The 245,984-nt window shown below is 43.2% G+C and overlaps 2 protein-coding genes across 10 annotated transcripts; one reads left to right on the forward strand and one right to left on the reverse strand.

Annotated features, from left to right (window-relative positions):
- Positions 1 to 40,649: 40,649 nt before the first annotated feature.
- Positions 40,650 to 162,477, reverse strand: LOC141116421 (butyrophilin subfamily 2 member A2-like). Its single transcript, XM_073608683.1, has 14 exons — positions 162,411 to 162,477; positions 123,625 to 123,724; positions 118,751 to 118,839; positions 114,146 to 114,427; positions 113,444 to 113,572; positions 109,555 to 109,575; positions 101,636 to 101,656; positions 99,170 to 99,190; positions 86,910 to 86,930; positions 79,790 to 79,810; positions 63,367 to 63,387; positions 60,953 to 60,973; positions 60,842 to 60,868; positions 40,650 to 58,035 (listed from the first exon to the last, which is right to left on the reverse strand). Exons 2-14 carry the CDS (start codon positions 123,702 to 123,704, stop codon positions 57,503 to 57,505), a joined length of 1,287 nt encoding a protein of 428 aa, XP_073464784.1. The 5' UTR covers positions 123,705 to 123,724; positions 162,411 to 162,477; the 3' UTR covers positions 40,650 to 57,502.
- A 31,207-nt stretch (positions 162,478 to 193,684) lies between these two features.
- LOC141116419 (uncharacterized) lies at positions 193,685 to 221,726 on the forward strand. Of its 9 annotated transcripts, none has more exons than XM_073608675.1 (7): positions 193,699 to 193,832; positions 196,037 to 196,209; positions 196,489 to 196,520; positions 203,252 to 203,336; positions 204,983 to 205,061; positions 206,705 to 206,818; positions 220,724 to 221,726. In XM_073608675.1, exons 2-7 carry the CDS (start codon positions 196,102 to 196,104, stop codon positions 221,551 to 221,553), a joined length of 1,248 nt encoding a protein of 415 aa, XP_073464776.1. In that variant the 5' UTR covers positions 193,699 to 193,832; positions 196,037 to 196,101; the 3' UTR covers positions 221,554 to 221,726. The 9 variants fall into 9 exon arrangements, with proteins under 9 accessions (XP_073464777.1, XP_073464779.1, XP_073464783.1 ...); XM_073608674.1 differs by having other exon boundaries at positions 193,701 to 193,832; positions 204,983 to 205,106; XM_073608680.1 differs by having other exon boundaries at positions 193,703 to 193,832; positions 196,489 to 196,533; positions 204,983 to 205,106.
- The last annotated feature ends 24,258 nt before the right edge of the window (positions 221,727 to 245,984 follow it).

Below are 245,984 nucleotides of genomic sequence, written 5' to 3' on the forward strand. Positions count from 1 at the left end.
AAGCGGTGAAGATGGATCCAATACCAATAGATCTAATGCACTTGGTAAGGAGAAAGAGCCCAGGGACTTGCTCACCGCTGGTGAAGATGGATCCAGCCCGGACTTCTTGTTGGCTGGGTTTCCTGTTCAGGGGCTTGCTTGGATCGCTAACCGAGCTCTACTCAGTAATCAGCAATTTCCATGGTATGACAGGGAGAAAAAGAAAAACCTCCACATGGTGTAAATCCGATAGGAATGGGAAATGTATTCAATTGAACTAAAAAGCACAGTAAAGGTGACTGGGGTAGCAAATAAGACCCAGGGTCTTATTTGCTACCCCAACCACCTTTACTTCGCTTTTTAGTACAATTGAACTGAATTTTTACTGCCCATATTTTTTATTACATGTTGGAAAAACATTTTTATATCAATAAATTTCCCATTTCTATCGGATTTACACCATGTGGAGGTTTTTCTTTTTCTCCCTGTCATACCATGGAAATTGCTGATTACTGAGTAGAGCTCGGTTAGCGATCCAAGCCAGCCCCTGAACAGGAAACCCAGCCAACAAGAAGTCCGGGCTGGATCCATCTTCTCCAGCGGTGAGCAAGTCTCTGGGCTCTTTCTCCTTACCAAGTGCATTCGATCTATTGGTATTAGATCCATTTCACCGCTTGACAGTACAAGCCTTTCTGACTCACCGCCAACGGCTTGTGAGACCATCACTTCTGGTAAGGGCATTGCATTTTTCTTGACTTGAAGTTTGGTCTGGATAAGATTATACATCATATGTCAGCACATCTCTCACATCAGGTTGAGAAGCAATTAGGACTATAAATATCGACAGCACCATGTGTCACCTTCATGAGTGTTCACCTCGTAGATGGATATGGACTATAGATGCACCATAACATATCTATGTGTTAATATTTGCTAACATTTGAGGCATGTTTATATGTGCTATTGTCAATCATATACATTCACCCATTACTATTATGTTATAGAGATGCACTAGATTATTCACTTTTTTTTATTAATTTCACTTTTTCACCCAGTTTGTGTATTCTACCACTGGGATGTTGTAATTAGTGTGACATCCAGATAACCCTTCGTCACTAATATTGTTTATATCCTCACCATAAAAGCTACAATATTCCTGTGGCGGGTATCCTTTTTTATTTTATATTTTTTATATGTGTGATTACATATTTCTTTTTTCATATAGTCACCATCACATTTGTGACTATACACGCACTCATCTAGATATTAGCGCCACACATTTATGTTTTTATTTTTTTTCCCTCTAGCTGAGTACCATCATCGGAGCCTTCAAAACGCTGGGCATCCTCCTGGAGCATGTACCCAACACTGTGGTCAAACAGTTCGAGGGACTCCTCAGGAGGACATGGTGGGGCTAGGGAAGGAGTCACTGATGCCATTGAGCCGATGGAAGAGGCCGCGTTGGCAGCTGCTTTGCCAGACAAAGTACCCTGAGCCTGTGTGAGAGAGGATGAGGAGGATGAGGATGGCTTGGTCATCCACTCGACCAAGTCTTCCGCATGTTGTGGCTCAATACGGCCAGCTGCCGAAAAAAGGGCCAAGCGTGTCCCATGGCCACGTGCCGATGAGGATGCACCATGTCCACGATTAGCACTGTTGCCTCTAGACACAGAGCCTGCTTGCCCTCTTTTATTAGCTTCTGACTGTCTGCCTCTCCTTGTTGGCCTTCCAGACATACTATTGGCCTGCAGTGAGATGTAGCTGCACAAAACTGGGATGTATATATATACTGATTATACTGCAGCTAGCAGAATCAACTGCTTGCCTGTAGTATTATTAGTATGAGAACACCTGCACTTGTCTTCAAGTAGCTATACTGTAGGTGCAACTGTGCAGGGCACACAGTACTAACTGTAAATACTTCAAGAGCCTGCCTGTGCTATTAATAGGATCAGAAGAAGCACACAAGCACTTGTCTTCAGGTAGCTATACTGTAGGTGCAACTGTGCAGGGTTACACAGTACACTAACTGTAAATACTTCAAGAGCCTGCCTGTGCTATTAATAGGATCAGAAGAAACACACAAGCACCTGTCTTCAGGTAGCTATACTGTAGGTGCAACTGTGCAGGGTACACAGTACAGTAACTGGAAATACTTCAAAGAGCCTACACAAGCACCTGGCTACAGGTAGCTTTACTGTAGGTGCAACTGTGCAGGGTACACAGTACAGTAACTGGAAATACTTCAAAGAGCCTACACAAGCACCTGGCTACAGGTAGCTTTGCTGTAGGTGCAACTGTGCAGGGTACACAGTACAGTAACTGGAAATACTTCAAAGAGCCTACACAAGCACCTGGCTACAGGTAGCTTTACTGTAGGTGAAACTGTGCAGGGTACACAGTACAGTAACTGGAAATACTTCAAAGAGCCTACACAAGCACCTGGCTTCAGGTAGCTATACTGTAGGTGCAACTGTGCAGGGTACACAGTACAGTAACTGGAAATACGTCAAGAGCCTACACAAGCACCTGGCTTCAGGTAGCTATACTGTAGGTGCAACTGTGCAGGGTACACAGTACAGTAACTGGAAATACGTCAAGAGCCTACACAAGCACCTGGCTTCAGGTAGCTATACTGTAGGTGCAACTGTGCAGGGTACACAGTACAGTAACTGGAAATACTTCAAAGAGCCTACACAAGCACCTGGCTTCAGGTAGCTACACTGTAGGTGCAACTGTGCAGGGTACACAGTACAGTAACTGGAAATACTTCAAAGAGCCTACACAAGCACCTAGCTTCAGGTAGCTATACTGTAGGTGCAACTGTGCAGGGTACACAGTACAGTAACTGGAAATACTGTAAAAATGCTTGCCTGTCAGTATATTAGGAAGAGAAGAACAGGATCTAGCTAAACTGAATATATATATATATACAGTGGGGACGGTAAGTATTCAGACCCCCTTAAATTTTTCACTCTTTGTTATATTGCAGCCATTTGCTAAAATCATTTAAGTTCATTTTTTTCCTCATTAATGTATACACAGCACCCCATATTGACAGAAAAACACAGAATTGTTGACATTTTTGCAGATTTATTAAAAAAAAAAAAACTGAAATATCACATGGTCCTAAGTATTCAGACCCTTTGCTTAGTATTTAGTAGAAGCATATATAAATATACACATACAACACCTGGTATGCATATATATACACAATACACTGTAAGTGCAGCTAACTGACTCAACCTGCCTACTCTATCTAACGTAAATCAAATGACACTGTCTCTCTCTATCTCTCTCTCAACGCCGGAACACACTACACAGGACTGACGTGCAGGTGGCCTTATATAGTGTGGGGCGTGTACTAAACCCCCTGAGCCCCCCCCCCCCCTTGGCTTTGGCCAATTACGGCTCTCTGTACACACAGCGCTGTGATTGGCCAAGCATGCGGGTCATAGTGCATGCTTGGCCAATCATCAGCCAGCAATGCGCTGCGATGCCGCAGTGAATTATGGGCCGTGACGCGCCACTCAAATTTAGCTTTGGCGTTCATAATTCAGTGAACGACCGAACACACAATGTTCGAGTTGAACATGCTTTCGACTCGAACACAAAGCTCATCCCTAGTCTCCAGTCTGTATTGTGTAGCATACACTTTCTATGTGCTCCATACTATACATTTTTGATCTTTATTCCATCTAGAACGCTTGGACGTGGACTGGTATGGAGTTTAGAATAATTATTTATTCATCACAGATTTTACTCTCCAACTAGCTACTCCTCCTCATGTACACATGTTGGCCTACCGGCTTATACAGACTGTGCTCCTGTTCTCAAGGCTCTGATGAAGAGGTTATCCTCGAAACGCGTCAGCATATTTAAATACTTGCCTTCACATGGGCATATCTCATTTTTAACTTTTTAGTGCATATTTTGTTACCTGCTCTTACAAAATATAGTATTTGCATTATCTATATGTTTGTATTCCATTGTACATGAATAAACTAAAAATTCTTTGATGTAAGCATTTGATCACGCGCCCTCCATCCACCTTTTTCTACACTGGCTTTTGGGAAGCCTGTCCTTTGGTGGGACTGTTGAGAAGTTTTAAAACCTAATATTAGGCTCTTTTTGGGAAGGAGAATAAGATAAGGGTAATAAGGCAATTACTACCGGGACCCACAAACTTTTGCTCTGGCTTTTCTTGTCTATCGCCTTTGCATTAAAGTAATAAGATATCTGTTGTGTGTGATACGGGGCTGTATGGCGTTTTCACTGTGTTATATGATATCCCAAAAGGGGCATATGAATTTAGAGTGAAGTAAATTTCCCTTGTTATGTTCAGGTATCGTGGAAGTGGTGAGTACTGTTATATGAATAATATGATTTATCCCCTTTGCTAGTATTTTGGTTATAGAGCTTTGGAATTATAAGTGCTTGATTCTGTTTGAAAAATGCGTAAATTGCTTGTTCATGTTAACATGGTCTGGTAACTCTGTGGAGAAAGTAAAGAGTGGTATTTTTGAAGCTTGTGAAGAAATGTGTTAGTTGGGAAATGTGGAAGAGGGTTTGTGTAAGGTAACGGTGTGATGAGATTAGTAAGTGAGTAGTTTAAAAGGTGTTTTTTTAATAAAAACATCCTACATTATAGCGGGTAATGCAAGTGAAGTTAGAAGGTAAAGAGAGATTTGAGTTATTTATTAAAAGAAGGTTTGCCTTATATAAGGCTTTTTCAGTGCATTTTTCTTTTTAGAGAAGCTGATTTCAAAGCTGTTTTAAAACTGACTCACGGAGAAAGAAAAAAAAAAAAGAGAAGAAAATTTCTTTTAAAAAACAGGAAATTAGCAGTCAGAGTTGTTTGAGATTCAAAGGGGACGTTGAATGTTGGGTTATTTTACTGGCATGGCATACTGAGCTTGAAGGATTGATTTTTTCATGTTTGCTGTAGCAAGTGCGAGAGATTTTCGTGGTCATGTATTTATTGATCATGAAGTATCTTTGAGAAAACGACCAGTTAAGGAAATTAACACAGAAAGAGTTTTGTTTAAAATAAGGAATTTAAAGGGGTTGTAAAGGTAAAAATTTTTTCACCTTAATGCATTCTATGCATTAAGGTGAAAAAACTTTTGACAGTACTGCCGCCCCCAGGCCCCCCATTTTACTTACCTGACGCCTCGAATCTTCGCTCCTCGTCCTCGTCAGCTTCATTGCAGCTCAGCCTGGTCGCTGATTGGCTGCAGTGGATGGATTGAAAGCAGCGCAGCCATTGGCTCGCGCTGCTGTCAATCACATCCGATGACGCGGCGCGCCGGGGGGCGGGGCCGAGTGATACAGCGAGCGGCTATAGCCGCCGGCTGTATCACGGGAGCGCGCCCGCAAGCACTCACCACCGTGCGAGGGAGCTCGCATGAAGGTGGTAAATGCTTGAGGGGAGGAGCTGAAACAGCCGCCGAGGGACCCCAGAAGACCAGGTTCGGGGCCACTCTGTGCAGAACGAGCTGCACAGTGAAGGTAAGTATAACATGTTTGTTATTTAAAAAAAAAAAAAAAAATAACTTTACAACCCCTTTAAAGTGTCACAGCTAGGTTTAAAATATGGATTATCAGTATTTTGTTAAAATAAGGATTTTTGTGTAAACGTGCCCCGTTTGTTTGTTTATTGTTGTTTGCTGAAGTTATAATGAGTCGGTACAGGTGGGTCGGTAAAATGTGCAGATCAGTGCATATCACTGTTCTGCAACAGGCACAGGTACAGAGGGTGGTGAGAGCTGATTCCCAGGTGGCATCAGGACATGGTGCCTCTACTGCACCAGGCATAGCTGATGTAGGGGAAGAGGACTGTGAAACCGAGGCTTCGGGGAAGGCACCCACACCTGCTTGTACAGGAAAAAGGTTCAGACAAGGGTAAAAAGAGAGAGAGCTGGTGGGGAGGCTAGAAACCTTGTTGAAAGCATCCCACCTCGTGCAATGAGCAGCCCCTGGTGCTGGGCTCTCGTGAGACTTTTACGGGATTACGGTACCAGAGATTCACAGAGACACCAAGAAGTTGGTTTATTGGGCAGTGATTAAATTGTCGCTGCTGGATGCACTGACAGGGGGACATGGTTACTGTTTTGGGGGGTCTGAATGAGGTAGAGGGAAGTTAAAAATCTTCCTCCTTCCCCCTCGGATCCATCCCCCCAGATTCCCTCTTCGCTCCCCAATTCTCCACCTCTGAGCTGGTGGTTTTGGGGGTGTGAATTCTGACACGGATCTCCAGTGAAGCGCTGAGGTCATAGCTTCATGGACTGGCCATTTCTGTGTCGATCAGTGAGGATTCTCAGAGTGCGGAGATCATTGGAGGGAGAACATGTTTAAACACTTCGCCCACGATTATCTCTGTTTCATGGACTGTTTGTGGACTGTGATCGGTGGCAATCCTTGGGGTCGTCGCTGTTCGCAGTTTCATAGGGCAGACACTTAGTCACCTAGTTAAGGGAAAGTTGTTGTTAATAGAGAGAAATGCTTAATTTTATGTGTGTGTGAATCTTTGTCTTGTCTTGGAATTCCAATTTAGAGTATAAGTTCTTTTTTCTTCTGAATACAGATGGATTGTTAGGTAGTTGATATATGTCCTATGATCCTGCCAAGACAGAGAGCGTTGCTAAAGTGGGCAGGTGAGAGGGACAGAGTAGGGTACACATCTGTGTGTGGTGCTTTAAGAGGATTGAATTGCGGATTAGGACAAGGACAAATTACTATTTGAGTGATTCCTCCTGTCCAAAGTACTATTTAGCACAATGCACGGAGGTACATATCCGCTCGCAGAGATCTGCTATTTTGTGTCAGGTGGAAGAGGGGATCAAACCACCGACCAGGCCTTCACCACCACTTTTGTGGAGAGCATACTGCTATATTTGCAGTCCATATTCAGCGAGTCAGAGAGACTTGCTGAGGTGGAGAATGAATGTTAAAGAAGGATTTGATTCAGAAAGGTTATCTATGAAAGTACATGTTTATTGTTAAAATGTTGCAACTATCGTCAGTCTGTTCATGAAATGTGTTGGGCACATATTAACCTATTCAGCCCCGGAAGATTTTACCCCCTTCTTGACCAAAGCACTTTTTGCGATTCGGCACTGCGTCGTTCTAACTGACAATTGCGCGGTCGTGCAAACTGGCTCTCAAACAAAATTGACATCCTTTTTTTTCCACAAATAGAGCTTTCATTTGGTGGTATTTGATCACCTCTGCGATTTTTATTTGTTGCGCTATAAACAAAATAAGAGCGACAATTTAGAAAAAAAGGGATTATTTTTTACATTTTGCTATAATAAATATCCCCCAAAAATATATAAAAAAACATTTTTTTTCCTCAGTTTAGGCCGATCGTATTCTTCTACATATCTTTGGTAAAAAAAAATCGCAATAAGCGTTTATTGATTGGTTTGCGCAAAAGTTATAGTGTTTACAAAGTAGGGGATAGTTTTATGGCATTTTTTATTAATAATTTTTTTTTTTACTAGTAATGGCGGCGATCAGCGATTTTTATTGTGACTGCGACATTATGGCGGACATGTTAGACATTTTTTACACATTTTTGGGATCATTGTCATTTATACAGCGATCAGTGCTATAAAAATGCACTGATTCCTGTGTAAATGACACTGGCAGTGAAGGGGTTAACCACTAGGGGGCGGAGAGGGGTTAAGTCAGTACTAGGAATGTGTTCTAACTGTAGGGGGGATGGGCTAGCTGTGACACTACACTGATCACTGCTCCCGATGACAGGGAGCAGAGATCAGTGAGACTGTCACTAGGCAGAACGGGGAGATGCTGTTTACATCAGCATCTCCCCATTCGTCCTCTCCGTGAGGCCCGCGACCTGACTCATGGAGCTCCCGGCGCGCACGCAATGGCGCGGTGGGAAATTCAAATGGACGTATCTGTAAGTCCATTTGCCCAGCCGTGTCATTCTGCCGACGTACATCGGTGTGCGCCGGTCGGGAGGGGGTTAAGCCCATGCCCACTGCATAGTTAATTGGGAACACTAAAAGACGAATGTGACACGTCACTGATAAAATTATATGTATGCGCTGGTACCAAATGTTTTTGTTTCTTTGAGGAATCTGATCATATACAATTTCTTTGGGAGCAACATTTCAACTTGTACATGGGGTGTTTTGATTGTTTCAGTTGGGCTCTGTTTTCACTGTTGCAGCCCCAAAGTCGCGCAATTTGCGATGCGACTTTGCAGTGCGATTTCATGCAACCAGTGAAAACCGTGTGGGAACAAGTCGGAACAAAGTAGCGCAAGAGCCTTTTTTGGAGTCGCTGCGACTTGGATCACACCGGTTGGAACGGGGAGCCTTGAAGTCTGGTTTTAAGGACTGGTTTAGTTGTGTAAGTTGTTTATTCTTGCGTTATTGAAATTAAAAGGTGTTTTTTTGGTATCGGCAAGTGTGCTATAGATCAGATTGATATAATTGCCCTGGGTTTCCGAGGTGTTCAGTAAATGTCATTATACTATTATCAAAGAACAGAACCTAGAGTGGTGTTTTATGTAGGGAAAAAAATATGTTATAAAACAATAGGTTGTACGTTTAACCACTTAAAGACCAGCCTTGTTTTGAGATTTTGGTGTTTACATGTTTAAAACAGTTTTTTTTGCTATAAAATTACTTAGAACCCCCAAACATTATATATTTTTATCTAACACCCTAGAGAATAAAACGGCGGTCATTGCAATACTTTTTTTCACACCGTATTTGCGCAGCGGTCTTACAAGCGCACTTTTTTTGGAAAAAATTCACTTTTTTGAATAAAAAAATAACACAACAGTAAAGTTAGCCCAATTTTTTTATATTGTGAAAGATAATGTTATGCCGAGTAAATTGATACCCAACATGTCACGCTTCAAAATTGCGCCCGCTCTTGTAATGGTGTCAAACTTTTACCCTCAAAAATCTCCATAGGCGACGTTTAAAAAATTCTACAGGTTGCATGTTTTGAGTTACAGAGTTTGCTCTACTGATCACGGCAATACCTCACATGTGTGATTTGAACACCGTTTTCATATGCGGGCGCTACTCACGTATGTGTTTACTTCTGCGCGCGAGCTCATCGGGACGGGGCGTTTTACATTTTTTTTTCTTATTTATTTTACTTGATTTTATTAAATTTTACACTGTTTTTTTTTATATAAAAAAATTGTGTCACTTTTATTCCTATTACAAGGAATGTAAACATCCCTTGTAATAGACAAAGCATGACAGGTCCTCGTAAATATGAGATCTGGGGTCAAAAAGTCCTCAGATCTCATATTTGGACTTCAATGCAATAAATAAAAAATAAAAAAAATTGTCATTTGAAAGAATGAAATTGAAAAAATGTGCCTTTAAGACGTATGGGCGGAAGTGACGTTTTGACGTCGCTTCCGCCCTGCTCTGGTATGGAGACGGGTGGGGGCCATCTTCCCCTCACTCGTCTCCATACCAAGGAAGGAGACAGACGTGATCGCCTCTGCCGCTGCTGAATGGCTCCGGTAAGCAGCGGAGGGCACCGTATCGCAGCGGGAGGGGGGGCCCCTCTCCCGCCGACAATAAAAGTGATCTCGCGGCAAAGCCTTGTGACTTTTGCTTTAGAGACTGTTAAGGTCGGGTTCCTCATTTCTTTGTTGTCCGATGAACCTCAGGCCTGGGCTCACAGTTTGTGGAAACAAAAGAGTCCAGTCATTAGCACGGTGGACACATTCCTGGCGGCTATGGCACAACTCTATGAGGATCCCCACCGTACAGCCACCGCTGAAGCCACCCTGCATTCACTACAGCAGGGTAGGCGACCAGTAGAGGACTATACCGTGGACTTCCGTCGGTGGTTTGCAGACACAGGCTGGAATGGGGCAGCTCTACTACACCAGTTCCACCTAGGACTCTCTGAATAGCTTCATGGACTGGCCATTTCTGTGTCGATCAGTGAGGATTCTCAGAGTGCGGAGATCATTGGAGGGAGAACATGTTTAAACACTTCGCCCACGATTATCTCTGTTTCATGGACTGTTTGTGGACTGTGATCGGTGGCAATCCTTGGGGTCGTCGCTGTTCGCAGTTTCATAGGGCAGACACTTAGTCACCTAGTTAAGGGAAAGTTGTTGTTAATAGAGAGAAATGCTTAATTTTATGTGTGTGTGAATCTTTGTCTTGTCTTGGAATTCCAATTTAGAGTATAAGTTCTTTTTTCTTCTGAATACAGATGGATTGTTAGGTAGTTGATATATGTCCTATGATCCTGCCAAGACAGAGAGCGTTGCTAAAGTGGGCAGGTGAGAGGGACAGAGTAGGGTACACATCTGTGTGTGGTGCTTTAAGAGGATTGAATTGCGGATTAGGACAAGGACAAATTACTATTTGAGTGATTCCTCCTGTCCAAAGTACTATTTAGCACAATGCACGGAGGTACATATCCGCTCGCAGAGATCTGCTATTTTGTGTCAGGTGGAAGAGGGGATCAAACCACCGACCAGGCCTTCACCACCACTTTTGTGGAGAGCATACTGCTATATTTGCAGTCCATATTCAGCGAGTCAGAGAGACTTGCTGAGGTGGAGAATGAATGTTAAAGAAGGATTTGATTCAGAAAGGTTATCTATGAAAGTACATGTTTATTGTTAAAATGTTGCAACTATCGTCAGTCTGTTCATGAAATGTGTTGGGCACATATTAACCTATTCAGCCCCGGAAGATTTTACCCCCTTCTTGACCAAAGCACTTTTTGCGATTCGGCACTGCGTCGTTCTAACTGACAATTGCGCGGTCGTGCAAACTGGCTCTCAAACAAAATTGACATCCTTTTTTTTCCACAAATAGAGCTTTCATTTGGTGGTATTTGATCACCTCTGCGATTTTTATTTGTTGCGCTATAAACAAAATAAGAGCGACAATTTAGAAAAAAAGGGATTATTTTTTACATTTTGCTATAATAAATATCCCCCAAAAATATATAAAAAAACATTTTTTTTCCTCAGTTTAGGCCGATCGTATTCTTCTACATATCTTTGGTAAAAAAAAATCGCAATAAGCGTTTATTGATTGGTTTGCGCAAAAGTTATAGTGTTTACAAAGTAGGGGATAGTTTTATGGCATTTTTTATTAATAATTTTTTTTTTTACTAGTAATGGCGGCGATCAGCGATTTTTATTGTGACTGCGACATTATGGCGGACATGTTAGACATTTTTTACACATTTTTGGGATCATTGTCATTTATACAGCGATCAGTGCTATAAAAATGCACTGATTCCTGTGTAAATGACACTGGCAGTGAAGGGGTTAACCACTAGGGGGCGGAGAGGGGTTAAGTCAGTACTAGGAATGTGTTCTAACTGTAGGGGGGATGGGCTAGCTGTGACACTACACTGATCACTGCTCCCGATGACAGGGAGCAGAGATCAGTGAGACTGTCACTAGGCAGAACGGGGAGATGCTGTTTACATCAGCATCTCCCCATTCGTCCTCTCCGTGAGGCCCGCGACCTGACTCATGGAGCTCCCGGCGCGCACGCAATGGCGCGGTGGGAAATTCAAATGGACGTATCTGTAAGTCCATTTGCCCAGCCGTGTCATTCTGCCGACGTACATCGGTGTGCGCCGGTCGGGAGGGGGTTAAGCCCATGCCCACTGCATAGTTAATTGGGAACACTAAAAGACGAATGTGACACGTCACTGATAAAATTATATGTATGCGCTGGTACCAAATGTTTTTGTTTCTTTGAGGAATCTGATCATATACAATTTCTTTGGGAGCAACATTTCAACTTGTACATGGGGTGTTTTGATTGTTTCAGTTGGGCTCTGTTTTCACTGTTGCAGCCCCAAAGTCGCGCAATTTGCGATGCGACTTTGCAGTGCGATTTCATGCAACCAGTGAAAACCGTGTGGGAACAAGTCGGAACAAAGTAGCGCAAGAGCCTTTTTTGGAGTCGCTGCGACTTGGATCACACCGGTTGGAACGGGGAGTCTTGAAGTCTGGTTTTAAGGACTGGTTTAGTTGTGTAAGTTGTTTATTCTTGCGTTATTGAAATTAAAAGGTGTTTTTTTGGTATCGGCAAGTGTGCTATAGATCAGATTGATATAATTGCCCTGGGTTTCCGAGGTGTTCAGTAAATGTCATTATACTATTATCAAAGAACAGAACCTAGAGTGGTGTTTTATGTAGGGAAAAAAATATGTTATAAAACAATAGGTTGTACGTTTAACCACTTAAAGACCAGCCTTGTTTTGAGATTTTGGTGTTTACATGTTTAAAACAGTTTTTTTTGCTATAAAATTACTTAGAACCCCCAAACATTATATATTTTTATCTAACACCCTAGAGAATAAAACGGCGGTCATTGCAATACTTTTTTTCACACCGTATTTGCGCAGCGGTCTTACAAGCGCACTTTTTTTGGAAAAAATTCACTTTTTTGAATAAAAAAATAACACAACAGTAAAGTTAGCCCAATTTTTTTATATTGTGAAAGATAATGTTATGCCGAGTAAATTGATACCCAACATGTCACGCTTCAAAATTGCGCCCGCTCTTGTAATGGTGTCAAACTTTTACCCTCAAAAATCTCCATAGGCGACGTTTAAAAAATTCTACAGGTTGCATGTTTTGAGTTACAGAGTTTGCTCTACTGATCACGGCAATACCTCACATGTGTGATTTGAACACCGTTTTCATATGCGGGCGCTACTCACGTATGTGTTTACTTCTGCGCGCGAGCTCATCGGGACGGGGCGTTTTACATTTTTTTTTCTTATTTATTTTACTTGATTTTATTAAATTTTACACTGTTTTTTTTTATATAAAAAAATTGTGTCACTTTTATTCCTATTACAAGGAATGTAAACATCCCTTGTAATAGACAAAGCATGACAGGTCCTCGTAAATATGAGATCTGGGGTCAAAAAGTCCTCAGATCTCATATTTGGACTTCAATGCAATAAATAAAAAATAAAAAAAATTGTCATTTGAAAGAATGAAATTGAAAAAATGTGCCTTTAAGACGTATGGGCGGAAGTGACGTTTTGACGTCGCTTCCGCCCTGCTCTGGTATGGAGACGGGTGGGGGCCATCTTCCCCTCACTCGTCTCCATACCAAGGAAGGAGACAGACGTGATCGCCTCTGCCGCTGCTGAATGGCTCCGGTAAGCAGCGGAGGGCACCGTATCGCAGCGGGAGGGGGGGCCCCTCTCCCGCCGACAATAAAAGTGATCTCGCGGCAAAGCCTTGTGACTTTTGCTTTAGAGACTGTTAAGGTCGGGTTCCTCATTTCTTTGTTGTCCGATGAACCTCAGGCCTGGGCTCACAGTTTGTGGAAACAAAAGAGTCCAGTCATTAGCACGGTGGACACATTCCTGGCGGCTATGGCACAACTCTATGAGGATCCCCACCGTACAGCCACCGCTGAAGCCACCCTGCATTCACTACAGCAGGGTAGGCGACCAGTAGAGGACTATACCGTGGACTTCCGTCGGTGGTTTGCAGACACAGGCTGGAATGGGGCAGCTCTACTACACCAGTTCCACCTAGGACTCTCTGAATCTCTCAAAGACGAGTTGGCCAGGATCAGGGTCCCCACTACACCCGATTATCCATCCAATTGGATCGACGTTTGGGCGAGAGACAGTCTGAACGATCACAGACCTCCAGGCCCGTATCCTAGCCAATCTCTGCCTCTACTGTGGAGGAAACAGACATTTCCTATGTGACAGCCCCAGAAGGTCCAAGAAGCCACCCACCTACTCTCCAGTGTTTTTCCAGGTTTCCGGAACTTCTCCCTCAAACCTTGTTCTCCCTATCACGCTGCAGTTGGGAAAAGAGGAAGTCCGGCTCCAGGCCATAATCAATTCAGGAGCACGCAGTTGATTTGTGGACTTGAACCTGGCAAGAAACCTTAGGTTGCCCCTTCTCCACAAGAAACGGGGTCTGGAAGTTCGTTTAGCAGATGGCACATTGCCTAATTCTGGCCTTGTTACTCAAGAGACTACCCCTCTCCTTATTACTACTCCCGATGGCCATCGGGAGTTCATACGTTTTGACGCTCTGAGCTCACCTATGTCTCCAGTTATCTTGGGTATTTCTTGGCTCCAAGCCCATAACCCCCAGTTTGATTGGATCAAGAAGGAAGTCCTGTTCACCTTTCCTTACTGCCAGCAACATTGCCTTATCCCTGAATCCAGAGATACCACCAGTTGTCTGACAGTCCAGCCTATATCCACCACAAACCAGAATGTACCCCAGGTGTATCAAGAATTCCTGGAGGTCTTTGATGAAAGAAAAGCTGATGTTCTTCCACATCGGCCATACGATTGTCCTATCGAATTGTTTCCAGGGGCTGGGATTCCATTTGGACGTGTATATTCCCCCTCTGTGAAATGGAATTAGGAACACTACGACAATACATAGACGAGAACTTGGCAAAAGGCTTAATCCGTCCTTCCTGCTCTCCTGCCGGTGCTGGCGTTTTCTTTGTTGAAAAAAAAGACAAGATTTTAAGACCATGTGTGGACTATAGGGAACTGAATAAAATCACCATAAAAAAACGCTATCCACTTCCACTGGTCCCTGAACTCTTTCAGAGATTTTGTACAGCCCAAGTATTCACCAAGCTCGACCTCCGGGGTGCCTACAACCTCGTTCGCATCCGTTAGGGCGATGAATGGAAAAAGGCATTTAGAACTAGGTTCGGACACTTTGAGTATTTGGTGATGCCTTTTGGGCTTTGTAACGCTTCGGCAACATTCCAGCACTTCGTAAATAGCCTTTTCCGCGAATACCTTGACTACTTTGTCATCATCTATCTGGATGACATCCTCATATTCTCAGCCACCTTGGAGCTCCACCGGACTCATGTAAAGACAGTATTGCTCACACTAAGGAAACATGGACTTAGAAACAAGACCAATCTCCTTACACCCTTCACGGAATTCATCTCAACACTCTCCCTGAAAACCAAAAACTTTCTGGTACTTGGAGACTTCAACCTCTGGGCAAACTCCACCCTTTACCCTATGGCCACCACCTGCATCAACCAACTGGAAGAACTAGGTCTCCAGCAACTGAAAAAGGCTCCTACACATGGTTCGGGACACATTTTGGACCTCATCTTCAAACAAAATATGGGCATCAACATATTCGACAACGTACCACTACCCTGGATGGACCATCACGCCATCAAATTCAAAATTGCCACCAACACCACCCTCCAAAAACGGAATCACGCAATAATAATACACTGGTCTAGATCTCAGAAGCAACTACACTCCGAACTCTTGAAAACCACATTATCAAACCAAATAGCAACACTAAATTTAAACCACTCAACTGAACAAACACTCAACTCCTTTAAGCAAGGCATTACTACAAACCGCAGACTCAGTGGCCCCAAAACACAGAACACCCATCCGCAAAAAAAAACTCGGGATGGTTTACTGGCACCTTTACTCTACTGATGCACGAATGCAGAAGTGCTGAAAGAGCCTGGAGAAGAAACTCTACTAAGGAAAACCACTCAAACTACAAAGCTCTCACCGAGAAATATCACAAAGCAATTTTCAAAGCAAAAAAAGAACATTTCTCGAACACCATCTCAACAGCCTTAAACCGCCCTTGGGAACTGTTCAAAATAGTCGCCCAGACTATGAACCAAACCTGCCTAGAGCCCCCAGCAAATGAAACTCAAGAATTTTGCAATAAGCTATCAGACTTCATCGACAAAATCAATAACATTCGTAAAACAATTCAATAGAAAAAAACTACCAAATTCAATCAACGAAAGCAAAAAGAGGAAATCGATACAAACATCACACAAGGACCGAAATTCTCACTAATCCCAATCACCACTGGCAGCACCAAAAACATCATCAGAAGCCTCAGAGACAGCACTTCCCCAAACGACATCATTCCCACAAAACAAAACTTTAAGAATGTTCCGTCATCCTCGCTCCCACTATAACACACCTCATAAATCAGTCATTCAAAGAAGGGACTGTCCCGATCGCCCTCAAGCAAGGCATCGTCAAACCTCTTCTAAAGAAACCCAACCTTGACCCTAAAGACCCTAACTACCGCAGACCGATAACAAGTCTCAACACCATCTCCAAGGTCATCGAGAAAGCAGTCGTACAGCAGCTACAACTCCACCTGGACACACACAATCTCTTGGACCCCCTGCAATCAGGCTTCCTCCTAGGCTACAGCACAGAAACGGCACTCCTCAAAGTATGGGATGATGCCCTCGAAGCTGCAGATGATGGAGAATCAAGTCTCCTGGTACTGCTGGACCTCAGTGCAGCGTTCGATACAGTGGACCACAACACCCTACTCATCCGCCTCACAGAAGTAGTGGGAGTCACAGATTCAGAGCTACAATCGTTCGCATCGTCCCTGGAAAATCGCTCTCAGACAGTGAAACTAGGAACCTTCACCTCTGAAATCCGGGCAATATCGTATGGAGTCCTTCAAGGGTCACCTTTATCACCAGTCCCCTTCAACATCTATATCCATCCGCTCCTCAAAATCATCAGAAATTCGGACCTCCGCTACCACTCGTTCGCTACACAACTCTACTTTCGGATCATTGGACAAAAAGACCACTATCAACAACTAGAAAAATGCCTCACATCGATAGAAAGCTGGATGACCACCAGCTACCTCAAACTCAACGGATCCAAAACAGAGCTTCTCCTACTACATGCAAACCAAAACTCAAAAAACAAGAACCCTTGGACTCCGCCCATCGTCTTTGGACAGATCATCGCCCCAAGCACCAAAGTCAAAAGTCTCTGAGTCATTTTTTACTCAGAAATGTCAATGGATGCACAAATTGGATCAGTAGTCAGCGGATCTCACCACCTTCTTCGCCTGCTACGCAGACTCATCCCCTTCATTCCTAAAGAGGACAAAGCAGCAGTAGTTGGAACCATCATTAACTCAACTTTGCAAACTCCCTCTACGCCGGACTACCTAAATACCAGATTGCACACCTACAACTCATCAAAAACCCTGGGAACCCATTTCCCCATCCCTGAGGAGCCTACATTGGCTAACCATAAAGGATTGGATCACATTCAAGACCCTCTGCCTCACCCACAAATGTCTACATGGAAACGCGCCTCAATACCTATGCGAGAAAATAAAACGCTACGTACCTAATCGCAGTCTTCGATCAACCCACCAAAACCTACTCCACATTTCCAAATCCCGCTACAAATCAAAGGGAGAACGAAGATTCGCAGTCCAAGGACCACGGCTATGGAACACTCTACCGACCAACATCCGTATGGAAGAAAACCATCAGGCCTTCAGGAAGAAACTCAAGACCTACCTCTTCTAACAAGCTGGACCGACAGGATGGACCAAGCGCCTTGAGGCGATTCAGTTCGCATTTGCAGAGCTATACAAGTCATTTATTCATTCATTCATTCATTCATAAAGTTCACCCTGTGTTTCATGTTTTGCTACTTAAAACTTTTATCTCTAGTCCTTTTCCAGGAAGAGAAGAAGATCCTCCGCCTCCAGTTTCTGTGGGAGATGAGACAGAGTTCGAGGTTGAGGCCATCCTGGACTGCCGCAGGAGAGGTAGGACTATTCAATTTCTTATAAAGTGGAAGGGTTACCCAGCAGAAGAAAGTTCTTGTGAACCTGCAGCCAATATACATGTTGCTAGACTTCATCAGAGATTTCGAGTGTGTTACCCCGAAAGATGGGCCCGGTTGGGCATCCGGAGGCTGCCCCTTGGAGGGGGGGGGCACTGTCAGAGAAAAGGCAGTTTTGTGGGCAATCCCACCAGTAACCGTCATGGTTGCGCCAGACAAGTTTCCATGCGATTGCGCGCACGCAGATGCACGACAGCCAGGACACGGCAGTCTGTGCGCGCCGGTGCACGCGCACGCCATGACAATTGTAGGCGCACCCCCCGGCCTATTTAAACCTGCCACTGACACTTGCAGTTTGCTGGATTATCAACAGCTTCCTGTGTTCCTGTGCCTTGTATACCCTGAAAACCTCTGGCTTGACCTCTGCTTGGCTTGACCTGTGATCCTGTTTATCTCCTCGCTCTGACTCCGGCTCAGCTGACTACTCTTCGATCCTCTGCCCTCTGTGTATGACCTGGCTTGTTCCTCTACTTCTCTAGGACTGTCTCCTGGTATATGACCCCTGGCCTGGCTGCGGACCCTGTTCCTGGTCCCTGCTATTTCTTACTCAAGACTTCTCTTCGCACGGCTGCCCACATTGCTACCCAGCGCACTCCAGCCATCTACTGCCAACTAGCCAGCCTGCAGAATTTCTGGCAACCCGTGCACCTTTGGGCACTGCATCCCCTGTATCACTCCCAGGGGAGCGCTGCACTCAGCCACAAGGGATGCCCTCTCAGCAACCCGACCTCACACCAGAGACTTGACAGTCTGCCTTCCAACACTTAAAGAATGCACTGACTTTGGCTTCTGTTCTAGCTGCCCCTGACCCAACCAAACGTTTTTGTGTCCACACAGATGCCTCTACATTTGGGCTTGGGGCAGTACTGAGCCAAGTAGGACCTGATGGCAGTGGATACCCAGTGGCCTACATCAATCGGAAGCTGCTACCCAGGGAAGTCAGTTATGCAGCCGTGGAGAAGGAGTGTTTGGCGCTGGTGTGGGCTTTCAAGAAATTCTAACCTTATCGCTACAGACAATCTTTTACGGTGCTCACTGACCACAATCCATTAATGTGTCTTAATGGGGTCTCCAGGGATAACGGACACTTGTTACGATGGAGCTTGGCCCTGCAGGCTTACAATTTTACCATCCAGTATCGTCCAGGAAAGCAGAATGGGAATGCTGATGGGCTTTCCTGGCAAACTGAACTATAAGACTCTCTCGAACAGCCCCAAGCTGACCCGTAATGGATCTAGCTGGGTCTGCCGGACTATGGGACGGGGGTGCACTGTCGCAGACACTGGCTGCAGGGACCTTTTCTGCCTACCTTCACCCTGTTATTTGTTGTTGCTATATGCCTCATTTTGTTACATTTTTGAGAGACTGTTTTCTTGGATTTGCCCAAAGACTATTCTTTGTTCTGAACAATTCTGAACAGTACATGATCATTGAAAAGAGCTGGCCACATTGACCTCCGGAGCTGGACTGTCTGGTCACCTGGGCTGCTTTAAGTGCTGTGTTAATTAACATGTTAATTATATAGTTGTCAGCTACATTGTTGCTAGGGGAGGGAGTAGCCATGAGTCAGCCCCACCTCGTTAACTAACCCCTTGTGTTAAAAATTATTTAAAAAGCCTGTATACTGTCCAATAAATCATTCATGATTCATACAAGCTATTACCGGCTAGCCTTGTATTCAATGCAGCTATAATATTTGATCTCTCTGATGGTCAGACTGGAGAAAGCGGTATTACTGACAGAAGCACTCAAGCGGAGTGTGGGATAGGATCCATCACAGCCAGAAACCAGGAAGTAACTGAAAATATATATATATATATATATATATATATATATATAACCAGGACATTTTATTGATAGGCAACTCCTATCCTCATATTGATTAGTGGTTCCAAATTAATAATAACTACTGCAGTAGGGAACAGACACAAAAGATATGCTCAGCATCTTTCCAAATAACCGTTCTGCTTTATTATGACGCAATTGAAGGTTTTTATACACATGATTACGTAGGTATCACATTAATATTACAATTGTACATTTATGGTAACAAGGGGCGTTACATAGGCAGGCTAATTCTAATCAGGACTCGAAAGAATGCAAACATGTACTGAAAACATTATTAGTGCCATTAGAGGGCAGTGTGCAATACATATAAAATAGAATACAATTATATACAGAACTTACAAATTTCCATTACAGTCTCCTCTCTTTTGATCAATATTTTGATCACTAACCATACCTGCTATCACCTGTAACCTGGAACCTCCACACGCTTAGGTGGAGGTAGTCCTGGCCAAAGAGGCAAAAATTCCATTGTGGAGAAAATAATAGTTGAGCAGCTTTTTCATTACAAAATGACTTTTCATTGTGAAAAACAAATGATTGATAAGACATATTTACAGAGTACTGGCTGTACACTCCCGTGGCCAGAATGGCCTTCTAGCTTAATTGTTGGCATGCTGACTAGGGATGAGCTGAACACCCTCCTGTTCGGTTCGCACAAGAACATGCGAACAGGCAAAAAATTTGTTTGAACACGTGAACACCGTTAAAGTCTATGGGACTCGAACATGAATAATCAAAAGTTCTAATTTTAAAGGCTTATATGCAAGTTATTGTCATAAACAGTGTTTGGGAACCTGGGTCCTGCCCCAGGGGACATGTATCAATGCAAAAAAAAGTTTTAAAAACTGACGTTTTTTCGGGAGCAGTGATTTTAATGATGCTTAAAGTGAAACAATAAAAGTGTAATATTCCTTTAAATTTCGTACCTGGGGGTTGTCTATAGTATGCCTGTAAAGTGGCACATGTTTCCCGTGTTTAGAACAGTCTGACAGCAAAATGACATTTCTAAAGGAATAAAAGTTATTTAAAACTACTCGTGGCTATAATGAATTGTCGGTACGGCAATACACATAAAAGTTAATTGATAAAAACAGCATGGGATTCCCCCACAGGGGAACCCCCAACCAAAATTAAGAAAAAAAATGCGTGGGGGCCCCCTGAAATTCCATACCAGGCCCTTCAGGTCTGGTATGGATATTAAGGGGAACCCGGTGCCAAAATTTAAAAAAAAATGGTGTGGGGGTCCCCCTAAAAATCAATACCAGACCCTTATCCGAGCAAGCAACCTGGCAGGATGCAGGAAAAGAGGGGGACAAGAGAGCATCCCCCTCCTGAACCGTACCAGGCCACATGCCCTCAACATTGGGAGGGTGCTTTGAGGTAGCCCCCCAAAGCACCTTGTCTCCATGTTGATGAGGACAAGGACCTCATCCCCACAACCCTTGGCCGGTGGTTGTGGGGGTCTGTAGGCGGGGGGCTTATCGGAATCTGTAAGCCCCCTTTAACAAGGGGACCCCCAGATCCCGCCCCCCTGTGTGAAATGGTAATGGGGTACAAAAGTACCCCTACCATTTCACAAAAAAAGTGTCAAAAATGTTAAAAATGACAAGAGACGGTTTTTGACAATTCCTTTATTTAAAGTCTTCTTCTTTCCATCTTCTTCAGGTCTTCTTCCTTTGGTTTCTTCCTCCATCTTCTTCTTCCTCTGGTTCTTCCTCCGATCCTCTGCTTCTTGCTCCGGTGTTCTCGTCCGGCATCTTCTTCTGCGGTGTCTTCTTCCCTGCTTCGTTCTTGGCCCATCCATGGGAGGCTCCCGCTGTGTGACGCTTTTCTGCTTCTGACACTTCTTATGTAATGGAGGGCGGGGCCACCCGGTGACCCCGCCCCCTCTGACGCACAGGGACTTGGCGGGGACTTCCCTATGTCTTTCCCCGTGATGTCAGAGGGGGCGGGGTCACCCTTTACTTTTTTTTTGGCGCGGGGTTCCCCTTAATATCCATACCAGACCTAGAGGGACCCCCACACCATTTTTTTTTACATTTTGGTTCGGGGTTCCCCTGTGGGGAAATCCCATGCCGTTTTTACCAATGAACTTTTATGTGTATTGTTGGACCGACAAATCATTAATAGCCACGAGTAGTTTTAAATGACTTTTTTCCTTTGAAATATCATTTTGCTGTCAGACTGTTCTAAACACGGGAAACATGCGCCCCTTTACAGGCATACTATAGACACCCCCCCAGGTATGAAATTTAAAGGAATATTACACTTTTATTGTTTCACTTTAAGCATTAATAAAATCACTGCTCCCGAAAAAACGGACGTTTTTAAAACTTCTTTTTGCATTGATACATACATTTCCTCTAAGAAATTGAATAAATTTGAGACCTTTATAGATATCCAGAAATTTAAAAGAAGACTCAACATTCAAAGGCATTTTTTGGCCAATCCAATTGCTCCCCGAACCAAAAATGAAGTGAGCAATATAGAACGTAACGGAGTGGGCCTACACTCCGGGTTAGCAAACCCTTCTCTTTTTAACCCTCCAAATGCCACAGCTCCATCTATTAAAGTCTTTTTTGACCTGGTGCTAAAAGACCTGGAAAGGCTACCCGATAAACATGTCTTCGACCGTCCCAACATTAAGACCGGCCTGAAATCTCTTTGCGAATATAAGGACATCATGATTCACCCTGCCGACAAAGGCGGGGGCCTGGTGATCCTTGATAAAAAAGATTATCATATAGAGATGTGTCGTATTCTTAGTGACGACAAAACCTATATGGTTCTCCCTCGTGATCCTACCAGGGATTTTAAGAAATGTTTAGTTGATTTAGTGGAACGTGATTTCCGACAGGGAATTTTAAATAAAAAGGAAAAAGATTATCTGGTTCCCGGTAGGCCCACGGATTCCAGTGATGTATTATCTCCCAAAAATACATAAAAATATCACGAAACCCCCTGGTAGACCCATCATAAGCGGGATTGATTCGATAACATCTCGAATCAGTGAATCGCTATTGATTTTTATCTCCAACCGCTTGTGTGTAATGTTCCATCATATCTCAAGGATATACGTTGAATATCAGGATAATCTTATTCTCGTCACAGCGGACGTTACGGCATTATACACCTGTATCCCACACGCACTAGGATTGGCTGCTGTGAAACATTATCTAGCCACCAGTAAAAACATCCTGTCATTACAGCAATGTTATATCATGGAACTTCTTCGCTTCGCTACACAAACCAACCACATTGTTCTCACGTATGAGATGAGCGCATTCTCCATCCACTTTTTGGACCTGGAAATTTCCATAGCTGACTGCTGGATTGTTACCAGCACATTTTTTAAACCGACGGACAGAAATGGTTACATTTCCACAGACAGTTGCCATTATGGCCCTTGGCTCGACTCTGTCCCACGCAGCCAATTGCTGCGAATCCGCAGAAATTGCACAAATTCTTTGGGCTTGCCTTACAAAATCCAATTTCTAAAAGAACGTTTTGTTGAAAAAGGTTACCAACCGTCACTTATAGATCAAGAAATAACAAGGGTCTCTCTCATTGTCTCTCTCATTAACCATAACACACTCACCACTGTGTGACCCAAGTCAACTCCGGATGATAGGTTTAAATGGTCGCTGTTCACGCAATTTTCAGTTCAACATAGACAAATTAAGCACATTTTGAACCGTCATTGGAATGTCTTGAGAAATGACCCAATATTAGGCCCAATGCTCCCTACCAGAGCAAGTGTCACCTTTAGGGGAGCTCCATCCTTACGCAATCGCATTTCCCACAATATTATTGAAGCCCCTATCAAACCTTCTTTTTTTCCAGAGGCCAAGGGTTATTACCCTTGTAAAAAGTGCCATGTATGCGCGCACAACCTCTGTGGACGGAAAAAATCTAAGTTGTTCCAGTCCTCGGTTACCTCTACCATCTACCATATGAGACACTTCACCACGTGTACCACTCGCTATATAGTGTATCTCATCACATGTCCTTGCAATAAGCAATATGTGGGCCGCACTATAAGAACGTTTAGTATCCGAGTAAACGAACATATCACTTCCATTAAACTAGGTAGCACTAATCATAGTGTTCCCTGCCATTTCCTAGTTTTATGACAAGAACCCGAAGGGTACTAAGTTCCAAGTTATCGACAAATTTGTCCCACATTGGAGGGGGGCCCACGTACCAGGGGAATATCTAAGCTCAAAACTTTCTGGATCTACCAGTTAAAAAGCTACTCCCCCCACAGGTTAAATGTTGAATGGGACATAAATGCGTTTATAAACAATTCTTAACTTGGAGTGGTCTTTTGGTTCTCTTTAAGCTCTATGCCTCAGTCACTTATATTCCCATTATTCTGTTATATGATCCCGAAGTTTGTGAATATGTTGGAACATCTGGAATCATATAACTGGCATCATATACACCTGTTTGCATTGTTATAGCTTGGGCTTCCTAGATGAGTCATGGGCCAGTCACTATATATGTCCAGATAGGAAGGTTTTTTTCTCCTTTTTTTTTTTTCTCCTTTTCCTTTCCTTTCCCTTTTTTTGTGCATGTATTTTAACTTTTTTATATTTTTCATATCCTCATGTGATGTCTATATAGACCTCATGATCTTTTTAAGGCTCTATATACTTACCTGCAGTTGTTTGCTGTAAATGTATCCATATGTGTTTACACGTGTACTGTATTGATAATATGGCGTCCATACTTTTAGGACATCAGTGCGGGATACTTTTTATACATTCACGATGCCCTATGCACCTATGTTACAAGGTCATTAAAGAGGTGTCCCGCTTGACGTCTAAATAGATTTTTTGGAATTTTTTCAGTTCAGTGTTTGCTTTTTCTTTTAGTCACCATTATAATAGCGTCTTATTCTGCACTTCCGTTGACACAGGAAGCTGCTGGGATAGGAGTGCTTCCTTCCGGCGCGCAATGACCCTAATCCATCGTGAGTGGGTGGAGTTATTTCACCCCTTGCCATACAATCTCACTAGCCTCTTCCTGGGATGGAAATGAGGCTTGGAGCGCATCTGCCGGTGCGCGATGACATCATCCACAATGACACTAACATGTGATTTTGCACTAGAAGTTTTGATTGGTTAGTGCCATCACATGCTTTAATGACACTGGCTACAAACACATTATCTATTCCTGATTGACTGTTGTGTCCGCTGAGCGGCAGTACACACAGCTGATTGCTATTTTTCAATTATATTGTCTCTGTATGTAAGCGTGGTGCCAGGCACAAGGCTGTATCCCCCTGTGGAAGGACTATCGTCTGAAACATGTCGGGTTGCTGAAGCCACTGTTGCCCTGTTACCACGCGATTTTTATATATTTTTTACTTATTTGTGATCACTATTTTTATTCATTTATCTTACCCGTTGTCTGCAAATAATCTATTTTTTCTTGGCAGTTCTGAATAAACCTCATACACCTGATTCATGCACTATGTGGAGACTTTTTTTCTTTTCCCACATGAATTTACACCCGGTGTGGTGAAAGCTGCATCCTCTAGCTTTCTGCTCACTGTGAAGGTGAGCCCATCCATCTGTTGTGGATCCCAGCACCATCTTCCATCCATTGTTGCCCCAGATGAGATCATTGGAATCTACTACCAGCGCCCTCCAGCCAGCACCCCCAGGATCGATTGATCCATAAGCCTGAATGACACTCCGCCATATGGTGAGTGTGTCCACCCTTTCTGGTAAAGCAGGCTTGAATGGAGGAGAAGATTTGGATGCCGCACACTGGATGTAGTCAAAAAACTTCACTTTATTGAAAAAATGGGATCATCAAAACAACAAGACTGTTATGCAGAAAGTACAGGTATTCTGACGCGTTTCGCACTCAGGACTGAGTGCTTACTCATAGCTAACAAATATTAAAAAGACAAACTCTTATATAGCTCAATGGAGTATCACATGATTGCCCAATTAGATGGTCATTGAGTCTCAGCTGGAAGCCAATTTAATGAAGTCTCGGCATCTGCTGGCTATTTGGTGTGTTAACTGATTGAGAAATGTTTTCAAAACCGTGACATGTAAATAGATGACAAAGAATGTGAAAAAAGATGTGTATATGTACATGTGTAGGCAAAAAATATATATGTGTGTATATATATATATATATAGTGAATCCTATCAATAAACGTGTATATAATAATGAATGTACTTCTATAACGTGTATATATGAAAGGTGATAAGTATCAAAAAAAGGGGAATTACTATTAAGTGAAAGGAAAAAATGTGTAAAAAATATTTCTCATTAAAAAAAGAGAAAATATATTGATAAAAATATTCAGACAACGTGCAAAGTAAATGTGAAGAGTGAATGTAATGAAACTATATGTGAACAAAATATATAAATATGATGAGACTCTCTATAATATGCCGGTGAAGTGGATGAAGCTCTCTATAATAAGCCGGAATAATACAGGTGAAATATAGAGCAATGTGACCTGAAATAATGCGTGATATGCCCGCGGTTGATAACAAGGTACATATAGGGCCCTATAATAATAAAAATAAACTGTGGGATTCAAAGACATAAAATCACGCTGATAAAGGTTGCCCTGATCTGGTCAAATGGCAGTGATATATGCAGGGTCCCAGTAGACTGACTTGTAACGTAATGATTCTAAATGATGAGCCTACTCTATGGATCTCAATACCACCTCGACACCCATGGCAGAAACTTTGTACAGTAGAACTCTAAAGGCACCATCTGATAATCCATTGAGACAAACGTCACTGACACAAACACCTGGTGTGTCAGCTGACGATGGAGTACAGTTAATACGTCATTTCAGAAAACTGGAACATATTATGGCGAGAGAAATTAGAGCTTTTTGGGACATCAATTTTTTGAAGGACTATCTGTCCATAGCACACATACCACGGGGTTTACGGATAAAAAAAATTTCCTACCTCAGAGCTGTCCAATGATGACCTCAAAAAAGAATGGACTGACACCTTGGACACCTGTTCATTCAAACTAATAAATATTCTCATTGCCTCTAAAACCAAAGAAATAGAGGTACTACAATCTGACATGTCTTTCATCCAGTCTGAACTTGCCTCTTCACAAAACCTGGCAGCTTTTACAGACCTGGACAGCCGCTTGAGCAACAAATTAGACAAAATGGAAAAATCAGTGATCGCCAGTAAGAGAGGCAAAATGGCCCGGGATAAAAATGATTATGAGAACAATAAAGTTTACATTCGGAAAAGACCGGTGTTTTCCTACAATCGGTCACAGAGAATCCGCGGCAAACAGGTCAGCTTCTCTGACCAAGAGAGCGACCTAGCCGACAATTCCCTGGCACGCACTATGTCAGACTCTTCTCTAGACAGGTCTATAGGTTCTGTGGAAACAAACAGAAGCAACAACCACACCAACGCTGGAAACCCTTGCAGGTCGGGTTACACCAAGAGGAAAAAATCGTCCATAAAACAACAAGAAGGGGCGGTAGGAGACACAAGAACTCCAAACAACTCACATTACAGCTTGAGAGGCAAAATGAAGAAATGAGTTTCACCGTATTTAATATCTCAAAGAGACTTTTAAATGAAGAGGAGATCAACATTCTATCAAAAGGCCTTAATTTTAGCCCTAATAGACATTTTGATTTATTTCACACTATTTTGGACGTTAACAGGTTTTCTCGCTTATTAACACTTAAGAAACACTTTGGTGGTTCTAGAGAAGAGGACGTTCCAGGGAACCTTGGCGAATCAGGTGAGTCTCCCCCTTCACCTATCTCTTTTAATGAAGTGTGTGCACTGCAAATTTTAATAACACTGGCAGATGATTCGGATCCACCCCCCATGGATCCCACTGATTTAGAGTAAAAACTAATAATCAGATTTAAATCTGATTTTTACCCAGTGGCATCCAGGGGCAAAGATCTTGATGTATTCCAGAGGTTGGTGGAGGGGGAATTAACTTGCTTGGCTCTTTCCTATACTGTTTGAACATGGTCATAACACCTACACTATCATGAGTCCTTATAAAGAACATTTCATGTTCATTTTTTACATTTTCACGTTTTGTCAGCCATTTTCTATTTCCTCTTGTTTTGTGTTCCGGTCAGATGGTGCCAATATAGGAGTTTTTTCCATCTATTGACCATTGGGGCCTATGTACAAACATATCCAGTCTTATACATGAATATATAATATTTACCGTCTTGATTGGTATATATGCCCGACAAGTTCCCCTACTCTGCATACTCAGTATAGTAACTATGGCAGAGCAGGAATTCCCAGGGAACCATGGCCAACAATAGATGTATGCAAAAGGTCATATTAATAATAGCAACATACAATATCTTTTATTGTTTCGTGATATCCATCATGTTCGGGTGTTTTATATACCTGACCAAAGTACAAGTTAATTTTATCTGAGGATGCATATCGCAACAATTTTGAGATAAATAGTTTTATTCTATTTCGTTTTCTACTCCTTTCTGTGTTATTATATCTACCTTTTTTATCGTTTTCTTTTGATAATTATTCATGATTTGTATCATGAGGTTCACAATTTTATTTCATTATTATTACTTTTATTCCAGCTCATTTTTCATTACATAGATATATATGGAAACTTTTATTGTCCTATACATCTTTCTAGTTGTGTAGGAAACACCTGATATATATATTAGGTTTTTACGCAATATGTTTTCACACTTTTTTACCTTATTTTATTTTATTCATTTATTTATTTTTATTTGTTCACATTTTGTACACCCTGTTGTCCATATACATATATTTTTTTGGACACCTCGGGATCATAATTCAGATATATTAAGCTTATTTATATGTACATAAACTGACATACATTGTATCGTTTGTGTTTAGTGCTTATTTTGTGAGTGTAATGTTGCAATATGTATATGTAGTTGTTTCTCTTTAGAATGCAGCATTATAACATTTCTTCTCATCGTCTTCATAGATTGGATTCACGTCGATCATTATATGCCTGTTTTCATCTGTTTCACTTGCCGGTGTTAATATATGAGTATTGTATTAGTGGATTCATAAGATGTATTATTCCAATATGTTTTGTTTGGAGGTCTTGGCATTTGCTGACACACATATACTGAGACATGCTTTTATATGAGCCACCCGAGACGGATCACAAACTAACATATTTTAACCACTTACCAACCGGCCCATAGCCGAATGACGGCTGCAGGGCGGTTGGATAACTCTGGGTGGACGTACTATGACGTCCTCCCAGAATTCCCCTCTCGCGCGCCCCCTGGGGCGCGCACCCGAACACATCCGTGACCCGGCGCATCACGGATCCCGGTAAATGGCCGCTGATCGCGGCCGTTTACCATGTGATCGCGCCGTCAAATGACGGCGCGATCACATGTAAACAGACCGGCGTCATCTGATGACGCCGGTTCCTCTCCTCCCCCTCTCCTCCCCGCCTGTGTACCGATCGGTACACAGTGAGCGGGGAGGGGGATGGATGGATGTCTGCAGCGCTGTGGGCTGTATGTGTAGTGCCCACAGCGCTGCACAGAGACATCCAGGCATCCATCCATCCATGCTCAGCCATCCCCACTACACTGCAATGCTGAGCAATACTCTGCAACACCCCCACAATACTCTGCAATACCCCCACAATACTCTGCAATGCTGTGCAATACTCTGCAACACCCCCACAATACTCTGCAACACCCCCACAATACTCTGCAACACCCCCACAATACTCTGCAATGCCCCCACAATACTCTGCAATGCTGTGCAGTACTCTGCAATGCCCCCGCCATACTCTGCAATGCCCCCACAATACTCTGCAATGCTGTGCAATACTCTGCAATTCCCCCGCAATACTCTGCAATGCCCCCGCCATACTCTGCAATGCCCCCGCCATACCCTGCCATGCCCCCGCCATACTCTGCCATGCCCCCGCCATATTCTGCCATGCCCCGCCATACCCCGCCATACTCCGCAATACCCCGCCATACTCCGCCATACCCCACCATACCCCGCCATACTCTGCCATACTCTGCCATACCCTGCAATACCCTGCAATACCCCGCCATACTCCGCAATACCCCGCCATACTCCGCCATACTCCGCCATACTCTGCCATGCTCTGCAATACCCCGCCATACTCCGCAATACCCCGCCATACTCCGCAATACCCCTCCATACCCCGCCATACTCCGCAATACCCCGCCATACCGAGCCATGCTCAGCTGTACTCGGCCTCTGTATGTGGCCAGGCTGTGGAAGTCTCACACATGTGGTATCGCCGTACTCAGGAGGAGCAGGGGAATCTATTTTGGGGTGTCATTTTTGGTATGTACATGTTATGTGGTAGAAATATTGTATAAATGGACAACTTTGTGTTAAAAAAAAAATGCGTTTTAACCACTTCCCGCCCACCGGCCGTCATACAACGTCCTTGACTTTGTGCGGAGATATCTGAATGATGGTTGCAGCTACAGGCATCATTCAGATATCGGCTTTTTCAGCCGGCGATTCCCTACACCATGAGAACAATCATAGCAGCTGTTCCACTGCTTGATCGTTCTTACGGGAGGCGAGAGGGGATGTCCCCCCCTCCCGCGCTTCTACCGACTCACCGCTACGATCGAAGCCAGGATCGTTTTTTTTTTATTTTTTTATTTCAGGCTTCCCAGCCTAGAGGTGAGATGTGGGGTCTTATTGACCCCATATCTCACTGTAAAGAGGACCTGTCATGCCATATTCCTATTACAAGGATGTTTATATTCCTTGTAATAGGAATAAAAGTGGTCAAAAATTTTTTTTTTTGGAAAAAAGCATCAAACTAAAATAAATAAAGTAAAATGAACAATAAAAAAAAATAAAAAAATTTTAAAGCGCCCCTGTCCCTGCGTGCTCGCATGCAGAAGCGAACGCATACATAAGTCCCGCCCACATATGAAAACCGTGTTCAAACCACACATGTGAGGTATCGCTGCGATCGGTAGAGCGAGAGTAATAATTTTGGCCCTAGACCTCCTCTGTAACTCAAAACATGTAACCAGTAAAAAATTTTAAAGCATCGCCTATGGGGATTTTTGAGTAGCAAAGTTTGGCGCCATTCCACAAGCGCGTGCAATTTTGAAAGGTGACATGTTGGGTATCTATTTACTCAGTATAACTTCATCTTTCACATTATGCAAAAACATTAGGCTAACTTTACTGTTTTGGTTTTTGTAAAGCACAAAACAGTTTTTTCCCAAAAAAAACGCGTTAAAAAAATTGCTGCGCAAATACCGTGCGAGATAAAAAGTTGCAACGACCGCCATTGTATTCTCTAGGGTCTTTGCTAAAAAAACATATATAATGTTTTGGGGTTCTATGTAATTTTCTAGCAAATAAATGATGATTTTTACATGTAGGAGAGAAATGTCAGAATTGGCCTGGGAGCTACAGAACGCCTGAAGGTGCTCCCCTGCATGTTGGGCCTCTGTATGTGGCCACGCTGTGTAAAAGTCTCACACATGTGGTATCGCCATACTCGGAAGTAATAGCAGAATGTGTTTTGGGGTGTAATTTGTGGTATGCATATGTGGTGTGTGAGAAATAACCTGCTAATATGACAATTTTGTGGGAAAAAAAAAAGTAAAAAAAAAACCTTGATTTTGCAAAGAATTGTGGGAAAAAATGACAACTTCAAAAATCTCACCATGCATCTTTCTAAATACCTTGGAATGTCTTCTTTCCAAAAAGGTATCATTTGGGGGGTATTTGTACTTTTCTGGAATGTTAGGGTCTCAAGAAATTAGATAGGCCGTCAGTACTTCAGGTGTGATCAATTTTCAGATATTCGCACCATAGCTTTTGGACTCTATAACTTTTACAAAGACCAAATAATATCCACCGATTTGGGTTAATTTTACCAAAGATATGTAGCGGTATAAATTTTGGCCAAAATATATGAAGAAAAATTACTAATTTGCAAAATATTATAACAGAAATGAAGAAAAATGCATTTTTTTACAGATTTTTCGGTCTTTTTTCTTTTACGGCGCAAAAAATAAAGAACCCAGCGGTGATTAAATACCACCAAAAGAAAGCTCCATTTGTGTGAAAAAAAGGACAAAAATTTCATATAGATACAGTGTTGCATGGCTGAGTAATTGTCATTCAAAATGTGAGAGCACCAAAAGCTGAAAATTGGTCTGGTTAGGAAGGGGGTTTAAGTGCCCAGTTGTCAAGTGGTTAACATTTAGAATCACTACGCTACAAGTCAGTCTACTGGGACCCTGCATATATCACTGCCATTTGACCAGATCAGGGCTACCCTGATCAGCGTGATTTTATGTCTTCGTATCCCAGCCTATAGTATCTTACTTGTTTTTCATTTGTCCCTTTTTGTTATCCCCTTAACTTGGGTGACTGGCCGAGACCTCTACCAACTTTATTACCATCACTATAATTCCATCTAGACATTTAGTGTGACACAGACTAGCGGCGTTCTATTACTTTGAACACCGCTGCTTCATTCTTGAAATTTTACACACACCCTGCTCTCGGCCAGGCTCATCATTTAGAATCATTACGTTACAAGTCAGTCTACTGGGACCCTGCATATATCACTGCCATTTGACCAGATCAGGGCAACCTTTATCAGCGTGATTTTATGTCTTTGAATCCCACAGTTTATTTTTATTATTATAGGGCCCTATATGTACCTTGTTATCAACCGCGGGCATATCACACATTATTTCAGGTCACATTGCTCTATATTTCACCTGTATTATTCCGGCTTATTATAGAGAGCTTCATCCACTTCACCGGCATATTATAGAGAGTCTCATCATATTTATATATTTTGTTCACATATAGTTTCATTACATTCACTCTTCACATTTACTTTGCACGTTGTCTGAATATTTTTATCAATATATTTTCTCTTTTTTTAATGAGAAATATTTTTTACACATTTTTTCCTTTCACTTAATAGTAACCCCTTTTTTTGATACTTATCACCTTTCATATATACACGTTATAGAAGTACATTCATTATTATATACACGTTTATTGATAGGATTCACTATATATATATATATATACACACATATATATTTTTTGCCTACACATGTACATATACACATCTTTTTTCACATTCTTTGTCATCTATTTACATGTCACGGTTTTGAAAACATTTCTCAATCAGTTAACACACCAAATAGCCAGCAGATGCCGAGACTTCATTAAATTGGCTTCCAGCTGAGACTCAATGACCATCTAATTGGGCAATCATGTGATACTCCATTGAGCTATATAAGAGTTTGTCTTTTTAATATTTGTTAGCTATGAGTAAGCACTCAGTCCTGAGTGCGAAACGCGTCAGCTTACCTGTACTTTCTGCATAACAGTCTTGTTGTTTTGATGATCCCATTTTTTCAATAAAGTGAAGTTTTTTGACTACATCCAGTGTGCGGCATCCAAATCTTCTCCTCCATTCAAGCCTGCTTTGCCTAGCATTCAGCCAGCACCTGGAGCTCTTCTGCTCTGAAAATTCTACTTACACCTGGGTCAGTGTCAGCCTGAGCGGTGGAAATACTTTCTTCACCCTTTCTGGTAAGCGTATTCACCCCTTCTACTTATGTGTGGACCCAGAGTACATGAAAATCACTCACTGATTTAAGAACACCATCCACATATGTTCCTTTTTCTACTCACCAGAAATACCACGTCGCTTGTATTGATGAACTTTTACTCCACTATGGACATTGCCTCTAGTCATTGGGGCTTGTTCTTTCACTCCATTGGTTGTGGCTTATAACTACTGCCACGTGTAAATATTTGTTGTTATACACAGTATATTTGTATATAGAGCGTTAGTTCACCCTCTTGCTCTTATCACACTTAGCGCTGCATTTATTTATTTTTATTTTCATTGCATGGTCACTACACTGGTGATGCTGGCTGCTATCAAGTTCACATAATTCCTGTTTTTAATAGCGCAACGATATATATCCTCTTTTTTATTGATCCATGTCCCCTTGGGCAGGACCCAGGTCCCCAAACACTTTTTATGACAATACTATGCATATAAGCCTTTAAAATTAGCACTTTTGATTTCTCCCATAGACTTTTAAAGGGTGTTCCGCGGCTTTCCAATTTACCGCGAACACCCCAAATTGTTCGCTGTTCAGCGAACTGGCGAACAGCCGATGTTTGAGTTGAACATGAGTTCGACTCGAACTCGAAGCTCATCCCTAATGCTGACTTATCAGCATATGTAAACACAGACAATTCTGCATAAAATGGAAGACATACAAAAGACAAATATGACTTCAACATGACTAAACTACTTTTTAAACATATTATATATATATATATATATATATATATATATATATATATATATGTATATATATCCTTTACAATTATAGTAATTGAATCAAAAAGTACCCTAGACTGAGCGCAAGAGGGAAACAAATCAAACACACAGATTTCTTTAATCTAGTCCTTTTTGCAGTGTCTGGTGTGGACCCAGGTGACTTTTCCTTCAAGTTTTGCACAACTTGTACATGAAATAGATGCTGTATTGAGTTTCCAAACATTTCCTTATATATAAATGTCTCTTAACAATCCACAAGTCACCTGGCTTTAGTTTTAGATCCTTCCAAACTTTTAGGATCTGGAATCGGGGAGAAAACACATAAATGAGTTTGTCAAAAAGATCAGCAATGTTCTCTGTAACATCCGAATAGAGGACTTCAGCTGCTGAGACAAAATATAAGCAAGTGAGTAAAACACTCCCAAAACATATCCCATAGGGAGAGAGTCCAACATCCCCTTAGGGGCTTGATAAAATATAAGAAAACATTCAGGCAAAAGTTTTCTAGTTTCTTACTCTACTTTTTCTGCTACATTGTAGACAGTAGGGAGTGTAAAAATAAAACCTCAAAACTTCTAGTAAGGACTCCCCTATAAAAATGATTTCCTCTGTTACTCTCTGTAGATTCTGGCACTCTCTACTTACAAACTACTTCTAATAACACGTTTTACTGTGGCCTTTGCAGTAGCATTTGCCACTGGACATCCAGAAAACATGTCCATACAGACAAAATTCATACTCGTAAGATCCTGACTTGGGCATCTGGATATATCTTTTTTTAATCTCCGGAAGGGATGTTCAGCTTTTGGTAACACCTTTGGTAACAGGTAAATCAAGAAGTGGTATGTTATAAAAACAACTGTGGAGAACCCTGCTTCTTTCCCACGCTCATTTACTAAGGCAGCCATAACTGCTTGTGACTGATGACACGGTCCATGTGTCAAGCTGGAGGGAAAAGAGTGGCTGGCAGACATAAATGATCGCCTTTTCCAAAGTCCTATTTCATAAGAAGTTGCCCCCTGTGGACCACTTGTTCTTCTCGTTCTGGGGTCCTTAAAGTTGAATTGTTAATCCCAGCTATACTGGGCCAGAACTAGGGTGGAATCTGTGAGTTGCACAGACCCATCAAGTGTCCGGGGCTGTAATGCAGCATCCTTAGTCACCTGGTCTGCTTCCATGTGTGAGTTTTAAAGTTAGTATGGCTACCTCAGCAAGAACCTGGAAGGCTGAAAACAGCCAATCAAATTAACTTAGCGTGCTTGATTGGTTTTAACTGCTGAAGTAAAAACAAACAGGCAGGGGTTTGCACAGGCTGAGATTGTATAGGAAACTATCATCTTGGATAAAGTATTCATATTGGATTAAGCATTACACTTCCGCTCAGCACTTCAGCGAATGCACAAAGCGAAAATATACAACAGACTTCTGCAGAACACTAAACAGACTACAGGTGATCTGTTTCTCCATCAAACTTTTTCATCTCTCATTCAGACTTCCACTCAATTTCACCACTCTGTATCTGTATCATGCACTCCCTACTTTTCCTTCTCACAGTTGCATCCTCTCTCCTTAAACTCTCACTCCTTCACCCATCTTCTCCACCCCACAGCATATATATATCACCCTCACTCCTGTCTTCACCTTATTACTGTACGTATCAGCTCCTGCTAATTCTGAACCCATATACCAATAAAACCTGCAGGCGACTGGGACATGTCCCCCCCACATAAGTCACACTCCCATATCACCTCTCTCACCCTTCTGCTTCTCCTAACTTCTGGAGATATCTCCCCAAATCCTGGACCGCCATCATTTACCTTCGGCCAACATACCCAGCACCCCCTATCCTCTGATAGCAGCCGCAATCCACACAATCTCATTTCTAATCCTCTTCAGCCTAGAACCAGCCTTCCCTTCTCCTGTGCCCTTTGGAATGCCCGCTCTGTTTGTAACAAACTCACCACCGTCCATGACCTATTTATCACAAACTCTCTGAACCTACTTGCAATTACTGATCTCCTGCCTCTCTCCCCTATGGTGGCCTCCTGTGGACTCACTCTCCCAGGCCTAGTGGACGGAAAGGAGGTGGTGTTGGAATCCTCTTATCCCCTCAAAGCACTTTTCAGGTTCTTTATCCACCCCCCTCTCTGTCCCTCTCTTCATTTGAAGCTTACTGTATTCGTCTATTTTCTCTAGTTTCATTGAGAATTGCTGTGATCTATCAGCCCCCTGGACCGGTATCAGACTTCTTCGATGACTTCTCTGCCTGACTACCCTACTTTCTCTATTCTGAAATTCCAACAATCAATCTTGGTGACTTCAACATCCCTGTTAATCTTAACACTCCCGCTACTTCTAAGCTGCTGAGCCTAACCTCCTCTTTTGACCTAAAACAATGGACAAGCGCTTCTATTCACTCTGTTGGCAACTGCCTTGACCTCATATTCTCCTACCTATGCACTCCGCACAACCTCTCCAATATTCCTTTTCTTCTCTCTGTTCACCACCTTATTAGTTTCACTCTCTCCTTGTCTGCCCCTCCTCCTTGCCTTCCAACTACCAAACTATTACCCGTAGAAACCTTCGCCATCTTAAACCTTCTCTTCATTTTTCTGCTACAGATTGTCTCTACGACAAAATCTCATCCTTATCCTGCCCCAACTTGGCCACTTCTGTCTACAACAGTTCACTGTCATCCACCCTGGATATCTTCGCCTCCCTCACTACGCACAGAATCAGGCCCCGACCACTACAACCCTGGCAGACAGACAGTACCAGAAGCCTCAAAAAACGTAACTGCGCTCTTCAGCATCTGTGGCGTAAAACTAAGTCACAGCAAGATTTCAGCCTATATAAATCTGCCCTCCAAAAATAACATTCCTGCCTCCACACTGCCAAACAGACCTACTTCACTATCACTCTCATTACTCGGTTCGGTACGTGAGCTGTGGATCTGTTACTACATGTTCGCGGTCTCCTTTAATCGGATCTCCAGTGGATTTATATGATCTATACGAAGTGAACTCTCTGCTGATGTGTACTCACCACCCTGGAGGTGAGCACTTTGGAGCATTGCTCAGACATCTGTGAGGGGGATATCCTTATGACGGCTGAGGTTTGCCTGCTGGAGGAAGCACCTAAGGATTTCAGTGTTGGTGTCATTATGCCTTTATAAAGGGCTTTCTGGTAAGCCTTTAATCCTTTCAAGGTGACGGGCGTTATATTGTGGTGGAAGTCACACATATACCTTTGCAGCGAAGTCACCATTTCATCACTTCTTATTGTTTTACAATATATGGACACTAGGAATTTAAATATTTAATTATATTTGTTTTTTGTTCACAATTTTTTATTTAAATTTAAAGTCACCTATTTATTCACTTATGATCATGTATCTATATTTATTTATTTGCATTTTTTTGTAAATATTTATAATTAAGTTTGTCACGATATATTTATCCAGCGCTGCACTTTTTTCTGTATATGTTTATTTGTGCCCCCTATCAGGGTTACAGTGTTCAACTGCAGGACACCTTTTACAGGTTGTTTCACTTATTTATCACTCAATTACTTGTTTACCTAGCGCAAATTTTTTCTTTAGAAATATCTATATAAATATACACTCTTTTTATAGCTCACAGGCTTTGCTAAAACATGGAGCTCTGCTTCTTGAGCTGAGGAAAAAGGATCCAATGACTCTAAATACAGAGTATCCTTCTGGGTAATAAACTGCATCCTCAGTATAAAACCGGAAATAACTCTACAAAGAATTAAATATCTGGGTCTTCAGGGAGTGTGTCCTGCACTGGGCTCGCAGCAGCTTATTCCTACACCATCAATTTAACACATGTGTCTTCCTTTGGCAATAAGGTGGCTGGATTCAAATGTACACATTTTTCATTGTTAGATTTGTACATAAACAAACAAAACAAATTCATGTTTTGAACCTTTCATTAGACACTTAGTTAGCTGTATATTTGCTGCGCAGAATGTGGGACCATTACAAATTAAATATTTGACCAAAATAATGTATGTAACTTTGTCTAATAGCACCTTGCATAAAGCTACAGCTCTGATATATTGGGGTGAACCCTTCATTACTGGATCCAGCTTGTATAAATATATTACAGTGGCTTGTTTTCTATCATGCTGTTTGTGTAAGAACTCCAGTTTCATGTTTCAAAAACACAACTTTTTCCTGGCAATATTATAATAAATGATAACAATACCCTGCAGTCATGCAGAGATGTCCAATAATTCCAAAATATTCTTCTGCTTATACCACTGCACTTACAAGGAAAAGGGGCATATCATTTCACAATCCACACATTCTGCTTTGGATTTAAAAAATAAAAATAAATAAAAACAAAAGGACCAACAATCTGTATGATGAACCAGAAAACCACATCAAAAACTATAAAACAACTGACTGCAGGTGGCATCTATCCTAACAGGGTGTGTGGACTTGATGTGATGGGTCTGTTATATTTACATTTTATTTATTATTACTCTCACATCATGGACCGCACATCAAGTTTTTATCAGACCTTAAGATTTCATTTTTGTAGAAAAACTTCTTATGTATCCCATCCATCTTGGCTTTGTTTAAATATTATAGCAGCTGTATTCCAAATAACAACCTCATCTTAGTTTTTTTTTCTCTCAATAAGGGCTTATCGTATAAATGTAAAATTACAAAACTGTTATCTTAATCTAAACTAATGCCATTTTTCCAAATTTCCCCAATAACCTGGATTTCATTTCCAACCATTGTTTATCAGTAGATTTCGTTAACCCAGCACATTTTGTTATAAATGTTTTGTCTAAAAAATTGAAATTGGCATGGTGTCCTTCCAGCTTATCACCAACCTCTCATCCCAGCCACATTCTTTCAGGAGAACGCAAGGGAGGGGGTCACATCAGCATACATGACACACACAAGAGATAGAACTATAGGTTCCAGCATTCACACACATACACGAATATCTCTCTAAAATCGCTTACATTTTCTCCCATTTGTACACAACACATGCATATCATTCTCTCACTTTCTTTTAACTCTTTTTATTTCCCTGCTTAACTTCTGCTTTCTTGACTTTACTAGTTGTAGTGCCTGACCCCAAATTCATCCCACACCTTAACATGAAAATGTCCCTTTCTTTCTAGTGTTAATTGTCACCCTTGATCCATCCTGCTCACATAGATAGCTGTTTCTCTAGCTGTTTACTCTGCATGATTCTTAGTCCCTGTGGACTTTGGTAACCCAGTTACCGATTGTGGATCCCTGTCCACTTTAACCATTAATCTAGGGGCTCAGTATAGGCGGAACAGCAACTTCGGTTCATATATAGTGCTCCTCTTGCGCTTGGCATTTTTGAGGGTCTCTTACCCTTCATTCCCTTACTTAATTTAATGCCCATATAGACTGGCCAGTCTTTTCTACATGTGCCTCTTACCTCTAAACTACTTTGTCTAGCAGATGTACTACATATATATCTATGAACAGCACTATTCTTCCCTTTCCTATCTATAACACTCTGATGGACAGTAGACAGTGACAACATAACATATAACCACCAATCAATACAGTTCGATTAAGGGGAGTAAAATAGGTACCCCGAAAATCCCTGACCGATCAAGGAAGTCTGATAACTCAAATGTAAGCAAAAGGCTTACCTCAGCCGGCTGATTATCAGAAATTCCCGGATTGTCTCAAGCTTCTCGTTTCGGATTCTCAGGGTCACTTGCAAAACCCCTCCTAGGCAAAGCTCGCCACTTGGCCAGACAACAATCTTACCTTGAACAGAGCTAATCCCTTTATTGGTTTCCCAGTAACCGCTCAATTTTTGACTTGTGCTTCTCCACTGCTGTTGTGCTGAAGCTACTAATAATCACTTTGTCTAAAGACAAGAGTATTTCTTTGATGGTTTGTGCAGCCCAGATGTATTCCCACCTGGATCTGGGTGGAACAGAATGCATAAGATGATCAATCATGGCCCATGATTGATATATAGCCATCTGCAACCCTTTATGCTTCCACATCATCATGAATATGAGGCTCTGTGTAATATTGTAACATGGATTTTTAACTTCCTTCACTCTATATTCCATGCAGCCATCACCTTCCAACTTCTTTACTGTAGGTCCAACCATGTCAATTACTACTTCTGTGAGATGCCTCCACTCTTCAGACTTTCTTGTATGGACACTTTGTGGAATGAAATAGCTCTATACTTCTCAGGGGCGATTGTAGGCTTTTGTGCATTTATGTTGACTCTACTGTCCTATGTACAAATTACTTCTTCCATCTTTATGTTGCACTCAACCAATGGGCATAAGAAGGCCTTTTCTACATGTACCTCCCAACTTTGTGTTATTTCACTATACTATGGCACCATTGTCTTTATATATTTAAGGCCTCAAGGCAGTTATTCTGTGAAACAAAACAGAAGAGTATTCTCTACTCAGTGGTGACACCTATGCTTAATCCCATCATTTACAGTATAATGAAGTAAAATTAACTTTAAAGAAGATACTGTTCAGAAGGACTCAACTGCAATCCAATGTCCATCATTAAAGAAATATATTTGGAAATAGACTGTGATTTTATATTCTAAAGCTTGTGTTTTTGACCATTTTGAAAATATATAGCAATTAAAAAACCTCTAAATAATACAGGTTGGAACTTAGTACAGCTTCAGCAAAAACTTTTATATTTTGGTTTTGGACAGGGGAGGAGGAGGGTAAAATGTTGAGAAGAATTTGAATTGCTCTTTCTTGTACAAAGGTTTTTATTAAACATAAAAATCGTCAAGAAAAATACAAAAAACGATGGTGAGCACACCATGTAAACACATCTGCATTAAAATTGCGGATATATAACAAGCATAACAGTATTAGACATAACAAATCTTACACGGTCTTGAAGTTCAGGAGAGTTTGCATGAGGTCTGCGGGTTTTATGAATATATCAACCTGTTGAATCATTGCAAGGGGTGCTTAAGATTAGAAAGATACCTATTACAGATTGGGTAGACTATGGATGTTTAGTGTCTTGATGTGAAAAAGACCATATGGAGCTGGGTAACAATTTTTCATGTCTTTAGAACGGTTGCTCATCAGTTGTCCAACCTGACAGAGGTTGGTCTGTAAATCAGAGAAATCGCGAGAAAGAATATAAGAAGGAAGATTCAAAAGAGGAAAGGCCAAGGAGAGAGGAAAGAAAATAGTGTAGCAGAGGAGAGAGAAGAAAAAGAGGGTGGAGAGAGAGAGGGGGGAGGGGGGTCCCCGGGGCTGGAGGACGGAGGCATCTCAGAGCGAGAGTAGCACAGGATCAAATCTAGAAGGGTGGACATGAGACACCCAAGGCTGCCATGTCCGAAGGAATTTATCATGTGTGTCTGATAGGACAGCTGTCAATTTTTCGTTAATCATAATGTCATTTACACGATTTTTAACTGCTTCGAAGCTGAGAACTGGGGTTTTCCAAGCCTTTGCTATGGTCAATTTAGTTGCAGTAAAAATATGCGACGCCAGTTGGCGTTCCGGTCTCAGTAGTTCTATGATTGGTTTCCCCAAGAGAGCTTCATAGGGATCCCTTCTTATGTTTGTATTAAAGAGGTTACGGAGAAGAGCATAAATTCTGACCCACAGTCTGCAAACCTTGGGGCATCTCCACCAAATATGTGCCATTGTTCCCTCCTGGGTACACCCACGAAAGCATAAGGGGGAATAGGATGGAATAAAGCTCGCAAGTCTAGCTGGAGTATAATACCATCGATAGAGTATTTTGTAAGCGTTTTCTAGGTGTAACACATTCTTGGAGCATTTGGATAGAGCAGCAGTCATGGCCTGCCAGTCTTCTGGATCTAGTTTTTTCCCCAATTCTGCCTCCCACTGGAGATGATATGGTCTCAGGGGTGGTTTCTTGGAGCCTATTATGGCTGCGTATATTAAAGAGATCAAACCTGAGGATTGGGGTCGTGATCTGCATAAGCTTTCGAAAGGGGTCAATGTATAGGGAGATGGTTGAGATTTAATGAGTTGTTGTAGGAAATGCCGAATCTGCATGTAGCTGTAGTGCTCCCTAAGGGGAATATCGTGGGAGGATCGCAATGCAGCGAATGGGATAATCTTGGTAGGGGTAAACATAGAGTGGATATCTACAAAACCATTCTCGGACCACCACTTGAATTGCATCGGATTATCACGCCCAGGTGGAAATAGCGGGCAATGAAGGAGGTGGAGTAGAGGGAGATGCGGGGAAATCAGGTTCGCTGAGTATTTAATCGAGTCCCACAACTTAAGTGAGTGAGCCAAACAAGGGCCTATATTGGTTGGGCAGTGAGCTTTGGGAAGCCAAGGGATAGAGGCCAGTGGTATTGGGTGAGCGTCCACCAGATCGACGAAGGCCCACAACGGCATCTGCTGTTTTTCATGGAGATGTGATAGTGGGGCAATAGCCGCTACCGTGTAATAAGCTTGCAGATTAGGAACCGAGAGGCCGCCATCGACCCTGCGGGCATACAGCACCCGTTTATTGATTCTGGGTCTGGTGGAACCCCATATAAATTGCATAATTTTCCATTGCTGAATGCGTATAATATGGGGTGGAACATGGACCGGTAGGACCCTGAAATAATAGAGTAGTTTTGGGAGATAGGTCATTCGAATAGTTACAATCCTTCCGAACCAGGATAGTGGGAGGGCAGACCAAGAGTTGAGCATTGCTGTCAATTTCCCAAAGAGCGAGGGGAAGTTGGCCTGGTAGAGGTTTGAGTAACTCTGGGTAAGTTTGATCCCCAGGTAGGGTAGGGAGGCCAGCCAGTGAAAGGAGAAAGTAGCTTTTAAGTGTTCTAGTTCAAGGGGCGCTAGGTTAATTGTTGAATTGCTCTTTCAATAGCCATTAGGGATAGGGACATTTTCCCTCAGTTCCTGTCATTATAAATACAGGAACTGATTTAAATGTATTGTCACATTTTTATTGCTGCCTGTTTCCCTATTGGGAAGGTTTATTTACTTTCTGTTTAGTCATCTTGACAAAAAGTGACGAAAAAAAGCAGCAAAGAAAACACTGTGATGAAAAGCAAAAATACATTGTGTTTGAAGTTGGGCTTTTAACCCAGCACACGTATTTACAATAAAAATATGACTTATCCTATCCAGGAGTCCCCTGTTATTTTTCTGAAAAGTTGAAATGAACATTGGAGATGAAAAACCTAGTCAAACAGTCCACCGCTGTCATAGTTACATAGTTGTTGAGGTTGACAAAAGACAAGTCCGTCAAGTCCAACCTGTGTGTATACCCCTGTATGTGCTGGTCATTTAGGTGCTTATCTAATGTTTTTTAAAATGTATCTATGCTACCTGCTGAAACCACTGCTTGTAGAAGAGAATTGCACGTCCTTGCCGCTCTTACTGTAAAGAACCCTCTATGCAGTTTTAGGTTAAACCGCTTTTCTTCTAATTTTAGTGAATGGCCGCATGTCTTTTTTTATGTTCCCTTGCGCGGAAAAGTTTTATCCCTATTGTGGGGTCACCAGTACAGTATTTGTACATTGAAATACATAGGAAAAGTGGATTAGCTTCAAGAATACAAGGACATTTTCCGAGGGTAGAGAAGGGGAAAGATGGAGTGGGCACAATAAAATTGTATAGCCTGTAGATGTAACCTCAGAGATATTTCCTTCCTTTGCTCGGCACACCTGAGCTGGGTCTCTGTGTTGTATTTCTCCACTGCAGTGAAATAAAGTTGCACCTATTTGGACCTAAGGAGGGGTGAAATGGAAGAGCTGCTAGTGAGATATATACAAAATGATAATAATGAAAATCAAGTTTGTGTTTGGAAACTTAGTCCATTTTCCTCTGGATCCAGACCTGTGTTAAAAGGTTCTGGTGGATGTTAAAAGTGGTAGCCAGCTCAGGAGAGCAGAAGATACTCTATGGTATGAGAAGAAGGAAGAGAGAGCAGCGCCGCTCTAAGCGTAATAAGTTAAAGAAAGCTTTAATATGCTTTAAAAATAAACATTTGAACAGTGTTATACAGGCATTGCTAGTTGTGGTTCTTTAAGCGGTCCTGGATATTCCCTCGGTTCGAGCTGGGCAGCAGTGATAGGTCAGTCCTCAGCCACTCCAGTGGCATCTGTAGCTCCAAGGCTGGAGATTCTCACAGCAGGCACATCAGCAGGGCACGTCGGCAGGAATCGTCAGGTGCTTGAGAACAGGGGGCGTGGCTTGAGCGCTCGCGTTCGGAGCATGCGTACTCCTTTGTCAGGCGTGTGATTCGGCCATCATCAGCAAGGTTTATGTAGAGAAAAGGGGAGGGAAAGGGGAGGGGAAGGGACGGGGAAGGGGAGGTCCCAGGAAATGCAAGGTGCTGCAGACCAGTACTAGTCTCATAGCATGGAACATTCACAGATCAGTTTAGCCATCATATACAAAGGTGCTTATGTTTGGTAAGAAATATAAAAACATATCTATACGTATATGTACACAACACAGGCCTAAGGGTAGGTAAATAAGCTGAAATACAGTAAAATTTGATGGGGTAGAAATACTAATGAAAATACATAAAAATAATAATAAAGAAGAAAAAAAAATGAAAAAAATATATACAGAGAAAAAAATATATATAGAGAAAAAAATTATTTTATAAACATAAAGATGATAATGGTGAATAATAGAGCAAAAATAAAAATAGAAATAGAATTAGAAATACAAATAATTATAAAAATCTAAATAAAATAGAAAAGAAAGAGAAATAGAAATATAAAAATGAAATATAATATAAAAATAGAAATAGAATTAAAGTAATTAAGTAATATACATAGCATTGAAATTGTATATCTGTAGGTTTAAGCGGTAAGCATACATAGGAGGTTCATTAGTTTTTTTGGTATACTTACGAATCGACATTGTGACAATCTCATTGACTAACAAAATTCCTGTTGAGAGATTATTTTAAAGAGTTGTTTTTAATCTCAATCATTATATGGGGTTTGTTTTTTGTGGGAATTTTAGTTTCAAACTAATTATGAGCAGGACAAATGCACTGATTTGGAGGTATCCAAAAACATCCACACACATGCATATCTATGTGTGCGCATGCGCACACATGTACACGTAAGAGGGTTGAGTCATTATGCAGTAACTATGCAAACAACAATCAAAACGGGAACCTATTTGGATCTATCTCATCTGAATGGTCTTGTTTGGAGACTCCCTAACTTGATTTAACAATATATAAATAATTTAAAATATGTTAATTTTCAAATAAAAAAGAGCATATAAGCCACTGTAGTTTCCCTTTAAACTATTATTGCAGTATATTAGTACATCATTGTAGGGAAATTTCACTTATATGAGGTACAATTGTGCAAGTCACAAAGATGCTTGATCATGGGGTTGGACAATAAAATAGCTCATGGGCACATGTAAAATATAATGATATGCAGTGCTATAAATGTAGTATTACAAATAAAAAGTCCATAGTGTTTGAAATAAAGTCCTTATTCAGGAGAAAACACTGGAATCACCCACAGTGTAGACAGAAATACAAATTAGGTGAATACGGGCTTATCCTCCACCGAACATCAACACACCAGGCCTCTTACCAAAAAAAATGGACCACTTAATCACAGGTGGTCAAACAGCAGGCATGATAAATCCACAGAGCCACGAAACCATTAATGGAGATCACAGATGGCTGGGTTTTGTAGTTCCACCAAATAATCAGAGGTGCATGCATAAAATATAAAAGAAGGAACTCCTCATGGTGGTGTAGTATTATGAACCAGGGTCATATTTATTCATAGAAAAATCCAGGGTACTCACTTTTCATCAGATAAAAACAAGAATGTAAAAAGCAGCAGTCTGTATAAGAAGCATTTGTTTCCAACCACAAAGATGGCCGAGGTCGACACGTTGCAGTGTTGTGACGTCAGAACTCCTCCCAATGCGGCGTTTCGTCCAATCAAACGTCGTCAGGGGCGTGGTTAGAGTTCATACTGACTTCTTTATATAGGAGGAAGGCAGAAGTAGATATGCCCATTCCCCTGTGTTCCAGGCCTCTCTCCCACCCACAGGAAGCGGAACCACAGATGACCGGATGTTTACATCCAGGTCTCAAAATACATGGCTAGTAACACCCACAGTGGCCATGTTTTGGGAGACTAGATAGGAAACACTATGAATGTATCCATATAATCTCTGAGAGGGGAAAGGAAGAAGAAACCAGGCCTAATTGGAAACAAGAATAATAATACATGGAAAAAATTAGGAATACTTAAAAAAATCCAAAAATGGAAATATTAAGAGTAATTAATAAAATTACAGTTTATTAAAAAAAACTTCCCCTATAGTAGATGTAATGTTGCTATCTTGTGGTTGAAAACAGGTATAACAACAAGAGTTTAGTGCTACGAGGGGGGAGTGGCCTGAAGATGGCGGAGTAGAGACACACGCTCTTGGAGCTTCGATCACCCCCCCGGCTACTCAGCTACTAATGCAGCCACGCTACCCAGCTTATAGAGCCACCACCCAGCTATTAATGAAGCTATTTAATTTGGAATGAAGAGGAGAGAGAAAAACCTGCAGAAGACAAAAGCGCAACCTGAGATTCAGAGGTATTTCCCATGTACGCGGGCAGCAGTGTCCCGGGGCCGTCTGGTGGAAACAGCTCAGCCGTGCAGCAGCTTGTGTAGAGCCCAGAGAGCCGGAGTGTCCTGTCTCACTTCTCCCTCTAACGATGGCGGAAATGCTGAGCGGTGTGGACGAATGGCAGCTGGATTCTCCGGAACAGCGGGCCGCCTCGTCGGCGGTGTCAGGTGACACAGATCTCAGAGCACTCCTGCAGGCTCTGCTGACGTGGGCAGACTTAGAAGTGATGGTTGCATGGGTGGAGGAGGTGCACCACAGAGATCTAAAGCTGGTTCAGTCAGAGGTGCAACAGCTAACAGATTCGTGAATGATGAAACAACCCTGGCTAAACTGGAAAATCGGATCACACACCTGGAACAGGTACAGTCTTTTCAAACTGCTAATGCCTCTTCTGTGCAACTTCACTTGGAAGAACTTGAGGACCGGAGTCGCCACAAAAATTTGCAGTTTATGGGGGTCCCAGAGGGGATAGGACGAGAAGCATTGCAGCCTATGGTCCTGGCAATATGCCAACAGCTAGCTATTACAGTCTCCCCTCAGGAGTTGGAGTTCAAGAGATTGCATAGATCCCTGGGACCCCGTTCAGTGAACTTGAATAGACCTAGAGATGTGATATGTTGTTTCCACCGTTATGCCCATAAAGAGTCAATCAGTCATAAAGCATGGGAGACAGGAGAAATTATTTATGAGGGGTGCTCGGTGAAAATACTGCCAGATCTATCCTGAGTCACTTTACAACGGAGAGCGATTTTACGCTCACTACTGGACAAAATTAAGTCGCTGGGGGGGACGTATCGGTGGGGTTACCCTAGTTCACTAACTGTAAAGAAAAACTAACTTTCATTTGTGTTGCAGCACCCTACAGATCTCCCAAAGCTTTTTGTTTTTCTGGGGTATAACCATCTGAGACCCCAATGTCAGGGCTGGACTCAGGCCTTCCTTCTCTGAGCTGGCTGCTCAGCTGTCGGCTAATTGCCAGCTCCTTTCTCTCCACAATGACTCAGCTGTTGATGATCTGCTCGTCGGTCCTGGCTACTTAAAGCCATCCAGCTCACTTTATCTCTGCCTTCGCCTTTGGTCACATCTCAGAGACTTTCTCCTGTGTTCCTGTTGAAGACTTGTTCGGCTGACGTCCCTTCTGGCTCCTGATCCTGCTTGCTGTACTACTACGTTGATCTCTGTCTCTCTGACATTGGCATTGGCTGACTACCCATTCTAGTAACTGAACTCTGGCTATGTATTGACTACGCTTACTCTGTTTACCTTTTTATTATTATTAAACAAGTGTGATTAACTGTACTTCTGTCTCGGTCTGATTCATGGTTTCTGACACCCAAACTGGCTGCAGCCTATACAGGGGCCCCCAAGACGAACAGTAACCCCAGCTGGAACGGAGGATTCACTATCGCAGACAAGGGGAGGAAGTGGGGAGCAGGGCAGTAACCCCCAAATCAGAAGAGATGAGACTTGATCGGACAGAGGCTCCCCCCTTTTTTGTCTTTTTTGTTGCCTGGGATTGTGGTCATAAAAGGAAAGAAAAGAAAGAAAAATATATCTTCCCCCCTTGCTTTTTTTTTTTTTTTGGTAAAAACCTCCTTTTTAGGGTAAGGTGTCTTTTTTTTTTTTCAACATGCGCACCAAGATTAAGGGGGCGTGTGAACTTCACAGGCACTCACGTTCATGGACACGTTCAAAAACCAATCTTTAATGTCTAATTTTCACTCACTCAAAACTGCACTTTATTGCGGCATTTATATATGGACTTTATTCTGTTATATATCAGAATGCATGAAATGTTTAGCATCATTGTTTTATTTAATTAGGATTGATGTGTTCTGGTAATTTTTTTTTTTTTTATCACAGGGTTTACCCCCCTCTTTTTTTTTTCTCTCGCTCTCTCTTTTGGGAAGGAAATTGTATATAGTGGGGGTAAGATCAGGGAACTAATAGAAGATAAGATAAAGCTAGGGAGTTAGAGGGGAATTGAGATAAGTATATACCGTCAAGCTTTGTATAAGGAGGGGGTTCCCCCCCTTCTTTCCTCCTCTGCCTCCCTGTTTTTCTGCCCTTCCCCCGGTACCCTTCCTATTTAGGTATATGGGTGGATGGGAGGGGGGGGGAGGAGTAGGAGAGACAGTGATATAGCGTATCTATCCTGACATTATATGAAGGTATAAAAGGGAGAAGTGTCTGGGTTGGACTTGCGTCCTGATCGTACTATTCTATGCTGAGAATAGTACGATCAGTTTTCCAGCTCATACCTCGTTCCCGGGGCCCCAGGGATAGTTACAATTGTAAGCTTGTATTCCTAGTCGACTTTGAGCTACATTGCCAACACTGGATGTTTCTCCTTTTTTTATACATGTGAGTTTGCAAATAAATTTTTGAAAACGGTATTGAACTATATGAAGTCTCTTTTCCATATGTGGATTTTGGTGGCGGCTCTAAACATTCACCTATGAGGATTCCAGGAGTGACCAGACCATAGGAAGCTGCTAAAGGCCTATTAACCCCCAGGTTCTGGTGAGTTAGAACCCCTTGTGGGGGTATGTGGAGCACGAGGTGATAAATCGTATGGTGAATTGTGCACTCATCAAACCTGCTACACACACTCTATTTACCCACTTAGAGACTCTACGTATACTCTAATATACTTTGCTTTGCTCAAGTCCTTTTATGTATACAGTAGAGACATTTCATTTACCTCAAGTCTATTTATGTATACAGTAGAGACATTTCATTTACCTGTCAGTCGGTATAAGTTTTACTGAGAGGAGCGCCTCTTGGATGTTTTTAATTGTTTATCTTTTTAGAGTTATAACTTTACATCTATTTTGTTTATATTTTGTTTATGTTAAGTGGCTGCTGAGAGATATCTCATTATTTGTCAATTTTTATCTCACTAGTCATTAGTCTCCTTTTTTGTGTTTCATACCTGACATTACATAGCGCTGAGATAGGAGGAGTGTGGTTCCTTCCTTTTGGTACATTGGAGGTGTTAAGGTGACTCTGGCCACATTATATGCACCAAATGTACATCAAGATTCCTTTCTGAGTAAGGTACCTTCAAAATTAGCAGAGTTTGCAGAAGGCAAATTGATTCTGGGGGGGGGATTTTAACATCCCCTTAACCCTAGAATGGATACTTCCTCGGGGACTTCCTCTGTCCCGGGTGGCACCAGGAAATGTATCATGCGGAAATTACATAAATTGCAGCTGATAGAGGTATGGCGGGCTTTACACGCAGGGGAAAGAGATTACACTTTTTTCTCTAAACCCCACCAATTGTATTCCCGCATAGGTCTTTCCCTGGTTCCACACCATCTACTCACCTCAGTATTAGAGGTGTCCATAGGAAGTATAACATGTTCAGACCATGCCCCGGTTACGCTTTGCCTATCCCTGTCTGGCCGGGCTTGCTCTTAAATGAGAGCCTGCTACAGAATCCCGAAATTCAGGACGACGTGGCTAAAGAAATTACAGCATAATTCCAGGTAAACGACACTCTGGGGAGTGACCCGGGCATGGTATGGGAGGCACATAAGGCAGTAACCCGGGGGATCCTGATTAAACATGGGTCCCGACTGAAGAAAGCACGAGAAGCACAGATAACAAAGTTGCTGGAAGACATTCAGGTCCTAGAATCACAACATAAGCAGACACAGGAGCCCTCTCTGGGGAAAGACCTTGACCACTTGAGGCAACTGATAACAGATTTTCTTTGCTTCAAAGCTAAAGCAGCAATACAAACAGGCAGGAAGGCAACAGAGAGATAAATGCAGTAAACTGCTGGCTGGAAAACTGAAGGAAAAGGGTATGACATCATACATACCCCATATAAAAGGAAGGGATGGAAAATTAATTTAGTTGCCAAAGGATATTGCGCAGATGTTTGGAGAATATTATTTCTCCTTATGCAATTTGGCACCAGTGTCTTTACCTTCGTCCACTTTGAAGGACTATCTTTCTTCAGCATGTCTCCCCCGGTTGCCATCCTTGGCCCGCTGTAGCTTGGAAGCACCCATCTCCACCGAAGAATTAAACATGGTGATAAAAACGGTTAAATCAGGGAAGGCACCAGGGCCCGATGGATTCACCATACAGTATTATAAAAACTTCTTCCCATTATTAAGTGTCCATATAACAAAACTATACAATGCATTAGGCCAGACCACAGTACTACCCCCAGATGCCCTCCTGGCACATATTTCGGTAATTCTAAAGGAAGGGAAGGATCCATCGGAATGTGGTAGTTATCGGCCAATCTCCCTGCTGAATGTGGATCCAAAGCTTTTCACTAAATTACTCCCTTTATGCCTTAAACCTCTGCTTTCCAAGCTGGTGCACTTAGATCAAGTAGGGTTTATCCCCTCCCGTGAAGCGAGGGATAATACCATCAAGGTACTTTAATCTGGTTCATCTCGCCAATAAAACAAATACACCCTGTGTATTTCTGAGTACAGATGCAGAAAAAGCATTCGACAGACTAAATTGGCATTTTATGTTTGAGGTCTTGAGGTATATGGGATTGGGAGACCATATGATCCAGTGGATTGCCAGGGTCTATACCACCCCACAGGCCTTAGTTAAAATAAATGGAGTATTCTCAAAACCTTTTAAGATCTCAAATGGTACGCGTCAGGGATGCCCTCTTTCGCCTTTGTTGTTCATGCTCTCGTTGGAACCCTTACTGAATAAAATCCGGCAAACCCCAATATTCGGGGGTTACAATTAGGGGAAGCTGTCTTTAAAGGATCAGCCTACGCAGATGATTTGTTGTTCTCTATGTCTATCCCACATGTTTCACTACCTAACCTTATGAAGGAGTTTGAAAGTTATGGAGCTCTATCAAGTCTAAAAATAAATTACACCAAATCTGAAGCGATGGGGGTTGCATTGTCGACTTAGGAATGTAATATTATACAACCTAACTTTAATTTTAAATGGGTGTCCTCTGTGCTAAGGTACTTGAGTACAAATATATCCTCAAATCTTGATAACACTTTTACAGCAAATTTTCCACTGTTATACAACTCAATATGATCTTTATTGGACAAATGGCACCATGGGTTACACTCGTGGTTTGGTCGCTGAAACATTATCAAAATGACTATTCTACCCAAACTTTTATATCTTTTTCAGGCATTACCCATCTGTATTCCAGCAGTCTTTTATCGTCAAATTTGTACCCTTTTTTTTCTAGATTTATATGGGCGAATAAACGACCAAGAATTAGTAGATGTCTTATGACGATGCGCAAGTGCTTTGGCTGAGTAGCGGCTCCAGATGCATTTAAATATTATCAAGCAGCCCATTTGGGCAGAGTGATCGACTAGTGTAGACATACAGAACTTAAACTTTGGACAGAGCTAGAACAACAGTTCTGCATAGAGCACCTTGGTGCTACACAGTACTCCCGACCCCCTCTTAAAACGCACCCCACCATAGGCCCCACACTGCGAATTGCCTCTAGGATTTGTCGGAACTCTAAACTCTCCTCGATACACTCACCACTGTTCCCTATCCTAGCAGACCCTAGTTTCCCTCCAGGTATGGAAACAGGTGGGTTAAGAACCTTGTAGAAAAGGGTTACTTTCAGGCATCGCATTTTTTAACGTCAATTAACTAGATTTGAATCCTACTGCGATGAGAAAGAACCTTTACCCCTGGCGATCTCTAAGATGTAAGCACTTTTAAGCACCCCCCACAGAGGATTTTGTGATGCCAGCCATTAGTAAGTGGGAAAGAGACCTAAATAAGACCTTCACCCCAGTTCAGCGTTAGAATATTATTTATCTTTCACTGAATTCATCAATCTCCACGCAAATTCAGGAATCCAATTATAAACTGCTGACGCGATGATATTATACCCCGACAAGACTTAGTAAATTTTCTGAGGAAGCCTCGGATTGTTGTTGGCGATGTAGAGAAGAGCAGGGAACTTTATTTCATATATCTTGATCCTGCACAAAGAATAGACAGTACTGGTTGGAGGTACAGAGGATCTCCCAAAAGTTTACAGACTTCTTAATACCAGATGACCCCGCGCTCTTTTTGCCACATTGCTCACAAATCCCTCGGCAGACATACAAAAAATCTGTTATGTCATCTGGTTAATGCAGCAAAAGCTTGTGTTACTCTATGCTGGGGAGATTCTAAACCACCCTCTATTGTATTGTGGCTTAATAAGGTCAGAAACATTGGAGCATTGGAGGACTTAGTGATTTCGGCTCAAAATAGAAAAAAGCAATATATCAAAACATGGTCAGTATGGGATCAGTTTATATATTCAGAAGAAGGAAGGAAAATGATGGAAGGTCGCACTGTGGAGTGAGGCCCGCCCGTCAGTGTGGACACGTGCCTTGTAAACATATGGAAGCTTCCCGTCCTCCCTGGGAATGGGTTGGGGGTAAATTATTATATGTTTTGTTTTTTTTGTCGCTTGATTTAGGTTTGAATATTTAATAAAAGGAAGAAAGGGAAAAAGGAAGGGGAGGATTAGAGAGATTATGAAGTAAAAAGGGAGGTACTAGTGACAGTCGTCTAGGCTTGAAGACTAGGGCGATAAGAAGGAGACCTGTTGAAGATATGCTGGGTATATGTAGAGAGATAAAAATTAATGTGTATATCCAGGTGTAAAAGGTGGAATATTAAATTAGCCTAAATGTAACAAAAGCTGAAAGAGACTGTGTATGTGCTGGATGGAAAGTTATGTATTAATGTACTCTCTGCCTCCCTTTTATAAATAAAGAATTTGAAAAAAAAAAAAGAAAACAAGTATAACAGAAAAATCAAATATATAAAAGCAACATACAGAAAACATAAATCTAAAAATATAATAAAAAATCTTAAAAAAGGGAAAGGCATTCACATCCCATTCTATGTTCAAACCAAATGGTCTTTAAGATTTTAAACAGAAAATCCACCAGGTCTCCATCTTTGAAATCTCTCTCCTAATATGGCTGCCTCTCCAAATTTGTCTATGGCCATAAAAGATGTGCCCTTTGGACTCTTACCATGGCATAGGGCATAGTGTTTGAATAAACTATGGTTCAAGAAGCCCTTACGAATATTTGCCAGGTGCTCCTTGAACCTAGTTTCCAACTTGCGGATGGCGCGACCCACATAATGTAGGCCGCAAGAGCACGTGATCATATAAACCACATTCTTGGTCGAACAGGTGATAAAAGATTCCACATCATATGATCGACCAGTAACATTAGAACTGAAAGTGGTATATTTCCTCTCCTTAAGGCAATTATTTAGAAAAAATCACATTTTCTACAATCAAAATAGTAGCCCTTGAAATCGCCGAAGAAGCTTGGTTTTACTGGGGATCTAATTATATTTGGGGCTATTTGAAGTTTCAATGGGGGTGCATCTCTATAGGTGACCCTAGGTTGTTCAGGGAGCAAAGGACCTAGTATTCTGTAATTTTTTAGAATGTCCCAATGCTTTCTAAAAATCTTCTTAATTGAAAAATGCGATCCGAGTGAATAGTATAGAACGAAAAATTAGAGTAAAAATCCCCACCTTCTTATTCTGGGCTTCAGCAGGTCTTCTCTATTTTTCAATGCAACATCAGTTATGACCCGATCAAGGTCATTGACTGCATAACCTTTCTGTAGGAAGCAAGTCTTCAAAAACTCTGCCTCCTTCAGAAAGTCTTCCTGTAAGGAGCAATTCCTCCTTAATCTGAGGAATTGGCTTATAGGGACAGACCTAAGCCAGGACTCATGGTGGCAGCTGTCCGTCCCTATGTAGCCGTTCCTGTCAGTGTCCTTAAAATACGTGGACGTAAGAAGTCTATCATTTTCTACCCTGATTTGCACGTCTAAAAAATGTATGGCAGAGGTGCTGGCCTCATGCTGGAGAACGATGCCCGATCATTGGAATTTAGCTCACCAATGAAGAGATTCAAAGAGGCACAATCTTCTTCCCATAGGAGGAGAACGTCATCAATGCATCGACCCCAGAAGATCAAATTGGTCCTCCGTTGATCATAGATGACGTCCTCCTCCCATTTGGCCATAAAAAGATTGGCCATACATGGTGCAAACTTGGCACCCATTGCCACTCCTCGACCTTGCAGATAATAAGAGCCATTAAACCAAAAATAATTGTAGCTCATGGCAAAGTCGAGGAGGTGGAGAAGGAACTGCCGCTGCAACCTACAGATGCCCGAATCCCTCTCCAAGAAACATTTCACGGCCTCTTTGCCATGACGATGAAAAATGATAGTGTATAAAGAGGCCACGTCCGCATTGGCCAAAATATACCCTTCCTTCCACGTGATCTGTTTCAAAATATTAATGACCTGTGTACTGTGGGATGGAGTTTTAAAAACAAGGGGCTGCAGGAAGTTATCCACGTATCTCCCAATCCTGGAAGTAACATGTACATGTATCTGAAGTCTTGCATACAACTTACTTTTGAATCGAAAAAAAGATGATTTTACACAGCTGATAAGCTATAATTTGTTAATGGAGAAGACTGCATTCTTTTACAGGTAATAGAGTTTTCATATTCTCCTTGCACTGCCTGGGTGAATAGGTTTGATATAGTGATGGAGGAGTAAATGGATGTGTGTAACACACCTGTGGATTCCTGTGCTAAGTATGGACTTCAAATAAAATAAATAACAAATGAATTAAGTATGGACATTAACTAAGTAGTTAGTAATTATTAAGTGGGTTGCTGCTCTCAAAAGTGCATGTGCCTTTAAATATGTGATCAGAATAAGAACGCTACCTCGTGCTATACTAATGAATGATTAACACAAAAAACATAATAAACTATAACCATAATCAATATACAATAATAATAGTGATAATAAAGTCCATAAAAATTCAAAATAAAGTTTGTGAACTTCAACTTTGCAGCGCAGCCTTAAATTATTCAAATGTGCAAATAAAAGTGCCAAGTGCTGAAAAGATCATCTGTGCAATCCGTGCTCCCCTCTTTGTGCGCTCTCACTCACCAGAAATCCAGGACTCCCATGACAGAAGTCATAAACACTTGAGAGGGTGGCTGGGCTTTGTAGTTCCACGTGCTATGTTTCCAATTGTAGCGTGCATTGCCTTTAATAAGCCATCAGAGAGCTGTGATTCCCATAGGAAAGCATGCAAGCATTCAAAGGACAGCTGGGCTCTGTAGTTCCACATGCTGTGTCTCCAACTGCAGCATACATTGTCCTCAGCAAACCATCAGGGATATGTACAAATGGCAAAGAGAGCAATATAGCGTAACTCCGTTTTTTTGTTTTGTAAAATCAAAACTTTCCATATTATTCCACTCGCATGTAAAACGTTTATAAACAGTGTTAAAAACCCAGAAGTGGCCAACGGCTTGTGTCTCATCAGCCAGAAATGACGTCACCATCCATGGTCAACTGATGCGTTTTGTCCCGTCCACGAGACGTTTTCACAGGATATCACTGGGTGGTGTGATGTGTCAATATATAAGATTCAACTCCTCCCACCCACACCTATTCTAAATAACTTGGTGGTTAAGAGTGACATCACATCCTCTTCCTATGTCTGGTTAGAGGTGTAGCAAACTTAACCTCCACCAATTCATCCATGTTGGTACACCCAAATGTCATGAGACTAAAATGAGAGTTTTCAAGTGACTAAAGTATACTATTGATTAAGGGAAATATAATTAAGGGAAACAGCCTTAGAAATAAGTTAGGTTGGGAATGTATTGCATCCCCTAAAAAAGAACGTTACCTTTCTAGATAGGGATGGTTTTTTCAGTTGTGGTAGATGCATTATCTGTAGAACATGCTCTATCAATAGGAAAAGAAAAACTACCAGTTTCCAATCCAATACCACCGGACAAATCTATGATATAAAAACTTTCATATCATGTGACACCACTCAAGTAACCTATCTTTTTTTTATAATTTATTATGTTTTTTGTGTTAATGATTCATTAGTATAGTACAAGGTAGTGCTCTTATTCTGATCACAGGTTTGATTTAGTCATCAGTTTACAGCCTGGAGGCAGCATTATAAAAACTGAGTGAAATGTCTATTCTAGCAACATGAAATGGCTTATATAAAACATGCTCATCACCCAGATAAGAAAAGTTTATGAAAATGCTATTGATATGTGCATACTGCCCAGATGACCATCTTAACAATGAGTTAACATGTCTGCTGTTAGTGAGTGGGCTATTATATAGCAACAAAAATTGTATCTGAGTAAATAGAGGCACATGAAAAGCAGGGACTGTAAGGGCTCATTCACATCGCAGCTCTTGAGCCAATGCATGTGCGTTGACATGCTCTGACATGGGGTTTTACAGTGATGATTTGCTATTTTAACCCCTTCCTGGCCACCCTGGCATCCCCTTAAACAGTTAATGCCCAGGGGGTGGGAAGGATGGGCGATCGTGTGACCATTGTAATTGGTTGTCCCAGTGGACACATGATCAGAAGCTGGTCCCATCGGCTACTGATGTTTTCTTGGAACGATTGCTGTTTTTGGCAGCTTGGTCTTTGTGCTGGGAGTGCACAGGAAGCACGCTCCTAGCACATAAACATTGCCCGCCCAGTGACACATACTGTATGTGTGGTATGTGGGTGTTAAAGCCCAGCTTTTTGCCACTGCACATATGGGATACTGGGGTGTAAAGGGATTAAATGTGCTGTGGTGTGATGATGTGCATTTTATTTCCTGGATCACGTGTTTTGGCTATCACATTTTGCAATGTTCTTTTTTTTCTTTTTTGTTCAGTGTACACCAGTACAGATTATTGCTGTGAACTGACCCCACTAAAAACAAGGTTATTGGCCTTGTTCTTGCATAAATACTTTACTGAGCAATGCAGCTCATTGCAGGTGTGTGAACAAGCCCTAACAGTTCTAAACAAATAGAACCCATATATCATGGACACAGTCAGCAAAAACCATACGTTGAAAACAACTGTAATGTATGTTGCTAACATCTGAAATTCCATTAATCAGATTTCATCCTCAAATCCTCCCGATATCTTGATTTCCAGTCCTTCGTACCACACATTAAAGAATGGGTAGATTTTTTCTGTGAACACATCATTAAAGGTAAAAATATGCTTCTTCGTGTCCACATTGAAAAATGACAGCTGACCTTTTTCGTAGTCCAGATAGACTCCCATCTTTCTTGCTTTGTCACGGATGGGCACATGGGTGCTATAGGGAGCAGTAAGAGCCTGATACTGATCTCGGCCCAATCGCAAGGTCCATATGCCTTCTTTAGGGGACAATCTGATCCAGCCCTTCTTTCTCACTGACTCTTTAGCAGCTCCTATATCCCAACCACCTCCTTCCAGCACTTCTGCTTCCCAATAATGTTTGCCTGCAGTGAACCCTTCCGCTCCCAGCACACAGGGGTTGGTACTAAATCTTTCAGGGTTGTCAGGCAGCTCCTGCTCAATGTCTCCATGTTTTACATGTGTAAAATCATCAGTTATTACAAGCAAAGGATGAGCTGTCATCGGATCCAGTTTCACTGAGGCTGTTAAAACACAAAATATGGTAATTTTCATCATCAACAGATGGTAAAAAGTCATCAGTTACGGCATGTGTTACAGCAATGCTAAGCAACCTCTAAATCTTCATGTAACAAAAGAAGTCATAGGTGCCTTTGACCTCAAGCTTTGACGTCAAGCTGAGCTGTCAACAGGGTACAAAGAATTGCAAAAAAATTGGATAAAACATCAATCAACTTTTTTAGTCTGTTCTTAATATAGTTTTGCTGCAGATCTGTCTCTTCTATTACCAAGATAAAAACGAAAGCAGGTGAATGTAGTTCCATAGGTGCATCTTGTAAGGTTCTGTACCATGTACCTGTTATTCCAAAAGACACGTGTTTAAGACTGGTTAACCACCTACTGTTGATTCAATTAGCTACAGGCTAGCCAGGGCATCTCTTTCTATTTAAGCTTGGCTCAATACCTCAGGCTTTTTCTACGTAACAGCTGGTGTTCTTAGGGCTAGGTCCCCCGTTGTTCCAAGTTTAGAAGTTTACTGGTGTACCCCCAGTGATTTTTTTTGTATCCCTGGCTTCCTGAGAAGATTCCAAGTGACCATACACTTCTACTGTTCTACTTTCTGATAGACTTCCAGTGACCCCAATATTTCTAGTGATCCTGTAGCTGGATGCCCCCTAGATCCTAGTGTCTGTTTGCAAGGGCCTTTCAGTGTGATCTTTGTACTCCCAGTGTCCCCAGCGACTTCCAGCCTGTCCCCTGTGACTCATTGTGTTCCTGTTTAAAACATGTATCCTTGCACCTGTTTCTTTCCAGTGTCCTGTTTTTCTTATGTACTCTTGCCAGATTTCGGCCTCCCTGCACCTCTATGAGCTCCTGTGTATTCCTGTCTGCTATTCATAAGCATTACCTGTGTCTGCAGTCTGTTTGTGTCTCCCAGTGTACTTCTAGCCTGTTTCCTGCTTAGTGTCCCTGTGCACCAAAACCTGCTCTTCACAGTCTGCTTGTGTCTGCCAATGTAATTTGAGTTTGTTTTCTGCTTTGTGTCCCTGTGCACCTTTACCTGTTCCTAGAGATTCCCGTTTGTCTGTCTCTCTTTCCTTGTTATCCTGTGTGCACCTGTTTCCGGTGTCTGTGTTTTTTTTATATGTAGACCTACCAGCTTGGGCTGTATACGTTACTTCCAGTGATCTCTGAGCTGCAAAGGGTTCTTATCTGTTTATCAGGCCTTAGATTCCAGTAACTGCCTGCTCAAGTGAGCCCATGAACCTATCTTGGGGATTGTGCACCTTCAGGAGCCCTGGAGAAGACCAGTTGGTTCCTTAGACTCTGAGACTTGGCCCTTCCAAGGGCCTTCACCTTTACTGTACATGTGGGCATGCTGTGTTCTCCCAAAACAGTGCCAATAGTTATCTTTCCTGTCCTAGACTCCTTTTGTACTTCAACTGTATCCTGTATTCCTTTGACCCCTGTGCACCTCAGTATTCCTCATAAATATTGTTACCTCTGTGTTCCTGTAAGTTTAGCATCCCACTGCTGAGATACTCCTGTACTCCTGTCTGTGAGCCCTGCATCTCTTATGAGTATTCTGTGTCCTGCCTGTAAGAGCAGCACTCCAGTGCTGGCATTCTTGTGAGTTTGTAGTCTGAGTTTTGCAAGACCTTCATCTCTGTGCTTTCCTGTAGCCAGTAGGGGTGTAGCCAGTAGGGGTGTGCTCTTAAGCACGCCACCATCCAACATGCAGGCTGCTCAGAGCATCCACAATCCCGACCATACATGGCCATTCCCCCCTTCATGACACATGCTTTTAAAATGCAGAGAACAAGTAAACATGCTGATGAGGTTTTTTGGGAGAAAAAAATGTGTTGGGTCATGAACTGTGTTTAACAAATGTCCCAGATTTATTACATTTGATATTTTAACCACTTCAATACTGGGCACTTCCCCTCTTCCTGCCCAGGACAATTTTCAGCTTTCAGCGCTGTCACAATTTGAATGACAATTGCACGACCATACAATGTTGTACCCAAACAAAATTTTTATAATTTTCTTCCCACAAATAGAGCTTTCTTTTGGTGGTATTTGATCACCACTGGGGTTTTATTTTTTGCTAAACAAACTCAAAAAAACAAAATGTTTGAAAAAAAAAGTTTTTCTTTGTTTCAGTTATAAAATGTTGTTTTCTCCTTCACTGACAGGCACTGATGAGCACTGATGAGGTGGCACTGATGGGCACTGATAAGGAAGCACTAATATTTAGAATTGATGGGCACTGATAGGCACCGATAGGCTACACTAATATGCAGCACTGATGGGCACTGATAGGCGGCACTGATAGGCAGCATTGATGCTGAGGTAGTGACAGGCATTACTGATGGGCATCAGAAGGGCACTGACAGGCATTACTGATGGGGCACTGATTGGCACTTTGATGGGCAGTAATTGGCAATTTTATGGGCACTGATTGGCGATTTGGGTGGGCAGTGACTGGCAGCTGATTTGCAGCTGAACCGAGAAAAAAGACGATTACGGCACTTCCTGGTTCACGCTGTGATCAGCTGTGATTGGTAAATCAAACACATTTAATTGCATTGCAATAGAGAAATTGTGAAAAACCTAGTAAAAAAGGGTACATAGTTGCTGTTTTTTTTGCAGCTTCTTTCTGCTTGTAATATTAAGAAATTCCAGGTTCGGGCTTGTGTAAAAAGATTAGCAGAAAAATCTCCCCGTTTGTTTTAAAATAGGCTCTTTACATGTGCCCATAGTAAAAGCAAAAAAATTAAAAAATCAAGCTATTATACATTTTATAAGATTTTTTTAATGCTTACTCACTTTTGTAGTTGTATCGTTTTCTCCACTCTGAAACATAAATGTTGGAAGGCAAATGATCAGCTTATAATCAAAGTTATTGTAAAAATTGTTAAAAAATGTTGCTCTACTCACCAATCTCTGCAGAGAGGTCCTCTGTTGAGATACAGAAATAAGAAATAATAAGCTTTTCTGCATTTCATGAAGTTTAAAAATAAATCATCACGAGTGTCATGGTCATTCTAATGCCGCGTACACACGGTCAGACTTTTCGGCTACAAAAGTCCGACAGCCTGTCCGACAGACTTTCGACGGACTTTCGACGGACTTTTGGCGGACTTTTGGTGGACTTGCGGCAGACTTTCTAATGAACGGACTTGCCTACATACGATCACACAAAAGTCAAACGGATTCGTACGTGATGACGTACACCGGACTAAAATAAGGAAGTTGATAGCCAGTAGCCAATAGCTGCCCTAGCGTGGGTTTTTGTCCGTCGGACTAGCACACAGACGAGCGGATTTCTGGGTCCGGCGTAGTTACGACGTAAAGATTTGAAGCATGTTTCAAATCTAAAGTCCGTCAGATTTGCAGCTGGAAAAGTCCGCTGAAAGTCCGGGGAAGCCCACACACGATCGGATTGTCAGCCGTATTGTGTCCGTCGGCGTCCGTCGGACTTTTTGTAGACGAAAAGTCCGACCGCGTGTACGCGGCATTAGGGAAATATCTGTAGAATTTATTGCATTATTAAATGTAATAATGAAAATTAACACATTGTTAATATATATGTATATATGCATGGTATCCAAAGGTTTTTCGTTTTTTAAGGAACTACAGACTGATTAATTCTCTCCAAACCATGTGACTATTCATTCCCTAGCTGTCCTTATCTTCTGGACTATAGCAAGACCATTTTTCTAAAAATGTATGTGTATAGTGTTGTTATCTTTTAATGTTTTTTTTTAATTTAAGTATTGGATAAAAAAGAAGAAATGTTTGAGATTAATATGTATATTTTAAAACTCTGGGAGTTTATGGGGGATTTATAGGAAGATCTCTTTCTTAAAAGGGGACCCCAAGACATTAACCACCCATTAGGGTAATAGGTACAGGAATACATTAGTATCCATTATGACTCATTCTTTAAAACACTGAAATGTAAAGAAAACGCACCCACAACATAAAAAGTAATTTAATACCAAAAATATGTATATGGAAATAATGTCTCCCAATGTAAATCCATTGCCAATCACAACGACCCGCTGTTTAATGATGTTTTCCTGCTGTACTGCCACTACTAAATTACAGATCCCCAGGTGCTGCAGTAATCTGAACAACAGCATGGTGATCCAGGGTGATGTCATTGATCAAATATAGTAAGGACCGTATTTTTTTGATGACACCTTCCAGGATCACTGGCCAGTAGTTTGCATACAGCAGCTGGGCATTTTGGTGGGTGAACTGACTAATTTGGGCCAAATAGTGTGCATGGTCTGCAAACAGCGAATGGGCTGGGTTCAGGTTGAACCCATTTTTGCCCTGTACTCTAATCCCATCCCTCATGTTCAATCTATAGACCAAAAGACATGAAACTTAAAAAAAATGTACTTTTTTTTCTACTTTGATCAGCGTTAGTTTTAAAACAACTAATGTTAATGAAGATAAAAAATACAAAACATTGCAAAATTATTCACTCTAAACAGTAAATAATGAAATAGAGGCTTTTTTCAATTTTGTTAATTTCTAGTTGGACGCAAAAATTAAGAAGGGAATGAAAGCCGAAAAAGTGTAAACATTAGTGGCTACAAAAATAGACATGATAATATCTGCATAAAAATACCAGCTGAGGGGAGAAGGGGAAGAAGGAGCTGATTTGCACTGATTAAAGTTTTACTAAGGGTTAATAGGATGTTAAATAGAAAGATACAATATATATATATTTTGTTTACTGGTAGCATTGCTTAACTGATATTATATGCAGATCAAAAGTCACCCTTTTGAATTGCAGATACATTAAACAGAGTGAATACAGTGTATCAATTACGTTGTTACATTGTATTTCAGAATAAAGCATGTAAACACATTTCGAAAGTTCCACTTTATACATCAGTGATGAAGAGCAAGTCCCGGCTGTCATTCTTATAGTTGGGCTTTGCCAGAAATATTGGTGGGGCGAACAGCAGCAGAGGATGAGGGACAGGTTGTACAATGTATGCCCTGTGTCCTGTGTAGTTTTTCATGGTGTACATCACACACCCAATGTAAGCAAGTGGTGATTAATTATAAAACACTTTGTCACATTTGGTTTTCCATAGACCAATCCTATGTGCACTGGGGAATAATGAAAGAGAGCTACAGGGAAGAAGAAAGTCAGAATATTCAAGGGGAGGGGGGGGCAGGGATTTGGTAGAGGTGCAATAGGAAGAAATCCTGTTCCTACCTCACTGGTGTGCACTAAACAGGGGTCAGTTTTATACAAAGTACCTTTTACTTGTTTGTAACTAGAATGAAAGTTATATTTAGGTTTGAGATGGTACAATACATCTTACCTATTTTTTTCAAAAGGGAATCTGCAAAAAACACATGCAAACATAAAATAATTATTGCAGAATTGTATTGTGTCTAATCAACGGCACATTGAATGACTAGTAATCAGTAAAATTGACCCTTTTTTATAATCTTTAGATTGGAATTAGTGCTGTGTTTTTATACATAGTACAATTGAAAATTAAATAATGTTCTTGTAATTATAATAGTATTACACTGTTTCAAGAACATATATAATTTTTTTTACGTATTTATTTATGTCATTCAGGATCAGGATCATATTAAATATTACATATACGTAAATATTTTTTGTTTACCAGTTGCAGCCAGCAGGTGGCAAGCTCCAAACAGCAGTAGTTTTCTTTTGCTCTTTTACAGCTGTGCTACCAAACTGACCTGAATGGCAGGAATGATCAAATTACACACACATGTCAAAATGACTAAGAGAAAAGACACACTTTCCCTTTCTTTTTATAGAGGGAGACCATCTGACTTATACACAGGCTTCTTGGCTTGGACAACAAAGCTGAACTACAAAGTGAAGGAACACAAAATTGCTACTCCATGAAATTGGACTTTACAGGTCGAAATTCTAAAAAAACATACAGGGGAGTACATAAATATTGCCCAGAAGGACTAGAAAAATACACTAATCCATTGTATTGAATATACAATTACAATCTATATTGTTCAGTAGCATGTTTCTAAGGCATTGTTTCTGGAGCCAGCTTCCACGAGTTTCACGGCAGAAGCCGCTTCTTCTGGATGGGGCATAATTTTTTGGCATCATGTGTCCCAAACACCACCAATTTCACACTATAGAAAAACCAACATTAAAAAATCCTCAAACTCATTACATCCCTTTTTCTATTGTAGCCAAAACCCATGTATCCCATACACAGGGATAAAATATGGGAGTCTTTGAAAATGGGTATGTATTACCCTATGTCAAGCCAGAAATCATACTACGATTTCACTGTACCACATCCTTCTATATACAAAATCACAAAAGTGGAGGAACACAAAATTGTTGCTCCATGAAATTGGACTTTACAGGTACACAATGAGGCAGGCAAAATTCTAAAAAATATCAAGTTTATACATATCCATTACAAGAAAACCCCTTTTTGAAGCTTCTTAGTAGAAAGCCATGCCAATTATACAAACTGAGTGGTGTAAATGCACCTTGTACCAAATATTTAGAGTGGGTTTGGATTTCTAAATAGGAGGGGCTTAAAACTTGAGTGCATATTGCACAGAGCGCAGGAGTCACGAGTACATATTGCACATAACCTAGCATAGCTGTCAGCATTAGCAGCTGCATTACGATGCCAATGCTTGGGTGGGGGGTCCTGAAAATTAGCAGTGCATTTCCTAGTATGTAAGTGTGCCTAGAAACTCATGTGCCCACACCCTCATAGTTGTATATCTGCAGTGTGAGATTCAAGGCACTGCTGACTGCTAGTGTCAGCAAATTTGGTATGAGATTTGGTAATATCACTATTGTGCTGCTCACTGTTCTCTTTGCTGGAGGTTCCAACATGAGGAAGTAAAGTTGTGCCTCTACCAAGATGGCCACCTCCACATGGAGACAAGTTGTTGAGCAAGTCATGGTAAGTTAATAATGGGGTAATTTCAGCAGCAGAGAGGCCATAGGCTATGCTGGCGACTAGCGTTTTGCCCTCTGTCTGCCTTTTTTGCGCACAGCTTCCAGAGTTCCATTCCTCTTTAACCACTTGCCGACCGCCTAACACAGATATACTGTGGCAGAATGGCATGGGCAGGCAAAATCTCGTACCTGGTACGTGATTTGCCATCCGCAGGCGGAGGGCGCATCGCCCCCCCAGGAGCCCGAGGCGGTCGGCATCGTTAGGGGAGCCATCCGTGCTGAGGGGGAGGCCTCTCATTCGTGCCCACCCCCTCGTGATCGCTCCCAATGAATGAAAATCTTCCTCTGCTGCTATAATGTAAACAGCGGCAGAGGAAGTGATGTTACCTCTCCTCGTGAAGCCTTTTCCTTTCCAGCTTCAGAGGAGAGAAGACATCAAGTAAGTCTGCACCAACACAACACTTACAGTAGAACACTCTAGGCACACTTTTCACCCCCGATCACCCCCCGATCACCCCCCTGTCACAGTGACACCAATAGCAGTTTTTTTTCTGATTATTGCATTGGTGTCATTTTGTGACAATTATATGTGGTAGGGCAGTTAGTGTTAGGCCCCTTTAGGTCTAGGGTACCCCCCTAACCCCCCCTAATAAAGTTTTAAAGCCGATCTTTACACATTTTCTAAAGTTCAGCTCAGTGGCTTCTAAATATAGCACAGAGTGCTCAATGGACCGTTTTTTAAATTTTTTTTTCCTACCTTCAGGCATGTGTTCGGTCCCTGCGGCTGTGGGCAGAGATTTGGGCAGAGATTTTGCGGGTATACGCATCATTTCCTTTCATCGCCGCACTGTCTCCTGGGATCTCGTGTCATTCATCCCAGGAGTCAGTGCGGAGAGCCGTTGCAAAATCTCGCGGGATTTCTACGCCACCGCCCGTTGTGATGGCAACCGGAGCTGTTGACGGCGCTCCGATTTGAGTTTACTGCGCATGCGCGAGATCGGGGATAGAACGGGCGGTGCATGCTGGTCGATCCGCAGCACCGTATCCCGGAAGAGGATGCCTGTGGGCTTCACATGCCCACAGGCAAGATGACAACCGGCAACATTAATATTTATAACTTTCTTTTTAGGAGAAAACAGACAGCAGTAAACACTAAAAACGGAACAAGTAAGTTCTATATTTAAATATATTAATCATTGTCATTTTGCAAAAAAAAAAAAAAAATTTGGAGACAGTGAAACCCCACTTTAACCCCTTGATCACCCCCCGTCGCCAGTGTCAGTAAGCAATCGTTTTTTGATCGCTGTATTAGTGTCACAGGTGACGCTAGTTAGGGAGGTAAGTATCTAGGTTCGCCGTCAGTGTTTTTTAGCGTCAGGGACCTCCATATACTACCTAGTAAAGGTTTTAACCCCCTGATTGCCCCCTAGTTAACCCTTTCACCAGTGATCACCGTATAACTGTTACGGGTGACGCTGGTTAGTTAGTTTGTTTTTTTATAGTGTCAGGGCACCCACCATTTATTACCTAATAAAGGTTTAACCCCCTGATCACCCGGCGGTGACATGAGTTAAGTTTTAGGGTCAGATAGGGTCTGCGTCGCCCCAGGCAGTGTCAGGTTAGTGCCAGTACCACTAACACCCACGCACGCAGCATACACCTCCCTTAGTGGTATAGTATCTGAACAGATCAATATCTGATCCGATCAGATCTATACTAGCGTCCCCAGCAGTTTAGGATTCCCAAAAACGCAGTGTTAGTGGGATCAGCACAGATACCTGCTAGCACCTGCGTTTTGCCCCTCCGCCCAGCCCAGCCCACCCAAGTGCAGTATTGATCGATCACTGTCACTTACAAAACACTAAACACACAAAACTACAGCATTCGCAGAGTCAGGCCTGATCCCTGCTATTGCTAACAGTTTTTTTGGTAGCGTTTTAATACAGTTGCTAACAGTCAGGAGCTTTTTTACCTGTGAGTCTCACTAGTGTACCCCTAAATTTAGAGCCCAAAATGGCAAATCGAAGGTACACTAGTGAAGAGGCCTACACGTTTCTGAGCATGACAGATCGTGAAGAGGAAGTCACTCATCTATAGTATGCGGAAGATGGTTGGACTATATCAAGGACATCTCAGACAATTTTTCCAATCCCTAGTTAAAGTATATCATGAAAAAAGAAGAGGGGGGGGGGGAGGAAATATAGGGATCCCCCCTCCCTCCTCAATTGGAATGGGACTTTGAAGGAAAATACTGAGTTTAGTAGGTGAACATCAAACAAGTTTGATAAAAAGTTTAACAATATTTATTGAAATATGATTAAAATAACATTTGTCAAAAACATGTACAGACATATGACCATCCAGTAGTAAATTTCAGAATTCATACATGACTAAAGCCAACATGTTTTGCAAAAGGATTTTCGCTTCATCAGGGCTAGACACGATGTCATTGATTCATTTAAACTGTATAAACAATGAACAATCACAAGTTACGTAATGGTCATACATGAAATCAAATCATAACAATAGAAAAACATCAATTACATAGAATTATTGCTCACCTACTATTAAAATGTCAAAAGGATAAGGCTATTCCCACCATTCACCGGACATCAACCACTTAACCCACCGTCATGGATTGTCCCTGGGTGCCAGATCCCAGAAGGACAATACCAGTAGGAGGACTGGACCCCTATATTTTCCTTCCCCCCCCCTTCTCTTCTTTTTTCATGAAGTCACTCATCTTTCAGATTCAGGCTCAGAATACGATCCTCTAGAGGACAGCGGTTCCATGACAGATAGCTCTGACGACGGAGTTGTGGTCCCTGCCAAGGTCAGGCGTACCAGACCCCAAACTTCTTCTTCTGTTGTTGATGTGCATGGTCCCTCGTATGGAGCAAAGCAGTACTAGCGCCGCTATTCCTTCTGGTGAACTGGCAAGCACCAGCGGCCTAGTACACCCTGGTCGAAGTCAATCCAGCACTGCAGTATCACGTGGTGACGTGGCGAGTCCCATAAGTGCAGTTCAAGCTGGTGAGGTGGCTAGCATAAGTAGTGTCCCGCTGCCACCAAGAAGACGAACACAGGCCCGTCATGCCCTTCCTGCTGCATTCACCAATCCTAATTGGGAACTTACCACTTCTGCAGCACCCGTACTTCCCCCATTCACTGGCCAACCTGGCATTCAGGTGGAAACAGTTGATTTTACGTCACTTGATTTTTATTCGCTGTTTTTCACCGAAGATCTCTATAGATCTATTAAGGACCAAAGCAATTTGTACGCTGGTCAACACATCGCCACTAATCCCCAGTCCTCCCTTGCCAGAGATTGGAGACCAATTACGGTTTCCGAATTTAAGCTCTTTCTGGGCCTTTCCCTCAACATGGGCATAACTAAAAAGAGTGAGTTGTGGTCATATTGGTCCACTGACCCAATTCACCATATGCCCTTGTTCTCTGTCTCCATGACCAGGGCACGATACGAGCAGATCTTGCGGTTCATGCACTTCAATGACAATGAACTCTGTCGTCCTCGTGGAGACCCTGGATACGATCGGCTCTACAAAATTCGGCCCCTTGTAAACCACTTCAACCAATGTTTTGCAGACTTGTTTACTCCCCATCAAGTTGTCTGCGTTGATGAATCCCTGATTAAGTTTTCTGGCCGCTTGTCATTCAAACAGTACCTTCCCAGCAAGTGTGCCAGATATGGGGTCAAGATGTATAAGCTCTGTGACAGGTCCACAGGCTATACATGTAGTTTTATGGTTTACGAGGGAAAAGATAGCCACGTAGAGCCGACAAACTGCCCTGACTACATAGGAAGCGCTGGCAAGATTGTGGGACTTGGTGTCACCCTTATTCGGAAAGGGGTACCACTTATATGTGGACAATTATTACACGAGCATGCCACTTTTTAGTCACTTGTTTGATCAGCAGATTGGAGCATGTGGCACCGTGCGACCTAATCGCCGGGGCTTTCCCCAGCAGCTTGTAGATTCCAGTCTTAGGCTGGGGGAGAGAGCCTGCTTCAAGTGTAATAACTTGCTCTCTATGAAGTGGAAGGATAATAAGAATGTTTTTGTTCTTACCTCCCTTCATGCAGACACGACGGTCCAAATTACTACGGCGACTGGTGTTGTGGAGAAACCCCTCTGTGTCCACGAATATAACCAAAATATGGGAGGGATGGACCTCAACGACCAGTTGTTGGCGCCGTACCTAATTTCCCGTAAGGCCAGACACTGGTACAAGAAAGTGTCTGTTTATTTATTTCAATTGGCTTTGCTGAACGCTCATGTGCTATACAGAGCTTCAGGACGGACTGGATCCTTCCTTAAATTCCAGGAAGAGATCATCAGAGCCCTTCTGTTTCCAGACGGTGCTCCACCTCACCTTCCCCAACCAAATGCAGTAAGCCGGCTGCATGAGAGGCATTTTCTTTATGTCCTCCCGAGTACCCCTATCCAACGAACCCCCCAAAAAAGATGTTGTGTCTGCAGCAAGCACGGATATAGGCATGACACCCGCTATTATTGTCCCTCCTGTCCTGACAATCCTGGTCTTTGCATTGGTGAATGTTTTGAATGCTACCATACACTAGTTGAGTATTAGTAATAGGAATTTAGTTAGATGATTCTATAGAAACAGGAGGAAGTGGGTATCATTAAGATTATTTAATATGTAAAAGGAATTTTTAATGTATATATTTTTGAAGATTGTATGATGTGTGTTATTTGTCTTTTTTAAAAAATTTAATAAAAAGAAGGTTTTCTCTCTCTATTGTTCTGCTCTTATTTACTGTATTCTATTCTGCAATGTTTTATTGTTATTATGTTTTATCATGTTTGCTTTATAGGTATGCCATTTTTTATACTTTACTGTTTACTATGTTTTATTGTTAACCATTTTTTTGTTTTCAGGTACGCCATTCAGCTGCAGAGCGGATTTATTTATCTTGACAGCAACAGCGTTTGCTCCCACGATACATAAAGCCTTGACTCCAGCGCTGTCGGAGGTGATTTCACCACAACCTAAAAAAAGAGCATATATGCCGAAGCATGGGGGCAGCAGGGGCGGAGGAGCGATTTGCTCCTACCTTTTGGGGGGATGCCCCCATGCTTCGGCATATATAAACGGTGCATGTATGCCCATCATTAGAAGTGGGTGGATAAAGGGACGTATTCTAATGGTGGGCATACCCACCGATCAATCTCTTTTTTTCGTTCAGCCCACACACTGCATGAAAAAAAAGTTTACAATATATGCCCAACAAGGACCAGCAACGTACTGGTATGTGAGTGGTTATACCAGAATGATGCCTGCAGGTTTAGGTATCATCTTGGTATCATTCTTTTCAGCCAGCGGTCGGCTTTCATGTAAAAGCAATCCTAGTGGCTAATTAGCCTCTAGACTGCTTTTACAAGCATTGGGAGGGAATGCCCCCCCCCCCACCGTCTTCCATGCTTTTCTCTGGCTCTCCTGTCCCAACAGGGAACCTGAGAATGCAGCCGGTGTTTTGGCCAGCTGGCCATAGAGCTGATCAGAGACCAGAATGGCTCCAAACATCTCCATGGCTTAAAAAAACGGAAGCTACGAGCATTTTATGACTTAGATTTCGCCGGATGTAAATAGCGCCATTGGGAAATTGGGAAAGCATTTTATCACACCGATCTTGGGTGAGGACAGAGGGCAGAGGAGAGATCTAGGGTCTAATAGACCCCAATTTTTTCAAAAAAAGAGTACCTGTCATTACCTATTTCTATCATAGGGGATATTTACATTCCCTGAGATAACAATAAAAATGATTAAAAACAAAAAAAAAAATGAAAGGAACAGTTTAAAAATAAGATAAAAAAGCAAAAAAAAAAAAAAGCACCCCTGCACCCCCCCCCCCCGCCCCCCGCTCTTGCACAAAGGCGAACCCAAGCGTCGGTCTGGCGTCAAATGTAAACAGCAATTGCACCATGCATGTGAGGTATCACCGCAAAGGTCAGATCGAGGGCAGTAATTTTAGCAGTAGACCTCCTCTGTAAATGTAAAGTGGTAACCTATAAAGACTTTTAAAAGCTTTTAAAAATGTATTCAGTTTGTCGCCACTGCACGTTTGTGCGCAAGTTTAAAGCATGTCGTGTTTGGTATCCATATACTCGGCCTAAGATCATCTTTTTTATTTCATCAAACATTTGGGCAATATAGTGTGTTTTAGTGCATTAAAATTTTAAAAAGTGTATTTTTTCCCCAAAAAATGTGTTTGAAAAATCGCTGTGCAAATACTGTGTGAAAAAAAAAAATGGTGGGTGTTTCATTTTTTTTTTCACACAGTATTTGCACAGCAACTTTAAAAAATATATATATAATGTTTGGGGGTTCAAATTAATTTTCTTGCAAAAAAAAATAATTTTTTCATGTAAACAAAAAGTGTCAGAAAGGGCTTTGTCTTCAAGTGGTTAGAAGAGTGGGTGATGTGTGACATAAGCTTCTAAATGTTGTGCCTAAAATGCCAGGACAGTTCACAATCCCCCCAAATGACCCCATTTTAAAAAGTAGACACCCCAAGCTATTTGATGAGAGGCATGTTGTGACACAAGTTGCGGGAAAAAGACAATATTTTTTTTTTTTTTTTACACAAAGTTGTCACTAAATGATATATTGCTCAAACATGCCATGGGAATATGTGAAATTACACCCCAAAATACATTCTGTTGCTTCTCCTGAGTATGGGGATACCACATGTGTGAGACTTTTTGGGAGCCTAGCCGCGTACGGGAACCCGAAAACCAAGCACCGCCTTCAGGCTTTCTAAGAGTGTAAATTTTTTATTTCACTTCTCACTGCCTATCACAGTTTCGGAGGCCATGGAATGCCCAGGTGGCACAACCCCCCCCCCCAAATGACCCTATTTTGGAAAGTAGACACCCCAAGCTAATTGCTGAGAGGTATAGTGAGTATTTTGCCAACCTCACTTTTTGTCACAAAGTTTTGAAAATTGAAAAAAGAAAAAAATAAATTTTCTTGTCTTTCTTCATTTTCAAAAACAAATGAGAGCTGCAAAATACTCACCATGCCTCTCAGCAAATGGCTTGGGGTGTCTACTTTCCAAAATGTGGTCATTTGGGGGGGTTGTGCTATCTTGGCATTTTATGGCCTTCGAAACTGTGATAGGTAGTGAGGAGTGAAATAAAAAATGTACGCCCTTAGAAATCCTGAAGGCGGTGATTGGTTTTCGGGGCCCTGTATGCAGCTAGGCTCCCAAAAAGTCCCACACGTGGTATCTCCGTACTCAGGAGAAACAGCAGAATGTATTTTGGGGTGTAATTCCACATATGCCCATGGCATGTTTGAGCAATATATCATTTAGTGACAACTTTGTGCAAAAAAAACAAATATTTGTCACTTTCCGGCAACTTGTGGCAAAATATAAAATATGCTATGGACTCAACATGGCTCTCAGCAAATAGCTTGGGGTGTCTACTTTCCAAAATGGGGTCATTTGGGGGGGGGGGGGGTTGTGTCATCTGGGCATTTTATGGCCTTCCAAACTGTGATAGGTAGTGAGGCGTGAAATCAAAAATTTACGCCCCTTGGTCTGGACGCAGAAAAGGCTTTTGACCGCCTTGGCTGGCCTTTCTTGTTCGCCACGTTACGCTGCATGGGATTCCGTGGCCCTTTTCTGCAGGCCATTAGACACTTGTACACTAATCCCTCATCCCAAGTTAAGACCCCCTTTGCTTTATCGTCGGCTTTTCCGATTGCAAATGGAACTCGCCAGGGGTGTCCGCTATCACCGCTATTATTTGCGTTGTGTGTTGAGCCCCTGGCGGCGACCATCTGGAAAAACACGAGCATACATGGGATTCTGGTGAGAGGTAGGGAATTTAAGCTGGCATTGTTTGCTGACGATATCATACTTACCCTGACTCAGCCTAGGATCTCACTCCCCAATCTACACGCTGAGCTTGACCTGTACAGATCCCTATCGGGCTACAAAATAAATGCAGCTAAATCTGAAGCTCTACCTATTAACATACCGACTCAAGAGATCCAACATCTACAACAATGCTTCCCTTATCACTGGAATGAGTTATCCCTAAAATACTTGGGAGTCCAGATTACTCCCTCTTACCCTACCCTATACAGAGCCAACTACCCCCCCCCTTTTCAAAAATATAAGAGACCTCCTAAGAAAGTGGAAGGCACATCATATCTCCCTTTTAGGGAGGATAGCTTCGGTTAAAATGGTTATTCTGCCAAAGCTGCTCTAACTATTCCAAACACTTCCCATTCCAATTCCAACGGTGGAGCTGCGGAAACTACAGGCGGATATGATACACTACGTTTGGAATTATAGGAGACATAGAATATCACGATCGGTCTTGTTGGCTTCGCGAACAGACGGCGGGTTGTCCTTCCCTGACATAACCAAATATTATCAAGCTGCCCAATTGCGAGCCCTGGCCTCCTGGTTCACCCAACGCTCTTATAACAAGTGGACAGAAATTGAAAAACTATGGATGGCACCAGTTCACCCGAACAGTATGTTATGGAATGCGATGTGAAGGTAGACCCCGCTCAGCTCCTGGGCCCCATGCTTCACCTTAACACGCTATGGCGTAGATTGTCACGAGCCCACAAACTATGCTCCGAAAGATCACCCCTTACATCTTTCCTTTATAACCCCAAACTGCCTGCAGGTCTCACACACCATATGTCCTCCCCGTGGGCGACGAGAGATCTGTTCCACTTTGGCCATTTAGTCCACCCATGCACACGTAGGCTACTTTCCTTTGCGGAACTTCAAAAAAAATTTGGCCTCCCACGGCAGGCATTTTATGGATACCTGCAAAGTAGACACTATGCTCAATCCATTGCCCCGGACCTACAATTCTCAACTCCAACTACATTTGAGGGCCTGATATTGGAAGGCTCGGCTAGACGTGGGCTAATTTCTGATATATACCAAATATTAAATTCCTATAGCTTCCTAGACCAGGGCAAGCACACATACATGCTCCGCTGGGAGAAGTATTTAGGCAAAGAGATACCAAAAAACACATGGCAGGTGATCTGGTCCCAGGCAGCCAAGAGTTCACTTTGTACTCTGTATAATAAGAACGCATATAAAATTCTTTTTTTCTGGTACATGACGCCTGATGTTCTCCGAGCCATTTACCCTTCCAGTTCGGATAGATGTTGGCGATGCCACAGAGATAGAGGGACTCTATACCATATCTACTGGTCATGCCCTAAAATAGTTCCGTTCTGGACGGAGGCTCAATTACTACTGAATCGCTTGCTGGGGGTGAAAGTACCCAGGACTCCGAAATTATTTCTTCTCAGGGTGTCTGGGTTGAATATACCCCGCCACTCCCGGAAACTGCTAGGCCATGTACTCACGGCAGCGAGGTGCCTGGTTGCCCTGCGCTGGAAAAAACAGACCCCTCCCACTCAAACAGATCTCTACACCAGAATAAAAGATATAGAACTTATGGAAAAAATGACAGCCCGTTTGCAGGATAGATTGGAGACGCATGACAAGGTTTGGGAGGACTGGCACAGGCGAGAGGACCCACCCTAGGCTGGCGACAGAGCCTCCCCCCCTCCCCCTTCCTACATTTTCCTTTCTCTTTCTTTCTCTTTTTACTATCCTTTTCCTTAATGTTGGACTATGTCCAGATTGAAATAGATACATGTTGGTTGACGAATTTTGAAGATATGGAATTTGCTGCATTACTACTCTATCTGGATGAATATATCCTATTGCCTACTGAATACCAGTTTGAATGTCTGCCAAATGTTTTTTGTATCGAGCGAATTACAAATCTTTTGTATCTATATATACATGTGACTAATAAAAACTGTTATTTGAAAAAAAAAAAAAATAAAAATTTACGCCCTTAGAAATCCTGAAGGTGGTGATTGGTTTTCGGGGCCCCGTACGCGGCTAGGCTCCCAAAAAAAAATCCCACACACGTGGTATCCCCATACTCAGGAGAAGCAGCAGAATGTATTTTGGGGTGTAATTCCACATATGCCCATGGCATGTTTGAGCAATATATCATTTAGTGACAACTTTTTGTAATTTTTTTTTTTTTTTTTATCATTATTCAATCACTTGGGACAAAAAAAAAATAATATTTAATGGGCTCAACATGCCTCTCAGCAATTTCCTCGGGGTATCTACTTTCCAAAATGGTGTCATGGGGGGGGGGGGAGTTGTACTGCCCTGCCATTTTAGCACCTCAAGAAATGAGATAGGCAGTCATAAACTAAAAGCTGTGTAAATTCCAGAAAATGTACCCTAGTTTGTAGACACTATAACTTTTGCGCAAACCAATAAATATACGCTTATTGACATTTTTTTTACCAAAGACGTGGCCGAATACATTTTGGCCTAAATGTATGACTAAAATTGAGTTTATTGGATTTTTTTTATAACAAAAAGTAGAAAATATCATTTTTTTTCAAAATTTCCGGTCTTTTTCTGTTTATAACGCAAAAAATAAAACCGGCAGAGGTGATCAAATACCATCAAAAGAAAGCTCTATTGTAGGAAGAAAAGTACGCAAATTTTGTTTGGGTACAGCATTGCATGACCGCGCAATTAGCAGTTAAAGCGACGCAGTGCCAAATTGTAAAAGGTGCTCTGGTCAGGAAGGGGGTAAATCCTTTCGGGGCTGAAGTGGTTAACTTGGGATCAGAATACAGTGAGTGCCTGATCAATGTTTCTATAGCCTGACTTGCCAGGCTGGTTTTGTGTAATCTGGTTACCTATTCTGACTTGTCTCAATCTGCTCTCGGCTCTTCCTTAGGTACAGTATGTGTTACTTCTGATATATACCGCTTTCAGTTTCTGCCTGCCCCAGCCCTCCGCCTGTTATGTAAATACATTGGTCTGCTACAAGCCCTGGCCACATCTCCACACTACAGTTAAATTCTGGGCTTCAGTTCTCTCTACTCTCAACTGTCACCATCTAGGCAATCCTGAGGGTTGCACTTTAATGCTATCTGCACTGTAAGGCCCCTTGCACACAGTACTGATGTTTGAGCATTAGCATTTTTGGACGTATTTCTGGCATTTGTGTTTACACATTATCACCCGTATTTGCACGTATTCGGTCGTATGTGCATTCGTGCATACATGACATTTCTTATGGAGAAATCTATGAAAATTCTAAATATTTATGCTCATATGCAAGTATTCGCACATATTTACGCTTGCCAATGGAAAATACTGACTGACAAAAAGTCCATCAAGTCCAACCTATGTGTGTGATTTTATGTCAGTATTCCATTGTATATCCCTGTATGTTGCGGTCGTCCAGGTGCTTATCTAATAGTTTTTTTAAACCGCTCCTCGAGAGTTACCATGGGCCTCTTGGCTGCTTCTCTGATTAATGCTCTCCTTGCCCGGCCTGTCAGTTTAGGTGATCGGCCATGTCTTGGTAGGTTTGCAGTTGTGCCATACTCTTTCCATTTTCGGATGATGGACTGAATAGTGCTCTGTGAGATGTTCAAAGCTTGGTATATTTTTTTTATAATCTAACCCTGCTTTAAACTTCTCCACAACTTTATCCCTGACCTGTCTGGTGTGTTACTTGGCCTTCATGATGCTGTTTGTTCACTAAGGTCCTCTAACAAACCTCTGAGGGCTTCACAGAACAGCTGTATTTATACTGTGATTAAATTACACACAGGTGGACTCTATTTACTAATTAGGTGACTTCTGAAGGCAATTTGTTCAACTAGATTTTAGTTAGGGGTATCAGAGTAAAGGGGGCTAAATACAAACGCACGCCACACTTTTCAGATATTTATTTGTAAAAAAAACTTGAAAACCATTTATCATTTACCTTCCACTTCACAATTATGTGCCACTTTGTGTTGGGCTATCACATAAAATCCCAATAAAATACATTTATGTTTTTGGTTGTAACATGACAATATGTGAAAAATTTCAAGGGGTATGAATACTTTTTCAACGCACTGTAAATACTGTATAGACTATCAAAAACTATACAATTATTATGGGATGAAATTTTTCTTGAGTTGTAATTGTTTTTTCATATGTAATGACCATCAAAATTACACAAAACCAGAACTAAATCAGAAAGTCCGACTGTACGTTTCTTGTATCAATCTGTGCATAGGTATGGAAATGTATAATACCTATATACTATTGTCATTAGTGATGAGTGAACTGTCCTGGGTTTGGTTCTTGGGGGGATCCATGAACCCAGCCTGAAATCTGCAAAACATAACACCCGAAGTTCTTTTTTTTTCCCAAGCATTTTTCAAGGCCATTTTTCCATGCCAGTTTGCAAGCTTTTGGTAAAAAGGACATGGGTAGCGGGAAAATATCATTCACTGGAAATCTGGTCTTTTAGTAAGACCTAAGGTCAACATTAAAATACACAGTTCCTTTGAATGACATTCTTGAGCGATGTCTTAAACCTGCAAATGAAGTGGCAAAACTGTACAATGTACGGTACTTCCCCAAAGTGACATCTTCTGGCTGGCATGCTTTTGTTTGTAAAAAGGCATGAGGTCCCCCTCTAAAGCCATTCCCTTATCAATCATGTTGTCCAGTGATGTACTGTAGATTCATTGTCAATTACTATGAGTGATGCCCCACCAACCTGCCTATACAAACACCATGACAATCTACTCCCAATGGCATTCTATCACAAATGATGGTCCCTGGCTGGCTGATGAATGTAAACAAAACTGCAAGGGGGTGATGACAGAAGTCATTGACCAAATAGTGTCACCTGGGGTACCTGCTGGCTTGTTTATGATTTGAAATGGGTGGCTGGGAGCTGTTATTTAGTGGAGGTAGTATTACTGCACTCAATAATTGAATTCTGTCTACAGCAACCAGAGGTTCAGGTAGACAAGTGAATTGGCCAAATCTGGCCATTTGGTTCAGTGAACTGAAAACAGCTAAAGTAAAGTCGACCCAAACCTCATCCCTAGCTGTAACTATCCCTTTTCATTATTATTGGGTTTCTGGTACCGAGAGAACAACTCTGTTTTGTGACAATTTCTCTGTTTGTAACACCAAAATAGAGAAACTCACTACTAATGCCGCGTACACATGATTGGGATTTTGGTCGGAAAAAGATATGATGGCTTTTCCGACGGGATTCCGCTCAAGCTTGCCTTGCATACACATGGTCACACAAAAGTTAGCTGAACTTTCGACCGGCATGAACATGGTGACGTACAACACTACGACGAGCCGAGAAAATGAAGTTCAATGCTTCCGAGCATGCGTCCAATTGTTTCCGAGCATGCGTAGGAATTTTGCGCATCGGAATTGCTACAGACAGTCGCATTTTCGGATAGGAACTTTTTTCCACTAAAAAATTGAGAACATGCTCTCAATCTTTTGCTGGCTGGAATTCAGCCAGCAAAAGTCCGATGGAGCATACACATGGTCGCATTTTCCAGCCAAAACTCTCATCGGTCTTTTTGCTGGCCGAATTTCTGATCGTGTGTATGTGGCATAACATAGCGCATGTTACATTTCAGTAGCCTTTTCCTTTGCAAATCAAATAAATTAATCCACAGATATCAGAAAACTAAGTTTGCATTACGCAAGGAGTAACTTTCACCTTAACCCGTTTACACTTTAAGTTTCTAAGTAGGTTTTCAATTTGTCTGTACCTTACTGGGTAAAAGAAATGAGAAGAATAAGCCAAAATTGTATAACCAGCCCCATTAGTGAAAAAAAAGTCAGTTATACCACAGATAACGTATGTTTAAAAAGTATTATAATAATTATTATATTATTAATTATTATAATAAGTAAATTGTAATCCTCCTCCCCATTGTGATAAATTATCTATTACTTTTTTTGTCTATGGGATGATAAAACTCAGAATAAAACCTACTTTAACCCAGGTACAGTAGGTATTAATCTTTGTGTATCATCCCATAACAGATGGGAGTCCAGTTCTCTTCTATTCTGAGCATGAAATGTGGGCAGTCATTCCTACATCATTACATACAACACAGGACCAGTAGTGACTGTCTTTCCTGTATCGTATGTGATGACAACTGCAAGAGGGACAGTCATAAGAACAGTCTTATGCCCTGTACACACGGTCGGATTTACGTACGTGATAGGACCTTGTTGTCGGAAATTCCGACTGTGTGTAGGCTCCATCACACATTTTTCATCGGATTTTCCGACACAAAGTCTGAGAGCAGGCTATAAAATTTTCCGACAACAAAATCCGATGTCGGAATTTCCTATCATGTGTACACAAATCCGACGCACAAAGTGCCACGCATGCTCAGAATAAATAAAGAGATGAAAGCTATTGGCTACTGCCCCGTTTAACTTCCCGACGTATGTGTTTTACGCCACCGCGTTAAGAACGATTGGGTTTTCCGACAACTTTGTGTGGCCGTGTGTATGCAAGACAAGTTTGAGCCAACAAATCCTAGGATTTTGTTGTCGGAATGTCCGATTAATGTCCGACCGTGTGTACGGGGCATAAGAATGACAAGAGCAGCTTCAGGAGACAGGCAGGGAGGAAGTCTGCAGGACCTTAAATTAAGGTAAATTACACTCTATGGTATCTCATCCTTCGAGAAATCAAGCACTAGATCAATATAAATGGGAGGTTGGGCAATTTTACTGATCTGGTAACTGACCAGAGCTAGGCTTTACATTAAAATGTGTAACATTTACAAAATGTTAACTACCAAACATTTATACTTTCTGTTCATTCATTATGAATGTACATTTGTTCCTTATAAACAACTGAATATTACAACAATAAATTAAATTCAGTTAATATGCTCACCTTTTTCCTCAAGTATTCGTTCTGAAAAATAAAATATAAATTCAGAACAATATTTAAAATGTATAGGTGTTAAAAAAAATGCATTATACAAGATGATAATAAAAAGTAACTGTCTAAAATGAATATTTTTCATTTCTGGTTAATGCAGGAATAACTAAACAAACTGACTAATAGCTAGCTTACAAACTAACTAATAATTTCTATGGTGAGCTAGCTCGAGCACCTGATGTCTCAAACTGTGCTTTGGTATGGAAATTTACCAACCTCTATCCACATGTTATACATTTTCCTTAAATTATTGTTGACTTTCTGATACCTAGAGAACAACTCTGCTACTGAATCTGTTAATTACCATCTGATCTGGCCAAATAGCACAACTAAATGTTCCCAACTCATCTTTCCCCAAACCCCTGTCATAGATGGATCTGATTTCACCTTTACGACTGGTCAGATATGTGGTAATGACTCTATGGGGGTCATTTACTATAGCGCCGTTAAATGATCCTGCAGTACTAGAAAATAGCGCCCAATCAAGGCCAATTAAGACTTCAACTCTCAGAAACTGGGCGCTAATGCAAATGGAAAGCAGCGCTATTGCCGGGGAACATGCCTGTCAGATCACATATGTGGAAATAGTGAAAGTCAATGGGGCTCAAGCCGGCAAAATCCATAGTTCTCACTGAAGGCTTATATGCAAGCTCTTTGCCATAAAAAGTGTATGGGGTCCTACCCCAGGGGACAAGTATCAATTGGAAAAAATGTTTTAAAACAGCTGTTTTTTCAGGAGCAGTGATATTAATAATGCTTAACCACTTGCCGACCGCCGCACGCCGATATACGTCAGCACAATAGCAGCGGTTGGGCAAATGGGCGTACAGGTACGCCTCTTTTAATTCGTGGGCTAGTGGGGGCGCGCGCAGACTCGATGTCCGCTGGTGTCCCACGATCATGTCACGGAGTGGCAGAACGGGGAGATGCAAGGCATTTCCCTGTTCTGCCTAGCAACATGACAGATCTACTGCTCCCTGTCATCGGGAGCAGTGATCTCTGTCATGTTGTAGTGAGCCCATCCCCCCTACAGTTAGAATCACTCCCTAGGACACACTTAACCCCTTGATCGCCCCTAGTGTTTAACACCTTCCCTGCCAGTGTCATTTACATAGTAATCAGTGCATTTTTATAGCACTGATCACTGTATAAATGACAATGGTCCCAAAATAGCATCAAAAGTGTCCGATGTGTGCGCAATGTCGCAGTCATGATCAAAATCGTAGATCGCCGCCATTACTAATAAAAAAAAAATAATAATAAAAATACCATAAATATATCCCCTATGTTTTAGAGGCTATAACTTTTGCACAAACCAATCAATATAATTATTGCGATTTTTTTTTTACCACAAATTTGTAATAGAATACATATTGGCTTAAACTGAGGGAAAAAATAGTTTTTTTATATATTTTTTGGGATATTTATTATAACAAAAAGTAAAAATTATTGCTTTTTTTTTCAAAATTGTCGCTCTTTTTTTGTTTATAGCGCAAAAAATAAAAACCACAGAGGTGATCAAATATCACCAAAAGAAAGCTCTATTTGTGGGAAAAAAAGGACGTAAATTTTGTTTTGGTACAACATCAGACGACCGCGCAATTGTCAGTTAAAGCAACGCAGTGCTGAATCACAAAAAGTGCTCTGGTCAGGAAGGGGGTAAAGTCTTCCGGTGCTTAAGTGGTTAAAGTGAAACAATAAAAATGAAAAATTCCTTTAAATATCATGCCTGGGGGGTGTCCATAGTATGCCTGTAAAGTGGCGCATCTTTCCCATGTTTATTACTGTAATGCAGCAAAATGACATTTCTAAAGGAAAAAATGTAATTTAAAATTGCTCGTGGCTGTAATGAATTGCCAGTTCCCGGCAATGTAGAGTAAAAATAAAAGAAAAAAACGTGTGGGTTCCCCCTACCAGTCCATACCAGGTCCTTTGAGTCTGGTATGGATATTAAGGGGAACTCAAAATAACAAAAGAGACAAGCGAGCCCCCCCCACCCTCCTGAACCATACCAGGCCACATGCCCTCAACATGGGGAGGGTGCTTTGGGGTCCCCCCAAAAACACCTTGTCCCTATGTTGATGGGGACAAGGGCCTCATCCCCACAACCCTTTCCCCCAGATCCTGCCCCCCCATGTGAATGGGTATCGGGTATATTGTACTCCTACCCATTCACCAAAAAAAACGTGAAATGTGACAAAAGACAATAGCTGTTTTTTGACAATTCCTTTATTGTAAAAAAGCTCTGAGTGGACTTCTCCCCCGTGCCGTGTCTCCCGCCGTCATTTTCTCCTGGTACTGTCTCTTTTGCCGCCATCTTCTGTCGCCGCCTCTCCCGTCACCACCTACTTCTCCTGCTGTGTTATTCCTCGCTGTCATCTTCCTCCATTGTATTGTCCCCCACTGTCTGGTGTCTCTTACACAGCCATGACCATCCCTTGACATCAATTTCATGCTCCCAATTTGTGGGAACAGTTTGGGGATGACAAGCAGAGAAAAAGAGCAGCGCCGCTCTAAGGGTAGTAATGTGTATAAAAAAGACTTTAATAGTGTTTAAATATGCACTCACATTTCACAGATTAAAAACAGGCATGTAGTGGTACTCCTTAACATCATGAAGTCACATCCGGTGGTCCGCTGGGCTGTGGAGGAATAATACCCCAGGCGCTACGGCCATGCCCCCCGGCTCTCCAGCATCTGACATCTCCACCCACGGACCAGCTGATGTGCTAACTTGACGGAAACACATACCTCAGAGCTTTGGACGCCACTGGAAGCGGCCAGGGTTTGATTCCTTCACAGCCCAGCGGACCACCGGATGTGACTTCATGATGTTAAGGAGTACCACTACATGCCTGTTTTTAATCTATCTAATGTGAGTGCATATTTAAACACTATTAAAGTCTTTTTTATACACATTACTACCCTTAGAGCGGCGCTGCTCTTTTTCTCTGCTTGTCTTCCCCACAGAGTCCCTTCTGCTCTGAGAAGCTGGCTGCCGCCTAACCCATCTATTGGTACCCAGTACTGTAGGTCTAACGACCACCTTAACTGTTTGTTTCCTGCAAATACCACAGTTCCTGATCCACACCACTGCCCCCTTTTTAATTTCACTAGTAGCACCTGTTAGCGCTCCATTTCCCCTCTATTCCTGTGTAACAGTTTGGGGATGGCCCTTCCTGTTCCAACATGACTGCACACCTGTGCACAAAGCAAGAGTCCTGACCTCAACGCGATAGAACACCTTTTGGCTGAATTAGAGCAGAGACTGCAAGCCAGGCCTTCTCATCCAACATCAGTGCCTGGCCTCACAAATGCACTCCTGGAAGAATGATCAAACATTCCAATAGACACACTAAACCTTGTGGACAGACTTCCCAGAAGCTGTTCTAGTTGCAAAGGGTGGGCCAAATCAATTTTTCACCCTACAGACTAATGCCCCGTACACACGGTCGGACTTTGTTCGGACATTCTGACAACAAAATCCTAGGATTTTTTCAGACGGATGTTGGCTCAAACTTGTCTTGCATACACACGGTCACACAAAGTTGTCAGAAAATCCGATCGTTCTAAACACGGTGACGTAAAACATGTAAGTTGGGACTATAAACGGGGCAGTGGCCAATAGCTTTCATCTCTTTATTTATTCTGAGCATGCATGGCACTTTGTCCGTCGGATTTGTGTACACACGATCGGAATTTCCGACAACGGATTTTGTTGTCAGAAAATTTTATATCTTGCTCTCAAACTTTGTGTGTCGGAAAATCCGATGGAAAATGTGTGATGGAGCCCACACACGGTCGTAATTTCCGACAACAAGGTCCTATCACACATTTTCCGTCGGAAAATCCGACCGTGTGTATGGGGCATAAGACTGGGTTGCCATTAAAGTTCATATGTATGTAAAAGTAGGTGTCACAATACTTTTGGCTAGATAGTGTATCTGGCAAGATTTACAATGGTGGTGGAACCCTCCTACACAAATACTACATTTAGACATCGTTTTAGGACTTGGGGAGATGAGACAACTTCTCTACATGAAGTGGCATGTTTGGAATTTGAATCCAGATGCTCAGAGATGCTAAGCAGAAGTCCTAACCTCTAGGCCATGGAGCTGCCACATGTGAGACCCTCCTACACATAAATACTACATTTCTTTGGACATACAGGTGATGGAATTACATTACTCAATAGTTATTCTTCTTGATTTATTCTGTGATATTTGGTGGTTCTTTGTGGGTCAGTGTAGAATAGTGATATTACCCTCAAATTTTTGGGAATTACATTTTGATTTCTGATATTGGTACACATCACATTTTTTGAGCTCAAATTATGATTATTTGGAAATAAAAAAAAGCACAAAAAAGTGTGACTTATTTTAAATTTGCATCAGCAATGGTATTGTTTGTGGTTTGTAGAGACACCTGTGTGAGTTTGGGTAAAGATTGTTGTGAAATGGAGAGTAACACGTTAAAGTGACAGAGAAAAAAATATGTTACCAAAAAATCAAAACATTCCACATTCTAGCATTCTTAAAAAGAAAATAGATTAAGTAGAAGCAAAAATGTTGCAAAGTAAAATTTATTTCAGAGAAAGATACATTTCATCTCAACATTAAAAGGAATTTTTTGGGGAAGTAACAATTGTACCATTAAAATCAATGGCTAAAACTTGCATTGGACCATAATAGCGCAGATTTTTACTCCCAAAAATGGTATTTAACACAGCGCTCATTCTTTTATTTACTATAGCGCCCTGTAAAAAGCCATGGCAGCTAAAATGAGAGCTATTTGCAGGTCTGAGCATGCTCAGTTGTGTTGGCACCTAGTTGTACAGAGATGGGGGATTTATCTCTTCTCAGACTTTTAAAGATATATCAGTGTAGAAATCACTTTTTTCACACAGTTTAAAAGCAGATTATCTTTAAATAATATACCGCATATTCCAGTACCATTTAGGCAATTATATCATGTTCTAAACATTATTTCCATGTGCACTACTCCAAGTTTTAGCAGAGTAAGGGTTTGGGCACTATTTGTTTTCAGGGAACTATAGTAAATTCGATTTTGGGAATATTTTTTTACCAGCGCTATAGTGAATACCGTTTTAGCGCTAATTAGCGTGATTAACGCTAATTCGCGGTAATTAGCGCCACAGCATTATAGTCAATGACCCCCTATGAGTCCCTACTTTTTTAATAGAATATATACGCCCTTTTTCTTTGTAGAAACTCTATACCCATTTGAGTCAATAACATAAAACCTCTGAAGAAGGACTTTTAGTCCGTAACATGTAAGGTGTTATTTATACTGTATCGATCGCCTCCAGGCCTGTGCACCAGGATGGTGATTCATCTATACAATTGTATCAATCAGGGTATTAGATATGGCTTTTATGCTCTGTATGTATTGTCTGTACATGTATATTATTGATATTTTGTAATAAAATTTATACTTTTATATTACTGGTTTGATCTGTCTATTAACGACCCCAAGGGGTGCCTCACTGTACCTTTGGTACCAGGTGTTTTTTCTATGTTTGTTATAATTGGGTCAGACAGATCAAGCATTTTCACACACAGTCACATCCCACCTCTAATGTCTTGAGTAAAACCTGTACCACTCTGTGTGTGATTTAAGGCTAGGACGGAGGTTCACCTTCCAGCAAAACAATGACCCCAAACACACTACTAAAGCAACGCTTGAGTGATTTAAGGGGAAACATGTAAATGTGTTGGAATGGCCTAGTCAAAGCCCAGACCTCAATCCAATAGAAAATCTGTGGTCAGACTTAAAGATTACTGTTCACAAGCGCAAACCATCCAACTTGAAGGAGCTGGAGCAGTTTTGCATGGAGGAATGGGCAAAAATCCCAGTGGTAATATGTGGCAAGCTCATAGAGACTTATCCAAAGCAACTTGAAGCTGTGATAGCTGCAAAAGGTGGCTCTACAAAGTATTGACTTTAGAGGGGTGAATAGTTATGCACATTGACTTTTTCTGTTATTTTGTCCTATTTGAAGATTTTTTTTTATTGTGAAGCAAACAACAAAGTTGTGAGCATGTTCTGTAAATTAAATTATGCAAATCCTCAAACAATCCATGTTAATTCCAGGTTGTGAGGCAACAAAACACGAAAAATGCCAAAGGGGGGTGGATACTTTTGCAAGACAATGTAGATCTGAGGGGGACATGCAAGGAAAATAAAAACAGCATTTTAGCTTGTACATGATTGGATGATAAAATCAGCAGAGCTTCCCCTCATTTTTAGATCTTCCCCTCAGATCTACAGCGACTGCACTTCCAAGTGCACTTGTAGTGCAAAGTGGATTTGCCTTTCGTAAATAACCCCCCTATAGACTTTTAGGAGAGTTTAGAAGCTGCTGCATTTAGATGAGCTATAACCTCCCCTGAAGGCGGAAGAAACTTGTTCAGGATAGGAAAGTTTTGACCGCCAGCCATAGGAAAATGCGGCAAAACTGCAGCCAAAATGTGCTGCGATCTTGCCACGGTAAATGTAGGCCAGTGTACATGAAGCCTAAAGTAAACAGGATCAGGGCCGTTGTCACTATCTATACTTTCCTGAGCACTACAGGCATAAGTTGGAAAGGGGGATCACGTAGGAATTTGGATGTCATTACATTTAATAAAGAGCAGATCTGCTTTCAAGCTGTTGCCCTGCTCTAGTTATATAAGGTCAATTATGTTGTATAATTAATTTGTTACCTGTGAATTCTCCTGCAGTTTTAATCTTTGGGCAGCAGGGGAATGTTTTTCCCCTAGAGCAGTGCTTGTATGCAGCAGTCAGAAGCAGTTCTTATTAGAAGCTGAAGCCAGTGAAAGGTAAAGAAGATGCATCTCGTGGCATTTTTAGATGGCTACGGTTCAAGCATGAGGATAGACAGCCATGCAAATTAAAAGGAGAGGTCATCCATTGCAGCACCCATTTCTCTCCTAATACAGATGTACATTAATGCACTCTTTCAGGCCTGGGTATCAGGGATCACTAAACAAATCCTATTTAAAACGATAAGCTCAAATTTCATATAAAAAGAAAATAGGAACCAACTTACCTTTTTCTTGTGTTACATCTCCTGTTGCAATAAAGAAGAAGTTACTATTGTGTTTCCTACATAGAATGAAGCAATCTCTTATCTATATATTTTTAAAGCTCAGACTTCATGCAATAAATCAATAAAAGTGTGGTATAATGGCCAACTGCCGCAAGCACTGATCAGCTAATCTGTGGCCAATGGAAAATATTGATGTAATAATGGTACTGCACTGTTGAATACCAGCTGGTGAGTATTATGGAAAAAAACAATAATTCAATATAAAGTGACAAACTTCTTTAAAGGGTGTAGGTTCCTTATAATAAGGGAATGCATCAATCCATGCAGATGAATATACGGTACATGTGCTCCTGCAGCAAACCTGGCGTGTGCTTGTGCAGTGAATAAAGGTTCTTTACAAGAGAAGTGCATCCATTATGAAACTATATATGCGTGTTTACTTACAACAAACATAAGATTTACTTGTGCAAACTCAGCAAATAAAAAGGAAAAATATAAAATAAATATCCCATATACTGTAACACTCAAAAATGCTCATAGTGAATGTGTATTCACAATCACAGATACGAGGTCTGGCAATTTAATTCCCGAAATGCCCACAGCGTAGCACTATGGTGGTGAGTCACATAGCCATTCACACTCGAGCGTGTTCTGACACGTTCTAACTTGCAATCGCCTTGGTAGCAGCCCAAAAATATTGATGTAATAATGGTGCTGCACTGTTGAATACCAGCTGGTGAGTATTATGGGAAAGAACAATAATTCAATATAAAGTGACAAACTTCTTCAAAGGGTTCAGGTTCCTTACAATGAGGGAATGCATCAATCTGCGCAGATGAATATAAATGTGTTCCTGCAGCCAACCTGGCGTGTGCTTGTGCAGTGAATAAAGGTTCTTTACAAGAGAAGTGCATCAATTATGAAACTATAAATGTGTGTCTTCTTACAAAAAACATAAGATTTACTTGTGCAAACTCAGCAAATAAAAAGGAAAATAATACAACATAAAATAATAAATATCTCATCTAACACTCAAAAATGCTTATAGTGAATGCAACAAATATCAAAGTTCGTCAACAGTGTGAGTCCATATAAAATACGTCAATAAAACAAATGGGTGGTGAGTCCCTTCGCCATGCAAAGTAGTGGGTGGGTACCTGGAGTCCGACCATTCCAGTGTGATAACACCTAATGCCCCGTACAAATGATCAGACATTCCGACAACAAAATCCATGGATTTTTTCCGACGGATGTTGGCTCAAGCTTGTCTTGCATACACACAGTCACACAAATCTTGTTGGAAATTCAGAACATCAAGAACGCGGTGACGTACAACACGTACGACGAGCCGAGAAAGTTGAAGTTCAATAGCCAGTGTGCGGCTCTTCTGCTTGATTCCGAGCATGCGTGGAACTTTGTGCGTCGGAATTGTGTACACACGATCGGAATTTACGACAAAGGATTTTGTTGTCGGAAAATTTGAGATCTAGATCTCAAATTTTGTGTGACGGAAATTCCAATGGAAAATGTCCGATAGAGCCTACACACAGTTGGAATTTCCGACAATAAGATCCCATTGAATATTTTCCGTCAGAAAATCCAACCGTGTGTACGGGGCATAAGTGTGCACTAGCCTCTCACTTTACTGCTGTAAGGTAACAGCAAGGGTATGTGGTATTTTCTGAGTGCTTCCAGCTGCCTCTAGGGATCCTCTGAGGGTCCTCCTCTAGTTGGTCCAACTGGTGGTTCCCTATGGTGGATAGTACTTCCTCTATGGGGGTCCCTCCCGATGACCTTGATATTAGTGATATATACAGAAAGAGGTTCCAGATAGTGTAGTATTGTTAACCAAGTTTATTAGATTAAAACACCGCAAGTTAACTCACTTTTTGCAAAGGAAATAACAGACATGTACTCCACAAGCGGCGAGCTCGTATTCCTGCGTCACTTCCAGTATGCCTATCGCTCAATCCGACGCGTTGCTGAGATTGCACAGGTATCTCTTATATTTGTTGTAAGTAAACACACCTTTATAGTTTCATAATTGATGCACTTCTCTTGTAAAGAACCTTTATTCACTGCACAAGCACACGCCAGGTTAGCTGCAAGAACACATTTATATTCATCTGCACGGATTGATGCATTCCCTCATTGTAAGGAACCCTTTGTAGAAGTTTGTCACTTTATATTGAATTATTGTTTTTCCCATAATACTCACCAGCTGATATTCAACAGCGCAGCACCATTATTACATCAGGATGCAAGCAGGGGCGGATCCAGAGTCTAGTCTCGGGAGGGGCACTGCCAGAAAATAAGGTGTTGCTTACAGAACTGGGGGGGGGGGGGTCAGGAGAGCACACAACAGCCAGGTCAGGATGGCACACACAAGGGAGGTCAGAAGGGCACAGTACAGGGTCAGGAGGGCACACACCGGCGGGAGGTCAGGACAGCACAGTATGGGGTCAGTAGGGCACAAACCGGGGAGGTCAGGAGGGCACACACCAGGGAGGTCAGAAGAGCACAGTACGGGGTCAGGAGGGCACACACCAGGCACACACTGGGGAGGTCAGGAGAGCACACACCAGGGATATCAGGAAAGCATACACTGGGGGAAGGGTTGGAAGGGCACACACTGGGGGGGAGGGCCAGAAGGGCACACATTGAGGGAGTCAGGAGGGCACACACTGGGGGGATCAGGAGGGCACACACTGGGGGATCAGGAGGGCACACACTGGGGGGATCAGAAGGGCACACACTGGGGGCATCAGAAGGGCACACATTGGGGGAGTCAGGAGGGCACACACTGGGGGGATCAAAAGGGCACACACTGGGGGGATCAGAAGGGCACACATTGGGGGAGTCAGGAGGGCACACACTGGGGGCATCAGAAGGGCACACATTGGGGGAGTCAGGAGGGCACACACTGGGGGAATCAGAAGGGCACACATTGGGGGAGTCAGGAGGGCACACACGGGGGGATCAGAAGGGCACACATTGGGGGAGTCAGGAAGGCACACACTGGGGGATCAGAAGGGCACACACTGGGGGAGTCAGGAGGGCACACACTGGGGGGATCTTGAAGGCACACACTGGGGGGAGTCAGGAGGGCACACACTGGGGGGATCAGAAGGGCACACATGGGGGGAGTCAGGAGGGCACACTGGGGGGATCAGATGGACACACACTGGGGGGAGTCAGGAGGGCACACACTGGGGGGATCAGGAGGGCACACACTGGTGGGAGTCAGGAGGGCACACACTGGGGGGATCAGGAGGGCACACACTGGGGGGATCAGGAGGGCACACACTGGGGGGATCAGAAGGGCACACATTGGGGGAGTCAGGAGGGCACACACTGGGGGGAGTAACACAGCAGGGGGCAGTCACAATGCTTTATTGAGCCCAATTTCTCACATGAAAAGATGCAGTCCCATTTGTCAGCTAACAGCTCATCTATGCTAAGCTGCAATAACTCAGCAGACTCAGCATAGAGATGCCTGTAAACTAATTCAGGATATACTGCTAGCTGAGGCTTACCTCCAGGAAGTTCACAGTCACTCGGCTCCCTCTGCTCAGCTGCTCACACCTCCCTCTTTCAGGCGGGCGTGGTCTCGGGGGTCAGGCACATCCCCTTCCCTCCCACTCAAACAGAAGCCTGCAGGAGAGAGGCTGGAAAGCTGCTGGGGGAGGTACAGGGGGCGGAGAGTGCAGTTCCGAGTGTGTGTGCAGTAATTCCTAATGCTGAGAATAGCTGTGAGTTGTCCGGACCGTGGGACATTCTCGGGGCGTGCTAAGCCTCAGAGTCAGCAATATTTTCTTGGGGGTGCAATTGCCCTGTTGCCCCCCCCCCTGGATCCGCCCCTGGATGCAAGAATTGGGCAGCCAAAAATACAAAGGACGGATGTAAATGTAGAGAGAGTACAAACCCTCATACACTTATGCTGGTGTTTTTTTTTTTATCAGGAGGATAGAGGATAGGTCACTACAAGTTAGGGACGTGCGGTGAGGTCATTGGCTGGTGAGACACTGGCTAGTATCAGAGCCAGATACACACAGGTTACATACACCGTGTTCATTAGAGCGAGAGCAATAATTCTAGCACTAGACCTCCTCTGTAACTCTAAACATGTAATCTGTAAAAAATGTTAAAGTGTCGTCTATGGAGACTTTTAACTATTGAAGTTTGGTGCCATTCCAGGAGTGTGCGCAATTTTAAAGTATGACATGTTAGGTATCTATTTACTTGGCGTAACATCATCTTTCACCTTATACAAAAAAAAATATTGGGTTATCTTTAGTTTTTTTTTTTATATTCATGAAACAGTTCTTTTCCAAAAAAACACGTTTGAAAAATTGCTGCGCAAATACTGTGTAACATACAAAGTTGCAACGACCACCATTTTATTCCCTAGGGTGTCTGCTAAAACAATATATATAATGTTTGGGGGTACTGAGTAATTTTCTAGCAAAAAAATTATGATTATTACAGTCAGGTCCATAAATGTTAGGACATCGACACAATTCTAATCTTTTTGGCTCTATACACCACCACAATAGATTTGAAATGAATTGAACAAGATGTGCTTTAACTGCAGACTTTCAGCTTTAATTTGAGGGTATTTACATCCAAATCAGGTGAGCGGTGTAGGAATTACAACAGTTTCTATATGTGCCTCCCAATTTTTTAAGGGACCAAAAGTAATGGGACAATTGGCTACTCAGCTGTTCCATGGCCAGGTGTGTGTTATTCCCTCATTATCCCATTTACAAGGAGCAGATAAAAGGTCCAGATTTAATTTCAAGTGTGTTATTTGCATTTGGAATCTGTTGCTGTCAACCCTCAATATGAGATCCAAAGAGCTGTCACTATCAGTGAAGCAAGCCATCATTAGACTGAAAAAACAAAACAAACCCATCAGAGAGATAGCAAAAACATTAGGTGTGGCCAAATCAACTGTTTGGAACATCCTTAAAAAGAAAGAAGGCACCGGTGAGCTCAGCAACACCAAAAGACCCGGAAAACCACGGAAAACAACTGTGGTGGATGACCGAAGAATTCTTTCCCTGGTGAAGAAAACACCCTTCACAACAGTTGGCCAGATCAAGAACACTCTCCAGGAGGTAGGTGTATGTGTGTCAAAGTCAACAATCAAGAGAATACTTCACCAGAGTGAATACAGAGGGTTCTCCACAAGATGTAAACCATTGGTGAGCCTCAAAAACAGGAAGGCCAGATTAGAGTTTGCCAAACAACATCTAAAAAAGCCTTCAAAGTTCTGGAACAACATCCTATGGACAGATGAGACCAAGATCAACTTGTACCAGAGTGATGGGAAGAGAAGAGTATGGAGAAGGAAAGGAACTGCTTATGATCCAAAGCATACCACCTCATCAGTGAAGCATGGTGGTGGTAGTGTCATGGCGTGGGCATGTATGGCTGCCAATGGAACTGGTTCTCTTGTATTTATTGATGATGTGACTGCTGACAAAAGCAGCAGGATGAATTCTGAAGTGTTTTGGGCAATATTATCTGCTCATATTCAGCTAAATGCTTCAGAACTCATTGGACGGCGCTTCACAGTGCAGATGGACAATGACCCGAAGCATACTGCGAAAGCAACCAAAGAGCTTTTTAAGGGAAAGAAGTGGAATGTTATGCAATGGCCAAGTCAATCACCTGACCTGAATCCGATGCAGCATGCATTTCACTTGCTGAAGACAAAACTGAAAGGAAAATGCCCCAAGAACAAGCAGGAACTGAAGACAGTTGCAGTAGAGGCCTGACAGAGCATCACCAGGGATGAAACCCAGCGTCTGGTGATGTCTATGCGTTCCAGACTTCAGGCTGTAATTGACTGCAAAGGATTTGAAACCAAGTATTAAAAAGTGAAAGTTTGATGGATGATTGCTAACCTGTCCCATTACTTTTGGTCCCTTAAAAAGTGGGAGGCGCATATGCAAACTGTTGTAATTCCTACACCGTTCACCTGATTTGGATGTAAATACCCTCAAATTAAAGCTGAAAGTCTGCAGTTAAAGCACATCTTGTTTCGACTCATTTCAAATCCATTGTGGTGGTGTATAGAGCCAAAAAGATTAGAATTGTGTCGATGTCCCAATATTTACGGACCTGACTGTACATGTAGGAGAGAAGTGTCAGAATTGGCCTGGGTGGCAAGGGGTTAATTACCATAAGTAATATACAAATAATTATTATATATTGTTTTTAAGGTAATTTACTATATTTTCAAAAACTGTATTCAAGCAGGTGGCTTAACGGACAAATTACTAAAGTTTGAAGTTATAACTTCCAACCAGTAATTTCACAGTAAATAGATACAGTAAATAATAAATTATTATCTTATAACATATAGCATAATAATATATGATTTAGCTTGATTATAACAGAACCTTTTCCACAGCAGCAGATTCTCATTCTCACTCTTAACTGTGTGAGAAAAACATGGAATTATGGGTAAATCCTATACCCATAACCCCATGTTTTTTCCTTGTAGTTAAGAGGGCTGGGCTGGAAGGGGGCTATTGTCTTTTAGACACATGCCCCTTCTATGACACTGTAGTGAGAGGCGTGCACTGCAGCATTTACTTTACCATTGGTCTAAGGCTCCAAGCTGTCCATTGAGCTCAGTGCTGATAAGAAGCGAGGAGAGGCACTGTGAGCCCTAGTCTGATAAGGTCAGTTATGTTGTAAAATTAATTTGTTACCTGTGAACTCTCCTGTGAAGATATTGACTTATAAGAATCTTGGTGCCAATTACATGCATACGTGTGTGACAATTTAATTCCCGGAATGTACTGTATAAAAGAGTATTTGTGCAGGAGAATTGTCATGGTGGAGAATCCACTTGTCAGGCCAGAGTTCCAGTCTTTTTCTCCAAACAGAATCACATAACCTCTTCGGAATTAACAGTAACAATGTTGGTTCACTGGCGTGCCATAATCTATGGACTTGTAGCAGGGACGTGCAGGCTCTGCCTCACCTGCCTCCCCTGCCTGCACGTCCGTGCTACAAGTCTATAGAATATGGCACGCCAGTGAACCAACATTGTTACTGTTGATTCCAAAAAGGTTATGTGATTCTGTTTGGAGAAAAATACCGGAACTCTGGCCTGACAAGTGGATTATCCACCATGACAATGCTCCTGCTCAAATACTCTTTTATACAGTACATTCCGGGAATTAAATTGTCACACAAGTATGCATGTAATTGGCACAAAGATTCTTATAAGTCAATATCTTCACAACTTACTACAATGTATTATTAATATTATTATTATAGCACTTACAAATAGGCATCTCTGTTTTGTAGCTTTTCTCTAGAACAAGTGGGATTAAACCTAAAAGCAAACATTTATTGTACTGCGGCATACCAACTCTTGGATGTGATGGCTGCATTAGTTTTCTTTTATAGGCTCTCTTTGTTTTATTTTCACCTAGTAATCCGGCCAGTAAGTCTGTTGTTTTTCAACAGAACAGGCTGTTCTGCAGATGTAGCAGTTAGAGGGTTGAGACAACCCATTTAACACTGACGGGGTGCTTACAATGATCAGCTTTTATTTATTTCTGTAAAAGCTTTATTCCAAAAGAAAAACTGTTGCTGCAAGTAATTAAAAAATGTTAACTGGAGTTTGGCTTCAATTGGTTAGTGTATTTAAATCTGCTAGTGCATCTAACACTCCCCTCCCCCCAGACTCACAATGCTGCTGTCCAAAGGTGCCCCCTGTGCGCCCTTATCCAGAGTGTAAGCCCTCTAGTACAGCCCCGAATGTAAAATTGTGTGTGCTGCTCAGGCTCTGAGGGGTTCTAGTCCTGTGCCCACTGCTGTGAGTGCCGGCCGGGGAAGGAGTTTGTCTCGGCTCCAGACGTCAACGTGTAGCAAGAGAAGTATCCTATGGGCTGCACATTAAAGCAAACCCTCTGTGGTAGAATATATGGCAGCCTTAGCCTGGGCTTAAGCTAGGTCATGCCTCCAACACGTTTCGCTCCTTGGAGCTTAATCGAGGGGGTATAGATTCCAAGCAAAGGGGATGGTTAAATGCATCATCGCCTCCCGCACAATTCAGAAAATAAGTATCAGGTGTATATACTGTAAGTCTGGTCACGGAGTATAAGACCTGTTAAACTTCATATGCAGGGAAAGCATACAGTATCTCACAAAAGTGAGTACACCCCTCACATTTTTGTAAATATTTTATTATATCTTTTCATGTGACAACACTGAAGAAATGACACTTTGCTACAATGTAAAGTAGTGAGTGTACAGCTTGCATAACAGTATCAATTTGAGGTCCCCTTAAAATAACTCAACACACAGCCATTAATGTCTAAACCGCTGGCAACAAAAGTGAGTACACCCCTAAGTGAAAATGTCCAAATTGGGCCCAATTAGCCATTTTCCCTCCCCGGTGTAATGTGATTTGTTAGTGTTACAAGGTCTCAGGTGTGAATGGGGAGCAGGTGTGTTAAATTTGGTGTTATAGCTCTCACTCTCTCAAACTGGTCACTGGAAGTTCAACATGGCACCTCATGGCAAAGAACTCTCTGAAGATCGGAAAAAAAAAAAAGGTTGCTCTACCTAAAGATGGTCCAGGCTATAAGAATATTGCCAAGACCCTGAAACTGAGCTGCAGCACGGTGGCCAAGGCTATACAGCGGTTTAACAGGAGAGGTTCCACTCAGAACTGGCACCGCCATGGTCGACCAAAGAAGTTGAGAGCACGTGCTCAGCATCATATCCAAAGTGTTTGAGAAATAGATGTATGAGTGCTGCCAGCATTGCTGCAGAGGTTAAAGGGGTGAGGGGTCAGCCTGTCAGTGCTCAGACCATACGCTGCACACTGCATTAAATTGGTCTGCATGGCTCTTGTCCCAGAAGGAAGCCTCTTCTAAAGATGATGCACAAGAAAGCCTGCAAACAGTTTGCTGAAGACAAGCAGACTAAGGACATGGATAACTGGAACCATGTCATGTGGTCTGATGAGACCAAGATAAACTTATTTGGTTCAGATGGTGTCAAGCATGTGTGGCGGCAACAAGGTGAGGAGTACAAAGACAAGTGTGTCTTGCCTACAGTCAAGCATGGTGGTGGGAGTGTCATGGTCTGGGGCTGCATGAGTGCTGCCGACACTGGGGAGCTACAGTTCATTGAGGGAACCATGAATGCCAACATGTACTGTGACATACTGAAGCAGAGCATGATCCCCTCCCTTCGGAGACTGGGCCGCAGGGCAGTATTCCAACATGATAACAACCCTAAACACTCCTCCAAGACGATCACTGCCTTGCTAAAAAAGCTGAGGGTACTGTCAAGGTGATGAACTGTCCAAGCATGTCTCCAGACCTAAACCCTTTTGAGTATCTGTGGGGCATCCTTAAATGGAAAGCGGAGGAGCGCAAGGTCTCTAATATCTATCAACTCTGTGATGTCGTCATGGAGAAGTGGAAGAGGACTACAGTGGCAACCTGTGAAGCTCTGGTGAACTCCATGCCCAAGAGGGTTAAAGCAGTGCTGAAAAAATAATGGTGGCCACACAAAATATTGACACTTTGGGCCCAATTTGGACATTTTCACTTAGGGGTGTACTCACTTTAGTTGCTAGCAGTTTAGACATTAATGGCTGTGTGTTGAATTATTTTGAGGGGACAGCAAATTTACACTGTTATACAAGCTGTACAAGCTGTACACTCACTACTTTACATTGTAGCAAAGTGTCATTTCTTCAGTGTTGTCACATGAAAAGATAGAATAAAATACTTACAAAAATGTGAGGGGTGTACTCACTTTTGTGAGATACTGTATATATGATCTACAAAAATCCACAATGACCAACTCTTATAAAAAAAAGTATCAAAAAAATAAAAATACTAATCCATTTTTCAACCTGAGATGCAAAATAAACCCCATTTAAAATACATTTTTATTATTATACTGAAAGAAAACAATGAAAACAAGAGAAAAAAGGGGGGCAGAGCAAAATATGTTGGGGGCGTGGCTTGGCTGCAGCTCAGGCTGAGGCTGCCACATACTTTACCATAGCGGGTTTGCTTTACAGCACATGGGATACTTCACTGACTCCAATAAAGGAGGTATGTTACTGGCCAAATCACCAAGTCAAAACAGAGGGGAACAAACCTAAAAAACAAAACTAATGCAGCTACCACATCTAATGATTGGTAAGCTGCAATATGTTACATTTTTGGTTTTGGTTTTCATACCACTTTAGGCTGAAAGAAGGCTGTATTCAAAAATGCTAACTCAGTGACTTTTGGTGTGTTTGCAGAATTTTAGCTACTGTACACACAGGTGAATAAAGGAGAACTCCATGCAGGGCTTATTATGTTATTTTTAGCTGCATTTTTAGCCCCCCTGCCGCCATGTTATGAAACTAAGAAGTATTCTTAATACATTGACTGTTCTCAGGTGACAGTACTTCCCTTCCATACAGCACAATGAGTGATAGTTGTCAGCCTAAGACAGGAGGTGTGTTACTAGCAGGGATATAGGAAAAAGGACTGGGGAAAAAAAAATAAAGCAGGCACCACAAATTAGAACTGGCATGGTGCAATATATCGAAGAACCATCTGAGGCTCAAAATACACCAGAACACAGTGCATTGCAATGCATCATGCATTGTCGTGCTTTGGCCTGCATTGTGATAAACAGTACATATAAAATGAATAGGCTGAAAGGTACCTCAATGCATGACATTCTGGGGCAGGTTACATTTTTTTCACAGTGCAGTGCAGTCCACTGGGAACTGTTTACTTTGCGGAGTTGCAATACAATCTCAATGAATGGCATCACAGTGTTTCAATGCATGCTATAGTAATAGGTCTGGAACTGAATGCACAGCATAGGTGGTGGGCTTGCATGACTGCGTTGCTGGGCAGGCTACAGTCAGGCAGTTAAAGAGGTTCAGTTTTACAAGAAAGGAAGACCTAGGGGGGTAGGGTGTGGCACCAGTGGTATAGCAGAAGGGTGGGAGTTGCTAGTGGGTCAGTTGGAGCCAGATCATCAGCGAAGACACTTGCCCGCCTTCCCTCCCTTCAATTTTTTATGAAGTTTTCCAAGGGTTGTATTTTCCTGTGGTTGTTTTTCTAAAATGGGCAATGGGTGCTGTAGGGTGGCTGTTGCGCAGGGTGTTCTTGGCACAGGGGTTTTCATTTTGGTTTCGTCATAGCTGCAGGCAGGGGTCTTAGGTTTTTGAAGGTGGATAGGGTCAAAAAACAATAGGTGGATTGTAATGGGTTGGGCCGATCTTGGTATGGGTGTACCTTCCCTACTCAGTGACATCAATAAGGGGCTATAGGTCATCGGGCTGTATCAGGTGGAAAACTGGTATTAACATGTCCCCAACCCGGTGTAACTGTGATTGGAGGTCGGGATAGGAATGTGGTGGTTGATACAGCTGATGCTATAGAGGGAAAACATGCCTCCATTAACCTAAGACTCAGGAAAAAAGTCAGTTAGATACATTATGGTTGAGAAATATGTTGTTTATGCAGAATTAAATTAATTAGTTAATTTGTTATTTATTGTTTGTTAATAAAAGGCTGCTTTGGCCATTTAAATCCAAACATATGTGGCTGTGTCATTATTGGGGTAGTTGGGTGGTATGGACTGGAGAGGTAGGCCGCAGCAGCCACAACCAGTACTGTGAATGGGCCTTTGAAGTGAAACTAAACCCATTGATTTAACTTTTTCCCAAAACAGTTACATTCAAGACATGCCATGAATGATAACTGTCACATTTGCTTGTGCTTTCAACCGAACTGTCAACCCATCAAATGTCTGGTGTCATAACTCATCACATGTGCAGCACCATGGCAGCTGCAGATCCAACAAAAGCTAAGATGGCAGCTTCCTTGTATAGATAGGAGAATTTAGTTCTTATTTATTTGCCCACATATGTTCTTTCTTATATTTAAAAGGTGAAAAGGTGCTTCTCAGTCCCCCCCCCCCCTAACCCCTTCAGTGCCTTGTCTTTGATTCTTGTCATATATATATATATATATATATATATATATATATATATATATATATAAAATGTTCATTGGCAAAATCAATAAAAAAAATGTATTTGCTGAAACAAAATACCTAAAGCATTCAAAATACAATTAAAAGACATAAAACTGTTTTGTTTTTGTTATTTAAAAACTACTTTTCTTAACGCTAAATACATTACATATTGTTTGCAAAATATATAAAATGTTCGTATTTTCAATTTTCTTTACACTCACCTAAATTTTCTGTTAGGGATTCTGCAAATGGAAATAACAAAAACTGTCATGCATGTCAGGTGTATCTTAATAGATTATTAAAAAAGACAGATTAAAAAGACTCTTAACAGTTTAAAATAGCAATTGAAATAGTAGATTAAAATATTAATAATACGTTTAATTTATTATTAATATTAAATCACTTGCCGACTGCCTCACGTATGAGTACGGTGGCAAAGTGGCTCTCCTGTGCCAGATCAGTAGGTAATCTGGCACTTCTGAGTAGGGGGTGGGAGCCGCTTGTGCTGTGATTAGTCACAGCACAAGCCGATCAGTGGGTGCCGACCAATGGATGAACACATGGCAACCCACTGATCTGGAAGGAGACAGACAGAACAGAGCTCTGCCTATCAGTGAGGATGTGCTGGATTTTGTTTCCCTGCAAATCAGGGAATAAAATCCAGCACATCCCTTAGTAAAAGCACCACATAGTAAACACAAAAACACTGATTAGGCACACATTGAACCCTTTGATTGCTCTAGATGTTTAACCCCTTCCCAGCCATTGTCATTAGCACACTGACAGTGTATCTTTTTAGCACTGATCACTGTATTACTATCACTGGTTCCCAAATGTCAGATTGTCCACTGCAATATCGCAGTCGCGCTATAAGTCACTGATCACTGCCACTACTAGTATAAAATAAATAAAAAGTAGTTTTTAGACACTATAACTTTTGCGCATACCAATCAATATAAGCTTATTACCATTTTTTTACCAAAAATATGTAACAGAATACATATTGGCCTAAATTTATAAAGAAATTAGATTTTTAAACATGTTTTTAATGGATACAGTATGTTTTATAGCAGATGGTAAAAAAATATTGTTTTTGTTTTCAAAATTTTTGGTCTTTTTTATTTATAGTGCAAAAAATAAAAAAGCCAGGGGAGATGAAATACCACCAAAAGAAAGCTCTTTTTGTGGGAAAAAAATTACATACATTTCATTTGTGTACAGCATTGCATGACCGCGCAATTGTCAGTTAAAATAACACAGTGCTGTATAGCAAAAAATGCTCTGGTTATGTAGGGGGGTAAATCTTCTGGAGTTCGAGTGATTAATATTTGTAATGATAAAAATTACAGAATAAAAGACTCTCAGTATATTGTTAAAAAAAGACAGAAAAATAATCTAATATTTTTAGAATCAGGGCACATCCTTTTAGTTAAAGCTATCCTGTTATGTTTTCAAAAATCTTAAATCCAGCTCCCTAAAATATAAGATGAATTATATTTATCTCTTTGGTGGCACGTCTCCGACCTTCCCTCTGTTCCAGCACTGAAGCTTCTGTCAGTGTCTTCCACATTCAACCCTTTTGGAAATGTTGGATGCCTGTGTCCCCCGTGGTGGACCATAAGTCCATTCTCTGACCCCTATTTTACTGCTGAGTCCTGTAGTGACATAGGAGTTGGAGGATGGACCCACAGAGCACAGCGAAAAGGATATGTCAACAGCACACCAAGGATCTCCAAGAAAGGCCCCAAAGCTTAAATTGATGATCACATCACAACTAAAACAGCAATGTTTTGGCGCCACGCTGAACCCCTTCATCAGACAGATCACATGCCCATACATGCACATATTTCTGGTTTCCAGTCAGTGGTCGCTGCAGCACCCTCTTACCTAATAGCCACTTCCAGGAGTGTGTGCATTGGAAATATTTCTCTGGACAGAGGACAGTGGGAGACACAGGCATCCAACACTCCCTGAAGGGTTGAATGCCATAGACATTAACAGAGGCTGCAGTGCTGGAATGGAGAGAGGGTAGGAGATGCATCACCATAGAGAGGGGTGTAATATTTTAAAGTAATACTAAAGTCTCATACTTTTTTTATGTTGCAGCCCAGATCCTCCTCTTATCGGGTCCCTCTTTGGTGCTCCTGGCCCCTCCCTCCTGTTGAGTGCCCCCACAGCAAGCTGCTTGCTATTGGCGCACCTGATCCATGCCACAGCTCCCTGTGTCCTTTCCGACATGGAGTGGAGGCCCGACCCCTCTCTTACCTTATTGGCTCACTGACTTTGATTGACAGCAGCAGGAGCCAATGGTACTTCGCTGCTGTCTGAGCCAATCAGGAGGAAGAGTCCCGGACAGCCAAGTCTCTCATGCAACATCGCTGGATCGAGATGGGGCGCAAGTAAGTATTGGGGGGCCGAGGGGAGCTGCTGCATACAGAGGGTTTTTTTATCTTAATGCATAGAATGCATTAAGATATAAGAAAAAAACTTCTTCCTTTACAACCACTTTAATCTATTGCAGAGACCTACTGTAGATTTAGGTTATTTTTTTAAACTAGATAGAGTCACTTTAATAAAGCTTGCATTTATGGATTACAATATATTTAATCATTACTCTCAATTTAACATGCAAAATATATTTACACAAATATAGGATGTAGGCAAATATTTCAAATGGAATAACTTACCATTTTTTTGCAGTAAACTTTCTGCAAAAAAAAAAAAAAAATTAGACACTTATTTTATCCTGGAAAAATACATTATTGTAAGCACAAAATGCTGAAAATGTCTTGTTGAAAAGCTTAGGGATATTGTCTTTTGAAGGGAAGCATCAGCTAATCAGAAGTTTCTGTCTTCCCTTCAGGAGGGGCTCTTATGATCTAATGGCTTGTCTTTTTAATGTGGGAGCAATTTATTAAAGGAACCCATAGTAGTGTTTCAGCCCTTTGTTCTTTAGCCACCCTAGCAAGACTGTTCACATAAGGGGTGATTTACTAAGAAGAAGGCACTGCACCAGTTCATACCAGGGTTGCCAACCACCAGTAAATTTACTGACAGTTTGTAAAAATCAATGATTTTTTTACAACTGCCAGTAAATATCAGGGACTGATAATTTCCTGTTGTGTTGACTTTTTAAGTGTAAATCAAGCAAATTTCTTTGCTATAGGTATTGTCAGTGTTTCCATATCATGTTTATACTGTTCAAATATTCACTGTGTTAGTTTTTAATAGGAGTTCTGTAACGTCTCAGGTTGTCAGTAAAAAAATGTGCTTTGCCATTGAATTTGCCATGTTTTGTCAATAAAAAATGCTGTGGGAGGTTGGCAACGCTGGTTCATACATTAATTGGTGAGCCGGAAAAGTCATTAATTGAACATGCGAACCAGTGCACATTGAAGCGCAAATAAAGATAATAAATACCCGCATATGTAAACTGCAACTAGCGCTAGGGTAACTGTGGTTTTCTCATTGATAATAGCGCACGCCCAATACAACTGGTTAATTTTATCTCATTAGATGTGTCTTGTTTGGCAATTAGTAGGTGTTCTCAGTTAATTAACCATTTTGATGCTAATCTCATTCCTATCAATTCTAATATATCTTTGAAATGTGTTTTTTTTCTTTTTTTACCCAAATCTTTCAATACATTACAAAGAACAGAGAAGTGTTTCTAAACCCAATAAATTATTTTTTTTCCGATCTTGATCTTTAAAGGTGACCATACACTGCAATCAGTTAGATCTTAAATAAATTAGATTTAGTGCAAGAGCCTATTTGATTTCCTATAATTTGAATTAATTGTACAAGTGCGTCTTCCTATTTTGATTAAATATCATGTTGTACAGAGATTGGCCAATTAGATTGCATAGTTCATGACTATCTTAAGTGCCAAATTTGGAATGTAGATGTGCCATGACCCACTTGTATTTTCCAAATGATATTTCTTGGGCATTATACAAGGCACATGAAAAAACACCTTTTTCAAGACATGCTAGAGTGATCAGGAATCTTCAAACTATGACTCTCCAGCTGTTGCAGAACTACACATCCCATGAGGCATTGTAAAACTCTGACATTCACAGAAATGACTGGGTATGATGGGAATTGTAGTTCCCGAACAACTGGAGGGCCGTAGTTTGAATTGGGAGTGTGGCATCTACCCAACTTCTCTCTGCTGGTGGACACAAGAACCTACATCTATAGATATATCTATATACACACACACTGAAGCAGAAATCAATATACATTGTCCCGGAAGTGAATCTGTACACAGGAAGTAGGTGTGTGTTTTGAGGCCAAATCATTTAGACATACACACATGACCCACACAAACCCCACCCCCTGTAAAAATAAATAAAAAATGATCTTAATTTGCAAAAAGGGATCATCGCTTCCTCAGAGAACAGCGAGCGGGGTATGGTGGTGGGCAGAAATTAGCAGCAATACAAGCAACTTCCTGGAGGTGCGTGATGTCATTCCTGTATGCTGGCCACTGCTTCTGGTAACCAGATATGCACCATGGGTACATACCTCCACGCACACAGCAGTTGCGCATCTCAGATAAACAGCGGTCGCGCATCTAGCTGCAGGAATCCAATTTTTATGGTAATTACCGTATTTATCGGCGTACAACACGCGCCGGCATATAACACGCACCCCAAGTTTAGAAAGGGAATTTTAGGCAAAAAACTTTTAGGAGGGAAGTTTGAGGAAAAAAACATACATTTAAATGCCCATCAATGCAGCCTTATCAGTGTCCATCTGCAGCCTTGTCAGTGTCATTTGCAGCCTTGTCAGTGTAGCCTTGTCAGTGTAGCCTTGCAGTGTAGCCTTGTCATTGCAGCCTTTTCATTGCAGTCTTCCAGTTTAAAAATGGCGCCAGGTCGTCTCGGCCGCTCTTGGGTCCTCTCGGCGGCTCTCGGGTCCTCCTGGCAGCTCTCGGGTCCTCTCGCAGTCACGAGCGGAGCCGAGAGTAGCTGAGAGCACTCGGCTCTGCTCCGCTCACAGTCACGCCCAATCCCTGTGTTATGTTCATCATAGGGCGGGACTGGGCGTGACTGTGAGCCGAGCCGAGTATACTCGGCTATGTATCTTGGCGGCTCGATCCTCCGCTCACAATCAGCGGGGGATCAGCGTATAACACACACCCACGATTTTCCCTTGACTTTAAGGGGCAAAAAGTGCATGTTATACGCCGATAAATACAGCAATAGTGAAGCAGTTGCAGATTTCCAGGACTTGACTAATAAATGTTTATAGTGAAAGGCAACTGGTGTTTTCTATTAAACAAGGTCTAAATGGGCCATTGACATGCATCACAGTTGAACTTTGCAAAGTTAAGTTAAATGAAATCCTTTCTTATTTTTGCTTGAGGATAGATTGCAGAAGGATTAGAAGTCTTGTCAATTTTTGGGGATGTCTGCACCCCTGATAGGGTGAAGACACCTCCCAAATTTTGCCAGTTTCTCCTTCAAATTTATTCATTTCCTGTCACATAGCCAAACAGGAAGTGAGAGTAAAACCCTACCAATGTCTTTTCTTGGGGACACACAGGTCAATCGCACTCTAGCATTTTGCTCTGTACACCCCAAATTATTAGGTATCTTGGACTTTGGGGTTTATTTACTAAAGGCAAATCCACTTTGCACTACAAGTGCACTTGGAAGTGCAGTTGCTGGAGATCCGAGGGGGACATGCAAGGAAAATAAAAAAACAGCATCTTTGCTTCTACATGATTGGATGATAAAATCACCAGTGCTTCCCCTCAGATTTATAGCCAGTACACTTGTATTGCAGAGTGGATTTGCCTTTAATAAACCCCCAAATACCTAAAAATTTGGGTTGTACACAACAAAGTGCAGTTCCTAACACAAAGTTCAACAGTTCTCTCAGCTTCACTACAATGTCTACATGTAGTTCTTTAGCCCCTTGAGCTCCTAGTCTCTCACTGGACTCTGATTCACTAACTCTGAATTCTGTGAGATCCTCAAGTTTTTTTGTGGTGGTATCTCCCTCAAGCATCATCCACGCTTCCCTGCTGGGTCCCTAGCTTGGCACTCCAGATACTTCTCATGCTTCACCCCTGCCAATTGGCTCAGTCCCTGTCTTGACATACAAGGCTGCTCAGCAAGCGTCACCTCGGCTGGTTGGGTCCCTGACTTGATTACCACCTGAAGTTTCCAGATTTTCTACCGTGCCCATTCGGTGAGAATGTTGCTCCAGTACTTGCTTCAGTTACTCACTGTGGTCCCTGGTAAAGGTGGTTGGTCCCTTAGTGGCAAAAGCTTCAGTTCTACCTCCGACCACGGCAGGTTCTCCGGCCGGCAGAACCGTCACTTTTGGTTGGACTGCAAGCTGCAGTCCCAACCCTGCGCTGCCCTCTTAATTCTGGATAGGCCCTCCCACAGCCTGGCAGCCAGATGCAGCCCGGGGTGTATGACACACGTCCACCCAGACAGCGGTCTGGGTGGCACAGAAAATAGATCACCTGGCTCCACCCAAATATATAGGTTCTCCCAGCAGGCTAAGGGATTCAAGAAAACCCCTGCCCATTGGCTGAGATATCCCATATACCCATAACTTGAGTTTGAAATGTCCTTCTCACATCTAATGCCACCAAGTGCCCGACCACCTACTGGCAGAAGAGAAAAGTACAACAAGGTCAAACTTAGGGAGAAATCAATGGATCTCTAACAACTATCTACAGTAGCTACTCCTGACAAGGAATTTGGTGAGGATCTCCCTGACTAAACCCCAGGGCGCTACACAGGGAAGTATACACACTTCTGTCATCTTGAAATGTGAGAATCCCACAACTGTTAGTAGTTCATAACAAGTGCTAAAAAACATTTTCAACTAATTTTAAACTGAATTGGCAATTCTGTAAGCATACATAAGTAGAACTACTGCCAATATTTTTGGGGTTTGGATAGCTTAATGGTTAAAACTGGCAAGAAAGAACACTAAAGAGGCACTCCTGTGTAAAAAAAAACAGAAAACTGTTGTATTAATGGGAAATGTAATAGCTGGAGTCAAAGCATATGCACACAGTCTTGGGCTGGAAAGTTAGCAGGCTGAGAGCTCGGCACCATGTAAGATCTATTTCATTACTTTAATAAACTTGGCATCTTTCTTGGACAATATTGTTTTTTGTGGAACTTCCTTTAGCCCAAGACTGTGTGCATATGCTTTGAGTCCAGCTATTACATTTCCCAATAATACAACAGTTTTCTGAGTTTTTTACACTGGGGCACCTGTTTAGTGTTCTTTCTTGCCATTTATCGGTTCCACTACCGTAGTGTCCACTTTCAAGGCTGCCTGAAGTTACCAATGCATCTGGCTCTACATTTGGATGCATTTACAGTTTACATGCTTGTGTTGGGGTTCAGTGCCTAGCCTTCTTTTTTAGTTATTGCAAGGCCTCTTTCATGCAGGCTATCTGATCAGGTCCACCTGTCAGTTTTTTAGGCGGACCTGATCAGACCCTCCATTCTCCCCTATGGAGTGGCGGATGTCAGCGGTTACATGTCCACTGACATACGCCGCTATCTGATCCGATCCTGTCTGCAAAATTCAGACAGATTGTGGTCCTATTTTGCATACGTCTGGAGGATTGGATCGGATATGATTAGATGAAAATGGATCCAACAATGGCCGGCTTAAGATGTGAGCTATGACCTCTGTACTGTATGTTTCAGACATCCCAACCTGCAAAAAATTTCAGGGAGATGGCAAACTCATTTCAGGGTGGTGGCCCTCTGCACCCCCCCCCCCCCCCCCCCGTGAAATGTGGGTGTGGGCTAAATTGCCCTACATATTGGGCGTGGCTTAAAGGGCTTAAAAGTCTGAGATTACTTACATAGTGCACAAGGCAGTAATAGTAAATAGGGGATGTACAGTGCGGAGTGTTCGGCGGGGGGTAATATGTGTAGGAGAGGAGTGTGGAGTGTATGGTGGTAGGTATTATGTGCAGAAGGAGTACAGAGTATATCTAGGTGGGTACGATATGCAGGTAAGGAGTGTACAGTGGTGGGTAGTGTGTGCAGGATGGTGTCAGTAGGGCAGTGGACAGTGTCAGTAGTTCTTTATTTTTATTTTTTTACAATTTTTAGTATTTTTTTTTAAATGCTTTTTGGGGTCCAGTGGACGTTGTCAGTAAAGCAGTGGATGGTGTAAGTAGGGCAGTGGACAGTGCCAGTAGAGCAATGGACAGTGTCAGAATTTTTTTATTTTTTTACAATTTTATTTTTGTATTTATTTTTACAATTTATTTTTGTTTTTTTTTTGTTTTTCACAATGATTGGGCATGGGGGAGTGGACAGTGTCAGGAGAGCAGTGGACGGTGTCAGTGTTTTTTGTTTTTATTATTTTTTTACAGTTTTGTTGTTAATTTTTTTTTAAATAATTTTTTAACATTTTTTTTCACAGTGCTTCTGGGGAAGGGGGTGGGGGTATGTGGCAGTGGACAGTGTCAGTAAGGCAGTGTATGGTTTTTCACAATGCTTTTTGGGAGGAGGGGGTTGGGGCAGTAGACAGTGTTGGTAGGGCAATTTAATATTTTATAATTTTTTTACAATTTAAAGTATTTGGGGTTTTTTTATTATTATTATTAGCCCTGTTGGGCGGCTTTGGTGAGATATCAGGGGTCTAAACTGACCCCTGACATCTCCCCTTTGAGACAGAGAAAAGGACTGAGGACACAGATTTCCCAGTTCCTTTCTTAGCACTGAAGATGAATGGACAGGAAACACAGTCTCCCGTCCATTCATAAGCTGAAGCAGAGTAATCACAGGTTACTCTGTTCAGTTATTACAGGACACAGGAGCGAGCGCTCTCCCAATTCAGAAAAGGAAGGGGCCGGTAAATGACATATTTACTGACCCCTTCCTCCTCTCTCCATCCTGACAGTTGCCCCCCCCCCCCCCGCAAGCCCGCAGAAGAGGAGAGGAGGGAAGCCGGCTGCGGGGGCGAGGGGGGGGCGGAGGAGGAGGGCAGCGGGCTGGAGGAGAATGGAGAAGGGGGGCGGAGGAGGGGCGGGGCGGGCTGGAGGAGAATGGAGGGGGGCACATGGATGACACCACTGCCGCCCAAGATCAGCCCTGCAGCCAGGAGATCGCAGGGCACTCGTGAGTGTCCGGGAGCCCACTACCAAGTGCGGGAGACTCCCGCAACTCGCTGGAGAATTGGGATGTCTGATGTTTCATTGCGATCTTACTTGACTCTGTCACAGCTGTAACTGTTTGTTTTAGCATCTCTAAAAATTCTTAATAAAGATCTATAGTTAAAAAAACTGAAAGAGGTTTTAACATTTCCACACACTATTCAAAAGTAAAAAAAAAAAAAAAAAAAAAAAAAAAGGAAGAATCTGGATTTAGATATATTTTAAAGCCCAGCTGAACCTTCTTCCACAATAATTTCAATCAATTTATGGCATGTCATAAAGTCAGGTATGTGCTGCCCTACCTTTGTTTAGGTGCTGTATTTTTTAATTCTAGCCTGTAAAATCCCCTTGTGTCGGTATAACACATTTTTTATCAAATGTTGGAACCGCACCCTTGCCTGAAGGACCATCAATCTGGAAGAAGTGGTTTGACATTCCCCCAGCCTACAGATCTGCATCAACACGCTTCTAAGCAGGAATATTGGGAGTAGCTGATTACAAGCCTGTACAACCTTCAGCACCACCAATCCTTGAGTAAACAGAGATGTAGTTCTCTCAGTTTCAGTCACCGTTTACTGCGAGGGATACCCCTTCAAGATGCCAGGCCTTAAAGTGTTACTAAACTCAGGACTTTGCATTCACTATATCTGGTCTTCCACAGTGCACACAACATGGAGATGCAATACTTTTAGTAAATATAAACAGCTAAATACCTTTTCTCATCAGCAGTATATACAGGCATACCCCACTTTTAAGTACACAATGGGGTTTATTTACTAAAGCTGGAAAGTGCTAAATCAGGCTCACTTCTGCATAGAAACCAATGAGCTTCTACGTTTTATTACCAAAGCTTGCTTGAACAAGCTGTGGTTAGAAGCTCATTGGTTTCTATGCAGAAGTGAGCCTGATTTTGCACTTTCCATCTTTAGTAAATAAACCCAATTGTGTACTTAAAAGTGGGGTATGCCTGTAGCAGTCTTGTGATTTCTATCAGTTCCTGTTGAAGCTTGTAGGAGGAGTTTTCATACTGCACTGGCTGTCCTATCAGGCTGCAGGGCTCCTGACCCTCTGTCTGGACATGTCTGGACAATGCTGATTGGCCCTGTGCTGATCTCATGCACTCTCCCAAGAAAAAGAAAAAACACCTCTCTAGCAATACACACCAAACTGAGCAAGTTCAGCCTGACTCCAAAGGCTCTGTCTTATCCTGATTTGTCCAGGAGGAAAATACAGGAGAGGGAGGATCTGTACATACATGATCAAGCATCCTTTTTACACAATGAGGAGGATTAACCCCTAGGTCCCACAGTGAGTATAACAAGCATGCTTTACTGATTTTACTGTTGTGGGTTTAGTAACACTTTACTAAACACTGGAACTTGAAGTTTGCATGTGGATGTAGAAGAAAAAAAAAGAGCACATTAACATATTTATTATATTACTTACTGTTTTCATTCATAAGTTTCCCTATAAAAAGAAATGAACAAAACAAAAATATATATTATTTTCAGCAGTCAATGAAAATGTATTAGCCAACAGGTCTGAAAATTTGAATACAGGACTTCTTTGGGGACTTCAATTTACAGCAAACACATATAGTGTAGCGCAGTGTTTCTCAAACTTTTTTCAGTCAAGGCACCCTTTAAAATTCTGCACAATATCGAGGCACTGCATTCTAAAATGGTAAAAACAAAACGAATAGTTTTAAATACCGCAGCAACATCCCCACACGTAGGACACCCAAAGTTTAAAATGATTGATCCGAAGCAAAACACGTGTTAGGAGGCCAGTGAATAGAAGGTTGTAATGCTGCACAATGAAAACCTGTGGCTTTCTGTAACTAAAAGGCAGGCTTGATCCACCCTCCGGTTTGTATAGAACTTTTGGGCAATATTTAGGAATTTTACCAAGGCACCCCTGAAGTTTTCTTTCGATTTGTTGAAGTTTAAAGACAAACTTATTTTTAGGTTTGGATATAATGGAAAGAGAGTATAACCTCGGTCAGCTTTTTATTGTTCAGGGTACACGAGAAATGTGGATTGCTGGATCATTTATTGTATTACTCACTCCAATTAGGATTCAGGTCTGGTATAGAAAAAGGATTCAGTTTTAGGCAGCTCTCCAAAGAGTAACCTCCATAGGCCGGCATTTACCCCAGATCAACTAGTGTGCAGGTAGTGAAATACAGCAGTAGTGTTTTTAAAAGTCAATAAAAAGGGGACTAAGGTCCCCTTTTTCAGGGTCTGTAAGATAAGAAATAGGGCTTCTGCTCCGGAAGATAGTTTTGACTGTCTAATCTAGCTTCTGGAGTGAATAGATTTTTGGTAAAAGAGACTGATTTCTCCTATCAATTTCTTTGCTTACCCTGCCTGGGTACACCAAAAAGTTACCTGGTGTTCAGCTCTAGGAGATTGATCTTATCTAATATGCCTTACGAAGTAGGGGCGGACAGAGGTGACAGCAGTGATGGACAAAGTGGCGATGAAGTTTGCATACCTATGTATAAGGCCTCATGCACACTGGGCATAAAAATTGCTGCTTACAGTATACAGACGTTTGGTATTTTTTCTTTCAGCCTGTATAACCAGGCATCATTGTAGAAAAGTATTTACAGGCTGAAAAAGAAACACCACAAGTGCATTTTTGAGAAGAGCTTTTGGGCAGAATAATATGCTTGACATGCCTAAACGTGGCAATTAGGTGCATCAAGCGTATTTAAAGGTAAATTTTTTATAGTGTTTTGGAGAAAACATAAATGCTCATAAACACGCCTAAATGTGTGTACAATATGATCAATAGGCATATTTTTTATGCTGCTTTTTTCTGCCAGCAGTTCTGGCATTTTTTCTGCTACCTATTGTGCATGGACCCTATTGTGCATGGACCCTTAATATTGGAAAAATGCAACCCCAGATTTAAGTCTTTGTACTCTCCTTAATCTCCACTGCCTCATTACATATGCCATGCTGTACGTTTTTCATTCTGCGCCGCCTTGTTTCATGTGCCATATTGTATTTTCCCTATACTGCACTGCCTTTTTCTGTATAGCATGCTGTACATTTTCATTCCATATGCCATAATGTGCGTTCCCTAATCAGCAAGGCTTCATTTGGTATACCATGCTATACTTTCCCTAATCCACACAGCCTCTTTTTGGATGCCATTCTGAACATTCCCTATCTCTCCCCATTTCATACTGTATACTATGCTGTACTTTCCCTATTCCACATAATTTCATTCCGTCTGCCATGCTGTACATTTCCTGTTCTGTACTGGCTCATTCTTTAAACGCTGTCCATTTTATATTCCACACTGTCTTATTCTGTAATCTGTGCAGTAAATGTTCCTTTTGTGCACTGTTTCACTTTGCAGCAGGCCATTCATTCTTCTATTTTCTCTCATTATGTACACTGTGCAATTTCATCTTATATTCCACACTGACCCATTCTGTACACTGTACTGCACAAAGATTCGTAGTACTCTGATTATTACTACCATATCCTCCTCAATCTTTTGTCTCCTGCCACAGCAAATAGGGTTTTCCACAATAGGGTTTTTTTTTCTGTTGGGGGATCCATTAAAATATTTGCCATAGGGCCCTGTGATATCTAGTGCTGTTATTACATTGACATGCTAAAGCTTATGGGATTGTTGTCAATGGCGTTGATTTCCTAAAACTGAAGAGTGCAAAATCTGGTGCAAAAACTTCCAGGTTTTGTCAAAGCTTAATTCAACAAGCTGAAGTTAGAAGCCCTATTGAGTTAATATATACCAGGGGTAGGCAACCTGGGGCCCTCCAGCTGTTGCAGAACTACAAGTCCCATTATGCCTCTGGGACTAATTGTAACTGCTAGCCTTGCATTGCCTTTAGCCAGCTGGAGGGCTACTGGTTGCCTGTCTACCCCTGATATATACAGTACAACAAGTAACAAGGCTCTTTGCATAGAATACATACTTTAGCTTGTGATTTTATCTGTCAGTAAGAGTCAGTATATTACCAGGAGAGAAAAGGCAGCATGCAAAAGACCTGGTAGAAGCAAAGTTGCTTTAATGATTTTTTATAGTGTACAGCCGTGGCCAAAAATTTTGACGATGACACAAATATTAGTTTTCACAAAGTCTGCTGTCTCAGTTTTTTTTATGGCAAATTGCATATACACCAGAATTTTATGAAGAGAGATTGGATGAATTGCAATCAATTGCAGATTCCCTCTTGGTCATTAAAAAGAACTTAATGCCCCCAAAAAAAACATTTCCACTGCATTTGTGAAGGTGGTTTAGGGGCACCCAAGAATGTCCAGCAAGCGCCAGGACTGTATCCTACAGTTAATTCATCTGCGGAATCGGGGCACCACCAGTGCAGAGCTTGCTCAGGAATGGCAGCAGGCAGGTGTGAGTGCATCTGCATGCACAGTGAAGCAAAGGCTTTTGGAGGATGGCCAGGAGTCAGGAAGGGCAGCAAACAAGCCACTTCTCTCCAGGAAAAACATCAACAGCCTGATATTCTGCAAAAATTTCTCTGATGAATCCCCTTTCCGATTGTTTGGGGCATCCAGAAAAAAACCTTGTTCAGAAAAGAAAAGGTGATCGCTACCATGCCAACAGTAAAGCATCCTGAGACCATTCATTTGTGGGGTTGCCTCTCAGCCAAGAAAGTGGGCTCACTCACAGTTGAAAATTTGGGTCCATGGCCAGGAAATTCACCAGACCTTAATCCCATTGAGAACTTGTGGTCAATCCTCAAGAGGCGGGTGAACAAAAAAAAAACCCCACAAAATTCTGAAAAACTCCAAGGATTGATTTTGCAAAGTGGGCTGCCATAAGTCAGGATGTGGCCCAAAAGTTGATTGACACCATGCCAGTGCGAATTGCAGAGGTCTTGAAAAAGAAGGGTCAACACTGCAAATATTGACTCTTTGCATAAACTTAATGTAATTGATTGTAAATAAAACTTTTGACACTTATAAAATGCTGGTAATTATACTTCAGTATACCATAGTGATATCTGACAAAAATATCTAAAAACACTGAAGCAGCAGAATTTGTGAAAATGTATATTTGTGTCATTCTCAAAATTTTTGGCCATGGCTGTATGTCAAGGCAAAAAAAAAAAAAAAATGGCTACACCTCTGTAATAAATGCACATTCCCACATGTTTTATGCTTTCAAGTATAGAAAAATAAGGCATTAAGAGGTCTTCAAAATAGTTCAGGTTTATAAAGAAAAACTTTGATGATTCTAAAAGTATTATTTGCATACTTCTTTATAAAATATTAGCCCCTGACTTCACATAACATAAAAAACATGACTATGGGTTTCAAGATACATAACTTACCAATTTTTTTCTGCTGCATAAAACAGGTGTAAAAAGCCAATAAAACGGTTGCTAAGAAGATAAGTATGAAAGATGTCCCCATCAATATTCTGGAGATAACACATCGAGACACTCTTAGGAACATGGAATCTGGAAAACGGAAAACAATAAATAAAATGTAATACATCCATATATGGCTGTAGGTTTAGTAATATCAAAATATGTAACTACCATGGAGCCCAGAAGCACAAACGATCCACTAATATAGGGCACTATAGTGATTATCCAAGTAGCAAGAACATTTATTAAACAGTACTTTTGGAACAGAAAATTCTGAATGACAGACAGGTCAAGGCCACAAAAATATGGAGGATTAAGCAAGCCATTCCATACATACAGTAGTTTCTGAAGTTTTCTTAAATGGTAGGAATCACCAAAGCTTCCATATGGACAATAGTAGTGCGTGGAGCCTTCAGGATACGGCAGCAGATGTTTTAGTACTGCTCTCCTTCATAATGTTAGTTTGACTGAATTGTCTTTTTTTTCCATTGTAATTCTCCCATAGGCTATTGACTGTTGTACTACTATAGGCTGAACTACTATGTAACTGAAAAGTCTGCTTATTTTCAAAGTAGTACTCCTCAAGTTTATCTATAGTTTGGTCTTGCAAAACTTATCAAGATAGTTAGAAACATTATTTGGTTTGCAGTTCACATCACCTACCTGCTATCTGTATAGTAGATTTCAGCTCTTGCTCTAGGAATCCATGTCTGATAACACAGGAGAGTCTTCTGTTGGATTTAGAGTCTAGTGCCAAAATCATCTCAACATCAAACAAGCTCAGTGCATTTTGGGATTGTGCTACAGTCAGTGGGTGTATTATGTGTTCATTTTCATCTTTCCAGTAGACAACAGGCTTCGGATACCATCCATAAGACTTACATACTGCCCTAAGATGTCCATCTTGATGTTCTTCAATGAATATCGTTGGTCCAGACCCAAGAGCTATAGAAAAAGGGATATAGAAATCATCTGTCATCTATGTGCTTACAGATGGATTGCAATTATGGTATATGAGGAAAGAGACAGAAAAGGGAAGAGAAGGAAGCAAGCTCCTTCATTTAATTTATTGTGGATCAAGTATAACTTGCAGGGCTCTGGGTAATGTAACTCTGTACATTTAAAAGCAACAAAAAAAGCTGCTCATAGGTGTAATATACAATATAGATACATTTTCAGTGCCCCTGTTCTTCCACCCTAATTCTAAACTGTCCTGATCTGGAAGGGCTTTGTCACTTCCTGGTAGAGCCAAAGATTTTCCAAGCCCCCTCCTCCCCATGCATCTGTAGCACCCGCTAGTTAGTGAGGTGCTAGAGTGAGGTTTTTCTCTGGCAGTGTAGGTAAATTTAGTCAGGCCTGGCTGGGTGCTAGGTCTGTTTGTTTTCATTCTGGGCTGGGAGTGGCTCAGGGTAGCAGCTAATGACTCACAGGCAGTGTCACTTCTCTGTTACCTCTCTCTTTCTTCTAGCATTTTCTAGAAGGACCTGGGGTCAGCCCAGCTGGGGAGGAGTAGTCAGGTGGAAGACATGGAGTGAGAGAGGTGTGGAGGCTGTTGGGGCACACGGGGAGCTCCCCAGTCTGGGGGGTTACCCTGGGCTGGGCTCAGGTACATCCAGGAGGATGTCGAGATACTAGAAGGAGAGGCACATGAGAGAGCAAGTAGAGGACAGCGGGAGAGAACACTTATAAGAGTCTCCATGGAGGACTACTGGTTGCACCTGGTAGGGCTGGTGAGTGAGCACAGTTGAGAGGACTGGGGAGGCACGCCTGAGGGAACTGGAGATTGCAGCTTGAGAGATGGGTACAGAACCAGTGGAGAGAGGACTGTAGAGAAGGGCAGTGGAAAGGGGTCTTTGCAGCCATGCTGGCTGGCAGGGCCTGAAGAGAGCTATCAGGAGTAGTAGCCAAGTAGAGGACAACTAGCACCTGGACTACTCTACACCACAGGGGGCCGAGGTCCCTGCACGCAAAAGGCAGTTCATTGAGACATGGCTGAAGTAGTGTCAGGCCTACCCATGCTGTGCAAGCTAGTTTGGAGGAGTGACAGTCTGCGGCAGGGGAAGTGCTGGTGGAGGAACAGTCTGCAGTAAGTGATGTGCTGGAGGAGGAAACGGTGAGCAGCAAGTGTTTGTGCTGGAGAGAGAAGAGTGAACTGTATATACAGGAGTGTTTATAGGAGTCCAAAGCAACTTTGCACTAAATCTTCCTGGGCGTCCCCTAATTCCCAAATCCCTGTCCAATTTTAACCCCTCTCAAATAAACAAAACAAAGTAATGGACAGATTTTTGTCTCTGAGTGACTGGGATGGATGTCTGGCTGGGCAGGGTGACAGGTGAACCACTACACACAGCAACCCTTATGGGGCATAGCTACACATCCTATAAGAATCTATCGGGGCTGGAGGGAGCAGGCAAGCATCAACATTACCCAGAGCGTTGCCTGTTTAGAACTGTCCTGCGTTTGGGGAGGGCAGAAGCGTTAAAAGTTAGTGCCAGTACTGTAAGTCAAATAGCTTTTTACCCATCAGTAGATTTTATTTTTGTTAAAGTGAGAAAATCACTTTCAGAACTCAAGGCATACCTATTACACTATACGTAAATAACCCCCCCCCCCCAATCCCTGACGAATGCTACAGGGATCATTGATAGATACAATGTAATTATATTGCTGCTTTATAATTAATTACATGCAAATTAAATGCTTTTCCTGTCATTGCCAGGAATCCTCAGATGGAGCCTGAACGCCTAGTTAAAGGAGTTGTAAACCCCTGTTTTTTTTTTTAAATAACAAACATGTTATACTTACCTCCACTGTGCAGTTTGTTTTGCACAGAGTTGCCCCCGGTCCTCCTCTTCTGGGGTCCCCCAGCGCTGGTAGCTCCTCCCCGCATCGAGTGCCCATGTTGGAGAAGGCTCTCCTAGGTGGACACCCATGCGGGAGCGCTCCCGAGTCCTGCTTCTGTGTCCATTCACACAGAATGCAGGACTCAGCCCCGCCCCCCCGCCTCCTGCATCACTGGATTTGATTGACAGCAGGGGGAGCCAATGGCCGAGCCGAGACAACGGGCAGAGAGGTAGAGCATTTCTCTGCCCTGGGTTGGAACGAATGGGCTCAGGTGAGTAAAATGGGGGGGCTGGGGGGCAGGTCAGTGTCAGAAGTTTTCACCTTAATGCATATAATGCATTAAGGTGAAAAAGCACGAGGATTTACAACCCCTTAAAGCCTTTTTTACTCATTTCATCCCTTCTCTTTTCCACAGATTTCTTTTAACTGTGCATATGCAATTTCTTTTAGGTTTCACTGATTTCATTCTTTAATTTTTAAGCCATATACTTGTTCCCCCCAAACGGAAAAAAAAGAAATTGTTTTTTGCCAAATCAATAGGCCTATACCTTACACATGAGATTTTCTCTGATGTACACAGGGTAAATGGCTGCTCTGGGGTGTAATAGGCACCAACTTTACCCTTGCTGTAATTCTATCCTAGTAATTGACAGAATAGGTCTGTGTATATATATATATGGAGTATTGGGATTTCCCTACATGTGCAATGTTTGAACCACTCCCAGGTTCCTATGTATGTCCTTTCACAAGTCCATACTTATTAACCAGGTGTCTGTTTTGATTGAGGACCAAACATGGAGAGCTAAATATTTTATGGCATTGTGGCTAGCAGTGTTGCAGATCTCATATTTTGCTTCATCACGGTCAACCACCATCAAATTAGGTTGAATGATGTAGTGTGGGAGACGGCTAATGAATACAGTGGTGGTTCAGGGCCTCCTAAGACATTTCCCTAGACTTAAGCATTCACGTATAACACCTGCTATTAGCAGTCTACAATGTCATGTCAACAACATGCCAAGCAATGCACTAAGACATGGTTGCGCAAGCTGTGGCCCTCCAGCTGTTGAGGAACTAAAAGTTCCATGAGGAAATGCAAGGCTGCCATTTACAAGCATGACTCCCAAAGGCAGATGCATGATGGGACTTGTAGTTACACAAAAGCTGGAGAGCCACAGGTTGAGCACCCATGCACTTTAAGACTTTAAGCCAGCCAAAATTCCTGCTGAACTGGACAAATTTCGATCCTTGTATGGGCTGAGAAAAGGAAGATATGGCTGCACACCACCATCGATCCAACATAGATTTATTGATACAAAAATGCTGAGGCTTCAGTTGTTCCTTAAGTTTTGAATAAGCACTAGTTAAGTGTGAAATGCATCACCTCTCCTGTGTCCTTGTCTTGGTGGCAGTCATTATGACATTTTTGTATGGATAAATCTATGTTGGATCGATGGTGGTGTGCAGCCGTATCTTTCTATTTCTCTTACCTTGGTGGCGAGCCATGGCTTGTACCCAGCCCATTTTGATCCATTGGATTGTTATCACCTGGAGCAGCGTTACCTTTCTCTGGATCTCCTTGTTTGGGTAGGCTGGTTGTACTGAAGTCAGTCACTTGATTGGCTTCAGGCTTCAGTACAACCAGCCTATCGTGTCTTTTTCGCTTGATCACTTCTGGCAGTTATTGCCGCAAGCAGTGATCATTTTATTCTGATGGCTGGGAAACCTCCCGCTATTAGGATAAAATTGCTCCATGGGAGGGACTCAGTGTTGATGAAGGAAAGAAAATTAAATAATGTATGGCCTGCCTTACATTGCAGCCCCACTTGGTCCTTCCTGTAATTAGTAAATGCAAAATAAAGTATTCCTTTACACGTTATTTTATAAACATCACAGTGGTAGTCAGTCTTTATCTTAGATATAATTGGTCTTGAAAAAGTCTTGTAGGCAACAGTATATTGGTTATAGTTTTAGAAGTACAAATTGCTTCTTGTGTATTTTTTCAGTCACATTCATATTCATTCATTCATTGTTCTAATTAAAGGATACAGCATGCTTGACATTTATTAGACACTTGGAATATAATAAGAGCCTTATAAATATATTATTTAGGGGCAACAGAAAGCTAAGTGAATTAGACCAACATTATAAAAACTGACTTTTTAAAAAAAAAAACACCATTTACAAGAATACAACTTTAGAAGTACTGTAAGACAGAGTGGTATGGCAATGATTCACAATTACAAGGCATTTCCCCTTTCACATCATCATTTACATTTCAAAGTTAATTCTCTAACAGGACTCTCTCTGGTGCTCTGCAAAAAAGTTAGGCACAGTTGATGATTAGCTTAGGTAGCCATCCACAAGGTCTAATGCATTGTTCTTGGACCACAGTAAATATTATAGTAAAATGATTCCACATACCTGAAACTTTCAGCTCCAAGTCAGCTGCATCGTAAAAAGAAAGGGACTGAAACAGACAGGTGTATGACCCTTCATCGGATGGAGCAATACTGTGAATTGACAAAGACACTTTACCATCAGCAATCAAACTGGTGTTGAAGGAAGTCCGGTTTTGGTACTTTGGGATTTGGAGGCCAATATTCTTCCTATTCTGATAGAGATGGACAGTAAAGCTAAACTTAGAGCGGAACCATCTCACCATCATGTCTTCCGCATTTGTGGACGGAGAGAGATAACACGGCAAAACTGCCGTCTCACCCAAAGAGACAATGATAGGGGTATCAGGACTCAAAACTTTAAATATTTCTAGAAGAAAGAAGCATATGGAGAAAGATAAGCAATTCAAATTATTAGGCTTTATGTTCTCCATATTTGTACCAATAAACTTAAGGTGGATATGAACAAACATCTGCAGTTATACATTAAAACATTTTGCTATATTCTTATATTTTGATATTCAGTGGGCTGCGTTGCATGCCCTTCCATCCTCTGTTGTCTGCCTTTCTGACCTTTTCTTTTTTATATACATTCTTTTGTACAGTGGGGATGGAAAGTATTCAGACCCCCTTAAATTTTTCACTTTTTGTTATATTGCAGCCATTTGCTAAAATCATTTAAGTTCATTTTTTTCCTCATTAATGTACACACAGCACCCCATATTGACAGAAAAACACAGAATTGTTGACATTTTTGCAGATTTATTAAAAAAGAAAAACTGAAATATCACATGGTCCTAAGTATTCAGACCCTTTGCTGTGACACTCATATATTTAACTCAGGTGCTGTCCATTTCTTCTGATCATCCTTGAGATGGTTCTACACCTTCATTTGAGTCCAGCTGTGTTTGATTATACTGATTGGACTTGATTGGGAAAGCCACACACCTGTCTATATAAGACCTTACAGCTCACAGTGCATGTCAGAGCAAATGAGAATCATGAGGTCAAAGGAACTGCCTGAAGAGTTCAGAGACAGAATTGTGGCAAGGCACAGATCTGGCCAAGGTTACAAAAAAATTTCTGGTGCACTTAAGGTTCCTAAGAGCACAGTGGTGTCCATAATCCTTAAATGGATGACCTTTGGGACAACCAGAACCCTTCCTAGAGCTGGCCGTTTGGCCAAACTGAGCTATCAGGGGAGAAGAGCCTTGGTGAGAGAGGTAAAGAAGAACTCAAAGATCACTGTGGCTGAGCTCCAGAGATGCAGTCGGGAGATGGGAGAAAGTAGTAGAAAGTCAACCATCACTGCAGCCCTCCACCAGTCGGGACTTTATGGCAGAGTGGCCCAATGGAAGCCTCTCCTCAGTGCAAGACATACGAAAGCCCGCATGGAGTTTGCTAAAAAACACCTGAAGGACTCCAAGATGGTGAGAAATAAGATTCTCTGGTCTGATGAGACCAAGATAGAACTTTTTGGCCTTAATTCTAAGCGGTATATGTGGAGAAAACCAGGCACTGCTCATTACCTGTCCAATACAGTCCCATCAGTAAAGCATGGTGGTGGCAGCATCATGCTGTGGGGGCATTTTTCAGCTGCAGGGACAGGGCGACTGGTTGCAATGGAGGGAAAGATGAATGTGGCCAAGTACAGGGATATCCTGGACGAAAACCTTCTCCAGAGTGCTCAGGACCTCAGGCTGTCTTGTTGGAAGGTAAATCTTCGGCCCAATGACCCTAAGCACACAGCTAAAATAAGGAAGGAGTGGCTTCACAACAACTCCATGACTGTTCTTGAATGGCCCAGCCAGAGGCCTGAATTAAACCCAATTGAGCATCTTTGGAGAGACCTAAAAATGGCTGTTCACCAACGTTTACCATCCAACCTGACAGAACTGGAGAGGATCTGCAAGGAGGAATGGCAGGGGATCCCCAAGTCCAGGTGTGAAAAACTTGTTGCATCTTTCCCAAAATGACTCATGGCTGTATTAGATCAAAAGGGTGCTTCTACTATATACTGAGCAAAGGGTCTAAATACTTAGGACCATGTGATATTTCAGTTTTTCTTTTTTAATAAATCTGCAAAAATGTCAACAATTCTGTGTTTTTCTGTCAATATGGGGTGCTGTGTGTACATTAATGAGGAAAAAATGAACTTAAATGATTTTAGCAAATGGCTGCAATATAACAAAGAGTGAAAAATTTAAGGGGGTCTGAATACTTTCCGTCCCCACTGTATATTGATTAACAAATGCAACATATTGTGAAATAAATTTTTTAATATACTGTACAGTATGTATAATATTTGCTTCTTTAATTTCAATATATTTCATACCTGGCCTGTCTGTACTTAAAGTGTTACTAAACCCAGAACCTGTATTCACTATATCTGGTCTCCCATAGTACACAATGCAATTAATTTAGTAAATATAAAGGGATAAATACCTTTTCTCATCAGCAGTATATAGCAGCCTTGTGACTTGTATCAGTTCCTAGTAAAGCTTATAGGAGGAGTTTTCATTCTCCCCTGCTCCCCTGTCTGATGATTGACCCTGTGCTGATCACATGCACTCTCTCAAGGAAAAAAAAACTCTCTAGCAATGCACACCAAACTGAGCATGTGCAGCCTGTCCCCTGGCTCTGTAAATATCAGGTTAATTTTTTGGAGACAGTGAAAGAAGAGGAGGATCAGAGTGACACGACCAAACAGCCTTTATAAGCAATGCAAAGGATTAACCCCTTAGGTTTCACAGTGAGTATAATAAGCATGCTTTACTGCATATACAGACTGATTTTAGTGTTGTGGGTTTAGTAACACTTAAAAATACTGTCTGTACTTATAAAATAAAACACTGTACTTATGCATGGCTCATTCAAGACAAAACAATGAGTTTGTTTTAATACCCCTCTCCAGCAGCATACTGTATCCTCATCTTTCCTTTGCTCACTCATAATTTCTTTCAGTCACTAAAAGTGAAGAAAATACCTGGTAATTCCAAGTTTGGAAGAGAATGCGAGAGTGCTAACAGACTAATGACTGCTAAATCCAAACTAGGAAACTGCTGTTAACATACTGGATATCTAAACCCAAAAACAAAATGTAATATATTGCAGTTTACCACTTTGCTGATTTCGTTTTTTTTCTGGCTTTCTTTACAATATTGTCACCTGGTGATCTTAACAAGATCTCCAGTCTATGGAACAGCAGCATTGTCGTCTCGAGGTGTTCTGATTTGGACTACAAATAACATTTACTCTCTTCCTTGCCATCACATAGGCTGCAGGGAGGTTTATAGTTTAGAGAGGATAGCTTGAAAAGTGCTAACACTGTCTGGGATTTCAGTTCGGCAGCAGGTTACAAGGACACTTTCTTTTTGTTTAGATCAACAGGTACTTTCAGTACTTGCAGAAACAGGACTTGAAAAAAATAAAACGAATGCAGCCACCACATTTAGGGACTGGAAAGATGAAATATATTACATTTTTGTTCTTGGGGTATTCGGGTGTTTAAGTTGCATAGAGTGGGGGTGATTTACTGAAGGAACATAGACTGATCACGTAGCTTAACCTTTTCATGACTAAGCCTATTTTTAAATTTGGTGTTTACAAGTTAAAATCCGTATTTTTTGCTAGAAAATGACTTAGAACCCTGAAACATTATATATATTTTTTAAGCAGAGAATCTAGAGAATAAAATGGAGTTTGTTGCAATATTTTATATCACACGGTATTTGTGCAGCGGTGTTTTAAACGTGAATTTTTCGAAAAAGGGACACTTTCATGAATTTTACAAAATCCAAACAGTAAAGTTACCCCAATTTTTTTGTATAATGTGAAAGATGATGTTACACCGAGTAAATAGATACCAAACATGTCACGCTTTATAATTGCATGCACTCGTAGAATGGCGACAAACTACGTTTTTTTTTTTTTTTTTACGGTTACCAGGTTAGAGTTACAGAGGAGGTCTAGTGCTAGAATTATTGCTCTCGCTCTGATGATCGTGGCGATACCTCACATGTGTCATTTGCGGGCGTGACTTCCGTATGCGTTGTCTTTGCTGCGCGAGCTCGTGGGGACGGGGGCGCTTTAAAAACATTTTTTTTCTTATTTTATTTATTTTTAAATTGTGTTTAAAAAAAAAAAAAATTGATGACTTTTATTGCTGTTACAAGGAATGTAAACATCCCCTGTGACAGTACTAGGTGGTGACAGGTACTCTTTATGGAGGGATCGGGGGTCTAAAAGACCCCCGATCCTTCCTTTGCACTTCAAAGTATTCAGATCGCCAAAAACGGCGATTCTGAATACTGTGTATTTTTTTAAAACCGGCGCCATTGGCAGCCGAGTAAACGGGATGTGACGTCATGACGTCGCTTCCGTGTTTACGATTAGGAGGCTGGAACGAAGCCACCCATGGCTTCGTTCCAGCCCGCCCCCAGCCGCTGGAGGCAGCCGATTGGTCTCCCGGGCCTCCCGTTTGATCGGGAGGCCCGGTAAGAGCCGGGGGAGGCGGCGGGAGGGGGGACGTCCCCTCCCGCTCCTCCAGTATAACAGCCGAGGGGCTTTTAGCCGCATCAGTTGTTATACTCGGATAGCCGATTGCCCGCTCTAAACAATGATGCCTGCAGCTGAGGGCATCATCCCGGTATAACCCCGGAAAGCCGAGTACGCACATCTGCGTACGCTCGGCGAGAAGGGGTTAAAAAACATCAGGTGATTTTATTCCTGTTGTAGTACATAGATCAGTAATTGAAAAAAGTTTTGGTTAGCGTTCTACTTTGAAACTGTATAATGATAGCTTCTATTTAACAGTTCAGTAAAAAGAGAAGCATACATGAAAATGACTAACAATGTTTACAATTTACAATATCTGGCAAATTTTGACAAAATTGTTACCTGAAACTGTGGTTTGGACCTCTAGAAGGATTATAGTAACTTTGAATGCAGCAGCTACAGTGATCGGAGTCATTACACATCCCAAGCAACTTTGAGTTTTCTACTGGAGAAAAAAAGTTTTTGTTCTTAGTTGTTAAAACAAATGGAGCAAATTAACATAAGAAAAACATGTGTTTTCCAAATACACTGAGAACATGCATAGGCCATAATTAGTATTCAATGCAAAAAGGGTTGGTTTTTTTTTTTTGGTTAGCCACATAAGTGGTTTTTTGGAGTTGATTAGGTCAGTCGGAATATTACTAATATAAACATGCCATAATTAAAATAAAATAGTCTAACTAGATTACTATAATTATTCTTACAAAGCGGACAGTAAATAAGGGGCGCAGGGGAGCCGCCGCCCAAAGTTTGCCAAAGAAGAAAGCTACTTTAACATGTTAAAAATTTGTTAAATATATATTGCAAATTAATAATGAAATAAAATTATTTAGTCGTACTATTCCACTGTTAGTCAAATTATCATTTTTTAAAAAATATAAAAACTGTATTTTGTTTATATATGTGTGCGGGGCGCCGGACAAATGGGTGTCTATTAGGTCCGTAAACTTTTGAAAAGCATGTGATTTGAGACTGAGCTCTAATTGGATTGTTCAAGTGCTCTGTGCCCTGAACCCTCCCACTTTTGATTTTAGCGAATCAATATTGTTTTTATAATTTTGGTCTCACGTGATTGGACCGTTCTCACCGAGTCTCATTCCCGCTTAGCAGATTGGCATTTGACTGACAGGTACTGATCAATGTGGAAGCAAGCAAAATATCCCGAAATTAAAGAAAATTCAGTTTTATCTTTGCAACAATACCCCTTCACAAGGCGTTCGGATGAAGAAAAAAAGAGGATAAAGGAGCTTGGACCAGATTGACCCAACTTGCAAATTCAGTAGCGGTCAAGTGATTGCAGTCGAGCCTACACTCGCTGCTTTTCCACCACTTTTCTATGGGAAACGGAGTTGGCTAGCTGGATGCGATGTGAGTCATGCCTTTTATTGTTTTCCCTTTTTGCTGTTTCAAAGTTCTGGCACCAAAATTTCTATAAAACGGATACTGATAATAAAACTACTACTGATAATAAACCCACATTGAACTCAGATTCACTGATTCATGGTGCATTTTTGCAGTCTTTAACGGTTGACTTTAACATTAACATTTTCAATATTTTATCTAGCAGTAACGATGCACAATCACCTGATACGTGGCTTTTTACAGTCCTGCATTACTAACAGTTTATTTTTCAGTTTGTTTGCGACCTCCCATATTTTTTTTAGCTCCAGCCACTACTGCAAAGCAATACTGGCATACAATTATTGGTAAAAAGAAAAACGCTTTTTCGAGAAAATTTTTATTTCTGCAATAGGCAGGTACTTCAGTATCAAGGTTGACAACGCAGGTTCAGTGTAGGTTTTTGGCATGAAGAAAGTTGAAGTGCTACACAGATGTAGTGGTTCAAAGCAGCAATGTTTGTGGATTGTTATTTTCTTTACTATTCTCACTAATGTTTGGGCATGCCCCAATAATATATAGCTTGTAGCTATGTTAGCAAGAACAATGAGCGGTCAAAGAAAATATCCTCTGGCTAGTAAACTTATGCACAACAGGAATTATGCTTGATAACTGTTTTGTGTATTTTACTAAAGGTATTTTACTAAAGGCTTCCTCATATTTGTGCATAAAGTGGTCTTCAAGTAAAGTGAGGTAGGAAGGTCAGAGGATCTCAAATAACTGTCACCTTCAGATACAGTGGAAATTACCTTAAATTCCAGATGACTAAATGACTTTTTGGTCATTTAGTATTGCACGTCCCAGTATTGTTAGAAAACTGGTTTGGCAAACAATCCAGTGAAGCTATTTTGGTTAACCATTCAGAACTGTGATCGAACGGCATGTAAATACTATAAGATTTAACATAGAAACTACTTCAGCTCTGTTGGAGACATTCATGTCGTGGGCGTTTTGCAATCCTTCTTAAGAGTCCGCAAATCAACCAATAATAGTATTTTCTGCCTGTAGCCTTTCAATTATCCGACTGCCTGGCAAAGTACACTAGCTGACCTCTGCTGCACCATCTTTATTCTATAGCGGCCAACTTTCTGGTATACTTCACAAGAATGTGTCAGTGTTGTGATACCCCCTTGCAGTGGCGTAGCGTGGGTTGTCAGCGCCCGGGGCAAGGTAAGAAATTTGCGCCCCCTAACCCGCGGACTTTTAGCACTCCCTGATTCCATTCCACTAGTACAGTAGTACTGACCAACCTAATTTCTACACCGACCTACCTGACCACTACACTAACCTACCCGATTCCTATACTGACTAATCTGACCACTAACCTATCTGATTCCTACACTGACCTACCTGATTTATGCACTGACCTCTACACTAACCTACCTGACCACTACACTGACCCACCTGATTCCTATACTGACCACTACACTACCTGATTCCTACACTGCCCACTACACACATTATTGCTCACTAATTGGTTGCTAGATGATACTGCACATAATAACCGCTTACCCATTGGTTGCTAGAGGTTACTGCACATTTTTACTACTAACTGATTGGTTGCTAGAGGTTACTGCAAATTATTATTGCTCACTGATTGCTTGCTAGAGATTACAGCAGATCATTACTGTTCACTGATTGGTTGCTGAAGGTTACTGCACAATATTAATGCTCCCTAACTGGTTGCTAGAGGTTACAGCACATCATTACAACCCACTAATTGGTTGCTTAAGGTTACAGCACATCATCTCACTGCCTGCACACCACAGACTGTGGAGGTGACAGAGTGCAGGGTTCAGAGATGTTATTTGTATGGAGTGCAGGGTTAAGGGGGTGCTCTGTGTACAGCATGCAGGGTTGAGGGGGGATGCGCTGTGTGTGGCATGCGGGGTTGAGGGGGGTGCGCTATGTACAGCGTGCAGCGTTGACGAGAGTGTGCTGTGTGTGGCATGTAGGGTTGAGTGGGTGCGCTGTGTGCATCATGCAGGGTTGAGAGGGTGCACTGTGTGCGGCATGCAGGGTTTAGCGGGTGCGCTGTGTGCGGCTTGCAGGGTCGAGGGGGTGTGCTGTGTGCGGCTTGCAGGGTTGAGGGGGGTGCACTGTGTGTGGCGTGCAGAGTTGAGGGGGTGCGCTGTGTGCGGCGTGCAGGGTTGAGGGGGTGCTCTGTGTACAGCATGCAGGGTTGAGGGGGATGCGCTGTGTACAGCGTGCAGGGTTGAGCAGAGTGCGCTGTGTGCAGAGTGCAGAGTTGAGGGGGTGCGCTGTGTGCGGCATGCAGGGTTGAGGCGGGTGCACTGTGTGCAGGGTTGAGGGGGTGCGCTGTATGCGGCTTGCAGGGTTGAGGGGGGTGCACTGTGTGTGGTGTGCAGGGTTGAGGGGGGTGCACTGTGTGTGTGGTGTGCAGGGTTGAGGGGGGTGCACTGTGTGTGGTGTGCAGGGTTGAGGGGGTGCGCTGTGTGCGGGGTTGAGGGAGTGCTCTGTGTACAGCATGCAGGGTTGAGGAGGGGGTGCGCTGTGTGTGGCGTGCAGAATTGAGCGGGGTGCACTCTGTACAGCGTGCAGGGTTGAGGAGAGTGCACTGTGTGTGGCGTGCAGGGTTGAGGGGGTGCACTGTTTGTGGCATGCAGGGTTGAGGGGGTGCACTGTTTGTGGCGTGCAGGGTTGAGGGGGTGCACTGTTTGTGGCGTGCAGGGTTGAGGGGGTGCGCTGTGTGTGGTGTGCAGGGTCGAGCGGGGTGCACTCTGTACAGCGTGCAGGGTTGAGGAGAGTGCACTGTGTGTGGCGTGCAGGGTTGAGGGGGTGCACTGTTTGTGGCATGCAGTGTTGAGGGGGTGCACTGTTTGTGGCGTGCGGGGTTGAGGGGGTGCACTGTTTGTGGCATGCAGTGTTGAGGGGGTGCACTGTTTGTGGCGTGCGGGGTTGAGGGGGTGCACTGTTTGTGGCATTAAGGGTTGAGGGGGTGCACTGTGTGCGAGGGTTGAGGAGTTACATCTGTGTACATCTCCCCCCTCAAATACAAAGCTCTCTTCCCCTCAGCTCAGCCCCCCTCCTTGGCTCGGCTGCCACCATGCAATACAGAGTGAGTACTCACAGTGTCTGTGCAGGCTGCGTGGAGGGGGCCATGGCTTCTGTCTATGTGGATGCCGCATCCTCTTCCTCCTGGCCTGGGTTTTCTCCAGACAGTCCTGGGGTGGTCGGTGCAGGGTCAGAGTGCCGTGGCTGCGTAGCAGCTCACTCAGTGACAAGCAGGAGTCAGACTCAGGAGAGCGGCGGAAGTCCGGGCTGTGAGGCGGGTTAAGAGAACGGTCAGAGCGAGTGGGGATCCTGGACCCGGTGTGTTGGGAGTGACGTGTAATTGAGAGCCCCACCTGCCCTAAGTTCCCCCTACTCTCTGCACGCCGCACGGTCACAATCCCTAGCTGGCATCATCGTCTTCACTGTTCAGTCACTCACTCGCTGCGGTGTCAGTTACCGCTGGAGCCTAAGCCGTGCCGCAACTTCATCTTCATCATAGCGAAGAGCTCACAGTCCCCTAGACTGCACAGCGCAGGAGAAGAGATACTGGTAATCTGCCGCCTGTCACTGCGCCCCTCCAAATGTTGCGCCCGGGGCAACAGTCCCCCTGCCCCCCCCCACGCTACGCCACTGCCCCCTTGTACTGATATAGATAATTATGAAGTCTGAACACAGTAGCCATAATCCAAACGAGGATCAGAGAAGAAATCAGTGGATATTAAACATGCCAAGGTTAAACCTAAACAAGCAGAATGTTGCCAGGAGGTCAAACAGAAGATAGTCAGGGATCAAGCAAGTATTATAGCAAGGATTAAATACAAAAGGGATGGATGGGCGTGTAGCAGAGAGACAAGCTTGTAGGTCAATACCGGGAGGTCCAAAAACTAAGTGTTAAACCTAAGATGTATAGGAGGACCAACATTAAAATTTGGAGCAAAAATCATGGCTCCATCACATAGAACAGCCTTTTTCAACTAGGGTGCCTTGAGGTTTCTTCAGGGATGCCTTGGCAAAATGCGTAAAAATTGATCAAAAATTGTATAGAAACCAGCAGGTGGATCAAGCCTGCCTTTTAGTTACACAAAGCTACAGGTTTTCACCATTAAGACTTTCTAGCCAGCGGCATCTTAACAACCAATGACATCATCAGCTAGTGAGGAGGATGTCTGTTGCCTCCACAGCATCCTTGTTAGAACCTCTTGTGTCCCTCTCCCTCAGCACTGGGGTTACATTAGCTGATTGATGGAGAGAAATTGAGGGAGAAGAGAAACATTGTAAAACTAGTCAGTACCAGTGTGCAAAAGTGTATTTGCTTTGAAAGAATAAATCAACTATAACATTGAGTGTCCTACGTTTGGATGTTGCAGCATTGTGTAAAGCTATTAGAACCATTTTTTTACATTTTAAAATGGGGTGCCTTAACATTGTCCATAATTTTAAAGGATGCCTTGACTGAAAAAAGGTTGAGAAACACTGGCATACAGCACTGAGATCATAAATAGCCCAAAGATGTATTCATGAAAGTATAGTAAAAGGAGAAAGTAACAATAAAATATAAGAACAATATAAGAAGCCCATGATTAGTGATGGGCAAATCTGCCTGAGTTTGATTCCCAGGGGTTCTGCAAAGCTTGTTCAATCCCAAACTAATGCCGCGTACACACGAGCGGAATGTCTGATAGAAAAAGTCAGACGGAGTCTTTTCATCGTATAATCCGCTCGTGTGTAGGCCTCATCGGACCTTTTTTTTGGAAAATTCAGACTGACCTAGAAATAGAACATATTCAAAATCTTCCTGCCGGAACCAGTTCCTATCGGGAAAACCGCTCGTCTGTATGCTGTTCCGACTGACCAAAAACGGCGCATGCTCTGAAGCAAGTAAGAGATGTAAGCTATTGGCCACTGGCTATTGAACGTCCTTTTTCTATTCCCGTCCTATGTGCTGTACGACACCGCGTTCTGGACGGTCGGACTTTGGTCGGACTTTAGTTTGACCGTGTGCAGGCAAGACCGCTTGAATGGAATTCCGTCAGAGAAACCTTCGGAGTTTAGTCCAACGGCAAAACCGGTCGTGTGTGCGCGGCATTAGAGGCAAATCCATTGAAGTCTATGAGGAGTGAATCTTGTTGTAAAATTCTAAGAGGCCATTTTTAGAGCTTATAGGCAAACTACTGCAAAAAAGGAATTTGATTCTGGGCACTGCACAAGTGCCCAGCATCATGCAGTTCCCCTAAAAGTGTTTGTTCCCCTAAAATTGTTTGTTCAAAGAAATACCATACATTGGGGAGAGGGTCTTTTCACTCAGGGCAACGTTGAGCCTGGGTTCACACTTGTGTGAACACAGACATTACATGTGATTCATACCCGCACTGCATCGGACAATTCCTTGATCATGCAGCACTGTACCCACATGAATTTACATAATTTTTTAGACAGATAGAGCTATTTTTTTTGGTGTTAAGTAATAACCACTTGGTTTTTACTTTTTTACTATACAAAAGGAAAAAGAATAAGGCTACTTTCACACTGGGGCGGGGGAGGGGGGGCGTTAGCGGTAAAGCACCGCTAGTTTTAGCGGTGCTTTACCACTGTTATAGCGGCCGAGGCAAGGGTTAAAAGTGCCCAAAAATCGCCACTGCTGGAGCACTTTGCAGGAGCTTTGGCAGCGCTGCCCATTGACTACAATGGCAGGGGCGGTTTAGGAGCGGTGTATAAACTGCTCCCGCACCGCCCCAAGTAGCGGCTTGCAGGACTTTTTTCTCCATCTTGCAAGCACACCACCCCAGTGTAAAAGCACTCAGGCTCACACTAGGGCTGCAGAAGAGGCAGTTTACAGGCGCTTTTCATTCGCTTTTTTTTAGCGCAAAAACGCCTGTAAAATGCCTCAGTGTGAAAGGGGTCTGAAAATGTTGAAAAAACTAGATAAAACGTTAGGACATAAAACGTTAGGACAGTACTAATGGCTTCAAAATTACATCTTTTTCAAAAGTCGACACCCAAAGGTGATCTCATTTTTGCTAGACATTTTTTCGGAAACAAAGAAACATGCTACTATTGAGGTGGTAAAAAGTGTCTGACAGAGAAAAAAAACAACAACAATCTAATTGCATGAAAATTTGTGTCAATGTGTGTGCTGTTTTTTCCTTTGTCCAGATTAGAAACGTTGGGTTCTCGTAATATTTTGCCAGCATGCTGGTCAATTTCCAAAAAACTGTGACAAGCAGTGATACCTTGCACATCATCTGGTCACCCTCTCCCTTGTACACCCTGTACCCTATCCGTGACACCTAGGGTTGCCACCTCATCCCTTTGAACCCGAACACATATGAATTACACAGGTTCTGAGACTAATTTAATGCAGATAAGGCAACAAGTGAGTTTAATTACCTCCTTAATCAGCCACAGAACCTGTCTAATTAATATGTGTTCGGGTTTAAAGGTATGAGGTGGCAACCCTAGTGACACCCCATCAGATTTTTATTTCTGTCTGTGCTCTTTTTGCAGATTTTCCCTCACGTCTGGTAAAACATTTGTTAGTAACAGTAATCGAGGAGAAACCTCTCTAAGAGTTCCAAGTAGCAGCAAAAACCTGACAGAAGTTCTTATTCTTCCCCACTCTATCCAAAACTAGAAAAACTGTTTTTGCTCACTTAATAGTAATAATAATAAAATTGCATATACCTTTTATGCAGCAACCAAACAGCTGAAAGAAGTCATCCAAAAAGGTAGCATGGCAGTGGAGATGGCATTTAGAAATAACATTCCAGTGACTCCTTGAAAAGTAAATATATTAGGAATGGTTGTGAAAGTACCACTGATAAAGTGGAAATTGATGTGAGCTGCCAGAAGTGATTTGGAGTACTCCTTAAGGACTTTATGAAATAGGACTTTGTGGACGAGACACCTATAAGCCTGTAAAACCTATACTGTATATGGTTCAGAATGTTCCAGCCTGACAAACACACATTTCCCTAGAACATAGTCGTTCTTCTATTATCTGTTATTTTAAGAACATTTACTGCAACTTTTGAGCTAAATGCTAAATATTTTGTATACATACCAGCCCAGTTCAGACAACTGTGCACAGTTCTAGAGCACTTCTGTGCCACAATGTATTGGCAACATACAATAAATCAGACCAGTGCAAGGATTTTTGTCTACTTAGGCAAACGTGCATTTTTGTAGGTATGTGTGTGGGGGGGCTCTAAACATTTTTGACATTTTTTTTATATGTTTTCTTATATGCCTAAAACAGTTTTTTAGTGACTCATGTGATTGGGCATGTAATTGCCATCATCCCATATAGCATATAAAAAGTAGGAAAAAACCTCTATTAGGGGATTTTTAAAGGCAATGAAAAAAAAATTCTTTAAATTTTGATAAAATTAATTTATTTTAAACATTGGTAGAAAAATTCATTAAATTTCAACATGTTGTAAACACTATACAAAATATTAAAAAACATTGCATATTGAGAAAAGATGGAAGTGATACTGCCCACTACAAAATTCAGTAACCACCAATGCAGACATGTGGTGCCGAGTAGCAGTAATCCAATGCGTTTCAATAAGTAATATTCAATAAATCTTCATCAGGGATTCTGTATCACTATCTACAGAAAATCAAAAGTGCAATGTTAGGGAATGCATATAGGTATCATATTTCATAGAAGTAGATATAGTATATCTGTCATTGTATATAGATAATAAGTTACAATTTCTATACATATTCAAAAAAGCAGATGCATTCCCCATGTCAAGGCCAGAAAAAGTCCAAAATCCACAATCCACAGAATCTGTCCCTCATCCTCTACAGGATGGCTGGATACAAACGAATCCCAAAGATGGCACTCAAAAACATAACCCGGCAGCTGTGTAAAGACATTTATAAGGGTGAGAAACCCCCCTCTCTCCAAGCTAAATCCCTGCTAACAAAGGATTCTGTCACGGTAAAAAAGGGGGGGGACCAAAACTTACTGTATGATATATGAGGCAATTAAAGGCCTCCAGGGCGAAAAAAGACTGTCCAAAGGGCGCTAAATGATCGTGGTTACTACTCCACAGTCACGCTGAGGAGGGGAATGGCGCCATATGCCGTCCCCGGCATCCCTTTATGTGGTCAAAGGCGTGGATCGTGACGTGCCGCATCGCTACAATGATGTGTCACGTCCGGCCATCAGAGCGCGGCCACCACGTCCAGGCGCCCACACAGGTCCCGAATATACGGAACAAGTGGAGCAGGTCAGTTGGGACTAAAACCACCAACACAGAATACCTCTAGCATGGAGTAAACCATGCCTCGAGGAAAGGGGAAGCCGCCATGTCCATTGGGGCACGGCGGCCCCCCTGTGTTGGGTAGGGATGTAGTGGGCAGATAATCGTGGAAAATTCCCTGAAAAGAAAAAACAGGGAAAAGAAGGGGAGGAAAAACCATTACTTGACTAATAGCATGGGGAATGCTATCTGCTGTACATTAAATTTTTTGGGCTCTTACTATACATAATTTCCTCCTATAACTGATCTTGATCCAAAGATACCTAAATTACAGAGAGAAAAAATCAAAACAGTAATATAATTATAATAAAGAAAACCCTAGATGTGTATATCATATTTCAAAAAATCCCAAGGTCCAAAGGCACAAAGTGATATCTACAGTGAAGGGAAAGGTGATTTACCTTAGAGAGAGGGGGGTTTCTCATCCTTATAAATGTCTTTACACAGCTACTGGGTTACGTTTTTGAGTGCCATCTTTGGGATTCGTTTGTATCCAGCCGTCCTGTAGAGGATGAGGGACAGATTCTGTGGATTGTGGATTTTGGACTTTTTCTGGCCTTGACATGGGGAATGCATCTGCTTTTTTGAATATGTATAGAAATTGTAACTTATTATCTATATACAATAACAGATATACTATATCTACTTGTATGAAATATGATACCTATATGCATTCCCTAACATTGCACTTTTGATTTTCTGTAGATAGTGATACAATATCCCCGATGAAGATTTATTGAATATTACTTATTGAAACGCGTTGGATTACCGCTGCTCGGCACCACATGTCTGCATTGGTGGTTACTGAATTTTGTAGTGGGCAGTATCACTTCCATCTTTTCTCAATATGCAATGTTTTTTTTAATATTTTGTATAGTGTTTACAACATGTTGAAATGTAATGAATTTTTCTACCAATGTTTAAAATAAATGAATTTTATCAAAATTTAAATAATTTTTTTTCATTGCCTTAAAAACCCCCTAATAGAGTTTTTTTTCATACTTTTTATATGCCTAAAACATTTTTGGTTTAAGATGTATTTATTTTTACATAACTTTTATTGCTATCACATAGGGGACCAATAACCCCCTATGTGATAGTATATAGGTGGCAGGTTCTCTTTATGGACACACCTGGGGTCTATTAGACCCTGGATGTCAACTCTCGGCTTCACTGCCCGGTTCCCTACTGCGCATGCGCGAGTCGCGCTGCGCGTCTACACTGGTCCCCATTGTGTTGTGGGAACTGTGTATTTCCCACAACACAACGGGGGTGGGCGGGGGTTTTGCGGCTAGCTGCGGCTAGCTATTCCCGGAAGTGGGTGCAGATACCTGTATTATACAGGTATCTGCACCCCCCTCCCCCCTGAAAGGTGCCAATTGTGACACCGGAGGGGGGGGGAATCCGATGAGCGGAAGTTCCACTTTAGGGTGGAACTCCGCTTTAATACGTATACGTATCTGCAAATGGTGATCATCACGGAGAGAATCAGTTGATCTCTACATCCTGAACATATTTAAAATTATTTTTTTTTTAATAGCATATTTATATTTTTATATTTAGAATTTTTTACATGTCCCATCTAAGTGACACCAGACCCATTGTGAGACGTCTAACCATTTGAGCTGGCTGGTGCAAACCATCGATCTGTTTTTTATGTGCATTTATTTTTGCTAACGTTTGGTTGCCTTGATGTAAGTTTTTAGTGTGCTGTTTTAATAAACCCCTTTGTTGAAACCTATTGCACTATGAGGCGTTCTTCTTCTTCCATTACGCTCTGGGATTTATCCTTGAGCTGCCAGATTGGATTTCAGCTTTTCCAAAGATACCGGATTCCTGCATCCATTGAAAAATCAGGTCCACTTTTACAGCAGCTTAAGGTGTTGGAGCCTGATGGGATCATTGTCCAGTGTCTGATACTGCTGTTATCTGGAATTTGGTTCGTTTTTACAGCCCAGTCTGTTGGAGCATGGTGGGATTATTATCCAATGCTTGAAACTACTCCTATCTGGTAAGAAGTGAATCTATGTGGTGATGGGATATTAACCGTTTCAGCCCCGGACCATTTGGCTGGCCAAAGACCAGAGCACTTTTTGTGATTCGGCACTGCGTCACTTTAACGGACAATTGCGCGGTCGTGTGATGTGGCTCCCAAACAAAATTGACCTTTTTTCCCACAAATAGAGCTTTCTTTTGGTGGTATTTGATCAACTCTGCGTTTTTTATTCTTTGCGCTATAAACAAAAAAAGAGTGACAATTTTGAAAAAAACACATTATTTTTTACTTTTGCTATAATAAATATCTCCATAAAAAAACATTTTTTTTCCTCAGTTTAGGCCAATACGTATTCTTCTACATATTTTTGGTAAAAAAAATTGCAATAAGCGTATATTGATTGGTTTACACAAAAGTTATAGCGTCTACAAAATAGGGGATAGTTTTTTGGCATTTTTATTAATAATTTATTAATAATTTTTTTTTACTAGTAATGGCGGCAATCAGCGATTTTTATCATGACTGCAACATTATGGCAGACACATTGGACAATTTTGACACATTTTTGGGACCACTAGCATTAATACAGCGATCAGTGTGATTAAAAATGCATTGATTACTGTAAAAACTGTCACTGGCAGCGAAGGGGTTAACACTAGGGGGCAGTGAAGGGGTTAATGTGCATCCTAGTTTGTGTTCTAACTGAAGGGGGATGGGGACTGTGCAGGGAAGATCGCCGTTTATACTCTGTATGAACAGACGTCTGTCAGTTCTCCCCTCAGAGAACCGGAAACTGTGTGTTTACACACACAGTTTCCGGTTCTCTGTGTGCTCTAAACGATCGCAGGAGCCCGGCGGTGATCGAGACTGCCGGGCACTCGCATAGGCTCAGGGAGCGAGCGGGGGGTGCATAAGGGCCCCCTAGTGGCCACAGGGCGAAGCGACATTACATAACGTCATTTCGCCCAGCCGTGCCATTCTGCCGCAGTACAACTGCTGCGGCTGGTCGGCATGTTGTTAAAGTCTTTGGGGTTGATTTACTAACGGTAAATCCACTGCACTTGGAAGTGTAGTCGCTGTAGATCCGAGGGGAAGATCTGAAATGAGGGGAAGCTCTGCTGATTTTATTATCCAATGAACGACCACAATATACAGGGATATACAAGGTAATACTGACATATAATCACATACATAGGTTGGACTTGATGGACTTGTATCTTTTTTCGACCTCACCTACTATGTAATCATGCAAGCTAAAATGCTGTTTTTTATTTTTCTTGCATGTCCTCCTCAGATCTACAGCGACTGAACTTTCAAGTGCACTTGAAGTGCAAAGTGGATTTGCCTTTAGTAAATAACCCCCTTTGTGTTTTGATGAGCACTGAAGGTGCCTTATATTTGGTTCACCGAATTCCCTTGAAGAGCAGAGAAGTTTTTCACATACTTGGTTTACTTAGTTCCCTTTTGTATAAGGGTTTGCCAGTTGGATCTTTTTTTTTTTTTTTCATCCAATTTTTTTTTTCTTTATGCACTTGTTTTTGCAGGAGTGGACTTTATGTCCTTACGTTTTTGTCATGTATATGTTTGCAGTGTGAATATTCTGATAGATTAGCGCACCTGTTTCTTTTAATTATCTATGGTTATGGTAGGAGTTAGGACCTTTTGGGTTGCAGCTTTTCTTCATCTATATATTTTCATTTATTTATGTGTTTGATTTCTCCATTTCAATAGTCGCACTTCCCTTCACCAGGAGAGTAGGATAAGCGCAGAATTTTAACCCTTTTTGACATCTTTAATACAAATACCCATTTCCTACTGTGATCCATTCTTAATTATCAGTATGGATATTTTTGAATATCATAAAAGTAGAAGGATTATTCCAGAAGAAATATTTGACAAATATTTGACAAACTGGAATCTGAATCAAGTGGCATGAGAGGCATCTTTATGAGACTCAAAAAATGTCGCAGTTATACATACATAGTGGGATGTGGTGTTTCTGGAAAGATACATTAAGGATAAAATGATCCCAAAGAGTTTACTGTGGAACATGTATCCTGATAAGATTGAAAAAGAGCTGAAAGAATGGTTTTAGTACTTTAACGATGCAGGTTTGGGTTTTCTTGAGTTTTTGGTAACTAAGAAAAGAGCAAAGGCTATTAGATTACAGGCAGAAATAACTGAAATTTCAGGAAAAATTAATACCTCATAAGGAGGACATGTACCAAGTTTATATGCGAGGACTAAGGGAAATTATATCAGAAGAAGAGGACCAACAGAAAATAAAAAAACGGAAAAAATACAATAGGGATGTGGATGTCAGAAACCATGAATCAGACTGAGACAGAAGTACAGTTAAATCTCACTTGTTTAATAATAATAAAAAAAAAGTAAACAGAGTAAACATAGTCAAAACATAGCCAGAGTTCAGGAACCAGAATGGATAGTCAGACAAGCCAATACGTCAGGGAGCCAGAGATGAGCATAGTAGAACAGCAAGCAGAATCTGGAGCCAGAAGGAATGTCAGCCAAGCAAGTCTTTAACAGGAACACAGGCGAGCCGCTCTAGAGATGTGACCAAGACACAGATCATCTGGGCTGGAAGGCTTAAGTAGGCAGGACTGACTAGCAGGATATCATCAATAGGTGAGTCACTGTGGAGAGATAGGAGCTGGCAATTAGAGAAGGAAGGGCTGAACCCAGCCCTGACAGTGGAAGACTACAAATCCCAGAATGTTTTTAAATGGCAAGAAAATTTTAGAGAACCTAATACTAGCACAGCTCCTTCAAATGAACCTATTAAAGTAAGGAAGACGGGAGAAGGTGGGGGTGGAAATTCTAGCTTATATACCCAAGGATCTAAAGTTGATAATACTAGCCCCCGGACACCAAGACAAAATACCCATAGAGAGAGGGAAGGTTACCCCTCACCCTATTATGGGGGAAATAAACCGGGGAGACCCCAACAGGGACAGTCATATGGACAGAATAGGGATCATTACTCCTATAATCGTAACACCCAGACAAAAGTCTCCAAACAGCCAGGATGACAGCAAGAAGGTAGTCAAGGGAGTTACCCCGATACATATAGGAGGCCGCAATCCCAGAATCAGTACGCAGGTGGGCAGGGGGATCGTTCATGGTATCCCCAAGGGGGAGTCCAGATGGAAAATTGATATGAGCCCCTATATAAACAGGATAATGAGGAGGATTGTGATTACAATTATGCCTGGTATGACCCACCACGCATGGAACATTACCCTACAGGAGGAGGGGCCCTGGAATGGCCCCCCTAAGAACCAGGTCTGACAATTTTTTTAGGCAAAAACCAGGGACCATGAAAAGGCAAACAAAGAGGATGAAGAGGAGGGAAATGGAAACATTCCCAAGAAAAGGAAGCTATAAGTAATGAGGATATTTTCAATCTCAGTGGGATCCAACTAACAGATGTAGAAATGAAAACTTAAGGGAAAGGTCTCAAGATTGCTCCCAATAAATTTGGCATGTTCATAAACGTTCAGAGATTTGTTAGAAGATCAAAAGACCTTTTCTTTCCAATAAGGTAACCAGTGGGGGGCCCGAGGGGTCTTCTGAGGGGTTTAAACCTTAGGAATGCGTCCTTTTTTAACCCTCTGGGTAAACCTTCTTCAAATTTATTGGTTTTAAGAATTTGGTGCTGAAGAATTTACATGAGGCTAAAATCAAAAAGGTCCGACAGAAAGATATACATCAGGGTATCAAATCTCTCTGTGATAGTAAAGACTTCATCTTTTGCGCCGCCGATAAGGGAGGGGGTATTGTGTTGCTGAATATACAGGGATTTGAAGGGGAGATAAACAACCTCTTAGCCGATAGGGCCACTTATAGCATTCTAAAAAAAGACCCCACTAATATGTATGCTAAACGTTTGAACCAAATAGTAAAGGAAGGCTTTGAATCAAAATTAATAAATAAAGAAAAAGAATTCCTGGTGCCACTTACACCTAGAATTCCTATTAATTATTACCTGCCGAAGGTTCATAAAATTTTGAGTAATCCATGAGAAGATCAATTGTGAGTGGGATCAATTCGGTGACCTCCAGAATTGGATAATACGTTGACGTATTCCTGCAACCTTTGGTCAATAAGACCCTGGCATTCCTGAAGGACACTATGCAGATATTAAGCGAAACCTCAGAACTCAATATAGAGGATGGTATGCTATTAGTAACAGCTGATGTGTCTTCTCTGTACACTGTTATTTCCCATCAGATAGGGTATCAGGCAGCGAAACACTTCCTTGATAAAGACAACCAGCTGACGATTCCCCATAAATATTTCATTCTGGAACTTTTAAGTTTTAAAATGGAACATAATTACTTTTTTACCAAGGGAATTATTATTTACAGCAGACTGGCGTAGCAATGGGGGCAAAATTTGCCCCCAGTCTAGCCAATATGTTTAAGGCTTTATGGGAAAATGAGGTGATTTTCACAGATAGGCATCCTAATTTGAGGTTTTGGCATTGTTACATTGATGACGCCTTTTTCATATGGATGGGGGATGAGAACTCCCTTCATATTTTCATGAATGATCTGAATACTAACAATTGGGGTATTAGGTACACTCATGAATGGAGTGATGCCTCCATCAACTTTTTGGATGTTACTATATTCAAGCAACACAATAAACTTCTGACAAAAACGTTCTTTAACCACTTACCAACCGGCCCATAGCCGAATGACGGCTGCAGGGCGGTTGGATAACTCTGGGTGGACGTACTATGACGTCCTCCCAGAATTCCCCTCTCGCGCGCCCCCTGGGGCGCGCACCCGAACACATCCGTGACCGCCGGGTCCAGGGGACCCGGCGCATCACGGATCCCGGTAAATGGCCGCTGATCGCGGCCGTTTACCATGTGATCGAGCCGTCAAATGACGGCGCGATCACATGTAAACAGACCGGCGTCATCTGATGACGCCGGTTCCTTTCCTCCCCTCCTGTGTACCGATCGGTACACTGTGAGCGGGGAGGGGGATGGATGGATGTCTGCAGCGCTGTGGGCTGTATGTGTAGTGCCCACAGCGCTGCACAGAGACATCCATCCATCCATGCTCAGCCATCCCTCACTACTAATGCTGTGCAATACTCTGCAATACCAGCACAATACTCTGCAATGCTGTGCAATACTCTGCAATACCCCCACAATACTCTGCAATACCCCCACAATACTCTGCAATACCCCCACAATACTCTGCAATGCTGTGCAATACTCTGCAATACCCCCACAATACTCTGCAATGCTGTGCAATACTCTGCAATGCCCCCACAATACTCTGCAATGCCCCCACAATACTCTGCAATGCTGTGCAATACTCTGCAATGCCCCCACAATACTCTGCAATGCTGTGCAATACTCTGCAATGCCCCCCACAATACTCTGCAATGCCCCCCGCCATACTCTGCAATGCCTCCGCCATACCCCGCCATACCCCGCCATACTCCGCCATACCCCGCCATACTCCGCCATACCCCGCAATACCCCGCCATACTCCGCAATACCCTGCCATACCCCGCCATACTCCGCCATACTCTGCCATACTCTGCCATACCCCGCCATACCCCGCAATACCCCGCCATACTCCGCCATACTCCGCCATACCCCGCCATACTCCGCCATACCCCGCAATACCCCGCCATACCCCGCAATACCCCGCAATACCCCGCCATACTCCGCAATACCCCGCCATACTCTGCCATGCTGAGCCATGCTCAGCTGTACTCGGCCTCTGTATGTGGCCAGGCTGTGGAAGTCTCACACATGTGGTATCGCCGTACTCAGGAGGAGCAGGAGAATCTATTTTGGGGTGTCATTTTTGGCATGTACATGTTATGTGGTAGAAATATTGTATAAATGGACAACTTTGTGTTAAAAAAAAAAAAGCGTTTTAACCACTTCCCGCCCGCCGGCCGTCATACAACGTCCTTGACTTTGTGCGGAGATATCTGAATGATGGTTGCAGCTACAGGCATCATTCAGTTATCAGCTTTTTCAGCCGGCGATTCCCTAAACCATGAGAATGATCATAGCAGCTGTTCCACTGCTTGATCGTTCTTACGGGAGGCAAGAGGGGACGTCCCCCCTTCCCGCCGCCTTGCGGTGCTTCTACCGACTCACCGCTACGATCGAAGCCAGGATCTTTTTTTTTTTAATTTCAGGCTTCCCAGCCTAGAGGTGAGATGTGGGGTCTTATTGACCCCATATCTCACTGTAAAGAGGACCTGTCATGCCATATTCCTATTACAAGGATGTTTATATTCCTTGTAATAGGAATAAAAGTGGTCAAAATTTTTTTTTTTTTGGAAAAAAGCATCAAACTAAAATAAATAAAGTAAAATGAACAATAAAAAAAAAAAAAAATTTTTTAAAGCGCCCCTGTCCCTGTGTGCTCGCATGCAGAAGCGAACGCATACGTAAGTCCGGCCCACATATGAAAACGGTGTTCAAACCACACATGTGAGGTATCGCTGCGATCAGTAGAGCGAGAGCAATAATTTTGGCCCTAGACCTCCTCTGTAACTCAAAACATGTAACCAGTAAAAAATTTTAAAGCGTCGCCTATGGGGATTTTTGAGTAGCAAAGTTTGGCGCCATTCCACAAGCGCGTGCAATTTTGAAGGGTGACATGTTGGGTATCTATTTACTCGGCGTAACTTCATCTTTCACATTATGCAAAAACATTGGGCTAACTTTACTGTTTTGGTTTTTGTAAAGCACAAAACATTTTTTTTTCCAAAAAAAACGCGTTAAAAAAATTGCTGCGCAAATAACGTGCGAGATAAAAAGTTGCAACGACCGCCATTGTATTCTCTAGGGTCTTTGCTAAAAAAACATATATAATGTTTTGGGGTACTAAGTAATTTTCTAGCTAATAAATGATGATTTTTACATGTAGGAGAGAAATGTCAGAATTGGCCTGGGTGCTCCAGAACGCCTGAAGGTGCTCCCCTGCATGTTGGGCCTCTGTATGTGGCCACGCTGTGTAAAAGTCTCACACATGTGGTATCACCATACTCGGGAGTAATAGCAGAATGTGTTTTGGGGTGTAATTTGTGGTATGCATATGCGGTCTGTGAGAAATACCCTGCTAATATGACAATTTTGTGGAAAAAAAAAAAAGTAAAAAAAAACCCTTGATTTTGCAAAGAATTGTGGGAAAAAATGACAACTTCAAAAAACTCACCATGCATCTTTCTAAATACCTTGGAATGTCTTCTTTCCAAAAAGGGGTCATTTGGGGGGTATTTGTACTTTTCTGGCATGTTAGGGTCTCAAGAAATTAGATAGGCCGTCAGTAATTCAGGTGTGATCAATTTTCAGATATGTGCACCATAGCTTTTGGACTCTATAACTTTCAAAAAGACCAAATAATATCCACCGATTTGGGTTATTTTTACCAAAGATATGTAGCGGTATAAATTTTGGCCAAAATATATGAAGAAAAATTACTAATTTGCAAAATATTATAACAGAAATGAAGAAAAATGTATTTTTTTACAGATTTTTCGGTCTTTTTTCTTTTACTGGGCAAAAAATAAAGAACCCAGCAGTGATTAAATACCACCAAAAGAAAGCTCTATTTGTGTGAAAAAAAGGACAAAAATTTCATAAAGATACAGTGTTGCATGACTGAGTAATTGTCATTCAAAATGTGAGAGCACCAAAAGCTGAAAATTGGTCTGGTTAGGAAGGGGGTTTAAGTGCCCAGTTGTCAAGTGGTTAAAACCACTGATAGAAATGGTTTCATACCAGTTGGGAGTTGTCATCATCCCAACTGTTTACAATCAGTTCCTAAAAGTCAATTTCAACGAATTAGACAAAATTGCTCTAATTTAGATGATTTTAGTCTGCAGGCATTCACTGAGAGATCGCTTCGTGGAAAAGGGTTATGCGTTTGACAGGCTGTCTGCAGCACAATTGGATGCTGCACCTGTCCTCTTGGGCTGTTTAGCTGCAGTGCATCCTTCCCGCAGCTTTAATGCACCTAAGTATGCAAAATCCTGAGGCACCTCAATCCAAACTATACAAAACTTACCAGCAATGGCCTGTATGATGTACATTTTCTAAATGGCAAAGACAGTATGCAGCATCATGCACTTTTTGTTACTGAGCCAACCGCTGCTTTTTTCCAATGACTCATAATGAGGTGATGTATTTAATTCCTGATCTGTTATTCCATCACAATTCTAATTAATAATACAGATATGCAGCATCAGACCATAGTCTATTCTTTTAGTCTACTTTTTATGTTAATATAATTTGTATGTTATTTTCTTCTTTAACTGCTTCAGCCCCAGAAGATTTTCCCCCCTTCCTGACCAGAGCACTTTTTACAATTTGCAATTTGGCACTGGGTTGATTTAACTGACAATTGTGCGGTCGTTCGATGCTGTACCCAAACGAAATTTGCTTCCTTTTTTTCCCACAAATAGAGCTTTCTTTTGGTGGTATTTGATCACCTCTGCGGTTTTTATTTTTTGCGCTATAAACAAAAAAAGAGCGACAATTTTGAAATAAAAACAATTTTTTTTAACTTTTTGCTATAATGAAAACAAAAACAAAAAAATATTTATTCATCAGTTTAGGCCAATATATATTCTTCTACATATTTTTAGTAAAAAAAATGGCAATAAGCGTATATTGATTGGTTTACCCAAAAGTTATAGCATCTACAAACTATGGGAAAGATTTATGGCGCTTTTGTTATTTTTTTTTTTTTTTTTACTAGTAATGTTTTTTTTTACTAGTAATGGTGGTGATCTGAGATTTTTAGCGGTATTGTGACGGACAGATCGGACACTTTTGACACTTTTTTGGGGATTATACAGATTATACAATTATACAGTAATCAGTGCTATAAATATGCACTGATTGCTGTGTAAATGTCACTGGCAGGGAAGGGGTTAACACTAGGGGCGATCAAGGGGTTAACTGTGTGTTCCCTCAGTGTGTTCTAACTGTGTGGGGATGAGAGTGACTAGGAGAGGAGACATATCATTATTCCTACTTGTCTCCTCTCACCTGACAGCATGTCTCCTCTCCGACATGTCTCCTCTCCCCTGACAGCACAGGGATTTGTGTGTTTACACACAAATCCCCGTGCTAGCGCTCGTGCGTGGCTGGTGGTGATCGTGCCCGCTGGGCATGCGTGTGCCCTCTGGTGGCCGAAAAGCGGAAGGATGTACCCGTGCTGGGTTTCGCCCAGGGGAGCCATTCTGCCGCAGTATATCTGCGTGAGCCGGTTGGGAACTGGTTAAAATGCTTTCAAATTCTTTCAATTATACTTTGGGATCTTTACCTATCTCTCATACGATCTTTTTTTAAATGTTGTATTAATAAATGAATTATTGCCAACACAACCTGCTTTTTATTTCCTCAGCTTAGATAGACATGGCTGCCTAGAAAAGGGTCACCTCTATTGATTCTGGTGTGGTAGTTTTTTCAGAGGTTGATTACAAGTTAAGGTGTGTGTACTCAATGATGGATGTGATGTAGGATATCTGCTCTTTATTCTAGTTGATTGAATTTATGTAAACTTTCTATGACATAAGATTAGCTAGAAAGCTAAGAAAGCTAGAGGATCTGTAACAAAAAAACGCACACACTTCTACCATAATCTTGGCCCCTGTTGATTGCTAGCATTTCTTTCAGTGCAAGTGAACAGAATGGAAAATAAAGGTAGTACTGAGACTTTTGGGATCCAGGGCTGGCACTCCAGGTGCTGTAGTATAGGGGTGGGGCAACCAAGCACTCTCTAAACTCCAACCACCTGCATCCTAGCAGCTGGTGTGCAGAGCACCATGGCTTGTTATTATGCACCAACCATAACAACCATTCACGCTCTGAAATAATAAAAATTAACCGTGATCCAGCAGCTTTTTTTGTTTTCAATTGATTGGATAGCTTAGGTTTTTCCTCATATTACATAGTTTTGGTAAATCTAAAGTTGATCATAGAAGATTTTATGGTCAAATTATGACATTTACGGTGAGTTTAAGGATGTTGACCTATGGTGCAAAGAAACCTAGTAAGCTTTGTTACCTTTTTGCTTTCCACGTTAAGTTATCTTTGTCACTGTCAGCATTTGCACAGTGCTTAGCTTGGTTGTCCTTTATGTTTTAAAGGCTTTGTCTACTGATGAGTAAGTCAGTTCGTCTGAACCCAAATTGTCAACAAAAATTGCTGATCAGAATTAATCAGGTGGTAACTGCAACAAACTATTTTTCCAGCTAGGTGAATCCACTAGTAAGGAGATCCTATAGAGTCCTTATCAGCTAATTTACTTGTTACACAGCACACAACAGGTCTTCTACTATACGCCCTCTCCAATTGTTCTGTCCACAAGATTTTTTATACTGGTTATTTGTACCTGTTAAATTTACATGCAAATATGTAATTTACTTAAGACAATCATATGTGGTGTGCAGGCTCCATCTAGCGTTCCTTTTTGGTATTGCTGCAGTTCTGCTTAATTGTTTATTGTATGTGTAAATAAGGAAGTTGTCACCAAGCAGGGAATTATGGGTAGAATCTTAGCAGGAAGTGAACCAGTCATCATTCTTTTCAACACATTGCAGGAAGCAACACATGTATTTCTCAATCTATCGCCATCACCCCTTAGAGAACTTAAAGTGGAGTTCCACCCAAAAGTGGAACTTCCACTCATCAGATTCCTCCCCCCCTCCGGTGTCACAGTTGGCACCTTTCAGGGGGGAGGGGGGTGCAGATACCTGTATATTACAGGTATCTGTACCTACTTTTGGCATAGATAGCTGCAGAATCTGCGGTTATTTACGCCACTTCCTGTTCCCCCCCGCTGTCTGCTGTGAAACACACGGGTCCCAGAGACAGCAGGGACCATCCGTATTGCGCTGCGCGACTCGTGCATGCGCAGTAGGGAACCGGGAAGTGAAGCCTCAAGCCTTCACTTCCTGATTCCCTTACCGAAGATGGAGGCTGCAGCACCCGAAGACCAAGAGACGGTTCGGCCTCGGGTGCCGACATCGCGGGCACCCTGGACAGGTAAGTGTCCATGTTTTAAAAGTCAGCAGCTGCAGTATTTGTAGCTGCTGACTTTTAAAAAAAAAATTTTGGCGGAGCTCTGCTTTAAAAAGTCAGTTTTTATTATCTCATCTTGTACTGTATATCATTGTTTATGCAATGTATGCTGTATTGTATGCAATATTATACTTATTGAGGTCTATTTCTGTTATTTTGTCGTTTCACCTGGCTTGTTCTAATAAAACTGAGATCAAAGAAATATGGTATCTACAGTTATTGGGATAAGAAGCTATCTGCTCCCTGAGACAGAACACCAATATTAAGACACACATCTTTATCTGCATGTACGGACACCAGAGATGGGTTCTGGAAAGGGGATATATTTCCCCACTATTTGGATTATGGTCCTTTTAAGAGGGATGATACAAACACATTTTAGTACTCAGGGGTTCTTACCCACACAAGGTGAGGGGTTCCGGGGGAGTCTGGTTGCAGAGGAGAGGATTGACCTTTAGTGCTCTCTGGATTGGAAAGTCATCATTTGGGACCTGGAGATCAGAAGCAAGGAGAGACTTTTGGTGGGGAAAAAACCTCCAAACCCTGATTATAGTGTTTTTGGTCCCAAAAAGGGTTAATGTACCTGCATGGGAGGCTTGAAATGGTGCAGGAAGGAGTAAGCACTTGTCAGTGAAGTGGCGTGGAGTATTTATCACAGGAAAGAATGGTCAGAGGAGATCTCATAGGCACCGCATTCCATCAATGTCGGACAAAACACGAAAAAGAATGCTCAAACAAAGAGCAGGGATTTTTAAGGTGCCGATAACCTAAATGACAACATCAGCTAAAATTCATAGATTTTATTTGATCAATTTATATTAAAAATAGTAATCAAAAAAAGATACACTATATTACCAAAAGTAATGGGCCGCTTGCCTTTACATGCACATGAACTTTAATGGCATCCCAGTCTTAGTCCGTAGGGCTCAATATTGAGTCGGCCCATTCTTTGCAGCTAATACAGGTGCAACTCTTCTGGGAAGGCTGTCACAAAGTTTAGGAGTGTCTATGAGAATGTTTGACCATTCTGCCAGAAGCACATTTGTGAGGTCAGGGACTGATGTGGATGAGAAGGCCTGGCTTGCAGTCTCCACTCTAATTCATCCTAAAGGTGTTCTATTGCATTGAGGTCAGGACTCTGTGCAGGCCAGTCAAGTTCCTCCACCCCAAACTCTTTGAGCTGCAAATTTTAGCTGGTTCTTACCCAAAGTGCAAAAGACATCAATCACCCATGCAACAATCCATTCACTCTGGCTGCAATAAACAGTGTAGGGATTGTCTTTTTATAATGTATTGCTTGCAGAACTTGTAACAGGAGAGGGGTTAAGGTGGTATGGGATACTCGGAAAATACTGAACTGTAACAGAAGGACAAACTTCACTAGGTTAAGCTTCTTTATGCCAGTAATAAAGTGGGTGTGTCAGAACTGTGACCCTGTAAGAGCTGTCTCAGAGATAGCTACCACTGGCACTTATCACCCCAAAAGTAAAGCCGCATACAGTCACCAGGATCTTGAGCTCAGGTTAGTACTCACAATGTCACAGCTAAACATTCTCCAGTCTCCAACAGACATTTCTATGTAACGGGACAACTGCATAGTTCCCAGCTTCCACCAGACACTCTTCAATGATGGAGGGGTTAGCATTCACAATGCCACAGGTCAGCTATACACTTTCCAGCTTCCACCAGGCACACTTTAGTGAGCTCTTCAGACCAGATCTTTGGAGTATGAGAAAGGAGAGGAGGGGGGGAAAGGGGAAGGGGAAATAGGGGAGGGAAAGGGAAGGGCTGAGCAAGACCCCTCCTCGGAGAGTGGGATTTTAAGGAAAAAGTGGCTGAGTTGCGTGGGTGAGCATTAAACCAATCAGGTAAAATATAACAATATTTATTGAGAAACAATATAAAATAGTATAGGCAATACAAATATAAACATTTAATTGTCCATTAGTGACATCCAACGTTCGTGCGTGACTAGAGCCAACATGTTTCGCAAAAGGAATTTCGCTTCATCAGGGCTAGCGAAATTCCTTTTGCGAAACATGTTGGCTCTAGTCACGCACGAACGTTGGATGTCACTAATGGACAATTAAATGTTTATATTTGTATTGCCTATACTATTTTATATTGTTTCTCAATAAATATTGTTATATTTTACCTGATTGGTTTAATGCTCACCCACGCAACTCAGCCACTTTTTCCTTAAAATCCCACTCTCCGAGGAGGGGTCTTGCTCAGCCCTTCCCTTTCCCTCCCCTATTTCCCCTTCCCCTTTCCCCCCCTCCTCTCCTTTCTCATATTAGATAAATTAGGGATGGAAAATCTATTGAGTTGCTTCCCTTCATATAGTCCAGCCATCTCGCTTCTATTTTATACAGATCTTTGGAGTAAAATTGCTTAATTAGCTCCAATGGTTCTGCTATTACTGAGACGTGGATGAACATCAACAAATTCCAGCAGAACTGCCTCCAAGGGGCTAAGTAGCCCCTGAGGCTGTGGAACTTCTCCAGTAGGACAAGAACCCGGCTACTCCAGACCCCAGACCATTTTTATTCTCCCCAGTCACCTACTATGCATTTCCCAGGGATTGGCTGAAACACAATAAATATTTAAGCTGCCCATTTGACTCTCCCAGCCCCTATGTTCTAGAAGCCTCTAGAAGACAGGGGAAAACAGTCAAACCTGCAACCAGTGAGATCCAGAACAGCCCAAAGAAATCAATAGCTGCTCCAATGATTACAGGAGGAGCCAAAAAGAACTACATTTACCTATCATCATCCTAGCAGTCTATCTAGGGGTTGCTACATCTTTTTTTTTTAAATCCCAGTGCTCTAAGCCAGTGTTTCTCAACGCCAGTCCTCAAGGCGCCCCAACAGGTTATGTTTTCAGTCTTTCCATTATTTTGCAAAGGTGATTTGATCAGTTTCACTGTCTTAGTAATTACCACAGCTGTTTCATCTGATGGAAATCCTGAAAACATGACCTGTTGGGGCACCTTGAGGACCAGAGTTGAGAAACACTGCTCTAAGCTTTGTCCATTTGTTATCAAGTCAAAAAAGGGTGGATGTTTGTGAGGGTTTAACAGGCAACATATCTTCTATGGTTTTCAACTAAAAGAAACATCCTTTTAAATTCCATTACAGCCTAATGCCCTGTACACACGCTAGGATTTTCCGATGGAAAATGTGTGATAGGACCTTGTTGTCGGACATGCCGACTGTGTGTAAGCTCCATCACACATTTTTCATAGGAATTTCTGACACACAAAGTCCGTTGTTGGAAAATCAGATCGTGTGTACACAAATCCGATGCACAAGTGCCACGCATGCTCAGAATTAATTAAGAGACGAAAGCTATTGGCTACTGCCCTGTTTATAGTCCCGACGTACGTGTTTTACTTCACCGCGTTCAGAACGATCGGATTTTCCAACAACTTTGTGTGACCATGTGTATGCAAGAAAAGTTTGAGCCAAAATCCATGGATTTTGTTGTCGGAATGCCCGATCAATGTCCGACCGTGTGTACAGGGCATAAGTTTAATATATGTAGCAAGGTCCCAGGCCTCTAATGAGAACCTTTAGAAACCAGAACTGCTGACATCCTTCTATACAGAGTGGGTTGTGAGGCATAGTGGGTGTAATGCAAGTTAGATTCATGGGCATCGGACACTTCTTGAATGCAAAGAGATTTTATATCTCTTAAATAGTACTTTGGGAGAGAGGGTTAGGGCCAGGACACCCTTAAGCAGTTGCAATGTAAATTGGCAGACTCAGAGACTTCTACAGGAGGACAGCCATCCAGGGAAAGGCATCCAGCAAGACACCACATCTGCATGTGTAGGAATGCTGTCTCCTATGACAACAGTCTTTAACAGTTTTTAACACAAGGTTTAACAGTTCCATCACTTCAACTACAATCATTTCTTGTAGTTCTTCAACCCACTGAGCCCCCAGTCTCTCTCACTGCCACTGAATCCCTTGAGCTCTTTCAATCTTGACCAGTGTAAATAAGATGCACACCTTTTCTCTTTAATGGCTGCCGCCATCTATCATACCCCAACTTTGAGTCCCCCTTTATCCTTAACTATAGTGACGACACCACACCATGTTGGAGTAAAACTGGCCATAGCAGCCTTTTATTAACCAATATAAATCTATATAAAATATATATATATATATATATATATATATATATATATATATGTAACATTTTAACGTAACAAAATCAACTGTCAGTTTCTCCTCCTGGTGGTCAATGACGGCACTTCCCAACGTAACTTCTGTTCCACATCTACACTGCGGGCCTTCTATCATAATAGGCCTATGGCCGTGATAACATCAGCCCAAAGACAACTCGTTACCCGCAGTGTCACCATTACCATCTTCAGCTAATCAGTGTTAACTGTACACACCAATAGGGGCCCATAACCGTTGAGTCCCCCCACACTTCCATCTCCTGGGTTAGTTACCATCATCAAAGACCACCACCACCGCCATTCATATGCTGCCACGACGTAATCCATCATACCACCTGTAAATAAAACATTAACCCAAGATACACAACCACTTATTCGGGGAGGGTGGGTGGGAAACTTCTTCCTCTCTGTAACTCTCCCCGCAATGCTGCCCGGGACCCCCTCCTGACCCCTAAATAACCTAAACCCCTCCCCCTTCAACATTACCTGTACCCAATCCCCTCACCATAAATCTAAAACAACTTTCATTTTAACCCTTGCTGTACCCTTATCCCCCTGTCATGCCGGCCTTCTGCTAGCTTCATTTCATTCCACCTGCTCCAGGCCTCTCTTGACCAGTGTAAATAAGATGCACACCTTTTCTCTTTAATGGCTGCCGCCATCTATCATACCCCAACTTTGAGTCCCCCTTTATGCTTAACTATAGTGACGACACCACACCATGTTGGAGTAAAACTGGCCATAGCAGCCTTTTATTAACCAATATAAATCTATATAAAATATATATATATATCTGTAACATTTTAACGTAACAAAATCAACTGTCAGTTTCTCCTCCTGGTGGTCAATGACGGCACTTCCCAACGTAACTTCTGTTCCACATCTACACTGCGGGCCTTCTATCATAATAGGCCTACGGCCGTGATAACATCAGCCCAAAGACAACTCGTTACCCGCAGTGTCACCATTACCATCTTCAGCTAATCAGTGTTAACTGTACACACCAATAGGGGCCCATAACTGTTGAGTCCCCCCACACTTCCATCTCCTGGGTTAGTTACCATCATCAAAGACCACCGCCAACGCTAACAAGGGTGACCCCCTTACCCTTGGGAGCCCCTCCACACACGCAGTGCCCTCTGAATCCTCTCCTTCAAACCCAGGGACCAGAGATCAATGCCGACTTCTGACAGGTGAACCCCGTCCCTTCGCAGGTACAGCCCAACATCCTTCTCCAACTCCCAGTGGCGAACTACCAAACCTCCATTCCGTATAACAAATTGGCCCACCCTTTTATTCACCTTAATCCTGGTTTTGTTTAGGCGGTCTACCGACCGTGCCAACCTCCAACTCGTCCTGGCCACAATATCGGACCAAACAATCAACATCTCAGGGAAGGAAGTTCTCAAATGCAAGAAATCAATCTTAACGTCCTTTATGAGCTCCCGGCTGGGACGTCCACCCAGGTCGTTGCCTCCAACATGGAGCACCAACACATCTGGTGGTCTGTCCAGGCACGCAAAATGCTGTACTTCCGGCAACACCCTAGCCCATTGCATCCCTGGCCTGCCTATCCAACGTATACAAGCATCCTCCCTGGGAATCCCTAACTGCCTCCCATTAGGTCTCATATCTGCCCGTTTTGCCCCCCAAAACACATAGGAGTGGCCCAATATCCATACGAGACCCCTCTTGATTCCACCTAAAAGAAAAGAGAAGACCACAGATAACCAAAGTCAAATAACATACACCATGATCAATCCCCTTAACCAAAACAAACCCCCATCCCTCTCCAAAAATCCATTAATGAGCCGCACTTCACTCGACTACTAAGTGTGGCCGCACATATGTACGAAATCTCCTAGACTCCCAGCGGCCAATGCGCTTAACAGACGCTTCGTCCAACCCACATTGAGCCGCCTCTCTGGCCGCTCCAATGCGGAAGGAGTGCGAAGCATACTGCATACCATCCAGACCCCCTGCTTTCAAGCATTTCTTGAAAACTGCCACAAACTGAAATTTTGTTAAAGGTGAACCGTCGTTGTGGATCAACAAAGACCCCTCCCTCAACGGGCGTCGCCCCAAGAATTCCCTCATCGCACTCACCGGGCATACCGGAGAATCTGGCATCCGATATAGCTGCACCTTAACCCCTTTGCCAACCTGATCTGTTTTTGACCGTCTCAACCATATCTCCAAGCTAAACCCCATGACCTTCAAATCCTGTACCCCCATGCCCCCCGAAACCTTCCTAGAAGAGCTAACCAGTTCACCTATCCGAAAGGCACCAAAAAAGGCCAGCGAAAAAGCTGCCCGGAACAACAGCACCTCGTAATCCGACGCACATACCGTGCCCAACTGATCAGATACCACCCGCAGGTTGTTAAAAGGCAATGGCCTCCTAGTGTCCTGACTTTTACGCGACCGCCGATAACCTTTCATTGCTTGTCTTACCAAAAAGTCCTTGGTAAAATCCGTCCCCCCTTGCAACTTGAACAAAAATGCCAGACCGGCGAGCTTGCGGTCCTTCATCGAAACCAACACCCCTTGCTCCAGTTTCCTGGAGACAAAATATACCACCAGCAACCTCACGTCCCCAACTCCAGGGTCCACACCAACTTGCCTGACAAGCGCCCACCACTCGGACCACACTTTTTCGTAAGCCCCCCAAGTGGATACACTCATGAGCCCTTTATCCATCGCGCGAGGGGTCCAAAACGATCGACCACAGCCCTCGGGGACACCGAACCCCTTGCTGATCTGCCGACGGAGCCAAGTCCCAGAATTTGTCCCACTGGAAACGAGACAAGGCGTCAGCCAACGTGTTATCCACCCCCGGAAGATGTACCGCATACAAAAAGATATTCATCTGTAGGCAGCGCAGCACCAGGTGCCGCAACAGCCAAACGACCGGTAGCGATGAGGCTGAAATGCGGTTAATCACCTGCACTACCCCCAAATTGTCGCAGTTCAAACGGATCTTCAAATCCCTGAACGACTCACCCCAAACTTTCACTGCCAGTACCACCGGAAACAGCTCCAGCAGCACCAAGTTTTTGCAGAATCCCGCTTCCTGCCATTCCCTAGGCCATGGTTCAGCACTCCAATGCCCCTGGTAAAACGCCCCGTAACCCGACGACCCAGCTGCGTCCGTGAACAGCTGCAAATCGCAATTGCTCAACGGTCCCGCCAACCACAGTGATTTACCATTGTATGTGGACAAAAAGTTGTCCCACACCTTCAGATCAGCCCGATGTTCACTGGTCATCCTAATAAAATGATGAGGGGACCTAATCCCTGCTGTAGCTGCCGACAACCGTCGGCAGAACACCCTGCCCATGGGAATTATGCGACACGCAAAATTAAGCTTGCCCAGCAATGACTGCAGGCCTCTAACCTGAATCTTACGCAACGCCACTGTCGTCCGGATCTCCCTTCTCAAAGCCACCAACTTATCCTCAGGCAATCGACATTCCATTGCCTCGGAGTCAATGACTATACCCAAGAAACTAAGCACGGTAGTCGGGCCCTCTGTTTTATCCCGTGCCAACGGGATACCAAACGTACCAGCCATGTGTTGTAACGTGGCCAACAGCAGAGCACACGTCTTAGATGCTGGGGGGCCAACGCATAGGAAATCGTCCAGGTAATGAATTACAGAATTCAAACCTGAAACATCCCGAACCACCCACTCAACGAATGAGCTAAAAGTTTCAAACAATGCGCATGAAATCGAGCAGCCCATAGGCAAGCAACAATCGACATAAAACCTACCCTGCCAGCAACACCCCAACAACCAACAGCTGTCTGGGTGCACCGGGAGGAGGCGAAAAGCCGATTCGATGTCTGCTTTTGCCATAAGCGCTCCCTTCCCACAACGGCGTACCCAACCCACCGCTGCATCGAACGACGTGTACGAAACCGTGCAAGCATCAGGGTCGATCGCATCATTGACCGATCCGCCCTTGGGGAATGATAAATGGTGTATAAGTCGAAACTTATTCGGCTTCTTCTTGGGGACCACCCCAAGTGGAGAGACCACCAAATTCGGCAGCGGCAGCTCCTGAAATGGCCCGTCCATCCGGCCCAATGCCACTTCCTTCCCCAATTTTTCCCCCACCACACTGGGGTGACTCAGTGCAGAGCGTAAATTTTTTGCCACCGGCGGAATAACAGTCAATGAACTAGGGATTCTAAAACCCTCCAGGAACCCTTCCCGCAGAAGCCGAGCTGCCGCCCGGTCCGGGTACCTACTTAGGAAAGGCTGCATCTTTTCCACCCTCACTGGTGTCTTCCCTTTTGCTACCCATTTCTCCGGGGCGACTTTTCCCTTTTTTAAAACAACGGGATCCGGGGTGAGATCCACCGCAACCTGAACATTCGTGTTTAAAATGACAGGCGCCCCCGAACTTACACGTCCCGTCATTGTATTGCCAACAGACGCCCCACTCTTTTGCGGCCGGCTGTCCGGGTGACGAAGAACCGCCGGCCCCCCCTGGAAAAAACTGGTTCGGGGCCTGAGCCGAGGACATAAGCCTCATCCAGAGGCTAATGTCCTTATGGTCCCAGCGAAGGGTGGGGCGCACCGCCCTCCGTTGCCGGAACTGCTCGTCATACCTGAGCCATGCAGTACCCCCATACACTCTGTAGGCCTCCCCAATGGCGTCCAAGTAGCAAAAGAGCGCCGAACAATGTTCAGGGTTCTTTTCGCCAATTACACTCGCCAGAATCGCGAACGCTTGCAGCCAATTAGAAAACGTGCGCGGTATCAACCTATACGGCCGTTTTCTTCATCCTCCTTCTTACTGTCATCTGGCTTAACCCTATCCAGGTTAAACTTCTCCAAGGGCAGAAGTGAAAAAATCTCCACATTCTCCCCTTTCACGATTTTCTCCCGGACTTCCGACTTCAAATGTGCCCCAAGCGGCCCTTCGAAGCAGACGTAAACCTCGCATTTTGCGGCATCCACAATGCCAACCACGTCCATCCTTTTTTCCCCTGCACCTGAAGCAACCACGCGTTTCAGAGCATGCGCGAGGCTTACAATGGGCATGCGTGCTCCTTTATCAAGTATGAAGACAAAGGACACTTGATAAAGGAGCGCGCATGTCCATTGTAAGCCTCGCGCATGCTCTGAAACGCGTCGTGTCTTCCTCTCCATCCTCTCCATCCCGGTGACGTCACACGCCCTTGAGCGCCTTGTCGGCATTACGGAGCTTCCATCCAGCCCAGCTGCCTGTCTCTCCGTGAGGTCCGCGGCCATCTCCTCAGAGCCACATCGCAGCTCCCTGCCATGGACGCTGGACTGATCTAGGATGATTCCTTTCTGGAGCTGTACTTATTTTACTTCACTGTAAGTGTGAATACTTGCTTATTGTTTCCATTAAATACCTGCACTCAGGGGCACTTTCCTTCTCTTGTTTTTGCCAGATGTGCCCGGGATCAAAATCCGGGTTTAAAAAAAACCCTGCCCATTGGCTGAGATACCCCATATACTCATAATCTGACCTTGCATTACCTTTGTCTTATCTAATGCCACCAAGTGCCCGGCCACCTAGTGGCAAAAAAGAGAAGTGCAGCAATTACAGACTTAGAGTGAAATCAATTGATACCTAACAATGGGCCAAGGTGGCTATACCTGGCAGGTAAATTTAGGAGTAACCCTACCAAAACACCAGGGTGCTACATCTACTTTTTTTTAAAGCCAGCACTTACATTTAATGATAAGTGCCCCTTGTGCTTTTGGCTGTTCTCTTACAGCTGACTATGCCCTTTCCACTCCCTTCCTCCATTCACTCTGTACTATATCTTCCATCAATGCCAGATTAATGAAAGTTACATTTTCTCCATTCATAAAGCACTTTTCATTGGTGGGGCAGATAGAGCTCTTCATTAGTGGTCAGGACAGGACCAGCGGCTGTATTTACCCCAACAGCACCAGAAGGTTACTGCTGGGTAGGCAGAGAATGGAAGATTTCAATTAAGACAGGAGCAATCAACAAAAGGGACACTTCTTATTTAGTGTACTATAAGTACCGTCTCTTGTGCTGATTTAAACCAAAAAAACTAAATTTAGGCTTTAACGAATTTTTCGGATGCTTTCTCTTTCTTACTCAGGAACAGATACTAGAAATATATACAGTATGTCTGCTAATGATCCCTGACTCCATCTCCCTTTTTGGTGGGTGACCCAGAGGTAGAACACTAGGCATAAAGTGTGCAGAGGATGGATTGCACACACGTTGGATGTGTGGACATCTGCACAGTCTGTAGGTATGAGTCAAGAGAGGGAGGGGATAGTAAAGCATTTCAGAAGCAGGAAATGAGTCGTATGACATGTCACATTGTCTTCCAACAAATGTGACAGAATCCTGCTTCCTAAATATATTTTGCAGTATTTTTAACATGAACTGTGCAGTCTTTTTGTATATATATCATTACTAAAGACTATCAGTATAACTAGTTCAGTAGGTACTAAACATATGCACAATATACAAATACATTCTAAATATAACTGTCAGTGGTGTTGCTGGAAATACCTCCGTACTGGCTTCCTATGTGTCTGGGTGTGATAGTGGCAAAGGAGGTAATATCGGCTGTCATAGACAACATAGTTTAAAGTATGTTGCAAAAGTATATTTGAATTCAATATAATTAAAGTGTTTGCTTGGCAATGGCAACCTTTGACCATAGTCAATATAGGGTAAATTATGTAATGAATGGTTAAACAGTATGCTTCCTGCTAGTATTTGCCCAGAATGCTGTGAGTGTTTCTAGTCATGAGGATTTGAATGGTTGCAATAGTGATATACACTATATTGTCAAAAGTATTGGGACACCTGCCTTTACATGAACTTTAATGGCATCCCAGTCTTAGTCTCCGTAGGGCTCAACATTGAGAAGGCAAGGAGAGAGTGACAGTGCATGCAAGCTGGAGATTGATGGAGCGGTCATGTCTTAAGGTGGAATTTGTGGGTCCAAATCATTTGGTGGAGGGGAGATTATGTGGGGTTGTCTTTCAGGGGTTGGGCCTGGCCTCTTAGTTCCAGTAAAGAGAACACTTAAGATGTCAGCATACCAAGACATTCTGGACAATTTCATGCTCCCAACATTGTGGGAACAGTTTGGGGATGGTCCCTTCCTGTTCCAACATGACTGTACACCAGTGCACAAAGCAAGGTCCAAAACACCTTTGGGATAATTTAGAGGGGTGACTGCGAGCCAGGCCTTCTCATCCAACATCAGTGCCTGACCTCACAAATGGAAAAATGGTCAAACATTCCCATAGGCACAATCTTAAACCTTGTGGACAGCCTTCCTGGAAGAGTTGAAGCTGTTATAGCTGCAAAGGGCGGGCCAACTCAATATTGAACCCTACGGACTAAGACTGGGATGCCATTAAAGTTCATGTGCGTGTAAAGGCAGATGTCCCAATAGTTTTGACAGTATAGTGTATGTGGATTGAAGTGGAATTCCAGGATAACCCTAACTACACCAAAACTGTCCCCAACCCCCTCTCAACACCTATGCTTACTAACCTGTGTTAGAAAGATCTGTATATTTACATATTTTCAGCACGGTTCAGTCAGTGCCAAATGAAGGAAAACACATGTGCCAAATGACCGTTAATAATAAGCCTATTATGGCCTTGCTGGACTCTGGAAGTCTAGTGACTTTTGTTAAAGCTGACATGGTTGAATCTGTGAATTTTCATGAAAAAAAAAGTTGCTGATCTGGCTCCCCTTTGTCAGCCAGCACAATTGCAAAGGGAGACAACCGATGGGCCATTGAAGCCTATGGGTGATGTCACCACTCCACTCGCCATTGTTGGAGTGCTCTCTCCTCTCCTCTGCAACCTTATGCATTGGTTAGTAAGCATTGGAGTTAGGAGGAGGGAGGAGACAGTTTTAAGAGTAGTTGGAGTTACCTCGGAAATTCCACTTTTAGACACAAACACTCAATCAATCTCCAGCTTGCATGCATTGTCACTGTCTCATCTCTGCAACAGAGTGGAGCTAAAGGCAGAGAGTTATCCCTCATCTCATCTTTTTGTTACAGTTTAATCATTTTTCCCATATTAAAGGACAATTCATGCAATGTTGGTCAGTGTATTTTGATGGCGGGGAAGTCTCCCCACTGTCAGAATACAATAACACAGTGGGAGGATTCTGCCACCCACCTCGAATGTATGGGGGGAACTGGGTTAGTTTTTTCATTCAACCCGCTGACTCATCTATGGGCTACTTAAAGCTGGCCATGCACTATTATTTTTTTTCCGTCAGCCCGAGGTGGATAGAGGAATTTTCCACGCCTGGACATTGTATTCTGACAGCTGAATCCACAGATTGACTGCAGCCATTGATCAAGAAAAAATTTCCAGCATGTTCCTTCAACAATAATTGATCAAACAATTGACTACTGTTGAGCAGGGATGACCACACACATTTATTCAAAATCCAGGGTGAAGCAGCCAAATTTTGATCAGTGTATGGTCAGCTTACAGTGCTAATTAACTTTTACAAAAAATCTGTAAAGGTGACCTAACACTGGACCCCCTCCTCACTCCCCCCTTCAGTCCCTGCTGTACTTTCCTCATGAGATTCTAAGGCTCAAGCCGCTCCATCGTTCCAGGGATTTTAAATCCTTGCTGCTGTCTCTCCTTTCTGTCCAGTGCTGCCAGTATGGACGAGACAGATTCTAATTTGGTCATCACCGTCACACGAACTTTAAGTTATACTTACCTCTGTACTGTGTTGTCATTTTTGTAACTATCATTTGATTTTCTAATGCCTAGAGGGCTCAAATCAATGATTATTTTTGATTGCATTGATGAGAAACTTCGAAGGAGCAATGTTCAATAGTTCTCAAATGAACAAAGATCTAACTGTGACTATAGTTTTTGCACGGAAAACATTGTACATATTACAATGCACCTAGGCACAAAACACCTGTTTAATATGTTTGGGATTCCATTGAAGAAGTATGTCTGGATGGCATTTTTGAACAAAATTAGTTGACTCAGTGAAGGCAAGATCAAATGCTTTCACAAATTATATTCTGTATGTTCAAGCGAAATTCTATTGATGTATGGCCAACCTAAGAGAGTAATCCCTTAACGTTTACTTACTTTTTAATAGCACGTAGCAGGATTAGAACACCTGTCAGGGAGATTCACCCTCTCTATTCATCCTGGTGACCTTTACCACCAAAAGTGAAAGTGAAAGAAAATCTCAAATTTTGGGTTGTCTCATGGGGACACTAATTCTGGTGACCCTGAAGACAACCAGGGATTCCCTCACTAGTTTTGCCTTTACTTTTACTTTAACAGTCTTTTACAGAGTATAGAATTCGAAAGAGTAGGGGGCAATAGAGTAATTTACACTACTTAACTCTGTACTCTCCTTTACTGAATATGCTGTCTCTCTCTTCCTACAGCTCACATGCCAACTTGAAGCCTCTGGTCCCAGAACTCTCCTGGACTTCTGTAGGGACAATTTCTGCAAAGACAATTACTTTGGTTCAAACAACGCCATGAGGACTGAAGGTGGGCAGTATGTAAGCTGCATGGAGAGGGAAGATTTAGCAGCAATGTCTTCAGCAATATACAGTATGAAGATGAGTATAAGTTTCATGCATGCTAATACTTGAGGAATGCATATAGTCCCTCTGGTACTCAGGAATGGGGTGCTGGCTGAAAATATCACTATCCAGTAGTGTGCATGTTTACCACATAGACTGGACTGGGATGAGCAGTAATTTTTCTAAGTATAAATTGCAGTTTACACTTCATCTACACTGCTCCTTAAGCATGTCCCTGTAGTATTAAAGCTGATCTTCACCTGAAAAGCACCATTCATTCCCTTCCTCCCGCAGCCTCTAATTAAGTTGCAGCTGTTCTTTTTCTTTTAGGGAGCGACAACCTTTTTTTGACAGGTACCAACTCCTACTTCCTCAATCCTCACGTAGGCAAGAATAATGTCGCTTCAACCTGTCCAAAGCCTCCTGGGATAAGGTCTCACATTCCAGGAGGCTGCAGGGCCATCTTTCTGTACTGTCAATCTTGTACATATGCAGTGGGGAGCCAGCTATGAGTCATCAGGAAGTCACAGTTGGCTTCTGAATCCAAGATGGTGGGGCTGGAGACCTGAAGCCCTAAGAAGAATCGGCTGCCTGGAAGACAGTGCTGTACTCCAGTGGCTCTCAACCTCAGTCCTCAAGCACCCCCAACGGACCTTGTTTTCATGTTTTCCTTTACTTTGCACAGCTGCTTTAAATCAATCTCAATGACATGGTATTGATTAGAGCTATTTTATCTAAGGGAAGTTCCCAAAACATGGCCCGTTCAGGGTAGTTGAGGACTGAGGTTTGGAACCACTGCTGCACTCCATGGACTGGCAAGTATCTGTTTCTTAAAAGTCAGCTGCAAAAATATTTTTAGCTGCTGACTTTTTCACTTCATCGTTCCTCTTTAATTTCATGAGGCAATTCTCTCATCAAGCAGCAAAAATCCCCATCAGTAGAATAAAAAACAATATTCTCTCCAAAAAAAAGTTTTTAGGTCTCTGACCTGTGTAGCCTTAAATTAAAAAAATAAAATTAAATTACAAAGACATATTAAAAAAAAAAACAGTAATACAGAATATAATTTGTAATCATATCTATTCAACCCCCCCCCCCCCGGGGTTTTCCCTTTTATCTGTATTTCCGGGTTATCTTCAAAATACATCCTGACCTGCACAGTGAATCCAGCATAGATCTGTTGTGATCTGCTGTTCGGATGACATATAACCCAGGCCCTGTGCTGCCATCTTTGTCTGGTTGCCTCTTCCAGGTTTAAGGCACCCAACTCTAAATGACATGTTGGGGCCTGCCTTTTGGCTTCTCTAGGTCTCTGGTCCTGGAGACTTTGACATTTTGGGAAGGGTGAAGTTTCTGACCAGATGTCCAGGTCTTGCAGAAGACATGCAAGCCAGGTGTGCCTACCTGTTACAATGACATGACAGGCTTGGGCATAGCTCAGGACTCTCATTAGGTGTTCTCCACTCAAGAGACAGTACTCCATACTGGAGACAGGAGGTTCCTTGTCAAGAGGGCTAAGAGAGTTAGGAAAGTTCAGAGGACTGAGGGAATCTAGAGGTCTCGGAGGATTGGAAGAGCCTGGGGTGTTAGGAGATCCCCTGTCGTAAGGCCAGTTTACAGGGGGGGGGGGGGGGGGGACCAGGCAGGATCAGCCAGGTTCAGCCAGGTTTTGTAGGTGATTGAGCCAAACTACACAGCACAAGCACTGTGCTATTATGCATGTTTTAAGAGAAGAGGATCCATTTTTTTTGAGGGGGTTACAGAAAGCCTGCTGCTTGGTACTGTGCCTGTTTTGATGGTGAACACTCCCTGTGTGGGCTAGCCTTTTTCCTGTTGAGCTTTTAATTAATTTAATAAAAGTGGTCCAGCAAGCCTAGGGCTCTTTCACATCAGAACATAGTGTGGAAAACCCGTATTCTGTGCGCGTTTCCCAGACCTTGTACTAAACGCACTGGGTGTGTGATCTACTGTCAATAGGTTCCCAATGACGCACCAAATGCAGATTGCAAACACAGTGCATTTGCCTGAACCGGATCGCATGGTACCGCAGCACCATGCAATCCAGTTGCAGTACATTTTTAAAAGTAATGCCTGCACTAATTTTGGTGCGATTTCAGCAAATTCAAATGAATGGGCTAAAAATCACATCACACTGAAACGCACAGGAATTTGGTGTGATTCGGCACTAAAACAAAGTTTGGACTGCCATAAGCTCACTAAAATGCTCCTACCTCTGAGCTAACAACCCCCCAAATATCACTCAGATTATATATAGATAGATCTATATATATAGATCTAACTATATCGCTATCGATTACAGAAAAAAAAACTGAAATGTACATTTATGGAAGCGTTTTGAGGTTCCACTTCAAGTAGTAAACTTGAAAGGCATTAACAGAGTAAAACATAAATCAGTATTACTGGATAAAGAAAACAATATTATCAGTACACATTAAGAAAAGATACATTACATTAGATGTAATATACTATATATTTCGGGTTAGGATTTTTGGTGGGAATAATGGTACTGTGAATAAAAGTTCTACACTGCTACGTAAATATTCTCTATAATCTTACCGAAACACAAGGAGGAATCTTCTGCTACAGCTGCAACGAGAGCTTCTAAGAATACAGCATGACAATGAATTCACTCCTTCCTGAGCAACTGGTTACTAGAGCAAACAACTTCTATGACTACAATTCTTGGAATCAGTCCAGGTTACACTCGGTTCCCATTTTAAAAAGCTAAATTTCAGTCTATATTATTTTCTTTACATTGCTAGCTAATCCTTCAGTTTGTCACTTCAGAATTATGAAACTTGAGTAAATTATTCACACACAAAACTACTCCTTGTTCGCAAAAACGACCCTTACTGGGTATATACAGTACATATATATGGAGTGATATTTTAAAGTTGAACTCTGGAATACGTAAATATTGTCTAAATACAAGAATCATCTGTATTCTTCCTTGAATCTTGGTGCCCTTTTTGTATTTCCACATCTGGGCAGTAAGTTGGTGTGAAACTTTACCTCTGTACAGGAGCTTCCTGTAATCAAGTCTATCCTGTAATACAACTGTTCTATTGCATATCCTTTACTACACATAGCTAACCTTAACCACTTCAATACAGGGCACTTATACACCTTTCTGCCCAGACCAGTTTTCAGCTTTCAGCGCTGTCGCACTTTGAATGACAATTGCGCGATCATGCTACACTGTAACCAAACTGAATTTTTTCCATTTTGTTCCCACAAATAGAACTTTCTTTTGGTGGTATTTGATCACCTCTGGGTTTTTTATTTTCTGTAAAAAAATTAAAAAATGACCGAAAATTTTGAAATAAAAATGTTTTTTTTTTGTTTCTGTTACAAAACTTTGTAAATAAGCAAGTTTTTTTCTCCTTCACTGATTGGGCTGCACTGATGGACACTGATAAGGCGGCACTGATGGGCACCGATGAGGTGGCACCGATGAGGTGGCAATGGTAGGCACTAACATCCAGCACTGATGGGGCACTGATAGGCGGCGCTGATGGGCACTGGTAGGTGGCACTGATATGCAGCACTGATGGGTACACATAGGTGGCACTGATAGGCACTGAAAGGCAACACGGATGGGCACTAATAGGTGGCAAGGATGGGCACTGATAGGTGGCATGGATGGGCACTGATAGGTGGCACTGATGTACTGTAATGTATGGTACTGATGGATGCCAATTAGTGCCAAACAATAATGCCTGCCAATCAGTGATGCCCATTGTGGGCACTGATTGGCATCCATTGTGGGCACTGATTGGCATCCCTGGTGGTTTAGGGTGGCATATCTGGTGGTGACTAGTTTTGGCATCCCGGGTGGTCCTGGTGGCGTCCCTGGTGGTCCAGTGTGGGCATCCTCGGGGGGCTGCACTGATAAACAATCAGCACAGACCTGACCTTTCAGAGGAGCAGCCAATCGGCTCTCCTCTACTCGCGTCTGACAGAGAGCGAGTGAGGTAAAGCTGATCAACGGCTCTTCCTGTTTATATCATGATCACGTGGTAAAGAGTCTCTGTCAGACTGACACACGGCAACAACAATCGCCGCGATGCGCGCTCCCAGGGGCAAGCAGTGGCTTGATATCCTGGCGATGTCATATGACGTCCGGTCAGGATATCGCAACCACTTTGCCGACGTCATATTGCTATATGGTGGGCGACAAGTGGTTAAAGTGATATTAAAGTCTTGTTTGTTTTTTTGTTTTTTTAAATAACAAACACGTTATACTTACCTGCTCTGTGTAATGGTTTTGCACAGAGCAGCTTGGATCCTCCTCTTCTTGGGTGCCTTGCTGGCGCCCCCTGGCCCCTCCCTCCTGCCGAGTGCCCCCCACACAGCAAGCAGCTTGCTATGGGGGCATCCAAGCAGGTGCACTCCCACCCGCTTTTATCTTCAGCTTTGAAAATGAAAGCAATGAGCTGATTGGTGATTGGTTGACATGCACAGCTGCTCCAGATTCTGTCTGCTCTAATTTTGATAAATTCCCCTAAGGGCTCATTCAGACAGGCACTAAGACAGGTCCTGTATGTTGAGCCACTTTTTTCTGTATCTGTATCCACTAGACAGCTTCACCTATAGAAGTGGGGGGCACAGATCTGAATGCAGACACTGTACATTTGGATACATGCATTCCTTTCAATTTACATGTCAAATTTAGAAATTTGACTATGTCAATTCAGCTGTTGTGTCCCAATTGACTTTGACTGCCTGCACAGAACACCAAGTATCCCCACGGGTTATGCGGCCATCACACAGGGTATGGATGCATATGCTCCATGTGAATGAGGCCTAATTGTCATGTGGGCCAGATAGCAGGAAAGAGGAGATGTCAGGTAATTAAAAGAGAAGTATGGGAATTATTTTTAAATTATACTTACCTAGGTGGATGCTGCATCTGTTCCCCTGCTGGTTCTAAGGCTGAGAACTGAGTAATCAAACACCGCCAATCACTCAGTTCTCAGTGCTCCCTGTGCAGAGAGCTGATGACTGTCAATCTCTGGCTCTCTGCTCTGTCCCACCGCACTCACTGAAACACTGGGCTGTGGAGGGGGTGGAAGCAGCCGACTCAGGCTCTCAGCGGCTCACTCAACCATATGGTTGCAATCTTTCCCCAGCCTGGCCCGGCTCTGTGACATCAGCCGATAGCCCGCTATCAGCTAAACATGGGTCACAGAAGTGCAAAACAATCTGCACTGCTGGGATCCAAAGAAGAAGTACAGCCAAACAACCAATAAATCTATCTATCATATAGATATCATATCATATGTCCCTCTGCTCCAGTTTGGCACTACTTGCGACAATTGATAAATACCCCCATTCTCACTCACTCTCCAGGGCCTCCTCTGCACCCCCCCCCAGTCCAGGGACTCCTGTGCATCCCCTAGTCCAATGCCTCCTCTGCACCGCCCAGTATAGGGCCTCCTGTGACACCTCTCCTGGTCCAGGGCCTCTTCTCATAATCCAGGGTCTTTTCCACACCAGTCCTTCTCTAGTTCAGGGCCTCCTTTGCACCCCCCCTCCAGCCCAGGGCCTTTTCTGCAACCCCCCATTCCAGGTCTTCCTCTGCACCCCCCAAGTCCAAGGTCTCCTCTGTGCCCCCCAGGTTAGGGCCTCCTCTGCACCCCCCCCCCCCAGTCCAGGGCCTCCTCCATACTCCACTCAGCCCAGGACCTCCACTGCACCCCCCAGTCCAGGGCCTCCTCTTAATTCCCCCCAGCCCAGGGCCTCCTCCAAACCGCCCCCCTTTTAGTCCAGGGCCTCCTCTGCACACCCTCAGTCCAGGGCCTTCTCTGCACGCCACCCAGGCCCCCCAATTCTTTGTCATACCCCCCAACTTCCTAGTCCAGGGCCTTCTGCACACAAACCCCTCTCCTTGTCCTAATAAATGCCTTCCAGTTCCACGAAGGCTCTACCATGCGGAGAGTCGCTCTGGAATGCCTTTCTATAGCACTGGCAGGCGGAAAGAGCAGAGTGATTCAGCACTAGTGCGCTTGTGCAGTTTCCCTCCTATTTGGTTCTCCGGTATTTGGCATACTATGCAGTGGATGCTGCCTGTCCTTTACACTTGATCAAGCGGCAGTGGCACCTTTAGAGCAGCGCTCCCGAGTGTGGGTTGGGTGACGGAACCCCTGGCGGCACCCCCCTAGATGCGTCACCCGGGGCGTATGCCCCCTGATCCCCCCCCCCCCCCGTAGTTTCAGCCCAGAGGCTATGTACAGCACATTGATGATGTCACTGCTACTTTTAATAATATCTGAGTTTACAAAGGCATATACATGGATTTATATTATATATGACTATTAAGGAATATATTTCAATGAAAGTCCCCAATGTTCAGGCCATCTCTGTCCTGTTAGGGGGATACCCCTCCACTTCCTGTCTGTTGGCCAAAAGAGGAAGTGAGAAGAAATTCCTCCATTGTGTGGAATCCCTGATTGTCCCCATTGGAAGATTTCCCCTCTATCCCTGTTCTTGGGACAACCCAAAATGTAAGATTTTTTAAACTTTCGATTTTAGCAGTCACCAGGACAAATGGAGATAGTGAACAGGGGCAGAGACAGTAATAAAGACTTGACAGGAGTTCTAATCCCTTTCCATTATATCCATAACTGAAAAAAAAAGTTTTGCCTTTCGTTATACTCAACTCAATCTTGTCCAAGTAAATGTAAACTAGCAGACAAACAGTACTTTGTTTCATGTGAGTATTCTAGTAAAATACAGTAATATAACCGTATAAAAGATATGACTTTTCACTAATTACTTCTCTATGCTATAGGTCTGTGACCATGGAATGTCTGCTTGTATATTATTATAAACCTTGCACATAAAGCTGATTGGTGCACCATCTTCAGTGGAGACGATACAGTAAGCAGAAGATTTTTGCTCTTGTGTTAGAACTGTATGTGCTAATCAGGAAATAGTACTGTATTGTTTGTAAAAGATACGCCCAACCACACTGCTTGTAATACTTGCGTACTCACAGGAGGAATCAGACATTTGAGCTTTCGTAGAATTACCTCATCTATCTACTCTGTATTTGTAATTCTTAAAGTAAACCTGTCACAGGAAAAGCTCTGTAACGAGACAAATAGGATAAACAGCCTAGGTTAGATGGGTGGGATATACATATATTTATATATATATATATATACATATATATATATATATATATATATATATATATATATATATATATATATATATATATATAACATTGTGATCACTGACAGCTAAAGTGAATAACATTGTGTAGCCATGCCCCCATAGGGGTTGCTGAATGTAGTGGTTCACCTGTCACCCTGCCCAGCCAGACATCCATCACTCAGAGACATAGAACAGTCCATAGCCTTGTTTTGTTTTTGTTTTTTTATTTGAGGGGATTAAACTTGGATGGGAAATTGGGATGCCCAGGAATATTCAGTGCAAACTTGCTTGGGACTTCTATATACACTCCAATCTTCTCTCCAGCACAAACACTTGCTGCACACCGATTCTCCTCCACCACTTCACTTGCTGCACACTGTTTCTTCTCCAGCACTTCCCTTGCTGCAGAGTTACTCCTCCAGACTAACTAGCACTGCATGGGTAGGCCTGACACTGCTTCAGCCTCAATGAACTGCCTTTTGCGAGTAGGGACCTCAGGCCCATGTGGTGTAGAAATAGTTCAGCTGCTAGCTGTCCTCAATTCAGTTCCCACCCCTGATAGCTGTCTTCAGGCCCCACCAGCCAGCCTGACTGTGATGACCTCTCTCCACTGCCGTTCTCACAGTCCTCTCTTCTGGTTCTGCACCCATCTTAAACTGCAACCGCCCAGTTCCCTCCCCAGTCCTCCCAACTGTGCTCACTCACCAGCCCTCCCCAGCTGCGACCAGTAGTCCTCCCTGCAGACTCTTAGAAGTGTTCTCTCATGTGCCTCTCCTTCCAGGATCTTGTCACTCCTCCTGGATGCACCCGAGCCCCAGCCCAGGGTCACCCCCCCAAACTGGGGAGCTCCCTTTGGGTCCCCGACAGCCTCGACACTCTCTCACTCCAGCTCTTCCACCCGACAACTCCTCCCCAGCTGGGCTGACCCCATGTATTTAAGGAGGCCTGCCCCCTGTCAATCCAAGGCTCCTTAGAAAACCCCAGGCAGCTCCCCCTCTCCTCTCCTTCTAGCGCCTTCTAGAAAGATAAGGGAAGGGACAGTGATGCTGCCTTTGAGTCACCAGCTGCTGCCCTGAGCCACTCCCAGCCCAGAATGAAAACAAACAGACTAGGCCTGCCTAAATTTTCAGTGACATCAGAAGGAGGCGGGGTCACCAGTTTACATCTGCGTCTGGCCCTGCCCTCAGCTATATAACAGCCATCATTGCAAAAAGCCTGCAGTTGTGGGACGCCTCGTGTAGAGGCGGAGTTTTTCTTTTTTTTTCTTTCTCAGGTCGTCGGCGTTGTCATCGAAGATGGAGTTACATCGCGGGACACTTTTTAAAACACTTTTTATTTTTTAATAAAGGACTTGTCCCAAACTGTTTACTGTCATTTTTACCATTTTGACACTTTTTCTTGGTGAGTGTGTAGGGGTACAATGTACCTGATACCCATTCACATGGGGGGGCGGGATCTGGGGTCCCCTTGTTAAAGGGGGCCTCCAGATTCCGATAAGCCCTCCGCCTGCAGATCCCCACAACCACCGGGCAAGGGTTGTCGGAAGAGGCCCTTGTCCCCATCAACATGGGGACAAGGTGTTTTGGGGGGGACCCCAAAACACCCTCCCCATGTTGAGGGCATGTGGCCTGGTGCGGTTCAGGAGGGGAGAGGACTGCTCTCTCGTCCACCCCCCTTTTCCTGCTTCCTGCCAGGTTGCGTGCTCGGATAAGGGTTTGGTATGAATTTTGGGGCCATTATTCATAATAATTCATAATATTCATACCAGACCCGAAGGGCCTGGTAATACACTGGGGGGGGGGGGTAAACCCATGCCTTTTTTTTTTCAATGATTTTTATCTATATTGCTGGGATCCGACAATTCATTACAGCCGCCAGCAGTTTTCAATTAAATTGTTTCCCTTAGAAATGTCATTTTGCTGGGGTACTCTTCTAAACACGGGAAAGATGCGCTACTTTACAGGCATACTAAAAACACCCCCCAGGCACGATATTTAAAGGAATATTTTATTTTTATTGTTTCACTTTAAGCATTATTTTAATCACTGCTCCTCTGGGGCAGGACCCGAGTCCCCAAACATTTTTTATGGCAATAATATGCATATAAGCCTTTAAAATTAGCACTTTTGATTTTTGTTTGTGTCCCATAGACTGCAGGCTGCGTGCCACTCCACTTGCCATTGAGGCTCTTGATGGCAGACCTCTACAGCCTGCCCATGTGACTCATGAGACTGTTCCGTTGTCCATGGCAGTAGGGGCTCTTCACCATGAATGAGATAATTCAATTCCAAGTTATTTCCTCACCTAATGCCCCGTACACATGGTCGGACTTTGTTCGGACATTCCGACAACAAAATCCTAGGATTTTTTCCTACGGATGTTGGCTCAAACTTGTCTTGCATACACACGGTCACACAAAGTTGTCGGAAAATCTGATCGTTCTAAACGTGGTGACGTAAAACACGTACGTCGGGACTATAAACGGGGCAGTGGCCAATAACTTTCATCTCTTTATTTATTCTGAGCATGCGTGGCACTTTGTCCGGCGGATTTGTGTACACACGATCGGAATTTCCGACAACGGATTTTGTTGTCGGAAAATTTTATATCCTGCTCTCAAACTTTGTGTGTCGGAAAATCCGATGGAAAATGTGTGATGGAGCCTACACACGGTTGGAATTTCCGACAACGAGGTCCTATCACACATTGTCCGTCGGAAAATCCGACCGTGTGTACGGGGCATTAGTTTTCGCTTGTTTTTGGTTATCCTTGGTTAGAGGCACAACCCCTCTTTTGATTGGCTTTGTGCTGAGGTTCTCTCCTGCTCGCCACAATGCAGCAAGACATTTTTCCAGAATGTGGCTAAGGTCCTATGCACCTCTTCTTCACTCTCCTCCCTGCCAGAGTAGTACCGCGATTTTAGCGATGTCTTTGACAAAGGTCAAGCCGGTAGTTTGCCTCTACACTGGTCGTATGATTGCGCATTTGACCTTCAACCTGGTGCCATACCCCCTTGTGGCCGGGTTTACCCTTTGTCGGTCTCGGAGGATAGGGCCATGGAGGAGTATGTTGCAGGCGCACGTTCTCGAGGATTCATCTGCAAGTCCTTGTCCCCTGCTGGTGCTGGTCTCTTCTTTGTGAAGAAGAAGAGTGGGAACTGAGACCTTGTATTGATTACAGGGGTCTCAATCATTCCACGATTAAGAATGCTTATCCAATTCCGTTGATTACGGAGTTATTTAACCGCCTTAAGGGAGCTACGGTTTTCACAAAGCTTGATTTGAGAGGGGCATACAATCTTGTGAGAACCAAAGGAGGGCGACGAATGGAAAACTGCGTTTAATACCAGAACAGGCCATTATGAGTACCTCGTAATGCTATTTGGCCTTTGCAATGCTCCGGCAGTTTTCCAGGAATTTATCAACAATGTCCTCCGAGATTTGTTGCAGCTATGTGTGGTGGTTTATCTCAACGATATCCTCACTTTTTCCAAGTCCCTAGAGAGCCACCACACAGATGTCTGTCATGTGCTTCAGAAGCTGAAAGAGAACAATCTCTATTGTAAATTGGAGAAGTGCGAGTTCCATCGTGAACAGGTCAAATTCCTGGGTTATGTCATTTCCACTGCCGGTTTTTCGACCCAGAGAAACTTTCAGTAGTGCGACAGTGGCCCCGACTCGTAGGTATACTTCCTCTGCAATGTTTTTTTGGCTTTGCTAATTATTATCAAAAGTTTATTCATAACTTCTGGTCCCTGGTCAAGCCCTTGACTGATTTGACCAGAAAGGACAGTAACCCACAGAGTTGATCTCCGAAATCCATTAAGGCCTTTGAGAGTCTCAAGGCTGCCTTTGTTTCTGCTCTTGTGTTGGCACATTCTGATTCTATGTTACCTTTTATCCTTGAGGTTGATGCTTCTGAGACTGGAGTTGGCGCCCTTCTGTCTCAACTTCCTACCGCCTGACAGCGCTATGCATCCTTGTGGCTACTTTTCCAAGAAATCGTCACCTGCGGAGTGCAATTATGAGATTGGTGACAGAGCTGTTAGCGATCATTTTAGCCCTGAAAGAATGGAGACATCTCCTCGAAGGTACCACTGTGCCGGTTCTCATTCTTACTGACCATAAGAATCTCACATTCTTGTCTGAGGCTAAATGCCTCTCTCCCAGAAGGGCACGATAGGCTCTTTTCTTGTCTAGTTTCAATTACATTATCTCATTCTTACCCGGTACTAAGAGTGTAAGGGCTGACGCTTTGTCACGACAATTTTCCTCCACTTCCAAGATGGAGTCGGTTCCAGTTCCTGTGATTTCTCCTGATCGTATTCTGGCTACGGTTCGCACCAGTCTCACTTCTCCTTTGGGTGACAAAATTCTTGCTGCTCAGGTCCATGCTCCTCCTGAGAAACCTTGCGACCACTGCTTTATCCCTGAGAGTCTCCGTACTGCCATGCTCCAGACTTACCATTCTCCCAAGGCTGCTGGCCACCCTGGGAAGAATCAACTCTTTTGGGCCATTTCCCAACAATTCTGGTGGCCTAGTCTATGTACTGATGTAACCGCCTTCGTAGCTGCCTGTTACGTGTGTGCTCGGAGTAAGACTCCACGACACCTTCGTGGGCCTCCTACAACCCATACCCAGTGGAGAGAGGCCCTGGATCCACCTGTCTATGGATTTCATTGTGGGCCTCCTACAACCCATACCCAGTGGAGAGGGGCCCCGGACCCACCTGTCTATGGATTTCATTGTGGAGTTACCCAACTCCCAGGGCAACACATTGGGCCTCCTACAACCCATACCCAGTGGAGAGAGGCCCTGGACCCACCTGTCTATGGATTTCATTGTGGAGTTACCCAACTCCCAGGGCAACACAGTTATCCTTATGGTGGTTTGACCGGTTCTCGAAAATGTCCCATTGTATTCCACTTAAGAAGTTGCCCACTTCTAAGGAACTGGCTTCCATTTTTGCTCGGGAGATCTTTCGCTTACATGGGCTACCCAAGGTGATTGTCTTGGACCGGGGTAATCAGTTTGTGTCCCGGTTCTGGCGAGCCTTTTGTGCACAGTTGGGAATTCAGCTTGCTTTCTCCTCTGCGTATCACCCGCAGTCTAATGGGGCCACAGAACGAGCCAATCAGTCCTTGGAGCAATTCCTACATTGCTCTATTTCTGACCATTATAACAACCGGTCAGACCTCTTGCCGTGGGCGGAGTTTGCTCACAATAGTGCTTTGAATTCTGCTTCTCAATTGTCCCCGTTTATGGCGAACTATGGTTACCAACCTTCCATGTTGCCTGACTCTTTTTTCCTGCATTAGAGGAGCATCTCTGTGGTCTTCGTTCCACTTGGGCACAAGTCCAGGAGGATTTGCGACATGCTAATGATAGGTACAGACTCCATGCTGACCGCAGACGCCTGCCTGCACCTTCCTACCAGGTTGGGAACAGGGTCTGGCTGCCATCTCGCAACCTCCGACTTTGTGTTCCCTCTCTGAAGTTCGCACCTCGGTTTATTGGGCCTTTCCGTATTCTTCGCAGGATTAACCCAGTGGCTTACGCATTAGACCTTCCTTCTAATAAGCGTATCTCAAATGTATTTCATGTCTCCTTATTAAAACCTTTGGTCTGCAACCGCTTTACCACCTCGGTGCCTCGTCCCCACCCTGTACAGGTTGAGAACCATGAGGAGTATGAAGTACAGTCCATTGTTGACTCCCGTAGGTCCCGTGGGCACATACAGTACCTGGTGCATTGGAAAGGGTACGGTACGAAGGAACGCTCTTGGGTCTCATCCTCTGACGTACAGGCCCCTGTCCTCCTCCGTGATTTCCATAGACGTTTTCCCCTCAAGCCTGGTGATCCTCTGAGCGGGAGGGGTCAATGAGGAGGGGGTACTGTCAGGGCTGGGCTCAGCCCTTCCTTCTCAATGCTGGCTGCTCAGCTGTCGGCTGATTGCCAGACTTGCTTGGCTAACATTCCTTCTGGCTCCAGATCCTGCTTGCTGCTCTACTACGCTCATCTCTGGCTCCCTGACGTTTTGGCTTGTCTGACTATCCGTTCCAGTTCTGGAACTCTGGCTGTGTTTTGACTATGTTTACTCTGTTTACCTTTTTTTTTAATTATTATTAAACAAGTGTGTTTTAACTGTACTTCTGTCACAGTCTGATTCATGGTTCCTGACACTGGGGTCTAATAGGCTCTATGGAGGATTTTAAGTTGGATGAAACGGTCTCTAGCAGAGATCATTTTAGTGATATAGCCATTCACCAAGTCCTCCCAGTCCTCAGGCAGCCCTGGTATGTCGGACCTCCACTTGTCATTTATTGTCGTCAGATTGATCGCATGTGCCGAGGAAAGATAAAAGTAGAGGGAAGATAGAGGTTTATGTAGAATTTCTTTATCATACATCAGGGGACACAGAGCCATAGTAATAAAGTAATAACTATGTGGGTTATGTAGGCCACCTTTAGGTGATGGACACTGGCACACCCTAAGACAGGAAGTTCACTCCCTATATAACCCCTCCCATTACTGGGAGTACCTCAATTTTTGCCAGTGTCTTAGGTGTTGGTCACGAGTAAAGATGTGTTGTGCAGAGGCTCCACTGGAGTAATCCTTGCTGGAGCAAGCTGTGCAATCGGATCCATTCAAAGTGCCATTGAGGCCAAGGTGGATGATACCGGGGCCTCGTGGCAGAAGAAACAAGGTTTTGCCTGTATCGCTTCTCTTTGAGAGCTGGACCCTGGGATCCAGTGCTTTGGTCATACTACAATAACATAAAGCTTCCTGGCAGGGTGCTACACAGGTCCAAGGCAGTGGAACCCGGATAAAAAGGGACAGCAGTCCTTGAAGGTTTTTTAATGGAGCCCGTCGTGATGGGTGAAGATTGGGTCTGTTTGGTTATACCACAGAATCCTGCAGCGGGATAAGGTAAGTGGAAATTCCTAAGAATTTTTAAAAAAACTTTCTTTGGATTTCTCCTTGCAGTAAATGTTGTCATGTCTAAAGTCGCCACTGGGGGCTGTAAAGAGCACGTACTTGTTCCATGCTTTCAGTTCTCGCTCTGCGTCAGCAGAAACTGAGGGACGCTATTGGGACCGGCTGTGTGCCGCTCCACTCCCTTTTCCGCCGCCCTTAGCAGCAGCGGCTCTCCTCTCTTCCCCAGTGCCCTGCTCCTCCACCCGCCCCCCCCCCCCCCCCATGCTGATCTGGTCGGATTGGATGCCCGTGCGAGCAGGAATCACCTTTTTTAAAGAGAAGGGGGCGTAGTGGGGAAGTAGGGGGTGGGGCTTAGCGTGGCGTTGGCGCGGCTCAGCATCACAGCGCAGGACGGCATAGATTATAAAACCTCTATTGCCAGTCTCATTTGGCTGACGGAGGGACACAGAAGCAGACCTGGGAATGTGAGTGTGGGACACAGGCATTCCCCAAGGCACATTTACATGGCATCAGGCTGAGCATTAATAGCACTAACAGTTACTGGACTATTGCTCAGCAGTTGGTGTGTTTTTTTGGCAGTACCTCTGCATTTGTGCTTAGGACTATGCCTTCAAAAAGGGGACCAAAGGTGTCACCGCTCTGAGGACCCTAGTCTCACCTCAGCAATGCCATCCCCCCTGAGGAACCATGGGTAGCTAATCAGGGTGAGCCTTCAAGTTTGTCAAGTGTTGCAACTGTTTCTAACACTTCAGCCCCTGTCTACATTACTGAGGATGTTTTCTCCTCAGCCTTGGTGGGGTTGGAGGAAAGATTGACTGCTCTAATCGCATCTTCCCAGCATGGAAGAAAACACGATAGGTCTCCTTCTACCACCCAGGTCCCTCAAACAGAGGATCAGTGGGCAGGGGAGGATGAGGCCCCCTCAGAGGACCATAGGGAGGCTGACTCCCCTTCCGAAGAATCAGTTGTGGAAGAAGCTTTTTCAGCTTCACAAACTGAAAAATTGCAGGTACAATCGCTTAAGAAATGGTTCGTTCCACATTTAAGCTACCCTCAAATGAGTCAGCTGAAAGACCCACTTCTGCTTTGGGTTGTTTAAAACCTCCCCAAGCTATGCATGCTTTTCCTGTCCATCCATTGCTGGAACAGCTTATGTATTCTGAGTGGGATCACCCAGATAAACATTTTCTCCCTCCAAAAAAGTTTTCAATACTTTATCCTATGGAGGAAAATTTCACAAAGAGGTGGAATATACCAGCAATTGATGCTGCTATTTCCTCTGTGAATAAAAATTTAACTTATCCAGTAGACAATGCTCAGATGCTGAGGGATCCAACTGATAAAAGATAGGAATTCCTGTTAAAAAGCTTGTTTTATTTGGCAGGAACAGTAACTCAACCTGCAGTGGCGGCAATAGGTGTATGTCAATCCCTGAAGGACCAGTTGAGACAAGTACTCAAGGTCATCCCTAATCAGCAGGCACGGGATTTGGCCGAGCTGCCAGGGGTGTTATGTTTTGCTATTGATGCTATTAGAGATTCTATTCTTCAGGCTTCACGCCTTATGCTTGTACTTGTACATATGCTTAGGAACTTATGGTTGAAAAATTGGTCAGCCGAAGCGCCATGCAAAAAACTCCTGGCTGGATTTCCTTTTCACAGTGAACGGCTGTTTGGAGAAGATTTGGATAAATACATAAATAAATTTCAAGTGGAAAAAGTACCCTTTTGCCAATAAAGAAAAGGAATAAACATCCTTCATTTAAACGGGCTCCTTCTCCAGGGTCAGGGGCATCAGCCTCTAGGCAGTCCTGACAGCCTCTGCCGTCAGGTTCTAGAGGTAAACCTTAGGGTCAAACCCAGGGACAGAAGAAGTCCTGGGGGAGGAAACCTACGAGACAAAATACTAAAGCCACCTAAGGAAACCTACAAAGCAGAATCCTAAGACCTCTCTATGAAGGGGCACCCCCGCTCGCGCGAGTGGGGGCAAGACTTCTGCAGTTCTCAAGGGCCTGGCAGGGAGAGTTTCGGGACAGATGGGTGGTCTACACAGTAGCTCTAGGTTACAAACTAGAGTTACGAGAGTTCCTGTCTCCTCGTTTTCTGAGATCAAACGTCCCCAAATATCCAGAGAAAAAAGAAGTCTCTCTTTCAAGCATTAGACCGGTTCTTGTCTCAAGGAGTGATCATGGAGGTCCCCATGGAAGAGCAGGGGTTGGGGTTTTATTCAAACCTCTTCACGGTGCCAAAACCAAATGGAGACGTCGGACCCATTCTAGATCTCAAGGATCTGAAAAGATTCCTAAATATCCGCTTGTTTCGCATGGGATCAATCTGATCAGTAGTGTTCATCCTGCAAGGAGGAGAACTTCTGGCGTCAATCGACATCAAGGATGCATACCTGCATGTGCCTATTTTCCCTGCTCACCAGGCAAAAGGAGCTGGTCCAGATCGTCAGGGAGCGAAGAAGGACCCTCCTATTCGCCTTTGCATGAGGTTGTTAGGGAAGATGGTGGCTTCATTCAAAGCTGTTCCCTATGCTCAGTTTCATTCGAGACTGCAAAAAAGTATCCTATATGCTTGGAACAAAAGGGTCCAAGCCTTAGACCTCTCAAAGTAATCTGTCTCCAAAGGTGCGCTAGAGCCTCAGTTGGTGGTTAACCAAGAATCTGCAGAAAGGGAAATCCTTCATACCAGTTACATGGAAAGTGGTAACAACAGATGCCAGCCTTTCAGGTTGGGGAGCAGTCCTGGAAGAGGTGACTGCCCAGGGGAAATGGTCCAGAACCGAAAGGACCTTGCCCATCAATATTCTAGAGATTTGGGCAGCACGCTTGGCCCTGAGGGCCTGGATATTCAGATTGCAGAATTGTCCTGTCAGGATCCAATCTGACAATGCCATGGCAGTGGCCTATGTCACTCACCAGGAGGGGCACAAGAAGTCTTGCTGCCCAGAGAGAGGTGAACCATATCCTAACTTGGGGAGAAAATCATGTACCTTACCTATCGGCAGTCTTCATTCCAGGAATATAAAATTGGCAGGTGGACTACTTGAGTCGCCAGCAGTTGTTCCCGGGGGAATGGTCCCTTCCCCCCCGATATCTTCCTGGCAATATGCCAGAGATGGGGGATCCCAGACGTAGACCTATTTGCGTCCAGGTTCAATAAGAAGATTGACAACTTTGTGTCAAGAACAAGGGATCCTCTAGCATGCGGAACAGATGCCTTGGTGACCCCGTGGGATTAGTTTTCACTGATTTATGCATTCCCTCCTATTCTGTTGCTTCCACAACTTCTTTGCAGGATCAAGCAGGAAAGGAAGTCAGTTGTTCTTGTGGCCCCGTTGTGGCCCAGAAGATCTTGTCATGCAGAGATCGTAAAGGTGGCGGTAGGAGACCCATGGACCCTACCACCATGTCCGGACCTGCTATCGCAGGGTCCGGTATTCCATCCTACCTTACAAGCGCTAAATTTAACGGTTTGGCTATTGAAACCCACATTCTGAGGAAGCATGGGCTGTGAGGATCAGTTGTATCTACCTTGATTAATGCAAGGAAGCCGGCCTCCAGAGTCATATATTATAGAGTCTGGATGGCATATGTGTCCTGGTGTGAATCCAGGGGTTGGCATCCTAAAAAGTATATCATAGGTAGAATCCTTGCTTTTCTGCAAATAGGATTAGAGATGAAGCTGGCCTTAAGTACTGTCAAAGGCCAGGTCTCGGCCTTATCGGTATTGTTTTAACGACCACTTGCTTCACATTCCCTGGTCCATAATTTTATACAGGGGATAATGCAGCTTAATCCACCGGTTAGGTCACCCCTGAATTCTTAGGACTTGAATTTAGTTCTGTTGGTGTTACAGAAACAGCCTTTTGAGCCAATACGACATATTGCCTTCGTCCTTCTGACAAGGAAATTAGTTTTTCTGGTAGCCATATCTTCTGCAAGAAGAGTATCAGAATTGGCGGCTCTTTCTTGTAAAGAGCCGTATTTGATTATTCAAAAGGATAAGGTAGTATTGCGTCCTCATCCTAACTTTCTACCGAAGGTAGTGTCAGGTTTTCATCTAAACCAGGATATTGTTCTACCTTCATTTTTTCCTGAACCTTTTTATACTGAGGAAAAGTCGCTACATTCGCTGGATGTAGTGAGAGCAGTCAAGGTGAAAGCTGACAGTGACTGCTCAGATTCGAAAAACGAATGTTTTGTTTGTGCTGCCTGAAGGTCCTAGGAAAGGACAGGCAGCAGCAAAATCTACTATTTCTTAATGGATTCGGCAAGTAATTGTTCAAGCTTAAGTTTTAAAAGGAAGATTCCGCATTTTCAAATCAAAGCACACTCCACCAGGGCTGTTAGTGCTTCATGGGCAGTGCATCACCATATCTCCATGGCTCAAATCTGCAAGGCCGCAACTTGGTCTTCAGCCCATACATTCACTAGATTCTATCAGGTGGATGTAAAAAGGCATGAGGATATTGCCTTTGGGCGTAGTGTGCTGCAGGTTACAGTATAGGTCCTCAAGTCTGATGGCGCCCTGTTTTGTCTGTGTCTCCCTCCCCTCAGATAGCATTGCTCTGGGACATCCCACATAGTTATTACTATGGCTCTGTGTCCCATGATGTACGATAAAGAAAATAGGATGTTTATAACTGCTTACCTGTAAAATCCTTTTCTTGGAGTACATCACAGGACACAGAGGTCCCTCCCCTCTTTGGATACACGTATATTGCTTTGCTACAAATATTGAGGTACTCCCGGTAATGGGAGGGGTTATATAGGGAGTGAACTTCCTGTCTTAGGGTGTGCCAGTGTCCATCACCTAAAGGTGGCCTATATAACCCACATAGTTATTACTATGGCTTTGTGTCCTGTGATGAACTCCAAGAAAAGTAATCTGTTATTAAAATCCTATTTTTCAAGATCAGAAGGCGTTCTGTAGCGTCTGTTTGAAGGGTTATAGGGCTAGGAAATTGTGCCTGGGTTGCATGTCTAAGTTGGCAGTATCTAAAGATCATTGAGGTGGGTATAGCGTATCTCTCCCGCATCACAGAGAAGGAGAGAGAACCGTCTGTTAAAATATGTTTAAGAGTAACAATTCCCTAGCCCCTGCCTGCTGCCAACAGTCGTTTTCATCAGGGTTGTCACTGCAATATGGGCTCTGGGTCCCCTATAAACTAGATTTTTCAGGGCTGCATAAGACCCTAAAATGGCTGATTCCAGTGTCAGTGCAGGGTTTTGTTTGGGTTGGCCAAACCACCAGCGGACAGTCACTAGTACTGCCGCCCAGTAGTAAAGTTGGAAATGAGGCATTGCCAGCCACCCCTGGGAAAGAGGGAGTTGCAGCGCTCGAATTGCCAATCGTGGGGGTTTCCCTGCCCAGACAAAAATAGTTATGAAAGTGTCCAATCTACGGAAAATCGACTTAGGGATAGGGATCGGTGTGTTTCTGAAAAAGTATAATTACTTCCATGTTTGGCACTTCCTATTGAACTGTGAGTGACCAAGAGCAGAAGGTTGTCTTCTAAATCAGCAGGTAGGGATCCTGTGACTTTTATTCCCAGGTATGTAAACTCCTCTACCCACTGGAGGGGGGTCCAGGTGTCGACTTCAGTGCCCGAGGGGTGAAGGGAAAACAGGACTGACTTGTCCCAATTGATACGAATGCCGGAATATCAACCAAACTGGTCAATTATCTCCAAAGCAGACTTCAAGGGAACACCCGCGTCAGCCAGGTATAATAACGTGTCATCCGCATAGAGACACCTTTTCTTGAAGGACTCCAACTGGGATTCCCTTCATGCTGAGGTCCTGGTGCAAGAGGATCACCAGGGGCTCTATTGCCAAGGCAAAGCACCCCGGGGAGAAGGGGCAGCCCTGTCTGGTTCCCCTGCTCAAATTGAAGGGAGCAGAGAATAGGCCGTTTACTCTGACTCTGGCGGTTGGGCTCCTGTACAAGAGTTGGATCCAAGAAATGAACCTAGGTCCAAAGCCATGTATATAGTGGTGAACCACAAAGAGAAAACTTAAATTCTCAATAGAGCATTGCCAACATTCCAAAATATAATGTAAAAAGGGACCCTAGAAGGAAGGGACACCTGTACCCCCCAGTACAGAGGGACTTTGAAGGCGAACAGATGAAAATTTATAAAAACATATTATTTATTTGAAAAAATGCTTGGAAAAGCATGTATTAAAGTGGTTGTAAACCCTCTGGGACCACTTTAACCTACAGGTAAGCCTAGATATTTTACAAAAACCGGGCACCGCTGTCTACGGCGCATGCGTGCCATAGACAATGGCGCAGGCGCACTGAGCATGTCGTTAGTGAAGGCGAACTTGCCGTCACTGATGGCACCCGTGCACATGCGCCGGAGTGACGTAATCACGGCTCCGGCCACTTGCAGCGCCGGAGTCGCGATACCCGGAAGTCACTCCGGGATAGATGGCGACGGCGGAGGAGGCGAACGAGGGTCACTTCAGGGGCTTCGATCTGAGGTAAGTTATTCATAATGATTATGACTTTGCCTTGCAGGGTGTATTTTTTTTTTTTTTTTTAGGCTTTACTTCCTCTTTAAAAGCATGATAGTAATCTATACAAAACATTTGTGCAAAACAAGAAAAAGATTTACACATAATATATTCTTTACAAGTTCAAAAATGAGTACAAATTCCTCCATAAGCCTGACATGTTTCAGGACAAATGTCCTGAAACATGTCAGGCTTATGGAGGAATTTGTGCTTTTCTGTGCTTTTCCAAGCATTTTTTCAAATAAATAATATGTTTTTATACATTTTCGTCTGTTCGCCTTCAAAGTCCCTCTGTACTGGGGGGGTACAAGTGTCCCTTCCTTTTAGGGTCCCTTTTTACTAGGTCCAAAGCCAAAGCATTCTAGTACCTGCCAGAGAAAAAGCCACTTGACTGAGTCGAATGCCTTCTTGGCGTCTAACGCTGCAACCACCCCTGAATTGCCCTCCTCGGCCAGATCTATATGGGTGAACAGTCTAAGAATATTAAGGTCCGTCCTCCCTACCCGGCATGAACCCGGATCGGATGGACCAAGGATGTAATTACCGTATTCAATCGGTTTGCCAATATCTTCGCTAGAAACCTGGCGTCCACATTTATCAATGATATCGGACGGTAGAATTTTCAGAGTTCCAGGTCCTTGCCAAGTTTGAGGACCACTACTATCACCGCCTCTGACATTAAGGCCGGCAGGCATCCCTCCCCCAGGGAAGACAATAACATAGAGTGGATTCTAGGTGCCAGACCCAGGATTATGGGACCAGTATGCATGCATCTGCTGTCTAAGCTCAGGGTCCACCCCAGGGTCAGAGATCCAGAATCTGGATAATCTCCACAATTTGTCCGAGGGATGCCCCTCCAAGGACAGCTGAAGCAGCACAGATGCGTGGTCAGAAATTCCCCTCGGGAGTATCTCTGTCGGACTTTAGGGAGGATGGGACTAACCGCGTGCATCAGATTGATGCGAGAGAAAGACCTATAGGTGGCAGAGTGACACGTGAAGGACCTGTCGAGGGGGTGTTTCCACCTCCACAGGTCCGTCAGGCCATAAGCCTCTGCCCATCCGGAGAGGTCCGATGAGGAGCCCTCCATGGAGGTGAAACGGTCAAGCTCAGGGTTAGGTGGCATGTTAAAATCCCCCATGAAGATCACGTTGTCAGTACTGTATTTGGCAAGGAGAGAAGTAAGCTTGTGAAACAACTTAATAGAGGCAGGGGGAGGTATATAGAGTCCTACCAGCGCAACTTCTAAGGATTCCATCATAGCATGAAGCACCACATATCGCTCATCTGGGTCAAGCACCAGATCCAGTAGTCTAACAGGTAGGGATTTATGTATCAGGATGCTCACACCCCTGGCAAATAGCTCGAGTGATACTGGTGGCCCACCCAGGGTTTTTTAAGGCTAAGAGTCTTAATCCCCACTAGGTGAGTCTCCTGAAACGCACAGATATGAGGGTTATAGGTCTTTAGGAACTGGAATACCAGGGACCTCTTTATAGGAGAGTTAAGGCCTCTGGTGTTCCAGGAGATCACAGTAAGGGATGCCATCAATGCATTAGGATCAGCATCATAGAAGGAGACTTGGGGATCAGTGCCAGCCACCAGATCGGCCACAGCCACCCAGCAGGAAGCCAGTCGCCGGGTCGCCCAATAGGGTTAAGCATAGATTAGGTATGACTAGTTGTGTCACATATATACATACAGTCATAGAAAACAAAAAAACAATAAAGAAAAAACTGGCCCCCCTAAAACTGGAGGCAGTATATTTCCCCAACCCAGGCACAGCAAGCTGCCGTGCAACGGAGGCAACATGTGCAAGGGGCATACAGTGCATTAGTCTGTTACCAGCTAGGGTCATCCGTAGGATAAATGGAGTGCAGGTCTCCCAGCAAGCTGGGGGTACAAAACTTGTTACATTCCACAGGAACGTCCTGGGTAGCTAGTAAACATCTGAGATCACAAAGAAAAGAAATTAAAAAGGCAAAAAATGTAGCTCAGCAGCACCTGAGACAGGATCAATTAGTACATGTAAGACCTTAGGTATTCCAGGAGAGTGGGAGGTGGCAGCCGTCATCACCCCAAGCGAACAGTGTCCAGCCAAGAGGACGCCTCCTCAGGTGATGTGAAGAAGCGCACCCATTCTCCATCTTGAACCCGGAGTCTTGCAGGGAAGAGCATACTGTATTTAATGCTTTTTGCACAGAGGCAGGTTCAGACATGGTCAAATGATTTCCGCAGTCGTTGGTTTTCAATGGAATAGTCAGGGAATATAAGGAGTTTGGTATTTTCAAACTTCAGCTCCCCACATTACGGGCCTCCCGCAGCACCAGATCCCTGTCTCGGAAGTTCAAAAGTTTAAATATGAGGGTATGCGCGGATGCCCACTGAGGGTCTCTGAAAGGGGGATACAATGGGCCCGCTCCACCACAAACTGAGGTGAAAAGGAGGCTCTGGGGAGAAGGGTGTGCAATAAGCTTTCCTTAAAGGAAATGGGGTCATTACCTTCCGCTCCCTCCGGCAGTCACAGAACTCCGCAAATTGCTCCGACGGTTCCCGGTTCTCGCCGTCCTCCGCTCTAGCCTCCAGGTGCTTGACCTTGGTTTTCAGCGTGTGGAGGTCCGCCGAGTGTTCCCTTTGCACATCCTTAGCTGGGGAGACCCGCTGCTCCACCTCCGCCATGCGACCTCGGAATGTATCCAGATCTCGGCGGATCAATCCTAGCTTTGTGTAGACATGGTCTATTTTGTCTGTCGGTGTTGTACGGCATGCGGTAATAGCCTGCATCAATTCCGCAAATTCCGAGGAGGTTTCAGAGAGCTCTGGTGCTGGGAGAGAGTCGGCCATCATGCACGTCTCAGTCTGCTTTGTCAGCGTGGCCAGGGTGTTGCAGATGGCGGCTGCTGCTTTGCACTTGACTTCCGGTCGATCCTTCGGCGGTTGTTCTTCCGAGTGGAGCCACGTTTTCTGTAGCCCGGCATGGGGGATCGGAGGAGGATAGTGGAACGCAGCTCCCCAGGGATATATTGATTGTCCTGCACTCAAATAGATCAGGATAAAAGCACCGGATGGCGGAGCAGCTCTAAAGCACGTCTGCTCCCTGCACCATCCTGGATACACCCCTCCGATAACACCAAATTTAACACGCCTGCTCCCCATTCACACCTGAGACCCTGTAACACTAAGGAGTCACATGACACTGGGGAGGGAAAATGGCTAATTGGGCTCAATTTAGATATTTTCACTTAGGGGTGTACTCACTTTTGTTGCCAGCGGTTTAGACATTAATGGCTGTGTGTTGAGTTATTTTGAGGGGACAGCAAATTGACATTGTTATACAAGCTGTACACTCACTACTTTACATTGTAGCAAAGGAGTTTGCCACAGCTAGCTGGCTGTTTGCGGACCACATCCCTGGTACATATAGTAGTATGTAGAACATAGGTTCCTGAAGTTGGGATTTTAAACGGACCACAGACAGTAATCGTAAAAAAGTACAAATTTATTGACATTCAAATGGAAATAAAAACAAACACGTGTATTGGGAGCAGAGATGGAAGCAGCTGAAAAGAAGCCCAGAACTGTCAGACAGACAGAGCTTCTAATGCGTTTCGAAAAAACACAGTGCAGATCTTCTTCAGGGATTAAAGGGCTTGAAACTTCCAAAACTGTAGCTTAAATCTACAATAACAGAATACATGTCATCAGAAATATTCAAGGATGCAGAGATATAAGTGTATCTCTTGCAGTGTGAATGCAAATGCTTTTATGTAAGTAAAACCAAAAATGAATTCTGGCAAAGAGCCTACCGCCAAATTTTAATCATGCAATCATGTAACCCAGACCTACCACTAGAACGTCATGTAACACACTTTCATGGTGGCATTTTTGAACACATTAAATTTTTAATACTTGATAGAGTGCACTCGGGAATGAGGGAGGGCGACTGGAATAAAACTTTATAACAGCGAGAACAGCAATGGATATTCGGCTTGAATGCAACATCGTTTCCTGGACTCAACGAGACGATCTCCTTCAAACCGTTTTTGGTGGGTTTCACCTCTGGGGCTCCTAAACTCTATTAGCCTTCATCAGCTCGTATATTCCCTCCTCCCTCCCATGGCTCCCCTACCTTCTCCCCCCCCCCTATTCCAGTGTCCCAACTACCCGGGTTATACAATTGATGTAATATGTTGGTATTAAATTCTGTAATTTATTGGTTCCCTGCATATTATTCTATATCGACAGTATCTGATAGTGGGGCATGACTATCTATCATGCTGGTAAACTTGTACATTTATATATTTATGGTATCCAGCATGTTCATAGTGATCCTATGTGTGCTCAGTTTTATATATATATATATATTGTAACGAGCCCCTTGCTCACTCGGTTCCACGCTCCCGACACTCCTCTGCAGCTATAGCATCAGATTGCAGAACATCTGATTGTTCGGACATCCAATGCTCCGGGATTAGAACTACAGCTATGTGCCGTTCTAACCCAGTTGTGATAGCTCAGAACAAACACCAGGCAGGCTGTATGTAAGTTCAACCAGGAATCTCCTTTATTGGAAAATACAGGCTCTTTTATACACTAAAAGTGGAGGTGCATACCTCCGGCTCATATTACTCTAACAATACACCTGTAACCTAATTAACCTAATTAACATGGGCTAATTAACTAATCCCTTTAGACAGCCTAGATGACTGAGACATGACCTTTAGGCCAGACTGGTCGTCTTGTAGCTCAGAAAACCCAATCAACATTATCACAATGGCAAAGTTAATTAACACAAACAACAATGGGGATCTAATGACTCTTAGATCCCATACTAGAGACTTATTTACAATACACATTCTAGCAGGCAACAGACAGACAGGTGCTGGAATTTACATCAGCATCTCCTAACAGTATCTGTCCCAGCATTATGAATCAGCCACTATTTGTAATATGGCAAATCTAGGGTCTCCAGAGTCTGTGTGTCCTGGGAGACCAGGACCCGAATCCACAGTAGTACCACCTCAAGGGTCCCCAGGCATACAGCTCACAAAGAGCACCGTTCCCCCAAATGCCAGGGCCCACGATTGATCGGCAAGAGGCTAGCATTCAGTCCCCTCCAAAAATCTCTCTCCCGGCTAGGTCTGTCACGCATATATATATATATATATATATATATATATATATATATATATATATATATATATTTCTCTAACTTCTTATTCATTCTCTATTCATCACATTCTTCAGGTCAGTGTTTGATGCTCTGTCAGAGCCGCGTATGCCATATGGCTGGATGTGATTGGCCTCACTTTGATTCCATCCTTGTCCAACATTTGCAGGTTTCAAACTTTGTTTTGTTGTGAGGTTAGTTATACTCCCAGTGATACATTTTTTGTGTTTTCGTTAGCGGCCATGGAGCCTCCCTATACACTAGTACTTAGTCTATTCAGTTACTGATGACGCACCATGTGACGCTGTTGCGACATCACGTCATTGCGCCGTACGGTGCCGCGTGTTGACGTCAGAACCAGGCGCCGACCGCAATGTGCTAACTTCCTGGTTCTGCACACCAGGGGCCGATGACGCGATACTGCGGACACCACAAGATCTGATGTTTCGATCCAGGTGTTTGCAATCATTCCTTATTGTGTCACACGCATATATAGTGCCTGTTTTTTCCATCAGTCTCTCTTCCACCCGGCAGACGGAAAGAGCCACACCGCTCCATCTTGAATATAAGGTGAGTCTCCCATGTGGCTGGGACGCTATAGCTCTGTATTTTGTCTGTGGTCATGGCATCACTAGTTCAGCGGGGCTAGGACTATGTCTTTTACTTTTTATAATTTTTGTCGCTAATAGATCTCTTCTGCTACTGTTTTTAGATTAACATAGTTACTCTAGCCTGTTAGTAGACTTCTGCACTAATGTATGGCCAGCGATGTTTTGGACGCCTATATCTAGACATAGACTCCATTTGATACCGACATGATCTGTCTTTGGGGGACGAATACCATTTGTCCTGTCTAAAGCTTCTGTGAATGTAGGTATGACGATTTTTTGGTCTTTTGACTTTTGGTTTGTGTTCGTACATATGAACATAATCTCTCACCAATAATTCAAGACAATATATCTGAACCAATTGGTGGATTAACCACTTCAGCTCCGAAAGATTTTACCCCCTTCCTGACCAGAGCACTTTTTGCGATTCGGCACTGCCTTGTTTTAACTGACAATTGCGCGGCCTTGCGACGTTGCACCCAAACAAAATTGACGTCCTTTTCTTCCCACAAATAGAGCTTTCTTTTGGTGGTATTTGATCACCTCTGCGGTTTTTATTTTTTGCTCTATAAACAAAAAAAGAGCGACAATTTTGCAAAAAACGCAATATTTTTTACTTTTTGCTATAATAAATATCCCCCAAAAATATATAAAAAAAAAAACAATTTTTTTTCCTCAGTTTAGGCCGATATGTATTCTTCTACATATTTTTGGTAAAAAAAATCGCAATAAGCGTATATTGGTTGCGCAAAAGTTATAGCGTCTTCAAAATAGGGGATCGTTTTATGGCATTTTTATTATTAATTTATTTTTTACTAGTAATGCCGGCGATCTGCGATTTTTATCGGGACTGCGGCATTATGGCGGACACATCGGACAATTTTGACACATTTTTGGGACCATTGGCATTTATACAGCGATCAGTGCTATAAAAATGTATTCATTACTGTAAAAATTTCACTGGCAGGGAAGGGGTTAACACTAGGGGGCGATCAAGGGGTTAATTGTGTTCCCTCTAACTGAAGGGGAGAGGGGACTGTGTAGGGGAGATGACAGATTGCTGTTCATACTCTGTATGAACAGACGATCTGTGTCTTCTCCCCTTAGAGAACCGGAAACTGTGTGTTTACACACACATATCTCGGTTCTCCGTGTGTCAGCAGCGATCGCGGGAGCCCGGCGGTGATCATGACCACCGGGCACTCGCATCGGCTCCGGGGTGAGCAGCGGACATGCGCGCGTGCCCCTAGTGGCCACATAAAGTTGCTTCGCCACATAATTTGGCCACATAACATCGATTCGCCCAGCTGTGCCATTCTGCCGCAGTACAACTGCGGCAGCTGGTCGGCAAGTCGTTAATCTTTATACCTATTTAGACATATCACAGTCAAATATACAGGCTAGTGGCACTCTCTCTGGGTGTTTATTTTGCCTTACGTGGATACCTGGTCGTCGTTGATCTCCTGGCCTGATGCTCATGCGTGTCTCTGACTGACCAATCTTTTTCTCCATTCGTTGAGTTATGATTCTCTGCTGTTTGGGTGGAGCATTAACACTTGGGGTCAGTATGTTCAGCTATTACAGAGTATTACATAGTATTACATAGTAGGTGAGGTTGAAAAAAGACACAAGTTCATCAAGTCCAACCTAAGGAAACTGTTATTCTATTGTCTTTGTCATAATATGTATGTATGATTTCCAATATGAAATGTAAGACGGTCTAAACACTTATATCTCTGCATCCTTGCATATTTCTGATGACATGTATTCTGTTATCGTAGATTTAAGCTACAGTTTTGGAAGTTTCAAGCCCTTTTGAAGATCTGCACTGTTTTTTCGAAACGCGTTGGACGCTCTGTCTGTCTGACAGTTCTGGGCTTCTTTCTCCTTTCGCCTCTTTTTCCACCTCTGCCCCAGTACACGTTTTTATTTCCATTTGAATGTTGTTCATTGTTATACATGTCAATAAATTTGTACTTTTTTACGATTACTGTCTGTGGTCCGTTTAAAATCCCAACTTGAGGAACCTGTTTTTATTTACATTGTAGCAAATTGTCATATCTTCAGTGTTGTCACATGAAAAGATATAATAAAATATTTGCAAAAATGTGAGGGGTGTACTCACTTTTGTGAGATACTGTATATGCATTAAACCTTTCTACGTAGCAGATGGCACTGCAGTATTATAATGTGTATTCTCTATGGAAATAGAATAACAGGATGTATTGTCTGTATCTAAGTGTATGTACTTGTATCCTCTATGCTCCTGTTCATGTTTTCTATAAGACATAATTGCTAATCCTCCATAAAAGTAAAGCTTCCAGCCCATGATTTCAATACTTTTCATAATAGTGTTTACCCGCACAGGGATGCACAAATGTTCCATGCACCCCCCTGCTAGGGTTGCCACCCGTACGGGATTGACCCGGACAGTACGGGTTTGGCAACTTGTGCCCGGGTTTCTGTCCCCTGGAAACCCGGGCACAACTAATATCCAGTCCCTCTGTCTGTGTCCCGTCCTCCGCCTCATAGCTCTGTATTTATTATGTGGCAGGGGCGGCTGTGCGGCGCTCCATATCACAGACCGCTGGTGTAGCCTGTCTGTGTAAGAGGCGAGCAGCCGCGAGCTCCGACCGACCTCACGGTCCTCATCTCATGGAGCCTCGGCCTCGCCCTCTTCCTGCTCCACCACAGCTGGGGACCGTGGGAGACGAGAGGTGACAGGGGAGCCCGAGACCTTGCCAGCACAGCAGGATGCTGGAAACCAAATGTATGATTGCAGCGGCAGCCCCCCCTCCTCTCTGTCAGCCCCCCTCTCCTCTCTGTTAGCCCCCCTCCTCCCTGTCAGCCCCCCTCCTCTCTGTCAGCCCCCCTCTCCTCTCTGTCAGCCCCCCTCTCCTCTCTGTCAGCCCCCCTCCTCCCTGTCAGCCCCCCCCTCCTCCCTGTCAGCCCCCCTCTCCTCTCTGTCAGCCCCCCTCTCCTCTCTGTCAGCCCCCCTCCTCCCTGTCAGCCCCCCCCTCCTCTCTGTCAGCTTCCCTCCTCCTCCCTGCCCCCCCCTCCTCTCTGTCAGCCCCCTCTCCTCTGTTAGCCCCCTCCTCTCTGTCAGCCCCCTTTCCTCTCTGTTAGCCCTTGTCAGCCCCCTCTTTCTCTCTGTCAGCCCCTCTCTCCTCTATTAGCCCCCCTTCCTCTCTGTCAGCCCCCTCTTCTCTCTGTTAGCCCCCTCTCCTCTCTGTCAGCCCCCTATTCTCTCTGTCAGCCCCCATTCCTCTCTGTCAGCCCCCTTTTCTCTCTGTTAGCCCCTGTTAGCCCCTCTTCCTCTCTGCCAGCCCCCTCTTCCTCTCTGTCAGCCCCTCTTCCTCTCTGTCAGCCCCCTCTTCTCTCTGTTAGCCCCTGTTAGCCCCTCTTCCTCTCTGTCAGCCCCCTCTTCCTCTCTGTCAGCCCCCTTTTCCTCTCTGTCAGCCCCCTCTTCCTCTCTGTCAGCCCCTTCTTCCTCTCTGTCAGCCCCCTCTTCCTCTCTGTCAGCCCCTGTTAGCCCCCCTTCCTCTCTGTCAGCCCCCTCTTCCTCTCTGTCAGTCCCCTCTTCCTCTCTGTCAGTCCCCTCTTCCTCTCTGTCAGCCCCCTCTTCCTCTCTGTCAGCCCCTGTTAGCCCCCCTTCCTCTCTGTCAGCCCCCTCTTCCTCTCTGTCAGCCCCCTCTTCCTCTCTGTCAGTCCCCTCTTCCTCTCTGTCAGCCCCCTCTTCCTCTCTGTCAGTCCCCTCTTCCTCTCTGTCAGCCCCCTCTTCCTCTCTGTCAGCCCCCTCTTCCTCTCTGTCAGCACCTGTTAGCCCCCCTTCCTCTCTGTCAGCCCCCTCTTCTCTCTGTTAGCCCCTGTTAGCCCCTCTTCCTCTCTGTCAGCCCCCTCTTCCTCTCTGTCAGCCCCCCCTCCTCTCTGTAAGCCCCCCCCTCTCTGTCAACCCCCCCTCTCTGTCAGCCCCCCTCTCCTCTCTGTCAGCCCCCCTCTCCTCTCTGTCAGCCCCCCTCTCCTCTGTTAGCCCCCCTCTCCTCTGTTAGCCCCCCTCTCCTCTCTGTTAGCCCCCTCTTCTCTCTGTCAGCCCCTCTCTCCTCTGTCAGCCCCCTTCCTCTCTGTCAGCCCCCTCTTCTCTCTGTTAGCCCCCCTTCCTCTCTGTCAGCCCCCTCTTCCTCTCTGTCAGCCCCCCTCTTCCTCTCTGTCAGCCCCTCTCTCCTCTGTCAGCCCCCCTTCCTCTCTGTCAGCCCCCTCTTCTCTCTGTTAGCCCCTGTCAGCCCCCTCTTCCTCTCTGTCAGCCCCTTCTTCCTCTCTGTTAGCCCCCTCTTCCTCTCTGTCAGCCCCCTCTTCCTCTCTGTTAGCCCCTGTTAGCCCCCCTTCCTCTCTGTCAGCCCCCTCTTCCTCTCTGTCAGCCCCCTCTTCCTCTCTGTTAGCCCCTGTTAGCCCCCCTTCCTCTCTGTCAGCCCCCCTCTTCCTCTCCGTCAGCCTCCCTCTTCTTCTCTGTCAGCCCCCCTCTTCCTCTCTGTCAGCCCCTCTCTCCTCTGTCAGCCCTCCTTCCTCTCTGTCAGCCCCCTCTTCTCTCTGTTAGCCCCTGTCAGCCCCCTCTTCCTCTCTGTCAGTCCCCTCTTCCTCTCTGTCAGCCCCCTCTTCCTCTCTGTCAGCCCCCTCTTCCTCTCTGTCAGCACCTGTTAGCCCCTCTTCCTCTCTGTCAGCCCCCTCTTCTCTCTGTTAGCCCCTGTCAGCCCCCTCTTCCTCTCTGTCAGCCCCCTCTTCCTCTCTGTCAGCCCCCTTCCTCTCTGTCAGCCCCCCTCCTTTGTCAGTTCCCCTCTGTCAGCCCCCCTCCTCCTCTCCCCTGTCCCCCCATACTACACCAGGAGACCTCCCCCCACCCCCCAAAATTACACTGGAAGGCTCCCCACCAAACATTACACAATACATATACACTATATTGTACATTACACACGCCTGCACTATATACACTATATTGTACATTACACACGCCTGCACTATATACACTATATTGTACATTACACACGCCTGCACTATATACACTATATTGTACATTACACACACCTGCACTATATACACTATATTGTACATTACACACTCCTGCACTATATACACACTATATTGCACATTACACACGCCTGCTCTATATACACTATATTGTACATTACACACTCTGCACTATATACACTATATTGTACATTACACACTCCTGCACTATATACACTATATTGTACATTACACACTCCTGCACTATATACACACTATATTGCACATTACACACGCCTGCTCTATATACACTATATTGTACATTACACACTCCTGCACTATATACACTATATTGTACATTACACACCCCTGCTGTATATACACTTTATTGTACATTACACACTCCTGCACTATATACACTATATTGTACATTACACACTCCTGCACTATATACACACTATATTGCACATTACACACGCCTGCTCTATATACACTATATTGTACATTACACACCCCTGCTGTATATACACTATATTGTACATTACACACCCCTGCTCTATATACACTATATTGTACATTACACACTCCTGCACTATATACACACTATATTGCACATTACACACGCCTGCACTATATACACTATATTGTACATTACACACCTGCACTATATGCAATTGGCTACACCCTCTGTTCACCGCTGCGCGTGCCGCATTAATACTCCCCTAGGGCACACAGAGGTGTCCCAGGTATTTTACAATCTCATTGTGTATGCTACAAAAAAAATGCCAAGCCCCACTGAAGTGTTCGGGTTTGGCTTGAAGAAAAGGTGGCAACCCTACCCCCTGCAGGCAGTCCTATTGATGTCAATTGGGATGCAGCAGCTGCATGGACACAGAGGCTGCTACCAATATGACATCAGTGTGGGTACATGTCCCTGAACTCACACATTTGGGGACATACACCCACACGGATGTCATGTTGGGAGCAGCACTCGTGTCCATGCAGCCGCTGCTTCACAATTGATATTAAAATGGAGTTCCACCCAAAAATGGAACTTCCACTTTTTGGAATCCTCCCCCCTCCGGTGTCACATTTGGCACCTTTCAGGGGGGAGGAGGGAGCAGATACCTGTCTAATACAGGTATTTGCTCCCACTTCCTGGCATAGATCACTGCGGCGTTCACGGTGACCTACGCCACTTCTGGCGCCTACTCTGTCCTCCCCCGCTGCCTTCTGGGAAGCAGAAGACAGCAGGGACCAGTGAGGGCATGCAGAGCAACTCGCACATGCGCATTCGGGAACCAGGAAGTGAAACCGCATGGCTTCACTTCCTGAATCTTTTACCGAGGATGGCGGCGGCAGCAGCCGAGAGCCGATGGACAGATTGGCTTTGGCTGCCGACATCGCGGGCTCCCTGGACAGGTTAGTGTCCATATATTAAAAGTCATCAGCTGCAGTATTTTTAGGTGCTGGCTTTTAATACTATTTTTTTTCGGTGGACCTCCGCTTAATGGGACTGCCTGCATGGGTTGCACAGAACACTTGTACATCCGTATGTGGGTAAGCACAGCCCTGCACAGCATATTGTATCACACTGCCTCTACCGGCTTGCCTTCCTCCCATACTGCATCCTGGTGTCATCTCTTCCCCAGGTAAGTGACACACACACACCTGGCCATCCACATGATGTAGAAGAAAACATGATTCATCAGACTAGGCCACCTTCTTCCATCGCTCTGTGGTTCAGTTCTGATGCTCATGTTCCCACTGTAGGCTCTTTTGGCTGTGGACACGGGTCAGCATGGGCACCGTCACCCTGACCGGTCTGCAGCTACACAGCCCCATGTGCAACAAACTACAATGCCTGTTTTTTTTCTGCTTTCAACATGTCAGCTTCAGAGACAACATGTTTACTTGCTGCTTGATATATCCCACCGAACTGTCAGGTGGCCATTGTAAGGAGATAAATATTATTATTCCCTGAACCTGTCAGTAGTCATAAAGTTGTGGCTGATCGGTTTATTTTTATGTGATTTTAGATTGTAATAAATACTGTTTTTGACACCAATAATTAAGGACTGTGACCAATGTTATGCCGTATTTTAAGCTTTGTGTGCTTTTCTTATTTATATGATATGATGATTCCTTGCTTGCTAGCTACGATCTAATTGTAATTTATACACTTTCCAATTAGCAGTAGCTAAATCTGAAGGATGACACAATTATTTAATCCTGAATAAAACGATGAACCTCTCTGCGTACGGCATCTATCTGTCACTTCACTGATTTCTACATGTAAAATGGATTCAAGAAAACAATGTGCAGTGCATGATGACAAGAGCTGCTTCTGTGTGTTGCCAGCCAAACTGCAAAGCACTGTGGGTAAGGTAGTTCTGCTGCTCCTGCAGTGCCATACAGTGGAGGAAAGAGGGAACTACAACCCCCAGCTGCTCTTTCCTGGTCTGACTCTGGGATCAGTGGCATAGATAGCCAGCACTTCCCAGCCCCTTTCCTTGGCTGCACAGCTCAGGATCCCTGGATCTGCTGCTGGGCTGCACACACTGATAGATCAGGTAGGGGAAGGGGATGGTATAGTATGGATGATGGGGTGGGATGCATGTTATAAGAACAGCTGATGCTGCATCTGATGCATTATATACTCCATAGAGTGGAAACAATAGGCTGCTGTTGGGTACAGGTCGTGGGTTGGCAGCTGCAGGTGGGGGGAGAGGGCTGGCACTGAGCTGGCTCCTGCTAATCGCACAGATCAGACCTTGGTGGAAGATAGAGACAATGCTGTATACTGCTGGAAGGGGGTGGGGATCCTGTACGTAGATATGGGAGAGGTAAACACGCGTACGTATGTAGAGGACCGCAAAGTAATAGTAGGGAATAGCAACATAAGGATGAACAGGATGCAGAGACAGAGGGATCAGTGGGGAAGGTGATAGGGATCAGGCAGAATAGAACAGGCTGTACCTTCCCCAGGTTCTTCCATTACTTATTATTCCATGTGGATAAAAATCAGCTCAGTGCAGTTTTAAGCCGGCCTTAGACAGATCAAGATCTGGCTGGTTCAGTCCATCTATGGGCAGGCTGGTTGTAATGAAGTTGACCCATCTAACCACTTAGGTACAACCAGCCAGTCGGGTTTTTTCTTTACCCGATCATTGCTGGTGGCTATAGTGCTCATTGTATAGTACCAGTGGGGAAGGCTTCCCTGCTGGCAGAACACCAATCAATCTGTGGCTGAAGGAAAGAAAATTGCATAATCTATGGCCTGCCTTAGATACAAAGAAATGAAGGTGAACATACCGAGAAAGGAAAATTTTGGCAAAAAAAAAGAAGCAATTTGGTAGGTTTTAGGACAAATGCACTTGGGTGCTCTTAGCATAAAACAGGGCACATTCCATTTCCCAGGAAGAATGGGTGCAGCATACAGCCCGCTGCCAGCAGCTCTATTAAGCTGGGTATACACTAGTAGAGTTTCAAATGAAAATTCATACTAAGATTCTCAAACGTTCAAATTCTGTTCGAAAGATTTTGTTTTAGTTTTTAAGTGGTTATAAAAGCAGAAGGTTTTTTATCTTAATGCATTCTATGCATTAGCCTTCTGTGTGCAGCAGCCCCCCTAATACTTACCTGAGCCTATCTCGATCCAGCGATGTTGCACGAGAAAATTGGCTTTCTGGGAGTCTCCCTCCTCATTGGCTAAGACAGCAGCAAAGAACCATTGAATCCTGCTGCTGTCACTCAAAGTCAGTGAGCCAATGAGGAGAAAGAGGGGGCCACTGCTCCATGTCTGAATGGACACAGGGAGCTACAGCTCAGCTCGGGTGCCCCCATAGTAAGCTGCTTGCTGTGGGGGCACTCAACAGGAGGGAGGAGCCAAGAGTGCCAAAGAGGGACCAGAGAAGAGGAGGATCTGGGCTGCTCTGTGCAAAACCAACTGCACAGAGAAAGTAAGTATGATATGTTTATTATGTTTAATAACTTATTCTATTAACTAATTCTTAACAAAAAAAAAAACAAGACTTTGGTATCACTTTAATATTCGATTTTGGAATGAATGGACTTTACCGAATGAACACCACATACATTGTTAAGAAACTCAATCATTCGAGAATTTTGTTTTTTTTCAATCTTCTCGTCACTGCAGTCAAAAGTGAATATCATTCTGACTCCACTAATGATTAGAAAAACAAATGAATGTTCCTATACTGAAAAACATCTAATTAAATCATACTAGTGTATACCCAGCTACAAGCTGGTCATAGATGGATGGAAATTCAACCAGCCCAGCAGGAACCAGCTGAATGACAATTCATCCATGGTCCTTCCTGTTTGTGAGGAGTCAATCTAATGATCGACACCTCCCGAATGGGACTGTTGGTATATTTTCGTTCGATTAGCATTTGCAGCTATTCGGCTGCAGCGCTGGCCAGTGTATTCTGACAGCGGAGGTCATGGTCCATGGTCATTCCCCTTCGGGAGGAGTTGATCCAATGATTTACTCCTCTGGAATGGGACTGTTGGTTAGTTTTGTTAGATCAGTGCTTGCAGGCATTCGGAAATACGCCACAGCTGCACACAGTTCTGAGCAGTACTTGTGTCCAGTGCAGTGTATGTTCAGAAATGTATGCCCTGAATGTGGAGTTTTCACATTTGGGGCATACACTCAGAACTGCACAGCATATTTCAGCCTGTCATTGATTCTAACAGAGCCTTTTCACCTTAGTTCCAATGGTCCAATGCTAATGCTCCATCTTCACACCAGTTTCTTCCAGGTGCCAGTCTTCAGCCATCTTGATTGGCTGGGGCAGGATGATGTAAATCCCACACATGCACGGGAGTTTGGTCATTGCGGCACATGGGTACAGTGTGGGAATATATACTGAGCTGCGCATGTACAGCTCCGTGTACAGTCTAAGGAAGACTGAGAGCAGACAGGTAGGTTTATTTTACTGCAGAAGAGATATGTCAAAAGATATGGTGACTGCATTAGTTTTCTTTTCCAGGCTTTTTCCCCTTTATTTTTTCCTGGTAACCTGGTGCCAACACATGTTTGTGCCCTCTGTCTACATTCTTTCTCTGCTGTATCTATAGAGGCAGCCAGTGTTGTCATGCATGCTGGACTTCAAACTTGTTTTTTTCATCTCCTCTACATGGTGGATTGATGGGACTAGTAGTTTACACAATAAAATAAGGTTATTTGTGCTTTCTTTGCAGCCACGGGAAGTAACAAGAACACTGGATTTCTGGTAGGATCGACAGGTATTTTCTGTACTGTCTGAAAATGAGAAAAGCTTGTCTCAAAAGTAAAAACGAATGCAGACACCACATTAGCCACGGAAGAATTTTTTTTTTTTTTTTACTAGGGGCAATTTAGACAACAGCCAATACACCTACCACCATGTCTTTGGAGGGTGGGAGGAAACCCACGCAAGCACAGGGAGAACATGCAAACTCCATGCACGGTCAGGATTTGAACCCATGACCTTCTTACTGCAAGGCAGACGTGCTAACCACTTTGCCACTGTGCCGCCCAGCCCTGGTAGAATTTACCCCCTTCCTGACCAGAGCACTTTTTGCGATACAGCACTGCGCCGTTTTAACTGACAATTGCGCGGTTGTGTGATGTTGAATTGATGTCCTTTTTTTTTCTCAATAATGGAGCTTTCTTTTGGTGGTATTTGATCATCTCTGCGGTTTTTATTTTTTGCACTATAAACAAAAAAAGAGCGACAATTTTGAAAAAAACGCATTATTTTTTAGTTTTTGCTATAATAAATATCCCCAAAAAATATATAAGAAAACTAAATTTTTCCTCAGTTTAGGTTGATATGTATTCTTCTACATATTTTTGGTTAAAAAAATTGCAATAAGCGTATATTGATTGGTTTCCGCAAAAGTTATAGCATCTACAAAATAGGGGATAGATTTATGGCATTTTCATTATTCGTTCCGACACTTTTGACACTATTTTGGGACCATTGTCATTTATGCAGCAATCAGTGCTATAAAAATGCACTGATTACTGTATAAATGACACTGACAGGGAAGAGGTTAAACACTAGTGGCGATCAAGGGGTTAAGTGTGTCCTAGGGAGTGATTCTAACTGTGGGGGATGGGCTACCTAGGACATGACAGCGATCACTGCTCCCGATGACAGGGAGCAGTAGCTCCCTGTCATGTCACTAGGCAGAATGGGGAAATGCCTTATTTACATAGGCATCTCCCTGCTCTGCTGCTCCGTGACACGATCGTGGGCCCCCGGCGGACATCGAGTCTGCATGACCCGCGGGCGCGGTCACGGAGCACGCGGTGGGCGTGGGCACGCCCACAATGCCACCTCTTAAAGGGGACGTACCTGTACGCCTATTTGCACAGCCGTGCCATTGTGCCGACGTATATCGTCGTGCGCTGGTCCGCAACCGGTTAAGAGGAGCTCCTGACGTTTTTGTGTTTATTAAAAAGCAGGCTGGATTTGATTTAAATCAAGTCGATTTAAATCACAATTTAAATCATGATTTAAATCACTAGTAAAAAGGCTTAATTCAAATCAACTCGATTAAAATCATAATTTTTAAAGAGCAACTGTCATCTCTGTCCCACAGCGGCTCCTCCTCTGACCCGCTTGTTGACTCACCGACAGTCCCATTCACTTTAATAGGACGGCTGGTGATGCGGCAGTGACACAACAAGGTGAGGGAGGTGGCGGCAGCAGGTGAGTAGATGCCCGCTAACAGGCACTGCCATGGTAGATCTGAAATGACAGGTGCTCTTTAATAAACATACACTCACCTGTCTGAGGATTCAGCAATATGCTCTCCCGAGCTGTCGCTTCTCTCCCCAGCATCTCAACTGTGGGCACACGGCTGTGACAGCTTGCAGCTTCACAGCTGGGTGTCCACTGCGCATGCGTGAGTTGTGCTGTGCCTCATGGTTCAGCAGTCTTCTGGGACCTGTGACGTGTCCCAGAAGACCGCAGGGAGGAAGGGGGAGAAGAATACTATCAAAACTACATGCCAAATGTGGCGGGGGGAGTACTTAAAATTCCCCTTTTGGGTGAAGCTCCACTTTAAGGACTTGTATGTTGCAATATATATGACATTATTGTTTCAGTATATAGATACACTTTAAGACACTGGTGAGCCTTCTGCAAACACCCCTTGGGTGGGCCTCCATTCCATCTAAGCATCCCCCCAAACCCATGCTAATATGTAAGAGATAGAGAATGTTGCTGGCTTTGTGGATTTTACAAGCCTCAGGGTTTATGCTGGGACATGTAGTTCCAAACTAGATCTATCTCTCTTTCTCTCTCTGTAAGGGTTACCATACCCATTACAATCTGACCATACAATCTCTGTTCAACTTTAGATCTATTAAACTATGTATTAGGAGGACCTTCCTACTCTATCCAATCAAGTTGTATCTAATCCGGCAGACCTGTGCACTACATACTTGTTGGTAGATCTAACAGAGATTGTACAGTCAGATTGTAACATGAGTGGTGAGCTTAAGTCCCCATATTACATGATTTCAGTAAGTCTAAAGTTGATTGTACAAAGATTGTATGGTCAGATTGTAATGTGTAGGGTGACCCTTAAGTTGCTTATACACTATTCAATCTATTTGTACAATCTATTTTAGATTTGCTAACAACTGTGGATACAAAGTGAATGGTTGTACAGGCTTGGCCTTATATTTTATAAGTTTACAATGTTAAGGATATCGTACAGAGGTTGTATCAGATTTTAATGTCTATGACTATGATGTCTTCTAGTACCTTGTGCTGGGGAGGAGTTCAGAAAAAAGCATTGATTTATTTCATACTTTGGGTAGAAGATGATAACATTAACTGGCAATGTAATTATTGCTACCGCGCCTTCCTTGATTGGTCACAATACAGGGACAGGAAGTGAGGTAATATTTCCCCAATGGGGCCTGGTGGCAATACAGGGACATTAATTGAGGGAACATTTCCCCGATGAGGCCTGGTGACAATACAGGGACAGGAAGTGAGGGAATATTTCCCTAAGGGTGCCTAGTGACAATACAGAGACAGGAAGTAAGGGAACATTTCCCCAATAGGGCCTAGTGACAATACAAGGATGGGAAGTGAAGGAACATTTCTCCACTAGGGCTGGTGACAATACAGGGACAGGAAGTGAGGGAACATTTCCCCAATGGGGCCTAGTGACAATACAAGGATGGGAAGTGAAGGAACATTTCTCCACTAGGGCTGGTGACAATACAGGGACAGGAAGTGAGGGAACATTTCCCCAATGGGGCCTGGTGACAATACAGGGACAGGAAGTGAGGGAACATTTCCCCAATGGGGCCTAGTGACAATACAAGGATGGGAAGTGAAGGAACATTTCTCCACTAGGGCCTGGTGACAATACAGGGACAGGAAGTGAGGGAACATTTCCCCAATGGGGCCTAGTGACAATATGGGGATAAGAAGTGAGGAAACATTTCCTCAATGGGGCCTGGTGACAATACAGGGACGGGAAGTGAGGGAACCCTTCCCCAATGGGGCCTAGTGACAATACAAGGACAGGGAGTGAAGGAAAATTTCCCCCCCCAATAGGGCCAAATGCAGTGTTTAGAACGTCTTGTATGCATGAGGCCTAACTGTAAGCCAGTAGCACGTAGCAAAATATCTCTCTGGAAAATTTCACTTTATAAACTATTAAAACTATAGCAGTTCAAACCATAAGCATTCTAAAAGTCTTAATGTCTTTAAAGTGGACCTGTCATGCAAGCTTGTAAAGTTACTGACTACAATTGTAACGTGTCGCAATACACAACGGTATCATTTTTTAGAAAAACTCCACCTTTTATCATTTAAAAACTTGTCTTTGAGCTCCAGCCTGTTCATTGGTTTAAACTGAGATGATGCCCTTCGCCTGCTGCAGGCAGGAGGAAGCATTATCTCAGTCTCCTGGAATCGGACTGCAACGTTGTAACTTTGTAGCAGGTTACAAGGAAAAAGCAATGCTGTAGGGACTGATTTGTGTGTTTGTGTCAGACATTTAAAAACACACACAAGATTTGCACAGATGCCAGTGTCTGTATGATGATGTCATCTCTGAGCTGGCTTTTCAGTCTAGTAAGTAGGTGATCCTGGATGTTGCTCAACTTCTAGAGCAACGGTCTCCAAACTGCAACCCGGAGGCCAAATGTGGCCCTTTGCCTATCTTTATCACTATTCTTCCCTGTGATAAAAAAGCACTAATTACCCCACCAACACCAACAATGGAGCATCATATCTGCCATTGACACCAACAATGTGTCATTATTCCTCCCATTGACACTTAGGATGGGGTACTATTCCTCCCACTGACACCAATGATGGGGCACTTCTCCTGCTCATTGACACCAATGATGGGGCACTTCTCCTGCTCATTGACACCAATGATGGGGCTCTATTCCTTCCACTAACACCAACAATGGGGCACTATACCTCCCACGGACACCAATGATGGGGCACTATTCCTCCCACTGACACCAATGATGGGGCACTTTTCCTCCCACTGACACCAATGATGGGGCCCTATTCCTTCCACTAACACCAACAATGGGGCACTATACCTCCCACGGAAACCAATGATGGGGCACTATTCCTCTTGTTAACACCAACAATGGGGCACTATTCCTGTCACTGACACTCATACTAGGGCACTATTCCTCTCATTGACCAACATTGAGGCACTATTCCTCCAATGGACACTAATGATTGGGGTGCTATTCCTCCTATTGACACCAACATTGGAGCACTCTTCCTCTCACTGACACTCATACTAGGGCACTATTCCTCTCATTGACCAACATTGGCGCACTATTCCTCCAATGGACACCAATGATTGGGGTGCTATTCCTCCCATTGACACCAACAATGTAGTACTATTCCTCTCACTGACAGCAATGATGGGGCACTATTCCTCTCATTAACACCAACATTGGAGCACTATTCCTCTCACTGACACTCATACTAGGGCACTATTCCTCTCATTGACCAACATTGGGGCACCGTTCTTCCCACTGACACCAATGAGTGGGCACTTATCCTCCCACTAAAACCCACGATGGGGCACTATTCCTCCCACCAATGCCAAACATGGGGCATCGTTTACTCCCACTGGTGCCAAGACATTTTCTACTCTCACATGCCACAGTCCACCCCCCTCCCTAAAGTCTGAAAGAACAATAAACCAGCCCTTTGTTTAGAAAGTTTAGAGACCTCTGTTCTAGAAAAAAAAACAACATATGAAATATTGTCAGGAGGATGTAATATGATTACTAGGATAGGTAATAAATGCCTGAAGGTGTTATGTTGACACATTAGCATGTATGCACTTATTCATTTAACCACACCATGACGTTCTTCTAGCATTTTCTAAATATACTACTTTTATTGGTTTAATTTGTAATCAAAGTGTTACCCTCGTTGTCAACTGGGGAAAATACTGCTAGTGTATATGACAAAGCCTAATCATCCAGAAGACAAACTAGGCAGGGGACCAGGGTCCAGTGGAGATGACCAGAGGACCCGTCTACAACCTTCATGCCTGTGCCGTACACCACAGGGATAACAAAATTGATCAAAGATGTGCACATTGCCTGTAATTGTACAAGAGATGATACAATGCAAACAGGGTGGCTTCTCTGTGTCTCTTGCAATCCTTATCAATATCTGTCAAAGAGATGAGAGCAAAGCTGCCACTTTGCCTAGGGGCATATTCTGCCTTAAAGGAGAAGTACAGCCAAAGCTTGAGCCGCTGAGTGCCTGAGCCAACCTATCCCACCCCCTCTCCACAGCTCAGCACTCCAGTGAGCGTGGGGGGGGCAGAGCATAGAGCCGGTCACTGACAGTCACCAGCTCTCTGCTCATGGAGCTCTGAGAATGGAGCGATCATCTCTGTTCGATCGCTCGGTTCTCAGCCTTAGATCCGGAGGGGGACAGATGCAGCTTCAGAGTGATGCTGCGTCCACCTAGGTAAGTATGATTTAAAAAAAAAAATTCCCATAATTTTAAGCTATCTTTGATAGCCCACAGTGTGGTGAGAAATCAACAGATGATCTGCTTCAAGCTGCAGGGTCTGCAGAGGTAAACACTACAGCTTTGTGTGAAAATCTGATTTTAGGCATATACATGACATTACATTTATGGAGGATTTATTTAGCTGTGTATTATAGACCTGCTCAGTTGTGTTTTTCTTTCACAGGCACTGAAAAGAGCCTGGGCAAGCTAACGCAGAAATCTATGAAGTTTTTTGGGCCTTTTTATTTGATCTAATAGATAACAATTGCATAGCTCCCAACTGTCCCTGATTCTGAGGGACTGTCCCTGATTTGGAACAAAGTCCCTCTGTTTCTCTTCCTTTCTCATTTGTCCCTCATTTTGGTTTGAGCCATAGAGTTGTATATAAAATGCAATATTTATCTATCAAAAAGTGTTTCCCAGTGCTAAACCTTTCATTCTAAATTACTGCATTTGTAAATTCCAAACTAAAGGAAAAGTAGTGCTAAAAAAAAAAAAACACTTGTGGGTTTAACTAATCTTTGTTTGTACAATTCTCCTTTAACCACTTAAGGACCGAGCCTCTTTCTGATATTTCTGTTTACAAGTTAAAAACAGTTTTTTTTGCTAGAAAATTACTTAGAACCCCCAAGCATTATATATTTTTTTTCTAACACCCTAGAGAATAAAATGGCGGTCGTTGCAATATTTTTCTCACACCCTATTTGCGCAGCGGTCTTACAAGCACACTTTTTTAAATGAAAAAATAGGACAACAGTAAAGTTAGCCCAATTTTTTTTATATTGTGAAAGATAATGTTACGCCGCGTGGTAGGGTGTTTGTCCAATGCTTGCATACTTTTGCTAATAGGTGTCCCTCATTCCCATCTCAGAAATTTGGGAGGTATGCAACTGGGAGTAATAGGCTTACAAAATTAAAAATTATTTCATTTATTTTTAAAGGCAACATCTCTTTCTGATGGAGGAATGTAAGACAAGAACAGGTGGAATCTTGGATGGCAGGCAAAAGTTCCTAGAAGATATGGAGGTAATCATTTCTTCACAAGATGTCTCTTCAATGTGCAGTATAGTCAGTGTTATCTGGTGCTCCAAATGGAGTAATCCTTAGGCGTATAGTCTGTGGCTGTAATAGCTGGATGGTGATGTATCCATAGGTTGGGTGGTTGGAAAAGAAAGGAGTATTAAGGGTTAAAAAGGAAGGCAGCCATCCTTCAGAGTGTGTCCAGAACAAGACATGTAAGGAAGAAACAGGGAGGGGGAGGCGCCGACATGCGTGTAGTATTAAAATTATGACTTTAATAGGATAAGATTAAAAACACTTACAAGTTGATAGAAGATGCATGCTCGTCAAAGTAAAGTGCAGTCCTGGCATTCCACATGGCTCTGCCGGTCCCACCGCTGTTCCAGATAGCTGGAAAGGATTGGGCAGCTGGCTGAAATGGATAACAGTGTTTCTCCAGGAACCAGGCTTGTATCTTCTATCATCTTGTAAGTGTTTTTAATCTTATCCTATTAAATTCATCATTTTAATACTACACTCAGGTTGGTGTCTCCCCCTCCCTGTTTCTTCCTTTCTTCTCTTAAATGTAATAGACACTGTGTAGCTAAAAATACTGTGCTCCGTATACAGTATAAATGGCAAAGGAAAGCAATGGTAGTCATATTTTTCCAGCCAAAAAGAGGTCTACAATATAACTATAGCAGCATATTGTTCTAAAGAGGAGCTGGCTTTTTGTGGATGAGCCCAAAACTATGGCTAACATGCATGCATTGCTACTATTCCAGTCCCATTAGACTTCTTTACTTTATCTATAAATGCCATTGTTCATATCTTTATGACCCATCAATAAAAATCTATTGGAACTTAAAGGAAATTGAAGCTGCTGAAATCACAAGATGTAGCTAGTTAAAGTGACACTGTTGCTTCTTCAAAAAAACTCAGGTAGCTCCACCTAGTAATAGAAGATAATGAATACTTACCTTTAGGGATGAGCTCATGTTTGGTCCTAGCTTGGGTTCGGAATGAACTCAGAAGGAAGCTGTCACTCCCACGCACAGCCACCCAAACAGTTTTAACCAGGACATTTCATGAAGTAGAGTTTAGGAGCTTTGGCAAGAAAAAAACAAAAGCTCCTAAACTCAAGTTTAGGAGCTGCTAGTGTACATGAAGCCTAAGTCAACGCCATTGACAATGCAATTGACCCAATAAGGCCACAAGGTCATATTAAGTCAACGTCATTGACAATGTAATTCACCTAATAAGGGCGAATGGCCATATTAGGTCAATGTCATTGGCAATGTAATAGGCCTAATAAAGTCCACATAACCATATTTGGTTAGTGTCATTGACTTAATATAGCCATGTGGGCATATTAGGTCAATAATGTCATGAGAATCCTCGCCCCTTTGTGTACATGAAGCTTTGGGGTGGGGTAAGCTCATCCTTACCTTTTTGGCCTGCTACAAGGTTATTTTTCACTCTGTTGCAGATTCAAATTATAAAAAGTGCTTTAGAGAAGATCATATTTTTTTTACCAGTCTAGGATTATTTTCCAGAAGAACCTTTGCAAGAAGGCAGGATATGTTCAGTGACATTTAATGCAATAACACAGTTCTTTTTCCTTCTGTATTGTAGTAATGTAGATTTTAAATTCTTCTTTATTCTTTCTTTAGGAGTCAACAAAATCCGATGAAGAAACTGTGTGTTTTTCAGTGGAAGAACTGGATTCTTTAGAAGATCGGGAAAAGCAACGTAATAAAAATACAACAAAAATTCACCAACGCCCAAACATAGTGGGTGAGGGATAATCAGGGTTACTTTTTTCCCAATACCCCGCACAGCCACTTAATTATAAATTCTACTGAAACCGCAGTAGTAGAATTAGTTTGAGGCCTCGTTCACACTTGTGTGTCACAGCAAGAGCAATAAAACATATGCAATACCGCATATTACCACAAGACACTTGCTCCTTGTGTGGGGCATTGCAGTGCCATTCATTGTCATCCTAATGCATGGTATAGCTTAGTGCAATGGGTGACACAGCATCCCACAATGCATTGTAGTGCTCTGCGTTGCTAAAAAAGGGGTCATGTGTGTTTTTTGATCCATCGTGGTGGGTTGGCAGTCTATTCATAATAAACGGGCTGCCTTAACAAAACGCTCATTAATATGTATTAGCACATGTGCATTAAGTCACCACAAACGTATCGCTAAAGTTTGCCCTTATATTCTCATGCAGATGAGTGATTCTGGTGACAGTCTTATCTTACTACCTGGGTTTTAGGGTCAAGCCAATTATAAACTTTACAAAGAATTCTCACTATTGTTGTTGGATTCTAATTCTATAAGTATTCTGTTTATAAGCAAATATCCAAGCACCCAATTTATACTGAATTAATATTTTCCTATAATTTTTCAGAGATCTTGTGAAATAACTGTGAAATTCCGCTCCGCAGCTAACGTACATAAAGGGGTGGGATGCTAATGACATCACTGACCTAATAAAGGGACATGGCCATACTAGGTCAAAGTCATTAACCTAATATGGCCATGTGGCCATATTAGGTCAATGATGTCATAAGCCGCCCCACCCTCCTGCATATGTGAAATTGTGGTTTGGGGAATCTCACTCCTACAGCCCATTGGCACAGCAAGGATAGCTGACTTTGGGGTTTGGACTGAGCCTGATCCAGACTGAACCCAAGCTCATACTTATTTCTGACCTGTATTTGTCCTGCTTTAAATGTGAATTATGGCCAAAGCTTTTTCTTTGCCACACTTTTCTTCTGGGTCACAGGAGTGCACTTACTTTTGCTCTCCTCTGATCCAGAGTCAACTTATATCGGGCTATTGCCCACTGTCAGCTGATGACACAGAGCCACTCCAGGCTCTGGAAGGATCCCGACCATATTGTCGGCATGCACCCAGCTGCCTGATTGACGGCTGGCTCCAGGTTTCAGCATGCAGCTGTACCTGCCCCTCTCCAGCCCAGTGTTCCAGTTAGTGCTGTAGGGGCAGAGCAGAGAGCAGAGACTGACAGTTACTACTGTCTGCCCTGAGCTGGCCAAGAACTGAGCGATCAGCTGTTATGTAATATCTCATTTATCTGGCTTAGAGCTGACATGGGACAGCTGCAGCATCAGGCTGTGCTGCAGCATAGAGGTGAGTATGTGTGTTTGTTTTTTTATGGCCCAAACCTCTCCTTTAGATCGAAATTGTCACTCCATAGACTTGTATGGGAATGCAAAACCCATTTGCAGCCATCAACACAGGCCCATACAGTCTCCATAAATTTACAGTTGTTTGGTGTTTATTTTGTTTAAATAGATGTTTATCATTTCACTAATACCTGCTTAAAATACTTAAACTAAAATACGCAATCTTTTATTGTTCAGGTTACCTGTATGTGAAGCCTGAGACTGTATCCAAGATTCAGAGTGGAGAGGAGATGTGCGTGAGTAGTGATTTATACACACACAAGAGGAAGAGACAGACGTACTCCTCCCCAGGTATGACTACATAGTTACATAGTAGGTGAGGTTGAAAAAAGACACGTCCATCAAATCCAACCTATGTGCGTGATTATATGTCAGTATTACATTGTATATCCCTGTATGTTGTGGTCTTTCAGGTGCTTATCTAATAGTTTTTTGAAACTATTGATGCTCCCCGCTGAGACCACTGCCTGTGGAAGGGAATTCCACATCTTTGCTGCTTTTACAGTAAAGAACCCTCTACGCAGTTTAAGGTTAAACCTCTTTTCTTCTAATTTTAATGAGTGGCCACATGTCTTGTTAACTCCCTTCCACAGAAAAGTTTTATCCCTATTATGGGGTCACCAGTATGGTATTTGTAAATTGAAATCATATCCCCTCTCAAGCGTCTCTTCTCCAGAGAGAATAAGTTCAGTGCTCTCAACCTTTCCTCATAACTAATATCCTCCAGACCCTTTATTAGCTTTGTTGCCCTTCTTTGTACTCGCTCCATTTCCAGTACATCCTTCCTGAGGACTGGTGCCCAGAACTGGACAGCATACTCTAGGTGCGGCCGGACCAGCGTCTTGTAGAGCAGGGGAATTATAGCCACCCAAATGCATTATTTTACATTTTTCTACATTAAACCTCATTTGCCATGTAGTTGCCCACCCCATTAATTTGTTCAGATATTTTTGCAAGGTTTCCACATCCTGCGGAGAACTTATTGCCCTGCTTAGCTTAGTATTGTCTGCAACTACAGAGATTGAACTGTTTCCCCCATGCCCACTGATCCAGGATCGGCATACTGTTCAGTGGATGGAAGAGGCCCTCAGGTGCCATATCATCAGGGCATGAAAGAAAAAGGACTTCCCATAGTGTGATACCGTAAATAAGGTTTATTAGCAAAAAAGAGTAACACTTAATAACGTGGATAAAATTCAAGCACAAGTAGCCGGCCGGCTGGCGAGCGCCCGTGACTCTCCGGGAACCACACGCGGTACGTCAGTGCGTCCTGTCCGCCCGACACGCGTTTCGTCATACAATGACAAATCGCATATAAATACATACCACTGGGAACCAAGCCTCGATCTGAGGTGAGGACAGAGGCAGGACATATCCAACATGGCGGACCGGGAACGATGCGGTCCGCCATCTTAGCTAATGGCAAAACAATATATATGGAAGGAAAATTTTTTTTTATAAAATAAATACATGGATAAGGGGGTTGTTGATGATAGATCTCTTCTCACGCATAGGGGAGGGGGGGGGGAGGTTGGCAGATTAATGGACTGGCATTAGTCAGCAACGGCCATCAGAAACATTAAAGCTGTCAAACCGCCCTCAACGAAGCATAATAAGCCGAAGACTAAGTAAGAATCATGAATTAGTTAAAAAGTCTTGGTCCTCAGTCCACATCAAGTTTACATAAAAAGTTTATATAAAAAAACACTAGCTATGCAAATCTGAATTAGGCAAAATTCAATCCGTACCAACATACATATTATGCATATGCCAAAAGTAAATATTTTATTAAATATACCAATTGTAGTATAAAATAAAATAACTACAAAATACTAGGAATAATAAAATACTAGGAATAATAAAAAAAATAAAAAATGCACAAGCACCTAAGAGGGAAAAGGGAAAACTATGGATGAAAAATTATCAGGAATTATCTATGAAACAATTCACGTCAACATCGATGTTGAGGCCAATGGTATATTGACAAGACGTGCTAGATGAAACAAAAGTTTGAGTTCGTCTATGTGTACAACCATTGATTGAACAGACTCGACATTTGCACTGGTCGAAGCCGGTAAAGCCTTTTTTCTGTATTTGAGGATTAAGGATATTGGATGCCAATCTATTTCTGAGTGAAGGTGCACCTCTGTAGACCACCTGAGGTCTAACTGGTAGTACTGAATTCAAGACTGAGTCATTATTCAAAATGTGCCAATGTTTGGTAATCAGTTTTCTAATACCAGAATGTTGAACCGAATATGTGGTGATAAAAGGAACAAAAGAAGTCCCCATATTACGGGGCTGTTTAGCTCTGTCCTCGAGAAGGTCTTTCCTGTCTAAGGCCTTAACCTCTTCAAGTGTCTCTAACAGGTAGTCACCCGAATATCCTTTATTCAAAAACTGTTTAATAAGAATGTCAGCCTGTGACAGAAACTGATAGTGTTAGTACAGTTACGTTTAATTCTCATAAGCTGACTTTTCGGTACCGATTTAAGCCATGGTTCATGGTGGCAACTATCGGTAGGTATGTAAGAGTTCCTATCGGTCTCCTTAAAAAAAGTGGAGGTCACAAACTGATCATGTCACTTGGTAATGATCAAGTCCAGAAAATTACTGTGGCTCTGTATTCATCAATACAGCATTAATGTTTTTTTTTTAGTGCAAGCAGAATAAGTACCTGCATTTGACCTGGTATCAGCCTCTTGCAGATCCCTGTAGAACAGGGTTGGAGTGTCAAAGCAAGAAGTAGTTCAAGTTTATGCACTGGCATGCGCATTCTGATAGGAGGAGAGAGCAGAAAGACAGAGAGATCATCACTGTGCTGTTTCTCCTTTCACTGTCTAGTCAAAGGTTTGGGTGAGTCCAGGACGAAGTGGTTAAATGGTGCTGGCCATGAGACTGAGGGCATCTAGTGGTAGAAATAAAGCACTGTGAGACAAACCTCTATGGATTAAAGGTAAATATTGAAGAGGTTTGGTACCAGTTACAAGGGTAATATTATTTGGTTCTGTGAGACTGTTTCAGCTTTGATAGGCTGACATTTTGTAGTTTAGCAACAAAAAGTCTAAGGATTTTCTATGGTCATTAAACCATTTGAAGTTAAATGTCCACTTTCTGGCTTTAGAAAGGTGGCAAAATGTTGGTAAAGTGGCGGTGGAATTAAAGTGTAACGTCATCCAAATAGGGAAGTTCCACTTTTCTGACTCCTCCCCACCTCCTCTTCAACTTTTGGCACTCTAAAATTTTGTGGGGGAGTGGGTACCTGGTTTTGACAGGTACCTGCTCCTACTTCTGCCCGGATCCCCTAGGTGATCCAAGCAGAAGTTTGCCCCCCCCCCCCCCCCCCCTCCCTTTCCCTGCAGTCTTCTGGGACATATCACAGGTGCCAGAAGGCTGCAGAACCATTCACAAAGTGCAGAACAGCTTGCGTATGCACAGTGAGAAGCCACCTGTGAGGCTGCAAAGACTGATGAAGAACCGGCCTGGGTGAGGTTGTCGCTGGACCCTTGGACAGGTAAGTGTCCTTTTATTAAGGGTCAGCAGCTACAGTATTTGTAGCTGCTGACTTTTAATTTTTTCTTTCTAGGGTGAAGATCCTCCTGAACATCAGACACCACAAGACATAGCGCTGCAGGAAGTGTCTGGGCACGATACTGCACTTTTGGCCCTGGATGCTGGTCTGCATGGAAACTCCACTATTCTTTTTGCATTTAGTAACCTTTCATCTGCTGTGTCTGCACTTAGTAGAAGGTATAGCAGGTAGGGATCAAGCTGAAGCGTAGTCAAGGAATAAAGTCACAGCTCAGTAACATATGATAGTCAGTTCAGTTCATCCGTTTATTTATCAGTTCAGTTCATCCGTTTTTCATCAGTTCAGTTCATCAGTTTTTCATCAGTTTTTTTTACATCCACTAACCAATGCAAAAACGGATGAAAAACTGACCATTTGTCAGTTAACATCCATTTTCGTACGATCCTTTTTTTTGATGGATGAAAAATAGAGCTTTCATCCATTCAAAAAGACGGATGTTGGCGGAAGCAGATGAAAACGGATGAAAATAGACGATCATCCGTTGTCATCCGTTTTTCCATAGGAATGCATTGATGTTCGTTTTTCATCCATCAACGGATGGATGAGTGAAAGGGGCCTAATGCCGCATATACACGAGCGGAATTTCCGACAGAAAGCATCTGATGGGAGCTTTTCATCGTATATTCCCACAGTGTGTATGCCCCATTGGACTTTTTCCGTCGAAAATTTAGACGGACTTAGATAGAGAACATGTTCTATATTTTTCCGATGGAACAAATTACTATCGGAAAAAATGCGCGTCTGTATGCTGTTCCGACGCACAAAAAACCGACGCATGCTCTGAAGCAAGTACGAGATGGAAGCTATTGGCTACTGGCTATTGAACTTCCGTTTTCTAGTCCCGTCGTATGTGCTGTAGGTCACCGCGTCCTGGACGGTCGGAATTTGGTGTGACTGTGTGTATGCAAGACAGCTTGAACGGAATTCCGTCGGAACTCCGTCGGAAAAACCTTCAGAGTTTATTCCGACTGCAAAACAGGTTGTGTGTACAGGGCATTAGAGATCAGAGAGCTGTCCAACATCTTAGGTGGCTCAGCAAGAAGAGGTCCCAGCTACAGGTCCAGGCCCTGACAAAGTGGCCGATTGGTGGTTCTTTGTGAATAGTCTACTAATGCCACTCTCCCAAGATCCTCCACTTTGCCATAGACCATGTTCATATAATTGAGCATCAAGTGATTAAGGATTTTCCATAATAAAACAAAAATATTTGGGTCAATTACCTACTCAATGCAGCCTCTTTCCTAATATAAAATGTATTCTTCATATGTATTGCAAAAAATTGCAATAAAAAAATACACACATATAAGAAATATCACATCAAAGTTATAGGTAAGGAAAACTGTCATGGGCAGCTGTCCAGAGCAAATGAAGAACAGGGGACATAATATGTAACAATTATATGGATTAATAATGAAAGACAGGAAAGATATAAAAATGCCCAGAATGCAGCAACATTGTGAAATGCATACACTCTACTGTATTTTGCTAACCGTATGCAATTATCTATAGGTATTAAAGTAAACTACCGCCCCTTACTGAAAGTACCACCACTGCGCCACAAATGAACCCAATATGTGAATAATTTGGTGAATACAGCTGCCACTATAAAAATATATATAACAGTGTAAAATCCTTCTATTATATCTAAACAGTGCATGGCTGTGATGCATGACGCTGGAAGCCGCACTTGTCAGTGGTGATTCGATCTAGTGGCGAAGTACCGAGGAGGGGGTGAGAACTGAGGATATAGCACCTGCACAGCTCGGGTCCGCTGTGACCGTTTCCTTGCATTGTGTGATCCAATTTGTTGAGTTGCTGTGACTTGCACTTGTTTTGTTGCTGGTTTGGATTTTGTAAAATTTGAGTGGATCATTTGAAGAGTGACAGTGTTTTAATAGATTGGTTATGCTGTTTTACACTATTGGAGCACTTTATTATTTTACATGTGGAGCGATTCCCACACACACTGCTGGATATCGGGCTGTTGATTTTACCCCTTTGTGTGGTATAAAAGCGTTTCAGCCTTGCACGCAAGTGCAGGCATTTGGAGTCGGTGAGTGCGTTTCTTAAGGGAGTAGGATCACTCAACACTCGGGTGTGGTGGAAGACATTAAGAAGACACCTACAACTAAAGATTATTATATTTTTTTCAACATATGGACTTTTTGTTTAGATTTAATCACTTATACCCATCACATGGTGTTTTGATTGTCTTATCATATCTTGTGACATATATGGGCATGCCGTTTAAATTTAATCACTCATATTTATCACATGTTGTGTTGAATGTTTAAACACATTGCTTCACCAGACACCTTTTCAATTTCAATTGGACAGTGCTGTCTGGGATAGCGCCACTTATCTCTTCTTTATATATATGTTTTTGCACTGTTTAGATATAATAGAAGGATTTTACACTGTAACTGTAAGTAATGATTACATTTAGGCAGAGTACTCAATATATTATCTTATTTTCTATTTTGCATGTGTTGTATCCTCATTTGCATTTCAAGCAAAGTGACAGGATTTGTTTTTTTAACAATGCCAGGGTTGCTTACGTTCCCTTGGTTTGAATCTTTATAAAAAAACAGGTGTTTAAACACCTCAGACAGAAATAGGCTAGGTTCTGAAAAGTGATCCGTGGTGGATCGCTTACCAAATGCAGCTAAGCAACTGCTCTAAGGGGTTCAGATGGTGAGCCTGCTGAATGCCATTTTTTTTTTGCTGAATTACTATTTTGAATGGAATTATCACACACAATGCCATTGACTTGAAAGGGCAAGTGGCCTGTCAACTTGAAAAGCTACATCAAATTTGCTGCAACATTTGCACAGTCCCCTTGAGCTCTATGTTTGGTTTTAGTTTGGCAGTCGAGAGTGGAAAAACAACCACCTTTTTTTACCTCCCCCTACTCACTTATGTGAAAGAGACCTTATAGTTTGTCCTAACCCCTGTGCCTATCAATTTTTTGGCCAGCTTGGTATGGATGGGCACTTGGCTGGCAAAGGAATCATGATAAAAACAGTCTACTAATTGTTCAAAACCAGATCCATAATATTTGGGGAAGGGGTTAATTGTAATGTCTGTACTTAAACTGCAAAAATAGTTACACCTCTGCAAGTCAGTCTTTATCTGGACTTTGAATACAAGCGTTATCTGATTAGATGACATGAGATTGTGAACCGCCTTGTCTCACCACCTCTTACAATTAGAGAATACCCTGTTCTTATTAAAGTAAATACAAGGCGTTCTGTAAATGGTGGCCATGCCGACCGAGTGACCCCCTGCATTCATTATTTAGAAGGGCAAGTACTGGAAGACCATGACAAGTAGACTACTTGCACAACATTTCTACAGGCTGGACCAATGTAACTGCAATACCAACCATACCTAGAGTTAAATTATATAATCATGTGTATAGCACCAGAGCACTTGTAGGTCTAAAGAGAGGCTATGATGGTGCTGTCCTTGGTGTGTTGTGGTGTAAAAATAAATGTGCATTAATGCTTGTTGTGTTACACATTAATGCTCGTGTTACTGAAGTAATTGGTACAATAAATATTATTGTACCTATGTATTAACTTGTCTGTTCCCCTAGTTAGCTAGTCTATTAAAATTCTGATCACATGTATCACAATGATATAAGGTTAGCTATGAAATCAAGCACACGGCTTAATAACAAAGTCTTATTTATTTCCCAAGAACATAGGAAAGCGCTAACATTAAAAATACTAAAGAAAGATATTACAAACTTACAAATGATATAACCAGAACATAATACAAGAATGTCAAAGATACTTATCACAAGGCTCTCCGCGAGGCTTTGTATCATCGGGCTAGATGGTAAAGAGAAATAGCCATGTGGCTCAGGCAGCCACTCTGTCAGGTACTCACCAAGGCCGGAATGCTGAGAGCGGCTCCCCTAGCAACTAGGTGCGAGGTACCCCTGAAGGTGGTACAGAGGGTATCAGGCACGGAGAGGCACGAGTTGCCAGCAGGTGTGCAGGTCACCAAGGTTTCACTAGACGTGTAGAACCCGTGTAGCATGGACTGGTTGCTAAGCTGGAGAGAAGACTGGCAGGGACTCCAACACTTGACCTGGAACCAGGAACAGAGCTGAGGAGAAGCACAAGGTTAAGCAAAACAAGTCCTTTAGCAGGCCGAGGGTCAAACACCGGGTAAACGTGGTAGCAAGCACAGGTTGAAGCAAGGCAAGTCCGTTGAGCAGGCCGAGGGTCAAACACCAGGTAATCGTAGTACAGGTTTAAGCAAGACAAGTCCGTTTAGCAGGCCGAGGGTCAAACACTGGAGAGAGGATCAGCAGAAGAGTCATAATCAAGCTGGGGGTCAAACACTGGAGAGAAGACAAGCAGAGAAGTCCTTAATCAAGCCGAGGGTCAAACACTGGAGAGAGGATAAGCAGAGTAGTCAAACGGTCCGGGTCACAATAGGCAGGAACAGGTATGCAGAGGATAAACGGGAACACTGGAAGCTGAGAAGACAAACCAGCAATGAGCACAAGGCATAGCTGCCTTTATATAGGCCCGCCAAGGGGACGTCCCGCTGTACGTGCATGCGTTCGTGTGCCCACGTGTGCTAACCCGTTCGGGTCACGCGCTCGTACCCGCCGATCGTGTGCCCGTACATGCTGATGTGTGGCTCTACCACGCAGGCGCACCGGGACGCGCCGATACTGACAGGCTCTGACTGTGTTAACCCTCTGACAGTGCCCCCTCCCAAGGGGCAGCCTCCGGATGCCCAATCTGGGCAAGATTCCTGGTTGTCTTCTGTGAAAATTACGTATTAAACGAGGGGCGTGTAAGTTGCTGGATGGTTCCCAGGAGTTATCTTCTGGAGGGTATCCTTTCCATTTAACAAGATATTGGATCTGTCCCCCCCTTTTTTCTACAGTCCATTATTGCCTCCACTTCATACTCCATTTCACCTTCAATTTCAATTGGAGGAGGTGGTGGTTCCATTCTTCCAGAAAAAGGGCTAGGGACCACTGGCTTCAATAAAGATGCATGGAATACCGGATGTATCTTGTATGTGACCGGAAGGGCTAATTCGAAAGCCACGGGGTTCACCACTTTCTTAATTTCAAAAGGGCCAATGAATCTTGGACCTAATTTGCGGGATGGACAGGGCAGTCTAAGATTAATAGCAGATAGCCATACCTTGTCCCCAATCTTGAAATTTGGGTTTGGTCTTCTCCCTCTGTTATAGTACTTCTCGTAACTGTCTTGAGCCTTTTTCATGGTTTCCTGGATCTGTAAAAAATTGGTTTGGATAAAGTTAATCCGGTCTTGTACTGCAGGGGTTGACACTTCAGGAGAAGAATCTGGCAAGAAGGAGGGATGGAAGCCGTAATTAGCCCAAAACGGTGTTTGGTTGATGGCGGAATGAGTGGAATTGTTGTAAGCAAATTCCGCACACGGAAGGAGGGTGGACCAGTTATCTTGGGAACCAGAGCAGAAACAACGGAGATATTGTTCCAGAGTTTGATTTGTTCTTTCTGTTTGACCGTTGCTTTGCGGATGGTATGCTGAGGAGAGCGAGGTCTTTATTTCAAGGGATCTGCAGAGGTCCTTCCAAAATTTTGAGGTAAATTGGATACCTCTGTCTGATACGATGTTGTGGGGAACACCATGAAGCCTCACGATTTCTTTGATAAAAATGTTTGCTGTAGCCAGAGCAGAAGGGGTGCCCATCATGGGCAGGAAGTGTGCCATCTTAGAGAGGCGGTCAACCACCACTAAGATGGTAGTAAATTTTTCAGAGGGGGGAAGTTCTACAATGAAGTCCATAGAGACCTCCTTCCATGGACGTTCAGGGACAGGCAAAGGTCTCAGGAGCCCCCAAGCCTTAGTGTTCGACCCTTTGTTACGTTGACACGTAATACAGGATTGGACATAGTTTTTACAGTCCTGACTCCAACCCGGCCACCAGTAGGAGCGATGAACTAATTCTGAGGTTTTCCGGATTCCAAAGTGCCCTGCCAACTTATGGTCATGGAAGTTCTGTAATACTTGCAGTCTCACTGGAGAAGGAACAAATATTTTATTTTGGGCCCACAGTAAGCCATCCCTCTTCCTTAATGAGGGTACTTCAGGTTCTGTGCATTGGCTGGATGCCTCCTTAATGGCAGTTTTGAGATCAGGCTGGATAAGAAGGAAGTTATGTGGGGATAGGATAGTTCCAGGCTCAGTTGCCTCAATGACTTCTGGAAACATTCGGGAGAGTGCATCCGCTTTTCCGTTCTTGGAACCCGGTCGGTAGGAGATGTGAAAATTAAATCTAGAGAAAAATAATGCCCATCGGGCTTGTCGAGGTCGGAGTCGCTTGGCCGTTCGAAGATATTCCAGATTCCGATGATCAGTAAAGATAATTATGGGTTGGGACGCACCCTCCAGCAAGTACCTCCACTCCTCCAGAGCAAATTTTATAGCCAGTAGTTCTCGGTCACCGACGTCATAGTTCCTTTCAGGTGGGCTTAATTTGTGAGAAGCAAAGGCAACTGGATGAAGAAGGGCCTTCGGACCACTCCGTTGGGACAGGATTGCACCTGTCGCTGATTCGGAGGCATCTACTTCCAGTACATATGATAAAGCTGGATCTGGGTGTTGTAGAATAGGAGCCGATGTAAAAAGATCTTTCAATTTATTAAAGGCTTCTTGTGCTTCTTGGGGCCATTGAAACTTGGCTTGCTGGCGGGTGAGTCGAGTAATGGGAGAAATGATTGAAGAGAATCCTCTAATGAACCTGCGGTAAAAATTGGCAAAGCCAAAAAAACGCTGGATTCCCTTTTTATCTGAAGGAGCTGGCCACTCCTGGATGGTTCTAACCTTTTGTGGGTCCATTGCAACCCCTTTTGTGGAGATGATGAACCCAAGGAACTGGATGGTGGTCTTTTCAAATTCACATTTCTCCCCTTTTAAGAATAGGCTATGTTTCCTGAGAACCGAGAGTACCTTCTTTACATGGGTGCGATGTACTTCTAGTGAGGTGGAGAAAATCAAAATATCATCAAGATATACAATCACAAAGTTATCTAGGTACTCACGGAAAATGTCGTTGACTAGGTGTTGGAATGTGGCCGGGGCGTTGCAGAGTCCAAAAGGCATCACAAGATATTCAAAGTGCCCAAACCTGGATCTAAAAGCTGTTTTCCACTTATCCCCGGCACGTATCCGAACGAGATTGTATGCTCCCCGTAGGTCTAGTTTGGTAAACACTTGGGCAGTTCTGAAGCGCTGGAATAGTTCAGAGATGAGAGGCAATGGGTATCTATTCTTCACAGTGATCTTATTAAGTTCTCTATAGTCCACACAGGGCCTTAAAGATTCATCCTTTTTTTCGACAAAGAAGATACCCGCCCCAGCTGGAGAAGAGGAAGGGCGGATGAACTTCTTCTCCAGGTTTTCGTCAATATAGGAACGAAGCGCTTCTAACTCAGTCTCAGATAGTGGAAATATGCGACCAAAAGGAATCTCGGATCCAGGTAAAAGGTCAATGGGACAATCATAGGAGCGATGAGGTGGTAAGCTGTCGGCCTTTTTTTTATCAAAAATGTCCAGAAATTCATGGTATACTGCAGGGACATGCTGAAGATTATCTGGTATTGACTGAAGGGCCAAACAAGAGGCCGGTGTGCTGGTGGTAGGCACGAAACAATGTTGAGAGCAGTACATAGATGAGAAGAGGATTTCTTTCTTGGACCAACTGATTTGAGGGTCATGAACTTGTAACCAGGGGAAACCCAGGATAACAGGGAACATAGGTGAACTGATGATGTTAAAGCAAAGGAATTCTTGGTGGCCAGAGTCTGTGGAGGTGAGAATAGGTTTGGTTTCTTGAGTAAAAAGTCCCGAACATGGTAGGGATCCGTCGGCTAGATGTATCTGCAGAGGTTGCTTCTTATCTTGGAGGGGAATATGCAGGGTGTGAGCCAGAGATGCATCCAGGAAACAACTGCATGCTCCGGAGCCAATGATGGCCAGCAGCCGAGCCTCCTCTTCCTGTAATGAGACCGGAAGAACAAAGTGAGATTGGGTAGAGCCGGTAACTTGAAAGTTCACAGTGTACTGTCGCTGGCACTTACTGGGTCTCACGGGGCAGTTACGTAAGAAATGACCAGCCTCCCCACAATAAAGGCAAAGGTTGGCTTGGCGCCGGCGGAGTCTTTCATCGGGTGAGTGGAGAACGTACCAATCCCAACTGCATAGGTTCATGGTCCGAGGAAGAGGAAGGTACGGCAGAAGGTGCTGGAACAGGAGGAATGCGAGGTAACATCCAGGTTGGTCGTGAGGACTGGAAGCCTTCAGAGCGGTGTTCACGCAGGCGTCTGTCAAGCTTAATTGCTAGTTGTATTAATTCTTCCAGGGAGGAAGGAGTATCCATCCGAGCTAATTCATCTTTTAAATTTTCTGATACACCTTGGCGATACTGGTACTTTAAAGCAGCCTCATTCCAGTTGGTGTACCCAGACCATTTCCGTAATTCAACGGTGTAGTCTTCCACTGGTCTCTTTCCCTGGGTCAGGGTGTGTAAGATGGACTCAGCTGTGGCAGTGCGTTGTGGGTCGTCATACAGCTGTGCCATAGCGTTGAAAAAAGTTTCTACCGTATCCAACAGGGGGCTTTTCTGTTCTAAAAGGTTATGGGCCCAAGCTTGGGGTTCTTCTGACAAAAGCGAAATGACAAACCCCACCTTTACAGCTTCAGAATGGAAAGTCCTGGGTTGAAGGGCCAAGTAAAGCTGACAAGCGTTTTTGAAGGCTCTGAATTTCTTTCGAATTCCGGAAAACCATTCTGGAATGGGAACCCTAGGTTCAGGGATGGCCATCATGACTGGGTTGACTTGGTTTTGGGAAGAAGAAATCCCACTGGATGAAGCTGAAGGTGCGTCCGGGGGAGCTGAGGAAGTTGTTAGGTGTTGAAGGCGACCCTCAATTTGGAAATATCCATCCTGCAGTCTCTGGACAGCCTGTGTAAGGGCTGTAACCTGCTGGCAGAGGGCCTCGAGGGGAGAGCCGGCTCTGTCGGCCTCTGACATGGCTGGTTTGTACTGTCAGGTACTCACCAAGGCCCGAATGCTGAGAGCGGCTCCCCTAGCAACTAGGTGCGAGATACCCCTGAAGGTGGTACAGAGGGTATCAGGCACGGAGAGGCACGGGTTGCCAGCAGGTGTGTAGGTCACCAAGGTTTCACTAGACGTGTAGAACCCGTGTAGCATGGACTGGTTGCTAAGCTGGAGAGAAGACTGGCAGGGACTCCAACACTTGACCTGGAACCAGGAACAGAGCTGAGGAGAAGCACAAGGTTAAGCAAAACAAGTCCTTTAGCAGGCCGAGGGTCAAACACCGGGTAAACGTGGTAGCAAGCACAGGTTGAAGCAAGGCAAGTCCGTTGAGCAGGCCGAGGGTCAAACACCAGGTAATCGTAGTACAGGTTTAAGCAAGACAAGTCCGTTTAGCAGGCCGAGGGTCAAACACTGGAGAGAGGATCAGCAGAAGAGTCGTAATCAAGCCGGGGGTTAAACACTGGAGAGAAGACAAGCAGAGAAGTCCTTAATCAAGCCGAGGGTCAAACACTGGAGAGAGGATAAGCAGAGTAGTCAAACGGTCCGGGTCACAATAGGCAGGAACAGGTATGCAGAGGATAAACGGGAACACTGGAAGCTGAGAAGACAAACCAGCAATGAGCACAAGGCATAGCTGCCTTTATATAGGCCCGCCAAGGGGACGTCCCGCTGTACGTGCATGCGTTCGTACGCCCACGTGTGCTAACCCGTTCGGGTCACGCGCTCGTACCCGCCGATCGTGTGCCCGTACGTGCTGATGTGTGGCTCTACCGCGCAGGCGCACCGGGACGCGCCGATACTGACAGGCTCTGACTGTGTTAACCCTCTGACACACTCGGCTTGAACCAACAGTGAAAAAGGGGGCGAATTCCTTCCTGTGTGCCCTTAAATACCCATTCATTCAGACCCATTCATAACCACCCCCACTAGCCTCCTGTCCAATGAGGTATTGCCAAGAGGCAGTCCTTTTAATATCATCTTTGGGTGCCTGTTGATCCTTTGATCTTTGTCACCCACTGTCATCAATCATCCTGGCAGCCATGGCTCTCTTTGAAGATTGCGTTATAGCAGCAGCCAGTCCCTAGCCAAGAGCTGAGAAACGACATTCCAGACCGCCCCCAGGAAAGCAAATGCTTGGTTGTATCAACCAGAAATAAACTCAAATCTCGACCCTTTAGAGCCATAGAACTGCAAGGATCAGCGTGGCTGATCTCTGGGAATAGGAAACAGATATGTAGAAACTCCAGAAATATGACATTAGACCATGTTGTCTTCCAACAGTTACACATTAATGCTCATGTTACACATTAATGTTTGTTGCATTAAGACAGGCCATTCCGTTTTAATAGGCTACCAATGCACCACGATGCAGTGAAAACTGGGCATGCCCCAAGGTACAGAAAATATGAACCACATCTCTAAATAAATGAAGATTAATTCATCAAACTTGTATATAGGACATCATATTGTAAATAATCCATAACATTTGTTTTAATTGTTCACTGCAATTTTTTTCTTATTAGATACCTCTTTAAATAAAGATATCCGATCTCCATCAAGGCCATGTAGAAAACAGAGGACAGTTAAAAGTCGCGCACCTGCATTAGCTCCACCTTCCACAGAGCAACAAGATAAGAGCTCCAAGACTGTAGCCAGCAAGAGTGACCAAAACACCAAATCATATACCTGCAGCGAATGTGGCGATCATTTCAATGAGCATTCCCTTTTTCTTAAACACCAAGCAACCCATGTTGAGCACAGAAACTTAGTAGTCAAATATGACAGTAACGTGACTTCAACAAAGCACCAAGGAGTCCAAACTAATGAACAAACTGACAGTCGCCTCCGGAGGAGAAAACATGTGGTCTACAACTCTAGTACAGTTACAGAGAGGAGAGTTCAGACCGAGCCAAAATCTTTTATCTGTAAAGAGTGCGGAAAGAGCTTTACTCAAAATGCTAGCCTTATTGTACACAAGAGGACTCATACCGGGGAACGGCCTCATACTTGCAAAATTTGTCTCAAGAGCTTCATCAGTGGGTCTTACTTGGTCATGCATCATAGAGTTCATACAGGGGAGAGGCCCTATGTCTGTAATGACTGTGGCAAACGGTTTATAAGCAGTTCAAACCTTATTATCCACCAGCGTGTCCACACAGGAGAAAAGCCGTACCTCTGCACAGAGTGCGGCAAGTGTTTTGGTCACAGCTCCCATTTAGTGAGACACCAGAAGGTCCATACTGGTGAACGTCCTTTTACTTGTGCCGAATGTGGCAAGGCTTTCTCTAGAAGCTCGCACTTGGTCAGACATCAAACCATTCACATGCGAAGTCTGGCTAATTCAGCCGTGTGACATTGTGGACAAGAGATGAGACACTAATGAGATATGGAAGGAGACACTTTCAATGTTCTGCACTTTTTATCGTTTATCTTTGTCTGCAGCCCATTCTTAAAACAGTTCCAAGTCATTGTATATTTATTGTTGTATTGCTTTATAAAAAAAAAAGATTAAAGAATTCCACCAAACTTGGAAAATTATTTGAGTTTAATAAAAGCAGTGTTTAATTTTGTATTTATAAAAGCATCTTAATGTGACCCTGTTTCTATGCTATCCAACACATTCAGAAGGTGTAGCTCAAGAAGAGGGTGAAGATTTCCTTTGCTGTCTTCCAGAGAGGTGAGTATTCCTCTTCTTCTTATACGGGGGTTATTCTGCTCCAACTGCTCAAAGCAAGTTATAAGGTCATTTTAAAGGGTAAGTCCATGTTTGACCCCTTTACACCAACAGGAGTCAGCACTTAAAATTGATATTGACTTCCGGGGATGGGAGGAGCTTGATTGACTGCATGGTGCTGACTTAAACAGAGCCCACCCTACTGGCTCCTGATCAATCGATAGTTGACTGTGAGCTGTCTGTGACAACTCGGTAACAGTTCTTGGGATGCTCATAAAGTGTGCCCCAGAACAAGACACGAAAAAACATGCACTAATGGAAGGAGTGCCAGGCCATAGGATAAAAGAGCCCAGATGAATTTATTAGTTTATACTAAAAAACATGTAATGCTTTTTTTTTGGGGGGGGGCATAACCCCCCCTCCTTAGGGCTTTAGTTAAAATTAGAAAGCTCAGTGGGTTTAAAATAGAGCTTTCTGTGTGGATCTGTGTAAGGAAGCTAATTGCTGCATCAGGAGAGTTACTGGCCAGCAGTTTCTGCGCCAGCAGTCAACATAAGAATTTTGCCTCAAATATCCACATACAGTAGCTGTTGTAAAGGGTTAACTGCACTCCCCTGGTTTGATCCCTCCCCACTCTCATTCAACCCCGTAAATACCTGAGATGATAAGAATAAATAGTTCACACTGCTCAACCTGTCCAGAACCAGCACTGGGTCTGATTTACTATAATTTTTTCTTTTTCTTATATTTTTATCATATTTTCCAATACACCAAAATATACTGTAAATACGTATTTCACATACATTATTACAACAATCTTCCCAGTTTCCTCCCCCCTCATCTTCCCACTTTCCCTTTAATATTGATACATTTGTTCTTCCTTTCTCTTTCCTTTAGTTATCTAATTTCCTGTATTAAAATGCCTACAATGGTCAGCTTTTATCCATATCGCATAAATTATTTTATCCCAAAAAAATGCTGCTGTAACTGCTTAAAGCGGAGTTCCACACAAAAATGGAACTTCCGCTTTTCGGAACCCTCCCCCCCTCCAGTGTCACATTTGGCACCTTTCGGGGGGGGAGGGGGGTGCAGATACCTGTCTAAGACAGGTATTTGCACCCGCTTCCGGCATAGACTCCCATGGTAGTCTACGCCTCTTCCCGTCCCCACCGCGCTGTCTCCTGGGAAACAGACAGCTCCCAGGAGAGAGCGGGGACCACTTGGGACGCGCAGCGTGACTCACGCATGCGCAGTAGGGAACCGGGAAGTTAAGCTGCAACGCTTCACTTCCTGATTCCCTCACCTAGGATGGCGGCGGCAGCTGCCGAGAACCGAGCGGGTTCTCGCCGTCGCCTACCGACATCGCTGGACCCTGGGACAGGTAAGTGGCCATTTAGTAAAAGTCAGCAGTATTTGTAGCTGCTGGCTTTTAAAATTTTTTTTTTTTGGCGGTGTGGGTGGACCCCCGCTTTAACATGTGTCTCATCTTGTCTCTAAAGCTGGCTCTACACTAGAAGAATTTTAATGTTATATGTCCTTTTTTTTATTTTTTTATTTTTTTTTACTTCAGTGTACACCAACGCTGTGGCATTGGCATGAACTAAAACAATAGGAAACAAGGCTATTTGCCTCATGCTTGCATTTACACTGCATTGGGCAACACTGCTGGTGTGAACAAGCTCTTACTAGGCAATAAACTATTGTGGAGAAGAGCTAATATAGATCTGAATACTGGAGATTTACTAGATAGTGCTTATTGTCCAAAGAGCCTCCTCTTTGGACAATAAGCACTATCTAGTAAATTTCCAGGTATTGCCCACATCCCTAAAAAAGAGAAGCCACAAAAAGAGGGAAATGTTCCTCTAAGTGGGACTTTAAAGGGCAGTACTCCTCAGAAGATCAAAAACATAAGTATAAAAAATATAATTATTTTATTTGAAAAAGATTAAAAGTAGAGAAACAGTATATAATATTCTCACAGGATGCAACTACAATGATGTGCAATAATATAAGACAGTTTGAAAAAACACTACTCTGTCAGGTGCATTTAGCAACAGAGATGACTCAACGTGTTTCGAGTTAGCGATATTTGTTCTCTTCTTCAGGGGTGGGTGGTTATACTGGCATGGAGAGGAGCTGAGGATCGGGGAATGCCCCCCCAAAATCGCCTCCGCTCCGACTTCCTGTCTGTCTGGCGTTGAGTGGATGCCGGATGGGGCGTGATGACGTCATAGTCCGCCGAGTGGTAGCCGGATCTGACGCATCGGTGGCGAAGGTCCGTGTCAGCGACGAAGACTCGTTTTGGCGACCCGCGGCACACATCAGGAGCCATGGTAACCAGGCTAACCCGGCTTTGGGCTCCAATCAAAGGGTGCCGTGCGCTGAGTGAGTGACAGACTGGACGGGCGCTGTGCGTCCCGCTATCCGGACACATAGGCAGCTGAAAGGCAGACACATCAAGAAAGGAGACAAAAGGACATATAGAATTGCACAAAAAATGCATGTACAGTCATCCACAGTATATATACAACCATTACATTACTTAATAAAAGGGGCAGATAGTGAATACCAAAAACGGAAAAACTTATTTGTACAGCCATTGCATTAAGAACATAGATAGTTTAATAAAAGTAGCAGACAAAAAGATGATGATGAAAGACCTGTTTATATGGTTTCCCCAAAAGCCCTAATTTGGATCGTTAGGCTCCCATTCAGACCCCCCTGACATGAAGCCTTCCAGAAAGGGTCTGAAGGAAATAGATCCATTTAGGCCAGGTGGTTTGGTCGCATTAAGGTGGAAAATCTACCTTTGTTCGTGCTGTAAAAGAATCTTATTCCAATCCCCTCCCCGCATACCAGCATGCACAGTCGCAGAGAAGGAGACCACACCGGGCATTTGCAATAAACAGCGTTTAGGTCTATACCATTCCCCATTTGGTAGTCTGATGTTTTTTGATGTAATTATGAACTGACAGTAGCCACATCCACCACAAGTGAATGTTCCTGCACGTTTGCAGGGATCTCTTTGTCCCCCTCCCCTGAATTCACTGGATACTAGTTGGTTTCTCAGGGATTTGGCCCGTCTGAAACTGAAGGCAGGGATGTCTGACACAAAAGGACCTATGATAGGGTCCATGGTCAGAACGTGCCAGTGCTTGTCGATAATGCGCCTAATAGATTTATGTTGATTCAAAAATGTTGTGATGATGGAAACTGGATTTCTTTTATTTTTTGCAGAGGAGGGATTGTAGAGCAGGTCATTACGTGTCCTAGCACATGCCCTTTTGAAGGCTTTCTTCAGGCATGTGTTTGAATAGTCCTGTGCCAAAAGCCTTTCTTTTAGTAAGTTAGCCTCCCTTGTGAACACTTCATCATTCAAACAATTCCTTCTTATCTGCAAATAATGGCTATATGGGATAGAAGTAATTAACACCTGGGGGTGAAAACTACTTGCGTACAGTATGGAGTTGCCAGCCGTAGGTTTCCTGTATAGACTACTGGTAAGTAAGCCATCCTCATCCTTATGGATGGTAACATCAAGGAAGGTGATAGAGCTCTGGTCAAAGGTCACAGTGAATGTTGGATTAAATATATTTTGATTGAGTTGGTAAAGGACGGTTTGTAGTGAGTCGGGGGACTTATCCCACACGAGAAAGATGTTGTTGATATATCTATATCAGATGACAACATTCTCCATAAAGGGGATCATCTCCTCAGATTGATCAATCATTCATTCCCCCAGGTACAGGTTGGCATATGATGGGGCACATGAAGTCCCCATCGCGACACCCTGCACCTGGATAGAGCGCCCTTCGTGGGTAACTTTCCCTCTTGGGTCGCTCTCTGTATATGCCCGTTTCCCTGGACCCGAACTGGTTGGCATAAGGCAGCAACACCTTTCTAAATGTTTTTTATGTGGATGCAAGATCAAAGATTTCTCATGCAAGTTTTATGGTCAGTAGATATGTACCAATTGCTTGATAAAATCTTGTTTTTGATATACAATGCATACTGTATATCCTTATACCTTTTTTTATCAATTATAGACATATTACGTTCTGTGTATAACCACCCACCCCTGAAGAAGAGAACAAATATCGTTAACTTGAAACGCTTTGGGTGATCTCCGTTGCTAAATGCACCTGACAGAGTAGTGTTTTTTTTCAAACTGTCTTGTATTATTGCACATCATTGTAGTTGCATCCTTTGCGAATATTATGTACTGTTTCTCTACTTTTAATCTTTTCCAAATAAAATAATCATATTTTTTATACTTACGTTTTTGATCTTCTGAGGAGTACTGCCCTTTAAAGTCCCACTTAGAGGAACATCTCCCCCTTTTTGTAGCTTGTCTGGTCTAGGGATGTGGGCAATACCTCCTCCTCTTTGGACAATAAGCACTATCTAGTAAATTTCCAAATTTTCGGGTAGCAAACACCCATTCCTTGTTTGGTTCTATTTCTTTGTACTTAGATATATAAAACTTTCATTAATAGATGATTAACAATATGACCAACTATGCAGGTAGAAACTGGGACAATGTGAGAGTTCTGGGACAGAACTCTCATCCATATTTTTTAATTTGAAAAAACTATTAGAAAAAAAATCCCTGAATCACTGGCACATACACTCCTTTGAACAACATATAAAAAAAAACCATCAATCTTTGGATCCAAATTTTTCCCACTATGGAAAATATTGGACCGACCTTCAAAAATGAATGGCAAAATAACCTCTCTACCTGTTCAAGAGGAATGATGTCTCTCATCATAGAGGAATATCAAAAAAGTTTGAAGGAAATTGATAGGGAATTAGACTCTGTGTACACACAACTTGTAGTCTTTAAAAATCATGCATTGTATGCACAATATGACAAAGAGTTAAATGAACACATTGAGCAATTCAATAGGGAAATGTTGATAAAAAAGGAGAAAAACTTCCACAGGGACAAAAATGCCTTTCAAGACCAAAAAGCTTACAATTGGAAGAACACACAATTTAGAACTAGATCTAATTTTAAACAAAAACCTAATAACATTGATCCCGGACTCTCTGATGCTTCCTCTGTATCTTCTATTTCCTCTAAGGGGTCCGCAAGATTTAAGAAGTCTAGAACATCCAAAAGAAATTCACATAGAAGTGGATCGCGCGAAAACTCAAAAAAAAAAACTGATCACTGAACCCTCCATTCCACCGGTTTCCCACAGCGATTGACACGTGGTGTCAGTTAACTTAATAGGTGGTGTCGGCACTCCTTCACTGTTTCACTCTGATTCTAACACCCTTCTTCCCAGACTTTTACCACTAGGTAATAAGTCACTCCCACTTAATGTATCATAAGATTATTGCTCAGCTAAACCAACTGACAATACCGAATCACAATGAACCGTGGATTGGGTAAGCACCAAATGCTCTTCCTTCTCAGGAACACTTGTGACAAATTTGAATGTCATTAATTTGCCTTCTCACATACTCACAGATTCGGAGACACAGGTTCTGGCTTGGGGTCTAAGCTTTTGTCCCAATCAGGATTTAGATAACTTTGAGGTCATCAAGGACCTCCAACTGTTTGTCAGAAAATTAATTTTGAAACAGATGTACTCAAAATATATACCAAATAAGCCAAAATTTTAATCCCAGGAACTCAAAGACCTAGACACCCTGATTGACCTTCTTGAGGAAAATGACCCCCAGATCTAATTGATCGGATTGATCTTGAGCACCTTCTTGGGCGCTTTGATCAATCGGAACCACCTGCACTACTACCATACATTTACAAAAATAAGTCTGATAGGTTTCCCACCATAAACACAAATTCCAATGTGTTATGCCCTGTACACACGACCGGACTTTCTGGCAGACTAGGTCCGATGGTCTTCCTGATGGACTTCCGGCGGACTTACGACGGACTTTCCGAACGAACGGACTTGCCTACACACGACCAGACTTTCCGGTAGACTAGGTCTGCCGGTCTTCCCGACAGACTTTCGATGGAGTTACGGCAGACTTACGAATGAACGGACTTGCCCACACGCCGACTAAAGTCCGTTCATTTTGAACGTGATGAGGTACAATGGGATTAGAAAAGGAAGTCAATCTCGCCGCTTTGACACCTTGCGAGCCCCGTCGCAGAGCATACCAGGCCCTTAGGTCTGGTATGGATTTTAATGTGAACCCCTATGCTGAAAAAACGGTGTGGGGGTCCCTTCAAAATCCATACCAGACCCTTACCTGAGCACGCAGCCCGGCCGGTCAGGAAAGGGGGTGGGAACGAGTGAGCGCCCCCCTCCTGAACCGTACCAGGCCGCATGCCCTCAACATGGGGGGTGGAAGCTTTGGGGGAGGGGGGCGCCCTGCAGCCCCCCACCCCAAAGCACCTTGTCCCCATGTTGATGAGGACAAGGGCCTCTTCCCGACAACCCTGGCCGTTGGTTGTCAGGGTCTGCGGGTGGGGGGCTTATCGGAATCCGGGAGCCCCCTTTAATAAGGGGGCCCCCAGATCCCGGCCCCCCACCCTATGTGAATGAGTATGGGGTACACCATTCCCCTACCCATTCACCTTTTTAAAGTAATTTATTAGGCAGCTCCGGGGGTCTTCTTATACAGGCATGGGGCGTGGTCACCGGGAGATGTCACCCGGTGACCCCGCACCATGCCTATATAAGTCATTGCGCACCGCTCACACAGCATTATAGCGGGAGAGAGCGTCATGTCAACAATCGGAAGAAGAGAAGAGGGAACAAGACAACGGAGAAGACCGGGCCACTGCTAGCAAAAGAGCGGCAAAAAAGCAGAAGATAGCGGAGGAGCCCGGCAGGAGAGTGTGAGAAGAACTGGACACCGGGAGAAGAGGCCAGAGAGCGGGAGAAGAAGCGGAGAGTGGGAGAAGAATTGGAGAGAGCGGAGAAGTCGGAAGAGACCCCCAAAGTCGGAAGAAGACCCCCGGAGCTGCCTAATAAATTACTTTAAAAACCTGTGTAGTGTGTTTTTTTATTGACACTTTTTTCCCCCAGGTGAATGGGTAGGGGTACGATGTACCCAATACTCATTCACATAGGGTGGGGGGCCGGGATCTGGGGGCCCCTTATTAATGGGGGCTCCCGGATTCTGATAAGCCCCCCGCCCGCAGACCCCGACAACCCGGGTTGTCGGGAAGAGGCCCTTGTCCTCCTCAACATGGGCAAAAGGTGCTTTGGGGTTCGGGGCTGCAGGGTGCCCCCCTTCCCCAAAGCACCCACCCACCCACCATGTTGAGGACATGCGGCCTGGTACGGTTCAGGAGGGGGGGCGCTCGCTCGTCCCCACCCCCTTTCCTGACCGGCCGTGCTGCATGCTTGGATAAGGGCCTGGTATGGATCCTGGGGGGACCCCCACACCGTTTTTCGGCGTAGGGGGTTCCCCTTAAAATCCATACCAGACCTAAGGGACATTGTCGCCTCCCTCTCGCGCTCGCCGAAATAGGAAAATGTATTTTTCCTATTGCAGCGAGATGTATAGTACCCTGTTGCCGAAAACCAGCGGGCTCACGGGCATTCTCACGGGCAGGTGCTGTAGCTGCCGCGTCGTATTTGGTCCGTTGGACCAGCATACAGACGAACGGGCTTCCCGATTGCAACTGGGTCCGGCGGAGTTCCAGCGGGAAGATTTGAAACATTTTTCAAGTCTAAAGTCCGTCGGATTTTCGACCGAAAAGGTCCGTCGGAAGTCCGATGAAGCCCACACACGGTCGGATTGTCCGCCGGAATCAGTCCATCAGACCAGTCCGGTCGAAAAGTCCGCTTGTGTGTATGCGGTATTAGCGTACGTAAAACTTACTGGCAGTGAAATCTGTAAAATTAATACTTCCCAACATAATCCCAACAATCTATCAAGGGCAGAACGAGAAACACTGCGATCACTAAAAGATAATTTCTCTATAACTATAAAACCCTCTGACAAATAGGGGAATATTGTTATTATGAACAATGAAAGCTATGTGGAGATGTGCAACAAGTTTCTGAATAACAAAAAAATGGTATTGCAAAATCCCATCCACTAGAATCGAAAAATTCTATCAGGAGTTCTACAATCTAGTGGATCATGCATATGCCAATAATAAGTCTGAATGTGATTTTGTATGAACTCAACTGCCACGTACGCCAACGTTTTACTCCCTCCCAAAACTACATAAAAGTTTGTACCGTCTGTCGGGAAGACCCATCATATCGGGCAATGGCTCAATAAACTAAACATTTTGTAAATTTGACGATGGACAATTATGACCTTATGTCACAAATCTACCCAGCTACGTACGTGAGACTATGCACCTTTTGCAAAATATTGATGGACTGTGCAATTCCCTCATGTCGGTCCTGGTGGTCATAGACGTGGAGGCTCTGTACAGTTCAATACCACATGACAAGGGCCTGGCTTGTATTAATCATGTCATTTCAAGAACAGGCATTTTGAAAAAAAGACCAATGAATTCTTGATAGGTGCCCTGGAGTTCATACTCCACCACAATTATTTCACTTTCAGTGGTTTCCATTTCCTCAAGGTGCAAGATGTCGTGATGGGGACTTCATGTGCCCCATCATATGCCAACCTGTACCTGGGGGAATGGGAATGAATGATTAATAAATCTGAGGAGACGACCCCCTTTATGGAGAATGTTGTCATCTGGTACAGATATATCGACGACATCTTTCTCATGCGGAATGGGTCCCCTGACTCACTACAAACCTTCCTTTAGTAACTCAATCAAAATATATTTAATCTAATGTTCACCATGACCTTTGACCAGAGCTCTATCACCTTCCTTAATTTTACCATCCATAAGGATGAGGACGGATTACTTACCAGTAGTCTATACAGGAAACTGCAGGAACCAGGGGACATTTGAATATCTATCCTGTCAATCTAGATATAGACCTTTGACGATACGATGCTCTATGACCCCTGGCATTAGTCAGCTACTGACACTACTGCTCTGGTCGCTATCTACCATCTACAGCCTTTGTTCTATACAGGAAACCTACGGCTGGCAACTCCATACTGCGCGCTAGTAGTTTTCACCCCAGGCGTTAATTTCTTTTATCCCATATTTGCGGATAGGAAGGAATTATTCTGATGATGAAGTGTTCAGAAGGGGGCTATTCAAACACGTCTGAAAAAAGCCTTCCAAAAGCCATGTGCTAGGACACATAATGACCTGCTCTAAAAATAAAAGAAATCCAATTTCCATCATCACAAAATTTTCAACATAAATCTATTAGGCGCTTTGTCGACAAGTACTGGCATGTTCTGACCATGGACCCTATCATAGGTTCTTTTGTGTCAGACACATTAGTCTCCAGTGAATTCAGGGGAGGGGGACAAAGAGATCCCTGCAAACGTGCAGGAACATTCACTTGTGGTGGTTGTGGCTACTGTCAGTTCATAAATACATAAAAAAACATCAGACTACCAAATGGGGAATGGTACAGACCTAAATGCTATGTTTATTGCCAAACGCCCGGTGTGGTCTCCTTCTCTGCGACTGTGCATGCTTTTATGTTGGGAAGGCCACACAAGAATTTTGGCAGAGCGCCTATTGCCATATCACCTCAATGAAGACATGCAATCCGGGCCTTCCCCTTAGAAGACATGTAACTGGCATGCATGATGGGGTTTTTCCCTAAGATTTCTTTTCTAATTCTCGACCGCATACACCTTGGTATGCGGGGAGGGGATTGGAATAAGATTCTTTTACAGCACAAAACAAAGGTGGATATTCTGCCTCAATGCGACCAAACCACCTGGCCTAAACGGATCTATTTCCTTCAGACCCTTTCTGGAAGGCTTAAGGTCAGAGGGGTCTGTATGGGAACCTAACGATCCAAATTAGGGCTTTTGAGAAAACCATAAAAATAGGTCTTTCATCATCATCTTTTGGCATCTTTTTGTCTGCTTTTATTAAACTATCTATGCTCTTAATGCAATGGCTGTACAAATACGTTTTTTTTCGTTTTTGGTATTTACTATCTGCCCCTTTTATTAAGTACCCGGCACCATTTGATTGGAGCCCATAGCCAGGTTAGCCTGGTTACCATGGCTCCTGATGTGCGCTGTGGGTCGCCAATGTGTGTCTTCGTCGCTGATACGTCAGATCCGGCTACCGCTCGCTGGACGTATGACGTCATCACGCCCCGTTTGGTGTCCACCCGACGCCGGACGTTCAGATCCACCAGGAAGTCGGAGTGGAGGTGATTTCACTTTCCAGGGACTTGGGGGCATTCCCCGACCCCCAGCTCCTCCCCACGCCACTCACAGGATTGGATCATTTGATCTTGATCATCCATATAAATGGATGCCCTTCCTAGCCCCATTACATGCTTCATATCCAGGCCAGACTTGACGATACAGAGACAGAGCTGAAACTAAGGTAAATCATATGTATCCTTTTAGTTCTCTTGCGGCCTTTTTGGGTATTAATATAGGTTTACAAGGACCAGTACCATCGTAAATGTGCATGTTATGCATGTTACTGTGTGACTTGATGGTGCCCTTTTTTCCCCCTTTCATAGGCCATTCACCCCTGATTAGGCACACAGACTTTCAACACCTGATGTCAGCCTGCTCTGGCCGTTAGTTTCATTTGGTGCCTGTAACATCTAAAAACAATTTAGGTCTGGATGTTTTGAATCAACATTTATACAGTTACCTTAGTGCAGCATCTCAATTAATGGCTCTAATAATATATTCATATTTCTATTGTTTCCAACAATACTTGTCGCTTTGGGGCATTTTAGTTGGGGCCCGGATAGAGGGCCCTTTGTGGGTAACTTTCCCTGGTCTTGGGTCGCTCTCTGTGTATGACCGTCTCCCTGGACCCGAACTGGTTGGCATAAGGCAGCAACATCTTTCTAAATGGTTTTTATGTGGATGCAAGATCAATGATTTCTCATGCATGTTTTATGGTCAGTGGATATGTACCAATTGCTCGATTAAATCTTGTTTTTGATATACAATGCATATATCCTTATACCTCTTTTTATCAATTATAGACCTATTATGTCCTGTTTATAACCACCCACCCCTGATGAAGAGAACAAATATCGCTAACTTGAAACGCGTTGGGTCATCTCTGTTGCTAAATGCAGCTGACAGAGTAGTGTTTTTTCAAACTGTCTTGTATTATTGCAAATCATTGTAGTTGCATCCTGTGTGAATATTATGTACTGTTTCTCTACTTTTAATCTTTATCAAATAAAACTATTATATTTTTTATACTTACATTTTTAATCTCCTGAGGAGTACTGCCCTTTAAAGTCCCACTTAGTAGAAAATTCCCCCCTTTTTGTAGCTTATGTGAATACTCTTACATTCATATACAGAAAGTCTCGTATTGTCCCAGGTATCTGTAACCTCATCACATGCTCTCCCATAGTACTCCCTACACTTGTTTTTTTTTTTTTTAAGTTTAACAAGGCTGATGCAGTAGGTTATAGCAGTTATATAACTCTTTTAGGACATTTTCCCTTCTGCAAAGTCTGTTGTGATAAACATTCTGTGCCATTAACATATATCATGTGACACAGTTGTGTATAACAGTGGTTTTCAACCTCCGTCCTCGAGTACCCCCAAAGGGGCCATGTTTTCAAGTTTTCCTTTACTTTGCACAGCTGCTTTAAATCAATATCAATGACATGGTATTGATAAGAGCTATTTTATCTAAGGGAAGTTCCCAAAACATGGCCCGTTGGGGGTATTGAGGACTGAGGTTGAGAACCACTGGTGTACAACACTGCATACTATTTATGTATCATGGTTCATAGAATACAGTTCTTTTAATTAACAACCAACCTACTATTATTTACATCCAGTTTAAATGATGCACTATTACCAAGACTGGTCCAGCACTGGTAGATGCCATTGTGTCCAGCTGGGGCAGATGTGATTTTATAGTTCCATCCTTCTGCAACTACCATACCAATCTGTAACTAGTGAGAAGTCACATGACTCCCCTTGTTTTAGGCTGGTGTGAAGGTCATCGGCCTTTTGCTGCCAAAACAGCCCCTTTTTCAGTGAAAACAGCCCTGACCCATCTATGCCGTATCTCTGCCCCCACCTTGTAACAGCAGTTGGCGGCAAAGAGGAGGACAGAACTGCTCTTACAGATCCTGCGCCTATCTGTGCAGCCACAGCTCTGCTTCCCCTGGTCTCAGCATTCAGCATATCCTGCATCTAACTCCAGCCTTCCTCTACTCCTCCTCCAGACCCTGCACTTTCTGCATCCCAGCCCGGCAGCAGCACAAGGTAAGAGGGGTGATGTAAAGGAGGGTGGGGCGCTTTTGACTTCTGATGGTGGGTGGGCTCTTGACATCCAATGTAAGCAAGGGTGGGGTGCTCTGAATAACTAGTCTTACAGATACAACTGGCCCTTTGAGGGCAACCATAATACTGATGAGGCTCGCAATGGCATTGAGTTTAACACCCCTGATCCAAACCATTGTTTCCCTTTATTTAGAAAAATACATAAAGACCAAGTTGAATATTTATTATTATTATTTATTTATTTCATGAACACGTGTACAACATCAAAGAAGATTCATACACATGACCAACAAAGCTCTCCTTTTTCTAATGCCTTTATATATAGAAAATGTATTAAATGTCCAGTGTTAATAACTGGGTCTATGGGGGTCTTCACATATGTTCTACAAACCCTATATTCCTTTTGAGGTATATTTAAAAAGAATTGGGCCTAAAACCCAACCTAATAATATTACATGATGGACAGGAAGGGGTATCGTTTGCTAATAGCTTTATTTGAAATGGCAGTGGCACACTCAGTGTCAATATAAAGGTAAACGGGCATACCCCAGGAGAAGCTGTAACGAAAGCGGTCGGGTAAAAGGTTTATCTCATGTCATCGCATTTGGATTGAACCAACGTCCTTGTCTTTGGACCTAGGAAGATTGTCCCCATGTAATGGCATGCTATGCGTTACTTAAAGCCGTTTTTTAAGGATTTTACACTATTGGCGTTTATCTTTATATTGACACATTCCACTGGACATCTTGCTTTGGGACCAGAGGAGTACCGCTCAGAGGTGACTGCTGGACGATTACTTTTAATTTCTATTTCTTTGTTCAAGATTTTCTTAACTCCAACAAATTAAAAAAAGTACATACAAATAACAATCAGACATGTCTCCAAGGTATCATTTCCCTCACCTATTCAGGCCACCCTTAGGAAGAGAAAACGAGTTTAATCTAATCCAATGACAGTAAGATCTACTAACCAAGGGGAGGTCTGACGGCCTAGGAGGAAGACAGTCTGGTATGTTATTAAGCACTATCCTATCATCCAACCAGTATACCTAACCTATACACTCATACCACTCCTTTCACCTAACCAAACATTCCTCAGACTCAGAGGGGACTATTCTCTATTAAATCACTTCTCGCTCAATATTTTTATTTTTATTTTATATCTTGGTTTCTACGTATTGTTTTCTCTTGCATCCCACCAAGGTCTCCAGATCCAGTCGTATTTCCGAAATGCACTCTGCCTTATATACACCGTTCTTTCTTTAAGAATAACGATATTCATAATGTTGACCCATTCCTCACTAGAGTGTGGTGTCACCGATTGCCACCTCCGGGCGATCAAATTTCTTGCTTGGAATAAACATCTTGAGGCCGCTATTTGCCTAATTTCCCCCCTCCCTCCACCAAGCCCAGCAAGCAACATTTTGCCTCCCTCTCAATGGAGGTACCAAAAACCCGGTCAATATGTTCTATCACCCCCGTCCAGTAACGGAACAATTTCGGACATCTCCAGAACATGTGGAGCATGTCTGCCTCTAGATCCCCACATCTAGGGCAATTGGAGTCAGAGTGGCAGCTAAACCGAAAAAGTTTTAAAGGGGTATAGTAAGTTTTATAAAGCAGGAACAGATGTAACATCCTTTGAGAGGGAGACAAAGAGACCGATGGGGCCAGTTCCAGAGTTCTGCTCCACTGGGATACAATGATATTTCCCACTTCTTTTTCCCATTTTTCCCTGTATGGAGGGGGCTCCGCCTCACTCAGTTTCTTCTTATTAATGTGTTTAAATAATTTTGAAATTAGGCCTTCTTGCTGTTAACCAATTCTTTTAGTACTCGAATTACACTCCACTCCATAGTCCTTTCTCTAAATTGTTCCTTCAAAGCATGTCTAATTTGTAGATAACTAAAAAAAGATTTATTTGAAAGGGTATATTTCTCTCTCAGATCCTGAAAGGACTTCAGGGATCCATTTATATATAATTGGCAAACAAACTTTATTCCACGTCTCTCTTCCAGTCCTTTACTGTCTCAATCTTCTGCATTTCCCTCAATTTACCATTTTCCCATAGTGGTATATATTCAGTAAGGCCATCATACTTCAAAGTTGTTTTTACTGCATCCCATACTTTCATCATGAGGTTTAGGGTAGGTATTTTTGGGAAGAAAGAGCCAGCCTCCAGAGCCTCAATTATCGAGTCATGTGGAGTGTTTTGTAAAAGCCTCTTTCTCCTAAGTTCTTGATCTACTAAATTACAACCACCGATGTGCTGGAGTTGTGACGCTAGGAAGTAGCTAAATGGGTGTGGGAGGGCTACTCCTCCCTCCTGTTGCTGGAGTTGAAGGGTACTTAACCGAATTCTTGCGGTTCTGCTCTTCCAGATCAATTCCCTGAACAGTCTGTCAATCATTTGAAACCATTTTTTATACAACCATATCAGAGAATTATGTAACACATAAAGAAGTTGCGGCATCCAAATCATTTTGACTAAATTACATCGTCCTGCCACTGAAATTGGAAGACTTTTCCAGATTTTTATTTTATCTCTAAAGTTAGTCAGTAATGGGACGAGGTTATCTAAAACATAACTCAGAGGGTCTCTGGATATGGTTATACCTAGATATTTAAATTTGTTCACTACTGGAATCTGAGCTACTTCTTCTGGCAGGGGGTCATGCAGCGGGTCAACCAGTAACAAGGAAGATTTTGCCCAGTTTATTTTTAACCCTGAAATTAGACCCAAATTATTAATAATCCTCATTGCTTCCCTGGGAGAATCTTGCATATCCCCCAAAAACAACAGCAAATCATCTGCATACAATGCAAGTTTATCTTCCCTGTCACCATCCCCAAACCCCCTCATCCGACTTGAGGTTCTAAGAGTGACGGCCAGGGGTTCTATTGTGATGGCAAAGAGGAGGGGGGACAGGGGGCAACCCTATCTCGTCCCCCTCCCCAAGCCAAATCTATCAGACAGTTCATTGTTTACTTTAACTCTGGCCCCAGGGGCACCATATAGCATTTTAACCCACCCAATAAATCCCGGCCCAAGCTGAGCTGCCTCCATGACATTCCATAGGTACTGCCACTCCAGACAATCAAAGGCCTTGACGGCATCTAGCGAAAGAACAGCTCTCTTGCCGTCCTCTTCCATTGGGGTCTGTAAATTCAGGTAAAGACACCTGATATTTATACTTGTTGTTCTTCTGGGTATAAAACCCAATTGGTCAGGGTGGATAAGTTTCGCAATCATTTTATTCAGCCGCGCCGCCCAAATTTTTGCAAAGATTTTTATGGCTGTGTTTAAAAGCACAATGGGCCTATATGAAGCCACATCGAGTGGGTCCTTACCCTCTTTATATATAGTTATTATGGTGGAGTCCATCATTGATGGAGGGAGAGCGTCCTCTGCCATTGAGAGATTCAATACCCTCAGCAGCTCAGGGAGCAAAACCCTCTCATACTGATGATATATTTCAACCGGCAGACCGTCTGGGCCTGGTGATTTCTGGTTTGCCATCTCGTTGGTGATCAATTGAAGCTCCTCCAGCGTGATGGGGTGGTCTAATTCAGCTTTGTCCCCATCAGTAAGGGACGGAAGATTCAAGTTATTAAAAAAACTCTCCAATTCATCTCTCGTCCCCTCTTGACGGGATCTATACAGATCTTCATAGTATTCTTTAAATTTAATTACTATTTCCGGGGGATGAGAAGTCACTCTTCCATCCTGTGCAGTAATCGATGGCACTACGGAGGTGGGAGAGTTTGCCTTAACCAGTTGGGCCAACATACGTCCCACAGTTTCCCTCTGTCCGAAGGCCGCCTGTCTCTGAAAGAGATACTTATTCTCTGATCTCTGGAGAGTCACTAATCGGTAGTTATTTTGTTTGTCTATCCAAGTCCTTAAGGTTTCATGTGATGGATTATTAATATAGTGCAGTGTTTTTCAACCTTTTTTCAACCAAGGCACCCTTTAAAATCTGACAGAATCTCGAGGCACACCAAACCAATAATGTGGAAAAAATTTATTTATTACGTCTTACATCAATGGGATACTTGAGCCTGGGACGATTTACACAACCGCTCTATTCTGGCAGGAATGGATGAGAGACAGACACGGAGCTCCTGGTCCACGGCCCTAAGTCGCTCTCTGTACTTGTTCTTGATGTAGGTTAGGCTTGAAAAGCTCAGTTCACACATGTATGTAGTAGAGAAGGGTAGTAGAATTGCAATGGCGGTACTTGAAATTACTGAGTACTCACTATTCAATGATACCCAAAACGTATCCAAAGCCACATCTTGAAATTTTATTTGTAATGTGCGATCTGCCCTGATCTCTGCCAGTTGCTCTTGTGCCGCTAGTGGCAAGACTTTTGAGCTATCCAATGCACATGAACTCCAAGGGTTACGGACCCAGTCAAACTCTGCAAAAGCTTCCGAAGGAAAATAGTGACTAAATCTTTCGTCGAGAATTTGTAGGTGTTGGGAGATAAGATCAGAAAGTGTGCTGCCATTTGAATGTGCATTGCACAGGGGAAACATCTCAAGGCTGCCCTGTTCTACAAAGGAGCGCCAGAGTGTCAGCTTGGATCTGAAGCCACGTAATTTGTCAGAAGAGGTGAGAAGATTTTCTTCTTTACCTTGCATTTTAGCACTCAGTTCATTTAGATGTCTAAAAATGTCAGCCAGGTATGCAAGTTTTGCACACCATTGCGTGTCTTCCATCAATTCCGCATATGCAGAGCTCTGTCCTATTAGAAATGTTCTGATTTCTTCTCTTAACTCGTATACTCTGTCCAAGACTTTTCCCCGTGAAAGCCAGCGGACTGCGGTGTGTAACAACAAGCTATGATGCTCTGCTCCCATTTCTGCGCACAGAATTGAAAACAGGCGTGTCTTTAAGGGCCGCATTTTTATATAATTTACAATGTTCACTGCTCCATCCAGTACATCTGACAGTTCTTTTGGCAGGGTCTTTGCAACTAGTGCCTCCCTGTGAAGAAAGCAGTGAGTGTTTCGCACAGTTGGATTCTGAACTCTGACTCTGCTGATGAAGCCCTTGGCACTACCCATCATGGCAGCAGCGCCATCAGTGCAGACACTGACACAGTTCTTCCAGCTTAATCCGCCCTGTTCAAGATACTCCGTTGTCACACGATAAATCTCCTCTCCACTTGTTTTCTCAGGTATCGGTTTACAAAAAAAAAAATGTCTCCATGATATGGTCCTCATCTATGAATCGAACATTAGCCAAGAGCTGAGCATGCCCACTTATGTCAGTGGATTCATCAACTTGTAAGGAAAATTTCCCAGTAGATCTGATTTTTTCAAAAACCAGGTTTTCAATATCTGCAGACATGTCATTGATTCGCCTTCCAATTGTACTGTCAGACAGTGGAACTTTTGCAATTTCTTTTGCTGCTTGTGGGCCTAGCATTTTGTTGACAATAGCTGTACATGCTGGCAAAATGACTGTTTCTGCAATTGTGTGTGGCTTCTTAGCTTTAGCTACTATCTCGGCCACTAAATAGCTAGCCTCCAGTGCTTTCTCTGACACTTTTGCACTCTTCATCATGACTTGCTCTTGTTGTTTGTGTTGACTTTTCAAACGAATGAAATATTCTGGTCCCTTGCTGGCTAGTGATGGATGATTTGTTGTCAGGTGTCTTTTAAGTTTGCTTGGAACCATTGCTTCATTTGATAATTTCATACCACATATCAGACACATAGGGAGAGGGCATGATGAAACCCCTGTACAGATGAAACCATATGACAGGTAACTGTCATCATACTGTCTTTTTCTTGTCTTGATGCTGGCCTCCACCACCCTCTCTGCTGAGGTACTTGTGGATGATGAAGTTGATGGCTCCAAATCAGAGCTGGATACTGGAGCCTTTCTTTTCAAAAAACGATCCATGCTAGAAGTAGTTTGTAGCTGCTGAGTTCTGTATTCTGTAATGCAGGGTACAGAGTTCAATACGCTGTACCACACTAGGGTGTGATCGTTGCAATTTTTTATGCCACAGTGTATTTGCGCAGTGGTTTTGCAAACGCATTTATTTTTGTAAAAAATTCACTTCAATGAATTAAAATAAAACACAATATATACCCCAATTTTTGGGTATAGTGTGAAAGATTATGTTATGGTGGGTAAATAGATACCTAACATGTCACGCTTTATAATTGCGCACACTCATGAAATGGTGAAAAACGATGGTACTTAAAAATCTTTTTAGGTAACGCTTTAAACACCTTTACAGGTTACATGTTTAGAGTTAAAGAGAAGGTCTAGCACTAGAATTATTGCACTCGCTCTAACAAGTGCAGTGATACCTCACATGTGTGGTGTGAATACTGTTTACATATGCGTGTGTGACTTGCGTATCCATTTGCTTCTGTGTGCAAGCACGGAGGGATTGGGGGGTGCTTAAAAAAAATATTTATTTAACTTTTTGTTCCACAGTTTTTTTTTTTTATATCACTTTTATTCCTATTACAAGGAATGTAAACATCCCTTGTAATAGGAACAAGGATGATAGGTCCTCTTTATGGAGAGATCTGGGGTCAAAAAGACCTCATATCTCTCCTTCTACCTTTAAAAGCAAAAGATTAAAAAAAATTGGATCTTTTACTTTAAAAAAAAAAAATTGTTTACTTCCAGGCTGGACCGGAAGTCATGGCGTCGCTCCGGTCTTTCAGGGCCATCAAAGGGGATCTATTCTTTTATTTCCTCTTCGACTAGCCGGCCACACCATTGGATTGTTTCTCAGGCAAGATGGTGGGAGAGGGGGACATCCCCTCCCACCGCTTCTGAAAGCGTTCCAGTGGCTCAAGAGCCGCTTGGAATGCTTTCATGAAAAAGCCAGCCACTGGCTGTAAAAAACAATACCAAGGTTATGGCTGATATCTTCAGCCATAACCCCGGCAAACTATTTCAAATCTGCAACTATGGTCTTGTGAAAAAAAAAAAAACTACATAACTTGTTACAATTAGGGCACTTTCACATTAACTCATTCCATTGCAGGCATGGTGATTTTTTAAAAATGTAATATAATATACATGATGATGATAACTATGATAACTATACTTCAATACTGCAGTTTGGCCGCAGTGCAGGTGTAGCGCAGGGTACCTGCGGTTTTCATGTGCGTTTCCTATAGACTTCTATTATGTCCCTCATTTTTGGTGTGCTTTCAGAAAATGTACCAAAAATGTAGTACATAATAGAAGTTTTTGAGAAACCACATGAAAACCGCAGGTACCCTGCGCTACACCTGCATTGTGGCCAAACTGCAGTAATGAGAGATAGTTATCATTATCAATAATAACCCACATAGCCTATGTATATTATATTACATTTTAAAATAAATCACCATACCTGCAATGGAATGAGTTAATGTGAAAATGTCCCAATTGTAACAAGTTATGTAGTTTTTTTTAATCTAAACACCATGCCTGCAATGGAATGAGTTAATGTGAAAATGTCCCAATTGTAACAAGTTATGTAGGTTTTTTTTTTCATCTAAACACCATGCCTGCAATTAAAAAATGTACATTAAATTACAGGTACAAATACTGTACCAGTGTCTCCTCACTGATCTTACTTTTCCTCGTTCTTCTCCTCCACTCAGGGAAAAGCACACCGCCAGCGTCACTCTGGCATCCGCGGCTCCACAGAGAGCAGTGCGTGCGCCCGACCCTCCCATAGCAACCGATGACGTAATCGGTTGGCTAGACGCGGTCGGAAGCTCTGCACAGCCTGCACAGCTGCCCGAGTGCCTGTGGCAGCGGGAAGGGAGCTTTTATACAGCGGACCGGCACCGCTGTAATAAAGCTCAACCAAGTGGCCAGCATTTGGGACATGATGTAGCTATATATATATATAGCTGCCTATGACCTGGGGTCATTTTGCCACGGCACACCTAGGGACCCGTGGCGGCACACCAGTGTGCCGCGGCACACTGGTTGAGAAACCCTGATATAGTATTCTTCTGCTATTGCTACCTTCTCGCCCATTGATCTCTCCCAGTCCTTTGTCTGTTTTTTAATTTTTGAGATTTGTATCTGTATTGTATTGTATTTGTCATCGCATTTGGATTGAACCAACGTCCTTGTCTTTGGACCGAGGAAGATTGTTCCCATGTAATGGCTTGCTATGCGTTACTTAAAGCCGATTTTTAAGGATTTTACACTATTGGCATTTATCTTTATGACACATCCCACTGGACATCTTGCTTTGGGACCAGAGGAATACCGCTCAGAGGTGACTGCTGGACGATTCCTCTTGTTCTTTGATATGGAACAGCAAGCGTGGATGGAACATATAAGATACACAAGCCTTATTTGACCCCCCGTAATAGGTAGTCAATTTGCTCTGGTAAGAGTACATTCTTTATTATGGTGGTGGTTATCACAAGGTGGACGAACAGAATGAACAATTGTTCGTGCACTTTTTATCAAAGTGAAGGCATTACACTGATGTCAGTTGGAAGACATATGGACTCATTGTTTGTTTTCATGTATATTTATATTTATATTTTTGTTTAGCTCAACACTTTTGCTATACATAACAAAAACAACCAGTGTTTTATTCTCCAGGGTTTCTGCTTTCAGAAAATATATAATGGTTTGGGGGGGTCTAAGTAATTTTAATACCCGGGTCCCGATTCCTTTTTTTTTCTTTTCTGTCTTCCTCCTCTTGTAGCTGAACGCTAAAATGATCAGAATAACTCTGACCATCATTTTTTCTTCAGGAGACACACTTTAGAAATGATAGAATTCCTAAATTATGGAACCATAGCTTCCCGACAGTGTATCATAGTGCCTCTTAAACGTCCAAGTCAAGTGGGGTATCAATTATCCTTTCTAAGCAGATTCCATGGAAGGAATCAAAGATAATTACGGATGAAGGGGGACGCCTCCTTATTGTAAAGGGAACGCTTTGTGAGCAAAAGGATACTTTGGCTAACCTATATTTTCCAAATAAGGATCAGGTCTCCTCACTTGAGACATATCTTCAGCTGGTTCATCAACATAGGGAGGGTCTTCTGCTGGTGGGAGGGTATCTTAACATGGCGTTAGACCATACGCTGGATGTGTCAAAAGGCTCCTCCCACCTATCATATGTAAAACTGTGTAGAGCTAAGAAACCCCTCCAAGATCTACAATTGATGGATAGCTGGAGAACTCTTCATATACAGAATAGGGACAATACCTTTTTTCGGCAAAACACAGGACCTATACCAGAATTGATTATATTTTTATTTCCCAGAATGCCTTGGCATTCCTCCTCTAAGCCTATATAGGTTAATTTACTCTATCGGATCATGCACCGACTAACTGTGTTATAGAACTGGGGGAGTCAGGCTCTCGCGAGTGGTACTGGAAGATCAATGAGAGGCTTCTAAAAGACAGGGAATATGAGAAACAGATAGGTCGGGAACTAGATTCCTTTTTCGCAATTAACGAAACAGGGGAAGTTACCCAATTTGGTTTGTGGGAAGCACACAAGTGTGTTATTAGGAGGAACCCTTATATCCTTAGGGGCCCATAGGAAACGAGTGCTAACTGAACAGTTGGATTCGCTACTTAGAGATATTCGTACATTGGAATTGCTACATAAGAAATCCCAAGCACATCAGATAGAGGAGAAACTTTTACGTCTACATGAGGAGCTAAATTTATTACTTACGGACAAAGCAAAAGCTAAATGAACTCGTTGTAGGCGGGCATTTTACGAGTTTGGGAACAAGCCAAACAGGATGCTAGCTAACGCTCTTAGAGAGACCAGGGCACGTAACCATATCGCACATATTAAAAACACATGGGAATGTTCTAGTTAGCTCCTCGCCATGTTACAACATATAGGTTTGGGGAATGGGATGCAGAGCTGGTTTACAAGCGTATATTCTGCACCGAGTGCCAGGGTCAAAATCAATGACAGAATACCAGATCCCTTTTCCATACGTAAAGGGACGCGCAAGGGTTGCCCACTTTCACACATCATCTTTATTCTTACGATAGAACCCTTTTTAAAAACTGTCTGTGCCAATCCAAATATCAGGGGTATCCCAACAAAAAGTGAGGAACATACGCTTGCCGCCTACGCTGATGATTTTATTTTTTTTATAACTTCTTCAGTCATATCCTTCCCATCCCTGCTGATGGAGTTACGCACATGTGGTGCACTGTCTAATTTTAACGTGAATTATAGAAAATCAGAGGCGATAGGGGTGCAACATCAGATAACTATTCAATTCGACTTTAGATGGACAGACTCCCATATATGTTATCTAGGGACCAAAATACAGAATAAACTAAATAAGAAACTTAATTTTGCCCCAATGGCAAGACAGTTTAAACTTGATTTTCAGTGTTGGGACAGGGAGGTTTTTACATGGTTCGGTAGGACAAATATCATAAAGATGAATGTGATGTCAAGGCTTCTGTATTTACTGCAGACCATACCTATTAAGATCTCCCCAGGTTTTCTGAGAGATTTCTGAGGTTTATTTGGGCCGGGAAACCAGCAAGAGTGCGCAGGGCTATCCTGACGCTCCCTAAGGAAGAAGGAGGGATTGGATTCCCCGACCCAGTTAAATATCAGGAAGCCTTGCGTGTGGCACAGGTAGTGGACTGGTGTGTGCTTCCGGAGGCAGACATCCCACAGGCCATGAGGAGACACCCAACGGTGGGTGCCACCTTACGATCTACTAAAAAGATCTTTAAAAATACTGCTATGCCATCACACCCGAGCCCTATGATTCCAATTTTGGGCACTCAGACCTTTCAGGTTTAACAGATCCGTGCTTTAGTTCCCCACTTGGCGGCGGGGAAAAAGTAAGCTCACATTTTTTAGTGGACAATCACCTGATGACAAGCAGGGAGATCGAACGTGATTTTGCACTAGATCTAGATTTCTTTCGGCAGACACAGCTCAGTGCTTTTCTTCGTTTGATGTCATCTATATATACACTGCAGTATGGACACCCTCTATCCAGAAATGCAATCAAAGCAAAGAAGGCTCCACCGCTCAGGTAGGTCTGGATCAACAGATGGAAAAAATTGGTGTGAATCCTTCAGAGGTAAAGAGTCCCAGGTGCTGGCTGAATGCAAGGTAGAGCAGAAGTGAACGGAGAGATCCGGATGTCGCACACCGGACAAGATAACAAGTACCTTTATTGTAAAAAACTGGATCACAGAGTGTACAGGACACTACAGCAGGAATGTACAGGGCTCAGTTGACGCATTTCGCACTCATGACAAGTGCTTACTCATAGCTATGTTCACGTTCACTTATGTTCATTCACTTATGGACACCCTCTATGTTTGAGCAGATATGCTTAACAGGGGAACCACTGAGACACTCACTTTCCTATCTCTATGCCTCACTGATTGGATTAGAAGCCCCACAAAAACTTGCTTTCCTACAACATGGGAAAGAGATCTGGGGGTTACATTCTCTCAGGTTCAGAAGGATAGGATTTTACTGTTTGCTCACAAGGCGTCCTTCATAAGTAGGTATCAGGAAGGAGGATATAAAATCCTTACCAGATGGTACAGAACACCGGCAGTATTGCATTGGATATTTCTACAGGTATCGAATATGTACTGGCGGTGTCAGGAGTCGGAGGGCACTATGTTACATATATTTTGGGAATGCTCGGGTCTCAAAGAGTTCTGGATGATGGTCTCTGAAATGGTTAAAACAATCACAGGTGTATCTCTTGGAGAAAAACCAGCAGCTTTCCTACTACATAATATTCCTCTATTAAAAAATATAAAAATCCACTGTTAAAACATCTGCTCACCGCAGC

The sequence above is a fragment of the Aquarana catesbeiana genome, linkage group LG13 (genome assembly GCF_042186555.1).
Source record: "Aquarana catesbeiana isolate 2022-GZ linkage group LG13, ASM4218655v1, whole genome shotgun sequence".
Taxonomy (NCBI): domain Eukaryota; kingdom Metazoa; phylum Chordata; class Amphibia; order Anura; family Ranidae; genus Aquarana; species Aquarana catesbeiana.

Coding starts and splice junctions, on each gene's coding strand:
- LOC141116421 (XM_073608683.1), bottom strand. CDS start 123,704: ATGTGTAATGACTCCGATCACTGTAGCTGCTGCATTCAAAGTTACTAT. Junction 99,191..101,635: donor AAGTTTACTGCAAAAAAATG/GTAAGTTATTCC, acceptor TTCCATTTGCAG/AATCCCTAACAGAAAATTTA. Junction 58,036..60,841: donor AAAACGATACAACTACAAAA/GTGAGTAAGCAT, acceptor GTGTTTTAACAG/CCTCAGTGAAACTGGATCCG.
- LOC141116419 (XM_073608674.1), top strand. CDS start 196,102: ATGCACGGGAGTTTGGTCATTGCGGCACATGGGTACAGTGTGGGAATA. Junction 196,521..203,251: donor ACAAGAACACTGGATTTCTG/GTAGGATCGACA, acceptor TTATTTTTAAAG/GCAACATCTCTTTCTGATGG. Junction 206,819..220,723: donor ACAGACGTACTCCTCCCCAG/GTATGACTACAT, acceptor TTTTCTTATTAG/ATACCTCTTTAAATAAAGAT.